Here is a 275,728-nt window from a genome sequence, read left to right as displayed (position 1 = left end):
TTATGATTTAGAGCCTCAGGACCACAAGAACATAACATATATATATGCAGAATGTTAGGACTGACAACAGGATTGTCAACATATTGGAACTACAAACTGCCATTATTTTTAGACATTAAACCAATAAACAGTCTAGAAGTGAGGCCCAATTTACAATATATACAGTACATACCCACAACAGCGTTGTTACTATCATAGTGTCATTCTCATGTTAAGGACAGGAACCCTCAATACAAGTTACTCATAATATAGGAACAGATAGTTCATTTCTTCACTTATCATATAGAAATGGAGGACCTTCCTAAAGCCTTCTTTATTTTGTTCATCAACGACTCCCAGCAGCCTTCAGTTGTAGTTCAGTAACATCTATAGGTCTACGGGTTGGACATCTCTTTTTTAAATATTTCAATGACCACTTTTATTAATAAAACAACTTGTAGTTTACTGCTATGCCATTGTCCCTTTAAAAAAAGACAGCTTAGCCTGCATCTTGGAATTGGGAACATAAAGAAGCCTGGTCATTATCTAAAGGGCTGCCAGATCTTCAGATAGCATCACATGAAGGTAACTTGTGGACCTTGCATTAGTGTTTAGTACCATTTGGGAACAGCCATGGATTTATCAGGGAAAGAAAAGGTTAATGGTAGATCCCCTCGGACCACTGTGCTAGACGTTCTGTCCTTGGGAGAATGTAATGTATGCAGCGCACTTCTCTTTGTAATCAGATATTGGCATTTCCTCCTGCCTTGTATAAAGGCAAAGCACTTACAGGTGAGAGAAGAGGGAATTTGTGTTGGAAGGAAATTGGTGCAAATGATGCCGTTTTTGTGTCCATGGTTAAATGAATGTGTGTTGGTGCTGCATCTGTGTTAAGCAGTGCTAGATGCCAGTTAGCTGTGATGCAGAATTTGGTGCAGGAATCTTTTTTCTCCCCTAAACATACATGTTCCATTTCCCTAACTTCCCTTGGTTTTACCTCCATTATATTTCCTACTACCTGCAGATGGAGCTGTCAGTAGTTTACTAGGGCCTGAAGGTACTTTCAACTACTCTCTGTAACAAAGGTTCCTGATATAAACTACAGTTTGATTGGTATATACCAGGTGGTTTGGTTTTGGGAGCAGCCATGAGAAGGCAGAGTTTCTTCAATTAATATATCCTGGGTCCAGTGTCGGACTGGAACAACAGGGGCCCACCCAAATTCCTTATACCAGGGGCCCACTCTCAGTACTATATTCTTCCTCTCCTCATTCAACCTCTAGTCTCTTTTGTTTACATACTAAAATCTATTATTCCATCTATTTAGCCTCTTTGTTCTCCTAGAATGAGGGAATGGCCATGAAATAGGCCAATATTGAGCAGCATGAGGATCCACTGACACCTAGGCTCACCGGGAGTTTTCCTGGTATCCCGATGGGCCAGTCCGACACTGCCTGGGTCCTCCTTACCACCACCTACCTTGAGCATACACAGTGTGGGATAGCAGCTTCTAGGGTCCAAAGAAGAACTGGACTTTAATGGCACACTCTTAGAACTATTAGATCAAGTTCTTCAGCTGACAATGGACACTGAACGGTACCATGTTGGTAACAGCCACCAACTTGCTGTTTTGTCACCATCTTGTTTTACCAGTCTCACCCTGCATGATACATAGGCAAGACCTATTCTATGTACATTAAAGCATGAGGTGTGCCATAATTCCATATGAGGCCCAAGAACACCTGCTTGCAGATTATACGTCAATATCAGTTGCATATGCTAAAAATCTTCCAGACAGAGCCAAGCAGATGGACTGCTGGTTATTTCTGGACACAATTACGATTTGCATGGCTCTGCAGTTGTGCTTGAATGCTCTCAGCAGGTAGGAGCAGTAAATAGGGATCAGTGGGTTGCAGCTAGCTTTGGCCTATGCATTATTGTTTACATTAGAAGGGAAACTATTCCCAATGGGCATAACTATGTACAGCCTACAATCAACATACCTCCCAACATTTTGGAAATAAAAAGAGGGATAAAAAAAATTGCTGTGCTTAGCACGCCAAATTGTTTGGCCATTCCCATTTTGGCCACACCCCCTAATTACCATGATCATTTTACAAAATTTGACAGGTTATGAAACTTTGAACATATTTCTGTGTTTTTCTTTTCAGTTATTACAGTTTTGCTAATGAAGGTGAATTGCCCTTGAAGCTGTGAGTCTAACTTTTCCCAAGAGACCTGTTATCTTATATTGCTACAATTACTTGTTTGCTTATCTCAAAATTGTAACAAAGTATCTTATCTGCACCTTGCTCTGGGCTCTCTGCCAAAAGCCAATTAGGTTAGAAACATTGTATCTTTTTCTTTTAACTGTTCAATGCAGAGAAAATCGGGACTTTCCAGTACAAACCTGTGACTGTAGGTTGAGCTGTCAAAAGAGGGACTGTCCTGCTGAAAATGGGACAGTTGGGAGGTATGAATCAATAGTAACCATACATATGTTGAGTATTCAAGCAAAAACTAAAGCATACATATATTAATCATTGGTATGTAAATCATTTCAGGAACAGTAACACCAATAAATAAAAGTGTATATATAATGTACTGTTTCCCTGCACTAGTAAAACTGGTGTTGTTGCTTCAGAAACACAACTATAGTTTATATAAACAAGCTGCTGTGTAGCTATGGGGACAGGCTCAGGCTAATGTTACATAGCAGATATCAGATGCACTTTTTAGAATTCCATTGTATTCCATTACAGAGCTTATCTGTTATCTTCTAAGTGTCATTTTTTCCCTTTTCAGCTTGAATGGCTGCCCCCCCCCCCAGGCTACACAGCAGCCTAATTATATAAATTCTATTAGTCTTTCTGAAACAGACACACATAACTTTTACCAATGTGGAGCATCAGTACATTATATTTTAATTACTGTAAAATTATTTTCTTTTTTGTGTTAATGTTCCTTTAAATGTTCAATGGTGTGTAATATAGTTGCCCACAAAATTATTGTTGTTTATATTTTATATTTATAACCTATAGGTTATCTTGTAATCTTTTTACATTTCTTTATTTGTATCAATAATAATAATTACCTGGAGTAATTGTCTACTACAACTGGGCCCCCAGCTTTAAAGGAACAGTAACGTCAAAAAATAAAAGTGTTTTAAAGTAATGAAAATTCAAAGGAGAAAAGGCTCAAGTTACACAGCAGAAAGCAGATAAGCTCTGTCTGTCTAATGGTGTTATCTGTTATCCATTAGTTAACCTGTGCCATATAGCCATTTTTCAATTGCCACCATTGCTACACAGCAGCTTGTTTATATGAACTATAGTAGTGTTTCTGAAGCAAACAGATCAGTTTTACCAGTGCAGGGCAACACTACATGATATTTTCATTACTTTAAAACACTTTCATTTTTTGGTGTTACTATTCCTTTAAAGACTAACTGGAATTTACAGTCCAAATTATGAGAACAGCAGGAAGTGAAGAAGAGTTGTGGTTCTTCTTTACCTCCTAATCTGCTGATGCTCCAGAAATGGCAGACACGACATAATGCACAGATATCGATTGGGGGGTCTACTATATACACACACACACCAAAAACTGCTTTGTACAATGTTATTAGTATGTATAGTCTGTTTTGCTATGTACAGTAACTTGTTCAATTGCATTAGTAAGAATTCATTTCCAGCTGTTATTCAGCCTCCCTTTCCAGAATGCAAAGTAGATAGAGGCTAAACAACCTTATAGAACAGATATGCTGTAAGTTATCTCAGGCAGAGTTCAATGATGATGCACTGTAAAGGTGGCTAAACACGTATAGATCCGCTCATATGTAGATTTCACCAAACGAGCGGATCTCTCCCCGATTTACCCACATTAAGGTTGGAGATATCAGGCTGATCCGATCATGGGCCCTAGGACCCAATGATCGGATCATAATGCAGCCAACATGGGCGGTTGGATCGCGGGACCGCATCAATGAATAGATGCGGGCATGATCCGACGGGATTTTTAATCCTACCCGTTCGACATCTGGTCAATGGGCACACGGGCCGATAAGCTGCCGACTTGGTCTGTCGGCAGCTTTTATCTGCCCGTGTATGGCCAGCGTGTATGTTTTATACAGATATGGTTGAATGGTTAATCCTTTGACCCACTGGTCAAAATAAAAATGATCATTATAAGTTTGAGTTAAAGTGCCCGAAACAAAGAAATTCTGTTTTTTTTTAAAGCACCCAGGCCCTATATTATACACACACACACTCACCCATTCGTTGTATTTGAATTGTATTCTCCGGCTGAGCTTTACACGCACCGCATGTTCAGAGAAGAGCAGAAAGCCCTGGGTTATCTGTTATTTGTTATACAAAAGCATTCTTGCTATTCAGTACACATACTCTTGCCTTGCGGCAATATATCTGATTATCTGAAAACTGTATGGCAGTCTGTAAATGATAAATCATAAGAACCAACCAGCAGTTTGTTGTTTTGTACAGTAGTAGACAGTGACAGTAATGAAAGCATGTATCTGATCGGCTGATGGATCAACTGTACCTGTTATTACGTGCCCCTCTCAGAGTCAGATGGAATTATAAGAGGATGCACCCAAGGGCCCAAGTGCAAAATTCCATCCTAAAAAGCCCCACTGCTTGCTGCTCTTATGCCCACTAGTTTTTTAGCGCTACATCATATGAATCTCTTGTCACTGACTATGAGTTGAAGATTGAAATAGGTTTAATTACTCCTGGAAAAGGAGAAGTCCAAACTTTGCTCTGTAGACCATGTAGTGTGTCCCATAGATGTCAATGAAAGCCTCTGGTGCTTTTAGCTTAAAGGAACAGTGACGCCAAAAAATGAAAGTGTTTTAATGGAATGTCAATATAATGTATTGTCGCCCTGTCCTGGTAAAATGGGTGTGCTTGCTTCAGTAAGACTACTATAGTTTAAAATAACAAGCTACTGTATAGCCATGGGGGCATTCAAGCACACAATACACAGTAGATAACTGATACTGTAAATTCTGAAGAATCCCATTCAGAGCTTATCTGTTATCTGCTGTATATCCTGTGCCTTTTCTCCTTTTTCAGCTTTGAATGACTGCCCCCATGGCTACACAGCAGTTTGTTTATGTAAACTATAGTAGTCTTATTAAAGAAAACACACCCGTTTTACCAGAGCAGGGCAACAGTACATTATATTGACATTCCATTAAAAGCTTTCATTTTTGGTGTTACTGTTTGCCTTTGCATATCCAGATCTGACCCATATATATTTTTGTCCCTAGAAGTGGGATGGCACTTTGACCCCTTTGCATTGTAGGTGAACCCTGATCAGGCCCGGACTGGCAATCTGTGGATTCTGGCAAATGTCAGAGGGGCTGCGCATGGTTCCATAGAAAGTTACCATAGAGTGGGCTGGTTGGGGGCTGTTTGGGCTGGTAGGGGGCTGTTTATTACTTGGAATGGCAGGGCCTATTTTGACTCCCAGTCCAGGCCAGACCCTGATCATTTATAATTACAGTATGTGACCTTCTTAGGATTTGTCCTAAGAACGTGAGGAGCATAACAGATTTCAGAAGAAAGGAAAACGGGAAAAAGTTGCAGGTTAAGATCTAATATGGTGGAGGAACCTGGACCCTCTCTGACCCTAAACGAGAAGTAACCAAAGTGGGGGGCTGTCCACCCTAGAGATTAGCCATGAACAAAAAAATTTTTTCAAATTGAGCTGTATGGTTATTTAATACTAGAACCGCAGCACGGTGACTGCTATAACGAATCTAAAAACATAATAATCAGCTCATGGTTGGATGGTTGTCCACCTTGAATGATACACAACAGAGTCTTATAGTTATGCATTCAAAGTCACTGCTGCTTGATCTAAGTCTGCTGTTCAGCAATGTATTTAAAGCGTGCGTGACAACTAATAATTCTCCGCTGGAATGTCTGTACCAAGGGCGGTTCCAGTCAGGCCAAAACGTGTAATGAAAGCTTTGCTAATTGTCCAGTGAGTGGCTTCTGTCTTGGGATTCCATGGATACCCACATGAACACCTGGGCAATGTGATGTACTGCAGCAAAGGGAAATAGACAGAACTTCAATGCTGTTGGGTCGCTTTGGTTGCAAAGAGGTGCTGCATCCATGTTTTATTTTCAATGTAATTGGCTGGGTATACACTACTGAGCTATTAAGGTAGCCTGGAGTACTAGAAGATCATTTGTTCATCATGTTGTCTAAAAGATGGTCAACTGATGTGGCAGGCACAATACTGAGTGAATTTGTTTCCATCTAGGGGACCTTGCTTACCACCAATTTAACACCCAATATGAAAAACCATTAATGCGTGATGTGTGGGTCAGAAAAAGCCAAGGCATTTATTACAAACAAGTCCCCAAACATGGTATAAACAACAAACGAATACTGTACATATTACCAAGCAAGATATTTTACTCACATAGTTTAACTAAGCTCACATCAGCAAAAATATCATGCAAAAACCAGCCTGCACTTTTGCAGATGATCCATGAAACCCATGGATTATCTAGAAGACATGGACCCAACTTCTACAAATCCCATGGTCACCATCTGTCCCAGGAATATACCTAATGGTAATAAGAAATTTATTTTACAACTCCAGTTCCCCAGAAGAAACATCAGCTTCCATGGCCAAACACTACAACATTTCCTTGTCTGCTTGCTGAATTGTGAAGAACGACCTTTCTAAACATATGAATCGTTTCCAGTGCTCTATACTGTAATAGAAAGTTCTCTGTGAGCCGCCTTCCTTTGTGAGATATAAAAGGGGCTTTATACCATCAAGCCTCTTTGGTCTGTTTGTTAGGATCTCCTCAAACTGTATGTCAAACCCATGCATGCACCCAGAACTGCATCCAGCTGATGATATTGGATGATCAACAGCCTTTTAGCCACTGTTTCTCTGGAAACATCAGCAGTTTGAACAGTTTTCAGAACTGTAAAGCCAAACATGCTCTGAAATCGCTGGATAGATAGATGATAGGTAGATAGATAGCATCTGCCATGTTGACATGCATAGGTTCTAACCTATGATTGTACTTATTTTGTAAACTTGTCAGGAATTGGCAAAACTCAAAATGATCTTTCTTTCTGCTGCTGTTTTTTTGCTAGATAAAGGGAACAGGATTATTTTTAATTGGTATGCAAATCTGCTGCCAAGAGGAATGGATTTTGGGTCTCAACACAGGGTTATATTTCCAGGGAAGAGCAGGGAGCAATGCAAACAGATGGCTGCTGCTCTACTTTGCCCTGTTGCTGGCACTCTTTTATTTAGCTCATAGAACAATCATATTAAATTTCTTAGGGCATTAATGATAAATGTGTAAAAACAGCTACTGAGTCCAGATTTTTCTATTCTATAGAATATAGGGTCTCCAAAAAGGTAAGTGTCAGTTATTCTTAAAATTATAAATCTTTATTGACTGAATGGTTCACAATCTCTTTGCTGATACTAATTACATGGTACAAACATTAATCATGTAAAAAATGCTCAAAATCTTCATCCTTCAGATGGTACACTTTATTTTAGCTGTCGTTTTCACCACATCTCAAAGGTAGTACCCTAGTGCCGAATGCTATGCAATGCTCACAGTGGTATCTCCTATTCTAGAGCCTAATCTCTTGAGTCCCTATACTGGCAGGTGATAATGCAGGGTACTTACCCTTCCTGGTCTTATTGTTTGGGCCTCCGGCTGCTCTACTAACTACCCCGATCCTGCCTTTCACTCCAACAGTGAACTATTAAATATCTTTCTAGCAGTCACTTCACCTACTGAGGCCTACCTCCATCTCAGGTCCTTCAGAACACTACCTCTTCAGGCAAGTGACCAAAGAGACAGAACATATGCAGCAGTGGAGTAAATAGTGTGTGCCAAGCCCCCCTGCAAAAATCCCCCCAAAAATCCGATTCCCGTCCTCCCGCCCACTTCCCACATCTGCCCACTCCCTATCCCGACTCCGTCCACTATCCACCTCATGCCAACGAGTTCTGCTTCCCCGCTGCAAGTAAGAGAGAGGCTGGGGATGGAGGGGGGGGGTTCTTGTTGGCTATAGGGGAAGCACACCCTGCAGTCCAGGGCCACCTTTTCCCCCGGGCCCCCCTGCAACTTCGGGTTCTGCTACCTCTGTATTTACGCCACTGATGTAGAGGCTTCCCCTTTTACAGACTAAAAACCCTGACATCCCATGGCCAGTTACTGAGATGCCACAGAAATACTTTGACCTGGAAAGGAACACTCCACCTCCCAAATGTAAATCAGGCCCAACTCTTAGCAGACTAAAACCCTCTTAGGGGACTATCTGAATACTGGTTCACAAAATTGTTGCCCCTTTCAGTAATATAATGCCCTGGGCCTACACTATTCCCTTCTCCCATATTGCTATGTGCAGGGAGTGACAAAGAATAACCACAGGGGTCATTAAAGAGTCCCACTTTGTGAATGGGGAGCTGGGCTAACTGACCTCAGAAAGGGTTCAATAAAGCACTGTGCCCTGGGCCTCACTAGAAATCATGGGGCCCCGTACAACAACATTTTTGGGCCCCACCAACCCACCCTGGCGCCCAAGCCCTGCCCCAGACCCCACCCACTCCACATCACAGTTAAAAGACCATACAGACATCAGCGCTAAAAATGTAACCCCCCCCACACACACACAAGTTATAAAAGCTATTGATGGTCAGGGCCCCCTTATAAGTTTTAAAAAAAAACAACATTGGCGCCAGGGCCGCCCATAAAAGTTTTTTTTAAAAAGCATTGGTGCCAGTGCCCCCCTTACAAGTAAAAAAAATTGGGGCCCCAAAAATTTCTTTTAAAAAAAACATTGGCGCCAGGGCCGTCCATAAAAGTTTTTTTTAAAAAAAAACATTGGTGCCAGGGCCCCCCTTATAAGTTAGAAAAAATTGGGGCCCCAAAAAAATATTTTTTAAAAACATATTGGCCGCTTCAGGACTTCAATTTCGTCTGTTTTCGTGACTTCGGGTCTTTTCGCAATTCTGGACTTCGGCTATTTTCAGGACTTCAGGTCTTTTCGGCGCTTCGGGACTTCGGCTTCGCCTATTTTCGTGGCTTCGGGCGTTCGGCTTTTTGGCACTTCCGCATTTTCGGCTGTCCCCCCTTGATGGCGGCCCTGACTGTGCCCAAAGGAGTGGGGGAATGAATTAAGATTGTGGTCACTAGTACTAGCTATAGGGGCAGTGCTCAATAACCTAGAGGTTGTCATTAATATAAATACAATGTGCTGAGAAATTCCAGCAACTAATATTGTATATAGTACCCCCTTACCTTGCTCCTTTGTGCAGAGGTAAGCCAGGAGGGATGGTGATAGTGGGTCAGATAAGAAGCCCACCTCTTTGGATGAAACCTATGATTGCCCCGAATTTCATCTGGCTTAATATAGTCCCTTTTCCTGAAATAGAGAGTTAATGAATTTAATTGGGCAGCAGTGCTTTGTTTCCTTAATCATATGAAAGTGCAATTAGGCATAAATGAAGCGTGTGTGTGAGGCCCTGCGCGCATCTGTGTTTCTGGTCCAATTTCAATCTGAGTCAGTAGGATGCTACTGGAATCCAGCTGCATCTAGTAATGTTGTATGGCCGGAGAAAAACTGCAATTTTATCCTGATTATGTGCATGTCATAGAGTGTTACAAGGTGCGATCATAATCCAATGCCTAAAGGAATAGTTACAACAGCAATGTACCATGTATAAAGAAACAATACAACAAATGTATAGGTGGCACTAGATTGTGTGCAGTGCATTACTTACCTTGTTGCACACAGGCTTGTATTATCATGTTCCGGGAAATAAGCGACCCTGCTGTTTGATCCATTGTGCGGCATTGTTTTCAGTTAAATAGAGGGAGAACCTTTTCCCATTATAATCCTCCCACTATCCTTACCAAAGTAAATAAAAAAGATCCAAAGAAAGCAGTGCGGCATACTGGGTAAGGAAACTTCCAAAATCAAAAATATGCCAATTTAAAAGATCCAGATTTATTGATAGTCATGAAAAAAGGATCCAGCCAAGTGGAAGATAGAAAGAAACAGTAAGCTGGCTATGCCTCTGTGTTTAGAGGCATAGCCAGCATAGATTTAAATTTGGATATCTAATTCTATTCCTAATGCTGTAGATGCATATAATGGATCTATTAAAGGAATTGTTCACCTTTGTGTTCGATTTTAGTAAGATGTGGAGAGTGATATTCTGCGAAAATTTGTAATTGGTTTTCATTTGTCATTTTTTTGATTTTTGAGTAATTTTGTTTTTATTCAGCAGCTCTCCAGTTTGCAATTTCTGCAATCTGGTTGCTAGGGTTCAAATTACCCTAGCAACCATGCATTGATTTGAGTAGGCGAGGGCCTAAATAGAAAGATGATTAACATAAAGGGCCAATAACAATATATTTGTAGCCTGACAGAGTACTTGTTTTTTAGGTGGGGTCAGTGACCCCCAGTTGTAAGCGGAAAGAGTCAGAAGAAGAATGCAAACAATCCAAAAACTATAAAATTGAAAAGTTGCTTCGGTCATTCTATAACAAATTAGAAAATTAACGTAAAGGTGATCCATCCCTTTAAAAAAGTAAGCCTATTTTACAGAAAATGGGACAAGACGCTAAACCATGCCTTGATTGCTCTTGTGTCTTTGGGCTTGTATCGTTGTGTCTGTTGCTTTGTGTAGGAATAGAAAGCCTGTGTATGTTCAGCACCAATAAATATATACGATTTGCTAATCTGTAAATCTGGACAGACAGTTTTCGCCCGGACAGCTCTTCCCAAATCCAAGCTGTCCAGGTTAAAACTGGACAGGTGGTAACCTTACCTTACACCCACATACTGTATATAGTTGCCAACAGAAGCTGTATGAAAAAAGAAAGAAAATATATTTATATAAACAAAAACAGAATTTGAAGACTTTACAATACTCACATACAGACAGGGATATATATGCAATTTTACACCATTAGCTGCTGACTTGGCCATCAGATTATTGATCTGTATATGGGACCAAAACAACAGTCTCATCAACCATTGGCCAGATATCTGTTAAGTAGATTTAAAAATCCTTTCAGGAAAGGACCGATACATTTCTGGATGGCCATGATGAGCAAAATTTTGCTTTGGTCTGTCAACCTCAAACGAGTGGATATTTAAACGTTAGGCTAGCAGTATGCAGCAAACAATTTGCCTTGCTAAATCTAGTGTAGCTGTAAAAATGAAGCTGCAATGTCAGATTGGTGCTAAGAGCTGTATTTACTATTATATGAAATTACATTTTGACCCAACCAGGCATAAATTAGATTTGCCCTCTTACATATCTTATAATAGACGAGCAAATCCTTTTTTTGTTCTGAGAAAGATAGTTCAGTACTTTTTTCACTAAAAGTCTTATGTTCCTTTAATATACTGATATGTTGAGCGCAGAGTTTCTATTTTCTGCTCCCGAGTCACAGGAGGCTATCGATGATGTGAGTCATGGCCTGGAAAATCATTTAAAATCCCTTGTGTGATTGCTGTTTGGGTAAGGATTTATATTTCACTGCTGTGCACTCGTCATTTGCCCATATGCCCTTGCTTTTACTTTATAAAAAGACATTTTCATGCTTTTTGATATTAAGACCCTTCTCTCACCTTTCCACCCAAAATGTGTTCAGACCCCTCGCCAAGCTCATTAATGAGTTACAAACAGTGCTGGGAAAAAAAGTGGGATGGCACCCTGTTACTTCTTTCCTTTTGTGCCAGTATCACCCCGCACAGCAGGTAGTCTGACATAAATGCACGTTATACCCAGGAGGCTGGGGAAATGTAGCGGCAGCCTGTCCTGCAGAAAACTACCCAATAATTTAAAAGTAGTGTGCCCTAACATTGGAATAAATATATGTGTAACAATGACTAACAATATCAGACCTTAATCCGTGCTCATACAGTATATTGTGCACAACTGTTGTTATGTTTGGGATTTTACTCTTTAAATGGGTTGTATACCTTTAACTTTTAGTATTATGTACAGGGCCGGCCTTAGGCCTATTGGACCAATTGGGCCCAATAGGGCCCCGCACCTCTGGGGGCCCCGCACCACAGGGCAGCACAGATAATATTTCCCTCTGCACATGATGCTGCCTGGCCTGCCCCCAACTTTGAGAGTCCAGCCCATCCCCAAATCCATAGGTCCAGCCCACCCCCCACTCTGATAAGCCAGCCTATCCCCCAACTCCATAGGTCTAGCCTGCCCCCAACTCTCATAGGCCCAGCTTTCCTCCAACCTTGATTGGCCCTGCCTGCCCCCAATCGGCCCAGCCTGCCCCAAACTAATTGGCCCAGTCAACTCTCCTATTTCCTCCCTCTCTCTCTTACCCTGTGTGCCCCTATTATGTGCCCCATTTCATCCCTCTCACTCTCTTACCTTGTCTGCCCCTTTCCTTTCTATTTTGTGCCTGTATGCCCTTATTTTCCTAAATACTTGTTTTGTCAGTAGCCAGCAACACTTTGTCTAGGGGCCCCGCCAACATGGTCCCAATTGGGCCCCACATTTGATAGGATCAGCCCTGATTATGTAGATCAGGGGTCCCCAACCTTTTTTACCCATGAGCCAAATTCGAATGTAAAAAAAGTTGGGGAGTAACAATAACATGAAACAGCCCCTGATGATACCAAATAAGGGCTGTGGTTGGATATTTGGTAGCCCCTATGTGGACGGGCAGCCTACAGGTGCTCTGTTTAGCAGTGCATCTGGTTTTATGCCCCCATTTTGCTCTCGAGCCACTGGTTGGGGATCACTGATGTAAAGAGCGATATTCTGAGACCATTTGCAAGTGGTTTTCAATTTTTATTATTCGTGTTTTTTAACTATTTAACTTTTACTGGGTCTAAATCACCCTAGCAACCAAGTATTGATTTGAATAAGAGACTGGAATATGAATAGGAGAGGCCTGAGTAGAAAGATGAGTAATAAAAAGTAGCAATAACAATAAGGGGTGAATTCATTAACTTCGAGTGAAGGAATAGAAGAAAAAAGACTTCGAATTTCGAAGTGTTTTTTTGGCTACTTCGACCATCGAATGGGCTACTTTGACTTCGACTACGACTTCGACTTCGAATCAAAGGATTCAAACTAAAAATCGTTCGACTATTCGACCATTCGATAGTCGAAGTACTGTCTCTTTAAGAAAAAACTCTGACCCCCTAGTTCGCCACCTAAAAGCTACCGAACCCAATGTTAGCCTATGGGGAAGGTCCCCATAGGCTTGGCTAAGGATAATCCTTCGATCTTTCGATTCAAAGGATTTAATCGTTCGATCGAATGATTATTCCTTCGATCGTTCGACCGCAGTATTTGCGCAAAATCCTTCGACTTCGATATTCGAAGTCGAAGGATTTTCATTCCCAGTCGAATATCGAGGGTTAATTAACCCTCGATATTCGACCCTTGATGAATTTGCCCCTAAATGTGTAGCCTTCACCAGCATCTGTTTTTAGACAGAGTCCGTGATGCCCATTTGAAAGCTGAAAATAGTCAGAAGAAGAAGGCAAATAATTCAAAAATTATAAAAAAGAAAAAATGAAAGCCAATTCGAATTAGCCATTCTATAACACACGAAGGGGTTATTTATCAAGGTTTTATATCAATATCGGTTGCTACAAACTCCGATCTAAGCTGCTCGGGTTTTTTAATGCTTATTTAACTCAAATTTTTCGGAGTTTTCCCCCTAAAGCTCCAAAAACATTGTGAAATTGCCCGAAACCCCCGACACAACCAAAAATCAATGGGACTGTTCCCATTGACTTTTATGCAACCTCGACAGGTTTGAGATGCCGTGTTTTTATATTCAGGCTTTTTAGCCCTTGGGGTTTAATAAATTCCGAAAAATTCAGGATTTTTTTCAAAACATTATAACACAAAAAAATCCCAAATTCTGATTTCGGGTATTCGGACCTTAGTAAATAACCCCCTAAAAGTGAAGCAAATTAATGTTACTCCCCCACCACAAGCTTTTATAGATTGAACGCTCTTGTGAGCAAGGGTTTCTATCCCTATCACCTTCTTTTATACGTCAGTTGCTCATCATAATCAGGTGATGACCAGGAAACTGCCTCTGTGGGTGATGTCAGGGGTGGACTAAGGGATAATGTGGTGAGAAGAATACATTGGCACAACAGCCCACAGCTGGTTCTGCTTCATTGTTTATGTATATATAGAGAGAGAGAGAAACACTATTAACTCCTTGTTATTGTCGAATAACCAGCAGGTTGACTTGGTGCATGGCATGTGCGTTTATGGACATGTAAAGAGTTAACTACACAATCTCATGTATAAATTGGTACAGATTAATGTAATAAAGTGCAATCCAATCCATAAATGGGAAGCTGAGAGCAGGATGAGGAGAGAGTTGGAGGTCAGATCTCCTCCCGCCATGTGCCGGGGTGCACTCACACACAGGATATATATACCTCTATATATAGGACCTGCAAGGTCTGATCAATACTGTCTGAAATTAACGCTGCCATCCCACCGGGCACCGAGGAGGAGACAAGGGGTAGCTTGATTTCCCAGTATAACTTTCTAGTCTAATAGCTTCCTAGCAAGAGACACTGCATTTCTAATGGCCAACCGCAGTGTGGGTGTAACACAGTCCCTATGCCTGTGCAAAGCAGTCTCTGCCTGTGAGTAGACGTGTGTTTGGTCAAACAAATTTAAAAGGCATATTTCAAATGTGAAATTGGTAGTTTTTTTTAATACACAAAAAAACAACAAACCAAAACACAGCCCAGTGCTGCTTAACTTTTTATACGTAAAGGGAGGAATATTTCTTATACAATATGGTGCATTTTATTAAAATGATAATGTCATACACAAAGAACTTTGTAATACACCTATTCAAGGATTTGCCTCCTCACCAAATGATTGCTGTGAGGTGAGCAGTAACAAATTCACAGTTCTGCCTCCACATCAAAATGGTGGTTGTGAGGAAACCCGGAACCAATTCACATATTTGCCTCAGGGCCGCCATTAGAAATCACGGGGTCCCGCCCACCCCAGCCCCCAAGCCCCACCCCAGATCCCGCCCACTCCGCACAGCAGTTAAAAGACCACACAGACATCAGTGCTAAAAAAGGTAACCCACACACACACACAAGTTATAAAAAGCTACTGATTGTCAGGGCTCCCTTATAACTGTGGTACCAGGGCCTCCCTTAAAAGTTTTTTTAAAAATTGGTGGCCAGGGCCCCCCTACAAGTTAAAAAAAATTGGGGCCCCAAAGAATATTTTTTAAAAAAAACATTGGTGGCCAGGGGATTAAAAAAATGTGGAGTAGAATTTAACTCATGTCTTTAGGACTTAAACTTCTCCTCCTTTCATGACTTAGGGTCTTTTTCGCCGATTCAGGACTTAAATGTCGTCTGTTTTCATGACTTTGTGTCTTTTCGCTGCTTCGGGAGTTCGGCTTTGGCTATTTTCGTGGCTTCTGGTCTCTTCGCCGCTTCGGGAGTTTGGCTTCGGCTGTTTTCGTGTCTTCGGATCTTTCCGCCGCTTCGGGACTTCAGCTTTTCGGCACTTCGGCTGATCATGACATTGTGACTTCCAAAATGGCTGCACAGCTTCAGCGATGTCAAGGGGGGGCCGGCTCTTTCGAAAGTGCAGCACTGCCAGGCCCCATTTAAAGGGCGGCTGTGAGGAGACCTGGAACGAATTCATGATCTGCTTATTCTTTATGAAAGAGGACGCTGAAATGAGAGTGCGGAGGTACTGTGTCGCGAAATCGCTTGCACAATTCCTTTCAAAAGGTTTACTTACCCAGCAGTTTAGGGTGCGAGGTCCTCTTCGTCCCCTCCTCTTCCGGTACAGGACTGTTCCCGCACAGCGCTCATTTCATGTCACGCTCACACACCGGAGCAGCATCCCTCCCCTGGTCTTGGAAGCTTGCATTGAAATGTTTGAGTGTATTTGTTTATTACAGTTCAAAAAATAAAAGTCAGCTTATGTAATCTATACATACTATTTATGAGTGGTATATGTAATTTGTTAAAAGTGTGGCTCAATATGTCTGAATGTCACAGCAATTGGCGGTTATAGTCCTAGGCCTTATAATGTTTGGTCCCTAGGCACTGATACTGCTCCTCTCTTTTTCTGTAGGCTGGAGGTGCAGCTTTCTGTAGCCTGGATTCAGAATATGAATATGAAAGTATTATGTTTTTGTTGGGTGATGGAAACTGGAGGAGATTGGTCCAGGAAAGACATTTCTGGAATTCTCATTTGGGTTGGTGGTGGGGGAAGGAAGGCCATATGGACAATCAAGGACTTTGCAAACTGGCCTTTGATTTGGTGTGTTTGATGGAAAAGTTGCCGATGGACTCTGCGGGCTGGAGGGTGTATGGGTGGGTTTGTGGGATTTATTTGTTATTTTTGTTTTGTTGTATGATTTGTGAACTGTTTATGAATTGATGATGATTTAATGTACAGTGATCTTTTAAATAAAAACATTCTTATAATGTTTGGTGTGTGCTGGTTTATCTACAAGGCATTGTTATCACTTGTTTTGTCAATATATTGGTGGTTCAGGAAATATGGATGACAAGGATGATTAATGATTTCGAACTCTTACCCACACAAGCTTATGTCTCTGTATCTTTTGTCAGCCCTCAGTAAAACGTAAGGGGAGGGAATCAGCCTCCACAGTCAATGATTGCTGTGAGGTAACCAAGAACAAGTTTGTAGTTCTGCCTGCACATCAAAATGGTGGCCATGAGGTAATGAGGAACCAATTCACATATCTGCCTCCACATTCAAATGGTGGCTGTGAGGAAACCAGGAACCAGTTCACCGAACTGCCTCCTCTTTAGATGTTTACTGCGAGGTAACAAGGAACAAATTCAAAGTTCTGCCTCCTTCACATCTAAATAGTTTCTGTGAAGTAACCAGGAACCAATTCACAGATCTGCCCCAACAAAATGGTTGCTGTGAGGTAACCAGAAACCAGCCAACAGAAAAGGGATTGGTGGAAGGGTGTGTGGCTTGGTGCTGTGGAGGCTGAGGTGTAAGAGTAATGCCAGACTGGGTGCTTTGAACCCCGCTGTCATTAAAGGGTAAGTAAACCATTAAAATATGTAAATGTAAAATTGATGAGAGTGCTAAGAACATTTGCAATTTACATTATTTTTTTTTAAGATTTCAAGATATTAAAGGGAATATATACTATTAATATGAGTTAATTATGTTACAGTTGTGCCACCTGCTGACAAATTTCTGCATTACATTTGAGGAAGTTGTAAAAAAAAGAAAGAGGGCTCATCTGATGTTCTTCTGGTTAAAAAAGACATGAGAAGTTATCTGAGGCTTTCCCAAACAGAGGAATAGCAGTCAAAATGGTCCTCTCATTTTTAGGGGACCATTTTGATGTCATTGGGTTTCATTTGTTGAAAGCAGCAGTCAAAACACCCAGTATAACATTAGCCTAAGGGAACTGCACAGTGGTGTTCCCATTGTACCTAGAGAGCAGGCCCGGACTGAGAATTAAAATAGACCCTTGCATTTCAGCTACACAGAGGCCCAATCAGCCCACACAGAGGCCCAAACAGCCCCCACCAGCCCACTAAATACTGAATTTATATGGGACCTTATAGCAGCCCCTCTGGCATTTGCCAGAACCCACAGATTGCCAGTCCGGGCCTGCTAGAGAGAACCAGATCCTCTCAGCCTCCTGGTTGGGTTCAAGTCCCAATCATTTCAGCCACAATCAATAATTTCCCACTTGGTGGCAAGAAACACACAGTGACAAATTTAATTTGGAGAAACAATTGCAGAGACAAGGGATTTTTGCCAAATTATATTGCCCGATATTGTTTCACATATACAACCCAGTATGGCTAATATAATATTGAAAAAGGGGAATAATAACTGACAAAGCAGACCCAGCAGCTGCTGGTGGGCTTTATTAATATAGTGAAAGTGAAATGTTAATTTATGTGTGTGTAAGATAGATCATCTTTCCCCCAGTGTGGGTGGTGGTGGTTGCCCTTCACTGCTTTTGCTGTGGTTCACTAATCAAGAAGGAGCAATGTTCGGTATAATGTTAATATTACAGGTAGCGCCTCTGAACACAATGCTTCTGCTGTACATAGAACACCCTCATGTAAAATATGTGTTCATGCACCAACTGCTACTATAGCAAAAATAGTATAACAGATATTAATAACAGGCATTCACATAACTATTAGTAAGTATGTGTGCAGCAACAGACCGTAATGTATTATAATCCATCTAGGCATATTAACATTGATTTTTCTTATTTTTCCCTTCAGTTGTAAAGGATTGCGGTGCTCCGAAAGGAGACCACTGGGTGCAGGTGAGAGGAAAAACAAGATGCAACATGACAAGCCCCCTAGGACAGAACAGGAATGTCAGTTATCTGAGAGGCGTGAGCTCAGTGTAAGCCTTAAACCTGCAGAGATACTGAGATAAACATTTCTCTAGTCTACTAGTAAACATATCTTCTGGGCAGCCAGCCTTATAGCCCTGCTCTTCCTAATTCCAAACATCAGGGCAGCTACCTCTCCCTCCCTCTAGTACACAGACATCAGGTACCTACCTTTCCCCTTATTATTATTATTATTATTATTAACACGTATTTATATAGCGCCAACATATTGCCTTAGCACTGTAAAGTAAATGGGATTATACAACTAAATCACATGAATTCTTTACATAGAACATATGGAGTTACATACATCACAATCAATACCCGTACAATAGGTGAGGAAGGTGCTATGCAGAAAGAGCTTACACTCTAAATGGAAGGGAGTAGTACACAAGGTGTGGGAGTGGGCAAGGTCGAATTAAGTGGGTGAGAAATGTGGTACTGTATGTGGTGTTGCGTTTGGTAGTTAAGCAGAGTGAGGGTAGGCTTCTCGAAAGCAGTGCGTTTTCAGAGATTTCATGAAAGCAGAAAGGTTGCGAGAAAGTCGGACAGACCATGGAGGAGGGGTCCAGCACTTGCAAAGTCTTGAATGCGAGCATGTGATGAGTTAATGAGAGAAGAGATGTGTAGCAGCTCAGTAGAGGAGCGTAGTAAGCGGTTGGGTGAGTATATAGAGATGAGTTCAGAGATGTTGGGTGGGGCAGAGTTATGAAGTGCTTTGAATGTCAGGGTCATTAATTTGAATTTGATTCTGAAAGGTAGCGGAAGCCAGTGCAGATCAGGAGATGAGAGATAGATCTGAGTATCGTCAGCATGGAGGTGGTAGTGGAAACCATACGAGTTGATTAATTTACCGAGGGAGAATAGTAAGGGGCCCTGGATAGAGCCTTGAGGAACCCCAACAGAAAGAGGTAGGGGAGAAGATGCTACTCCATTGTAGGAGACACTGAAGGAACAATTGGTGATGTAAGAAGAGAACCAGGACAGGGCTGTGTCACGAAGGCCAAGCGAATGGAGGGACTGGAGGAGGAGAGGGTGATCTACAGTGTCAAATGCAGCTGAGAGATCAAGCAGTATTAGTAGTGAGAAATGATTGTTGGCTTTAGCAGTTAAAAGTTCATTAGTTAGTCGGGTAAGGGCAGTTTCAGCAGAGTGTTGTGGCATAAAACCAGATTGTAGGGGGTCCAGCAGGTTATTGTCAGAGAGGAATGAGGTTAGTCGGTTGTAGACTAGGCGCTCAAGTAGTTTAGAGATGAAAGGTAGCAGAGAGATAGGTCGGAGGTTGTCAAGATTGGAGGGATCAAGAGAGGGCTTTTTCAGAATGGGGGTGACAAGAGCATGTTTTAGTTAGCTTAAAAACTATATCAAGTGAAGGTATGCATCCCTAATGAGTATTAAAGGGGAGCTTAACTCAACAGCAGCAGCAAGAAAGGTACCAGAATAACAAAACTACTGGGTGTAGCTGTGTTCTATTTAATGATAAGATGTCTAGATTTTCAATGCGATTTGTTTAAAGTTTGTTCACAATCAATTTATGAGGGCTTATATGCATTGTATGCCATTGCGGGAAATTATTAGGTGTTGCGCTACACAATCTGATGCATAGAAGATAGCCAAATCAGAAAGAAATGCTTAGCTGACAAATAAAGAGTCAGCAGAATTGGGGAAAGGTTACTGTGTAACTGGGAAAGTGGCAAGTAGATTTGCACGAGACTTAAAGGGGTGGTTCACCTTCAAACAACCAGTTGTTTTCAGATACATCACCAGCAATAATGACTTTTTCCAATTACTTTCTATTTTCTATGTGTCACTGTTTTTCTAATATTGAAGTGTAAAGTGTCATTTTTCACAGGGATCGCCGACCCTGTACTGTTCTAAATTGATACATTTAGTTGATACATTTCTTATCTTTGCCCCTGCTGAGCAGAATCTCTGGGTTTTATTACAGGCAGCTGTTAGAATTGATACAATAGTTGCTAATACTCCAGAGATGCTGCTGAGAAATGTATCAAAATTGTAACCGTTTGGTGTTTCAGTCGGACAGCTAAGTAATTCAGGTGCAGACTCTAAATGGTTACAATTTTGCAACACTTAGAATTGATACAATAGTGGTAAATTCTCCAGAGATGCTGCTGAGAAATGTATCAACTAAATGTTGCAAACATTTAACAGTTTAGAGTCTGCACCTGAATTACTGAGCTTCCAGACTCAAACACCAGAGACAGGGACATTCAACTTTAAACTTAGATTTTGGAAAAACAGTAAAAAATAAACAATGGAAAGTAAGTGAAAAAAGCCTTTATTTCTAGAAAAAATCTGAAAACAATTGCACTGAAAAAAGTGTATAGAAAGGGGAACAACCCCTTTAAAGCAAAATAAGGAGAAATGGGAAGAGGGAAATGCTTGGAAAGACATAAACATGAAGAGTCAGCCTGCTGGAACAACAACGAATAGAAATAGCAAGCAAAATAGCAACCTAATTTCTTAGATCTATCACAGGGGCCTGACAAAGGTTCTTGAGGATTCATGGATGAATTCAGACCTGTGAACTTGAAGAGCACCAGCGTGTAAAGCTGGTGATACTCATGATGATTTAGCCCCTCCACAATTGCCCATGTATGTGCATAATGAGCAATATCTGCACCAGGGTGACCATCCATGGGGTGGCTTAAGGTAAGATCGTTTGTTTCAACACACACACGTGTAGAGCTGAATCGTCAGATCTACAGGTAGAAACAGTAGAATTCTACATGTATCTGACGATTCAGCACTAACAGAGGCCGGTGTTCGGGTGCAATAGAAGTTTTACAACCAGCTCGATCAACAAGCTGACAAATATCCAATTCTTCTGCCAATATTGGTCGTTCGTCTCCTGCCATACACTCAGGACCGCCATCAGAAATTACAGGGACCCATATGACAAAATGTCCTGGGAACCCTGGGCTGTGCCCATCAAAAGCCCCACCTACAGGTCTGCCCCCCACCACACAGTAAAAAAAACAAAAAAAATATTGGTGGCTGGAGTTTCCACATGTTAATAAAAAATAAAAAGAGATTGGTGGTCAGGGCCCCCCCATAAAAAAAACATTTGTGGCCAGGGCCCCCCTTTTGAGAAATATTGGTGGCTAGGACCACATGAGAAAAAAAAAGTTGGTGGCCAGGGCCCCCCCCACATTATAAGAAAATTGGTGACCAGGGCCCCTTAAACGTCCATGCCTTCCCGAAGTATGCAGGTCTCAGTATGATGGGGGGGCCTGGCTAATCAAGTAAGTGTGGCGTGGCCGGGGCCCCTACAACTCTCCCCCCTGTCCCCCCTGATGGCGGCCCTGCATACACACACCAAATATTGTAGGAAAATTTGTTTTGTATGATAATATCTGTGTGTGTATGGCCACCTTTAGTGCTGGGAGGAGTGGCTTTATTAGCCTGCACCTCTGGTCTGGAAAACAATGTTTGGGTGATAGATGTTCATTAAAGAATGGGGTGACTATTCTCTAGGTGGCTGTGTGCATTTCTAAAGTTCTGAATTGTATGTAAGCCCACACCTCCCACAGATGGTTAATCCCCACAACCAGTTTGTATGTCCCTGGTGCATGCAGTTATTATAGTGCAACATAACTAACATTCAGATCTGCAGTGTGGAATTACCTTACATGTCTTGGGGCTGGGGAAAATGAGTTGAATGCTAAAACACAGTGTTTTGTAGTTTCTGACCCCTGCTGCAGTAATTAGGCTGCTGTTGAGAAAGGAGGTTGAAACTGCTTGAGTTACTGCCATGCAAAACGTGTGATGCTTGAGAGGGCTCCACAGCTTCTTAGAGAATCTATTTATTGATCATTAGGTATGATACACCAACAAACTGTACCCTTAAATCAGCAAGATCGTCAGTAAGAAGCAAAGTAACACATTAGGGTTGAGAAAAGAGGAAGAGGTTTGCAGTCTTGAGAGGAAATGGGCCACATTCAACAGTGGGAACTAAATTTGGATCCTTTGATTGACAGCTGGGGATAACACTGCGTAAAAAGCTTATTTGTGTATTGTCTGCCTTTTTTCTTCTTGTATCGTAAAAGCAGCCTTAAACTGCATTAAATTGCAAATATTTTAGACACAGTCAAATTCAAATGCTTCTGCTGCTGCTGATTTACAGCTAACAACATTTAGACTGAACCACAACTTTGTCTGGTTTAAAGTGAGAGTATTGCCATCATGCCATACTTGCCTCTCTCTCACTGCCCTTGTCTCACCCCATACACTGCTGCATGTTCATGATGTTTATAAAGCAGGTATAGACTTCTTTCTAGGCAGTATAATGTTTAGCACACACTGGCCCTCATTTACTGCTGCATAAGCCATACTGTGCCATGGCAATATAATGTCTACCAGGCCAGGACTCGGATTCAAAAAAGGCCATGGCATTTCAACTACACATATGCCCAAACAGTGTCCTACCAGCCTCATAAATAGTGACTATGGTATCTTAAAGCAGACCCTCTGGCATCAACCAGAATCCAAAGAATACCAGTCCAGACCTGGTGGCAATTAAATGTGACTGAGGTGCAGTGTTTTGTGCTTTGGGGTACAAGGGAATATATGCTGTTTTAGTAGACCTGTACCTGACCTGGACCCAAACACCCATGATATTTTCTAGATACGCACACCTAAATTGCCCCAAAGTTATTGCATAAATCCATCCCTTTGCACAGTCAATTTTCTGCTGGAAGTGTCTAAAAACCAGAAGCTGCATCAGTGGTGGGATGGGACAAACACTAAGAACCAGAAGTGACATCGCTAACAGGGCAGATCGTCAGGGAGCTCACGCTTTTATTTTTTCATCAGTGCTTTACAACCCGCAGTAGCCTACTTAAATGCCTCTGCTGGGAACAGGCCTGGACTGAGAATTACAATAGGCCCTGGCATTTCAGGTACACAGAGGCCCACTCAGCCAACACAGAGGCCCAAACAGCCCCAACCAGCCCACTACATACTGACTTTCTATGGAACCTTATAGCAACCCACAGATTGCCAGTCCGGGCCAGGCTGGGAACCTGTGGACTGCCCAATATGGTCAGGACATCAAGGCTTTTCCATCTGAATCCTAACCATTTTGTGGGTATTCTGCAGGTACCTGACCCAATGCAGGACTCTACTACTTTCTGCCTCTACCAGTGATTGAGAAGCCCATGCTGGCATGGATACACATTCTGGCAAATGACAGAGGGGCTGCTGTATCGTTCCATAGAAAGTTAACATATAGTGGGCTGGTAGGGGCTGTTTGGGCCTCTGTGTACTTGGAATGGCAGGGCCTATTTTGACTCCCAGTCCAGGCCCGCATGGATAGACTTTGTGCACAATCCATATGCATGTATAGAAGCACAGTGGTGAAGAACAAAGCTAACTGCTATTTTTGCACTTTTCAACTTTCCTGCAGTTAGTAAATAAGCGCCAATATTTCAGGTCAGGGCCGGGCCGGGTCTAGGGTTTTATATCCCTAAGAGGAATTATCCTTCCTAATATAATACGCAAAAACTGAAGATAAACGATTAAAAGGGCTGTTCATCTTTACATTAACTTTTAGTATGATGTAGAGAGTGATATTCTGAGCAGGGGTGCTTCGCAATGAGGCAAGTTGAGGCTGTCGCCTCAGGCGGCAGCGCCCCACTAGGTACCAGGGGCAGCAAAAATGCTGCTCCTGGTACTTTAAGAGCGAATTTCTGGGGGAGGGGGGGGAAAAGCAACTGCTGCTGCCTCAGGCAGCAGAGGGGCCAGGATCGCCCCTGATTCTGAGACAGTTTTCAATTGGTTTTCATTTTATATTATTTGTGGTTTTTGAGTTATTTCATTTTTTATTCAGCAGCTCTCCAGTAATTTCAGCAGTCTGTTGCTAGGGTCCAAATTACCCTAGCAACCAAGCATTTAAATGAATAAGAGACTGGACTATGCATAGGAGAGGGTCTGAATAGAAAGAGGACTACTAAAATGTAGCAATAACTATACATGTGCAGCCTTACAGAGCATTTGTTTTTAGATGGGGTCAGTTGAAAGCTGGAAAGAATCAGAAGAAGAAGACGAATAATTAAAGAATTATAAACAGTAAATAATGAAGACCAATTGAAAAGTTGCTTAGAATTAGCCATTCTGTAAAAGTTAACTTAAAGGTGAACCAGCCCTGTAAGCTGACAACAACTGGAGCACTGCCTACCTCTGCTCTGCTGGGGCTCATTTATAAACACTGGGCAAATTTGTCCATGGCCAGTAACCCATAGCAAACAACCATTAAGTGGCTTTTTCAGTCAACTGCAGGTTAAGCAATGAAAGCAAACTTCTGACTGGTTGCCAGGGGTTACTGCCCAGTGTAAATGTGCCCAATGTTTATAATTCAGTCTCACTGGTTATGGCAATACCTGTGACCCTGGCACCTGAAGTAAATGTACATGTTCTGGGTAAAAGACAAATGGTACAGGAGATATTCACTTCTAAACAAACTTTTTTTATGCTATATTTACTTGAGTGACTTTGCAGTTGTTCTTTTTTATAGATATGGAATGATTACTCTTCTTATACTGCCTCTTTCCAACCTCCAACTAATTGTATTGCTCATACACTACAGACTTCTAAAAAAGTTCATGTTAAGGCTAGTAGTATGTATGGATAAGGGTACAGCAACAAAAACCTGTTAATCAAATTATTTTGTTGTTAAAGGAGTTGTTTCTTTGAGCTAGCTTTTAGTATGACAAAGAGTAATATTCTGAGACAATTTGCAGCTGATTTTCATATTTTATTATTTATTTTATTATTTATTATTTATTTATTTGTATTTATTTTTGAGTTATCTTGTTATTCAGCAGCTCTCCAGTTTTTTTTGGCAATCTGGTTGCTAGGGTTCAAATGACCCTAGCAACCATGCATTGATTTGAGTAAGAGACTGGAATATGAATAGGAGAGGCCTGAATAGAATTAGGAGTAATAAAAATAGCTATAACAATACATTTGTAGCCTTACAGAGGATTTGTTTTTTAGATGGGGTCAGTGATCCCCCCATTTGAAAGCTGGAAAGAGTCCGTAGAAAAAGGCAAATAATAGAAAAAAACTATAAAAAAATAAATAATGGCAACCATATCAGAAAAGTTGCTCAGAATTGTCCATTCTATAATATAGTAAAGTTTTTTTTGGCAATCTGGTTGTTACGGTTCAAATTACCCTAGCAACCATGCATTGATTTGAGTAAGAGACTGGAATATGAATAGGAGAGGCCTAAATAGAATTAGGAGTAATACAAATAGCTATAACAATACATTTGTAGCCTTACAGAGCATTTGTTTATAGATGGGGTCAGTGATCCCCCCATTTGAAAGCTGGAAAGAGTCAGAAGAAAAAGGCAAATAATAGAAAAAACTATAAAAAAATAATAATAATGGCAACCAATCAGAAAAGTTGCTCAGAATTGTCCATTCTGTAACATACTAAAAAGTTAACTTTTCTGGATATTAAAGATGGCAGATTGCTGCTACCTGACGATTAGAAAGGAATTATTAGCAACTTTGCAATGTACATGAAAGGTTTGAGTGGTATAATGTAATTGCTATTGACAGCAGTATTAGTCAGACTATTATGATTGTCTGCAGTGCAGCTTGTGACTCGTGTAACAATGTAGCAGAAGTCAGCTGATCCTGGAAGACAGAAGTTCACTGTATTGTTCCTAGAGTCGTTGCTTCCAAATTCCTTTAAAACCATTAAAAAAGACAGGTAATTGATTTAGAAAGTGAAAGCTCCTAGCAGCAGCTAGCTGAACACTTCCACGCCACTATATAAGCCAAGCGACCAGCACCGTCACTATGAACTAAGCGCAAACGAAACCACGTGGGCTCACAAAATATCTTTTTCTCTAGCAATATGGTAGCTTTTGGTAGATACATAACCTCAAGTCACGTGATTCTTGACAAGTTTAATTTTTTTTACCATATCAACCCGCCCTGCCATGCTGTGATTGGCCAAAAGGCTTCGCCTCCCTCTTTCAAAATGGTGGCGATCCCTTCTCTCGATACTATTGGTTGACGTTTCAGGAATGCCCGCCCCTATTCCTTTTTGGTGTTTTCTGATTGGCTCCGGTCCCGGCCCGGTCTGGATGACTTCCGGCGAGGCGGAGGCGTAGAACTGTGACAGTGACTGAGAGAAGACGCGAAAACGGGGGCAACGTAGAAACGGACAAGCACACTGTTCACCTCCCACACTACTGGAAGCGGAAAAAGGCAGGAAACGTACCCTCAGGCATGGGTGGTGACTGACCCCTGACCCCCTATTTCATACTCATCACCCGCAGGGTGTGGCCCCCTAACAGTGACAAGGGCCACGGGTTACTTATTGTCACGTGTTTTTTTTTTGGCCTGTCCTTATTTCTTTTTTTTTTTTTTAATCTTGAATTGGCGTCAGTATACCTGAATCCATCTTTCCCGAGCAACTATATCTGCATTAACGCACATGCTTTACGGCTAGCTGTACTGCCCCATTCTAGGGAAGCTGTGGCGCCTACTCTGTGCTAATTAGGGGATTAGCCTCTATTAAGTGTGAGGGTCTATGCTGATTAATAGTCCAGTACTTGACACAGCTGTATAGGGTTTATATATCTATTTGCAGTAACTGTGAGGTGCCTGATGCTTTAGAACCTATTATTTTCATATTCTACCACTTCTTTTTCTATGTTTTAAAGCTTCAATTCGCTATACAATAGAGAAGTGCTAAAAAGAAAGGTGCCTAAAGCCATTCTTGTATATTTGGCCCTCCCTTGCATCAAAGATTGGGGGTGTTTTTTCCCTTGCGCCATATTGTTGGGTTAGGGGGTCGCAGCAGCCAACCCGTATGACATGAGTGTGGAGAAGAAGCGTGACGCCAAGTGACGGAAGCTAAAAACCTCATCAAAACATGGTAAGTTGTATCTAGGAAAGAACATAAATGGCTGCCGCCTGTGGGGGTTATAGTTCAACGGCAGCTCAAAGGGAGCAACTGGGAAAGTTGTCATGCACACACAGTAGTGCTGTATGCATGCTTGTCTTGTTTCTATGTGGATGTACATTTGTTTACCTAGTACGGGTATGGACCTTTGTTTGGCTGCCCTGACTGAGGCCCCTCATGGTTTAAGCTGGCCATAGATGCAAAGAATCCTCAAACAATCGGACTTCCCCCATCTCCCCACCTGCCACTAACCATTCCAATCAAATAAAGTAGTAAAAGAACAGATCAGCCGATGTTCTGCCCCTGACCGCAATCGTACGAAAGTTATGTCCGACAAAAGCTGGTGACCGTCTCCCACTGAAAATCGTCAGATCGGAAATACGTGCAGAGATATTATCGGCAGCCGACAGAAATTTTTCAACTTGTCCAAACGACCGATCTCCGCGGGATGAAAAATGTCGCACCTCTCTGAAAATGGCACGAATCCTCGATTCGTAAGATCGGATTTTTGCGTCTATGGCCATCTTAAGAGTATGCAGATGAAAGGCAGCAACACTTTGGGTCATTATTTTACTCCTGGGGGTAATAACCTTCCCTCCCCCCCAAATATTCCATTATATTCAGGGCCGCTGCCCTGTCTGTCAAGGAAGGACCTGTCCCTTTTTACCATAAGGCAGGAGTGCCCACGCTTTACTAATACAAGTTCTACTTTTAGCAATGTTTTCCCATTATGATCTACATCCATAAAAGCTCTAACATTCTGTTCCATGGAAAATATTAATAAAATATTAAATTGATTCATTATATAATTTATATTGCTATATTTAACAACTTTTTCTTAGGTAACCATAACCTTACAAATATCTGAATGAAAAGCATGAATAGGAGGGTGATTTAGAAAAGCTGTTTGTTGACATTGTCTTGAGATCTACTGATCTCCAGCTAAAGGTCTACTGGTAGACCCCGATCTACCTTTTGGGTACCCTTGCTATAGGGGCAGTTGCTGCTGGGGAGATTTGTCGCCCGTGATAAAAATAAAAAAAAATGCACTACTGCGTGGGAGAAATCTCCAGAAAATGCCTCTTCTTGGAAATAATTGAAATCACTGTTTGTAAAACAAATGCATCGCTTCATTTTTCTAAAGCTAGAGGAAACTTCGGGCGACTTCCCCATATGTTGGTTTACTGCCAGTTATTTCCAAAGAGAGAAGTAATTTTGGGAGATTTTTTCACCCGCAGTTGTGCATAAATATAAACAAATCTTCCAGTGGGCCACTGCCCCTAAGAGTGGGGGCAATACCCATGATATTTATTACCATGTTTTCGATTGTTTTATGAGCAAAGCAAGCAGAATTTTGTAACCAGTTATGCAAATTTTAATTAATATTGTGATAAATGCATAAAAAGGCATAGCATGTGTGCCTTGTAGTCTTACTCTTTCCCCCATTATGGGAAAACCATTGGGCCAAATGATATTGGGCCCAGTGTGTTGCTGGCCAACTTGGTTATAGTGTATGGCCCAGGTTTACTTTGTCTTTTGCACCAAGAATTATGCACACAAGCAGTTTCTGGCATGTCCGGCTGCATTGGAATCGCTGCTTCCCATTTCCCACACAAAGTGATTTCAGTAATTCTTGCTCTTTTGTGCCGATGTGCATCTCAAGCTGTGATGCACATTGGCCGATAGGAAATGCCCACCTGTTTGTATGGAAAAGCAAATCATTATTACTAGAAAACCATTGTTCAATTTTGCGTTACACTGCAATGTGCTATGCAATATACAGAATGTGTGTCATTTGTTTTGTTGTCCTACTACTAAAAGCAATAGACCTGTGCAGTGGTATAACTAGATGTTACTTGGCCCTACAGCAAATTTTTTTTAGGGTCCCCAACATATCCAGAGATTGTCCCGTTTTACCAACATATATTGAAATTGCTCTTTATTTGGGCCTCATGGGGCCCCTATACTTCCTGCCCCCTCCCCTACTCTGTAGATACACCCCTGAACCTGTGCATGTTGTGGTTTTTTTTTTCTTACTTTTCATGCCTGCCATTTTGTCAGTTCCAGTAACGTAACAAGAGATTTTTTTATTTTGCAGGCGTCGGAGGAGACCTCGTTGCGAGCCCTTGAAAGCCTGATGAGTGAGTTCTTTCACAACGTCACATCAAACGAACGCAAGAGGGAAATAGGTAACCTGCTTTTTAATGATCCCTGCAGATGTGAAGTGGCAAAAGTGTGCCCTGTAAACCCCAAAATAACATTTTGTGCGTGTAATTCCAACATGCAGTTGTCACAAATGTTCGTTATTTGTAAATGTAATTGATATAATGTATGTTTGTATATTTTCAAACTTTACATATAAACACATCACTGTATAGCCAAGCAATATATTAACAGAACAACACAATAATAAATTACACTTCTGTTAAGGGTAAGGTCACACCTGGAGATTTAGTCGCCCGGCAACTAATTGACTCTTCTTTGGGGTGTCTAATCTCCCAGAACGGCTTCCGTCTGCTATAATGAAAAAGTGCCCGCGGCATGGCACTCGCGGCGCTTCGTTTTCCGAAGTCGCCCGAAGTTTCCTCATGAGGGAAGCCGTTTGGGGAGATTAGTCTCCTCAAAGAAGAGGCGATTAGTCGCCGGGCAACTAAATCTCCCCGAATCTCCAGTTGTGACCTTACCCTAAGTGGTAAGAGTCAAGGAGACGAGATCCATGTAGTAAGTGAAAGCAGTATTTTTCTGTCCATTCAGTTCTGCTAGTTGTGTATCTTGAAACAGTGTAGCAGAAGTAAACCTTGCATGTTCTTCACAGGTCTACTAATCAAGTGGCTTCTGCTACATTGTTTCAAAACCTAGAGCACAAAAAAGGCAGATAACAGCTTTACAGACTGCAGCATGCACCGTATACTGATATCACAAATGTTATGCCTAACTGTCTTCTCTTTCCTTCCCCAGAGTCTCTGTTGAACAACTTTGCTCAGCAACTTGGAGCATGGAGGTTCTGCTTCTACTTCCTGTCCGAATCGCATAATGATTACGTCCTGATGTACAGTCTGAGTGTGTTTGAGGTGAGGTTGCATTTGTGAACTGTAAGTGAAAATGCTGATCTGTAAAGCCCAAATTAGCAATGCAGTGTCCTAAAAGGAGTAGTTAAAACTTTTAGTATGTTCTAGAATGTCCAATTGTCGGCAGCTTTTTACTTGGTCTTAATTTTTTTTAATTATTTTCTGAATACTTCCTCGTTCCAGCATTCGAATGGGTGTTGTTGACCCCAGTAGGCATAAAACTGTTGCTGTTACTTTTCATCATTAATTAGCTAATTGAGCTAATGTTGAAAAATTGGGTAAATTGTCTCTTTAAAGCAATTACAAGAATGCTGTAATGAAAATAGCACCTTATTTGTGTAGTTATCTATCATCCGCTAATCTGCAGTATTTCCTCTTTCCCGTGGGTCACTACAGTGTAATATCAGGAAGAAAATATTTATCTGTATGTTTGGTAAGAAAATGATAATTGAAAATGCTCTCCAGCACTATATCAGCTTTTCCGTTAAAATAAATGGAGACCACCTGCCACCATCACATTTTTGGTCCTCAAACTGAATTTCAAACATTAGGCTCACCAATGCTTTAGATGCAGCTTAGTACAGGGTTGCAATCTGCAGTAGGAGAGTTCTTTAAAATTACAAATTTGATGGTAAGCTAATATCTAGAAAACATTCCTGCAACTTTAGCCTGGTTGTCTTGAGTTGGATCACATAAGGCAATCGCATGTAAATGAATCTGTAAATTGGACTCTTCTTATGTTACTTTACTAACTTCATGCAACTTGTCAGTCTGGCTTGAATCAAATTAAAATAATTAGTGTGCATGGAAGCTTAATTTGTAGAAGTTGTTTTAGAGCAGCCCATCATGCCTAAAGGAGGTGCTTGGGAAAGTTGTCCTACATAGGAAGGGAGCTGCCATATTGTTTGTTTTCTTTAAAGAAACCGTAACACCAAAAAAAATGAAACTGTTTTAAAAGGGTTGTTCACCTTCCAAACACTTTTCAGTTCAGTTGGTTTCAGATTGTTCCCTAGAAATAGACTTTTTCCAATTACTTTCTATTTTCTATGTTTGGCCTTTTTTCTTCGTATTGGCTTCATATTCCGAAGTCGCCTGAAATTTCCCCAACTTCGGGAATATGCAGCGCCGCGTGTGCTATGCCGCAGTGGAAGAGAGGGGGAAGCCGTTCGGGGAGGGATTAGTCGCCCCAAAGAAGAGGCGATTAGTCGCCAGGCGACTAAATCTCCCCGATACGCCAAGTGTGCCCTTACCCTAAAGGCAGTCGTTGGAATTGATAATATTGATATTAGATATTGATAACTAGTTGCTAATACTCCAGAGATGCTGCTGAGAAATGTATCAAGTGTTGCAAAATTTTAACCGTTTGGTGTTTGTCTGGCAGCTCAGTAATTCAGGTGCAGACTCTAAACGGTTACAATTTTGCAACACTTAGTTGATACATTTCTCAGCAGCATCTCTGGAGTATTCACAATTACTGTATCAATTCTAAGTGTTGCAAAACTGTAACCGTTTAGAGTCTGCACCTGAATTACTGAGCTGCCTGACAAACACCAAACGGTTACAATTTTGCAACATTTAGTTGATACATTTCTCAGCAGCATCTCTGGAGTATTGGCAACTATTGTATCAATTCTAACAGCTGCCTGTAATGAAACCCAGAGATTCTGCTCAGCAGGGGCAAAGATTAGCAATATATCAACTAAATGTATCAATTTAGAACAGTTTACAGGGTCGGCGACCCCTCCTCCCAGAGCTGCTTTAGAAGGTAAAAAATTAAACTTTACACTTTAATATTAGAAAAATGGACACACATAGAAAATAGAAAGTAATTGGAAAAAGTCTTTATTTCTGGGGAACAATCTGAAACCAACTAAATTGAAAAAAAGTGTTGGAAGGTGAACAACCCCTTTAAAGTAATGAAAATATCATGTAATTTTGCCCTGCACTGGTAAAACTGGTGTGTTTGCTTCAGAAACACTACTATAGTTCATATGAACAAGCCGCTGTGTAGTAATGATGGAAATTGAAAAAAGACTGTATGGCACAGTTTAAATAGTGGATAACACCATTATGTTCTACAGAGCTTATCTGCTGTGTAACCTGAGCCTTTTCTCTTTTAAAAGGCTGCCCCCATTGCTACACAACAGCTTATTTATATAAACAATAGTAGTGTTTCTGAAGCAAACACACCAGTTTTACCAGTGCAGAGCAACACTGCATTATATTTGTATTACTTTAAAACACTTTATTCTTTGATGTTACTGTTCCTGTAAGGAATGTTCCCCATTTAATCCTGCTGGTCAGTGCAGAATGAGTGGGTTAGATGCTTCTCTGGAGGACATTGAAAGAAAGGAACTTTTTCTCCACAATGGAGCAAGACAAGTAGGAGAGAGGAAAGTATTTTTTTTTTCTTTCCCTTCTGTAACAACTAAGCCCAGTTGTATTGTACTGACCACAAGGGCCTAAGGGAATAGGAAACAGGCCCAATTCTTATTCTGTATAACAGAACCTACAATATCATATCTGATGCCATACTGGGCACAGATCTCAATACAGTAGAAGCCCCATTTTAAATTTTTCAAGGGACCAGAATCAAAACATGTAAAATTAGGGAAATGTGTTCTTCATAATATATAGGTGGGACCACAAAAAAAAACAATGTAAAGTGAGGTAAAATTTCAAATCTGGGGATGTAAAGTTGAGGTTTCACTGTATATAAATTTGGTTTCCGGTGTTTTTTTTAGCCTGTAGAAATAGCACAAATGCATCAGTTCTGCCTTGCCCTTACTTGAAATTAATCTGCCTTACACAACAGGTGACTGGCAGATTCCATTCAAGTAAATGACTGGCTGTGTGGCCATGTTCTGGGGTTTTGTTTTTTTGCCAGCTGAAAAATGCTGTCCAAGAACATACCCCCCTGTTCCACCACCTTAAAGGAGAACTAAAGCCTGACTAAAGAAGTAGCTAGAATTGAACATTATGTTTTGGGTTCTGTACCAGCCCCAGGCAACCACAGCCCTTTAGGAGGAAAGATCTGTATCTCCAAAGATGCCCAAGTAGCTCCCCATCTTCTTTTCTGCTGATTCACAGCACATGGTCTGTGCTGCTGTCACTTACTGAGCTCAGAGACCAACTCACAATATACAGTACACATAGAATAGAAATGTCACAAGAAAAGGCTGATTCGTTCATAATACAGATCATTACTACAGCTCAGTGCAACCAGCACCAGAATTACAGACAAATATCTTTTTCATGCTTGAAAATTGGCACCAACCCCTAAGCTTAGCTTCTCAACAGCTGCTCAGAGCCCACTGAGCATGTGAGTGTCACACACACTTTCCAAGATGGTGACCCCCTGTGACAAGTTTGAAGTCCTGGATCATTGCTGCTATTGAGATGCTAAAACTTTGGGCTGGTGCAATAAGTTCAGTATGTGAAATATGCCATTTTTAACCATCATTTTTAGGGTTTTGTTCTCCTTTACACATTTTATTGCTATTTTTCCTCTACTTTGTAATTGCCTCTTGTTACCAATTGACCTATGAACCTTCTGATGCATTTCACTGGTTTATCTCTGAACATATATTCCAAGGCTAAATACACACAATTAATTCCAGTTACAATAGGCTCTTGCGCCCCTCTGACCTGTTGTTCAGTGGACTAATTTTTAACCCTAAGATCAGACTTTATCAAACGTATTCAACAAATATGGGCCCCCCTTCAGTGAGTCATGTGGGATGTTTGGAAGGTCCTGCCTAGGGCAGCAGAATTACTTGGACCATCCTTGTTAAATTATTGGAAAAGTTCATATTCTGTAATCTTTTAGAAACTTGTGTATTTATTACTGCAATAGGCAAGGTGAGGGAGCAACTGCCCACAGTAATAGTCAGCTGGAACTAGTCAATGTTGGCACTGCATCTCACACTTTCACAGGATCTGGTCTATGGCATTCCTGTTTACATCAGCAGTTCCGTAACCTCAGAGGAATGCAGCCTCTGCTTATACAATATGGGAGAGGGAGGGTATTGTCTGGACACAATGAAAAATGGGCAAACTGGGATTGTGCACTTGTATTGAATTAGTGTAAAAACTGGAAGTGTTTCTACAGTATGTATTTTATATGTGAATGTAGTTTTACATACTATATATATATATATATATATATATATATATATATATATACACACACACACACACACTATGTATACATGTATGTGTAGTTGTACGTTTTTAATTTTTACTATGTTTTGATTTTAGTTTTAATTCTAATTTTTATTCTTTGTGTGGCTTTTCTAGAACCTGATCAACAAAATGTGGCTAGGTGTCCCCTCACAGGAGAAGATGCAAATCCGCAGTTCATTACCTAAGCTTTTGCTGAGTCAGCACAAATCTCTTCCTAGCTTTATCTGCAACAAGCTGTGCAAGGTCATTGTGGATATGGGAAGGCAGGACTGGCCAATGTTCTACCATGACTTCTTCACCAACATCCTACAGGTAGGGGGCTTAGCACTTGCCATTGAAATTGACTTTGTTCCATTAAAGGAGCTGTTCATCTTCAGAGTTAACTTTTTTTTAGTGAGATGTAGAGAGTGATATACTGAGACAATTTGCAATTGTTTTTTATTCTGTGTTTTTTTTTAGTTGTTTATCTTTTTATTCAGCAGCTCTCCAGTTGGCCATTTCAGCAATTTGATTGCTAGGGTCCAAATGACCCTTAGCAACCATGCATTGATTTGAAAAAGAGACTGGAATATGAATAGGAGAGGCCTGAATAGAAAGTTGAATAATAAAAAGTAGCAATAACAATACGTTTGTAGCCTTACAGAGCATTTTTTTTGATGCGGTCATCGACCCTTGTTTGAAAGTCCGAAGAAGGCAAATAATTCAAAAGCTATAAAAAAAGAAACCATTAAGTCCAATTAAAAAGTTGCTTATAATTAGTCATACTAAAAGTTAACTTAAAGGTGAACTACCCTTCTAAGCAACGGTGAATCTTAGACTGTTACTTGTCAAGTCCCATTCACATATTTGTAATTTTACTCTCCTTGTGCAGCTAATCCAGACCCCAAGCACAACACCCCTGGGATTGATCATGCTAAAAACTGCATCGGAGGAGCTGGCCTGTCCACGAGAAGATCTTAGTGTGGCCAGAAAGGAAGAGCTACGTAAGCTGTTGCTGGAGCAGGTGCCAACTGTTCTGGGCTTGCTTACAGGTAAGGCTCCCTGTATAAATGTCAGGTATTTCCTCGTGAGGCAACTTCAGAAAACAAAGTGCCAGGCGATTTTCATTCTAGCCAGCAGGAAGGCAGGGGAGATCTAGTCGCCCCGAAGAAGAAGAGATTTGTCGCCGGCGACTAATCTCCTTGAGTCTGACCGTGTGTCTCTGCCCTTACATGTATAGAACAAATAAAAGGGATTTTCTTACCGGTAAATCATTTTCTCACGTATTCTCCGTGCAGATGTCTGGGGTTAATGCTGGTTACCTGGAGGCAGGACAAAAGAATCTGTAGCTCCTCCTTCCCTTAGTAACTACGGGGCTCTCTCCTTACCTCATCAGTTTTCCATTGCATAGCAGAAAAGAATTTACCGGTAAGAAAATCCCTTTTTCCCGGGGCAGCCCGTCTTATCAGTACAGACGTCTGGGGATGTTCAAAAGCAGGTTTGTGCCCAGACAGGGAGGGTAGCAACTCTTGTAGTAACCACTGCTTTGAGCACTTTTCTCCCAAAAGCAAAAGTGTTTTGTTTATAGAACTTGGTGAAGGTATAGATTGAAGACCACGTAACCACTTTGCAGATCTGTTCTGATGAAGCCATATTTTGTAGTGCTCACTGTTCTGGTGGAATGAGTCCTCACTTGGAAAGGTATTTGTTTTTGTGCTTGATTGTAGGCATATAAGATGGTATCCACCAGACATCTTGCAATTGTTAGTTTTGAGGCCCCTTGACCCTTTTTGAAGGTTCCATACGTGACTAGTTGAGTCTCTGTGTGCCTAAAGGAGGATCTTTTAATATAGATCCTTAGTGCCCTCACAACATTGAGGCAATGAAGTTTCCGTTCTGCATAATTTTTCGGTTCAGAGCAGAGAGATGGGACCACAATTTCCTGGTTAATGTGGAATGCAGTTACCACATTTGGTAGGAAGTTCTTATATTTGTGGAAGATTAACCATGGATTGACAGAGCCTGGAGTTCTGAAACTCTCTTTGCTGAACAAATCTCTAGAAGGAAGGTCACCTTCCAGGTGAGAAATTTGATGTTGCAGGACCAGAGAGGTTCAAATGGCTCCCGCTGCAGTGCCCTGAGGGCTAAGTTCAGGTCCCAGGATGGTGTGGGGTCCTTAAACATTGGCTTGATGAGCAGAACCGCATGGAAGGACTGCTTGACCTCTGGAAGTAGAAACCACTGGAACAGGATGGACAGTGCCGATGTTTGAGTCTTTAAGGCAGACAGGCAAAGACTTCTATCTAGTCCTCTCTGTAGAAAGCTGAGAAATTGCGACATTGATCATTGTTGCCACCGCAGGCCATTGTTTTTGCACCATGTTTGGAACACTCTTCAAATTCTGTGGTAAGCTCTTGAAGTGATCTGCTTCCTTGGCTTGACTAATGTAGTAATCACTCTCTTGGAATCCCCTAGCTTTCCAAAGTTGGGTTTCAAGTTCCACCCCGACAGCTTCAACATCTCCAATTTGTCGTGGACTGCTGGTCCCAGAGTTAGGTCCCGCTTCAATGGTAGCTGCCATGGGGGGGGGGTGCACTGACATTGAGACAAGGTCTGCATACCATGTCCGACATGGCCATTCCGGAGCTATTAATATTGCTGGTACTTGGTCGCTCTTTATATCTTTCCACCCTTCCCACAAGTGATCAGAAAGATAAACTAGCTAGAGTGACCATGGAATTACCAGAGAGTCTATGGCCTCTGCCCTCAGGTCCCTTGACCTTGCACAGTAAGATGTCATGAGATCTATCTCTGGAACACCCATCTTGTCTATTAAGGCCTGGAACACCAGTGGGTGGAGTGACCATTCTGCTTGGTCTATGGTATTTCTGCTTGGACAGGACGGGCTGCCCCGGGTAAAATGTTTATTGACACAGTTGTGACAACGAGAGACATGACTAACTGGATTTTATTTTATTAGTTGTGCCCTCCCCAATGCGTATACTTCATGTTTTACCTTTCCATGTGCTTTAAACGGGAAGTTCACCATTGCCATTTTAGTACTGAGCTAATTTAAAATCAGCTCAGTACTTTCACAAAAACATTTTTTTCCATCAAATTGCATTCCATTCAGGCACTTCTATTCATGCTTTAACCTGGCATAGACCCCTGCTCTGACTCATTCTGTATGTACCGCTAACCTTGACCTCATGTGCTTATTCATTCTGCCCATACCATTGGCATATATGATGACTCGTGCTGTATATGGTGCTCTGAAAAAGGAACATCTGTGGTTACTCTTTCTGTATGCAACTTTTACCTTGCCTTACTTTACATCTGTAGTTCCATCCTGCATTAACCAGGCAGATGGTATCAATGTTTGGTTGAAATCCCAACCTTTCTTAAGACAATTACATCATCACCCCTTGACTTTGAAAAGCCCTACTCTGACATCACCCCATCTTAAAAAAGAGGATAAATGGAATCCCCCTAATTTTTGTAGGCAATAATGTATTATATATGGTGCTGGTTTTACTCTTGGCCAAAAATGTATATTGTCTTTACAAAAGGTCCCTTTATTGGAGCTCACTATAGATCTGCTACGGTCCCTGGCCGAGTTTAAAATGAAGAGTGGGCATGTCCTAAGGGTGCTTGTCCGAGACACAGCAGGAGGGGGAAAGCCAATCACAGCCCTGCAGTCACACAAGCAAAGACGGGCTTCAGTTCCCTATCAGGTCAACCTAACTGCTGATAGGTTCCTATACTACACTGCAGTGTGCTGCCTGCTCCCATTCACAGCCAGAGAATTCAGCTGGCAGGAAGTGGAACAGATATTAATTTGGTTTCTTGTAGTTAGTCAACTGTAATATTGTCATATACTATGATCAGAATGTTTTTTTTTTTTTCCCCCACAGGAGTCTTGGAAAGTATTTGGGATAAGCACAGCATCACCGCTGCAACACCCCCTCCATCACCCACAGCCTCGGATACTGGTAAATATGCCTTCAATCTTTCATTTATTGATTCATTCTGGAATTTTTAAACTTGTGTGTGTATTAGGGTTGCACCGAATCCACTATTTTAGGATTCGGCTGAATCCTTTGTGAAGGATTCCGCAAAATACCAAACCGAATACGAACCGAGGGGGATAGAGCGTAAAAAAAGCTTTAAAAATTCATTTTCCTCCTTGGTGTTAAATGAATGCTATGTGATGTGTTTCATACGGTCTGATTGACTAGAGCTGATCATAGGGAAGTGACTGACGTACTCTTGATATCATGACATACATGGTGTCCCATCTGCCTCTTCCTGTGTGACGCGAGTAGGCACTCAGTGTGAGACATTTCTCATAAGATCAGTAGAGTCTGTGTGCTTGTGTTGTGTACTTCCTTCCTGTTTTCAAGCATTTTGTGCAGTGCTGCTTCATTTCTCATACTCTGCATTACACTGTGTAGTAGAGCAGTTACAGTATATCTAAGCCTTGCATTACTTTACGTTTCATATATCATTGCATTTTCATCTGCACTATATATTTGTGCAGGAATAGCCAAGTATCTGTGGGTGTTTGTATCGGGTGCTTTGCATATTAAACCCCTGTTTTTGCCTGATATATGAGCAATTCACCCTTTGAACTAAGCACTTACAATAGCCCCATACATATTTGAGTTGTTGTTTTTTTTTTTTTTAAATCATAGCAGAGGCTATGATACAAGGCCTTATTTATTCCCTAGAGTAATGAGTAAGTTGAGTCATTGTATGGAGTGTTTATAAAACCTTAAAAGGGCACGTAAAGGCAAAAAAATAAAATCTAATTTTTACTTTCTTTAATGAAAAAGAAACCTATCTCCAATATTTAATTCAATTAAAGAATGTGTACCGTTTTTATAAGAAACCTGACTGTATGCAGTGAAATTCTCCATTTACTTCTGTGGATAGGCATTGTCAGACGGTCCCTAACTGCTCTGCAGGGAAACCTCAACAGAAGGGGGAGCTCCCGCCTTAAGCTGGCCATAGATGCAAAGATCCAATCGTTGGAATCCTCGACAGAAATCTTTTAACCTGGCTGATCGACCAAACGAATGATTTCTGTTGGACGAAAAATGTTGGGACTCTCCACACACGGTCCGAAATCGGATCTTTACGTCTATGGCCAGCTTTACTTCCCATCGGTGCAGAACTCAAGCAGCTTTGTTTGTTTCCCTGTGGAGCAGTTGGCGGCTGTAGAGATTTGTATTGGATTTTATTTTTGCCTTTACGTCCCCTTTACTGTTTCCAACTCCAGCTGCAGGGACAAAGATCATGGAGCCAGATTTAAACAGATAAACTGGGATTCTATTCGGAGGATTATTTTGCTGCAGCCACTGGTTCTGCAGAGTTGGAGAAAGTTTGTATTCAACAATACTAAAACTATAAAAGCCACATTAGATGACAACACAGGACCCAGTGCAGTCTGCCTATTCTGATTATTAATCAGTCTTGCTGTGTCGGCTTCTGGCAGATATTATTTAACTTGTTTTGATCGTTTATGACAATCCCTAAGCAGCCCTGACCACACTGAGCATGTGCACAGTCTTGGTCTTGCAAAGATGTTTAACAAAGTTACAAGATGTGGCCACCTTTGAAAGCATAAATCAATTGTTTTATTAGGCTTCTGGTGCAGTAAGTTTGTTTAGTATACAAAATACAGCATTTGTAGCCTTATTCTATTTTAGACTTTACTTCCCCATTAAAGACGAACCCCTATATCTAATAAGAGGCACTAACTTTGCCCAGTAGCAGTAACCCATAGCAACCAATGGTGCCAATTACTACATAACCCCCAAAGTGTGTAGTCAATAACAGGAACTGCTTGCCACTTGTGCAGTACTGATGTATGTATGTATGTATGTATGTAACCATACAAGGATTTTTATGATCCCCAGTCTGTACATGGGCTTCCTATATTTCTTTGTATGGCATTATCTTCTCTCCTGGTGCACACACGTGTTGTTTATCAAATAAATGGGCCCATTACTTGCAAAAATGTTGGGTGGCAGTTTTACAAGCAGTCTATGTACAAGCATTATTATGTTATATACAAATTTATTTTTCTTCATTTGTCTTTCCCGTTTGTGTCCATCTCCTTGTGTTTCATTCTATTTGTTGCTGCTATTGGAGGCTGATCTATGAACATAGACTCTTAAAAATAAACTGCTGATTGGCACCTGTTACAAGTTGGGAAAATAAAAAAAGAGCAAACATTATATAAACATAAATAAGCCCTTTTATCCATTTTCTGCTTGTCCTTTTAATGTTGTCTGTTGTTTTTCTGCTGTTTCATATTTAGATGACCTCCTGAGCAACCTCATTCACACTCCCAACCTGACTAAGCAACTGAGCCAGCCTCCACCAAGCTTAGAGGCAGAGAGTGAACGTGTCTGTGCCCTGGCTCTTGAGTGCCTCTCCCATCTTTTCAGCTGGATCCCTCTTTCTGCAAGCATCACCCCCTCCCTTCTCACAACAATATTTCACTTTGCACGTTTGGGCTGCGATGCTCGCTCCCGTCATACCACCAGTGTTACCACCAACACAACCTCTTCCGTTGTAAATGGTGGAAGCAGTAGTCCCCCTTTGCACTCTGCAGCACCCACTCGGGATCGTGGCAGGTTAGGCGTCCTGGCCATGTCTTGTATCAATGAACTCATGTGCAAGAACTGTGTTCCTCTAGAATTCCAGGAATACCTTTTACGGGTCTGCCAGCAAACTTTCTATCTCCTGCAGAGGATTACCCGGGAGACAAACGCTCATAGTGTACGCAATCGGCTGGAGGAGCTGGACGAGAGGTGAGGTCAAGTTCTAAATTATGTAGGAGACAAAATCAGCTCTCCTCGGCCCCCTTGGGAGATGATGGAAAAAATGTTCTTTGGTTTTTATGCTGATCCTCTGAAGCCTTCATAAAGCAAAAAGAGGATTCTGTATTCTTAGTCCAATCACCACCACTTCCCTCCCAGTGAAGCCTTATATTCAGCAAAAACGACTGCCGTAAAGAACATGATCAAAAGCAGAACATTGTTGCAAAAGTTGTGCTTTTATTTATCCACTACATGCATTGTCGGACTGGGACACCAGGGGCCCACCCAGAAACCTTAGACCAGGGGCCCACCATGAAACCTTAGACCAGGGGCCCACCCTCAGTACTAATATTCTACATCTCCTCAATCAACCTTTATTCTCCTAGTTTGTTTTCTTTACATACTATAATCTATTATTCCATCTATTTAGCCTCTTTCTTCTCATAGAATAGGGAATGGCCATGAAATAGGCCAAAAGTTTAGCAGCATGAGGGGCCCACTGACACCTGGGCCCACCGGGAGTTTTCCTGGTATCCCAGTGGGTCAGTCCGACACTTGACTACATGTTTCAAACAGGAGCTCTTTTTCAAGTGTTACCAGAATCAAATCGCACACCATAATTTAAATCATAAACTCGACCCCTGATTACTGGGAAAAAAAGGGTAGGGGCCACTGCTTGAGGATAATTTTACAGCCTAACCACAAAAAAGTGAATGTTCATAGACTCAATTGAGTCCACTTCTTATTGTCCCAACATGGTGTAAATAAACTTCAGGTTCATGAAAAAGTCCATCCAAATGAGTAGGAATAAATAGAATTATTCCTCATCTAATCTGTAAAGAAATACCTTTTATTTCATTTAAAACCACTCAACCCTGGCACTGCATAAAGCTTGCCTAGAGCTCAGTATGACTCACAAATCTAAATTTAAGATAATAAACCTCTGAAGCTTTTTCAAGGCTGTTGCTAGAAAGATAACTTTTTGCCAGCTGGTTCTTTCTGTAACCGTTCACCGCATGGACCGATGTCCCTCCATTGTTTCTTTATAAGTAAACCTTAAAAATAAGTGAGTAAGATATGAAGGGATACATGTACGGTTAATGTGAATGAATTTTGTTACAACGGCACCACCTGCTGGTCACCTAATAGTCAAGGAAGTTGTCAGGAGAAAGAGGCTGCTCTGATGTTCTTCTGCTTAGAAAAAATTTGAGCGAGATTTCTTTTTTTCCTAAGCAGAAGAACATCAGAGCAGCCTCTTTCTTTCTCCTGACATCTTCCTTGACTGCTTGGTGTGGTGGTAACTAAATGACCAGCAGGTGGCGCTGTTGTAACAAAATTCATTCATATTAAAGGGGTTGTTTACCTTTAAATTAACTTTTAGTATGATGTAGAGAGGGATATTCTGAGACAATTTGCAATTGATTTTCATTTTTTATTATCTCTGGTTTTTGACTTATTTAGCTTTTTATTCAGCAACTCTCCAGTTTGCCGTTTTAGCTGTCTGGTTGCTAGGGCCCAGATTCCCCTAGCAACCATACATTGATATGAATAAAATACTGGAATATGAATAGGAGAGGGACTGAATAGAAATACGAGTAATTAAAAGTTGCAATAAAAATACATTTGTAGCCTTACAGAGCATTTGTTTTTAGATGGGGTCAGTGACCCCTATCTGAAAGCTCGAAATAATCAGATGAAAAAGGCAAATATTTTAAAAACTATAAAAAATATATAATGAAGAACAATTGAAAAGTTGCTTAGAATTGGCCATTCTGTAACATACTAAAAATTAAGTGAAAGATGAACCACCCCTTTAACAGTACACGTATTCCTTAATATCTTGGAATTAAGAAAAAATTTAAAATGAATGTACATTGCAAAAGTGTTTATAATAGCACCCTTGTCAGTTTTACTTTCACTTATTTTTAAGGTTTACTTATCCTTAAGGAAAAAATCCAAAACTGGGATGGCGACTGTCCGTTATAAATCTCTTGTTTCTTCCGCTGTTGTTGCAGCTACGTGGAAAAGTTCACCGACTTCTTACGGCTTTTTGTCAGTGTCCACCTGCGGAGGATAGAATCCAATGCCCAGTTCCCTGTGGTTGAATTTCTGTCACTGCTTTTTAAGTATACATTTCATCAGGTACCTTGCATACTAATGTGATTTTTTTATGTGAGTTCTTAGTACTGCTATAGTGAGTATCTACATGTGATGCTCAATTTTTTTTTCTTCTCTCTCCTGTTTAGCCCTCACATGAGGGATATCTATCTTGTCTAGATATCTGGGCCCTGTTTCTGGACTATCTAACAAACAAAATAAGGAACCGGCTTGAAGACAGAGAGGCCATTATCGGCAGGTGAGGTTTAGGAGGGAAGGCTTTGCAGAGTGCCATGATTTTTAGTCTGGGTGTATGACTTTCAATCAGTGGCATTAAGTTAGAACTGCATTTTAAAACGGGTGATTTCTTGACAAACTTTAAATGGGATTCCACCTTTTTCAAAGGACAACCAGTACGGTAGGAATTTGCCAAATCGTCCCATTTTTTTCAAGTATATTTTTCCTTTATATGATATTTGTTAATGGAGACCATCAATAAGTGGTGGAGAGCTCAGCGTCTATACCCAAATCAATGGAAGCTACTTCCCAACTGTCACAAAAGGAATAAGAAAAAAGCTCTCTTCCCCCTTCCTTCTTAATCTCTCTCTCTCTCTCTCTCTCTCTCTCTCTCTCTCTCTCTCTCTCTCTGTCTCTGTCTCTGTCTCTGTCTCTGTCTCTGTCTCTGTCTCTGTCTCTGTCTCTGTCTCTGTCTCTGTGTCTCTCTCTCTGTCTCTGTCTCTGTGTCTCTCTCTCTGTCTCTGTCTCTGTCTCTCTCTCTCTCTCTGTGTCTCTCTCTCTCTCTCTCTCTCTCTGTGTTTCTCTCTCTCTCTCTCTCTCTCTCTCTCTCTCTTTCTGTTCTCTCTCTCTCTCTCTCTCTTTCTGTTCTCTCTCTTTCTGTTCTCTCTCTCTCTCTCTCTCTCTCTCTCTCTCTCTCTCTCTCTCTCTCTCTCTCTCTCTCTCTCTCTCTCTCTCTCTCTCTCTCTCTCTCTCTCTCTCTCTCTCTCTCTCTCTCTCTCTCTCTCTCTCTCTCTCTCTCTCTCTCTCTCTCTCTCTCTCTCTCTCTCTCTTTCTGTTCTCTCTCTCTCTCTCTTGTGGGCCCCACCAGGCCCATGCACACCACATGTGGCTCTTAATGCCGCGACCCCCTTTCTGCTTTCACACAACCACACACACTGGCAGGCTGGTCCGGAGGGGGGCCCTGGGACAGCAGCCCTGACCTTGATATCCATTATGTCATAAACACACGATGTACGGTTTTACCATTTTAATTTTTTTTATTTACTTTTGAAATACAATAAAAAAAGTTTTGCAAAAAAAAAAGTGGAGAGGGGGCAAGGGTGATAGAAAATGTTCGAGAGAGGGCAGTTTCATTTTATTGGCCACCTTGTTGATGCTGTTATTCTTGTCCAATATTGAGTTTTATAACCGTCTCAATTCAAGTTTCCATTTCTGTATGTTGTGAAGTTTCAGACACTGTCTGAGTATTGTTTTTGCTCTGGTTAGGTACGAGGATGCACTCGTTTTGCTTCTGACGGAGGTGCTGAACCGAATACAGTTCCGTTTCAACCAAACACAGCTAGAGGAACTGGACGATGAGACTTTGGATGATGATGTAAGTTGGGATTGCATGGGGCTGATGAGTAGAATAAGTCTTGTGTCTTTGACACTGTTTGTGTGTTATGGCAGATACAGGCATGCTTTGCTAATTCAAGTCATTTAAGAGCTCATTGATCTTGTGCGTTTCTCCAACTTATAAAATGGCAGTTGCTGTTTTTGAAGTCTTTCGTGCTAACATGATTGATTTTGTCCCATAGCAGCAAACAGAGTGGCAGAGATACCTGCGGCACAGTCTGGAAGTAGTGGCCAAGATCATGGAGCTGCTTCCCACTCATGCCTTCTCCACACTGGTAATTGGTTTAGCTAAATCCCATTTACATTTGTGCTCAGGGGACTTATTCATTTGTCAGCATTCAGCTTCCCCCTGCATGATTTCTCACTTATACTAACAGCACTTATTTTTGTCTTGCAACAGTTCTGAAATAACTGTAGATTAGTTCATGGGTTTAAAGAGATACTGACACCAGAAATTAACCTTTTTTTTTTTTTCTTTTTTTTTTACACCTGTCATAATATTGCCTTTAAAAGCTACTTATAACTTTGCCATAAAGTCTGATGCCCCATGTTCCTGTATGTGCAGCAGGAGTCCGTTAGCATTAGAAATTTTAACTGACAGGCTGAGATGGGACAGTCAGGTTGGCAAAACAGTCCGGTTTAGAAACGTCAACTAACAATAACTTGGATAACCAAACCTCTTGGCAAAGAAACAATCAACATGACCTATAGTTAACTTTTAATGTACATTCACATTTTAGAAAGTAGTTTTATAGTGTTAATATCACTTTAAAGGAAACCTTTACCCCAAAATGAATATTTAAGCAACAGTTTATATCATATTAAGTGACCTATTAAATAATCTTCACAAACTGGAATAGATATTTAAGTAAATTTTGCCCTTTTACATCTCTTGACTTGAACCCCCACCATTATGTGATGGTCTGTGTGCTGCACAGATTCTTTATTATGCCACTTAATATGATCTGTTGCTTGAGTATTTGTTTTGGGGGTATAGTTTTCCTTTAATAAGTATTTGCCATGTACACAAGGACAGCATGTCATCATGGTTTACCTGTCAAACAGGATAGCCTTCTAATATTTGCAAGCTCTAAATGCCTCCTGTTTCTCCTTTCGCCTTAATTTCTTCTTTCTCATATTGGTGACCATGAACTCTGGAGCATTTTGGTATTGCTTGCATTTGGTAAACAGCTGACAATTGCTTCGACTCATGGCTGCCCCACTCTAATCTCCTACGTCTTTTCAGATTTCCAATGTAATGTTCAAGCCGGGAAACCTTGAAGCGATACGGTCATCAAAACAAAATGTTCCTTGTCCCTGTAGACAATCTGTAGAAGTGTGGGTCAAGAATTCCAATTCTGATAGCTGTTAGGGCCATGATCACTGCTAGAATAAAGAAGTGTATTTCAGATCATCGCGCTGTGTTCTTCCTGTTGGGAAATTGTTATAAATTCAAAACATAAATAAAAGTAAAATGAAGGGCAGTGGAAAAGTTGCTTGAATTCTATAACATACTAAAAGTTAAGCTGCCTGAACTTAACCCCATTATTGGTAATTATATTCTTCTCTGGATTATTTGCTGACAGTTTGCAGCGCTGCAGGAAAACCTTGAGGTGTACCTGGGACTCCAGCGATGTTTAGTGACAAATGGAAATGGTATGTGGATCCTTCCTGCTCCCTAACAAAAATACCTGCACAGTATATACTCCATGTGTACAAAGTAAAGTTACACAGACGTATTCGGTTTGATTGCGACTTGTCTTTCTCCTTACAGATCAACGACTGAATGTTACAGCAGAAAATGACTGCCGACGGTTGCACTGCTCTCTTCGGGACCTTAGCTCCCTTCTGCAGGCTGTGGGCAGGCTTGCTGAGTACTTCATTGGAGACGTGTTTGGGGCCCGGTTTAACGATGCACTTAGGGTGGTAGAGAGGTGAATATTGAACTTCAATATTGTTTATAGTCTGGCCTCTTTTACTCCTGCCCATCACTCTCTGTTTTGCTCTTGCACACAACATTTAAGGCTTCTTATCATGTTGTGTTGCTATGTTTTAAGCGTTAACATAGGCAGTTTTTCCTGTTGCCATGGCAATGTGTGTAAAATCCATAATGCAGGAATAAAGTGTGTGCATTATAATTCTTTTGATGTGGGTTAAACTGCACCAATGTCCTTTGTGCAAAGTAAATGATATTCTGTTGCAGTCTATGGTGAAGTGCACCCATTAGAACAAGTGATATAGTGGATCCTTTCCTATGTTTAATTGTAGATATTTAGACATATACAGTAAACTGTTGAAGCTTTTGATTGGGAAATAAATATCACACGTAAATAATGTTCTTATCTCTACCTCCTAACTAGGCTGTTTAGAATACAGGAAATAAAGAACTTAACGGCTTCCTTTTTATTGAGTAAATCAGATCAGATATCTTAAAGGGATTCTGTCTTGTTTTTCCAAAATCCATTTTTTTATATTGGCATGGGGTTAGACATGATGTCCATTTCCCAGGTGCTCCAAACAATGTGACTTGTGCTATGATAATCTTCTTTTTTTTCAAGTATATTTTTCCTTTATATGATATTTGTTAATGGAGACCATCAATAAGTGGTGGAGAGCTCAGCAGTGGGAACTTTAGGCCCAAATAATTTAAAACAAAAAGAAGCAATGATTTATGACACCCCAGATCACCCTTACAAAAAACAGGTTTCCTAGCCCATAGTGGTAGACATGAGAATTGCACCGACGCTTGAAAAACCCTGCTTTGCTATTTCCATCCTGAATTGCTGACTCCTTCTCAAAGCTCAGAAACGTGTGCCACCACACCAATATTACAGCTAAAAAAAACATTTGTTGGTTTGACAACAAGGTTTTTAACTGGTGAGTGAATTATTTGCAATGTAAACAGTTTAATTTAGAAATAAAAAGTAAACCATAAAAATCATGCCAGAATCCCTTTAAGTAACCTGTTCAATAGATTTTCATACTAAAAGTTTGCGATAACTTTTAGTATGATGTAGAGAATGATATTCTGAGGCAATTTGCAATTGGTTTTCATTTTTTATTGTTTTTGGTTTATTTAGCTTTTTATTTAACAGCTCTGCAGTTTCTGGTTGCTAGGGTCCAAATTACCCTAACAACCATGCACGGATTTGAATATGAATAGGAGGGCCTGAATAGAAAGATCAGTAATAAAAAATAACAATACATTTGTAGCCTTACAGAGCATTTGTTGTTTAGAAGGGAGTCGGCGAAGCCCATTTGAAAGCTGCAAAGAAAATCGAAGAAAAGGGTAAATAATAGGGATGCACCAAATCCAGGATTCGGTTCGGGATTCGGCCAGGATTCAGCCTTTTTCAGCAGGATTCGGCCGAATCCTTCTGCCCGGCCGATCCGAATCCTAATTTGCATGTGCAAATTAGGGGCAGGGAGGGAAATCGCGTGACTTTGTCAGAAAACAAGGAAGTAAAAAAAAATGTTTTCCCCTAATTTGCATATGCAAATTAGGATTCCGTTCAGTATTCGGCCAAATCTTTCGTGAAGGAATCCAGATTATTGGATTCAGTGCATCCGTAGCAAATAACTATAAAAAAAAATAAAATAATGAAAACCAATTGAAAAGTTGATTAGAATTGTCCATTCTATAACAAAATAAAAGTTACCTTAAAGGTGAACCACCCCTTTAAATTACAATTCACTCCAGGTAAATCTAGGGTTGAGGGGGGGGAAAAAGGGAAGTTAATCTCCCACCCCCATTGGCTAATCTCTTATTAAAGGGTAATCGAAAAGAAGAAAAAAAAGCTTCTCTTTAGATTTCCAAGGTTATGTGATAAAATCTGCTTAAAGGAACAGTAACATTAAAAAAATTAAAGTGTTTTTAAAGTAATAAAAACATAATGCAGTGTTGCCCTGCACTGGTAAAACTGGTGTGTTTGCTTAGGAAACACTACTATAGTTTTTATAAATAAGCTGCTGTGTAGCAATGGGGGCAGCCATTCAAAGGAGAAAAGGCTCAGGTTACACAGCAGATAAGCTCTGTAGAACATAATGGTGTTATCTGTTATCCACTATTTAACCTGTGCCATATAGACTTTTTTCAATTTCCGCCATTGCTACTCAGCAGCTTGTTTATATGAACTATAGTAGTGTTTCTGACGCAAACAAATCCGTTTTACCAGTGCAGGGCAACACTACATGATATTTTCATTACTTTAAAACACTTTTGGTGTTGCTGTTCCATTAAGAGTTGCCAGACAATAATGGATAAAAAATCTAATTTGAACCGCCTACCTGCTGCAGGTCATGATAATCTATGGCACTGCTTGTCAAGTGCCTGCCTGCTATATTATTTGTTTTCCGGTTGCCTTTTGATCTATATTGATCTATAGTGCTCTGCATGTTGTCAGTCATCATTTAGGGTGGAGAGGTCTGTGTCATCAGAATGGTAAAGAATAAACACACTTCTCTTTAGGACACCTTGGGACACTGGAACTATCCATGGGATAAAAGCTCTAATTACAGTAGCAGGACACTGGAAAAGGATCTGAAGACTGGTCTGGCTTGAGTCTGCCTCTGGCTTTAGCTCTGCCCTCTCCAGACACTCTTCAGTCTGTTTCCAATATGGACTTGCATGTGGGAGACGCCTCTCCTCTTTACAGGCAGTGGATAATCCTGTATGATGGGATCCTGCTTGCATCTCTTTCATGCTTTAACAAGCTGGCCATAGATGTGCAGATATATCCTTAGACAAACGTTTGTTTGTTGCAATCTCTTGACCTACCACTAACCGTTCATATTAAAGTAGTACAACAAACAAATCAGACTATGCTCTGTCCATTAATTCACAGACCCAAATGTACAAATGTTATGTCCGACAAATGGTAATAACAGTAGAATATGGGGGAATCTGCGCTCAGCCCAACAATGGTTATGCAGTGAATGCCTCAATCCTCTTGTATGGATGTACCGTGCATCCAAAGGTATCAATCTTAGTAGAAAGTAGTAAAAGGAGAGCACTCAAAATTGCAGATTTAACTGCTTTTGCTTATTTATTTCATTCTGTGAAACACAACATGTTTCGGGCCCAAGAAAGCCCTTTCTCAAGTGTAACACACACAGATACACAGTGAACATTTAAACACACCCATTCTGCCAATTAAATCCCCACATCCAATCTGATGTGGTATGCAAATTCTCAAAAAGTTCAGTGTTGTATCCACAGGTGATTCAAGTGCAATCCACAAATCTTCAGGTGATTATGTACTCTTTAAAGTTAGTGTCCAGTTATAAAAATTATACAAATATAAAAAAATACATTGTATACATTATTAAGTGCCAAATTGTCAAGTCAAATCGAGACAATGTAGAGAAACAGCCAAATACATTCTAGTATTAGATACATTGTATCAATGAGTACTTTAATTTCACCAACCTGTTAAAAACAAAATTAGATACAAAATGTAAAGGTAAAAGTGATAATACCATCTACAACTACCCTTAAAAAAAGGCTAAAATACTTGAGACAATTAAAAAACTTTAGAACAATAAAATCTTACCCTGTTATAGTAGTTATTTCTGCATTAACTTTTCTCACAACTTCAAGGTCTGTAAGGTAAAGGACTTATCCCTGATGGTCTCAATGATTCTTGGAGTCTGAAACCTTACTTGTAAAATTAAAATTAATACCTTGACTCCTTTACCTTACAGACCTTGAAGTTGTGAGAAAAGTTAATGCAGAAATAACTACTATAACAGGGTAAGATTTTATTGTTCTAAAGTTTTTTAATTGTCTCAAGTATTTTAGCCTTTTTTAAGGGTAGTTGTAGATGGTATTATCACTTTTACCTTTACATTTTGTATCTAATTTTGTTTTTAACAGGTTGGTGAAATTAAAGTACTCATTGATACAATGTATCTAATACTAGAATGTATTTGGCTGTTTCTCTACATTGTCTCGATTTGACTTGACAATTTGGCACTTAATAATGTATACAATGTATTTTTTTATATTTGTATAATTTTTATAACTGGACACTAACTTTAAAGAGTACATAATCACCTGAAGATTTGTGGATTGCACTTGAATCACCTGTGGATACAACACTGAACTTTTTGAGAATTTGCATACCACATCAGATTGGATGTGGGGATTTAATTGGCAGAATGGGTGTGTTTAAATGTTCACTGTGTATCTGTGTGTGTTACACTTGAGAAAGGGCTTTCTTGGGCCCGAAACATGTTGTGTTTCACAGAATGAAATAAATAAGCAAAAGCAGTTAAATCTGCAATTTTGAGTGCTCTCCTTTTACTACTTTCTACTAAAATGGTAATAACAGTCGATATGTTGGAGCTCTAAAAATAAATGTTGATAATAATACTAAATGATATAATTAGGGATGCACCAAATCCACTATTCAGCTAAACCCCCGAATCCTTTGCGAAAGATTTGGCCGAATACCTAACCGAATCCTAATTTGCATATGTTAATTAGGGGTGGGAAGGGGAAAACATGTTTTGTGATTAAAAAGTCACGCTATTTCCCTTCCCGTCCCTAATTTGCAATTCACATTTCATTCTGCCAGGCAGAAGAATTCGGCCGAATCCTGCTGAAAAAGGCTGAATCCGAATCCTGGATTTGGTTCAAAAATCGTATGAAACGAAGATTCATTCATACGACTTTGCGTCTATGGCCAGCTTTAGTTCCTCATGTTCTGCCATAGGAAATAGTGCTCTTTGGATTAATCTTGGTACTTTAGAAAAGCAAAATGCATATGGCCCATGATGCATTGTATTAGTATTTTGCTTCTACAGTGCAACGCAGACTTTCTAAATTCCTTTGTGTCCTTTTTTTCTCAGGTTGGTTGAAGTCACTTTATACGGTTCTCGGATTAAACTGTATAACATGGAGACTGCTGTGCCATCTGTGCTGAAACCAGACCTCATTGATGTGTGAGTATAATCTCTGGCATCAGCCACTGATATCAAAGTGGGCTACTTTCTGTTTGCCACCTCTCTCATTTACTTTATTGGCAGCCCAGACAAGGGTATAAGGGAGAAAAGCAAATCTCCTTGTTATATTTCCATTAAACAAATAGGGCAATGAAGATATTTCAAAGGATGTGGTCTCATTATGAGCTTTGTTTTGTCTGACTATAATGTTTAATTACTATATAACTTTGGCCTAAGGGTCAGGGCACACACTCCGATTTGTGGAGATTAGTCGCCCGACGTCAAATCTCTTCTTCGGGGTGACTAATCTCCCCGAACTGCCTCCCGCTGGCTTTGTTTTGTTTTCCGAAGTTGCCTCGCAAGGAAACTTTGGGCGACTTTGGAAAACGAAGCACTGAGTGCCATCCTGCCAGCGATTAACATTCTAGCTGGCAGGAGGCAGTTCGGGGAGATTAGTCGCCCCGAAGAAGAGGAGATTTGTTGCCGGGCGACTAATCTCCCCGAATCGGAGCGTGTGCCCTTAGTGTTTTGTGAAGTAGTTTAGGCCTTCAGTAAAGTTGGTGCCCATGGCTAATTTAGTAGAGCAAGAAAGTCCAACCTGTGACCCTCCTGCTTTTATTGAGCTAAATTTCTGAGCAGCTTGATGGAACATGTTTAGAAACTGGACGGCCTCATCCTGTGACAGATAAAAAAAAAATGTCTAAAAATTGGAGTAAACTATATGGGAGGAGACATTAGCCATCGTGAGGTGCATCCCACAGAAAAGCATGATAATGTGCTCTGAGTGGTTGTACTTTCCTCACGTTGGGAGCATCTTTGGGGAAGCAAATAATTTCCTCCATGATGTTTGCGGGATCATGTATCATGGTGACAATGTGTCCAAAAGGAGACTGATCATATCTTGTAAAAGCAGAAATAAGCGTAAAGGAAATCCTATCTGTTTGCAATTGGAGTTCTAGCTCCTATAGGTTTGAGTACAGCAAGGTGAGCCTGTAGGGAGTGGGGTAAGGGGTAGTTGTAGGTAGGAAGTTGGAAATAGTGTGATAGACTTCTGACATTAGACCATCTCTCACACACAAAGTGGAAATCATCATGGGTACAAATGGGGTTGCCAGACTGGGGATAAACAATAAATTGACAGAGGGGGAAAGGAAACACAAGATTTGCTGACAATAGTACTTAACGTTTCATTAAAGGGGATGTCCATCCAATTTTTTTTGGTTTCTTTTTAAATTACAATTGTAGTTCTTGGTCCTGTTCTCTTCACTGCTTGCCTGACTACAGCAACCGTGCCGAGTCTTCCAGCAAAGACTCTAAATTGAGCAGTGTCTTATCTGTATCTTTTCTTCTTCACTCTAAACACAGAACATGTAGGCACTGAAGTCTTGTCTGGTAGAGAGCTGACTTCTGATACATTGTTTCCCCTTGTACTTGTAGTGCAAAAGAGAGGCTGCTACTAAGTTTAAATTAAAGAGGTCCGCCACTACGCTTTTGAATTGTGAAAGGTGGCCATACACGGGCAGATTAAAGCTGTCGATATTGGTCCTTTAGACCAATTCGGCAGCTTATCTGCCCGTGTATGGTGGCTTCCCGATCGATATCTGGCCACGATTTCGATCGGGAAGTTTTCATTTTTCAGGCGATGGTCCCGTCGGAGCCCATTGCTCGTCGTTGTAATCTGTTCGTAATATAGCCCTGCGTTGGTGGGCATATCGGGGAAAGATCTACTCGTTTGGCGATGTCGCCAAACAAGCGGATCTTAGTGTATGGCCAGTTTAACTCTTTTTCATTCCCTCTGGCAGACATGCCCAGTCCTTGGCAGCGTTACAAGCATACTCCCATTGGCTGGCTCGTTACTACAGTGAGGTGCAGAGGCAGAACCCTGAGCAGTTCATATCGATCATCTCTACTGCTATGGAAGCTTTGCCTCCCCTTATCAGCTCCAAGGTGAAAATCTATAATTGTCCTGATAGCAGATTCTAACTGTCTGGCATATCTAGAGAAGTATATGATGTTGTTCTGCCCTTTCTCCCACAAGGTACAAGAAAAGTTGCTGCTGTCTGCATGCCATCTGCTTGTCTCAATAGCCACAACTGTGCGGCCGGTGTTCCTTATTAACATTCCAGCTGTCCAGAAGGTGTTCAGCCGTATCACAGACGGCTCAGCACAGCGGCTCCCGGAAGAGGTAGGAGATTGGGTTTGAGTGAAGGGAAGAGAGGCAATACTGGCAGAAAACGATTCTGTTTTGTTTAAAATAGTTTACTGGATTATTTGCTTTAGGCTGTGTTGTGTAGCCCCCTCGGGCAACCAGACGGAGTAGTTTATGCTTGATAACCAGCAGTGAGGCCGACATGGAGCCTCTGCCATAACTGGGATCACAGTATGAACTGCCTGTGATAGCCTGAGGGCATTGTAGTGTTTGCCTCTGTCTTTCTAACATTCTCATTTGACGGTATAACAGTTATCACAGCCATGTGGTTAGGACCCGGGATTTGTTATCCAGTTGCTACATAAACACACTGCCTGATGACAGTTTGTTTATCTCACCCAAATAACTGGAGCTACCAAAGGGGCAGGGTTTAAGTGTGTCTCTCTCTCCTTAGGCTCAGGTACTGCTTTGTCGTGCTCTTTCCAATGTCTTGCTGCTGCCATGGCCCAATGTTCCTGAAGGGGAGCAGCAGTGGGGCGAACGCTCCAGCCATCATGCCAATCTGTTGAATGCCCTGACCAGAGATTACAGGCTGCTGAAAGGCAGCTCCCCCCCACAGAGAAAGGGGCAGCTGGAGGCCAGTGAGTATATTTATTTTGTGTACTCCGCTTATTGCCCTATATTTCCATCTATTATCAATTTTTATTGTATTACTTACTACTGCATCAATATTTGCTCTATTTCAGTCCTGCGCACCTTTTATATACGATTACTCTCTCCTTTCAATTTTATAGCAAAACGAGTTATCTGTCAGACCCTTGGGGTCCTTCGGGACGTTGTGGAAAATATCTCTGGAGAGGGCACCAAGTCACGACAAACCTGCTACCAGTCTCTGCATGAGTCTTCTCAGCTGTCTCTTGCCCTCTTCCCTGCTTATATCCACCAGTCAGGTACTACAGGTTCACTGTTGCTATGATGAGACCAAACTACTGTAAGCTGCTATAGACCTATGATTTTTATTGACCATAGGAGGGCTGTTTTGTTTTGTTTTTTTTGTTCTGTGTACTTGAAACTCCAGAGCATAATTCAAATCTCAGTCCAGAGTCCTTAGTGAAGGGAATGGGTGTGGTATAAATGAAATACAACTGGCCAAACTAAAACTCTGTTATTGAGTAAGCCAGTGGTGTGCATGCAGGGTCAAATGACTTTTCAGGTTTTACTGTGGTTGGACAAAGGCCCCACTTAAAGGAGACATATAGGATAAATGAAAAAACCCTAATTTTGCAGGTAATTATAAGTAATATAAGGTGTTGCTTTTACATGGTGCTAAAAATTAATATTATCTTTAAAAATAGCCCCTTTATTAGAGCTCCCTGTAGATGTTCTCTGGTCCCTGTCTGTGTTTCAAATGAGGGGTGGGCGTGTCCTTACGGTCCCTGCCAGAAGCACAGTAGGAGGGGACAGCCAATCACAGCCCTGCAGTCACACACGCACAGACAGACTTCTGTTCCCTATCAGGTCCTGCTATCTGCTGATTGGTTCCTGTCCTACAGTGCAGTGAGCTGAGAGCCGCCGGCTCCCCTGCACAGCCTGGGAATTCAGGGAGCAGGAAGTGAAAGGGAGGGAGGGATTATTGGGGTTTATGCAGAAATATTTGATAAATCAGTCAAACACTACTTTTTTTTTTTTTTTTTCCAAGCACAGTTGAGTAAAATGCACTGGTACATTCTTATTTTTTTTTTTTTTCACAAAATGACTCCACATAATGAAAGCAGTTGTATATTTAGAGTTATTTGTAAATTCTCTGCAATTCTGGTTGTGATTCTTGAGGCAGTATAGCAGAAGCCAGCTGATTACAAGACCCCTTACAAGGTGTGGATGTGGAATCTTCGCCATAGAAGATCTGGCTTCTGCTACATTGTGTCCACATTCAGAACCAGCGGTGCCAATAGGGAGAAACAAGTGCCGCTTTTAATTGCAATTGCATTTTCAAATGTTAAAACGCAGAAATAGAATGGAAGCTTCTCCTCCTGGAAAGCAAATTTATTGCAGCTTGCAAATAAGATGCATTTTTCAGCAGTTATAGCATGATCTAATAAACACAACACATTGTTTTGCAGGAGCCTTAGGGCAGAGACAAACGCTGCGATTCGGGTAAATCAGTTGTCCGGTGACAAAACTCCTCTTCTTCGGCCCAACGACAAATCTCCTCTTCTTTGACCCGACTAATCTCCCCCAACTGCCTCCCAGCCCGCTAGAATGAAAATCGCCGGTGGGGTGGCACTCGGAGCGCTTTGTTTTCCGAAGTCGCCCGAAGTTTCCTCGTGAGGCAACTTCAGAGAACGTTCGTGGGGGTAGATTAGTCGCTCCGAAGCAGAGGATATTTGTCGCCAGGCGACTAAATCTCCCCGAATTGCAGCTTGTCTCTGCCCTTAGGTTAATTTAATGCTGTTGTATTGTTGTATGATTATCCTGATTCCTGTCTCCCTAGATGTGACAGAAGAAATGCTCAGTTTTTTCCTGGCCCTGTTCCAAGGCTTAAGGGTTCAGATGGGGGCGCCTTTCACTGAGCAGATAATCCAGACCTTTCTTAACATGTTCACCAGGTAACTGCAAGCGTTAAAGGGACATTGTCACCAAGGTATTACATCTGTATGTATGTAAGCAACATGCCTAGCCTGTTGTGTGGCTCCTGTAACATTGATAATCAGACCTACCTCCTGCCCACTTAAGCCTTTAGTCTGGCCCATCAATGACATCATAACCCTAGCGTACTCTAGTTCGCTCATGCTCCATATGCGGGTTGGTGAAACTGGCACAATGGCTCCAGGATTATTGGCCAGAATGGAAAATGAGTCTGAGCAGAGATGCTTGTGGCATTGCGAGGATTTTGTGTGACAAGATAGTTGTATTTTATATGGCACTGTTACTTCCATGCATGGCTTTGTATAAGGCCTACCTGTTTCCTTTGTTTCCAGGGAGCAGCTGGCAGAAAGTATCTTGCAGGAGGGCAGTGCCGGTTGCCACGTGGTAGAGAAGTTTTTGAAGATTCTGCAGGTGGTCGTGCAAGAACCTGGTCAGGCCTTCAAACCATTTCTACCCAGCATCCTGTCGCTGTGCATGGAGCAGCTTTACCCCATCATTGCAGAGGTAAATGTCCCACCTTCTATATGGAGCCAACAATGATACTTCCATCAAAATATTAAAGAAATTGGTGCACAGTGCCAGTAACTATACCATTATTAATCAGAAAGAAAGTATCAAAAAATAATTAATGAAGGGGAAAAAAATACTCGGTTCACCCCAATCCATGGGTGCAAAAAGTTGTAAATCATTTATTGGGAGATACAGATGGCTGCCTAACGCGTTTCGTGCCTACTGGGGCACTTACTCATAGGCCTATGAGTAAGTGTCCCAGTAGGCACGGAACAGTGTTAGGCAGCCATCTGTATCTCCGAATAAATTATTTGAATCTTTTAATTTTGGTCTTTACTTTTGGAGAAAACGCTCAACTTTTTGCTGTTAATGATACTTCCATGTCTAATATAGGGGCTCAAATTCTCTCTCGTGCAGCCGTTTCCTTTTCTTACGGCTATTGGTTGTCTTTTCTTGCAGCGTCCCTCTCCTGATGTGAAGGCTGAACTGTTTGAGCTGCTATTTCAGCTTTTGCATCACAACTGGAGGTATTTCTATCGCTCTTCAGTTCTGGCGAGTGTGCACCGCGATGGAAGCGACGAGCCAATGGAGAACCAAGCCCAGTTTATTGTGGTCATGCAAGTGAGTTCAGAGCCAAAGGAACCCCTTTGTAAAAGATGAGTTTAAAGGCCACTAAACCTTCAGGTGTTTGTGCAAAACTGCGCTTGGTACATACTTGTAGTAATTCGCTTGTTTTCTGAATTAGCTTGTGACTGTCTAAACTGAAAGTCTTGCCATGGAGAGTGCCTTTTATAGCCCTGTTTAACTGGCTTTTCCCTGGATTGTGGGGTCATGCTCCACCTCTACTGGATATTTGCATTAGGAGGCCTATGGGGGTCATAACAAAGCTGAAGGCCAGACAGCCAGCAAGATGATATCAGCCTAAGCAAAATTGCAAGCTGATCTAGTAATACAACACTGGGACAAATAAAGCAAATGCAACTAATGTATGTTCTGTACTTTTTCAATATTACATGCACCGGGAATAAAAATAATGATGGTGCAGTGTGACTTTTAGGATGGATGTAAACTTGGAAGAGAAGAGTAATTGAGATACTATCTAAAGGCAACGGAGCTTGCATTTCTGGGCTAGTTTGGCGGGGGGGGGGTTTATCTAAAATATTCTGTACCTTACTGATTGTCGCTAATGATTCCTTTCCTCAGGCCTTTGGTCAGTCATTTCTTCAGCCAGATATACACATATTCAGGCAAAATCTCAGCTACCTGGAAACCCTCAACAGCAAACACAAACTGTATCATAAGGTGAGATCCTGATTGTTACACAAGTCTGTTAGCCCACGCCTCTAAAATTGTTCCATAATCAAATCATCAACCGTGTGGGGCAACAGCCATTAGCACCTTGGCTTATAGTGACCGCTACGGCTTCCATCATTGCTTGCCAGCTGGACTGCTGGGTGATTAATCTGGATGAGCCGTGTGCAGCAGGTCTCTCATGCAGTCCATATTCTTTTCTGACAGTTTGCAGCTCTAAGAATCATCTGTTTTCCATTTGTGTTATAATCCTCTGTCCTTTCCTTTCATCTCTTTAGAAACTGTTCCAGACTGTGATGCTGCCTCAGTTCGTCAGTGTTTTGCTGCAGGTTCTGATCCATAAATCCCATGACCTCCTGCAGGAAGAGATTGGCATTGCCGTCTATAACATGGCATCCGTGGATTTTAGCACTTTCTTCTCTGCTTTCCTGCCAGAGTTTCTTACAGGCTGCCAAGGCCTGGACACCAGCCAAAAAAGCGTCCTCGCTCGCAACTTCAAAATGGAACGGGTGAGATGAACCTTTTATCATAGTATGCTTTATAAAGCCACAGTAATGTGTTACAGCACTAATGTGTGGCAGCACTCCACACGCTGTCCTGATAGGGAACTGAAGACTGTGATTGGCTATTGCCTTCCTACTGTGCTTCTGGCAGTTAGGACACGCCCACATCTCATTTGAAATGCGGACGGGGACTATAGCAGATCTATTGGGCACTCTATTATAGGGGCAGTTTTTTAAAGTTCGTGATCATTTTTAACTCAAAGTGAAACCAGCTACCATATATTATTCATTATTGGGGGGGGATTTAATGTATCCTATGACTCTTTTTTAAGGGAGACACCTAGGATATGTAAAGAGAAAAACCTAATTTTGTAGGCAATAATAAAAAATAAAAGGTGCTGGTTTTAGTTGGGGCTAAAAATTAATAAAATTTATTTTTATTTATGCCCCCTTTTATAGTCATAGACTCTGTACATCGTCATCATCTGCTATAGATTGTCGGTACAAACAGAGCTTCTCTTTTTAGGGTAACGTTTCCTTTTTGTTTTACGGACCCCTGACTATTTTTTTTGTTTTTTTCCTCTCTCTCACCGTATGCAGGACCTGCCTTCGTTTACTCAGAGTGTCCACCGTTTAGTCAATGACCTCCGATACTACAGACTCTGCAACGACAGCCTCCCTCCTGGAACTGTGAAGCTCTGACCTCCCTCTCCCCCATTTCCCCACCAATGGACAGACTTTTTCCATCACGCTCTTCTTCTCTCCACGTCGACCGTCTTAACTCCCCTCTCTACAGCTGTGAAACACCCTCACTCTCACCTATTTTATTGTAAGCGCAGGCAGTTTTAGTGCATAAAAGGACTTCAGTGCCTCTTCTCCCCCCCCCCCGCTCCACCCCATTGGCTGCCAAATGGGTGTCGTTCCTATGCCAGCTAAGGGTTAGGAAGGCGGCCATTTTTGTTCTTTGAATTTATATATATATATATTTTTTAATTCATGCAAACGCTTCCAACTTTACAAAGCTTCAATATCATTCCCAGTTGTAGTGGAGAAGATGGGTGTGGTCTGTATGTGACTCCAGTAAGGACACGCACATGTCTCTGGCGTCTGGATTTTAACTGGCCGCACAGGCCGCTTGCCACATATGGACAATATTATGTATTGTTTTATATTTTTTGTGTTTTTATCATTCCATTGTGAATCTGCGACATCTTTTTGCGAATAAAAGACTTGCTTTGTTTAGATCTGTGCTTGCCATGTTGTACATCAATAAGTGGCCCATCCAGTTGTTGCTGAAGATAAGGCCTCGACATACTGGAAGTTTTACATCCATGAAACCTTGAGGGGCTGCTAGTTGTCCAAACTTGTGTTACTCACTGTGCACCCTGACTTCATTGTGGCAACAGCTGGAGAGAAATGGGATGTTACCAAATGGGCCCACTCCCCAGCCTCAAAGTGGACTGTTCCGGGATCTACTGGATCTATCGCAAGATGCTATTAACTATAATAATTACTGATGCTATTGAGACCAAATGTTGGAATGCTAAAGGGGTTGTTCACCTTTGAGTTAACTTTTAGTATGATGTAGAGCGTGAGAAGGATCTAGGGGTTTTTGTAGATAAGTTGTCTAATTCTGGGGCTACTAAAGCAAATAAAGTTCTGTCTTGCATAAAAAAGGGCATTAACTCAAGGGATGAAACATAATTATGCCTCTTTATAGGTCCCTGGTGAGGCCTCATCTGGAGTATGGGGGGCAGTTTTGGACTCCAGTCCTTAAGAGGGATTTCTCCTTAGTCAGCTTGGGGGACACAGGAACAATGGGGTATATCTGGCACCACCAGGAGGCAGGACACAATAAAATAGAAACAAACTAGTCCCTCCTCCTCCTGCTATACCCCAGCTCCCAGGCGGAGCCAGACCCAGTTTTGTTTGTATCCTCAGGAGGTTAGAACATAGAGCTCCTATCTGGAGTTAGATTTATTTTTATTTTATTACTCTATTTGAGGTCGGACTGGGCATTCACACTGAGTTTTCTGCCTTTTCTGTCCACCTCCAACTGGATGTCTCCGGGGTCTTATAGTGCTGATGCGCTGACCATCCAGGCTGGTTACCCTCCCCCTTCTCTATTTCAGGGGAGGAATTCAATGGCCGGCAGACTGGAGAGCAGAACCAGGACACCAGGTAAGCACTAGGGCAGGGATCCCCAACCTTTAGAAGCCGTGAGCAACATTCAGAAGTTAAAGGAGATGGGGAGCAACACTAGCATAAAAAATGTTCTTGGAGTGCCAAATACAGGCTGTGATTGGCCATTTAGCACCTGCTTTGAGGCCACTGGGAGCAACATCCAAGGGGTTGGAGAGCAACATGTTGCTCACGAGCTACTGGTTGGGGATCCCTGCACTAGGGGAACACCGCATATGTTGCAGTGAAGGGACACTCAGAAGTTTCTTATCCTGAGCATTACATAGCAATCAAAGGGCATGTAAAGTCTAAAATAAAATAAGGCTAGCAATGCTGTATTTTGTATCCTAAATATAAACATGAACTTACTGCACCACAAGCCTAATCAAACAAATGATTTATGCTTTCAAAGTTGGCCACAGGGGTCACCATCTTGTAACTATGTTAAACATCTTTGCGAGACTAAGACTGTGCACATGCTCAGTGTGGTCTGGGCTGCTTAGGGATCGTCATAAAGAGTTCTGCGTGGCTGGGAAGTAAGGCGGGGGCTCCCCCTGCTGTTCATAAGTGATTGTTTCTTTGCAGAGCAGTTAGGGACCATTTGACAATTCCTATCCACAGCAGTAAATGAAGGGAGAATTTCACTGCATACAGTCAGGTTTCTTATAAAAACGGACACATTTTTTAATTAAAGTATATTGGAGATAGGTTTCTTTTTTATTAAAGAAAGTAAAAATGAGTTTTTTTTGCCTTTACATGCCCTTTAACACCGCTATATTCAGGTAAACTTAGATTCAACATCACGGCTCTTTTCAAGGATTTAGCTGACCTCATTGAGGATCTATCAACCCAACCTGCCCTGTCCCCTAGAAGGCACACCAGGCAGTCCAAAAGGAGGCCTCATAGAAAAAGGACCGTTCCTTCGTCCCTGCCTCATTTACAAAAAATGAAGAGAACAGTGGTTTCAGACGATTGATATTGAAGGGGGACAACAGCTGGTCTTTTCCACGGTAGCCACCATACACGCTACACAGGGACCGGCCACTCCCCCCACAGTTTTCACCAGGACCTGCCAGTCCACAAAAGTCACCAAGCCCTTCTACAGCCACATAAGCTGACCCTCAATATTACATCATCTGTACAACAGGCTGTTTCTAAACAGACACCACAGTCTGTTAGACCCAAAATTAAGCAAGCTGCACTTTCTGAAGCCTCTATTTCTAATTCTGACTCTGACTCTGTTTCTCATTCAGAATCTCAGGACAGCGAAAGCATCTCTGTCAGATAATTCCTTATCAGACGAAGCATCCACTACTAAGCAACCAGAGGATGTCAAATTACTATTTACAAGATACTCTGGAGATCAAAGAGACACAACTCCCGATCTCTAAAGTAGATAAGGTATTAGGCAATATGCCAAAGAAATCCAGAATGTATCCAACTAGTCAGTCAGTTTCTAAAATGGTTTTAGAAGAATGGTCAGATCCTGACAAACGTAATACCTTTCCACAAAAATTCCAATCTATGAACCCAGTCGCAGATGAGTTTAAACAGATTTGGGACAAATCCCCCAAAGTAGACTCCACTATACTGCGGTTATCCAGAACCACTTCCATCTGAGGACGTAGGTTCTTGTCGCGATCCGATGGATAAAAAGATAGAATCTGCCCTTAGACGGGGTTTCACTCAGCAGCCATATAACGCCCAGCTTCCGCTTTTCTCTGCGTAGCTCATACAGCCTGTTTCTGGTGCCAGGAATTACGTAATTCTCCCTGCAATACACACCCAGAGACTATTATATTAGATAAACTCAATCTAGCATTGTCCTTTCTCAGTGTAGCATCACTAGAGATTGCAAAATTGTCCTCATGAGCTGCAGCAGCTTCCATTACCGCTCGCAGGGCAGTATGGTTGAGCAATGGTCTGGAGACACAGCATCCAAACATAGATTGGTCTCACTGAAGTTTGAGGGCGTCCAACTCTTTGTGCCACAACTCAAGCAGATCATATCCGAAGTTACAGGTGGAAAAGGGTCCTTCCTTCCTCAGGGCAAGAGACCACGCAAAGACACATACAGACGTAATTATCACCACAGATCTTGGGGCTCTTACTCTAGATCCAATACCAGAGGGCGATCTAATCAGTGGAACACCACTCCACAGCAATCCTCTCAGAGAAAATTCAAACCCTGGCAATCTCAACAGAAATCCGTCAGGAAGGGTGGACCACCCAAGAGCCAGGATTCCTGACTCTCCAACCACAGACAAACTGCAAATGGGGGGCAGACTACAAAATTTTGCCCAAGTTTGGACACAATCAATTTCAAATTCTTTTGTTCTCCAAACTTTAAGCGTAGGCCACAAAATCTACTTTACCAGATATCCACTGAAAAACAGATTTGTTCCATCAAGTCTCTCAACAGACCCTGCCAGAGCAGCGTCCATGACAGAAATAATTCACGATCTGCAGTTCCCTTAAAACAGCAATTCTACGATTTTTACTCAAACCTCTTTCTGGTGGCAAAGAAAGACATTGGGTTCCGTCCAGTCCTAAACCCTTCAACCTCTCAACAAGTACATCAAATACCAACGTTTCAAGATGGAATTAGTCCACTCCATCACCTCATGCATTCCTTTAGCAGCTTTTATGACAAAGTGGATCTCAAGGACACATATCTCCACATTCCCATTCACCCACTTCATCGAAAGTTCCTAAGATTTTTTCTGGGACAGCACCACTACCAATTTTAGGCCATGCCTTTCGGTCTGACATCAGAATATCAGATTTTCACCAAAGTCCTCGGAGCACTCATAGCAAACATTTGGGCAACAGGGATACAAAATATTCCCTTATCTGGACGACATCCTCATCTTTTCAGATTCAATAGACAAGGCCATCAGAGACACTCAATTTTTCATCCACCAACTACAACTTCATGGGTGGATAATCAATCAGAAGAGCATACTGACTCCCAAACAGGTACTACCATTTCTAGGAATGATAGTAGATTCTCGCAAACAGAGTTTATTCCTACCTGGGGAGAAAATCACCAAAATTCAATCTCTGATTGCAACATTTTGCGGCAAGACAGTTTCAGAATTCTCCATTCTCCAACTATTGGGCCTTATGGCATCAACAATAGACGCAGTTCCACAGGCCCCTCTCCAACGGGCATTCTTAAGATTATGGAACAAGGATCAAGATCTATCCCAAATGATAACTTTACCTACCAAAGTTTACAACAGCCTCCACTGGTGGTCACAACGTGTCAACCTGTCCAAGGGCAAACCTTGGTGCCTTCCAGACCCATGGGTGATTTCCACAGATGCGAGTCTGTCGGGATGGGGGGCAACCTGGAATCATCTCAGTTGCCAGGGTCTCTGGGACCTTCACGAACGGAGGTTACACATTAATGTTCTAGAGAAACGAGCAATTCTAAGTGCTCTACTGAACTGGTCAACAAGTCTAAAATCTGCCCACATTCGCATTCAATCAGACTACAGCACTGCTGTTACCTACCTCAACAAGCAAGGTGGCACAAGGAGTGCAACAGCGATTTCAGAAGTTGCCAAAATCATCAATTGGGCAGACCAACAATCTGCTCATCTTACAGCCATCTACATTCCAGGCATTCAGAATTGGCAGGCAGACTATCTCAGTCCCACACACTAGATCCAGGGTAATGGAAGTTGAAGAACGCAGTCTTTCAGATGATCACAGTCAAATGGGGCACACCTTGTGTGGATGTCATGGCATCCAGACACAACCGCCAACTTCTAAGATTCTTCTCCAGGATCAGGGACCCAATGGCAGAGGCTGTAGACGCTCTATCTATACATTGGTCTTTCCAGATGGCGTATGCATTCCCTCCCTTGCCAATTATACAGTGAACACTTACCAAAATCAGACAGGAACAAGTTCCAACAATTCTTATAGCGCCAGCTTGGCCTGCAAGAACATGGTTTGCAGACATAATGACAATGTTAGCGGATCAACCCTTTCGACTACCACTATCACAGGATCTTCTAACTCAGGGCCCATCTTGCTATCCAGACGTACACAAACTCAGTCTAACGGCTTTTCTATTGAATCCAAGCTCTGGGAACAGGAGTTTCAATCTACTGTAATTCAAACACTATTAGCGACACAAAGTCCTTCCACATACAGAACATATCATCGCATTTGGCGAATCTTTTTTTCTTGGTGTGACTTACAGGATTTGTCATGGACTGAATGTAACTCCCCACAGATCCTACAATTTATACAGTAAGGTTTTATGTTTAAAATATTTTATTTGATTTTCATATTAAACAAATGAAATCAAAATGACAACAAATGTTAACAGTAAGGTTTTAAATTAGATTTAAGTGTTACCTCTCTCAAGGTACAAACTTCAGCCCTGGCGGCTCTGTTCCAGACACAGTGGGCATTCCTACCTGAGGTTAGGTTATTTTTTCAAGGACTACAAAGACTTAGACCACCAATCCGACACCCTGTTCTTCCTTGGGACCTTAACATTGTGTTACAAGCACTAGAAGACCCTCCATTTGAACCTCTCAATACCGTGGAGCTTAAATATTTCACTCTCAAGACAGTTTTTCTTTTTGCTATAGCTTCAGCGAGGAGAGTCTCAGAAATAGCCTCACTTTCCTGCAAGTCCCCATGATCCTTTTTTTTGGACGACTTTGGGACATCCCCATATCTAGAGATGTCGCGAACTGTTCGCCGGCGAACTTGTTCGCGCGAACATCGGGTGTTCGCGCTCGCCGGAAGTTCGCGAACGTCGCGCGACGTTCGCCATTTTGGGTTCGCCATTGTTGGCGCTTTTTTTTTGCCCTCTCACCCCAGACCAGCAGGTACATGGCAGCCAATCAGGAAGCTCTCCCCTGGACCACTCCCCTTCCCTATAAAAACCGAAGCCCTGCAGCGTTTTTTCACTCTGCCTGTGTGTGCTGAAGAGATAGTGTAGGGAGAGAGCTGCTGCCTGTTAGTGATTTCAGGGACAGTTGAAAGTTTGCTGGCTAGTAATCGTTTTGATACTGCTCTGTTATTGGAGGGACAGAAGTCTGCAGGGGTTTGAGGGACATTTAAGCTTAGGTAGCTTTGCTGGCTAGTAATCTACCTTCTACTGCAGTGCTCTGTATGTAGCTGCTGTGGGCAGCTGTCCTGCTTCTGATCTCATCTGCTGACTGCTGCAATAACAGTAGTCCTTGTAAGGACTGCTTTTATTTATTTTTTGTTGTTTTACTACTACTACTACTACTACTATAAGAGCCCAGTGCTATTAGTCTAGCAGTGTTGGGGAGTGGGACTGGTGTGCTAATCTGCTGCTCCTAGTAGTTCAGCAGCACCAACTTTAATTTTTTTTTTTTAATATTCATTTTTTTTTTATTTTACTTTTTTTTATTTTACTACCGCTGTAGTAGTGTATAAGTTGACCTTTTAGGCATTATTTGCCCTGTAGGCATTTTTTGCCCAGTGTGTTATTCAACCAACTGCCATCTAGCTGTGTGACCTTGTTCACATTCTGTCTAAATATCCATAATATTACCGTCTCCAGAAAAAACACCGGAGTGACTTTTTTCAAGCAGCCATAATATATTTTACGTAATCCGTATCCACCGCTGTAGTAGTGTATACGTTGACCTTGTAGGCATTGTTTGCCCAGTTTTTTTGGCCGCAGCCACTGAAACACAGAGGCCAGAAAAAATATGCCATATAAATGCTGAAAATAGTCATTTTTTGCCATACGTTGACTCAACGTATATGGCAAAAAATGACTATTTTCAGCATTTATATGGCATATTTTTTCTGGCAACTGTGCTTCAGTGGCTGCGACCAAAAAAACTGGGCAAACAATGCCTACAAGGTCAACGTATGGCAAAAAATGACTATTTTCAGCATTTATATGGCATATTTTTCTGGCAACTGTGCTTCAGTGGCTGCAACCAAAAAAACTGGGCAAACAATGTCTACAAGGTCAACGTATGGCGAAAAATTACTATTTTCAGCATTTATATGGCATATTTTTTCTGGCAACTGTGCTTCAGTGGCTGCGTCCAAAAAAACTGGGCAAACAATGCCTACAAGGTCAACGTATGGCAGTTGTTTAAAGAGAACAGTAGATTACTAGCCAGCAAAGCTACCTAAGCTAAAATGTCCCTCAAATCCCTGCAGACTTCTGTCCCTCCAATACAGAGCAGTATCAAGCAGATTACTAGCCAGCAAACTTACTATCATCTGTCCCTGAAATCACTAACAGCTCTCCCCCTACACTATCTCTTCCAAGCACACACAGGCAGATTTTTCAGATACATTTTTGCCCTTGATCCCCCTCTGGCATGCCACTGTCCAGGTCGTTGCACCCTTTAAACAACTTTAAAATCATTTTTCTGGCCAGAAATTTTTTTTTTAGATGTTAAAGTTCGCCTTCCCATTGAAGTCTATGGGGTTCGCGAACCGTTCGCGAACCGCTCGCATTTTTGCGCAAGTTCGCGAATATGTTCGCGAACTTTTTTTCCGACGTTCGCTACATCCCTACCCATATCCCGTAGTCTAGACAAGGAGTTAGTTCTATGTACTCTATGTGTCTCCTTCACAGACTTTACAATCAATTGGAAATAGAGAGAGCGAGACACAGGAAGAGGAGGAGTCTAAAATGTCATCTTTGTTTGTCCTGCACTGACAGTAAGGGCCTATGCAAAAGATATTTACCAGGTAAGTAAATTCCTTTTCCCGACTACTAAGTATCAGCAGTGCCGAGTCTAGTACACAGCATTAGCAGGGCTGCTCTAAGCAACGCAGGGGCTTCTCTCCAGACACTCCCTGTGCCTTCCCACTATAGTTGCACACAGCCCTGTTATCGGCACTTTTGCAAGGGTTTCCTGGTTTTCACTTTCAGCAGACACATGTTGCAGGTTATTAAGCGAGCTCTATTAGGCCTCTGCTACACCCCCACTGTTCTCAAGCACATTAGCTTCCTGGGGATAACCTTACTTGACAAAATTATTCTGCTAAAGGTTTTGATCTTTTTCCCTTTTAGCACACCATGTCTGAGCGTTCCAGTGACAACCTTTTTCCAAGGAAGGCAACCACTGCTTCAGTACAATTTTTAGCCTGTGCCACATGCCGCAAATGTTTACCACTCGGTAACAAGGAACCTCTGTGCTCCGTGTGCAAGCCTGCTGAGCCTGTTCCGGAAACTCCAGGACCCAGCCAGGTAAACTCAGACCCCTTAGGGGCACCGGCAGCCTAGGCCAGAGACCCCTCATCTCTGGGATCCCTGTCTTCCCCTCAGTGGGCTTCCCAACTGGCTTCTGGCATTCCCAAGCTGGCCGATTCCTTAGACAGGCTCCCGGCCCACCTAAACAACAAGCCCAAGCCACCTGAGCGCAGGGCCCCCTCTCCGTCTACAGCAGACAGTGACGAGGAGTCTATTGCTCCCTCCCCCTTGACCCAGGGGACAAACATGCTCTCTCTCCGATGGAGAACTGTCGCACAGCTCTGATGAAAAGGACTCTCCTAATTGTCCTCTGAGGCCATCGACTCCCTCATTACCTCTGGATCTCATGGATATAAAGCTGGAGGGCCTTCTCCGTTCCCTCTTCTCTGCGACCGGCGCTTCTCTGTGCCCTGTCTTGGCCTCCGCATGGATGAGTAGGGCTGTCCAATTCTGGTCAGATGCCCTATGCCGAGCAATTTTTCTGGTGTTCCTCATCAGGAACCTTCCAAACTGGGATTGCAGATCAAGGAGGCCAACGACTATTTATGTGAGGCATTGCTCGATGCAGCCCAGATGATAGGACGATCTTCTGCACTGGAGGTAGCCACCCGTCGCTCTCTTTGGATGAAACTATGGACAGCGGATCTTTCTTCTAAGAAGTCTCTCGCTTCCATTCTGTTCAAGGGAAAGCTCCTATTACGACCTAATCTTGACAAAATTATAGGTCAATCCACAGGGGGCAAGAGCACGCTTTTGCCCCAGCCCAAGGCACGCCCTTCCTTTTTTAGGGGAAATTCAACCCTTGATAAATGTGCCCCTATGTGTAAATGTAATTACTATTATTCTACAATTACAATTAGGATAGAACTACATGGGCGACGTCGGCGGATCCGACGCGCTGCGCCAAAAAAGCAGCCATCAAATCGGAGGCGACGGAAAAAAGGTAAATACAGACGTCGGATCTTGGCGTATCGTTCATCCGACACACCGTCGTGTGGGATGAACGCTGCGACACCATCCGACATCTATTCTCAGGCGCATTCGATTCGATGCCTGCATTTTGGCGCAGCGTGTTGGATCCACCGAAAACTAGTGATGGGCGAATTTAGGGTGGCTTCTCGCTTTTGACGCCAGCGTCCATTTTTGGCAAAATTGCACCGACGTCCAAAAAAAAAGGACGCCAGCGTCCAAATTTTTTTTGCCGCTGGCTAATTTTCCCGGCGGTTTCGCAAATGTATTCGCTGGCAGGAATTCGCTGCGAATTTGCACCTGGCGAATAAATTCGCCCATCACTACCGAAAACGAACTGAAGTCGCCCATGTAGTTCTACCCTTACAATTACTTTTGTTCGCTGGTTGTGACTGCTCCAAGTGTGGGAATTAACTGTCTTCTGCTACCTTGTGGTAAGAGTCAGAACCAGCAGTGCTGAGAATATAAACAGCAATGACATCCAGAAATAATGATTAAAGAATGAATGAATGTAGCTCGAACAAGGCACCTAGAATTCTATTTTCTAACAAGGAAATCAGTTTTGGGTGGAGTTTACCTTTATCAAGAGGCAGAGGGAGCCTCTAGTCATGGAAGTTAGAAGCAGAAGTTTAAGAGAGATAATAATGACGCAGGGTCAGCGGTCTGATGACATCACGGCAACCCCACAAGCACTTTCCCCTGGCGCAAACCACGTGGTGGGCGGAGGTTGCAAAGTGTTGATGAATGTTAAACGGATGACACGCCTCCTCTGTAGGCCCCGCCCCCTGCTTCGGCAAGTTTAGCTGCCGGGAGGAGGTGGAAGCAATTATTGTGCTACAATGAACTTCTTGCGGCGGGGGATCATCGCGTTCAGATCCGCTGCTTCCGCTGTTCCGGGCCGGAGCGAGTGTGTGTTGTACAGTAGCGGTGAGTGTGTGGGAGATGCCTGGGAATAATCGCACTGAGCTCATAGACCGGCGCAAACCTTCTGCCGCAGCCGCGCGCAAACTTAACGCAAACTTGTACAGTCCATTGTGATATCATTGTAAGTGTTCCCAGCCACCACTCCCAACTCCCCCCAAACTGCTTTCTCTTTACCGCCAGCAGCTCTGTGCGGACTCACGGGGGGACTTAGGGACACGTGCTCTCCTGCGAATTCCTTCAGCCAATGGTAGTTTCTTTGTAATAGCGCAGCAATATGTCTGTCTGCCTGTGGGTAATAATATATAGCGAACACTGTCACTTTCATTATTAAATCACATCAGACAGTAACAGGCTTTACACAAGAGCTCACAATCTATATTATTGCATTGCCTTAACTGCCACACACTGATTTTGGTGGTTGCACTAGAATCAATTCACAGCAGTCTGTAAGATTTTCCAGGATGTACCCTGTGTCAGTTAGTGTAAGGGTAAGGCCAGATGAGGAGATTCAGGGAGGTTTTGTTGCCTGGCGACTTATCACCACGTCTTTTGCGTGACTATCTCCCCGAACTGCCTCAGCGTTTTTTCCCCATAGGCTACAGCGCCTGTGCTAATGCACACGCGGCTATGCGTTTTCAATAGTCGCCCAAAGTTTAGGGGCAACTTTGGGCGACTATTGAAAATGCATTGCCGCGTGTGCTTTTGCGCTGTAGCTTATGGGCAAAAAACACTGAGTCAGTCGCGCAAAAGACGTGGCGATAAGTCGCCAGGCGACAAAACCTCCCCGAATCTCCTCGTCTGGCCTTACCCTAAATGGTGCTAATGGTACAAGTGGGATAATAGTCTCTGGGAAGGGAGTGTGACTGTGGGATAGCAGGTATAGTAGGGAGAGATGGTGCCTATAGTAACAGTGGGGTAATAGTCTCTGGGAAGGGAGTGTGACTGTGGGATAGCAGGTATAGTAGGGAGAGATGGTGCCTATAGTAACAGTGGGGTAATAGTCTCTGGGAAGGGAGTGTGACTGTGGGATAGCAGGTATAGTAGGGAGAGATGGTGCCTATAGTAACAGTGGGATAATAGTCTCTGGGAAGGGAGTGTGACTGTGGGATAGCAGGTATAGTAGGGAGAGATGGTGCCTATAGTAACAGTGGGATAATAGTCTCTGGGAAGAGAGTATGACTGTGGGATAGCAGGTATAGTAGGGAGAGATGGTACCTATAGTAACAGTGGGATTATAGTCTCTGGGAAGGGAGTGTGACTGTGGGATAGCAGGTATAGTAGGGAGAGATGGTGCCTATAGTAACAGTGGGATAATAGTCTCCGGGAAGGGAGTGTGACTGTGGGATAGCAGGTATAGTAGGGAGAGATGGTGCCTATAGTAACAGTAGGATAACCGTCTGTGACTGTGGGATACATTGATCAGTCTCATTTTGCCCCAGTCCCCTCTGCCTCCCAAGGCACTCCTGTAAAGGCTGCGGGGGTTTAGGCAGATCCAATGATTGCAGGGCACTTCCTCCTGGGTTGCTGGCAATAGTATCCGGAGAAACCGTATGTAGCAGTTTGTAGCTATTATCCCTCTGTGTATGATGTGTGTAATCCAGACACAATGCTAGTCATTCATCATGCATCCCTGAGGCCCTTTAATAATGTTGCTGCTAATTGGGAGCAGATGATTGGGCATAGGCTTTCAATCCCCCGACTGAATGAAGTTTCACGTGTGTTCACTAGCAGAAGCCGGTTCCCCGTGTGGGTGCTACAGCAGAGTTTGAATGAAATGTGTCCAGCTGTTTGATCCGTGTGTGTATATATGCGTGTGTGTAGCATTAATAATCTATAATTCTGATACCCACTGCATATAGCCAGACTTTTCCTTCCCTGGTGCGTCTGAGACTCCCATCTAATCTGCAAATAATAACAGATCTACGGTTAAAGGGGAACTATCATACTATCATTACATACTCACAAATCATTCTACTCCCCAGTACTGGCAGACTAGCACTAATTGTTACTTAGCAATTTCCGAGAATAAGGAGAGCACTCAAAAGTAGCAAATTATGCTGTGATTATATTTATTCAAGGCTACTACACGACATGTTTCGGATCCATGTTGACCCTATATCAAGTGCACTTGATAAAGGATCAACATGGATCCGAAACATGTCGTGTAGTAGCCTTGAATAAATATAATCACAGCATAATTTGCTACTTTTGAGTGCTCTCCTCATTCTTGGAAATTGCTAAGTATATATCGGGATAGCGGTGAACCCTTGGAGGATTTGATGCATTCGACTATACAGCTGAGGCAGTGCGGGGAACGTTCCTATTAGCACTAATTGTTACTTGCTCTCCCACAGGGTCACCCCAAGCAGTTTTAAGTCGATTTATAAGGATTTCATAATTTTTATGCCATTATTGTTACTGCTTCATGCTTTGTATTTTTACTCTAACACTGTTGCTCTTGTGTATACACCTAGAGGGCATAGTGAGGCTTAAATAGTAAATAAAGTGTTATATATATATATATATATAAAAAAAAAAGTCCACAGTGGTGCACTCTTGATCCTCATGGATAATTGCCTGGGTGCTGGTTATAGCATAGCATAACAATCAATCAATTCCTGAACACGGCCCAAGTCATTGCGCCGAAACGTTGAAATAAAAGTTTTTTCTTTTGCACCATTGATTGATATATATATATATATATATATATATATATATATATATATATATATATATATATATATATGTTATCAAGGAGATCGATGACCATATAAAAGCACGCGGCCGAAGGTTGTGGGACTCCTAGGTGACTTCTAATATCCTCATATTTTGCAACAGGGGGTACTAGTATTATAATACACAAGTTTCAGTGAGTCATGTGACAGAGATGACATCACTAAGCTCTGATTATAAGGCTATCATTTACAGACTCTTGTGTATTATATGTAGATATAATGACATTATTCACATCAGCCCCTGCCCAGTGGAACTTACAGTCTACGTCCCTGTCACCGCTTTAACGCGTGTCACTATGTGGATATATAGGCTGTACATTTAATGTGCTTGCTTCTGTTCACGTGGACTTGGAAGCAGTGTGCAGATCTCCCTGTGTCAGTGGCAGCGTCCGAGGCAAGAGCCTGTAGATATAGTATGTGGCAGTGAGGAAAACTCAGGCTCCTCCCCCTGGCAGTTTCTCTGAACTTCAGGGGCCGCTTGTCTGTGGTGAATGAACAGAGCTGCTTACATTCTCCTTCCTGTAACCAGGGTGGCCTCTCTATACAAAGCCTCTCACGTGGCTGAGAAGTGCACTTTAACCTTTACCACTTCTATATTAACCATTCTCCTTATATTCACTCTTTATTCTAACAATCACACCAACTCTTGGTTGCTGGTGTCACTGGACGACTGATAACATTGCTATCCAACAGTTGGTGGGCTGGAATATGAAATATTGAATATTAATATTACCGTAAATGGGTTGTTCATCTTTGAGAGAACTTAGTATAATGTTGAAAGTGATATTCGGAGACAATTTGCAATTGGTTTTAATTTTTTATTATTTGTGGTTTTTGAGTTATTTGGCTTTTTTTATTCAGCAGCTCTTCCAGTTTGCATTTTAATCAATCTGGTAGCTAGGGTCCAAATTACCCTAGCAACCGTGCACTGGTTTGGATAAGAGACTGGAATATGAATAGGAAAGGCGTGCATAGAAAGATGAGTAATAAGAAGTAGCAATAACAATACATTTGTAGCCTTACAGAGAATTTGCTTTTCAGACGGGGTCAGCGACGCCCATTTGAAATCTGCAAAGAGTCAGAAGAAAAAGGCAAATAACTATAAAACAAATAAATAATGAAAAGTTGCTTAGAATTTGCCATACTATAACATACTAAAAATGACCTTAAAGGTGAACCACCCCTGTAAATTAACTTTTTTTGTGGAGTTCCCCTTTAATTTGAAATAAGGCAAATTTCATACCAAATCTAAATAAGTGTGGGGCCCATTTACAAAGCTGTGGTAAGGAGGGATGGTGTGAGAATATGTACCATGGTGTCGTTGTACCTACAGCTGTGTGACCCGCCCCAGGTTTTCAATGCATTCAGATATCAGTATAAACTATAACTATCCCCTGTCAGTGTGTCCTAATCCTGGCCCTGCTGATTTGCAGCCTTTTCTGTTTTCCTGGATATCTGCATGTGCTAATCCTGCTGCCCAACCAATTAACTCCTTCAATTTTTCTTTTATTTTTTTTACTCTTTTCAGGCTCTTGACATAACCTCAGATTTCAGAAAAAAAGAGGTGTTTTTGGTGTGTTTAAAGGGGAACTCCACAAAAACATAACTTGAGTTTTTTGAAAAGTAAACACAATTTCAAGCAACTTACAATATACATCAATTAAAAAATATGCAGACTATTCATGATTTTAAATGGTTTCTGACAGTTCCCTAAGCCCAGCCCCCTGCTCTCCTGCTGATCTGTCTGACTACTTTGCTGAGCTGGCTGACTACTGGTACTTTGTATCAACAGCCAGCTGTCCTAAAGCTGGCCATAGATGCAAAGATCCGATCGTTCGAATGATCGGACTTGCTTTTTGAAGAAACGGGTAACTGTGATGGGTATTTTAGTGGTTTCTGTGTTATGTGGGCCTCTTTATCAAATTTTGGTTTGGAAGCGGAGTTCCCCATTTAAGAGTGGAAGCACTTCCTGTCCCCATAGAACAGGAAGTGTCCCCATAGAACAGGAAGTGTCCCCATAGAACAGGAAGTGATCATTACAAAGACAACTGGGGAAAGGGAATTTCCCCCCAGTCTTTAGCCAGATCTAGCCGCAAGTGCCAGAGGGGTTGGGGTACTCGCCTACTCCTGTGCAGGCACCAGTATAAGAAAGGGGAGGCGGAAGAGTCCTGGTACCTCTAGGTCAGCATTAGACCTAAATGTAACCTATGTACACATTCATTATACAAATGACATACCAATACTGACCTATAAAGGAGGTGAAAAGGGTCCGGATCATTATAGTTTACAATCTGAAATTAAACCAGAGTTTTATATTTGGGAATGCTGTTCTGCCCTCTTGCATGACTGGCATCCTGCCTTATTCTAGAACTGTGCCCTGGTTTCCTTCCTGCCTGTAGGAATATAGGCCCCTCTACTCAGGGATTATAATACAGATTCAGAGCCCAGTGCTTAGAAGTCTGGGTCTCAGGCGGCCATTGTCTCTATCCATGCTCACTCATTTATTATGTCTCCGCAGTGGCTGGAGGGTGTGAGCGCACACTCATTGCCGTGAAGCCGGATGGGGTACAGAGGCGACTGGTGGGAGAAATCATCAAGCGATTCGAGCAGCGTGGCTTCACATTAGTGGGACTAAAACTGCTCCAGGTGAATATTATATTATGGAGGACATATTGGGTCATTGCCTTTAAGAAATTTGGGCATCATGCAGGAACACTGGCATCACCCTGTGCAAGCTAACTGGGAATAACATCCCATGCAAATATTATTTGCATAGAACATTTCTTTCATTTCTACATACAAGTGGTTTTATACCTCTGCTGTTTTGGCATTTTCCGCAGCAACAAGTAGCACCAGGAGTGATGCACTGTGGGAAAGCGTCATGCTAACCTTTGCCTATGCTGCTAATATGATAGCTCATCCTATATGTGTACATGGAGATAGAATTTCAATGCATCAGTCAGTTTTTGGCTAGAGTTTCCCTTTACAGGGCATCTGTGCTTCCCTTTTTCCTGAAGAGTTGTGCTTAATACTGGTGAATACTTGTGCAGGCACAGAATTATAGTGTATGTTGCTACAGGTTAGTAACAAACCCAGGGAGTTGTCCCTTCATTGAGAAGTGCCAGTTGTATCACTGTCCATATAACCACGCCCCTGAACTTTTAGTGCATACCCAAAATGGGATTTTAATCAAAAAAGTAGCCCTGTAGCAAGTTATAAGGATTGTGTGACCATCCTGACTGTGATTTTTATAAATAAACTTAAGATTGCATTATGTTGGGCTACAGCGCTCCCAGGATTCACTGCCTTTATTTTGCTTCATTGTAGGCATCGGAGGGAATACTAGCAGAACATTACCATGACCTGCGCAGAAAGCCTTTCTACCCAGCTCTTCTCCGATACATGGCATCTGGGCCAGTGGTAGCAATGGTAAGGGCATACATTTACCCTGAAACATACTTCTAAGATGCAATAGAAATTCTTAATGTAAGCGAGGAACTTGACCTATGTGCCAGTTTGTAGCTCTTGAATTGTGACCTTTAAATTCTATGCCACGTCAGTCTATTGCTTAAAGGAGACATATAGGATAAATAAAAAAACCCTAATTTTGTAGGCAATTACTGTATAAGTAATATATGGTGTTGCTTTTACATGGTGCCAAAAATTAATATTATATTTAAAAATAGGCTCTTTATTGGTGCTCCCTATAGTTGTTCACTGGTCCCTGTCTGTGTTTCTAATGAGGGGTGGCCGTGTCCTAATGGTCTCTGCCAGAAGCACAGTAGGAGGGGGACAGCCAATCACAGCCCTGCAGTCACACACACACAGACAGACTTCAGTTCCCTATCAGGTCCTGCTAACTGCTGATTGGTTCCTGTCCTACAGTGCAGTGAACTGAGAGCCGCCGGCTCCCCTGCACAGCCTGGGAATTCAGGGAGCAGGAAGTGGAAGAGAAGGGAGGGATTATTAGGGTTTTGCAGAAATATTCAATAAATCAGCCTGAAACACTACATTTTTAATTCTTCTATATCTAAATGAGTATAACGCACTTAACATTCTTATTTTTTACACAATATGTCTCCTTTAAAAGACGAGAAAAATTTAACTCACTGGAGTCCTGTGAGCAAATCTCTTGCCCCTTCCCTGATCACCTCTCCCATGAAAAATATGGTGTTTGGTGGCGCCATGTTTCTTTCCTGTGTGGGTTTGGGCTGTGTACATGCAGCAGTATAGGAATTTTAGGAACCGAGTCCAAATGTACACAAGGAATACCTGGGAGCCAAAGAAACATGCAATCAAAGTGCCTGGGCCAGTTAATTTTTTATTTTTATAAAGAAAAAAGGTACAGTGGCCTAGGGCAAGAAATTTGGCTTGCTTAGGGGAGTTTCTTACAAATGAAAATTTTCCCTGTCCTTTAAAAGTCTATTCAATATGTAATGTTTTTTACCCCAGTAGCCAAAATAACCAATTGGAAGAGAGATGGAACACCTGATTACATATTGCTTCTCATACATATAATGTGACCATGTCACGTAATTTAGAACATTAGAAGAAAGTGGTAATAAACATGTCCGAAAATCTCTTCCCAAACCATTAATAATAAACATGTCTGAAAATCTCTTCCCAAACCATTAATAATAAACATGTCCGAAAATCTCTTCCCAAACATTAATAATAAACATGTCCGAAAAACTCTTCCCAAACCATTAATAATAAACATGTCCGAAAATCTCTTCCCAAACCATTAATAATAAACATGTCTGAAAATCTCTGCCCAAACCATTAATAATAAACGTCCAAAAATCTCTGCCCAAAGCATTAATACTTATAGGGCTGCAAAGGCACACAATGGTGCCTCCTACATGTTCTTGTAGCAAGGAAAACTCTTACAACAAGCAGCTTCTACTTATGATTTGGCAACCCAAATCTCTGAGTTCATGGCTGGATAAAGCAACGTACAGGCAGAGGATGCATAAAGAAGCCCAAAAGAGAAAAACAAATCCAAATGGTGATAAATGACACAGATAAGGGTGTGACCATGGCAAGGGCATGAGCACTACAGCAAGACTTGCAATGTTCCAACCTGTTCTCTTCCTGCTACAGGACACATCAGCCATTTCCAGTTTCATCCTGTGGGGAGTTTATGCGATTGATTCATTATGCCTATGGGCAATGTTGTACTCGCTAGAACAAATAACAATGTTAAAAACAAAAAGTTGACCTTCTTTACTGTGCGAAAGAAATGAAAGTGGGAGGAATGATATAATACATTGTGGTTGAAATGTAGAAAATTCCCAAGAGCCTTTGTCCCTAAAAGTGATGATTCAGGGTAAGAGGTTAGGGGGTTCAAGCTCTTTTTATAAACATTTACAGTAATATTAAGTTTTTTTTTTATATAATATATTTAGAATTGTCCAGAAGAGCAGTTCATCGTGTGCCCCAAAACACAAGGCAGCTGTGGTGCCCTGCTGTGTACAGTCATATTGGGGCGCAAGCATGTCCCTTGGGTGTCTCAGCTCTCCTATTGCATAGAAGAATTTGGTGTATGCCCGTGTGTTGGGAAACCATTTGATATCACTAGGCGATAGGTTTGATGTTGGTTAGATAAGAATATCCAACTAAAACCCTCACAATAGTATTTGGCGACTTTACATTGTTTGACCGCAAAGCAAGCACTTTAGCTGATTTAATTATTTTCTTATGGGTTGAACCACTTGATAAATATGCCCCTAAAAATCTTATACAATTGAATAAAGAGTCTGGTAGTTCCCCCAATTGAGAACCTATGTGATAATTACACTGTTTTATAAATATGCCCTTAGTATTTTCTGCCCATGTTCTAAAAACATTTGAGAGATGTCCCTGGAGAATATCTGTTTATCTGGTCCACCCCAAATATTGGACCCCTTTTATCTCTGAGTGTCCTGTAATTAAATTATAAGAAAGGAGTTTGCGGCCAGCCTGCCGTAGGACAATATCAGCCTAGGCAAAGCTGAAATTGCAGACACAGACCAGGAAAATAAGCAGAATATTAGCTGAACCCTGTTCAGAATATAGTAATCAACTTTTCATTTTACTATGGCAGTCCTCAATTGGTGTAATTAGTCTTCTGGGTAATAGTAAGTGACGTTGGCTGCTAGGGGTGTGATCTTTGTTCCTTATCGCAGGTGTGGGAGGGACACAACGTGGTACGGACGTCTCGTGGGATGGTTGGGGATACAGACTCTTCCCAGGCTAAACCTGGCACTATCCGTGGGGACTTCAGTGTGCATATCAGCAGGTGGGTTCTCCTAAATTTCTATGTACCACAATTGCACACAGCTGTGCCGCCTTCTGACTCATCTCTCTCTGACCCTTCAGGAATGTGATCCATGCCAGTGACTCTGTGGAAGGGGCCGAGCGGGAAATCAGCCTGTGGTTTCACAGTGAGGAGCTTATCAGCTGGGAGACCTCTCACCAAAGTCACTTGTGCCAAGTTTGATGCTGCTGTGAACCCTCCCCCCAGTTCAGGACATTAACCCCGCACCAGTAAAATGAATCCTGCTGGGGGGGCAAGCCCTTTTGTAACTTCAATATAGGAAGGCGTGTTATTAACCTATTTTTTTTGTACCTACGTTTACTAATGAATCAGTCCTGTGCCAAAATGGCACTCTCAGGTTTACATACAATGACTTAATTTAATAGTTTTACTACAGTGCTACCACCGGCCATGTAAAGGAATCTCCTCCTGCTGAATACGTCCAACGGCAGAGCCTCTGCAGATGGTTGTCTGTTTCCCGTGCTATCCATCAGACTTAATATTGTATTGCACAGTTAACGTTTCTTCTTGAGCCAATGCCAGCTCCTCATTTAGGCATAATAAAGTGATATTTGTATGGAAGGCACCCCATGTATTGTTACAAACACCCAGCCAACTTACGTTGATAGAAGTTTATTTCTGTATTGCAGGTGCCAAATGAGTTTCGTGCCTTAATATGTCATTTCAGAGGAATATCACACCCGTATTTTGGCTTTGGTTCCCGGTGTTCTCTGCAACTGTTGCTGGGAGGTGGTGGGATTTGCAGTCAACGCCATCAGAAACACGCTGTTTCTTACGCTTTTCTTAATGTAAAAATAGCTGTGTGCCAACGTTCTGTTTATATTATCAGCCCCAAGGACATCGTGTTTTGTATCTGTTGACTCACATCCCTCCATGAGAGTATTCCCTGTTCTTTCACACACTCCCACTCCAGCCTTATGTCTCGTTGTCCCTGGGTCCATCTTGTGAGGGTGGTAGAAGTAGTTATGTAGTTGCTGTTGTGGTGGTAGAAGTAGAACATACATGTATACATATAGAGATTCTGTGAGAAGGCTATTCTAAACAAGTCCATGGGTCTATTAGGCCAATGGCACCCATTGCCGTAAACACTTACACTGTTTGTGATCTCTTGGCATTTTCTACAAGCCCCCAAGCCTGGATTTCAACCCAATGTGCTCCTAGACAGCTTGCACACTACCACCCACTTTCAGCCCCACCTACTTCCCGCTAGTGATGTTCACTGATTGTCGGAACTGGGGACTGAACAGGCTGGATATTCCCTCTCAGTTCAGATGTGGCCAGCGAGCAGCAAGCCCTCCTCAGCCGTCCTTGGCCTTAGCCTTGGTGGCCTGCACACAGATCTGTCACATTGTTATAAGATAAAGGGGTTTTGAGCAAATAATGTTCCAGAAAATGGGGCTTTCACCCATGATGTTCCATCTAGATTAGGTCTTGTGATGCACCTGTGTGCAGAAACATGCGGACATGAACATTCTACGGTATCTCTTCTACTTAAGAGGGGCATGCCTGAAGAGCTTACTCAGGATGGATCAGAATAAGGTCTAAGATACCTGTTCAGTATGCTCTGAAGATACATTAGAGATGGTAGAGAAGCACTTGACCTTATATCCACTCACTGATATTGGTTGGAATGGCCAGAAACGTGTCTTACAAAGCCATGTAGAGTGTTAAGTATGGTTGCAACTCTCTCCCCGTACTACAAATATAGGAAAAAGTCTTTGCTGTGGGACCTAGGAGGTAAGTGGATAAAAGCTCTATCTGATATGACATAAGGCTGTGGGCAGGTGACAGAGCAGAGATGTACCAGAAGAAGAATGAACCCTTTGCTTACCCTCTCTCACTAAATACACTTCAGAGTTTAAAGGGAAGCATGAAAATGCAGGCTCTATGGCACTTACTGGAACGTACAATTTCATATCTTTGGCCTTGGCATGAGGGGGCAATGTTTGTAAGAGAAGGCATGGCAACATTATACTGTATATTGTGATGTCCCAGGGTAGATTTTACTTTACCTATAATGAAAAGGGTTTTTCTGATTGTGGTTGCAGTAAAGAAATCTACAAAAGACATGCAAGAAAGAGAAAAGCCATTTAGTTCCCTTTGTAGGGAAGTGGACATTTCACTGTGCCATGGTATGTCCATGCTGGTGCCATAGCTTCCACATAAAGGGTTAAAATAACCAGGCGTTAGTATTCGGTTAAAATAACCAGGCGTTAGTATTCAGCTGGCCAATTTCTAATTGACGCATACAGGGTATAGAAAGCATAATAAAAATGAGTAGGGGAGGCGATAGACTTAGGAAGTCATTACAAAATGAAGTAAAATGGACATTTCATTTAAACACACGAGAGCCAAATGAACTTAATATAAAATGGGATGTAAAGTGCTTTATATAATATAATAAAACATTAAAATAGAAAAGCATATCTTAATAGAACGATACAAAAAGGAAATAAGGCTATCGATTCAAAACTAATAAGAAGTGGGAGAAAAAAAGAAACCGTGTATAGGAAATGATAAATATGTAACAGCCATAACTAAAAGAAAAAATAGAAACAAATGTTGCTAAAAGAAAATACAAGTGTATGAAAGGAATGATGAAGAAAAGAATTTGTGTATAAACTGATGGTAAGACATAATGTAGATTTTTATTTCACAAAAATTTATAGAGAAAAAAAGAAAAGGTTGCTTTTAAACAATGTCCGTTAAATGTGTATTTTATCTTTGGAACGCATCAGATGTTTTAACGTGAAATAAAGCTTTTTTGGAATTCATCATCGCCTCCAGCATCGGACTGGGCCGGCCCAGCCCCCCTCCCCCGATGTCCTGGCCCACTCCAACGATGTCCGGACCCCCAAATAAAAATTAATCGGTGCGCCGGTATTGCTTGCGCGTTGGTGTGCGCCCATACGTTGGCGCATGTGCGCTGGTGTGCGGCCAGTCCGCGCATGCGCTCAGGGGGCCTGGAGTATAGTTACCCGGTGGGCCCCCCCATGTCCGGTCCGACCCTGATCGCCTCCAAGAAGTTTGGGAGTGCGTGCCTAAGAGCTCCCCTGATTATTGTGAAGGGGGCTTAACTCACACAGACGCATGTATGCACTGAACGCAGGTGAAATGCAACATGCTGCGTCCCACCTGTGTTTGGCGCTTACATGCGTCTGTGTTAGTACAGTCCCCTTCACAATAATTCAGTGCATTTTCTCCTGCGCTCCCCTACTGCTGAACAGAAGATAGTGCAATGCAGGGGAGGGCAGAAAAAAAGCCGTGTGTAAAGCTGGCCACTGACGCAAAGATCCGATCGTACGAATCTACGTATGATCGGACTTTTCCATCTCCCGACCTGCCACTAACCATTCAGATCAAAGTCTTACCATTCCGACCAAATAAAGATGTTAAAGAACAGATCAGCCGATGTTCTGCCCCTGACAGCAATCGTACGATAGACAAAGCTAGTGACAGTCTCCCACTGAAAATCATACGATCAGCAATACATGCAGAGACATTACCCGCAGCCGATGGAAATTTTCTAACCTGTCCGATCGACCAAACGACTCTCTGCACACGTTCCGAAAATCGTACGAAATCTCGATTCGTACGATGAGATCTTTGCGTTTATGGCCATCTTAAGCCCTAAATGTGGAATTTTGGTCAGACCAATTCCTAATTACCTTAAAAAAACCCTGACAGGCAAAGTCCTCTCATCATCTCCCCATCCTCTCCAGGCTCTGTGCCCTGTGCTTGAGGAGGCTCTGGTTAATTAGAGGGGTACACCGTAATCTTCAGACCACAACTCCTTCTGATATTCATGATACATACACACCTCAGACTCTTTATGCTATACTGTAGAAGCCCCATTTTATGTTTATCAGGGGACCAGAAAAAAATGGTGTAAAATAAAGGAAAATGTAAAATCAGGGAAATGTACACATTTATTTTCCTTTTAAAATTCATCAATTGAAATGATGAACCAATGATGGTCCAAGAGTTGTCTTGAAGTGTTGGTTTGTAGTGGTGACATCTCGTGGTACCTCATTAAAATGACAGCTGCTTCGTTTTTGACGTTGCCTCCTAAGAACTTTGGGTAGAGTGTTCGCATACACCTCTAGTATCCACAACCCAGAGCAGGTTCGTAGTAGTGTGTAGTGCAGCACTTCAGTGTTGGGATCCATGATGCTCCTATATGATAGAAGAGTGTTAAAGTCCCTTTCTTGTTTCCACCTCATTGTCCCCAGTACATGGAACTGGATATATAGGAGCACTTTTTTCTTGTGGCAACCTTATTTGTCTTCCCCCGTGACACTTTTTCCAGGGTGGCACACACCATTCTGCCTCAGCAAGTGGAGACCATTTCTTCAATGCCTGCCTTATTATATTGAAGATCATGTGCTTGAGAGTTGTTCTATCATAAATGTTTTGGGGAAGTGGGAGACAACCAATTAAATATTTGCTCTAGGCCTACCGGTACCTAAAAACCACTCTGTAGTTAGTTAAAGGGGAACTATTGCGAACATGAAAATGTAATATAAGCTTCCTCATACTGAAGTAAGAAACTTTCTAAATACAATCAATTATATATTCTGCATCATTTCTGAAATAATCAAGTTTATATTCACTATCCCTCTCTCAGCGTCTGTTTCTCTTTATTCTGTCTTCATGCAGCAGTTAGGTGTCAGATATTCATCAAACGTTAAACCCAATATATCTTATAGGGGGGTTTTCCTTTCCTAGCAGATGCATTAGAGCTCACTCAAATAACTGATTCCAGTACAAACAAAATAACTGCCTTTTGAACAAATTCTACATGTAGAGAGACAGGATTTCTAGGGATTTAAAGGGGTTGTTCACCTTACAAACACTTTTTTCTGTTCAATTGTTTTCAGATTGTTCCCCAGAAATAAAGACTTTTTTCAATTACTTTCTATTATTTATTTTTTACTGTTTTTCCAAAATCTAAGTTTAAAGTTGAATGTTAGTGTCTCTGGTGTTTGAGACTGGCAGCTCAGTAATTCAGGTGCAGACTCTAAACTGTAACATTTTTTCAACATTTAGTTGACACATTTCTCAGCAGCATCTCTGGAGTATCAGCAACTATTGTATCAATTCTAACAGCTGCCTGTAAAAAAAACCCTGAGATTCTGCTCAGCACGGACAAAGATAAGAAATGTATCAACTAAATGTTTCTCAATTTAGAACAATTTACAGGGTCGGTGACCCCCCTCCCAGAGCTGCTTTAGAAGGTAAAAATTACACTTTAGACTTTAATATTAGTAAAACGGTGACACATAGAAAATAGAAAGTCATTGGAAAAAGTTGTTATTTCTGGTGATCTATCTGAAAACAGCTAGTTGTTTGAAGGTGAACAACCCCTTTAATACAGTGAGCTCTAATACATCTTCTAGTCAAAAGAAGCCCCCTATAAGATATATTGGAACTACCGTCAATGAATATCTGACACCCAACTCCTGCATGAAGACAGAATGAAGAGAAACAGATGTTGAGAGCGGAATAGTGAACACAAAGATAATTATTTCAGAAACAATGCAGAATTTTTAATTGATTGCATTTAGAAAGTTTCTTACTTCAGTATGATGAAGCTTATATTAATTTTTCATTTTCGCAATAGTTCCCCTTTAAGTACAGATACTGCAGATCTTACATTCAGCTATTGCTTCAGAACTTGCTGAGGTGGGGCATTTGCTATTCATTTCATCTGCTGTGTATATGGACCAAAAGCAGCATCATCTGAAGGCAGTATAAGGGCTCTTACTGACGAGCGGTTGAAGCTGCGCTCCCCTGCATTCAGTTTTTCTGCGTTCAGCCGCAGGGGAACGCAGGAATAGACGCATTAAGTTCTTTTCAATGGGGCTGTACTCACACAGGCGAACGCAGGTTGAGACACAACATGCTGCATTTTTCCTGTGATCGAACGATTCGAACAATTCGAACGATTTTATCGTACGATGGAACGATTTTACTTCAATGTGTAAAGACTTAGAAAATGGTTGTAGAAGGTCCCCATAGGTTAACATAGCACTTCAACAGGTTTAATTTGGCGAAGTATTGAAGTCAAAGTTTTTTTAAAGAGACAGTACTTTGATTATCAAATGGTTGAATGTTCGAATGATTTTTACTTTGAATTGGAGTCGAAGTAAATTCGAAGTCGTAGTATCCTATTCAATGGTCGAAGTATCCAAAAAATTACTTCGAATTTCGAATTTTTTTACTTCGAAAATTCCCTCGAATTCACTTCGACCCTTGATAAATCTGCCCCTAAAACGTTTAGTTTGGTTTAGGGAGTGATATTCTGAGACAATTTTCGCAATTTTTTTTTTATTTGTGGTTTTTGAGTTATTTCTAGGGATGCACCGAATCCACTATTTTGGATTAGGCCAAACCCCCAAATCCTTTGTCAAAGATGCGGCCGAATACCGAACCGAATCCTAATTTGTATATGTAAATTTTGGGTGGGAAGAGGAAAACATTTTTTACCTTGTTTTGTGACAAAAAATCACGCGATTTCCCTCCCCGACCCCAATTAGCATGTGCAAATTAGGATTCTGTTCTGCCGGGGTGAAAAGGCCGAATTCTGGCTGAACCCCGAACGAATCCAGAACCGAATCCTGGATTTGGTGCATCCCTAGTTATTTTGCTTTTTATTCCGCAATTGGGTCGCTAGGGTTTAAATTACCCTAGCAAACATGCATTGATTTGAATAAGAGACTAGAATATGAATAGGAGACAGTGTCGGACTGGGCCGACGGGACACCGGGAAAAAACCTGGTGGGACCCGTTCTCTTGTGGGCCCGCCAGCCCAGATCCGCTACTTAGTGGGGCGGTGCGACCCCACTTTGTCGGGGGTCGTGGTAGAACAGAAGATCTGCGTATGCGCACAAAGGTATAGCTGCGCGCCTGCACACAAACTAGCACTAGCCCAATGAAGTACACCAGAGCGGTAAGGGGGGCCGGACAGGGGCCCTGGGGCAGTAGCCCTGGTGGGCCCCAAGCCCCTCAGTCCGACCCTGATAGGAGAGGCCTGAATAGAGAGATCAGTAATAAAAGTAGGAATAACTATAAACGTGTAGCCTTACGGAGCATTTGAAAGATGGAAAGAGTCAGAAGAAGAAGGCAAATAATTAAATATATATATATATATATATATATATATATATATATATATATATATATATATATATATAAAAACAATGAAGGCCAATTGAAAAGTTGCTCAGAGTTAACCATTTTCTAACATACTAAAAGTAAAATTGATATTGTCTATATTCCTATTCCAGGCTGAAAGTGAGAACTGGTTACTATGGCTAGTGACCCTAACAACTAAACAGCAATCTGAATCATCATTTGAACAGCAGCGAAGCAGTAATAAGGATCTTTAAAGAATCTTTAAAAAAAAAAAATGAAAAGATTGCAATTGCCCATCTGATTTAGGGAGGGTAACTTGCACAGGTTCCAAAGAGCCTGAATGGCTGAATGTATTACGCGCACGCGCAGTATAGAAATGTTAAAAAAAACTACAATTCCCGCCATGCATTGCATGTAATGTAACGTGATAGAGACAGCGAGTCGCAAGGTACAAAGTTCATCGATCGCTGCAAGTAGAGTGAGTATATGCGGGTCGGGGTAGAAAAAGGGGGTGCGAGGGGTTGAAGAGCTCCCGTAAGACCCTGGTCTGTTAAATTAAACTCATGCTTGACTTATACAGGCTGGGAATTGAGCTGGAATTGAAATCGCGGCTTAAGTCACTTGCTACTAGAGCAAAGGAAATCTCTGTCTCTGGTTGCAATGGGTCATTCCTCCCCAGCATTTGTATCAGCTATTTATCTTCACGAGTCACAATCCCTGCTGCTGATGCTGCAGATAGTGAGGCCCTGGCCCTAATGGGCAACTTGCTGCACTTTCAATCTGATGGCTGATATCATTAGTGTTTATTTGTTTATCTCTAACATATTCTGCAGAGTTTTGCATCAGTCCCTGTGGAGTTTACAATCTAATCACATTCACACACACTAGGATCACTTCTAAGGGTAGGTTAGGGTAGGGACACACTGGGCGATTTGGGGAGATTTAGTCGCCTGGCGACTAATCGCCGCGACTTTCCACGACCAATCTTCCCCGAATGCCTCTCCTCGCTCTGCGCCTGATTAAAATGAAAAATCGCCTGCGCTAATCACACGCGGCGAATCGTTTTCCGAAGTCGCCGAAGTTTCCTCGTGAGGCAACTTCGGGCGATTTCGGAAAACGAATCGCCGTGTGTGATTAGCGCCGGCGACTTTTCATTTTATCCAGGCGCAGAGTGAGGGGAGGCATTCGGGGAGAAAAGTCGCTGCGATTAGTCGCCAAGCGACTAAATCTCCCCAAATCGCCCAGTGTGTCCCTACCCTTAGGAATCTGGGATTCAGTTTCGGGATTCGGCCTTTTTCAGCAGGATTGAATTCATCCGAATACTTGTGCAAATTAGGGGCAGGGAGTAAAAAGTGCATATGCAAATTAGGATTCGGTACGGTATTCGGCCGAATCTTTCGCAAAGGATTCGGTGCATCCCTATTTCTAACCTTATATGTTTTTGGAGTGTGGGTGGAAACCGGAGTCCCCGGAGGGAAGCCACGCAGACGCAGCAATCTGTGGGTTTTTCATAGGGTCTGCAAGAGAATGCCATAGAAAGTCACTATTTATTAGGCTGGTGGGGGGCTGTTTGGGCTTCTGTGTACTTGGAATGCCAGGGACTATTTTGTGTCCCAGTCCAGACCATACAGGGTTGAACACACACACACTTACTCCTTGCAGATTGTGTCCTGGCTGGAACTAGAGTTGCCACCTTTTCTGGAAAAAAATACCGCCTTTCCTATATATTTATCTTTTTTCCCTATTAATAACATTGGGATCAACCATCATTTTTACCGGCCAGGTGGCAACCCCAGCTGGGACCGACCCTTGCACCGCAGCAATACATTTTACTGTTACTGTTTTACTACAGTGTTCTCACGTGCTTCGTCTGTGTATATCCTTTATGTGACTTTGCAACATTATCGCAATTTGGAGCCTCTACTGTTCAGATGAAGTAACAATATGTATTAACCTATCAATCGCTTCCCATCAGGGAACAATGGCAATGTCTGAACTCCCCACTCTCGACCTGCCCCCAGAGGACGTAGATACAGATGATTGCCTTCTGGCTTACAACTACTTGTACAGCCCCACTTTGCTCAAGTAAGTCCAACTGCTGCTTAGGGAAGTGATTGTGGGACTTTATGGGTTCACCCTCATTCCTGGTTCCTGGTACTCCGATACTGAGAATACTGCCTTAGCAATATGGCAGCCGCATTGGCATCGATTGTATGCATAATGAGCTATGCCAGCTTATTTTACGACCTATTTCAGGCAAACAAACAGCAGGATAATGTCTTATGGATAGGGTGTATTTTCTCTCTTATTATTGGTATCAGTTTTAAGCAACAGTCAGGCTTTCTCTCTTGCGCTGGTGGATTAGCCAATGAGAAGTCGACAAAGCCTGGGGCAGCAGACAAGATTCTGGGGTAATTGGGGATACATGTAGGATATGCGCTGCATGCTAAGCCTTTTTCTTTCTTTATAACTAGGGGCAGGGTGGCGTTTATCACTGGAGGGGGGTCTGGAATAGGATTCAGAATTGCTGAGATATTTATGAGGTGAGAAGAAACCTGCAGCTGTATCTCTCTTTGGCAGCGCTGTTTCCATTCATCTTTCTCTGTCTATCTATCTATCTATCTATCTATCTATCTCTATCTATCTATCTATCTATCTATCTATCTATCTGTTATTGGTCTATGTAAGCTTTAGTGCCCCTGAATACCTCTAGTATTTCAGCAGGTTATTGTTCCCTTCTATAATGTTGGAAATTTTCTTTAGTTGCCTACATTTCTTTGCCTTATTGTACCTTCCCTGCCCCTCCAGCTCCCTGTATATTCCTTCAGCTTGTATAACTGGGAGAGTACTGTACCCTTAACCACATCTAATTCACTACTTTATTTTCTTACAGTGTGAGAGGTGTCAGTGTCATGTGCCCTAGTAGCTTATTAATGATTGTTTGGTACCAGCCTAAGATTAACACAAGTTGTTACTTTTTTTTTCCTGGAACCTATTCCCGTCATTCTCTGTATTCTCTTCTATTTCTCTGTCAGTTTTTTTCTCTCTGTATGACGTTGTGTTACTGTGTCACTTTCTATCCCTATTGTATTATATTCTATGACTGTGCCATTTTCTATTCATCTATGTATTTTCTTCTGTTACTGTGCCACTTTTTTTTATCCATCTCTGAAGTCTCTTCTGATACTGTGATACTTTCTATCCCTTTCTGTATTCTATTCTGTTAATGTGCCACTTTCTATCCATCTCTGTAGTCTCTTCTGTTACTGTGCCACTTTCTGTCCCTCTTTATAGTCTCTTCTGTTACTTTCTATCCATTCCTGTATTTTCTGCTATTACTATGCCTCTTTTTTCTGTCTGAGTATCTATTACTGTGCCACTTTCTACCACTGTTCTTTTCTCTCTTCTCAGACACGGCTGTGACACGATCATTGTCAGCAGGAACCTTCAGCGGGTATCGGAGGTAAACTTAGCTCTGTGTAGGGCTTGTACAGGCAGTTGCAAGTTCCATGTGTTTTCCGTGCTGCTAGAACACATAAATTGTCACATATAAACAGTTTTCTTATCCATGATCCCAGGCTGCTGAGAAACTTAAAGTTGCCACAGGACAGCGCTGTCTGCCCCTGTCGGGAGATGTCAGGGATCCCCAAAGCCTGAATGCCGCCGTCGAAGAAGCTCTCAGAACATTTTCTCGTGTTGATATCCTGGTCAACAGTAAGCGCTAACTTTAATTGTGGTTTATATTTGTATATTCTGGTCAGCAGCAAGTTCTCCCTTTTCAGTGGTTTATGTGTGGATATTCTGATCTGCAATGAGTGCTCCCTTTCTTCTTGCTGTGAGAATAATGTTCTGCTTCTGTTGCTCACACATACGCTCAGTCATATTCATCCCTCTCTACTATTTTGCTGTTTCTTTCAGATGCTGCTGGGAATTTCCTCTGCCCTGCCAGCTCTCTCTCCCTCAATGCCTTCAAGACTGTCATTGATATTGATACTGTGGGCACTTTCAATGCCAGCAAGATCCTGTTTGAGCGATTCTTTAGGGTAGGTACAGTAGCTGGAGCAAAAACATTTTAAGCATTGTTCGGGTAGAATCACTCACCAAAATAGAAACGTGGCCCAGGTGCTCCAGGCCCTCAGCTCAAGGCAGTGGACAATCCGTATGTAAAAGTAAATGGATATTTTATTTATACAATCATCTTATTGCCTGACGCGTTTCATGTCACTAGGACACTTAATCATAGCTGGTGCAAACTGTACAGGAACATCTTGTTATATACAGCTTACAGTACCCACTGGCTCCACCAACTGGGAGAGAGTCCTTTTAAACTATAGGACTTTAGCAGCCAGTATGTAACCTATGTCTGCAGTGACACAGTTTATCATATCCAATTGATATGGGCCTAGAGATCAGGGCATGCCATTGGTATTTGAAGTTACTGGGGGCTGGGAAGGCAGGTGGCACCTGCATATGGCAAGTTCATATAGATATAGTTACATGTTCCTGTTTAAACTTGCAGGGTGGGCATGAATTAAAGACCCTTTATTAATTACTAGCAAGATGGCTTATACAGGCATGGGATTCATTATATGGAAACCCAGAGAGCTCTGAATTACTGGGAGGCTCCCATAGACTCCATTTTAATCAAAAATGAATGTTTAAAACTGATTTCCTTTGTCTCTGTAATAATAAAACAGTACCTTGTTCTTGGTCCAAACTAAGATATAATTAATCCTCACTGGAGGCAAAACAATCCTATTGGATTTATTTAATGTTTAAATTAATATTAAGTTAAAGGGTTATTTATTAGTTCGAGTTGTGTTTTCCACGAAAATTTGAGTTTTTGAGTTAATTTTCAAAACTCACATTTTTGGGTTTTTTTCAAGTTTATTTGAAAAAACTCAAATTTTAAAGATTTATTATACCCCGACCCTGGAAATAGCCATCTGAAACCTGTCCACGTCATGCAGGAGTCAATGGCAGAGGTCCCTTCAACCATTTAAAGACGTTAATAGCCTTCATGATGTTCGAGTTTTTTTTCAGAGGGTTTTGACCAAAACTCAAATAATTCAATTTATTTGAGTTTTCTTCCCTGCGGAAAACTCGATTAATTCGAGTTTTCCCAGTTTCACAAATCAAACTCGTAGAATTGAATTTTTTCCATTTCAGTTTTTTCTTAAATAAAATACCATTCGAGGTATAAAAAAAAACCTCTCGATATTCGACCTTTGATAATTAACCCCCATAATGTAGAAAGTTTCAAATTATGGAAAGATCCCTTATCCGGAAAATCCCATGTCCTAACGAATCCCATGCCAGTATTAGCCATCTTGCTAGTTATTAATAAAGGGTCTGTAATTCATGCCCACCCTGCAGGTTGAAAGAATAGCTCTTTACTAATAGTCAGCAGTGGGTCACCAGTGGGAAACATTAGTGCCACTATGAGATAATATTGCAGCTAAAGATGGGTAAACATATAGGAACTTTAAGGTTAAGGTCACACTGGGCGATTCAGGGAGATTTAGTCGCATGGCGACTAATCGCCTCGTCTTTGAGGCAACCAATCTCCCCGAATGCCTTACCTCTGTCTTGCGCCGGCTAAAATGAAAAATCGCTTGCGGCATGGCACACGCGTCGCTTCGTATTCTGAAGTTGCCTCGCCCAGTGTGACCGTACCCTTCAGAGGAAAGGATAATAATAATCATTGTCTGGTTTCTCTAGTGCCAGTGGGGCATTTGTTCATGTAGGGAAGCAAGATTGAATAAGCTGATGCTGGAGGGCACTTGTATTCAAGAAGTGGAGGGGTGACCCGGGTGATATTAAGAAGGTGTTTTTGTTTCCTCTCAGGACAATGGAGGTGTCATTGTGAACATCACAGCTACACTGAGCTTCAGAGGACAGGTCCTGCAGGTGCATGCGGGCAGTGCCAAAGCAGCTATAGGCAAGCACCCAAATGATTCTTCTTTCATTTATTTTGGTTATATTTATCTATCGCTGTGGGGCTCTGCAACTGCTACTAAACTGCCTTTGCTCTACACATTGCCCTCCTGTTAGATTTATGTGCTTCTCCCCCCCCCCCCCGTAAGTCACTTTGCTTTGTGACCCCCATATGTAATAAAAGTCATAAGTTTGCCCAGGAGCAGTAACCCATAGCAATCAATAAGCTGTTTGGTTTTAAACAGGTGACCAGTAAATGCTACCTGTTGATTGGTTACTATGGGCAAACTTAGTGACTTTTATTACATAACCCCCTATATGTGTTCTGCTGCTGCCTTTTTGTGTGTTTTGGTGTAATACTGAAGTGTCCTTTGCATTCACTGGCTGGATCAATGCTGCAATACCTGCACCTCTGCTCTTTATTTACATACCTCTCTTGTTAGATGCCATGACTAAGCACTTGGCCGTGGAGTGGGGTCCCAGCAGAGTACGAGTGAACAGCTTGGCCCCAGGGCCCATCTCTGGCACAGAGGGTATGCGCAGACTTGGTGAGTACAGAGACACTGCCCAAGCCTCATTTTGCTTGTATCCATTTAAAGGAGAATTCAACCCTAAAGTTAAAAAACCCCTACCCTTCATAGAACCCTCTTCCACCCAGCCAAAGTGTTACCCAGCCAAAGTGTTACCCCGGGCAAATGCGCCTAACATTTTATTTACCCCCTGGTGCAGATTCAGGCATTGGAGTTCACTGGCGCCATCTTCAGCCGCCTCAGTAATCTTCGTAATGAGATCAGCGCTTCTGCAATTTCTCTTGCCTAGATTTGGGGGACACAGGCACCATGGGGATGAAGATCCTGTTGCTTGGAGAAAGGATACTAAAAGGTTAAAGTGGCTCCTCCTGCTCTAGGCTTCATCCCCGCCTACCTTCTCAATCCTCAGTTTTCTTTTAGTGTCCTCAGAAGGAGGACGGACACTTAGTGGCAAGAGAACATTGACAATTCGTGTCACTCCCCTTCGGACTACCCTCAACGCCGAGGGCATTCACCAAGGTCATGGTTGCGGCTCTAGAGGACCTGCGACTGCAGGGAGTGAATGTCATACCATACCTGGACGACCTACTGGTAAAGGCCTGTTCCATGGCACTGGCCACAACTCCTCTCCAGACAGTAATGCAGATACTAACGCTGTTAGGCTGGCAGATAAATCTCGACTCATACCTTCTGAGAGTACAGAATATTTAGGGCTTGTCCTAAATTCTTCAGTGGGAAGAGCCTTCCTTCCCCAATCCAAGGAACCGAGTGGACCAAAAAAGCAGGATTTCCCTATCAGAACTAGTTTGAACCTAAATCAATTGGTGGCTTCGACCAACAACACTTCGGTCAGGAAAACCCTTCCCCAATCACCAGTGGACAGTCACCAGTGGACAGTCATCACAACAGATGCCAGTCTACAAGGTTGGGGAGGAGTATTGGGAGACCTAACAGTGCAGGGACGTTGGTCACAGAAAACAACTACTCCCCATCAACATCCTGGAATTAAAAGCAATCCACCTCTCATTGCTCCACTGGTAAGAATACAGTCAGACAATGTGACAGCGTTGGCTTATATCAACCACCAAGGAGGCACAAGGAGTCAAGCGGCCCTCGCAGAGGCACTGCAAATTATTCTGTAGGCAGAAAACACAGTACCAGCTATCGCCGCAGTTCATATCCCTGGAGTGGACAATATGATAGCAGATTTTCTCAGCTGAGAGACCTTAGATCAGGGCAAGTGGAGCCTACACCCAGAGGTTTGATTCTGGCAAGGTAGGGCACTCCGGAAGTAGACTTAATGGCATCCAGTTACAACAACAAGCTTCCGAGGTTCATCTCAAGAAGCAACGACCCGCTGGCACTAGCAGTGGACACACTGGTGATACCGTGGCAGTTTCACCTAGCATATGTCTTCCCACCGCTGGCACTTCTGCCAAGGGTAATCAGGAAGATAAGACAAGAAAGGGTAGAAACACTTCTAGTGGCACCCTACTGGCCACACTGCACTTGGTTCGCAGAGCTCATAACTTATCAGTGGACGCATCATTCCACCTTCCAGACAGAAGGGATCTGTCATCTCAGGGACTGATCTTCCACCCATGTTCACCACGGATGGCTTTAACGGCATAGCATTTAAAGCCCTAATCTTAGCCAGATCAGGAGTTCCAACCGGCCTTACTAAGGGCCAGAAACCCTGTCTCTGCACGCATCTACCACAGGGTATAGAGGACATTCATATCCTGGTGTGAATCTAAAGCCAAAGACCCACAGTCTTGGGACGAAGATAGCCTATTGTTATTCCATCAGTAGGGTTTAGACAAAGGACTGGCGCTCAGCTCACTGAAGTTTCAGGTATCAGCCTTTATCCATCCCTTTTCAGCAGCAGCTTACAATGCTGCCCAACATCAAGACCTTCCTCCAGTTAGCATTGAGGATGATGCCTCCATACCGCCATCCAATCCCTCCCTGGGATCTCAATATGGTACTTTCCATATTGCAGGAGCAACCGTTCGAGCCATTGGATTCAATTCCATTACCTCTGCTGAACAGTAACACCAAAAAAAGTGTTTTAAAGCAATGAAAATATCATATAGTGTTGCCCTGCACTGGTAAAACTGATGCGTTCGCTTCAGAAACACTACTATAGTTCATATAAACAAGCTGCTGTGTAGCAATGGAGGAAATTTAAAAATGGCTATATGGCACAGGTTAGCTAATGGATAAAAGATAACACCATTAGAAAGACAGAGCTTATTTGCTATCTGCTGTGTAACCTGAGCCTTTTCTCCTTTGAAAGTCTGCCCCCAGTGCTACACAGCAGCTTATTTATATAAACAATAGTAGTGTTTCTTAAGCAAACACAGCAGTTTTACCAGTACAGGGCAACACTGCATTATATTTTCATTACTTTAAAACACTTTTATTTTTTGACATCGCTGTTCCTTTAAAGGACCAGTAACATCAAATTTTTTTTTTACAAAATTCGTTAGTATACATGAAAAAATAAACACCAAGTCAAATAAAACTTTAAAATAGCAAAGCCTTTACTAAGAAATAACTTACCAAAACTGCACTTCCTGTCCTCTACAGAAACGGCGACCATCCATTGTGCGGCACTGGATTTCTCCTCCTTGGCTCTGTCTCATGTTCTATTGACAGCATGTGAAGCGGCTGATGCATCAGGGAGCGTGGTTTCCATGTTTGCGGATTGCTGGCTCATCGGCGCGTCTGTAGAGTACCTGCGGCAGGGGAGCTTTTCAGAGTGGAGCTGGGCCTCATTGTGGATGTTTGCAGTTGCAGGCAGCAGGCCGATCGGAGTTCCCAGTCACTGGCACGTAGCCACTCTTGTCATGCGCTGCTTTCCATGCTAGAGAGCGCTTGTCACCAACCCAAATTCCCCCAGCACCACCTACAGTATCTTAGCTACAAGCACCGGCGCAATCCTTCTCCAGCTGCCGACCCAGCCAAAGCCCCGGGGTCACATCCCAGAGTTACAGCAGAAGCAGGAGCGGCGCTGTCAGGTTGAGCGCTAAGGAGAGAGCGCAAAGTCAGAAAGAAGTGAGTGGGGAAAGGCGAGCTACTTTCCAGCCTGGGAGGATCACTTTCTCTCGCTTCCTCTCTGATCGGCCTGCTGCCTGCAACTGCAAACATCCACGATGAGGCCCAGCTCCACCGCCGCAGGTACTCTACAGACGCGCCGATGAGCCAGCAATCCACACACATGGAAACCACGCTCCCTGATGCATCAGCCGCTTCACATTCACAGGCCGATCAGAGAGGAAGCGAGAGAAAGTGATCCTCCCAGGCTGGAAAGTAGCTCGCCTTTCCCCACTCACTTCTTTCTGACTTTGCGCTCTCTCCTTAGCGCTCAACCTGACAGCGCCGCTCCTGCTTCTGCTGTAACTCTGGGATGTGACCCCGGGGCTTTGGCTGGGTCGGCAGCTGGAGAAGGATTGCGCCGGTGCTTGTAGCTAAGATACTGTAGGTGGTGCTGGGGGAATTCGGGTTGGTGACAAGCGCTCTCTAGCATGGAAAGCAGCGCATGACAAGAGTGGCTACGTGCCAGTGACTGGGAACTCCGATCGGCCTGCTGCCTGCAACTGCAAACATCCACGATGAGGCCCAGCTCCACTCTGAAAAGCTCCTCTGCCGCAGGTACTCTACAGACGCGCCGATGAGCCAGCAATCCGCACACATGGAAACCACGCTCCCTGATGCATCAGCCGCTTCACATGCTGTCAATACAACATGAGACAGAGTCAAGGAGGAGAAATCCAGCGCCGCACAATGGATGGTCGCCGTGTTGCCTTTTCTGTAGAGGACAGGAAGTGCAGTTTCGGTGTTATTTCTTAATAAAGGCTTTGCTATTTTAAAGTTTTATTTGACTTGGTGTTTATTTTTTCATGTATACTAACGAATTTTGTAAAAAAAAAATTTGATGTTACTGGTCCTTGAAGGTCGTTTTTCTATTAGCCATCACTTTGGCTAGATGAGTTTCAGAACTAGCAGCTCTATCCTGTCGTCCACCATTTTTGATTTTTCACAAGGACAAGGCGGTGTTGAGACCTACCCGGTGGTTCCATCTTAAGCAGGACCTGGTGGTTCCTTCATTTTGTCCTGAACCAAAGACAAAGTTGGAACAGAAGTTACACAACCTAGATGTGGTTTGTTCTCTCAGAAAATACACCAGGGCTACCAAGAGCATAAGGAAGGTTGACAACCTCTTTCTCTTACCAGAAGGACCATGGAAAAGCCTTAAGGCATCTAAGGCCACCATTGCCAAGATGGATTAGGTCAGCAATCTTGAAGGCCTATGAGGTACGAGGTAAGGCCACACCCTTCCGGGTTCAGCTAATTCTACTCGTTCGCTCAGCACTTCTTGGGCGGTTCGCCACCAGGATTCAGCAGAACAGGTCTGTAGGGCTGCAGTGTGGTCATCCACACACACCTTTTTCCAAATTCTATAAGGTGCATACTTTCACCTCAGCCGAAGTATTGCGGGTGGGTATTCCCTGAACACTAGGGGTAAAAAGTCCCGCCCTCATGGGTAGCTTTGGGACGTCCCCATGGTGCCTGTGTCCCCCAATCTAGGCAAGAGAAAAATAGATTTTTGTACTTACGGTTAAATCCTTTTCTCTTGTCCTACATTGGGGGACACAGGCCTTCCCTCCCTGTATTCGTTCAAGTTAACGTTGATCAGTTCATATCTTATATAATTATCATTGTTCAAATAAACAGCAGGTGGTTCATACCGTGCTTAGCTTGCATTGGGGAGGTGCTCCTTCTCTTCACATGGGCAATTGGTAGGGCTCGTCACCTCTTCTTCGGTCAGAAAACTGAGGATTGAGGAGGTAGGCGGGGATGAAGCCCAGAGCAGGAGGAGGAGGAGCCACTTAAACCTTTTAGTGTCCTTTCTCCAAGCAACAGGATCTTCATCCCCATGGTGCCTGTGTCCCCCAGTGTAGGACAAGAGAAAAGGATTTAACCGTAAGTACAAAAATCTATTTTTTCGTGCATTTTGGTGCTTCAGAAATGTTTGTGAGTTTCAGTGCTTTGGGAATTTTCATGGGTTTTGACTGCACATGCATCGAAATTGCCAAAGCGCTGATCTCATTACAAAGATTACTGAAGCGGCTGAAGATGGCGCCCTTGAACTCCGATGCCTGAATCTGCACCGAAGGGTAAGTGAAAAGTTAGGGGCATTTGCCCGGGGTAACACTTTGGCTGGGGGAAGGAGGGAGGGGGGACTATGTAGGGTAGGGGTTTTTAACTTTAGGGTTGAATTCTCCTTTAAAGGACCATAATACATAAATTTTTTAATTTTGTCTAATGGAGCCGAGAGGATATTTATTTCCGAGTATATTTGAAGCTGTTACTAGTTTTAGACATTGGAGCTGGGCAGTAACCCATAGCAACCATCTCTTGGGGCTTTCCTTAAATTAAAAATCTGGTTTTACTGAACCTAGTACATAATTGCCAGAGAGTGACTGTCATAGGGAAGGTAGAGTGTAATCTCCTCGGGACAGAGCCTGATGTGAATGATTAAACAATGGTGCTGATAGATTTAGCCATGAATGATCATAGTTCAAATGTGTATCATTGTTACTGGTGTATACAACTAGACATTAGCACTTCTTTATTATCTTCCATGCTAGTTATGTTGTGCTAATGAATCTCACTTGGGGCAGGATAGTATCGGATTCTTAAAGATAATAATATATGTGACGCCATTTGTTACAGTTTCAAACTGAGAGATCTTTTTAGGCTTTGCCTCCTGCATCAGCTCGCTGGGCCATAGAATACAGAAATTGAAGGCTGGCCGCACAGAAGAATGAGCTGCAGGCCAACATTTCAGTTGTCCACTAACAGAGTGTTAAGATTCAGTTAAAGGAACAGTAACACCTAAAAATAAAAGCCTTTTAAAGTAATTAAAATATAATGTATTGTTGCCCTACATTGGCAAAAGTTACGTGTTTGCTTTAGAAAAGCTAAAAAAGGAGAAAAGGCTCAGGCTACTAGCAGATAATAGATAAGCTCTGTAATGGAATACAATGGGATCCATGCATCCATTTTCTGCAATGTAACCTATGCTTTGAATGGCTGCCCCCACAGCAGCTTGTTCTATAGTTTTACCATTGCAGGGCAACAGCATATTATTTTTTAAATACGTCAAATGGGACCTGTCACCTTAAGAAATAATTCCAAATCCTATTTTTTTCATGTTAGTCAAGCAAAATAATCTTTATACTATATAATTTATTTAAATCTGAAAGTACTTTAATTATACAGGTTTTTATGTCTGGGTGACAGGTCTTTAAATACTTTTTTGGTGTTATTGTTCCTTTTACTATAGGGTTGCTTGATCCATTCCAAAGAAGGGGGCATTGGTCTGATCAAACTTCTTCTGTAGATCGTCTGTCTGTATTCACTGGAAACGTACATATAACATGGCCAGCCTGTCTGGTTTAAAGGGGTTGTTCGCCTTTAAATAACCTTTTAGTATGATGTAGAGAGTGATATTCTGAGACCATTTGCCATTGGTTTTTATTATTTGTGGTTTTTGAGTTATTTAGCTTTTTATTCAGCAGCTCTCCAGTTTGCAGTTTCGGCAGTTCTGTTGTTAGGGTCTAAACTACCCTAGCAATGATGCACTGATTTTGGCATATGAATAGTATAAGTCTGAAAAGAAAGATGAGGAATAAAAAGTAGCAATAACTATAAATGTGTAGCCTTACAGAGCATTTTTATTTAGATGGGGTCAGTGACCCCTATTTGAAAGCTGGAAAGAGTCAGAAGAAGAAGGCAAATAATTCAAAAACTATAAAAAAGAAAAATGAAGGCCAATGGAAAAGTTGCTTAGAATTAGCCATTCTATAACATAGGTATGTAGTAATAAAAGTCCAAAATGCTATATAAAGTGTAATGTGGAAACTCTGCTGTTTCAAAAGTCAATATATGTCAGGAAAAATCAGATGGCACTCACAATCCTTTTTGTGTTTTAGTGAGATCACATGTGCTGTTGTGAGTGCCATCTGATTTTTCCTGACATAAGTATTAGGGATGCACCGATTCCAGCATTCAGTTCGGGATTCAGCCAGGATTCTGTCTTTTTCAGCAGCATTTGGACGAATCCTTCTGCCAAGCCGCACCAAATCCAAATCCTAATTGGCATATGCAATTAGGGGTGGGGAGGAATAATATGTGAGTTTTTGTCACAGAACAAGGAAGTAAAAAATGTTTTCCCCTTCCCACCCCTAATTTGCATATGGTATGGTATTTGCCTGAATCCAAAATAGTGGATTTGGTGCATCCCTAATAGGTGTGTACCCATCTTGCCACTAACTATTTTCTTTCCTTTCTGTCTCACTGTCCCATATTCTGTCGCACACTCAATGCCTTTACCCACTCAGGTGGAGCAGCAGCGGAGGCAGCAGGGATTTGGTCCATCATTCCACTGCAGCGCAAAGGAAATAAGACAGAGATTGCACACGGAGCTCTCTTCCTTGCCAGCCCACTTGCCTCCTATGTATCTGGCACCACTCTGGTGATGGACGGGGGATCCTGGCTGACATCACCGAATCATCTAGCACCATCGATGGGTACCCGTCCTTCTCCTCACCTTTAGGTGATCTTTTTCCCCCCAGCATGATGTGTGGGGGATACTTGGCAGTTTAGACTGAGGGCACACCCCTTTGCTCCCTATTGGAGACTTGGGGAGCCCCTAAACCATTTGGTGTGAGGCAACCACTATACTCAATCTTGGTGTGAGGGAGCCACTTTCCTCTTCTGTTAGGGACACTATATACTGTATAGCAACATCAATGTGCTTTAGCTGCCGCTTGTATTGTCCTACCAGTGCACCAACGAGCACCATGACCTTTGCCCAATTGTGGGGTTTGATGTTACAGGTATGGGATTCGTTATCCGGAAACCCGGTATCCAGAAAGCTCCGATTGCAGGAAGCCCATCTACCATAGACTTCATTTTATACAAATAATCCAAATCTTTAAAAATCATGTCCTTTTTCCATGTAATTCTAAACAGTACCTTCATCCAAACTAAGATATAATTAATCCTTATTAGAGGCAAAACCAGCCTTTTGGCTTTATTTAATGTTTACGTGATTTTCTTGTAGACTTAGAGATACTGACACCAGAAATTAAACCATTTTTACGTCTATCATAATATTGGCTTTGTTTGCTACTTATAATTTTGCCGTAATGTATTTGCACAATGCTTTTACATTACCTTTCTGATGCCCCATGTTCCTGTATGAGGGAGCTGCCATATTTGTGCAGCAGGAGTTCATTAACATTAGAAATTGACAGACTGAGATGGGACAGTCAGATTTATTAACATCAACTAACAATTACTTACAAAAACAAACCTCTCAGCAAAAAACATGACCTTTAGGTAACTTTTAATGTACATTCATATTTTAAAAAGTAGTTTTTTAGTGTCAGTATTACTTTAAAGGGGTTGTTCTCCTTCCAAACACTTTTTTTTTTCAGTTCAATTGTTTCACTAGAAATAAAGACTTTTTTTTTTAATTACTTTCCATTTTTTATTTTTTACCATTATTCCAAAATCTATCTTTTTTCTCTACCATTTTTCCAAGTTGAATGTCTGAATTTAGTCTGGCGGCTCAGTAATTCAGGTGCAGACTCTAAACTGTTACAATTTTGCAACATTTAGTTGATACATTTCTCAGCAGCATCTCTGGAGTATTAGCAATTATTGTATCAATTCTAACAGCTGCCTGTAATGAAACTCAGGATTTTGTTTAGCAGGGACAAAGATAACAAATGTAATAACTAAATGTATCAATTTAGAACAGTTAACGGGTCTGCGACCTCCCCACAGAGATTCTTTAGAAGGTAAAAAATTACACTTTAATATTAGAAAACAGACACAGATAGAATATAGAAAGTAATTTGAAAAAGTCTTTATTTCTGGGGAACAATCTGAAACCAACTGAACTGAACAAAAGTGTTGGAAGCTGAAAAAACCCTTTAAGGTATGAAGATGAAGAATATCCGTTATCCAGAAAACCCTATGTCCCGAGTAGTCTAGATAGCCAGTCCCATACCTGTTATACTGCACTGTTATAATGCACTGAATCTTTGGTTTACTGATATTTTTCTGTTTATGCCGATCTGCTGTCTGCCCTGCCCCCTGCCCATACCTCCTGATCCCAAAAGTTTGGCAGTCCAGATCCAGCAACCGGATATTCATGCATTATGTATCTTACCCCCTACTACCCTGGGTGCTGCTCTCCTGATCTGTTAAATCATCAAGTCTCTTTGCTCTATTGAAATCTCTTCTTTCTCTCTCATTTCTTCCCATCACAGATCTTTGGGCTTCCGGGCTGAAGAAGGACAAATGAAGTAATAAATATAGTAATAAAATGGATCAATTGTCCATTTGGCTCTCCCTGAAACATTCCAACTGAGGCAGAACACTAAAGGTGACCATAGCATACTGGCACAGATCTCTCCATGTGTGGGCATTTGGGAAATGGGGAGCAGTAGCTGCCAGAGCTGTAAGGGCAAGAGCAGTGATACTGTAATTAGGGGTTACGCCTGTATGGCATGCCTGCGTTTGTAATTTGGCTGTTAATTAAATTTTGTTTGTATTTTCAGTGCTTCCTGTCAGTCAGAGTGATAATTCCAATGTGTTAAAGGAGTGGTTCACCTTTCAGTTTGCTTTTGGTATGTCATTGACTGACCAATATTAAGGAACTTCTTTTTCATTGGTCTTCTTTATTTATCTATTATAGTTTTTGGTTTTTTTATTTAATTTTCCGGGGAAGGGGGAAACCGATAACAACATGGTACATACAAGGTAATATCTGTTGGTACACAAAGCCTTTAGTGCATGATACCATCCACTTCAGGTAAGCTATGGAAAACAAAGTTATCGCGCATTGCAGCACTTCATTTTGCATACATACATCAGCATATGCATTGTGACATCTAAATACTCAGTCAGTCTAAATTAACCCTCTGGAAGCTTAATCAAATTAATGTCTAGCCATGGGTCCCATATCCTTTCAAAATTGCCAGGACACCCACTGGCCAAATAAGTTAGCTTGATGGAGGGAAGGGCTTCATTAATTACATTGACCCATTGAGCAACTGATAGGGCATCGTTGCCCATCCAATTCATGACTACCACTTTTTTTTCACAGTATAAGGCTGGTCTCATAAGTGATCTGGCCCGGTTTAGGCAAACTTCGGGGGAGCATACCTGTGGGAATGCTAAATCGTTTCTAGAAATTGCATTACCTCCTGCCAAAAGTTCTGTATCCGAGGACATTGCCACGCCAGGTGCAAAAAGGATGCTTCAGGCTCTTGGCATCTCAGATAAATGGTCCTGGAATGCTGGCCCAATTCCTGAAGCTTTAGAGGGGTGATATATAGTTGATGTATACATTTACATTGAATTAACTTATCACGTAATTACATGAGATCACTATGCAGGATCTCCGTGGCCTCCTCCCATTGTTCTGCACTCAGAGCTGGGATTGACTGTTGCCAGCTTCTTTGGCTCTGTTTTTTTTTTTTTTTTATAGTTTTTGAATTATTTGCCTTTCTTCTTCTGATTCTTTCCAGCTTTCAAATGGGGGGTCACTGACCCCCATCTAAAAACAAATGCTCTGTAAGGCTATGAATGTATTGCTGTTGCTACTTTTTATTGCTTTTGTAAAGGGGTTTTCCACCTTTGAGTTAACTTTTAGTATGATGTAGACTTCGAGAATGATATTCTGAGGCAATTTGCAATTGGTTTTCATTTTTTTAATATCTATGGTTTGAGTTATTTAGTTTTTTATTCAGCAACTCTCCAGTTTGCAGTTTCAGCTATCTGGTTGCTAGGGTCCAAATTATGCACTGATTTGAATAAGAGACTGGAATATGAATAGGAGAGGGCCTGAATAGAAAGAGGAGCAATAACAATACATTTGTAGCCTTACAGAGCATTTGTTTTTTTAGATGGGGTCAGTGACCCACTTTTGAAAGCTGGAAAGAGTCAGAAGAAGAAGGCAAATAAGTAAAAAAACTATTAAAAAAAAAATTAAAAGTTTCTTAGAATTGGCCATTCTATAACATACTAAAGTTAACTTGAAGGTTAACCACCCCTGGTGTGTGCAGCTACAACTCAAATGCAATATACAGCCTCACCACTAGGTGTCAGAGTTTTCACTGATTAGGTGTCCCGTTCTATTGAATAAAGTGGCTCCTGGTCTAATTTAGATGATCCAATCCTGTGGCGTCATTGATGCAAACAAACAGTAGATTGCGTTACCTGAGGCTCATGTTGCAGTTTAGTGATTACCTTGTGTGTATCAGCCTTCCACTGCATTCCAAGGGTAATGTGACCTAGCTGCCCATTCATGCATCACGTAGTGCAGTGCAACACATATGTATACATGTATATCTGTGTGAATATAAGGGATGCACCGACTCCAGGATTCAGCCAGGATTTGGCCTTTTTCAGCAAGATTTGGCTGAATCCTTGTGCCTGACCAAACCGAAATTTTTCCCACTTTTTCATTTCCCATCCGTAATTTGTATATACAAATTAGGATTCGGTATTCGGCCGAATCTTTCACAAAGGATTCAGGGATTTGGTTGAATTTCAAATAGTGGATTCAGTGCATCCCTAGTGAGTATAATGTATAATACAAGGCCTGTGGCCTATAATCTGTAGCGGTCTGTAACGGTCATCAAGTCCAAACACTGTCGCTTAAAGCGGTTGAACATATAGATACTCAGGTGAAATCCTGTCAGGTTGGCATTGTGGCAGCAATTTAAGGTGACAACACCCGCCTCCCCCCTCTATTTATAGACCTGTAGCGCCGACCCCAGCGATGATATCACAAAAGGGGTGAGCGCGCCTTTAAAACAGGAAGCAGAAAGCCGGCAGTGTACCGTTGCGGGCGGAGATAGCAGGCAAAAGAGCTCAACCTGAACCCGCCTGCGCTCCACAAATAGTATGCAGAGGTCGGCCCATGACTGGCAGTTTCCACGGGTATTGGCCTGGCCCACACATCACTACTGGCTGATACTAACTCTTCAGTCAGCCCAAGAGGTCCATCATCTGTAAGACAATGGTCCATACCTCTGAAGCCAACCCTGCATTTTTTCTATGTTGGTAGGTTCATTCCCTTTCTCGCACATGCTCAGTAGCTTTATTTGCTTCATGTCTAGGGAGCAGGGTAAAACAACCGGTGAAGCAGAAGGGGAGATCACAGGGGTCGTATGCACGGACAACCGCTTCTGAAGTTGCACAAATTTGCTCACAGTTGTTACACTAAAAAAAATCCCATTTATTAAAGGTACTTGCGTCACCTTAAGGGCCCACCACCCTTACCTTCATGAAATCCTGCCAACCCCACCGGCTACTCTGACTAATACCTCTTCTCCTGGGCCCGTTGCTCTTGGCATGCAGAGGTTGGGCCCACAGACCCAGCTGCAGATCTCGGTCAGCAAAAGTGCCCACAAAAGGGGTTTGGGGACCACAAGACCCTGGCCATCAGGGAGAGAGGAAGGCAGTGGTCTGGGGGTGACCCTGGTGGTCTGCTTCAATTGCTGCAGTAAACTTGCACCTATAGATCTGGAAAAAAAACATCTTTTTCATGCTGAATGTGATGGCAGCCGGACAGCGAAATTGCGTCAAGTTGGTGTCGAGACTGCTCACATTTCTTACGCTTCACCACTTAACAAAAGCAGATACACGGGAAGAATGGTGGGAAGAATTGTGGGTAAATAAACATCTGACTTTTGTACACCAGTTCATTAATGGCTTGTTACATCTGTTGCATAGAACGTTCAGCCAATCAGTAAATCAGCCCTGTATAGTGCTGCTATTACACAATAATACAAAATAATAGTTTCTCACAGGACACAGACGAGAGAGAGAACTAAACATAGAAGCATCAAGAGATGATGATTACTGCTAGAGGTGTAACTACGGGTACAAGGCCTGTTATCCATAATGATCTTTCTGTAATTTGGATCTCCATACCATAAGTATACTAAAAAAATAATTTAAAGTTTAAATAAATCCAATAGGACGGTTTTGCCACCTATATGCAATTGAATGATGTGATTAAAAAAGAGTCTGTGGGAGACGGCCTTCCCATAACTCAGAGCTTTCTGTATAATGGGTTTCCAGATAACAAATGCTGTACCTGTATGACGGAATGGTTGTTTGTGGCAGGCGGCAAATTTTAAGGTATTGGTAAGAGGGACTACCACTTTGTGGTTAGCAGCCCTCCACTGCCGTGCTGTCTGCTGTATGGTAGTTACCGACACTGTGAGTATCAGTCATTTGCTTTTTTTCCTGTCTGTGCAGCCCCAAACAGTAGAGGGTGCTCATGTAACACATTCCTAATCATAGCAGTGTAAAACCGCTTCTAACATGAAATCTAAACGAAAAAAAGATGTATATTGCAAATGTGCTCAGAAGAGCAATTGTACCTTGTTATACATTGGTTATACGTCCCCTTTAAAACATGAAAAATGTCTCTAGAGCATATAAAAGTTTTGTTGTAACAGTAAATATGCGTCTAAGAAAAACGAGAAGGAGCTGTGCCGGAATGTTGGGGATTACCCAGTTGCATCTAAGGAGGAAGTAGGAAAAGAAGGAAGATAAATACTGAAACAACGAAGTGTAGACCAAAGGGAAAGCACAGTAAATCCTTATTCCTGATTCCTTTGTATAGCTGCACTGAGCATTGTGATTAGCTGGGCAAAGCAGTTATTGGGGCATAATAACATAATCATACATTTCTCCTATATACTGTACCTTACTTGTAGTACAGGGCACAGGTGATTTTCCCCAGGGCAGGCATATACTCTCAGTACAAAGACCCCCTGATCTGGGAAGGAACTGGCCTGACTGTTACTACTAACTGTGTTAGAACTTGAGCTGTTTGGTACCTGGGTGCACATTGCATGAATTAGCTCTGGGCTCAGAGGCCTCATTATGTATGAAATTCTGTCTCTTGGGGGACCTGACGCAATGGAAGCCTTCCGTGTGCATTATAAACAAAGCTGCTCACTTGTTATTAGCAGCTGCTGTGTAACAAACACACACTGGGGGGGAACTGTCTCTAAATGCAGAGACTGCCTGCGGCACTGGTACTTATGAACCTCCTAACTGCCAGCTGCGGGGAACTCTTTGTGATGCACCCTGACATTCCCTGCGTAGTTCTAGTTCACCCTCCAAGTCTCTGGGGCTACAGCACTGCAACCAGGGGCACCATCAAGTGTCCTGTGACAGATGGGTGTCAAGATGTGTAAAGGTCCAATTCATTGGCTGAAAAGGGGGCGGGCTTTGGTGGCAGCCAGCAGGGTTAGGGTTATTTATAGGGGGTATTTTGGTATGATGGGGAATAGCCAAGGCATGCAATTTAATTAGATGGCCTTTGTTTATCCATTGTGATCCCATTCGATTAAATTGGCAGGAAAAACAGCCCAGGATGTCCTGGTGACTGGTGGGATAATAACTGGGGCCCCTTGGAGGGAATGGCTCTGCTGTCCACTGAGCTCTGTGTGGCTTTAATTATTTAGAAGCTCCGGAGTGTAGAGGTCCCACTAGGGCCTTAATTATTGTCAGGGAGCCGGGAGCTCCCTCCAGGGAGGTAGTCGGGATCAAGGAGGAAGCCTTCTTGAGGGTGCAATGTCGCGGTGTCCAAGGGGTTAATCCAGAGAGTAGTCAGAATCCAGGCAAGAGTTCAGGGGCAGGCAGATAACAGCAAAGTCCAAAGGCCAGGCAGGGGTCAAGGATAATAATCAGGATCAGGATAAGGAATATTAGCACACAGGGAACCCAGGAAATACTTAGGGCAAGGTTTCCTATACTTGGGCGCCATCCTGGCGTCTAAACAGGCTTTTTATTTGAATTTGGCGCCTTAATGACGTCATTGACGTCCTTGCGCCGACGTCGGCGCACTGACGTCATCGCGCCGGCGCCGCTTACCCACGTGGCGGCCATGGGCGCCGCCATCTTGGGAGCGACGCCGGCAGGAGAGGACGCGCCGCCCGGAGCTCCTGGGCCTGCTCCGGGCGGCGATCGTTACAGTACCCCCCCTTCACGGGGGGCCTCCGGACCACCAGGACTTGGCTTCTGGGGAAACTTGGAATGGAACTCCCTCACCAGACGAGGAGCATGGACATCCGAGTATCCTTCCCAGGAGCATTCTTCAGGGCCAAAGCCCTTCCACTTGATGAGGTACTGAAGAGACCCCCTGGAGATTCTGGAGTCAAGGATCTTCTCCACTTCATATTCTTGTTGACCATCCACAGAGATAGTAGGAGGAGGAGGCTGGACAACAGAAAAGCGGTTGGAGGTAGCGGGTTTCACCAAGGAGACATGAAACACGTTGGGAATTCGCATCTCAGGAGGAAGCTGAAGTCTGACAGCCACAGGATTGATCACCTCCAGGATGGAAAAAGGACCTACGAACCTCGGACCCAACTTAGGAGATGGTACCTTCAACCGAATGTTCCTGGAAGACAACCAGACTTTATCACCAACCTTGTAGGGAGGAGAGGGTCTACGTCTACGATCTGCAAACGTCTTAAGAACCAGAGCACTCTTCTCCAGATTGGACTTGGTTGCGGCCCAAATAGCAGACATGTGGGCTGCATGGTCATCAGCGGCCGGAACATCGGACAACACAAAGTCTTGTGGGAAGGCTTGAGGATGTTGACCATACACCGCCATAAATGGGGACCTTCCAGTGGAAGTGTGGCAGGCATTGTTATGAGCAAATTCCGCCCACGGGAGGAGATCAGACCAATCATCTTGACAAAGGGAAACGTGGTTCCTCAAGAACTGTTCCAGGGCTTGGTTGACACGTTCAGCTGCCCCATTCGTCTGCGGGTGGTATGCAGATGAAAACTGAAGAACAATTCCCAGGTCTTTGCATAGGGAACGCCAGAACTTGGCAGTAAACTGTGTGCCTCTATCGGAGACAATCTCCACCGGGAAACCATGCAGGCGGAAGATGTACTGGATAAATAGCTGGGACAACTCCACCGCAGAGGGCAACTTCTTCAGAGGGATGAAATGGGCCATTTTGGAGAAACGATCAATGACAACCCAGATCACCGTGTTCCCACAGGAGGGAGGAAGTTCGACAATGAAGTCCATGGACAGATGGGTCCAGGGACGGGAAGGAACTGGCAAGGGCTGTAGTAACCCACTGGGGCGGGAGTGGCTTGACTTAGATGTGGCACAAACATTACAAGCAGCAACAAAGTCTTTCACATCTTTGCGGATATCAGGCCACCAGACCAGGCGTCGTAAGAGTTCAAGAGTTTTAGCTGGGCCAGGGTGTCCGGCTTGCCTGGAGCAATGGGTCTGTTGCAGGATAGGCAGACGCAGCTCAGGAGGAACAAATGCCATCCCAATGGGAGTACCGGAAGGAGCAGAAGACTGACCAGCCAGGATTTGGTCGGCAAACTGTGGATACAGGGAGGCAATAATCTTGACTGGAGGGATGATTGGCTCTTGTCTCTCAGGAGAGCGGTCCACCGGAGTGAAGCTACGAGACAAGGCATAGGCCTTCCGATTCTTGGAGCCTGGGCGATAAGTCAAGATAAAATTAAATCGAGAGAAGAAGAGAGCCCACCTTGCCTGTCTGGGGTTTAGCCTCTTGAGGGACTGGATGAACTCGAGATTCTTATGATCGGTGTAAATCTGAACAGGAATCAGAGAACCCTCCAAGAGGTGACGCCATTCTTCAAGGGCGAGTTTAACAGCCAAGAGTTCTCGGTTCCCGACATCGTAGTTCTGCTCTGCGGACGAGAACTTCTTGGAGAAATAAGCACAGGGGTGCAACTTCCCATCAGTGGGGTGTCTCTGAGACAGGATGGCTCCGGCTCCGACTTCAGAAGCATCAACTTCGATGCAGAAGGGTAGTTCAGGATTGGGGTGTCGGAGGACAGAAGCGGACGTGAAGGCCTCTTTCAAGGACTGAAAAGCATCAATGGCAGATGGAGGCCACAAGCTGGGTTTACCCCCTTTCCGGATGAGGGCCAGGATAGGTGCAATGCGGGAAGAGAACCCCCGGATGAACTGCCGATAGTAATTAGCAAATCCGATAAATCTCTGGATTGCCTTGGTACACAGCGGGAGAGGCCACTCCTGGATGGCAGACACTTTCACGGGATCCATCTCAAATCCCTCAGGAGAGATAATGTATCCTAGGAAGGGGATCTTAGACACCTCGAAGACGCACTTCTCCAACTTGGCGAAGAGAGAGTTCTTCCTCAAACGAGAGAGTACCTCCTTCACCTGGGAGCGATGGCTTTCTAGGTCTTTAGAAAAGATCAGGATGTCGTCCAGGTACACGACTACGAACCTTCCTAGGAGATCCCGGAACACATCGTTAACAAACTCCTGGAAGACGGCAGGGGCATTGCAAAGGCCAAAGGGCATAACGAGATATTCATAGTGCCCGTCACGAGTGTTGAAAGCCGTCTTCCATTCATCACCCTCACGGATGCGAATGAGGTTGTACGCCCCACGGAGATCCAACTTAGTGAAGATTTTAGCCCCCTTCAATTGGTCAAAGAGTTCGGCAATCAAGGGCAAGGGATACCGGTTCTTAACCGTAATCTTATTAAGACCCCGGTAGTCGATGCAAGGACGAAGGCCTCCATCCTTCTTTTCCACGAAGAAGAATCCAGCCCCGGCAGGAGAGGTAGAAGGGCGAATAAACCCCCGCTGAAGATTTTCTTGGATATACTGCTTCATAGCAGTGGTCTCCGCTGGAGAGAGAGGATAAGTACGACCTCTAGGGGGCATGGTTCCAGGCAGGAGATCGACAGGACAATCGTATTGTCGATGTGGAGGAAGGAATTCTGCAGACTTCTTACAGAACACATCAGCGAATTCCTTGTAAAAGGGGGGTAGAGTCTTCAGATCAGACAAAGAGATATTCACCCTCTGGAGGGGTTCAGCAGGAAGGCAGTGCTGCTGGCAAAATGGGCTCCAACGGGAAATCTGTCCTGCGGACCAATCAATGGAAGGATTATGCAGGCGCAGCCAAGGAAGACCCAACACAACTGGAACGGATGGGCAGGAAATAATTAGGAACGAAAGTCTTTCTTTATGCAATGTCCCAACCTGCACAGGCAATTCCCCAGTCGTCATGGAGATAAATTCAGCCTCCAGGGGTCTGTCGTCAATGGCTGTGACTCGGAGAGGAGTAGACAATGGGAATAAGGGAACTTCCATGTGTTTGGCGAAAAGAGCGTCCATGAAGTTCCCAGCAGCTCCAGAGTCAATGAAAGCAGAGCCAACAATAGTCTTAGTGGCTAGGCGAATCTGTAAAGGAAGGAGAAACCTGTGAGTGTTCTCTTGAGACTTTGGAGTAGTGCCCCCTACATGTGTTACCCTAGATATACCTCGGGGAACAGAACTCGTGGGCTTCGCTGGACAAGAATTCGCAAAATGAGACTGTCCGCCACAATACAGACATAAGCCAGCCATTCGTCTACGGAGTCTTTCTTGTTCGGAGAGACGAGCCCTTCCAACCTGCATCGGTTCCTCCGGAGGAGAAGGAGGAGCTTGAGCAGCTGGAGTTTGCAAGAGAGGTCTCTGGAAGCGAGGTGCCAACACGGGTTGAAATCGTTTACAATGCTCCCTCTCTACTTGATGCTCTCTGAGACGAGTGTCCACTTTAATGGACAGTGCAATCAGATCTTCCAGCAGATCAGGGAACTCCCTGGAGACAAGATCATCTTTAATGCGAATAGACAGACCTTGATAGAATACGGCCTTATAGGCATCGTCATTCCAGGAAGTTTCAGCCATCAAAGTTCTAAAGTCAATAGCATAGTCACTGACGCTGCGGTTTCCCTGTCGGAGTTGCAGGAGACGAGAAGGAGCATTAGTGACCCGACCCGGGGCATCAAACACAGTACGGAATGTTTGCAGAAAAGCCTTGGCATCAAAAGTCAGTGGAGAATTCTTCTCCCAAAGAGATGTTGCCCACTCAAGCGGTTTGCCCACCAAACGAGACATTACATACCCCACCTTGGAACGTTCATTGGGGAAGTGCGAGGGTTGAAACTCGAACTGGATCTGGCACTGTGTAGCAAAACCTCTGCAGGCCTGTGGGTCCCCACTGAAGCGAGGAGGAGGCGGAATACGAGGCTCACCAGACGAGAAACCTGTGTTAGATGAGACGTCTGCCAAGGGAGGATTTGCAGCCGCTTGGGAAGCAGGAGGCGCTGGAGGCACTCGGGAGAGAAGGGTATCGAGTGCCTGTGCAATGTGGTACTGCTGGGCTTCATATTCCTCCATGCGGGATGCCAGTCCGCGGAGCGCTCGTCCGACATCAGGCGTAGCTTCCTCAGTAGGATCCATGGCCCAAGTATAATGTCAGGGAGCCGGGAGCTCCCTCCAGGGAGGTAGTCGGGATCAAGGAGGAAGCCTTCTTGAGGGTGCAATGTCGCGGTGTCCAAGGGGTTAATCCAGAGAGTAGTCAGAATCCAGGCAAGAGTTCAGGGGCAGGCAGATAACAGCAAAGTCCAAAGGCCAGGCAGGGGTCAAGGATAATAATCAGGATCAGGATAAGGAATATTAGCACACAGGGAACCCAGGAAATACTTAGGGCAAGGTTTCCTATACTTGGGCGCCATCCTGGCGTCTAAACAGGCTTTTTATTTGAATTTGGCGCCTTAATGACGTCATTGACGTCCTTGCGCTGACGTCGGCGCACTGACGTCATCGCGCCGGCGCCGCTTACCCACGTGGCGGCCTTGGGCGCCGCCATCTTGGGAGCAACGCCGGCAGGAGAGGACGCGCCGCCCGGAGCTCCTGGGCCTGCTCCGGGCGGCGATCGTTACAATTATTGAGGGGGTTGGGAGTATAGACGGCCCAGTAGGGCTCAAATTATTGAGTGGCTCGGGGGCATAAAGGGCCCAGTGGAGCTCTAGTTATTGAGGTATTTGGGAATGTAGTGGGAATAGTGGGGCTGTAATTATTGAGGGGTTCAGGGGCATAGAGAGTCCAATAGGGCTCTAGTTATTGAGGTGTTTGGGGGTCTAGAGGGCCCAGTGGGGCCTTAATTATTGTGAGGCTTGGGAATGTATAGGGCTCAGTGGGGCTCTAGTTATTTACGGGTTTGGCCATATAGAGGAAAAGTAGAGGACTCAGTGGGGCTGTAATTATTGAGGGGTTTGGGCGTATAGAGGGCCCAACAGGGCTATAATTATTGAGGGGTTTGGGAGTGTAGAGGGCCCATTGGAGCTGTAATTAATGAGGGGGTTGGGGTGTAGAGGACTCAGTGGGCTATAATTATTGAGGGGTTGGGGTGTAGAGGACTCAGTGGGGCTATAATTATTGAGGGATTTGGGAGTGTAGAGGGCCCAGTGGGGTTATAATTATTGAGGGGTTTGGGGTGTAGAGGACTCAGTGGGACTTTAATTATTGAGGAGTTTGGGGGTGTAGAGGGCCCAGTGGGGCTCTAATTATTACATAATTTGAATATATATAGATTGGTAAAAATACTGTTTCTTTTATAATCTCCCTTTCTACATCAGAGCCTTCCTACCTGCACTGACTCCAAAAACACTCGCTGGATGTAAGAACAAACAGGTGTGTTTGTCACAAAACGTGACCCAGGGCAGTGACGTGTCCAGTCCCTCCAAGGACAAGCGCAATAATAACTGGGCTGCTGTAAATATCCCTTAAAGGGGAACTCCACCTATTCTGCATAAAAATAAAAACGTCATTTTCAAAATACATTAATTACAGAAATGCCAGTGGTTTTAAAGATATGTGCATATGTAATTGCCATTGAAAGCAGAGTTTGCTTTTCCTTTTCTGTTCTCTGCCAGCTGGCTTGGTTGTTTCAGGAATCAGAACCAGCAGTGCAGAGAATGAAAAGTGAAGTAAAAATGAATTTACAGTACTTAGAATGTTATTTACTTTACATAATCACAAGCAAAAGCATTCCACAAGCAAAAGTCTCATGCCGCACCGTCACGCTTTTTAAAAATATATATATATTACTGTTTTGTTTCCCTTTCCCCTTGAAGGTAAATCTGTAAAACAGGTTAAGGAAGCTGAAATACAGGTTGGTTCATGAAAGCAAGCCGGTGCTGGTGCTGCACAATAATTATGCAGAATGTGTATGCAGTGGCGAGAAATAGTTCAGCTGGCTTATGCCAGAACCAGCAGTGCAGAGTGCTGCTTTCACTAGGAATGGTCTCATCTACAACCTTATATAAATGACTGGAGTGGAGAGTCATGTTCCAGCTGCCAACTATTGGCAAGAAATGACTTGCTTAAAGCTCCCAGGTTCAGACTAACAACACCCATGGATTTAGAGAGGCGGTGCCGGGTGGGTTGCAACATTCTGACCCAGCACTGGGAATCCTGTGTGCCACTAGGCTGCGGCTCTCTCCATTCATTTGGTGCAATGGAAAAAGTGCAGTGGATTAGGCCTCATTATTCTCTATTGGGCCATTCAATTCATCCCTGACATTTCAAGACTTGCACATTTTTCCATCGTCTCTAACCTCTGTAATTGGACCAGTTCTGAAGGGTTCTCATTCTTACCAGCACCACTGATTTCCCTGGCCAATAGCATCGCTAGATGTTACATGGTACCAGCTAAATATCTTTAGGACTCCCTCATAAAATTTGAGAATATAACATTTTCATAGACATGTATTAAAACAGCTTCCCTGGGACCCCCATGCCCGGACTGGCAATCTGTGGGTTCTGGCAAATGCCAGCGAGGCTGCTGTAAGGTGCCATTGAAAGTGAATATTAAGTGGGCTGTTTGGGCCTTTGTGTACTTGGAATACCAGGGTCTATTTTGAATCCGAGTCCAGACACGGGAACCCCTATACCTCCTGGGCTCCCAGCAGTTGCACAGGGGTCTGGGCAGCACGTTTCTGTAAGGGTCTCACACATCTGATGACTGACTCAGCCTGGGGTCTTGGTAGGGTTGCCACTTGGCTGGTATTTTACCGGCCTGGCTGGTAAAAATGATGACTGATCCCAATGTTATTAATAGAGAAAAAGATAAATATATAGGAAGGCCGGTATTTTTTTCTAGGCAACCCTAGGTCCTGGCTAGCAGAATACATGCTCTAGCCCAGTAATGTGAGATGTGACAGTGGCCAAACATGGCAGTCATTGCTCCCCGCATTGTATTGTGTGTAAATTAAGGGGGGGGCAGTAAAATGTTGCATACAGTAAGGCAATGTAGTGTCAAGACAAGTGCAATGAGTGTGTGTGTGTATAGCAAAGGCCGCTGTGTTTCACTAGGGCCATGCAACAGGAGTCCAGGAGTAAAGATGAATATTGCTCCATAATTGCCCCACTGAATATATCACATAGAAGCAAGTTACCTTTATGGGTTACTACTGTGCCCCAGGCCCGGACTGGCAATCTGTTGGTTCAGGCAAATGCCAGAGGGGCTGCTATAAGGTGCCATAGACAGTCACTATTTAGTGGGAGCTGTTGGGCCTCTGTGTGGGCTGATTGGACCTTCGTGTACCTGACATGCCAGGGCCTATTTTGATTCTCAGTCCAGACCTGTTGTGCCCTCAGTCTGTGTGTCCATGTGTTGCTAATCATGGCTCCTGCATTTTGGGATCGGGGGGAGGTCCCTTTCTGATTTCTTTTCCCATCCACCATTTTTGGTAATTACAGACTTTTCAGGTTTCATCTCCCCTCCAGTCACATCAGTCACATTGCTAATCCCATCCCCACCCTGCACTTTACCAGAGCCACGCCATCATGTCAGGGGACTGGAATGCAATTAAAGGGGAACTCCAGCCCAAAATTCTTTTATTTGGCATAGTACAAGAAACAAACAGTGATGTGGGTATCACAGCCTCTTCCTATATCACATGTGATGGGGCTACACGGCCCCCCGAGATTCTCCTGTTATAGAAAAGAAAGGGGGTGACTGTACTACAATTCCCAGAATCCCTATCTGTGGCAGGCAGGGGAATGCTGGGATATGTAGTTTAATAACAGCAAGGACATGGAGTCCAGGGTCCCTACAACTGTCACTTTGATATATTTGTTCTACAGCCTTCTTTCCTTCCTTCATTTTGTCACCTCAGACCCTCACAGCCTATGTCCCTGCCCCTTCTCGCTGTGCTCGCCCCACCCCCTTCTCTTGGCTCCTCCTGTTTCTCCCAGCCTCCCCTGTACCAGGCTGCAGTTGGATGGAGAGTCCCCATATCAGCGGCCGTTTCACCCCCGCTTCTACCTAATGCATTGATCCCCAGCGACATCCGCAGCGCCTTGGCATCGGCGCGGCCAGATCCATTAGCTACCGGGGAGGGGTGGTTGCTGGCACCGCAGTCACAGTCTGCTGCTAGAGAGAGAGCGTGATCGACTGGCTGAGCCGGAGGATCTGCACCTTGCAGTTGCACACGGATTGTTAGCAGGTCGGATTCCTCATGTGACCGCGGGATTCTTCCCCCCGAGACCGCGCGGGGACCATGGCACTGTTTGGGCACAGCCTACTGAGGACATGACGGCAGAGCGGGTGTAAAGGTTTCTCTTTGCTTCTCCCCCTCCTCCCCACAGGGTCTGATGAGGATGGAAGGGGACCCTGATTTGACTGCCTGGTGGGAGATGAGGGGCAGAGTGGGAGCTGGGGATCGAGGGGGGTCGGAGGGGATGGGAGAGGAAGGAAAGCAGCCCGGGCTGGTGGAACCGGATGAACAAGGCGGCAGAACCCCGGCAGCACCGCACCCTCTGCTCCTCTCCCAGTTTGGCCAATCCTTAAAGGCACCGGTGGGACAACTAGGCCCCGGGCACTACCAGCCAACTTGTGCCAATGACATGTGGGTGGAGGATGGGCAGAGCCTTTGTACCTACCCTGCAGCCCCCCAGCTTACCCTGCCAGACATTTATTTAACTCCTATAATTAGTGCCCCCTCTTTGCCCCATACTGAGAATTCCTCTGACCCCGTTGCCTACCAGATGCCCTCGCTGCAGAGCAGCTTTAGCCCACAGCATGCCCTTAGTCTAAGTGACTTGGCACCAGACACTCCATTATCAGCTGAACTCTTGCCCCCATTTACATCTGTTTCCCCCTATGACGTGGAATCCGTTCCCCAGTCTAATTTGATACCAGCCTTACAAGCCCCACAGATGCCCCAGTCAGATCCCAATTTACTCATGCACCAGCTGGCTCTTATTGTGCCCAAAGAGAGTGATTTTCTGCCCCTAAGTTCTGACAGTCTGCCCACCCCGGGGTACATTTCCCTGGAATCTGACCAGTTGCCCCATTCAGAGCCCTCAGTTCTTAACACTGACTTATCACCTACCCCTGGATCTTGTTTTTCCCTGGAGCCTGACTTAACTTTCCAGCCAGAGTCTGATTTCCCCCCCAACCCAGGATCCTCGTTTCTTCTGAGGCCTGACCTGTTGCCCGAATCTGAGACATGTCTGAAAACTGAAACTCAACATATGTCACCCTTGGATACAAGAACTTTACAGCCTCCTCTGTCTAAATACATCCCAGTCCCTGAAACTGACCACCTGCCTTTGACTAATTCTTGTATGCCCCCATTTTCAGATGAACCCTCCCATCTACAAAGTGACCAGTTTTCCCTTTCTGAAATGTGCTTGGCCTCTCCGTGGCCCCAGTCTGAATCCAGCTTGGCTACTGAAACCTGTTTGGCACCTGAAAATGAGCAGGTCGGCACCACAAGTCCCATTTCACCGTACAAGCCTGACCAATTGCTTTTATCCAAATCTTGCTTACCCTCTGAAATGAATCCGTGGCCGCCGTGTGGCCCCCCTGTAGATGGCGACCAAGTGAATTTACCTGATACCTGTTTACAGTACAAACAGTCTCTTTTACCTTGGGACTGGGCTCCACACCAAGACCAACATGACGATCATGGATTAAATTCTGAGTCTGAAAACTTCATGCCATTCCCTCAAGAATCTGATGCAGACCAGTTTGCAATATTCCGATTGGATACTCCTCCTCAATCTGATCAAGTGGTTGAATCTGACCATCCAACCCTATCTGAAGATCTACTGTCTCTGTCTGATGCTTTTGCACATTTGGAAGTGACCCAACCCCAAAAGGAAAATGGCCATTGCAGTGACCCATATGACCAGTTCCCTTTTTTGACAGGGGATCCTTTATACAGTAAGGAAGAGTTGGGCCATATTGAGAAAAAATTGCACTCAACTGAGCTTGTTCCTGATGTATGTAATCAGGTCCCTTGCACTCTCCCAGGCTTTGGAGATGACCATATGTCTGTTATAAGGGTTAAGGATGAATTGGCTATAGATGAACGGAGCCAACCAGCCCCTAGAAATGCTGAAGACCTATTTCTCCAACATTCAAGTTGTTACAATTCAGAACATGACCATGGGCTTCATAACGGTTGGAGTGACCAATCACAATTCTATTATCTGGACCTGTTATTTGACACTGATGATTTGTTGGGTGAAAATGATTGTTGCCCCCCTAGTCACACACATGTAACCCCTCCTTCTTTAGACCTTATTTATGAGAATGACTTGTTGCCTTTAAGCAATTCCATTGCACATGCAAATAATTCAGCAGTCCAGTGTTCCTCAGACTCTTATATTGAGACCAAACCCCCTCTTTCAGTTGAGACGTTGCCCAAGAAGGCACCCCCCTTATCTCTATCTAACGAGCAAATTCTTAAAAATTCAGACGTTAAAGGCAATAATGTGGACCAATCCACTGTTGGCTCCTCGGGTAAAATAGAAGGCTCTCCAGAAGAATTTCCCAGTGAATCTAACAAGTTGCCTTTGATTATTGTAACTGATATCTTGCCTCTTGGTGAACAGGCCCCATCTCATGAAAAGGACCAGTTAAGAAGTTTCCCAGAGGCCTTACCCAATGAAACCTTTGAGTTGCCCCATTGTCAAAAAGACACACCCCTAGAATCGTCTCAGGTTCCTCATTGCAGCAAAGCAATAGGACAATTACTGCTGCCTCGGTCAGACACCCCATCTGAAAGTATCCAGTTGCCTCCATTGGAAGACTCCTCATCGAATCTACATGACACGACAAGTCAAATGCCTCTGTCTCAGACAGATGGGCCCTCCGAGGATATTGTGTTGCCCCTGTCTAGTGTCAATCTTCAGTTGCCCCTCTCCCATTCAGAGTCACCCCTAGAAAATGTCCACTTACTACCTTGTGATGACATGGGCACAAACCTATCCCCAGCTAACCCCCAGGAGCCAGCCTCTCCCTCTACACAGGGTAGTGATACAATTTTGGGATTGGCTCTGGAAACAGAACCTTCAGGCCTTGGAGATGAGCTGGCCCGTCTCCGTGCTGTGTTTGATGCTCTGGACAGGGATAAAGATGGCTTTGTGAAGATGGAGGATTTTGTTCAGTTTGCCACTGTCTATGGAGCGGAACAGGTGAGAAAGGAGCTGTTAATTCCATTAGTATAATCTATTTATTCAGCATTGCTGTTCCATGGAACCGTATCAAAAGGGAATGATAAGAGGAGAAAGAACAAAGTAGGGCAACAGTCCAAAGCAACTGGACATAGGGTTCTGCTTTTGCAATACAATGGGTTATTTATGGTAGAGAGTCAAACACATTGCCTTGTACACATGAGCTGTTTCTAATGAGTCACAACTGTAAATTGGGGGGTTTAACCCCTTTGCGACTTATATATTAAAATATGTTATTATGTTGTGCTGACATCCCATGCTGTTTTTGATAGTCTAGTCACCCAATCAGATTTCGTGGTGCCTGTATCATAGTCAACATTTTGGTTATACCCAAATTCACTGTGGGGTGGCAATTGATTGAAACAGAAATCTGTGTGTACATAAAGTATTTCTCAAGCCATTTAAAGGAACAGGAATGTCAAAAAATAAAAGTGTTTTAAAGTAATGAAAATATAATGCAGTGTTGCCCTGCACTGGTAAAACTGGTGTGTTTGCTTCAGAAACACTACTATTGTTTATATAAATAAGCTGCTGTGTAGCAATGGGGGCAGCCATTCAAAGGAGAAAAGGCTCAGGTTACACAGCAGATAACAGATAAACTCTGTAGAACATAATGGTGTTATCTGTTATCCACTATTGAACCTGTGCCATATAGCCGTTTTTCAATTTCCGCCATTGCGCCACAGCAGCTTGTTTATATGAACTATAGTAGTGTTTCTGAAGCAAACACATCAGTTTTACCAGTGCAGGGCAACAGTAAATGATCTTTTCATTACTTTAAAACACTTACATTATTTGGTGTTACTGTTCCTTTAAACCCTTTCCAAGAGATTTAACATTGGAGGAGGGGGGAGGGGTAAGCACACACACTCCCCAATAATCCTAAAGGGCACTGGTTGCTTTTTTGGAAAAAAAAACATACTGCGTTATATACCTGGTAAATATACTGTGGAAGGCTATAGTGATGCAAATTGCTTTTTATTACTTTGTATCCTAGAAAATTCCTCATATGACCAACGTCAAATGTGGAAATGGGAGGTAGATGAACTGTATAGCAAATATAGGGTTACTGTGTCTTATTATACATATGTATAAGTGATATAATATAGTGTCTATTGTACTTTCTGTAATTTATATGTACTGTTGGCCTGTTGCTAGCCTCCTATCAAATGTACCACCTACAAACCCCCTGGCATTGATTGCAGTGGGGAAGGCTGGGTGTAAGCTACCATTGTGGACCAAAAATGCTCATTTTGTATGGCCTTGGACCTTTTAGCTGTTTTTCCTATTTAATAGAAATAGACCAGAAGTGTTTGCTCATTGTGCTTTTCAAACATCAGAGATCACCATCAGTGCCCTCCATTACTGCCTGTTGGATTCTTGTGAAGTACACCACTGTGAGGCTTTAGTTTGTTTCCCATATGTAGTTCTGGGGGCTCTTTTTTCACCCTAAAATATTGTGTATGACATTCTCTGGGAATGTAGCAGCAATCAAGCACCCTTCCTTCATGACCCATAGCTTGAACATATTACAATATTGGGAGGATTCGTTTTCTATCCAGCCTTCAGTAAATGGAAGTTTTCCGTGAACCAACAGGGGGCTTCAGACTTGGAATTCTCTCCTTGAAGCACTGGTGCTGGCAGATACACTAGCTAGCTTCAGGAAAGGGCTGGGTGCATCTTTTAGGGCTCTTACACACAGGTGTTTTTTGCTGTGCTCACCCCTTTCGTTCAGCCACAGGGGAGCACAGGAGTAAACACACTCAATTATTCTCAAGCGGGTTGTACTCACACAGACGCATGTAAGCGACAAATGCAGGTGGGACGCAGCATCTTGCATTCCACCTGCGTTTGTCGATTACATGCGTCTGTGCGAGTACAGCCCCCTTGACAGTAATTGAGTGCGTTTACGTCTGCGCTCCCCTGCGGCTGAACGGAAGAAAGCGGAACGCAGCAAAAAACGCCCTTGTGTAAGAACCCTTTGAAATTTAGAAAACAAGGTTACTGAAATAAGCTCTTAATGCAAAGATGATCCAGGGACTGGTCTGACAACCATTAATCTCTGAAAGGACACATTTGCTTTCCTCTGTAGCAATGTTGATTTTGGTGAACTTTTGTCTTGTAAACATAAAATATTATGTTATTATACTACGTTATCTTACTATGTTACACCCCCCCCCCAAAAACAAAAATGTTTTCTTCCTCTCCACAAACGCCTTCGCAAAAGGATCAGGACGTGACTTGTTATTTCAGTGTTTGTGCAGGCAGAGCGAATGCTAAATCACCACCTTTTCCCTTTGGGTATCAATGTTCTGTGCATAATGCACAGCGGGATTGTGGGAAGTAATGAGAGCCTACTGGGAGAAGCTCTGGTTACACGGATATTGTGCGGTGCTGCCAGGGAGAGGGCACTGATGCAATGCCACCCACCCATAAAGGAAATTAGGTAGACAAAAATGTACTTGTACTCTATTTATAGCAGTCCCATGGCATCATATTTACAAATAGATCCAGAGTGGTAAAATACCAAGATGTGAGATATTATTGGTGCACCCTGCATCCTGATGCTCAGTCTGGAGACTCAAAGTTCTTTATATACATTTAAATTAGGGCTATTTATAGTCACTTGTGGTTAGAGATAAAGGCCACAAAGCCTTTGAAAAGATGATATATTTTCCTCTTTATATACATGCCCTCCCACGCACACAGACACTTATTTTTAAACCCCTACAAATGATTCACAGCAGGTTATAAGTGGGAATTCCCTTTCTGTATGTGCTGTCTCCTTCATATATAAGTATAGAATCCCTTATCCAGAAACCCATTATCCAGAAAGCTCTGAATTAAGGGAAGGCCATCTCTGATAGACTCCATTTTAAGCAAATAATTCTAATTTTTAAAAGATATTCTCTAATAATAAAGCAGCACCTTTATCTGCTCCTAACTAAAGTTGGCCATACACTGAGGGATCCATTTGTTTGAAGATATTGCCAAACGAGCGGATCTTTCCCCACTATGCCCACCTTGAGGTGGCCGATATCGGGCTGATCCGATCGTGGGCCCTAGGGCCCAACAATCTGTTTATAGAGTAAACATGCGATCGGATCGCAAGACCACATAAACGCACCGATGCGGCCACAATCCAATGGGATTTTTAAACCTGCTCAATCCACATCTCGCCGACTTTTGCCCAGTTATAAATCAGGGAAGCCCGTCGGAGGGCCCCATACACTGGCCAATAAGCTGCAGACTCGGTCTGTCGGCAGCTTTTATCAGCCCGTGTATGGCCAGCTTAAGAGTAGAGAAAACGATAGAGGTCAAGATGCCACAAATCAAAGGGTTGGTTCAACTTCATGTTAACCTTTACTATATCATAGAATCGCCAGTTCTAAACAACTTTTCACTTTATCGTCATTATTTATTTTTTTATAGCTTCTCCTTCTGATTGTTTCCAGTTTTCAAATGGGGGTCACTGACCCCATCTAAAAAACGAATGCTATGTGAAGCCATAGATGTATTGCGACAGAAACTTATTTTTTATCACTCACCTTACTTTTCAGTCCCTCCCCTATTCATATTCCAGTCTCTTATTCAAATCTGTGCATGGTTGCTAGGGGAATTGGGACTCTAGCAACCAGATTGCTGAAATTGCAAACTGGAGAGCTGCTGAACAAAAAGCTAAATAATTGAAAAAAACACAAATAATAAAAAATGAAAACCAATTGCAGATTGTCTCAGAATATCACTCTACATCATACTAAAGGATAATTTAAAGGTGAACAAACTCCTTTAAGCATGTAAGATGTATGCCTACTTGGAATTCACTGTACTGCCATAGACTGGAATTGCTAATATCTTTTCTGTGGTGATATTTACTAACAAGAGTGCTGTATTGCATGTTGGCGTTTATTTCAGTGAGTTAACATGTACAGCAAATAGTGAACATATATTAATTACCAAAATGCAGACACAGGTTGAATTTAAGAAGAACGTGTCAGATGGACAAAAGTATTATCATGTAGCTACCCTGCAGTCTTATTGAGGTGTTTGTAATAATATGATCTTCATAATGACAATTTAACCACATTTCACGGGGGCCTCCACTAAAACGATCATGCTGTGTATCCGGTTAGCAGTTAGTTGCCTTTTTTTGAATGGTATGACACTGAAGATTACTAATGATCAGTAGCGATGGGCGAATCTGACCCGTTGTGCCTTGCCAATAATTTGCGAAACTGTGAAATTCTGCGAAATGCACTGAAGTCTATGGGCGACAGCATTTTTTTGTCCCGCGACAAATTGTGCGTCAAATTTTTGATGCACGACAAATTTGAAAAATGAAGTCTATGGCCGTCATTTTTACTGAGAAAAATTTCACTCGTCACTAATGAGTAGTGCAGCATGTTTATTTTACAAATGTCCATTTTTAGGAAAAATCTGTCAATTATTTGCCTAATTGAAAAAAAGGGACATTGATTTGCACAAATGTTTACAGTCCACTCAGTTGTCTTTACTTCTTTGTGATTCCAAAAGGGTTGGACCTGGTACCACTTGTCTTCTTTACTTACCCCCCCCCCACTCTGTGTGAATCCTTCCTATATAATGCCTTTAAATAACACCTTTGTGCATTCAAACCTGATCCTCCACTCTCTAATTGTGTTGACAGTCCCAACAAAAGGCATAGCATAGGATGTCTAAAGGTGGCCATAGACTCAAAGATCGGCTCGTTTGGCGACATCGCCAAACGAGCGGATCTTTCCCCGATATGCCACTAACTGCATGGCTATATCGGGGGTAATTTGAACGTTCGGCCGTATATTACGATGCGCCAAAGGGCTCCGACGGATCGGTTGGGTAAAAATCCAACCTTCCCGATCGATATCATGGCCAGATATTGATCGTGAAGACCGGTCGGAAGCCCCCATACACGGATAGATAAGCTGTCAAATCAGTCCAAACGACCGATATCGGCAGCTTTATCTGCCCGTGTATGGCCACCTTAACTGCCACCTTTTTGTGCAATGTCCTTGCCCATCTTAAATATGACCTAAGGCAGAACTAACCATTGGTCCACCTGGACTGGCCTCCCTTCCACATCTCCATTGCTCCCAAAACAAACCATTTTATTAACCGATTTCAAGAGAACTGCTTACATAGCAGGCAATGGGCAGTTTTCAAACTACTAAAAATTAGCCATGTAGCATGGGTTTTTTATATATATATATATATATATATATATATATATATATATTCAGTTTACATTACAGCTGGCAAAGCACGTGAAACACCACCTGTTGGCATTGATGTAAATTTTCTTTATTCTTCCATCATTTCACTTATATAGCTGAATCAGACACAGCATTCCCAGGCAACTGTGTAGTAAATATACTTGTATTCTGATTGAGCCTCTACATAAAACTATAAAGTTATTTAAAGAAGTTGTTCACATATGATTTAGAGAGTGAAATTCTGAGTCAATTTGCAATTGGTTTCCATTTTTTATCATTTGTGGTTATTTAGATTTTTCAGCAGCTCTCCAGTTTGCAGTTTCAGCAATCTGGTCGCTGGGGTCCAACTGACCTTAGCAACCATGCGTTGATTTGAAAAAGAGACTGGAATATGAATAGGATAGAGCCTGAATAGAAAGATGGGTAATACAATGTACAGATAACAATACATTTGTGTCTTACAGACGGGGCTGGAACTAGGGGTAGGCAGAAGGTTAGGTTACCAGGTTAGGGCGCAAAGATGTGGGAGTGCTGGGCAGGTACCTGTTCAAAAGTTTTCTGCCTACCCCTAGTCTGGGTGGTTCACTCTCCTGCTGCTCTCGCCTTCCTCCTCTCTCCTTCCCTCCCCTCTATCGCTCTCCATCCATCACTCCCTCCCCTGCCCTCCCCTCTCTTCTAATGGCGCATGTGCACTTGCATGCACACTCACACGGGAGGGGGGGTGGGGATAGCCGACCGCTGCCTAGGGTGCCCTGCCGGCTTGACCCCGCCCTGCTTGCAGAGCATTCGCTTTTTTAGATGGGGTCAATGACCCCTACTTCAAATCTGGAAAGAGTCAGAAGAAGATAATTAAAATAACTATATAATGACACATGTCATGTTACAATAAAGTCTAATTGAAAAGTTTCTTAGAATTGGCTATTATATAACATATTAAAAGTAAATTTAAAGGTGAACCACCCCTTTCATGGTAAGTAGTAATTAGCCAAAGGACAAAACAAAAGATAATTCACCATTTTGTCCACTTATCAGTCTTGCCCACCTCTTGAAAAACTCTATAGTGCATTTTCATCTGTATCTCATTAGTGTGTGACATTGATGATTCCACAATTATCCAATGTGATGGGAGCGTGCCTTTAGGGTGTCTGTCTGAGCATGTTCCACGTCCAGGCTAGGATTGGGGTGACTGCTTATACTGGGCTGTGATGTCAGCTGTGCCAGGACTCGCAATCTGTGGATTCTGGCATATGCCAGAGGTGCTGTTGTAAAATGCCATAGACCGTCACTATTTATCAGGCAGTTTGGGCCTCTGTTTACTTGAATGACAGGACCTTTTTGGAACCCGAGTCTGGACCTGATGTCAGCCAATGTATAAGATTATAATCTCACATGCTCAGTGGGCTCTGAGCTGCTGTTGAGAAACTAAGTTTAGGGGTCGTCGCAAATTATCAAGCAGAAAATGAGGTTGCCTGTAATGTAATATAAGCTGATGCTACAGGGCTGATTATTAAATTCTGATGCTAATTGCACTGGTTTCTGTGCTGCCATGTAGTAATTATCTGTATTAATTACCAATCAGCCTTATATCATGACATTTCTATTCTATGTGTACTGTATATTGTGAGTGGATCCCTAAGCTCAGTAAGTGACAGCAGCACAGAGCATGTGCAGTGAATCAGCAGAAAAGAAGATGGGGAGCTACTGGGGCATCTTTGGAGACACAGATCTTTACTGTCGTTGCCCTGGGCTGGTACAGAAGCACAGAACATAATGTACAACATTTAGCTTTAGTTCTCCTTTAATAAGGGCTGTATGGCACACGTTTAAACAGCAGATAACACAACCCCATCTCAGTGCAAAGCCTTCCTCACCCTGTGCTTGGTACCAGGCCTGAGAACGGCTGTCAAGCCTTAAATATCCTCATCTCTCATGAATAATCTGTTATTGCCCCCCATACTGCTCCAGTGAGCACCAAGGAGGCAGCTGCTATTCCTTAGGAACCAAAAATAGTTGCACTGGGGCCGTGAATTAGAACAGACTATAAATAAAGGAGCCACAGATAGAACAAAAGGGGGGGGGAGCGAGATTATGTGATGTCAAAACACCTTGATCTCCTAATTTGTGTGTACCGTGGGAGAATAATCTCTGTAAAGGGGGTGGGGGTGGGGAATAAACCTGTGAATGAAACCTATATTGAGGTAACCATACAAGTGGCCTTGGTAAACAAGTGGATCTTTGCTCGATTTTACTGGGCCAAATCAGTCTGATCTGATGGTTTGGTCCCCAGGATAACGATCAGGTCATACTCAGGGCCTGTCAGGAGATATCTGGCTGATTATCGCTTAGCAGGTTGTCCCCAGGCAGAACCCATACACAGGCCGGCTAACTCAGTCTGGAGTGGCCGAATTTGCAGCTGAGATTATTTTCCCCCTTTTTAAAGCATTAATTTATTGTATTGATGCTCTGGCCATTTTTCTTTTTAAATCCACGAAAGCACATTATGTGCATGACTATCATTTCTCTACACTCGCTTCCCTTAAAAATAAACGATGGAAAGAGCAGGAGGGAATGGATTAGCCTTTTAACCCTGTAGTTCCCAGCAGGGTGTTATTCTTGGTTTCTTGCACAGTAACAGCAGCGGCACCTTGAGCCGATGGATATGCGTCTTACTCATTCCTGTATCTCACAGCCTGTGTTGCCTGGATACAGTGTTGAGTGGGCTACAAACAGGATTTATTCCTCTCCGCCCGTTTGACAGGAGCGGGTCAATGACAATATTCCTGACTCATCAATCCAACTCAATTCCTTATTGCAGTAGTCATACGGTTTCTGTCACAGTTGCCCCTTGCTGTAATCCTTGTGTTTAATGTTTTGGGTGCCCGATCTGTTGTCTCCAAGAACAAAGGCGCCGCAGCATCGCCAGCTCTGAACGGTAGGAGTTACCCTTTACAACTGAAAGGCGCCAGGTTTGCCTTCTGTTAACCGCTTTGATTGCAGCAAAAGAATAATTAAGCTGTGTTTAATATGAAATAATATAGGGCAGAGCCTTACAGAAAAGTAAAGCACAGCGCTTACAACTGTGCCTCCATTTTCCATAATTCTCTTTTGCTCCTGCCCGACCCAAGGCATGTTGGGAGTTGGAACTTAGCCACAGCTAAACAGAAACACGAAATGAAGATCAGTGAAAAATGTCTCACTAGGCAGAGTTAACATTCTACTGCAACATTCTATTCCCTACGGGAATTAAATAGACATTATTTAACACATGAGAGCTCATTTACTATTGCCCCTGCTGTAAATGTCTTGTTTCTGCGCTGCATCCAAGCAATAACAATGCATCCAGATGCTGGCAGAGCAGGAGCGGAAGAGGTGATTCTTGGCCTGCGGAGAAACGCAGGCTGAGATCAGTAATTGTCTGGCCTTAGCCTAAAGGGTGTAAAATTGAGGCACATGCATAGAGAATTTATGGCCAGATTGGCAGGCTGTGCAAGTTATGCATCCAATTAAAAGCCCAGCACAGGGTGCAGAGCATAGCACAAGTACAAATATAGTTTTATATATTACAGTAAGTACAAATATAGTTTTATATACTTTCCCTGTGACCGACCCTACCCCAAAATCCTCTTTCACCCTATAACCAGCACTTGGCACCACTGAACCGTTCGAGGACATGCTGGTATTAGGGATCCACCGAAATTCCTGATCCTTGATCCTTCAAGGGTTAAAGTGCCTTGCTGAATTGAGTCCAAATTCATAAAATGGTGAGACTTTTTATCACTCGAACAGGAAACTTTTTTATGCTTGAGTAGCTCTTGGTTCTTTTTGGCCCTTTTTTACCTTATTTGCAAATGCAAATTAGGCTTCTATTCAGTTCAGGATTTGGCTGAAACCCAAAATAGGGGATTTGGTGCATCCCTAGGTGTATCACTAGTTACTAGGCTGATAGCTATTATTACAGCTGAAATAGTCTCACCCACTCCACCCTGAGTAATTAGCACACATGGCGCTACCCAGAATGGCCTCCTGCAGTTCCTTTAACTGGAGTAGGAAACATGTGAAGGTACCAGTACTCCTTGGGATAATGGCATACACAGTGTTTTTGTACCAGATAAAACCCGGACCTGTCCAGTGCGTATATTGGCAGTAATGGATAAGACCCATTGGTCACTGAGACCAATCGGTCTATCCTCTGCGGGCAGTTTGTAAGTACCCAGGTAAAGTGCAGATTCTAAAGCATAACCTGTCCACCCATTCCTTCTTCAGAAAGAAGATGGGTTTTTTCTAACTTGGTTGATCCATCACCCAAGGTGACGTCACTTCTGATTTACATGGTTCCCGGGTTGGGGTTCTGGGCAGATGCAGGTAGGTGGTTCCCAGTCAGACACAAGTCCACCTGACTGGACACATGCTGTTCTCTACCGTGTCACCAGCAGAAATGTGCCACAGTAATTATAATTCTACCCACGGCAAGCTCCTGGCCTCGGCTACTTGTCATCTGTTCATCATCTATCTGTCTCCATACTTTTTCAAACATTGCACGCAGCAGACACAAGAAATCTATAACATCCGAAGTGCTTGTTATTGTTGCCTGTGCAACGTCTGCAGATTTACGCTTTCTCGGCTAAAGAAGGAATGTGGCAGCTCTTATGCCTTAATCCAGGAAAGCTGAGGATAGAATTTTCCATGATCACAAGAAGTTCTGCATACTTTACTGCCTATTTTAAGGCAACCCTTTCTGGAACAATGTGTTGCCTGTTGTAACCTAAGGAAGGTTTCCATATTCACTCCTATTTCTCTGTGGGGCGAATAGGGGATTCCAAAATGGAAGGTATACATTTTAAGGGTTTTAGGTGCTGATTTCCCTGTAAGTATTCTGTACTTGGTGAACACAGACCCTCTTTGTTTCTTAGGGAATTCCTATGGGTATCAGGAGACCTTCTGACACTGGAGGAGTGAAAGGATCAGAAAGTATTATAACTAGATAATACTAATGGAATAAAGACATGGAGCAGGTGCACAGCCATTTTTACAGACTTTTACATGTGGGAGGGTGTGGGCCTGTGGGTGCAAGTCACGGGAACTTTTAAGTTACAGTGCCTCTGCACCCTTCCTCTCTGCATTAATGATGGGGGAATTTATTGTGAGATTGCAAAGGGCCCATGTTTAACCAGGTACTCTCACCGTATCGAATGCCTTCAGAAAGGGTTTTTTTTGTTGTTGAGGGCAAGTAGGAAATTGCGCTAAATGGCAAATATTGTAAATTTCATAAAGGAGGAGTGGGTGTTAATGCTTTGTGTTAGTGCTGCAGGCTGCCCCATCCCATGCGCTGTTCTGGTCCTCCCTATTAAGGCCAACCAAAGCCTCCATGAGGAATCACAGAGACCCATGCTACATAGTTAGGAGGGTTCTCCAGGTGTCCAAGTTATTAACTCTCTAGACACCTGGGCAGGGTGACCTATCATCAAGTATATAGATTCCGAAAGAAGAAAAAAAGACCCAGACACTCATTGCCGTGCCCCTGATCCACTTATTTACTCCCCAGTCTGCTGAACTCTGCCCACTCCCCCACAAGACCCACTATCTCCATGACCCGTGTATACATCTCTTGGGGGCCCCCTTTGCCACGGGACTACTAACTTCTGACCCCCTGTACCACCCTGATGGCGGCCTTGGGTATAACCCCACAGTTTTGGGAATCACTGGCCTGATATCTACCTTTGTGCCACAGCATTCCATCACAGCGGGCACAGAGCCTATCAGAAACTCACTGTTTGCATCACTGCAGGATTTAGAGCCCTTAATAGGATTAATTAACTAACTAATTAACACAAGAAGACTCCACTAGCTTAATGGCAGCCATACACTGTTTGACTTTAGGGTAATGGCGTTTACCCTAAAGCTTTTTGTAGCTCTGTATCACCTTTGAATTGATGGCACCCGGGGCAGCTTTGTGCAGGCGATTATCACTCAAAAACACACCAGTCTTTTTGAGCTATAGTTGCTTTTACAAAACTGGCACTTTCATATATCGATACCGATTTAACAGTAATGGAGGCTCAGCATGGAGCTTTTTGTCCCCTACCCACAGAGCTTCCAAATGTAATTAAAAATCGTTGTTTTCTGTTCATTATTAATGTTTAAAGGAGTTATATTGAGTGAAAACAAGAATGTGCATTATACTCTGTTAAATATAGAAGCAATGTGCTGAAAGAAGTTATGTTTCACGCTGATTTATTGTATTTTTCTGCAAAAACCACACTAGCCCCACTCATCTGTTCCACTTCCTGCTGCCTCCTTTCCCAGGCTGTGCAGGGGTGCCGGCAGCACTCAGCACACTGCACTGTAGGAGTCTTTCCTTGTGTCACTGCAGGGCTGTGATTGGCTGTCTCCCTCCAGCTGTGCCTCTGGCAGGGACTATTAGGACACACCTACTCTTCATTTGAAACACAGACAGGGACCATGGCAGATCTATAGGGAGTTCTAATAAAGGGTCTGTTTTTTTTTTTTTTTTAAAAACATTTTTTTTTTAAAAACATACATTTTTAGTCCAATGTGAGACCAGCACCATATATTATCCATAACTGCCTGCAAGAGTGGGGATTTTTTAGTTACCTTATATGTTTCCTTTAAATAGACATAATGATCTCAGGATAATAAAGCCCCTACTACTTTCAGCTGTTGCACACGTCTTGGATTTACAGAAGGTGGAGCTCATAATACAATAGGGATTAACTGTGAAGGGTCACTTGTTTACAATTGCTCTGAAGACCCAGGACTTGGAACCGTGAATACTTTTTAGTTTAGTTGTATCACAGTATCTCTCTTTATCAGTCTGCACAAGTGAAATAGATTGTTTTAGATACATGTCTAATATCAACTATTTTTTGTGCTTGGCAGGTGAAATACCTCACTGGTTACCTGGACCCAGCTGGGCTGGGGGTTATTAACTTCCGAGATTTCTATCGTGGCATCTCAGAGATCCAGAATGAAGGTGAGAACATAGCATTATCTAATAATGATTCGGCAACACTTTGCAGCATGGCTACCTTTTGCTGGCAGGTGGATTCAGTTTTTTTAAAACATGTTTAAAGGAGAATGAATGACCCTGAAAATAGATCCCTTCCTCCCCCAAACCGTATTGCTGGCCTCTAGTAAAAGTCCAGGTCCTGTACCAACTCTCTATGAGCTCAGTTGTGCCGCAGTGTTGATGGACGCCATCTTTGGCCATGTCAGGTCCAGCATCTGCGTCCCTCGCAGTGATTGTTGGCCAGGAGCATGTGCAGGTGAAACCAGTACCAGGCCTGGACTGGGAGTCAAAATAGGCCCTGCCATTCCAAGTACACAGAGACCCAAACAGCCCCCTATCAGCCCAAAACAGCCGCCTACCAGCCCACTATATGGTAACTTTCTATGGAACCATACAGCAGCCCCTCTGGCATTTGCCAGAACCCACAGATTGCCAGTCCGGGCCTGACCAGGACCAAGTGCTAGCACCTCAACCTCGAAGATGGACACTGGATATCATATGACTGCTTCCAATCATGAGACTGCTTCCAATCATGCTGTCCAACTCTGCAATATGAGAGTCAAAATGGGGGGCCCTGGACTTTTATGCACAGACAGCTGAAAACGCAGGGTAATGGATTTAGTTCTCCTTTCAAAGCCAGTAACTAAGCCTTTACTAGTAAGGGGCAAACTGCAATAAATTGTTTTTCCAGGACTTCAGGGCCATGAATCTATAAGCCAGTTAGCTTTCAACAGTCACATGTTCTTACTCTAATCATTTGCCCACGAGACCCTTGGGTCTAATGGACACCAACCATAAGAGCAGTAATATAAAAATCACACTTCGCGTTTCTGTAATCCTAGTCATCGGCTCCAGTAGTTTCTTGTGGCAGCGCAGGTTATTTAGGCATTTTGCCTGCCAGAGCACTTTGCATAAAAATTGGGTGTAACAGCCTTTTCTCAACTGGGAAGGCTTTCCACTAGAACATTGTTGGAGGGATTTGTTTCCATTCAGCCACAAGAGCGTTAGCACTGATGTTGAACGATCATGCTTGACTCAGCGATCCGATTCATGCCGTTGGGTTGAGATCATAGCTCTGGGTAGGCAAGTATGGACCTTTCTTTGTGCATGGGGGCATCATTGTGCTGAAACAGTAAAGAGCAGAGCTCGTCCAGCACAGAAAAGGGCCCAAGGCAAGCCTCATCCCCCCACTCAGCAACTTCTCCTTCACTCGCCCTCTATGGTCCTAGTGCCCCAACACCACAGCTGTGCTCTAGGCACATGACTCTTCTGCCTACCTCTAGTTCTGGTCATGGGAAAGAGCTTTCCCCAGACTATGGCCAAAAAGTAAGAAACAGAAAATAATCATTTTGTGCCTATAGGGACGCTAAACCCTTCTGCACTCCACTGCTCAACCACACTTTACACAGTTGTTGCTCGACTACAAATTGAGAATATGTAACATATTATCAAGATTAAGACCTGCTGGGAGATGTAGCCCAGCAACATCAGGGTTGCATATTTTTTTTTAAAGATTTTTATTTTGCATTTTAAACATAAAACCAAAAGACAAAAATAAACAAACAGGCTTGACACTTACTTGACAACTGTTTACAATTATTTTGTATGTACAGTGACAGTTTCAAAGCATAGAGGAGCATGTAACATAGTTGCCGATTATCATCGTATATTTTGGAGCAATGCTGTAATTCAGTCATCTGGAAGGGAAGCATGAGAGTTGGCATCCAACCAAGGTTCCCATATTTTCTCAAATTTCCCAGGTGTTCCCCTTGCATTGTACATCAGTTTGATTAGGGGCAATGTAGGGTTGCTTTTAAAGCAGTATTGCTCAATAAAATATTTCTCCAGGATGCAGGGCAGCATTAAAATGCTAAATAATCCTGCAATAAGAATTCCAGCTGATCTGTGTAAATCTGCCTCCATGTTCCTGCAGTTGAAGTTGGAAGAATTAAGCACAATTTTTCAGCACTGATCAACTCTGTCTCCATATCTGATTCTAGTTTAATAGAATGACCCCAAAATGGCACTTATGTAAGATAAGAGCTGACTGACATGGTGCTGGGAATTAGCATTCTCACTGGTCGATTCTCTTGCATCTGTAATTAAGTTTTTGATCAGTAGAATTTTCATTGGTGAATTGGTTTCCATGTGTAATAATGTCTTTTCTCAATTTCTATAGAGTACTAGGGGGTGCAGTGGGACAACTTTAAAGTTGGGTTTAATGTCCCTTTAGGTTTTGCTTTTAATAGAGCCAGGGACCATGAAAAACAACCCAAGATAGTTATTCCTCTTCCCCCAAACTTTACAGTTGCCATTAAACATTCAGGCAGGTCGTTTTCTAATGTTTAAACCCCTACAGTCAACCCTTTTCAATGTGCATGGAGGTGCATGGCTGTTCACCCATAAAGCAAACCCATACTGCTGACAAATCGATCTTGGGCTGCAAGCATCACGCTCAATCCAGAAGACATATTGGCATTTAGATTTGTGTGTTCCAAATGGTGACATGAGGTTCTAGAATGACTGATTGTACGGATACGTTTGGCCATATTGTGCATATTTTGGTTTCCACGTGGAATAAGTCTACTGGAGTGCACAACTTTATGTACTGCTGTTTGACAGTAGTAACCAGCAGGTTCCAGTCAACCTATGTGACTGATTGGACCACTGGTCACATGGCGAAAATAGAGCTCACCACAGTTCACCAGAGGGAAATAAACAGTCTGTTTTTACTCTTTGATAGATATGTTCCTAAAAATCCTACTCAAGTGAATACAGAGCTCGGAAATTTCCCTCTGAACTCTATTTTCACCCTTTAAGAAATATATATGCCAAAGGGCTTTGCTAATAGATAAAATCATCCCAGTCCGTAGCATCTGTTAAACATAAATCACTCTCTATCATGCACAAACCATATGTATTTGTAGAATCGCTGCGCCTGATTATAAACCCCGATGCGTTCGTAATTATCTATTAAGATTGATGGCGTTGATATGTTTTGGGCAATTAGCTGTGAGTTTAGGCCAGTTCTATAAAGAGAGGAATATTGAACGTTACTGGATTCCTGTTGGGGGCCAATCCTGGGCTACACTTCATAGATTAAAGGGCAGTGGTTAAAAGGAAGGCTGTTTGATCCCATTCATAGTAGCAGTAGTGATGGGATGAGGATGTGAACCATGACAGTTTCTTTAAAGGCCTTTAATGAAGCATTGTAAATACCTTCCAAACTAACCCAATTATCATGTCCCTCTTATGTTGGGGCCCGAAAATCTTTAATGAAAGGGCTTTTTTCTGTGTGTAAATCAGCCTTTATGCGTTCTGTCATTTCTTGGCTGTCTGTGTAAAGAACTGCTGCAATTGCAGTCGTAAGGATGGCCTCAATCTGCCAGTTGCGAATCCTTATCTCGTTACCGTAATTAGATCTAGTAAGATGCTTCATAGGCTGTCTGGAATGTTTATGCTTGTTATGTGCAGGGAAAGTTTCTTTTTTAATTTCATTTTCTCAAATGGTTGAATTAATAATATGAATTTTCTTCATTTGTCTGTCTGGGATATCGAGCATGTTGGCCGCTGTGTTAGCTGGTTCTGCTTGTCTGCCATATTCCCGAAAGCCCTACAATTTAAGCCTTCCAGTGGATTTTTGCGCAGTGGAGGTAGATAAGTAAGATACAGCAATAGCAGTGATATTGCAGACATCAAGGTGATTGCATAGTTACACAATGATTAACTATACCCATACATGGGTTAATCCCCTTGTTGAGTGGCGTCCCAAACTAGCAGAATTTTGCTTAATTTGACCACTCATGCGCTATCGAATAATATAGTGGGCCTAAGGAAATCCATAGGATGAGGGTTTGCATCAGGCACCTGCTGGAAAAGCCCAGTACTCACAGTTGCCGATTCGGGTTGAAGGACCTGGTTCAGCAGAAGGTGTGCCACCCAACCAATAATTAACCAACCTAGCCAGTAAATAACCAGATAGAGCCATGGCTGGTATTGCAAAGTTACGTAGTTAATCTTTTGTAGTTGCCTTTCACCCGCATGACGTAATTTAACAGCACCTGTAAAAGTCCAACGGAAAGACGGCAACCCTAGTCAGCAGTTTCCATCGGCCCATGTATGTCAACCTTTAGGGGCATTATTTATTAAATTTGTAATAACAGAGCTGACCCTTTGAATATTATCCTAAAAATCCTATACAAGTGAACAGAGAGCTGGGAAATGTCTCACTGACAAACTTCAGTGAGCTCTAGTGATGCAAGGGTTGGGCCAAAACTAACAGGTTCAGGCAGACTTTTAGTAGTGATGTGTGGGTTGACCACCAAATGGACGGATTTGGGTCGAAATTTGGCAAACCATTGTGGGTTATGGTTGGGTGCAGGTCAGACTGGTGTAGTACACTTCTCCACTGCTCTGGAAGATTCCCTGCCTTGGAACCATAGGCACGCACAGATGTAGAATACAAAGCAAGAAGACGCAGTTTTGGGTTGGACACGGGTCCTACAAGGCAACATTTTGTGAGTTAGGGTCTGGTGCAGGTTAAGATTTTTGCGTGCGGGTTGAAAGGCACCTACCTGCCTTTCCCAGTGACAAAACCATTGGTAACCCTGTCCCTCTATGCTGTTATGCTAACATTATTATAGAGGATGAATTGGTGTCGTTTCTAAAGCTGCTTAATCACAGACTGAGTTTTATCCTGGTCAAAAAGGGGTGGGAGAGGACCAGTGCTCCTATGCTACCATAATGCTCAGATGCTGGATTTCACAGTATCTGGCAACAGGCTTGTGGGGAAAAAGGCCCACCCTTCACAATTTCACCCTAGGCTTGGCCCCTCAAGTGCCTACATAGAAAATATGGCCACTTTCCTAACTAAAACCTTAGGTCTAATGGCCTCTTCCTGTTATCAGAATGGTATGCTGGCCATATTTTACTGCATAGCTCACCCCATTCCCTTTCTGCCTAAAATACAAGCATTATGTTGATGTACCCTGGTGCATAAAAATGAGCCGAGCAGTTTAGCAACGTGGAAGAGAGCAGATTAGTAACTAAGAGTAATGCTAGATAGACAGCACTTATAAATGGGATTCTCTGATAGGCAGAACAGAATAGATTTACATTCTTATTAAATTCAAACACATTTAGAGGAGAATTGTGCTAAATTGCCGGCATAATCCAAGGGGCTTGCCTTATAGCTTGTCCACTCGGTCCTTGGAATAATGTTATCCGTGTCTCAAGCTGTCTGTAGATATTGGGCCATTCTTATTATTCTATTTGCATTCTAGAATGTCTCATTAGGAGCTTTTGCTGTATTTATTTTGGAAGAGACTGTGGCTCCAGGAACCTCAGGATGAAGTCAAAAGAGGTTCCTGAAGCTCCTGTGCAATCCATGGTTTGAGGTGTTGTCTATTTGACTGTCCATTGAGGTGCACCTTATTGTCTTTGTGACTTTGTGTTTCTTGAATGTGTTTCTATAGGATAGTGGTTTTCAAACTATGGGGAGGTGCCTTCTCTGTGGGAGTCCAAAGCCTTGACGGGTATACCCAGACTATAGGCCATTTTTGAAAGATTTAGGTGACTGGCACATGGTGGTTTTCTTCACTGGCTTACATACACCAGAGGAGAAAATATGATCTGCCTTCCACCCATAAATCTTCCCCATGTGTACGCTGAAAGGCTGACGCTGGGCCTGTCAGTGCCGGCATATCCATGCTTGTGAAAAAAACACATCATGTGCCAGTTGCCTTAGGTAGAGTGTTCTTAGATACTCCTGGTAGCCCGACTTGAAGGTCATTAAAGCTGCGAATACATTATAAGAGCCACTTGTTCGGCTAGGTCACCAGATGTGCATATCTTTACCTGATCTGGCCATCAATGTGCTCAGCCATATCAGAAAAACTTGATCTTCTGTCCTCCAGGCCAACGGTCAGATCGTATTAGGTTATATGGATTAGGGTTGCACCGAATCCAGGATTCGGGATTCGGCCAAGATTCGGCCTTTTTCAGCAGGTTTCGGATTCAGCTGAATCCAACTGCCTGGCCGAATTGAATAAAAAAATCACATGACTTTTCATCACACAAACAAGGAAGTCAGCATTTTTAACAGTGCATAGCACTTGTGGGTTCTCTTTCCCCCCTAGTTGCTATAATTTACATATGCAAATTTGGGGTTGGATTTGTTTAGGGATTCGGACGAATCCTAAAATTGTGGATTCGGTGCATCCCTACTATGGAGAAATGATAGACTAGAAACACATTATTGCACCAATGGGCTCCGCTCATTCCTACTCTATAGCATTATACAGGTATGGAACCTCGGGACCTGGGGTTGTCCAGATTAGGGATCTTTCCGTAATTTGGATCGCCATACCTTAAATCTACAAAAAACAAACAAACATTTAAACATTAAATAAACCCCATAGTTTTGCCTCCAATGACGATTCCTTATATCTTCGTTATGATCAAGTAAAGATCAAGGTACTGTTTTAATAGAAAAAAAGAAATCCTTTGTAAAAACTTCATACCTTAAGTCTACTAGAAAATCATATAAATAATTAAATAAACCCAATAGGCTGGTTTTGCTTCCAATAAGGATTCATAATAATTAATTGGGATCAAGTGCAAGGTACTGTTTTATTATTACACAGAAAAAGGAAATCATTTGTAAAAACTTGAATTGAGTAAAATGAAGACTAGGAGAAACCTTTCTGTAATTTGGAGCTGTCTGGATAACATCCAGATAATGGATACCTGTATCTGGCTTGGACACTCGATGGAGAGGAACACTCACTGGCCCCTAGGGGGCAGACTTAGAACACTAAAGGGGTAGTTATTTTATAAAGCTCATTTATATTATATGGCCAAGAGGAAATTGTCACAGATTTAAACACACACCTAGTCTGGATGTTAAAATAAATCTGTAAAAATAAATCTGTTCAACAAATAGTTTTAATATTTGTATTATTGTTTATGACCTGTGCGGGATTGATGTCTAACCTTTATTTTCTGCCACCTACAAATCAGTCATACTATTTTCCAGCTGAGCACTCCTAATAACTGCCTCCTGCTGCCAGTGGTTCATTCGTTTTGAAAAGTGAGGCCTTGACTCACAGCGGGAATGAGCTGTTTGCAGCAGGAAATAAATTTGGTTGCAGGAGCTCACAAGTAAATCATTAAACAGCTATACATTGGGAGCTAGAATAATACATTCATAGAATACATATTTTTAATATTTATTAAGCATCACCTTTATCAGTGCATTTTTTTAAATCGTTTTTAGGCTCTCTCTTTAAGTCCAATGTGCTGGGGTAGAGTCACATCACAGTAAGCCTTTAAAAGTGTCAAACAGGGACTGGGCATACTTAACGTTGGCTGTTTGGGCAAACCTCGGCAGTACTTGGCATACTTACATGCATCTCAGCAGACGCTGGAGGTCAGCCAATCACACAAGTACATCTTGCCAATGTCATTTCAGGCCTTTTCATTCTTACTGCAGAGAACAGGCTGTATTTACCCTTTACCTGGGTACCTTGGGCAGCAAATACAGATTTGGCAGAAAAAGTAGAAAAGGAAGCAGAAATAAAGGCTGAGTATATACATATACTATATAGGTATGCTCAGGACCTGGATTTTTTTGGATAAGGAGGTCTTTCCCTAAAGGGATGGGGTTCACCTTTAAAGGGGGTGGTTCACCTTTAAGTTAACATTTAGTATGTTATAGAATGGCTAGTTTTAAGCAACATTTCAATTGCCCTTCATTTTTTCTGTTTTTTTTAATTATTTGCCTTCTTCTTCTGACTCTTTCCAGCTTTCCAATGGGGGTCACTGACCCCATCTAAAAAAATAAATGCTCAGAAAGGCTACATATTTATTGTTATTGCTACGTTTTTTTTTTATGTCTTTCTATTCAGACCCTCTCCTATTTATATTCCAGTCACTTATTCAAATCAATGAATGGTTACTAGGGTAGTTAGGACCCTAGCATCCAGATTGCCGAAATTGCAAACTTGAAAGCTGCTAAATAACTCAAAAACCAAAAATAATAATAAATTAATTAAAAAAATGTAATTAAAGGTGAACAATCTCTTTAAGACTACTGAAAAAATTATTTAAACATGAATTAAATCCGGAAGAATTGTTTTTTTTTTTGCCACTAATATGGATTCATGCAGCTTAGTTGCCATCAAGTATAAGGTACTGTTTTTTTATCACAGGAAAAAAGTAAATCATTTTTAAAAATTAGAATTATTTGCTTATAGTGGAGTCTATGTGAAATGGCCTTCCTTTCATTTGGATTAATGATAGTTAGACCAAGGAGAGAGTTTTGGGGTGTTTGTCCTTGAGCTGAAACGTAATTTAAATGATCTTCTATGACCCCCTTCTCAACAGCAACTCCCTGCGGTGATGTCAGAGATGGGCGAGAACCTAGTATTATATTAGGGGAATATTAATTGTCAGTTCCTGTTCACGGGAGCTTGTCACTCTTGGCGTCTGTCCTAGGTATGAGATGCCACCTAAATACCAGTGCATTAATGCCCCTAAGCGTCTTGTATAAAGCATTTTCCAAGAAATCATCAGGCCCTTTGTTATAACAAGACTCCGAAACCCAACACTAACACCAGAATGCTTGTTTTTCTCATGTCCTGGAGCTCAATGCAAATCAGCTGCCCGACTGTTTTCCTTAATTCACTTTACACTACAGGAAATGTGCAGGGCAGCACCCACGGTTCATGTCAACAGCTGCTAAGTATTCCAAAGATGGCCATAAACAGGGGTCCACTGCAGGCCCGGACTGGCAATCTGTGGATTCTGTCAAATGCCAGAGGGGCTGCTGTATGGTTCCATAGAAAGTTACCATATAGTGGGCTGGTAGGGTGCTTGGGCTGGTAAATGGGTTATTTGGGCCTCTGTGTACTTGGAATGGCAGGGCCTATTTTGACTCCCAGTCCAGGCCTGGTCCACTGCAATGTGATCAGAAGCATGGGGGTGCCAAAGATTGGATCAGACCAGTATGATTCACTATTTGGGGCAAAGATCCTTTCTTGGTAGTTTCACAAAACCAGTAGATGTAACCATGCATGACCAGCTTTATACACTGTCACATTCACTTGTTAGGTGAAGTTGCCAATAGACCACCATCGCGGCAGACCAAATTGGGATGATCTTATCGTTTGGCCTCCAAGTCAACAATTGGCTCATAACTGGGTTCTAGGGAGACTCTTTAGGAGGCTGCATCTCTGTGTGTTGATTTTTATCCTGTGTGGTAGATATCCACCTGCTTTTCATATAAGTACTCAGCAGCAGAATTTCTACTGCACCCCTGCATCCGTTCTCTCTCCTAGTTGCCCCTTCTCCTAGGCCCGCCTCATCCCTCCTCTCTCCTAGGCGCCCTCCTCTTTCCTCGCTCCTAGGCACCCCTCATCCCTCTTCTCTCTTAGGCGCCCCATATCCCTCCTCTTTCTTAGGCGCCCCACTTCTTTCCTCTCTCCTAGGCACCCCTCTTCCCTCTTCTCTCTTAGGCGCCCCATCTCCCTCCTCTTTCTTAGGCGCCCCACTTCTTTCCTCTCTCTCAGATTGCTGAAATTGCAAACATTGGAGCTGCTGAATAGAAAGCTAAATATCTCTAACACCACAAATTATAAAAAAATGAAAACCAATTTCAAATAATCTGAGAATATCACTCTTTACATCGTACTAAAGGTTAACAACCCCTTTACTTAAAGTAACAATGGAACATTAACATCCATATTTGTGCATTGGTATATTAAGGCCAACTAAAACCTGACATCTGGAATATGCTCACATCTACATTTACCATCTCATAGTGTGAAAAACAATGAAGGCTAATAACTGTGTGTCTGTGCTCTTCCCTAACAGATTTGGACATGCAGCTGTATGACATGGGATATCCCTCGGAGGAAGAGCCAGCCTGCTCGGTGGATTTTGATGATATTGCAGCATTTGAGGTGAGTCCCGTGTCCATGGGAAGTTTACGACAGCCATTGGCTTGGAGCTAGCAAGAAGGAGGTTTGTTTTTCGGCAGGATTGTTCATTTTATATTGACGAGGCAAGGGAGTCGGCAGTGTGCAAATTGCATTTCTTTCCTCGGGTCGTCCTGCACAGTCACACCTTGTTTTACCTGTTCTGTGTCATTCTCCAGGGTGAATCAATCCATAAAGCTGGGGCAGAGTGCTGCGAGCCAAGCCACGCGTTGCCACTGACCTTTTCATGGTGGCCTCTGGGAGTTTACTTTGTACTTAGGTGTCCTATACACTTGTGCTTGGGTTTCTTTCCTGGGTACCGTGCAGGCGCCCAATCACTGCAGTTGTCAAGCATTTCTCTGCAGCCTCATTAGGAAGCACTTTTGTCATAGGGGCAGTAATGATTTTAGTTGGGGGCACTGTTCAAGGGAACAACAGGTATTTCACTTTTATAGAGACAGGCTTGTTTATTTATGGAAGCACAAGTGCATTGCCCTGACATGGGCACACAACTGAATGGACATTTAAGCTTATATACATATATACATGCTCCTTCAATTTACGGCCACTGTGCCCCTTTGACCTGCTCTGATAGATTACACACAAGATCACTTTAATGCAGGTGCACTTGTGTGTAATGCTTGGGACCTGGTGTTTCCGGATAATGGATCTTTCACTAATTTGATCTTCATACCTTAAGTCTACTAGAAAATCATTTAAACATTAAATAAACCCAATAAGGCTGGTTTTGCTTTCAGTAAGGATTAATTATATCTTAGTTGGGATCAAGTATAAGGTACTGTTTTATTATTACAGATAAAGAGGAAATCATTTATAAAAATGTGTATTATTTGGGTAAAATGGAGTCTATGGGAGACGGCCTCTCAGTAATTTGAAGCTTTCTGGATAATGGGTTTACAGATAATGGATCCCAAACAAGGTAAACTGGAATTACCGTCAGGGCTGTGTTTTCTTTTTAGTCAGCTGGAGGCATGTGCCCAGGGCAGTAGCTGCCACCCCCAGATGCCTAAGTAGAAAAAAAAATTAAAGGGAAAGGGTTACCCCAGTCCAAGGTTCGTAATAAATTTGCTTCCCCCACCGATGATTTTGGTTTTTATTGCAAGAAAATATGCTCAGTAGGCATCGGGCAAATGACTAGAGCTTGCCCTACTAACATGATGAATTTGTGCCACTGTGGAGGACATTAGAATAGATTAACAGTGGATAGTGGCACCAATAATACAGGGCTGGAGCTGAGAAATCCATTTCAGCTGCCTGTGCAGATCTGCTGCACCCAACAGACTGTTCCCCCTGCATACTGGGCCAAAGTGCAGCTTAGAATGTAACAGAGCAAAGCGACGGTATTGGATATTATGCTGTAAAGGTAAAGTGAAGCCAGCACAGGGTTCAAAGAGCAGCACCTTCCAACCCTATTGCACTAATAGCCCTGCATTTATGGGATTTGTCAATCCTGGGATTAAAGGGCCTGACTCAATTGCTAATGTACAAACATACAGTGATTACATATGCATGGAGATGGCTTCTTCACCTAAAGTGTGTAATAATGGCTGGGACATATTTAAAAGGGTTGTTTACCTTTAAATTAACTTTTAGTGATATTCTGAGACAATTTGCACTTGGTTTTCATTTTTTTTATTATTTGTGGGTTTTGAGTTATTTAGCTTTTTTTTTTTTTCAGCAGCTCTCCTATTTGCAGTTTCAGCAATCTGATTGCTAGGGTGCAAATGACCATAGCAACCATAAATTGATTTGAATAAGGGCCTGGAATATGAAAAGGAGAGGGCCTGAATAAAAAGACGAGTTAAGGGGGAAATACATATTAGATTTTAGCTACAATATGTTCACAGACTCGAAATATGGGGGGTTGTGGATATTTATTGCTGCCCTGGATACATGAACTAGACAGGTAAGTGGTTTGCATGTGATATAGATATGCCTTTACTAGACGTGGTGTAAATGGTGTGCAGCTATGTCTGTAATTATCAGGAAGGTTAGAAAGAAACTGAAAAACTCCACTTTTGGGGGGCGGAGTTTCTTTAAAGGGGTTGTTCACCTTTAAATTAACATTTCTGTATGATGTAGAGGGTGATATTCTGAGACCATTTGCAATCGGTTTTTATTTTTTGTAGTTTTCGAGTTATTTTGTTGTTTTATTCAGCAGCTCTCCAGTTTGCAATTTCAGCAATCCACTTGCAAATGACCCTAGCAACCATGCAATTATATGAACAAGAGACTGGAATATGAATAGGAGAGGCCTGAATGGAAAGATGAGTAACAAAAGCAATAACAATAAACATGTAGCTTTACAGAGCATTTGTTTTTAGAAGGGGTCAGTGACCCCAATTTGAAACAGTCCGAAGAAGAAGGCAAATCATTCAAATACTATATAAAAGAGAAAATGAAGGCCAATTGAAAAGTTGCTTAGAATTAGTAATCCTATAACATACTAAAAGTTTTTTTGTTTTTTTTTAAAGATGAACCACCCCTTTTAAGGTGCAAGGTACCATTTCCTCCATGTCCATATTGATCCATTTCCTGCAAGCATGTCACCTGACATTGATCTGAGTGTCGCCATTGATTTCTGCCATAAAGCAGGGCAGAGCTGCTGCTATATCAGAGAGAAGAAACGTAAAGATATTTAAATTCCTTTCAGATAATGTTCATTGTTACCTATGAGAGCGCTTTTTTTGTAGTCTGTGTGGCTTGCCTCATACATGACAATGAAAACCATGGATATAAATAGTTAAAGGAACTTACTCTGTTTCCTACCCTTGCACAAGAGGAGGGAGGAAGAGAATTGAACTGACAGTTCAGCCGCCAAGAAGAAAAGCACTTGGACAGGTCACAATAACCAGCATTCCCTTCCCAGAGGTACCTTGCTATATGGAGAGGGCGGCAGAACCAATGAGTAACCAAAAACAGGTATCTGAGATATTTCTGATTGCTCTCAATCCCCCATACACTTAAATTCAAACTATAAGCTTTCAGTTGATTGCTTGGCACACATGGCATACCTACATGGTATAGGGGTGGGCAGAGGCTGGCACTTGGGGTGGGATAAGTCAGCTTGGAGTGTTTGACTGGAGCAGGTCAGAAATTCTGCACTGGGAGGTTATTGGGCCACATTCTTTTCTGACAAGTTGGCCTAGAGTAGGCCCGGACTAGCAATCTGTGGGTTCTGGCAAGTGCCAGAGGGGCTGCTATAAGATGTTATAGACACTCACTATTTATTGGGCTGTTTGGGCCTCAGTGTACTTGAAATGCCAGGGACTATTTTGAATCTCAGTTCAGGACCTGGCCTAGAGGTTATGTGATCAGCATCCAATGCTAAAACTATGCAATAATAATGAAAACTGTGCATACAACTGCAATAGTACAAAACAACCTGTGGCCTCCCATATGTCGCCAAGCTTCTTTGATCAGGGGTGTAACTACAGAGGAAGCAGACCCTGCGGCTGCATGGGGCCCCATGAGGCCCTACTTAATGAGCGAATTTAATATATATTCGTAAAAAAGGACAACCTCTGGATATTTTGGGGGGCCCTAAAATAAATTTGCTGTGGGGCCCATTAATATCTAGTTAAGCCACTGTCTGATGTTTTTAAATGCAATAACCATTTGTTCTTCTGCCTTTAAAGGGATCCTGTCATCGGAAAACATGTTTTTTTCAAAACACACCAGTTAATAGAGCTACTCCAGCAGAATTCTGCACTGAAATCCATTTCTCAAAAGAGCAAACAGATTTTTTTATATTCAATTTTGAAATCTGACATGGGGCTAGACATATTGTCAATTTCCCAGCTGCCCCCAGTCATGTGACTTGTGCCTGCACTTTAGGAGAGAAATGCTTTCTGGCAGGCTGCTGTTTTTCCTTCTCAATGTAACTGAATGTGTCTCAGTGGGACATGGGTTTTTACTATTGAGTGTTGTTCTTAGATCTACCAGGCAGCTGTTATCTTGTGTTAGGGAGCTGCTATCTGGTTACCTTCCCATTGTTCTTTTGTTTGGCTGCTGGGGGGAAAAGGGAGGGGGTGATATCACTCCAACTTGCAGTACAGCAGTAAAGAGTGATTGAAGTTTATCAGAGCACAAGACACATGACTTGGGGCAGCTGGGAAATTGACAATATGTCTAGCCCCATGTCAGATTTCAAAATTGAATATAAAAAAATCTGTTTGCTCTTTTGAGAAATGGATTTCAGTGCAGAATTCTGCTGGAGCAGCACTATTAACTGATTTGTTTTGAAATTTTTTTTCCCATGACAGTATCCCTTTAAGTTTGGAAATTGCATTGTTGCCAGGGTGCCACTTAACCCTAGTAACCAAGCAATGGTTTGAAGAGAAAGATATGTGATAAAAAAATGAATAACAATAAATAGCCTGCCTGGTTTGCTACAATCTAAATCGCCGTCGGGATGGCACTCGGAATGCTTCGTTTTCCGAAGTTGCCTCACGAGGAAACTTCGGGCAGAATTTAGATTCTAGCCAACGGGAGGCAGTTTGGGGATATTAACCCCCCCCCGAAAAAGAGGCAATGTATCGCTGGGTGACTAAATCTTCCCAATTTAGTCTTTGCGCATGTCTTTGCCCTTAAGCTGTAGCTGTTGGTGAAGCTATTTTCTCTTAATTCCCAGGAGGAGTGTCTCAGTCCAGGAATTTTTATCTCCCCCTGGTCTCCAAGTGGACCATCTGCATAGGTATCATGACCAGAAATGATCTCTCACTATATAACATAAGGGTGTTTAAGGGCTAGTCCACACGGGGAGATAGCGACGCGTTTGCGGTCGCGGCGACAAAGCGCCGCGACCGGCGCAGGCGACAGTTTTGTATGGGCGCCTATGTAAAAACGCCTGTGCTAACCACACGAGGCGATGCGCTTTTCAACAGTCGCCTGAAAAAGCCTGGCGAGGCATTTTCAGGCGACTGTTGAAAAGCGCATCGCCTCGTGTGGTTAGCACAGGCGTTTTTACATAGGCGCCCATACAAAACTGTCGCCTGCGCCGGTCGCGGCACTTTGGCGCCGCGACCGCAAACGCGTCGCTATCTCCCCGTGTGGAATAGCCCTAAAGGGACATTATAGCCAGTAATCCGTTTTAACCCAACAGCTGGGAAAGTGTTATTAAAGGCACACCATTTACACCACGTCTAGTAACCCATAGCGACCAGCAAGTTGCATTTATCACGCACATCTTTGAAAGCATACATCTGATTGGTTGCTCTGGGTTAATAGCCCTGGGTGCAAATTTACAGTTTATTCAATGAAGCTATATGAAGGTATTTCTTGTAGATTGTTCTGTTCTTAGGAACTTTCTGATTGGTCTTCATTTTTTATAGCTTTTAAATGATTTGCCTTCTTCTTCTGCCTCTTTCCTGCATTTTGTTCTCTTTCTATTAAGCCCCTCTCCTATTCTTTTCCCAGTCTCTCGTTCAGGCCACTGCCTAATTGTTGGGGTCAGTTGGTCCCTAGCAACGAGATACCTTCTGAAATTCCAAACTGCAGAGCGGCTGAACAGAAAACTAAATAATTCAAAAACCACATAGTTTCAGAATATTTGCATTGTACTAAAAGTTAATATTAAAGCTGAACTACCCCTTTAAATGAATCATGTGTGACAGGGGGTGGCACATTATGCCCATTTCTATGCTACTCTCATCTGCTGCCAGAGGCCCAGCGACACAGTGTAATTATTTCCTAATGTTGGCAGCCGAGCTCTGTCTGTTGGTGCAGTAGAGCAGTTGGCGTCGGGAATGTTGGAAGCTGCAATTCAGCAACAGGTGAAATGTTCCAAATAAACCCATTCAGCCTTCTCACCCCTTTAGAGTACCGGTAGGTTAAGTTAGTAAATACATGCACTCTCTTTTTTTCAGCGGCAACTGTCTCTGCAAAAGCCCCTGCTTTGGTTGGGAAGAGCTTAACAGAGTGGGCAATATTGTTTTCGGTGTAGGCAGCAGCAGGATCAAGGTGCAGTGCATGTGAGGAGTTAAGGGCAGGAGGAGTGTACCTGAGCTCCATGTGACACACAACAGGTCTGTCCCCTCCCAGCTCCAGGGAGACGCTGGAGGTCAGAAACAAAAGCCACTCTATATTCCCTGCTCTCACTCGCTGGCTTCCTGGATTTTTCCCCTTCCTCCCTTCCCGGCTTCCACCCAGTCTCACACTGAAGCTGCTTTCTCTCCCCAGCGCTGGCACAAGCGGGCGGCTGCTAGGCCTTTCAGGGGGGATGCCATGCAGTCCTGTAAGGATGGAATATCAGGTGAGTTTCAGGGAGAGTTTCATTGGGTGTGAATAACTTGGCAGGGAATACACTAAGGAACATGCAGGTATAATGCAATGCAGAGGGCACAGGTGTAATGCAGCCCAGGGGGACAGGTGGGACGCAGGTTTAATGTGGCACAGGTGGGACACAGGCATAATGCAGCACAGTGACAGAGGTAGCACGCAGTTTTAATGTGGCACAAGTGGGACGCGGGTTTAATGTGGCACAGGTGGGACGCAGGTTTAATGTGGTACAGGTGGGAAACAGGCGTAATGCAGCACAGTGACACAGGAAGTATGCAGGTTTAATGTGGCACAAGTGGGACACAGGTTTCATGCAGCACAGTGACACAGGTAGTACGCAAGTTTAGTGTGGCACGGTGGGACGCAGGTTTAATGCAGCATGGTGGGATGCGGGTTTAATGCGGCACAGGTGGAACGCAGGTTTAATGTGGCACAGATGGAAAGCAGGTGTAATGCTTCTCAGTGGCACAGGTGGGATGCAGGTGTAATGCTGCCAAGTAGCACTGGTGGGACGCAGGTTTAATGCAGCAAGGTAGGACTCAAGGGTAATGCAGCACAGTGGCACAGGTGAGACACAGGCATAATCCAGTGCAGTGAGATTTAGGTGTAATGCAGCACAGTGGCACTGGTGGGACGCAGGTGTAATGCTGCCGAGTAGCACTGGTGGGACATAGGTTTAATGCAACACAGTGGTACAGGTGGAACGCAGGCCAGTGCAGTGGGACTCAGGTGTAATGCTGCCCAGTGGCACTAGTGGGACACAGCTGTAATGTGGTACAAGTGGGACACAGGCATAATTCAGTTCAGTGGGACGCAGTTGTAATGCTGGCCAGTGGCACAGGTAGGACATGCAGTGTATGAATTGAGTGCTCTGTAGGTACAAGACTATGTGCAGCTGGTGTATACAGCCTAGTGTACATGTAGTGTAGAAAAAACACATGTGCATCACTGTCATTAGGTGTCTGTAGCCCTTTGGAGGGGCCGTGGTTATAAGTAAGACTGTCCAAGCTATACTCCCATTATTCTCAGCCTTTGGTAATATGAGGTTATAGGGCAAATAGATTATATCGGGGGTTATCCAAGTTGCTGTGAGTCACAGGTAGACAATTCAACTTGTGACTCACACCAGCTTGATGTATATAAATATATGCTGGGAACAGCTGGAGAGTTGCAGCTTTCATTATATAATACATCTTTATTGAACTGTACTTGGGATTCATATGTATTACCGCTTACAAATTTGGTTGCAAAACACCATTATTTTTCCCCCCAGAATTCCAGCGTAATTTATGAATATGCTAATATGATGTTCTAGATGCCCTTTCAAACTACAATTCCCAGCATTCACTGGAGCATTTCAGCAGCCGTAGGTGGGCAGACCTGCCTTAGGAGGTACTTATTGGTGTTTATGGTCCAGGTTATAAAAGAATATGATTTCCATGCCATGCATTAGCTGCATGATGGGCTGTATTTACAATGCTGGGTTTACATAGACAAGGAAAGCAGATTAATGAGCCGTAGCTGACGAGCTGATTATTAGCTCAGGGTTTGGTTAATGTAGAAACCAGTGTGTTATTAAATGTTTAACAGGGAAGTGAGATAACTGCGTGATAACTAGTCATATATGGCTGACGGCTGCAGGATATTTGCTTACTAAGTGCCTTATTGCCCTGCTCTCTATAAGGCTCTTTTGTTTGTACAGCTATATAATACACAAGAGCCATGAATATCCTGTAAATTATATAGTGAATAAAGTACCCCCTCTTGTAAAATATAAGGATATTATTAGTTACCGAGGAGTTTCATGACCATATAAAAACACGAGGCCGAAGGCCGAGTGTTTTTATACAGGTCATGGAAGTCCGAGGTAACTTCTAATATCCTCATATTTTACAACTGGGGGTACTTTATTTATTATAATACACAAATTTTAGTGAGTCATGTGACAGAAATGACATCACTACTCACCGTTTATAACTGATGACATCACTACTCACCGTTTATAAGGATATAATTTACAGGCTATTCATGGCTTTTGTTTATTATATCCTTATAAACGGTGACTAGTGATGTCATTAGTTATAAACGGTGAGTAGTGATGTCATTTTTGTCAAACGACTCCTAAAACTTGTGTATTATATTTAAGAAAGTACCCCTTGTTGCAAAATACGAGGATATTAAAAGTAACCTTGGATATCCATGACCTGTATAAAAACCTTGTGCTTTTATATGGTCATGGAACTCCTCGGTGACTTATAATATCCTTATATTTTACAATAGGGGGTACTTTATTCACTATATATCCCATGTAAGCTTGGGCATCAGCTTGCTCTTATACATTGCCCAGACAGGTGAACCCCGGTGTTTGCTAATAACTGATACCTCGCAGGAGCTGCATTATGTAGCCATTAAGTATCTCACTACAGGAGTGCAGGAATGATCCCAGAAGCATTTGCCTATTGGCTAAACCTATGATGACTATTAAAGGGGTTGTTCACCTTTACATTAACTTTTAGTATGACGTAGAGAGTGAAATTCTGAGATAATTTGCAATTGGTTTTCATTTTTTTATTATTTGTGGTTTTTGAATTATTTGACTTTTTATTCAGCAGCTCTCCAGTTTGCAATTTCAGCAATCTGGTTGCTAGGGTCCAAATTACCATAGCAAACGTGCATTGATTTAAATAAGAGACTGGAGTATGAATAGGAGAGGCCTGAATAGAAAAGGGAGTAATAAAAAGTAGCAATAAATACATCTGTAGTGTTACAGAGCATTTGTTTTTTAGATGGGGGTCAGTGACTCCCATTAGAAAGCTGGAAAGAGCCAGAAGAAGAAGGCAAATAATTCAAAAACTATAAAAAACAAATAATGAAGACCAATTGAAAAGTTGCTTGGAATTAGTAACTCTGTAACATACTAAAAATTAACGTGACGCTGAACCACCTCTTTAACCTGCAACAGTTTTTGATTGGCTGAACACTTGGTCATGTGCTGTGTGGAGTGTATAAACGCTACTCATAAGCCCACCGCCGGGTGCGACTGGTGCTCTCAAAGCCTTCACTTGGTACAGTCTTACCCCCATGACGTGCAGCCATCCTAAACCACTCAACGTTCCATCTCAAGCACAGGTTTTGTTACCATTTCATTCCTTTATAATGCAGCCCAGGTGTTTATTCAGCCCGAGCCAGGGTTTGGCAAGAGCCAATGGCGTATTCATGACGTTCTTCTGAAAATATTTATATCTTCTTTATACGTTTATACATCATGGAAATGTCTATAAATAGGTGTGTGAATGGGACCAGAAACAAAAGGGTTGCAGGTGTGAAAAGGTTTGGCAGTGAAGGGGTTACAAGGAAGCCAACTCTCAAATAGGGTTGTACCACTCGGCTGTCTCAATGTCTTGCTTCTGTTGTTATTCTAACAGCAATAGACTAATGTAAACTAACTTCTCATTGGTTGATTGTAAGTTCCTAGCCTGGGGTTCTGTTCTGCACACCTTCAGCCATCTGCCTTGTGCTAAACTACAACTTGCTATATACATACACCTCCATTAACTACTATGACGGTAGCTGAACTACAAATCCAATCTATCTGCCATAGGCTCACTGCCATATTGTGGCTAGAATTGTAATTCCAAAACTGAAGGGCTGGCCTCCCTTGAATGTCCCAGAGCTTATTCTAGAGGGACTAAGTGTGAAAGGCAGTGGTCAGGGTAGAGGAAAATGTCTTTCTTATTTTAGGTAACCCTGGAAACTCAGCCTGAAGATCATTGAGGCCCATGCAGCCATGTCTTAACACCTATCATTGCCATCTGACTAATGCACTTGCCCTCTTATGCCCCCTTCAGGTGACCGAGGTGACAGACAGCGCCTACGTGGGCTCAGAGAGCGCCTACAGCGAGTGTGAGACTTTCACGGATGAGGATACTGGAGTGCTAGCTCCACATGAAGATCCTGAAACAGAGGGGGTTGGAGGGGTATCCAGATTGCCCCCACCTGCAACGTGAGTATTAGTGGGTGAATGACAGCAGGAGACCCCTTCACAGGGGAGAAACGTGTCATTGGCGTGGTGGGAGACATGTAAATTCGGGGAGATTAGTCGCCCAGCGACAAATCTCTTCTTCGGGCGACTAATCTCCCCGAAAAGCCAGCTAGAATTATATTTGCCGGCGGGATGGCATACGGATCGCTTCGGTTTTACGTAGTTTCCTCGTGTGTCAACTTAGGACGACTACGGTCTGAATGCCATCCTGCCGGCAATTCACATTCTTGCCTGTGGGAAAGCTAATCTCCCCCGAAACTGCACGTCTGCCACCACCCTAAAGGAGAAGGAAAGCTACCGAAATAGTTTATTGCCAATAGATTAGCCACAATAGTGCAAGCTATAACACTATATTTATTCTGCAGAATATGCTTTACCATACCTGAGTAAGCAGCTCTAGAAGCTCTCTCTCTGTGTTTAGGATAGCAGCTGTCATATTAGCTTGGTGTGACATCACTTCCTGCCTGAGTCTCTCCCTACTTACTCATAGCTCTGGGCTCAGATTACAGCAGGGATGGGAGGAGGGAGGGGGAGTGGGAGAGAAGAGCAAACTGAGCATGCTCAAGCCCTAGCCCTGGAGGTTTATGCTGAAAACAGGAAGTCTGATACAGAAGCCCATGTGTACACAATAGAAGGAAAGAGGACTTGGAGCAGCATTATTTTGAGGGTTTACTGGTGTATTTATTTGCCTTACCTTCTCCTTTAAACTGGCTTAACCCCGATTCGTATGTATCACTTGCACTTGAGTTCCATGACCTGAGTAACTATAACCTGATGCTTAATGATGACACTTGAATTCTTAAATAAGGTTCCCCCATACATTGGTGAATTCTAATTGTCTTATTTCTTACAAAGAGGGGTACTTTATTCAGTGTTTAATATAGGGAATGTATAGTATCCCCTGTCGTTATAAGTGCAGCCTAAATAATCCTTTATATTTAAATTCCTATATTCCTGTATTTGATTTTACTTGCCCTTAAGTGAATATTTTAGGAGGAGTATTAGATGGAGCCTTGATTTTCCTCTTTGCATCTTGACATTCAGCCTTTCCCACAGCAGCAGGGAGGGTGCTCATCTCTTGCAACCTTTGATTATCTCTGTGGGATATATTTGGATGTGTCTCTTTGCTTTTGAAGCAAGAAACATCAGTTCCTCCTCTTCTGCCTCAGATCGCAGAGAGGCAAAGCTACTCTCCAATCTCTCCAATGGGTTGCATTGGCTTCTATGTTCACGGTATTGACCCCATCATCTTGAGTGCAGGCGATGCCAGGCTCTGTTCTCTAGTGCCTACGGCAGGAGTAAGATATTAAGATCGGGGGTTTGCCGGTTAATCAGTATTTAGAAGTGTTTTGCTTAATGCTTTTCTATTGTAAAAGGATTAATAATACAGGGAAGTTGTGTTGACTGGGGGATTGCAAGGTTTTGAGTTTGCTAAGAGGAGTTAGGAAATGTAACGCTCTTGTAGGCAATACGTGTCTCTTTCAGAAGGCCTTGCAATATCTTATATATGTAGTGTATCCATGGCTGCCAACTGTACCATGGCACCTGTACCCTTCACCACTAGGGGCACTTGGGCACCTGCTGTCTTAAAATGTGACTATGTGCTGTGTAATCTTTTCCAGGTGAGTTTGATGTGAAGGCAAAAAAAATAAAATCCAACTTTTACTTTCTTTAATGAAAAAGAAATCTATCTCCAATATACTTTAATTAGAAAACGTGTACCATTTTTATAAGAAACCTAACTGTATGCAGTGAAATTCCCCCTTCGTTTTATTTGCTCTGACTACTGAGGATAGGAAACTTCAGATGGCCCCTAACTGCTCTGCAGGGAAACGATCATGCTTTCAAACAGCAGGGGGGAGCCCACCTTACTTCCCAGAGCAGCTTTGTTTGTTTCTCTGTAGAGCAGCCGGCGCCCGTGTAGAGATTTGTATCCGCAGACCCAGTGCAGTCTGTATATTAATCGGTCTTGCTCTATCAGTTTCTACGGCAGATATTATTTGACTTGTGCTGTATTGATAATTTTTGATGATCCCTAATCTTAACCCTTTCAACTGAAGCCCAGACCACACTGAGCACGTGCGTAGTCTTGATCTTGCAAAGATGTTTAACAAAGTTACAAGATGACAGCCCCCTGTGGCCAACTTTGAAAGCATTAATCATTAGTTTAATTAGGTTCATGTTTATATTTAGTATACAAAATACAGCATTTCTAGCATTATTCTATTTTAGACTTTAGTTTTAAAGTCTTTAAAGGGGTTGTTCACCTTCCAAACACTTTTTTTAGTTAAATTTTTTGCAGATCGTTCTCCAGAAATAAATACTTTTTTCAATTACTTTTCATTATTTCTTTTTTACCGTTTTTTTTTCAAAATCTAACTTTAATGTTCCTGTCTGGCAGCTCAGTAATTCAGGTGCAGACTCTGAACTGCTACAATTTTGCGACATTTAGTTGATCCATTTCTCAGTAGCATCTCTGGAGTATTAGCAACTATTGTATCAAGTCTAACAGCTGCCTGTAATGAAACTCAGAGATTCTGCTTAGCAGGGACAAAGATAAGAAATGTATTAACTAAATGTATCCATTTAGAAGAGTTTATAGGGTCGGTGACCCCCCCCCCCCTCCAAGAGCTGCTTTAGAAGGTGAAAAATTATACTTTACACTTCAATATCACACATAGAAAGTAATCGGAAAAGGTCATTATTTTCTGGTGAACTATCTGAAAACAACTAGGTGTTTAAAGTTGATCAACCCCTTTAAAGGGTGTGCCAGTTTGCCGTTGCACACTTACAGGCCAAGCCCCTTGGGTTTAGAGGGCTCCTGGGCACTGCCAAGTTTGTAACTGAAACAAAGGCAGAGACACCTCTCTGCACAAAAACACTGCGGCTGTGCCAGTGGTAGGTGCTGTACAGAGTGCACTGAACGGCCACAGATAGGATCAGATCTTAGAATTTTAATCTCATTTATAAACTTAGAAGCAAAATTGACCATGCATTGACACCGCATACAAAGACCCACACAACTTGTGGCAGCAGTGTGCCTTCCCAGCCTGCATCCAGTTGCTTGTGAACAGTTCAGGGTTCCCTTAATGGGTGGTGTCTAAGGCTGCAACTGACTTCCATTGACGGCATGTAGCAGATGTGATGCCACTGGCATATAAAAGCAGTTTAAAAAGGTCAGTGCAACTTCTCAAAACTGATTAGGACAACCAGTTATGGGTTAGGTTTCTCTAATGCAACTGGTAGTTAGGCTGCTGGCACCATTACATATGCCATTCTTATAAAAACACAGACACTCAGGTGAACCTTTTTTGGCCAAAATCTGCTCCATGTGTGCAGCGTCTGATGGATTACATTCCTTCCAGTGTGTGCACAGATAGAGAAGAAAAGTGTCCGTAGCCTTACTGTGTCTAATGGGAGAGCACCAGTAGGTTCATGGCAGAACCTGTAAACGAATCCATTTCCTGGGTGCACCAACAAAGACAATGCAGTCTAATGCAGTAAAGGAAGCAGAACCAACAGGGGCTCACTAACTGTGCAAATTTGCCCAAGTTCAATAAACCCGTAGCAACCAGTTAGACACTTGCTTCCATTATTTTCCGTGCAGCAGATGGTTTAAAGCTAATCGCTGCTTGGTTTGCCCACTGTTGGTAACTCTCAGGGTTGAGTTCAAGACTTTAGTCCCTGAAGTTGTCTTACTGATGAATGGGTTGTCTCCTGCTTATGTCTTTTCCAGGGACCCTTAGGGTAAAGTCACACCTGGAGATTCGGGGAGATTCGCCGCGAGTGCCATGCCACAGGCATTTTAATAGGGGAAACAGTTCCGGGAGATTAGTTGCCCCAAAGAAGAGGCGATTAGTCGCCGGGCGACTAACTCTCCAGGTGTGACCTTACCCTTAGGGTAAAGACACACAGAGCTTCTAGTAGCAGCTACTTCTTGTGGCTACAAAATGGCAAAAAAATACCTTGCCATAGACAATACTGAGAATTGCCTCTGCTAAAACACACGTGTCTTAGTAAAGTATTGTCTATTTTGTAGGGATGCACCGAATCCAGGATTCGGTTCGGGATTCGGCCAGGATTCGGCCTTTTTCAGCAGGATTCGGATTCGGCCGAATCCTTCTGCCGGCCGAACCAAATCCGAATTTGCATATGCAAATTATGGGTGGGGAGGGAAATTGCGTGACTTTTTGTCAGAAAACAAGGAAGTAGAAAATGTTTATTCCCATCCCTAATTTGCATATGCAGATTAGGGTTCAGATTCGGTTTGGTGTTCGGCCGAATTTTTTGCGAAGGATTCGGGATTCGGTGCATCCTTACTATTTTGTAGCCTTGACAAGTTGCTGCTTCTATTAGCTCTGTGTGTCTTCACCCTGAAACTTTGCCATGATGGCAACTCCTCTCCTTCCAGGAATGGCCGCTCCTGCCTGCATACACTTTATAAAAGACAGGACTCCTTTACTGTGTTTGGCCAAGGCAGTACTGAGTCAGCACAAGATAAGAGATTCACAAAGTGCTGAGTGTTGTGTATAAGCAGGTCTAGGGTTATCTTGTTGTGTGTCTTGTCAACATGACACGATCCTGCACTTCCTGACAGTTCCTGCTTATCCTAACCAGAATTCTTCTAGCAGAGCTTCTCCCCTTTGCAAATCCTCTCTCCCCTTTCTGTACCTTCTTAAAGTGATAGTGACACTAAAAAAAACTACTCTTCAAATTATTAATGTCCATTAATCGGTCACGTTGATCGCTTTTCGCTGACTGGGTTGCTTTTGCAAGTAATTGTTCCTTGTAGTTTCTAAACCTTGTAGCTTGTCAGTTAGAGATTCTAATGCTAACAGACTACTGATGCAGAAATATGGCAGCCCCCTCACATAGGAACATGGGGGATCCGATAGGTAATGTGAAAGCATCAGGCAAATTATAAATCACATGCAAAGATGTGAAAATTATATGATAGATATAAAAAAATTTTAATTTCAGGTGTCCGTATCTCTTTAAGCTTCAGTTTCACCCCAGTCTCCCTCACTCACAACCCTCATATTTCTCTTTCCTCAGGCCAGAGGGGTTGGAGCTGTCTCTGTGCGACATTTCGGCCATCACGATAACGAGCCAGGAGGAGCAATTTGAGGATTTTGGGGAAGGAGCTGAGCCGGACCCGTTCAGTAATCACTGCAATGAAGAAGAAAATAACTTCACCCCTTCACCTAATGGCACCCAACGGCTTTCCCCCTGGTGAGTTTTTTTCTGCCCCCCATCGGCCATTGGTGGGTGGAGTCAGTGTGGAGTAGTGCATGTGTTTAGGGGTTAATGCTGTAACCAGGAAGAAGTCTCCAAATAAACAAATAGGAGGGTTGCTGTATATGTAAAACTTTACCTCTGTGCTGTTATCTCTATAGGATTAATGTTTGATACTCGGTAGCTTAAAGTATCATTCAGGTATCTTAAAGACGCAGAACACCTTCAACGTATAACTGTTTGATTTCAATGACTTCTGATGGACCATATTTGCGTCTCCCTAGTGGCGCTTCCCTGTCAGAACGACAGCTCCTGGCGCCTCCTTCGTGCGCCTCTCTGGGTGGCTTATACTGCAGCCAATGCCACAAACATGTCAACCGCCTGGAAGACCTGTCCACCCGCCTCCGCTACCTGGAAATGGACAGGTGACACTGCATGCCCATTACCCACTGGGGACAGGGAGAGACATTAGGTACATGGCAAGGTGATCCAAATTAGCCTTCTCATTTGCAAAGCATTCTGGGGCTGCACCTCCAGGTTATATGTTTGCAGTGTATTATGGTCTGTATTTGTAATGTAGTGTGATTCTTCCAGCACTATGGCCGTGTATAGTCTCTCCCTGTCCCGGCTCTGCATGCTGGGTCACATATATAATGTGAGACGTACATTGTGAGTTCTGTTGTGCTTGCTTTTAAATATATATATATATAACAACGCTCTGGTGTTTGCCTTGGGTGCCGGTGTGGAAATTCTCAGTCTGGCTGTTCATTTTATTTTATTGATCCCTCCCATATATTGGCATTGCTTGGCCTTATGCCGCATCACCTGTCATAGGTGAGGGTTTTATGCTTTGCAATATACTGAATCATATATATATGATTTTATATTCATTCTCTTACGGACAGACAGGCCCCAATCTAAAGTAGTTTACATTCGAATTCGAATTTTGTGGCAAGTTGCAAATGCACCAAGCTCCATGTTTATTTCTCAAAATGCACCAGGATACCCCTAAATTGTACCTGGCACCTTTAGGTGCAACATAGGAGTGCAAAGGGTGGTCTGTATGCGATGCTGACTACCCTTCACAGTGAGGCATACTGGAGTAATGGCACATGGGATGGACAATACTTAACATCTGCTCAGGACAGACATTCATTGAAGCTCTGGTAATTAGTGCACTAGTACTACCCATGGCAGGGGAGCAAGTTCCAAATGTATTAGTTGTAAAAGTTTTGCACTCTTTATTGCTCCAGTAATTGTGCTATGGTTTATTTTAAGGAAAACCTTAACCCCAAAATGGATACTTAAGCAACAGATACTTTTATCAAATTAAGTGGCAGATTAAAGTGTTTTAACAAACTGGCCTATATATTTAAGCAAATATTGCCCTTTTACATCTCTTGCCTTGAACCACCATTTTGTGATGGTCTGTGTGCTGCCTCAGAGATCACCTGACCAGAAATACTGCAGCTCTAAAGGCAGAGACACACGCTCAGATTCGGGTAGATTAGTCGCCCATCGACAAATCTCTTCTTCTTCGGGGTGACTAATCTACCCTAACTGCCTTCCGCCGGCTAAAATGTAAATCACTGGCGGGATGGCAATTGGTGCGCTTCGTTTTCCACAGTTGCCTCAGGAGGAAACTTCGGGCGACTTCGGAAAATGAAGCGCTCCGAGTGCCACCAATTTAGATTCTAGCCGGTCGGAGGCAGTTCGGGGAGATTAGTCGCCCCGAAGTAGAGGCGATTTATAATTGAGTGACTAAATCTCCCCTAATCTGAGCGTGTGTCTCTGCCCTTACTGTAACAGGAAAAAGTGTGGAAGCAAAAGACAGAACTCTGTCTTTTAATTGGCTCATGTGACCTAACCTGTTTGGTTTGTTTGTGTGCACCGTGAATCTTACAATCCCAGGGGGCGGCCCTTATTTTTTTAAATGGCAATTTTCTATTTAGGATTACCCAATGGCACATACTACTAAAAAAGTATATATTTATGAAAATGGTTTATGCAATTTTATAGAGACCTACATTGTTTGGGGCGTATAGTTTTCCTTTAACCAATTAAAATTGCTTCTTTCTCCCTAAAGTGCAACTCTTTGCACTCCTACAATGGAACACCAAGTTTTATGCCTCTGTCTGTGTTCAGCCTTGGCTATGACGCATACTGGAATGGTGGGCATCCCCTGGAACACTCTAGCTTTTTTTTTTTTAACAATTATTTGTAAGGGTTTTTACACTTACTCAACATAATTAAAAGATAAAAAGCCCAATTATAACAAATCAGATAAATAGTCAGCATGAGGTACGGCTTTCAGATATACATACGAAAGTTGTAAAACTCCGTTTTATCACATACAGTATATAACGATTCAACAGTAATCCATGTAAGAAATGAGTTCCAAGCAGTCGCCGTCGATTACTCATTATGTTTATTGATTTAATACCCTTAATAAACCGGTGAAAGTCAAACTACTGTCGTTCTTATTAACTTGTGGGAGGAAAAAGAAAAAAAAACTCAACGTCCTATAAATAAGGAAAGTAAAGTTCTAGTAAAGAAGTTTATTCCTGTGTGATTGGGAATTTTCATCTGTCCAGACAGACAACATTTTTAAATTTTTTGGGGGAGCCTCTCTTGTAATATATTATTCTCTATAGGGGAATGTATTTAGGAACACTAGCTTTTACATCACTCAAACATACATGCGGGGGAGTTCCAGGAGATGAAACTTACCTTTTGCCCATGGTTTTTTTGCCAAAAGATGGCTGGTGACAGGTTTATTGCAATATTTTGTTGAGTTTTGAGTCCTGAATCATCCCATGGATTGTACCAGAGTATGAGGGGGGTGCTATCAAATGGACACTTGGCTTCACTTGTTTCCTGTCTTTTTTCCTGGGGAAGGAAGCATCCGTGCATCCCCAGTTTATCTGCTGATAGGGAGACACTCGTGATTATTAAGCCGACGCAGAGCAGCAGCCACCAGTCAGGGTTACACTTTAGGGCTTATTTTTCCTTTACTGACTGCCAGCCTGTGCTTTCACTACTCTCCTGTTTAGGTGGAGGCCTCACTAACCCCTGTGCTTCTAGGTGATGCAGTTTCAATAATCAGGGCTGTTGTTGTGCTAACGTCTTTGTAGCCGGTACCGTCAGCTTGAGGCAGATGGGAGATGTAGTTCAACGACAAGCAGCAGAAGCTAAAACTTTTAGTCTTTCATCTCCCACTTGCAAAGCTGCCACATCCTTTATCTGTCAATAACATCCTGTATTTATTCACTCTCCCCGACTGCTACTTTCACTTATTCACTTGCTTTTATGTCTCTGTCCCCCAGCCCCGACAAAAGGCCTTCTAGCAGAAAAGAAGCTCGGTGAGTACTTTCCTACCTATTTTATAGACACAGACAAATTCCTTGGCCATCACGGAGCTCTCTGGCTGTGTTGGTGTTCACTCTAGTATTTAACGGGTTAATGTGCCCTCTCTTCTGGTCCTTAGGAGGTTACAACACAGTTTCCTGGGGGAGGACTCTGCCGAGCAGCAGTTTTCCGACATGGCTTGTGATGAGACAGATCTCACGGACAAGGTACCTGGGGAAGGGGATACCCCTTACATATTAAAGGGGAGCTGCACCTAAAAAGAAAGAGATGTAATTCTAAGAAGATTTTCACTTTACATACATTCATTACACCTGTTCAATGGTTTTGAAGGTATATGTAAATGTAATTGCAACTGAAAGCTGCATCTTTATAGTCTGTGCACTGCTGGTTCTGACTGATATAGCCAGGCTTGGAGAAGAACTGACTTCTGCATTGTTTTGGGAGTCAGACCCTAAAAAAATAGAAAGAGACAGATACTGCTTTCAATAGCACTTTTACTCATAACCTGTAGGTGTATTGGGATAAATCTTTCATTATGGAGTTCCCCTAAGGGTCTGGCCACATGGGCAGATTCGGGGAGATTAGTTGCCAGGCGACAAATCTCCTCTTCTTCGTGGCGACTAATCTCCGCAATCTGCTTTCCGCTGGTTAAAAATGAAAATCGCCTGGGGGCAGGAAACACAAAGCGTTTCGTTTTCCGAAGTCGCACGTAATTGCCTCACGAGGAAACTTCGGGGAACTTCGGAAGCGCTCTGTGTGCCTGCCCCCAGGCGATTTACATTTTAGCCGGGGGAAGGTAGATTGGGGACATTAGTCGCCCTCGAAGAAGAGGAGATTAATCACCTGGCTACTAATCTCCCCGAATCTGCCCGTTTGGCCAGACTTTTACTCCTCTGGCTTAAGGATGTCTTTTTGTGCAGAAATAGTTAAATATTGAGTTGATGCACTCTGATTTCTTTGCTCATCAGAATATGGTTCGTATCATTTTTCCCTTGAATAGACAAAGTTGCTTTGTCCATCGACAGCTTTTAATGCTGTGGTTAAACATAGAAAAATATCTGCCTTTTCCGTATGTTCCGCTCACATATATCTGACTAATCCTGTACCAGCCACAAGACTTTGGAATGTGAAATATGTGCTTGCCAAGAAACTCCATTGGTTGGGCCCCTGAGCTGGAGAGATGCTGGTAACGACCCGGCCCTTAGTTACCAATTATTGAGTCCAGCTACTCCCCCCTAGGGCATGGGGAAAGCTGATTCGCTGAGCAGGTTCTTTCCTAAAAATAAGAATTAAGCCTGGAAGAGTGTGCACTTGGGCTGCAGGTGAATCTACAGAGCAGAAGAGTCCTAGGAGTTATAGAATAAGGGGTACGATATTTCCCTGGACCATAAACCCATGTATTAAGTAAAATGCAGAGATAGTCTGGTGACTTCCTTAGACCGAGTGCAAGCAGAAGACTTCATAGCACAGTTTTCCCCTTTATCAGAAACTCCATTTAAGTTTTGTACTCCCTTCACAGGTTCTGTTCTTGGAGCAGCGGATCAGCGAGCTCGAGAGAGACGCGGCCACCACCAGTGAACAGCAGAATCGGCTTCGACAAGAGAACCTCCACTTGTTACACAGGTGAGGATGCCGGGTCCTACCACTGTTCACTGAGATCTGTGGCCCCGTGGTTGTTGTGGTGACCAAACACGGTAAGATCTGTAGACCTGGGGCCTTGGGCTGTGTGATTAGCTTGGTCACCACAGTTAACCAGATTTTCTATCCTGCCCAATGGATACTGTATATTTCAATCACCAAGATCATTTGGGCGCTACACAAGGAGTAATGTTATTTACTTGCTCGTTGTCTTACCATATTGTAATCGTATGGTCAGATTAATTGTATGTAGCCCACTGATGGCAATGCCAATACCCTTGTCTTCTCAAAAGGACTGTGCAGTGTTTATTGTGAGTGCAGCATGGTAGCTGTCTATTACTTACTTTTTTTTAAAGGTTTCTATTTAACATTTTTAATTGATCAATAAATGAAAAGCAAAGTACAAGTATGGGATCCATTATCCAGAAACCTGTTATCCAGAAAGTTCTCAATTATGTAAAAGCCATAAACTCCATTATAATCGAATAATCCAAATTTTTAAAAATTATTTCCTTTTTCTCTGTAATAATAAAAAAGTACCCTGTACTTGATCCCATGATATAATAAATCCTTATTGGAAGCAAAACCAGCCTATTGGGTTTATTTCATGTTTACATGATTGTCTGGTAGATTTAAGGTATGAAGATCCTGAGTCTTCTGGATAACAGGTCCCATACCTGTAATAGTAAGCAAAGAAAGGAAGAAAAGCAAAGAGAGGGAAAGAGCCCAGTTAGTCTTAGTAAACCCAGTCCCAAGCCAGAGACCTCATATCCCTTCAAATTTTCCAGGACAACCACGTGCTTTGTATACCAGTTTTTGGTTGATCAAGGAATCGTTCAGTAGTTTCTTCCCAGGCCGTCTATTACTTAATGAAATATCAGTGTACTGAGTTTTAATTGGAGTTGGCAATGTAAATTAAAAAAGGGTTTTGCAAAATTTAGTTAACTTTTAGTATGATGTAGAGAGTGATATTCTGAGACAATTTTAATTTGGTTTTAATGTTTTATTATTTGTTTTTTTTTTAATTATTTCGTTTTATATTCATTGGCTTTTCAGTTTGCAGTTTCAGCAATCTGGCTGCTAGGGTCCAAATTCCCCTAGCAACCATGCACTGGTTTTAATTAGAGACAGGAATATGAGAGGCCTGAATAGGAAATGAGTAATTAAAAGATGCAATAACAGTAAATGTGTAGCCTTACATGGCATTTGTTTTATTGCGATTGAGTCAGTGTCCCCCATTTGAAAGCTGGAAAGAAGAAGAAGACAAATAATTCAAAAACTATAAAAAAGAAAATAATAAGGCCAATTGAATTTTTTTTTAGATTAAGCAATTCTATAACATACTAAAAGCTAACTTAAAGATGAACCACCCCTTCAATATGGCCGCTTTATAAAAATCTGTGCAGGCAGCAAGACAAAGGCTTCTTGGTGGGTCCCTCTGCATGGGAGCTGCAACTGAGCATAGAGGGACCACCTACTCCTACTGGGTATTAATGATGTATCCTACCGCAACAAGCCATTGGTTAGTTTTGATAGTGTCTGCTCTAGAAAATAATTGACTCAAATGCTTTGTAGGGCCCATGCTCTAGAGGAGCAGCTGAAAGATCAGGAGGTGCAATCCGATGAGGTGCAAAGCGAAGAAATCCGAAAACACCGAGACGAGCTCCGTAAAATGGAGCGAGATAATGGCTACCAGCTTAGTAGCCTAAAAGCCAGGTAAGCCATAGGTACCAGCTTTCCCCGGGAACTGGATCTGAGATCCGTAGTCTAGAGCCTGAAGTCTAACCTTTGTGATTTTGCAGAGTACAAGAACTGGAGAATGAAAACTCCGAGCTGAGGTCTCAGGTCCCAGATATTAAGGCAACAGTCCAACGACTGGAAGAGGTATGAAAGTCAGTTCTTTCCTTCTCTGATTCATTTCCCCCTGCTGTGTATAACAAGAAGCACCCCCTGCTGATTTCTTGGCTTTGCCCACAGGAGAAGCAGAAGCTGCAGGACGAGGTGGAAGCCCTGCAGGGCCAGGTGAAGGAGCACTGTGAAATGAACCAGAAACTGAGCGGACAGCTGAGCAAGGAAAAGCATAATCAGCAGTCTCATATGGAGAGGTGCCAAGAGGTGAGCAGGGCTGCTTGTTTGTCTCAAGCATTATCTCAGCAAAGTATATTTAGTGATTAACGGCTTCTTTGGGATTTGCTCCTGGCTAATGCAAAGTCAACATTTATTAATAATCAACAAAATAAATATTTTGTATTGCTGACTACTACAGTACTGAGCATGCCAACTGAGCCAAAACACAGTGCCTTCTCCACTCAGATCCCCCTTATCATCCTATCCTTAGACCCCCCTATGATCCTATGTTTGGTCTATTCTAAGGCATTGATCCCCAACCAGTAGCTCATGAGCAACATGTTACTCACCAACCCCTTGGATGTTGCTCCCAGTGGCTTCAAAGCAGGTGTTTATTTTTGAAATTCCTGACTTGGAGGCAAGTTTTAATTGCATAAAAACGAAGTATAGTGCCAAATAGAGCCTCCTGTAGACTGCCAGTCCACATAGGGGCTACCAAATGGCCAATCACAGCCCTTATTTGGCACCGCAAGAGACTTTTTCATGGTTACGTTGCTCCCCAACACGTTTTACATTTGAATGTGGCTCACGTAGGCCTCGGGTGACCTTTGGCTGGGGCCTTACACTGTACTTTCTCACTACCCAAATTTTGGTACAAACAAGACCTTACTTTTCCAGATAAGTAAGTTTCTTCCTGGTTGCCTTGTTATCTGTTCCTCACAAACTGCCTGTACTTCTAGAACACAAATAAATGGAACACAAAGTATTTCTTCATTTAGTTCTGTTTTTTGCCTGGCAGTCCTGACAGCTGCTGCCCCCTGGCTCCTTTCACAAGTAGTGCAGCCTCTCAAACGTTATTGTATTGTGGAGTTCTAGTGGAAAGACTGTGCTGTCACAGAGAGGCGTTCATGGGTGTGACACCCGCACCTCTGGCCCTGTACCTTGTTGTTATTGAGCTTTGTCTCTTTTTGGGTTTGTGAGCACCATTCTCCTCAACCAGACATGGACACAAGAAAATGTTTTGGGACAGCCAGGCTATATCTGCAGAATATATATGTCATTGTATCCTAGGGGCCTTATTCTAGCATTTCAGATAAACAGTGACATGCAATGCACTCTCTCTTTGCTGGGTGTCCCAATATATGGGAATTAATTTGTAGTGTAGTGGTAACAGTGTTCCCAACAAGGGGTGCATTCATAGGTGCAGCATGGTAACACTGTTAAATCTAATTACAGCAACAGATCACAATACACTACTGAGTGTAGCAGTCATGCATATGTTATACAACAGTATATATGTCCTATAAACACACCCCAGGCATAGGCTGACGCTCTGGTACAGAGAGGGGAAACCTGGATATTCCAGCATAAAACGTATTTTTGTCAGCACCTTGGAAATGTTTATGGGACTGTATGATCTTTGATCTCCATGTCAGTTTACCCCACTGTAATAAAACACTATTCTGGTGCTGTCTCCCAGTTTGTACCTTTGGTTGTGACCTGTGTTACCACTAGACACTGACTTTCCAATCAATAGTTGTCAGGGGACACGTGTATCTGTAGTGATTGCATTTGGATAACAGTAAATGTACAGGTATGGGACCTGTAATTCAGAATGCTCGGGATGCCCTGGGTTTTCCAGATAACTAATATTTCAGTAATTTGGATCTTCATACCTTAAGTCTACTAGAAATTCATGTAAACATTAAATAAACCAAACAGGCCCGGTTTTTCTAACAATAAGGATTCATTACATCTTAGTTAGGATCAAGTACAAGTACGAAACAGGAAATCATTTTTAAAAATGTTGATAACTTGGATAAAATGGAGGCTATGGGAAGCGACCTTTCTGTAATTCGGAGCATTCTGGATAATGGGCTTCCAGATAACAGATCCCATACATATACTCATTAATTCCCCATGGCCTTTCTTGAGTATATCAAGAACACTCCCATGAAATAATCCCCTGGATATACCGTGAAAAGTGCATATTAATTGTAAGCAAGCATTCTACCATTTCATGGTATTCTTTGCACAACTGCTAGACTGGAGTAATTTGGATTTGGGAATTATGCAGAATTATATCTCCCAAGACTGAAAACCCATCATGGGCTCATAGGTTTATTAGTCAACCAAGAAATGAATGGTTCCACACTGGTGGTCTAGTCTGTTGCCTTGGATTAGTGCAGTTGCACCTCATGGTTAATCTCTGATTTTATTGGTTATTTAGCTTTAAACCTGCCTATGTAGGTGTTAGGTTTAACGGGATGGTTAATCTCTAAATTAACTTTTAGTAAATCATAGAATGGCTAATCCTAACCAACTTTTCAGTTGGCCTTAATTTTTCGCTTTCTTTTTGAATTATATATTCCTTCTTCTACTGACTCTTTTACAGCTTTCCAATGGGGGTCACTGATCCCATCTAAAAAAGAAATGCTCTTTAAGCATTTATTCCAGCATTTATACATTTTAGTTAACTTTAAGTATGTTATAGAATGGCTTAATCTTAGCAACTTTTCAATTGGCCTTCATTTTTCAAAGCTTTTTAATTATTTGTCTTCTTCTTTCGAGCTTTCAAATGGGAGTCACTGACCCCATCTAAAAAAACAAATATTCTGTAAGGCTACCGATTTACTGTTATTGCAACTTTTTATTACTCATTTCCAATTCAGGCCCTCTCCTATTCATATTCCAGTCTCTAATTCAAATCTACACAATGATGGAGTGCTCAAACCTTGTGCGTGAATCCCTTAGGATCAGGTGACTAGGCAGTAATTAACCCAACCTGCCACGGGTCAGGAAAATCATATGCAAAGCCCAATATACTGCAGCGCACTGTCAACATCTAATTCAAATCAATGCATGGTTTCTAGGGTAATTGTACCCTAGCAACCAGCTGAAATTTCAAACTGTAGAGCTGCTGAATAAAAAGCTAAATAACTCAAAATAATAGAAAATCAAATGCAAATCTCTACTGATCATCAGGCTTTGTTGTTCTTGGGCAAGTACATCCTCCATTACACTTTTTTCTGTATTTCAGGTGATTGAGGAGCTTCGCCGAGAACTGGAGCAAATGCAGCTGGTGCGTCTGGACATGGAGCACCGACTGGGGTTGGGTAACAGCGCTGCCCTGCAGGAATACAACAACCGAACCAGGGAGGCTGAGCTAGAGCATGAAGTGCGGAGGCTTAAACAGGTATTGCACCTTATTAAAGCAATAAAGTTCTGAAGGAGCACAGTGGGTTATGCTTAGTTGTCTTTGAGGGGGAATGTTGCTTCCGGAACCCAAAGGCTAAAGGAGACATTTTGTGTAAAAAATAAGAATGTACCAGTGCGTTATACTCATTTAGATATAGAAAGTATTGTGCTTAAAAAAGTAGTGTTTCAGGCTGATTTATTGAATATTTCTGCAAAAACCCTAATAATCCCTCCCTTCTCTTCCACTTCCTGCTCCCTGAATTCCCAGGCTGTGCAGGGGAGCCGGCGGCTCTCAGCTCACTGCACTGTAGGACAGGAACCAATCAGCAGCTAGCAGGACCTGATAGGGAACTGAAGTCTGTCTGTGCTTGTGTGACTACAGGGCTATGATTGGCTGTCCCCCTCCTACTGTGCTTCTGGCAGGGACCATTAGGACACGGTCACCCCTCATTTCAAACAGGGACCAGAGAACATCTATAAGGTGCTCCAATAAAGGGGCTATTTTTAAAAATATTATTTTTTAGCAGCATGTAAAAAAAAGCATGTAAAATATATTACTTATAATTGCCTAGAAAATTAGGGTTTTTTCATTTATCCTATATGTCTCCTTTAAGAGATTTCTTCTTGGCAGAGTCTGTTTTCCATGGCACTTGTGCATCTTTTCATCTATTCTCTGTGTCAGGGCCTTGCACGCTTTTTGCTTTCTTACGACTTTTATTCCGCAGGAGCAACGAGCCCTGAAGGAACAAAACGAAGAGCTTAATGGACAGATCATAAACCTCAGCATCCAAGGAGCCAAAAATCTATTCTCCACAACGTTCTCAGACTCATTAGCAGCTGAAATTAGCAATGTCTCCAGGGACGAGGTAAGGAGTAGGATTGGCTGGAGCTTGGCTGGTTAGAGAACACAAGGGGAATGAGGTGGGAGGATTTCTTCTGGTTCAAGGAGGTATCAGTACAGGGTTTTAAGGAAAGACTCTATTCCTTCAGGGGAATACCTAGGTGAGTGTAGGTTTTTGGCATAGACTAGTATGTTATATGTATAAGATTTGTATAGTTCTTAAAAGGGGAACTACTGCCAAATATCTAAATAATAATATTCCCACTATCTGTTTTCACTCTGACCTGATATTCTGTTTTGGGCGCATCAGTAACACCCCTAGCTGGTGTCACCAGAGGCCTTCAGATAACCCTCCTATGCACGGCCTTACTTGTTAGATACAACCTAATCAGCCCACATGAAAGGTGCCTGGTCCATGTAATATAAATCTCACCATCTAGCTATGTCTGTGTTCTCATTCCAGATGGGTTCTGGTGGCCTTGGGATAGTTTAAAAAAAAAAAAATAGCCCAAATCATAAGGTGTGGCATTAATAGCTTCTTCTTTTTCGAGCTTAAGAGCAGAGACACTCGAAGATTCGGGGAGATTAGTCACCCGGCGACAAATCGCCTTTTCTTCAGGCAACTAATATTTTTGAAAGCCTTTCCGTTGGCTAGAATGTAAATCGCCAGAAAACTTATCATTCCGTGCCATCCGGCCTGTGATTTACATTCTAGCCGGTGGGAAGGCAGTTTGGGGAGATTAGTCGCCCGAAGAAGAAGCAATTTGTCGCTGGACGACTAATCTCCCAAAATAGCAGCGTGTGTCCGCTAGTCTCCTTTAAAGGAGTGGTTTACCTTTAGGTTAACTTAAAGGTGAACTTTAAACTTAAAAGGAGAAGGAAAAGTTAAAACTAAGTAAGCCTTATCAGAAAGGTCCACCTAAATATACCAGTAAACCCCCAAAGTAATGCAGCTCTGAGTCCCCTGTCAAAAGAAACACTTTATTTCTTCCGTTCTATTGTGTACACATGGGCTTCTGTATCAGACTTCCTGTTTTCAGCTTAAACCTCCTTGTCCGGGGCGTGAGCATGCTCAGTTTGCTCCTCTTCCCCTCCTTTCTCTGCTGTAATCTGAGCCCAGAGCTAATACTGCAGCTGCTATCCTAAACAAACAGCGAGAGCTTCTAGAGCTTTTTACCCAGGTATGGAAAACATTCTACAGAATAAATATAGCATTCTAGCTTGCACTATTGCAGCTAATGTATTGGCAATAAAATGCTTTCCTTTTCCTTTAAAGGTACATTTTTAATGATTTTACAAAACCAAAACAAACATGTCATTACAGTGTTTAGCAATACTGCATATTAATGATGTCAGGTCAAGCTTAGACTTTAAGAAACCGGTTAGTTCTGTCATCAATCGTAGGATTATATAGCAGGTCACAACAATTTTAGTTAGTTTTACTAGGGGGAGAGCTCCTTCCACTAGGTGTCTCCAGAAAGCCACGGAAGGGTGAGCTCCTCCCATCCAGTGCATGATCACTGTTTTTTTTTTTTTTTGGCATAGAACATAAGAGTTTGCAGTCGAACCCTGGCCGCAGTGGTGGGTAATACCTCATCTATTATTCCCAGCAAGCAGACTGCTGGATCCACTATTTGTGACGTGCCCATTTCGTTTGCAAGGGTCTCCATCACTTTAGACCAGAATTCTTGTACAGGAGGGCAGGACAAGGCCATGTGTATAAAATCTGCCCCTTTAAGTTAACTTTTAGTATGTTATAGAATGACCAGTTCGAAATAACTTTTCAATTGGTCTTCATTATTTTATTTTTTATAAAGGTTCTTCTTCCTCTTTCTAGCTTTCAAATGGGGGTCAGTGACCCCATCTAAAAACAAATTCTCTGTAAGGCTACAAATTTATTGTTATTGCTACTTTTTATTACTCCTCTTTCTTTTTGGGCCTCTCCTATTCATATTCCAGTCTCTTATTGATATCAGTGCACATTTGTTAGGTTATATCAAAAAAACACATAATGAAAAATGAAGACTAATTGCAGATTGTCTCAGAATATCACTCTCTGCATGATATTAAAAGGTAACTCAAAGGTGAACAACCCCTTCAGAGTTTGCATTCAGGGCTCCTATCTTTTATAGGCAGTTTGTATGTAAAGGAGGGGCAGGTTGTGGTGCTTAGGATTTCTGCCTTTTGCTCATCCTGTCTCTCTTTTTTTTTTTTTTTGTAGCTTATGGAGGCGATTCAGAAGCAGGAAGAGATCAACCTTCGCCTGCAGGACTACATTGACCGCATCATTGTGGCTATCATGGAGACCAACCCAGCCATCTTGGAAGTGAAGTAAGAGCAAGTAGCACAGGTAGACACAAGCAGCTTATGGTGCATAGAGAAACAGAGTGGAAGGAACCATAAATCAGGGAGCCAGAGGACACATATAGGAAAGGACACAATTAAATATCAGAGAATGCACAATAAGAGTGGGGGTGGGGGGGTTACAAGGGCTAGAGGAGAGCAGGCAGCACAGCCAGGTCCTGAAAAAACACCAACAACTGACCCTTTCTTTGTATTACAGAATGCATTAGCATCATCAGCTCTGTCGTTATAGAGCACGAACGACCCTGCTTATGATCCCTAGACCAGAGGAGGCAGGTCTGAGCTCTGGACAAATGCAGACCGCAGCTCCAAAGCTTTGACATGGCAGACTCTGGTTGAAGACCTTCTTGTCATGCTTCCAAGTTTTTTAGTTGTACGACAGATGCACACGCAAAACCTGCAGCTCGTTGTTCTTCACGGCAGATGAGACGAAAAGTGTTGTCTCGAAAGCCTAAGCCTCGTTACCTCTGTGACTCCAGATTTCTCTCAGTCAGGCACACTGAGACCCATTGTGCCATCACTATTGTATGCACTACCCACGGAGCAGCACACATGAGTAGTACTATGCACAGTGCAAGCAGGAATCCTGCACACAGAAGAGAGTTTACAAATCAGTAGTACTATGTACTGTACCGTGGTATTACAGCTGTGCACACATGGAATGACTTCTAAACACTACTGGGAGGATGTAATAATCTGCTCCAGGTCTGGTAACCCATAGCAGCCAATCGGGTGTTTGCTTTCACACAGACGGCCTATTTCATTGGTTGTTCTGGATTTCTATGCCTGGTGCAAGCGTTGTGACTTACATATTTGACACGGGGAACTCGCAGTTTAAAGCTGGCGTATCATTGCTGCTTTAAGGACTCTCGTAGCAGTACTTAATATAGATAAAATGCTGTATTCCATAGAGCAAATGCACACGGGGGGTGCACACGGTGAGACACTGTATCAGTGCCTAGCGTAGCTTCCGACAACCTCCCACAGCACATGCTAATTTCTCTTGTCGCCGTTGTACCCTGCACTTTCTTGTAATGACTAGTACCTTGTCCGCCATCTCCATGCCTAAATTGATCAGCAGAGGCATCTGCTCTTAAAGGATTTACTGTATATATAAGTGCATAATACATCTATATTTATATATATCTCATGAGCAACACACAGCGGCAGTTTCAGCTTATATAAATAAATATATATTATGCACACAAAGAGAAAATATGAGATTAGCCAATTCAGAAAAGTGCCCTGTAATTGGCCAATCACAGCCCATTTGTTAGTAGGCATATCAATATCGTGTTATTATAATATAATATATGATTATACATATATTTATATATGTATGTGATATTTATAAAGGCTACAGAACAAGGTTTGCAGCCTGGTTGCCCGTATATACTTGCCTACCTAACCTAGGAGCTGATTGGCTTTCTGGTGCGTTGGGAATGTAAAAAGCCAGAATTTTATTGGTCAAGGTTAGAGCCAAAGAACGGAACTTGGGCCAAAACCTTGTTTTAAATTATTTTGTTTTTTTTACTTGTGTGCAAATACAATCAATGTGCACACCCCTTTAAAGCTGCCTTGCTGGGAGTTCTAGAACTAAACATTAGACCAATGCTCTAGGCCCCAATGATGCTTTAGAACCGGCCGCTCCTTGCTCTAAGGCTATACATTATGGTCTATGCAGGGATAGTGTACGTGCCCGTCCCAAAGGCTTGAACTCTTTGGTGCTGCATCTGATGCCTCATAAAGCCTCTCCTGGCACTGAGAGGGTTAAAATGACTTTAACCTGCTGGAGTCTGTCTATCCGTTCCTTTATTCCCTTTCTCTGTCTCTTTTTATACGCAGACTAATTCCGATTTTTAGAGGCTTTTCCAGAATGTTTCTACACGTATATGTATATAAGTACATAGCAGATAAATATATATATATATATATATATATAAATATAAGTATTGACGGATCTGTAAATATACAGGGTATGAATGAAGGACAGGGCAAGGTCCTCCTGAGAAATACACTCCTATGGTGTAATGGAATTTATTGTGTAAAATAGCCTCTGCTTCATCTATAGCATTGCGAGTGTTAGTATGGCCCAAAGCAGCCACCGTAAGTCTGTAGCGTTAGTGCGGAGGGCAGCACGGTCCTATCGGGAACATTCTGTAGGTGCTTTTGGATCACAGAGCATAATTAACATAATTAAGTAGCAGTAGAACCACTTCTGCTACTTTTGTCTTTATCTGAGTTGTGACAATAGCCATAAGGCCTTTGTATTGGAAACGTACCGTATTGCGCACATTTACCGCAACGTAATGCCACGTAGAAAATTGACGTGGCAGTTTAGTTGTGATCGCTGTTATATTGCAACCAATATACAATCTGTGAGCACGGGTCAAACTACTTCAGTCCCTTGATTAGCTTAGTGGTTTAAAGGAGAACTAAACCCCAACAAAAAAGTTTGAGATCAAGAATGTTCTGGTTTGGTCTTCTGTTCCAGACCAAGTCCACCATAGCCCTGCAGCAGTGAAAATCTGTGCCTTCAAAGATGCCCCCAATAGACCCCCCTATCTTCTTTACTGCCGATTCACAGCACAAGCTCTGGGTTGTTGCCATTACCTGAGTTTAGGGACCCACTCACAATATATAGTTTATATACACTAGATACAATTCACAGTACAAGGATGATAAATTGAATTCACGTTACATGGCACCATAGAAACTGGTTCATTTGGAATCAGAATTGATTAATGACTTTCTATAACCTGATTTTCTGCTTAATATGCGACAGCCCCAAAGCTTAGCTTCTCGGCAGCAGCCCAGAGCCCACTGAGCATGTGCAGTGCCACCGACACTTAAAAGATTGGCCTATCAGGTTCCAAGATGGGGAACTGCTGTGGACAATTTTATGGCTTGGATCATTACAGTTATAGGGAAGCTTAACCTCTGGTCCTGTAGAATAATTTAATTATATTAAAAAAAAAACAGCATTTCTAGCTTGGGTTTAGTCGTCCTTGAAACGTGAGTTTATTTTAAATAAATATATTTGGGGCTCACTGTTAGAGAAGGAGCAGGATCTGTTTTGTGACTGGTTATCCCTCTGGTTTCATTACAACCCATAACTGCTTCTCCAGTGTTAGAACTGTAAAGTCTATTCTGTCTGGCATTGGATCAGAACCTACACAGAACACAGCCGGTTTGATTTGGCTGCAGGAAAAACTCTCATCAGGCGCTTCTACTGTGTTGTACCCCCTGGAGGTGGCAATATACAGAGTGAGAGCATGAAAGTGGATTATATGTATAAAGAATGGATTATTCGTTTTAATTTAAACTCTCTTCAAATTGTTTACCTTTTTTTTTTCCTTGTGTAATTTTTTTTCAGGAATAAAAAACGTTAATTAAAATAATATTGTATTTTGAATTCCTGGCTTGAAGGCAAACTTTTCTTACATAAAAACCAGGTGTACTGCCCAATCAAGAAAAAACCATATATATATATATATGTGTGTGTGTGTGTATGTATGTATGTGTATGTATGTGTATATATATATACACATTGTGTATGTGTGTGTATATATATATATATATATATATATATATATATATATATATATATATATATATATATGGTATCCGTTATCCAGAAAAACGCTATCCAGAAAGCTCCAGATTAGATTCCCATAGATTCCATTGTATCCAAATAATACAAATTTCTTCCTCTTTTTCTGTAATAATAAAAGTAGCTTGTATTTGATCCAAACTAAGATATAATTAATCCTTATTGGAGGCAAAACCAGCCAATTGGGTTTACAACTTGATTTTGTAGTAGACTTGAAAATGTAGAAACCAGTGTATTGTGCAACAATGCATCCATTTCTATGAGAGGCGTAACCTCATTTCCCACAACCGCTAAGCTTATCTTCAATAGCTCCGAGCGCACTGAACACGTGCAGTGCCACTAACACTCAAAAAAAGATCCAAGATGGAGATCTCTCATGGATGAATTACAAGGTCTGGATCATTATTGCTATAGGGCTGCTGAACCTAAGGCAGGTACAGTAAGTTCAGTACATTTCTAGCCATATTCTTTTTTAGGCTTTAATTTTCCTTTAAGTAGTTCCTTAAAACATACTTAACACTATTTTCTTTATTTATATCTGTTATTGAAACTTGCTAAACCAGTATTTGTAGTCTATGTCAGACGTCAGTCTAAAAGTCGACATGGTCACATGACATTTTGGCTCAAACTCCATTATACTGGTCATATTTGTTGCTGCAGAATGGGGTTTGGCGAGTTAGGGAAAGTGATTTTTACTTCTTGTTTAGATAGATAGACACAGATAGATAGATAGATAGATAGTATATAGATAGATAGATAGATAGATAGATGATAGTTGGATAGATAGATAGATAGATAGATAGATAGATAGATAGATAGATAGATAGATAGATAGATAGATAGATGGATAGATAGATAGTTGGATAGATGATAGATAGATAGATAGATAGATAGATAGATAGATAGATAGATAGATAGATGGATAGATAGTTGGATAGATGATATATTGATAGATAGATGGATAGATGATAGATCGATAGTATATAGATAGATGATAGTTGGATAGATATATAGTCTATAGCTAGATGATAGATAGACAGATATTTGGATAGATTGATAGATAGACAGATAGTTGGATAGATAGATGATAAATAGATAGATGATAGTTGGATAGATTGATAGATGATCGATAGATAGATAGACTAAATCTAGACTCCCAGAGCCAGATTTTTATCTGATGCCTTAGGTACTCCCCCTTCTCTTGCTCTCCTTTTCCTATTGAAGAGGGGAATCCCATGTGTCTAATGGCTATCTGGGGGAGGGGGAGAGGTTTTAAAAAATAAACCCTAATATTTATTCTTCTATAAAGGCTACTCCATGGACTTTTCCGCTCTAGACATAGTTACATAGTTAAATTGGGTTGAAAAAAGACAAAGACCATCAAGTTCAACCCCTCCAAATGAAAACCCAGCATCCATACACACACCCATCCCTACTTTTAATTAAATTCTATATACCCATATCTATACTAACTATAGAGCTTAGTATCACAATAGCCTTTGATATTATGTCTGTCCAAGAAATCATCCAAGCCATTCTTATAGTCATTAACTGAATCAGCATCACAACATCACCCGGCAGTGCATTCCACAACCTCACTGTCCTGACTGTGAAGAACCCCCTACGTTGCTTCAAATGAAAGTTCTTTTCTTCTAGTCTAAAGAGGTGGCTTCTGGTACGGTGATCCACTTTATGGGTAAAAAGGTCCCCTGCTATTTGTCTATAATGTACTTGTACAGTGTAATCATGTCCCCTTGTATGACCCATGGGTCCTAGGATGTGTCTATAAAAAAATACAGTCCTCCCCAGTTTTGTTAAAGGATAAGTAAACCTTTAAAATAAGTAATTGTAAAATTGATGAGGGCTCTATTCGAAAGAACTTTTGCAATGCACATTTGTTTTTATTTATTTTTTTTTAATTCCAAGATAATAAAGGATACCTGTACTGTTAATTAATTAATTTTGGTACAACAGAAAGAAAGAGGCTCCTCTGATATTCTTCTGGTTAGGATAGATTTGAGAAAAGTTTCTAATTTTTTCCCAAGCAGAAGAACATCAGAGCAGCCTCTGATTTTCTCCTGACAACTTCCTTTACCATTTGTTGGTCAGAATGGGCAGAAAATGACCAGCAGGTGGTGCTGTTGTAATAAAAAGTATGTATCCCTTAATATCTTGGAATTAAAATAAATAAATGTAAATGTGAATGTACATGGCAAAAAAGTTCTTAGAATAGCGCCCTCATCAATTTTACATTCACTTATTTTAAAGGTTTACTTATCCTTTAATGACTTGGCTGATTCACAATTATTTTAGGGGTTTTTTTTTTTTCATATCCTTACAACGTTTTGTTCTGCATTTCTTCAGAAAATGAGAGTGGGCCCTAAGTACTATAGCACACGTAAATTTATGGGAGCTTTTAGCTGTGCTCATCCATGCCAACACTGTAGTTACACAAAGTAGTTACTTTGCTTAATATGAGGATGCCCTGATCTGCCCTGAATCCAGGGGTGTAACTACAGAGAAAGCAGACCCTGTGGCTGCAGGGGGGCTAGGAGGTATAGGGGCCTCATGAGTCCCTAATTAATGAGCAATTTCAGCATATATAAACAGGACAACCTCTGGATATGTTGGAAGCCTTAAAGTGAATTTGCTGTGGGGCCCATATCATCTAATTACGCCACTGCCTGAATCAGCAGCAAAATGTTTTTTTAGTGACGGGGGAAAGAACCGCCAGGTCTGCCCATGTGTATCAATGGGATTAGTTCTCCTTTACTCCGAGGAGCAGCTGTAAGTGACACAGTCATCTGAAATCTTTCAACACGTAGCAAAGACAAACATCATTAATGATGAATGGGATGGGGGATACATTTCACCTGTTTACAGCAGGGCATTTATTCCCCGGTGGCTGTGCATACCCTGTGTGCCATTAGCTTTCGCCTGTCCTATGTGACAGCTAGAAGTACAGGTACGGGACCTGTTATCCAGAATGCTCGGGACCTGAGGTTTTCTGGATAATGGATCTTTCTGTAATTTGGATCTTCATACCTTAAATCTACTAGAAAATAATGTAAACTTGAAATAAACCCAATAGGCTGTTTTTTGCAATAAGGATTATTTATATCTTAGTTGGGATCAAGTACGAGCTACTGTTTTATTATTACAGAGAAAAAGGGAAATCATTTTTAAAGATTTGGATGATTTATGATAGAGTCTATGGGAGACAGCCTTTCAATAATTCGGAAAACGGGTTTCCGGATAATGGATCCCATACCTGTACCAGGTGTTGCCTTTCTCTGCCGTATAGTAAATAAAGGCTGATATCATTTGTAAGCAGGGTTAAGGGAAGCTTGTGCCCCCCCCCTGCAAAAAACTTCTTTGGGGGAGGATCTGTCTTACAACTTGTATCTGCTGAATCATTTTCCATAGCACCTCCAGTGGATTTTGTCCACACAAACCGCACCTTCATGCTTTGAAGTAGCTGCATATTCAAAAATTCCACTAACATTGACTTATCACTACAGCACCACCTGCTGGTCATTTTCCAACCAGTCTGACCACCAAGTAGTCAAGGAAGTTGTCAGGAGAAAGAAAGAGGCTGCTCTGATGTTCTTCTGCTTAGGAAAGATTTGAGAACGGTTTCTAATTTTTTCCTAATCAAATGGGTGTCACTGACCCCATCTAAATAACAAATGCTCTGCAAGGCTACAAAGCTATTGCTATTGCTACTTTTTATTACTCATCTTTCTATTCAGGCCTCTCCTATTCATATTCCTTTCTCTTATTCAAAGCAAGGCATGGTTGCTGGGGTAATTTGGACCCTAGCAACCAGATTGCTGAAATTGCAACCTGGATAACTAATGAATAAAAAGCTAAATAACTCCAGAACCACAAATAATAAAAAAATTTATATATTTTTTTAAAAGAATATTACTCTCTTCTACGCCATACTAATAGCGGATTTAAAGGTGAACAACCCATTTAAGTACTGACCACAAGTATCCCTAGGGCCTTCTTCTTTAATGATTTGTCTTAGTCCCTGCGTTAAACAGCCATATCTTGAAGGGGTTTCAAGTATTTTCATAAGAAAAGACTCAAGGGCTAAACGGGTGCCCTATTTATCCACACTACCTACCCCTTACCCCCCATTCTTTGCAAATAAGGCCAGTTGACTTTATTTTATACAGCGGCAGATACAAAAAGTGAAGGGTGCCCAAAGTGATCCTCCAGCTGTCATTCACCTTCCCCCTGACCACCGCTAGGCACACGCTTGCCCCTGTGAACAAGTCTCGCCAATGTGTAACTCATAGCTGTAGTACCTCAAAAGGCCACTAGATGTCTTTCTCATCAAGAACAAAAAAGAATCAATAACTTTTTTTGTAAAAAACAATAAGCAGATAAAGCATAGGGAATAGGATATGAAGGTCCGGTAAACTGTCAGTGACCCCCCCAACAACCAGACAGCATTTTAAAGGGGTTGTTCGCCTAAACATTAACTTTTAGTATGATGTAGAGCAGGGTTTCCCCACACCAGTAGCTCGTGAGAAACCCCTTGGATGTTGCTCTCAAGGTCTGCAGGTGCTTATTTTTTAATTCTAGGCTTGGAAGCGAGTTTTAATTGCATAAAAACTAAGTATAGTGCCAAGTAGAGCCACTTTTAAGCTGCCAGTCCACATAGGGACTACCAAATAGCCAATTATAGACTTTATTTGGCACCCCAAGTGAAGTTTTCATGCTTGTGTTGCTCCCCAACTCTTTTTACATTTGAATGTGGCTCACGGTTAAAAAAGGTTGGGGACCCCTGATGTAGAGAGTGATATTCTGAGACAATTTGCAATTGGTTTTAATTTTTTATTATTTGTGGTTTTTGAGTTATTTAGCCGTTTTATTCAGTAGCTCTCCAGTTTGCAATTCCAGCTATCCGGCTGCTAGGATCCAAATTTCCATAGCAACCATGCATTGCTATGAACAAGAGACTGGAATATGAATAGGAGAGGCCTGAATAGAAAGATGAGTAATAAAAAGCAGCAATAACAATAAATGTGTAGGCTTAGAGAACATTTGTTTATAGATGGGGTCAGTGACCCCCATTTGAAAGCTGGAATAAGTCAGAAAAAGAAAGCAGACAATTTGAAAACTATAAAAAAAAGAAAAAATGAAGGTCAACTGAAAAGTTGCTTAGAATTGGCCTCTCTATAACATACTAGCTCTCAGTGCCTATAAACACCTTATTTGAAGGCCAGATCATATAAAACTGACTGTTATCTATAGAGATCTGGAGTTGCTCTTGAGCAGACTTTAAATTATAAAAATCCCTCACAGGGCCACATCCATTCTGTGGCCCTTCAGAAATGCATAGTTTAGGTTACTGTACATTGGGGTATTATTCATTTCTATATTTGCAATAATTTATACAGTCATTTCATATAAAAGGGGGTTGTTAATTAAATTAGCTATTAGTGTGATGTAGAGAACTATATTCTGAGATAATTTGCAATTGGTTTTCATTTATTATTTGTAGTTATTTAGCTTCTTATTCAGCAGCTCTCCCGTTTGCAATTTCAGCAATCTGGTTGCTAGGATCCAAATTACCCCAGCAACCATGCATTGATATGAATAAAATACTGGAATAATAGCAGGAGAGGAATAATAACAGGAAAGGGTCTGAATATAAAGATGAGTGATAAAAAACAATAGCAATACATTTGTAGCTTTACAGAGCATTTGTTTTTAGATGGGGTCAGTGAAAAGATTTTGAAAGATAGAAAGAGTCAGAAGAAGAAGGCAAATAATTAAAAAAAACTATATAGAAGAAAAAATTAAGACAAATTGAAAAGTTGCTTAGAATTAGCAATTCTATAACATGCTTAAAGTTGCTTGTAGTGGAGCCACCCCTTAAAAAGACTGTTTGAACTTGTTCCATGTTCTCTATTGCTCAGAAAGGTAAATATTTGCCAATAAAGGAGCAGAGATAACTTTGGCTAGGGTGCCTATTTAAATGGCTACTTTAATGGTTGCTACATTTTCACACCCACCAACCCCCCATCCCTGCCTTTCCCTTTCATAAATCAAGAAAAGTAAAACGCAATCACATCCATTGAAATATTTATAGGCTGTAAATTCTGCTTTCAGATTGAAAATCTAGTTTCAAACTTTGTGTTACTCAAATGAATGAAATATGCAGGGATGGGATCAGTGTCTGACTGGCCCACCGGGATACCAGGAAAACTGGCGGTGGGCCCAGGTGTCAGTGGACCCTCATGCTGCTAAACATTTGGCCTATTTCATGGACATTTCCTGTTTCTATGAGAACAAAGAGGCTAAATAGGTGGAATAATAGATTATAGTATGTAAAGGAAAGAGACTAGGAGAATAGAGGTTGAGTGAGGAGAGGAAGAATAATAGCACTGAGTGTGGGCCCCTGGTCTAAGGCTTTTGGGTGGGTCCCTGGTGTAAGGTTTTTGGGTGGGTCCCTGGTCTAGGGCTTTTGGGTGGGTCCCTGGTGTAAGGTTTTTGGGTGGGCCCCTGGTGTCCCAGTCCGACACTGGATGGAATCTAATATCAACTTGCATGCTTATCTGTTTTGACCGCTTGATTTGTTCCTTACCCAAATGTCCCCCTAATTAAATATTGCAAAACTGTAAAATGCTGCACAGTGTGGCCCTATCTGATGCAGCTACTTCTAGTCAGGAGCATTAGTGGCCAGTGCCCAGAGTGCTGGAGCGAAAAAAAGGGGTGAGTCCCTGCAACATCAGGGTGGCTGTTGGAGGCATAATATTGTGCAACTTGTGTACAGGGGTTGACTAGGAAGGTGGGAATGCTTCCTGGTCTGATCTAGGACATTGTGTGCTCCTCCACCAATCAGGGGCGCAAGTAAAGATCCGCTTTGCACAGATGGGTGGCTAGTAAAGGCCAGCTCCAAGTTTCGTGACTAGGGTTGTGGGGCCCTGAGGTGGCAGGCCCAGTGGGCCCCACACATGCTAGTTCATACCTCCCAACATTTTAGAAATAAAAAAAGGGACAAAAAATTTGGCTCACTACACGTGGCAAAATTTTTTGACCATGCCCATTTTTGTGGCCACACCCCCTAATTACCATGTTCATTTTACAAAATTTGGCAGGTTATGAAAGTTTGAACATATTTCTGTGGTTTTTTTTCAGCTATTACTAAACTAACGTCTCCCAAGGGACCTGTTATCTTATATTGTTACGATTACTTATTTGCTTATCTCAAAATTGTTACAAAAGTATCTGAACCTCCTGGCTGTTCTGTGCTCTCTGCCAAAAGCCAATAAAGTTAGAAACATTGTTTCTTTTTTAAGCTGTTCAGTGCAGAGAAAATGGGGACATTTGAGTACAAACATGGGTCTAAAGGTTGAGCTGTCAAAAGCGGGACTGTCCCGCTGAAAATGGGACAGTTGGGAGGTATGTGCTAGTCTGATACTGCTAGTATATAGTGTCCTACTTGGGTATTTTAGGCCCACTGGGTGCCATCACCCCTAGAGCAGTGGCGTAAGAGGAAGCAGATCCAACAGTCACAGGGGGACTGGGGAAAAGGGGGGCCCATACCCAGGGGCATATTTATATTAAGGCACCCTAGGATCTGTGCCTAGGGCAGCAGGTTTTGGGGGGCAGCCCTCGGGTGCTGATAAATTTATTTAAAAAAAAAAATTTCCCCAGCCTCTCTCACAGATTTCCATAGGAAATCTGTTGAAAGAGCTGGAGGTGAGGGTGTAGGAGGCCGGGCTGGTTGCCGGAAATGACGTCACACGTGACACCACGTGACGTCACTTCCGCACACAACGTGTTGACGTCACACGCACCACGTAGGGGGCATGTATAGGTCCGGTGCCTAGGGCAGCATCGGACATAAATACAGTCCTGCCCAGGCCACAGGGTCTGCTTTCTCTATAGCAGCTCTCTTGCCTGGAAACTTATGGGCCCCTGCAGCAAGTAGATCACGCCAATACACCTGCAATTAGCATGCTCACATCAACACGTCAGAACCACTGGGGAGCTGCACCCTAATAATTTGCCGTCCTAGGCCCGGGCCTTTGTGGCCTCGCCACAAATCCGGGCCTGTCCCCACACTGTGTACCTCCGACTGCAATCAAACATATTATAGGTGCTAACAACTTTACAAATGAGAGGGAAATCTCATCAGAGGTGCCTATGCGACAAACACTACGTTGATTCCGTCGTGATCCGCCGCACGGCGCAAAATCGCAGGCGTCACGTCGGATGTGACGGAAATAAGGTAAGTAATTCAATTGTCGGATCGTGTTGCAGCGTTGATGCGACACGACTGTCGGATGCAGACGCTGCACACTGCGTCTGCATCCGACAGTCGAGTCGCGTCGCATCAACAATACGACACTGGCATTACTTACCTTATTTCCGTTGCATCCGACATGACGCTTGTGATTTTGCACAGCGCAGCGGAATAGCCTGTGTAGTCCTGCCCTAAGAGTTGACAAACATTTCTCTTTTGAGTCTGGTTTGTCACAATTCTAATGAATTTCAGAAGAAAGCTTCAACAGACAGGTCGCTCAGCAACTTGTACTGTGGCTCAGGTGCATACACACCCTGTGCTGCGGGGCTTTGTCTTACTCCTTCCCAATCGAGTGGAAAAGCTGGAAAGACTTGCCAGCAATCACTTAATAAATCATTAGAGTCAATGTATTTACGTTCTCTATGTAGTACTAATGGCCTGAACCTGTTACAAAGAGGGGAGGGGTTGGAACAAACCTTGCACCCACTGATGCCCTGCAACTTGTCCATCAGCAAACAGTGAATAGCCTGTAAATTATAACCCTTGACTAGGGTTGCCACCTGGCTGGTATTTTACGGCCTGGCCAGTAAAAATTATGGTTGATCCCAATGTTATTACTAGGGAAAAAAGATAAATATATAGGAAGGCCGGTATTTTTTTTCCAGAAAAGGTGGCAACCCTATTCTTGACATACAGCGTGTAGCTGGCTAGAGAGTTTTGAAAATATTATACTGGGCTTAATGTACATCTGCAGCATGAGTATTTTATAGGAGTTCATGGCTTTTCTGGCAGTCCTATTCTTCCAAAAACCAAATATATTCGGTACAGTTCTGCTTGGAAACACAAGGAAGACTGCAGTGCAGGATTATACACGTTCTTGTTTACTACTAAATAAAAGAGGTGGAAACCCTGATCATCAGGCTGAGGTTCCTCTTGGTAAGTCAAATATGAAATTTCTACAAAAGCCGTACCTTAAACCTTAGATTTTTTTACACACAAATCTCCTTAAAGGAGAAAGAAAGTTTTTGAGCAGTTGGGGTGCCAAATGTTAGGCACCCAAAGTGATTATTGACTTACCTGAAACCCCGAAAACTGCACTGGCCTGGGGTTATACCAGTGAGCACCACGGAGCGATCCACTTCCGTCTTCCTCTTTCTTTGCGCGACTGTGCATGCGAAGTAGAACGAAAAGTCGAACTTTAACTAAAAAGTTGGCTACTGCGCATGCGTCTGCCCTGGGATATTTGAAGAAGCCGGAAGAAGATCACTCTGTGGTGCTCGCTAGAATAACCCCGGGCCAGTGCAGTTTTCTGCTGATACAATCACTTGGGGGTGCCTAACCTTTGGCACCCCCAAGTGCAAGATGACTTTCCTTCTCCTTTAAAGAGATACTGACAACAGAAAATAACCTTTTTTTATATTCATCATAACATTATTTTTGAATGCTATTTATAATTTTGCCAAAAAAGTATCTGCCTGATGCTTTTACATTACCTTTCTTACCCCCATGTTCCTGTATGAGGAGGCTGCCACATTTGTGCAGCAGGAGTCCGTTAGCATTAGAAACTCTAACTGACAGAATGAGATGGGACAGTCAGGTTGGTAAAACAGTCCGGTTTAGGAACTTCAGGTGACCTATAGGCAACTTTTAATGTAGATTAATATTTTGAAAATAATTTTTTTTAGTGTCAGTATCACTTTAAATGTGGAGGGCAAGACTAACCGCAATTAGGCATGGTGACTGGGGGTAGTGGTGTCAAAATTAGGTCATTCCTGACAAAATTAGGGGTGTTGTCAGCTAGGCAACTGCAGGGTCTGCTTACTCTTTTGTTATGCTCCTGGTTTGGGAAATCATGGTTATAGCCTGAAGTACAATTTGATAAGCCATTTTGGCTCCATAATTGGCAAGGCTCAGACAGGTGATAGGCTAATAACTAAAGGTGGCCATATGTGGACCATAGGGTTGCCACCTTTTCTGGAAAAAAATACCGGCCTTCCTACATATTTATCTTTTTTCCCTATTAATAACATTGGGATCAGCCATCATTTTTACTCGGCCAGGCCTAGTGCACCAATATTATCGTACGAACAATGTTTGTCTGATATTCGGTGCCTGTATGGTGGGAGACAAAGCAGGCGATATCAGCACAAGCCTCGGATATCGGTTATCTAGACTCAAAAACTGGAAATTTGTCTCTTAAAGGCACCAGGATCGGCTTTCTGACGCCCCTGGAAACCTATCTGGCGCTGCCGTCTGAGGCGAGTTACTCAACTTGGCGGAGCGCCCCTGTCTAGACAATTAAGATCGAAAGATCTTCATTGTAACGTGTGCGGCCACCTTAAAGGGCAAGTCAACCCGAAAATTAAAAATTGCCTAATAAAAGAAAACATCATTCTCAGAAACTTTCCAATATACATTTATTAAAAATGTTCAGTGCTGTCAAAGGTATTTGAAAAAACAATTGAAAAGCAGCATTTGCTTCACTCCTCGTTTTCACTGTTTAAAGGATATTTAAATAAAAGTTCTCACAAAAAAACATATAATGGCGTAGATTATCCTGCCCATGTGACTACTGGCTTTTATTTATACCAGAAAATCCTTTTTAACAAGCTCAACAGAGTTCCCTCTCAAATCTCCCCAAAGTGCTAGCACCGCAATGCCGGTATAGAGCGGGGAACTACATCTCCCAGAGGCCGTCAGAACGCGGGAAGCTACTAGCTGATCGTACTCTTTCGCCCGGTGGTTCTTGGGGGTTGTAGTTCTCAAACCCGAGCGGAGGAGTCAGATGCGTGGCTGTGCCACCGGGGGGAGCTGTTGAGTAGCAACAGACCCGGAAATAGTGGGAAAGAAGGAGGAGATCGGGGGGAAAGAGGAACCGGCGGCGGAGCCCGGACCGGACCGGACCTGGGAGTCTTGAAGGTATATTTCTCAGTTATTAGACATGTTAGCCGTGATTTTTGTTGTTTAGAGGGAATGCTTCGGCTTCCTGGATACTGCTGGACTACAACTCCCAGCATTTATTCATTGGCAACCTTTTTTATTTAGCTGTCACACTGAGAGCAGTGTGAGTTGAAGTTCAGGAAGACTTGGGGATGTGCAGGTTCTAAGTGTATGTATCACTGGCAAACATGGGAGGGAATTGGGCTTCTCTTTGGCACTGGGCTCTCTCCCATTCTGATTATCTCTGTCCTCCTCTCACTGTCACCTTCCACCTGTCTGCCTTCTGATATCAAAGCCTCGCACAACATCTCCAAGAATGTCACATAGAAACTCAAATTTCCAAAACCAGCCTAAAGGTGACCATACGCTGGCCAATAAAAGCTGCTGACAGACCGCGTCGGCAGCTTATTGGCCCGTGTATGGATCCCCCCGACGGGCCTCCCCTATCGATACCTGCCCGAAAGTCGGCCAGATGTAGATCGGATAGGACTAAAAATCATGTCGGATCGCGGCTGTACCTGATCCGACCGCCTGTTACCCTTCGTTATTGATACGATCGTTGGGCCCTAGGTGGGCATATCGGGGAGAGATCCGTTTGTTTGGCGATGTTGAAGGGTAATGGGCGGTTGGATCAGATGTGGCCACAATCCAACACAATTTATAGTCCTGTCCAATCGACATCTGGCCAGATACCGATCGGGGGGCCCGTCAGGGGGATCCATACACGGGCCAATATGCTGCTGACACGGTCTGTTGGATCGCGGCTGCATCGGATCCGACCGCTCGTTACCCTTCGTTTCCAAAGTACAAACCATCCAAAGGCCCAAAAAGTATCCCAAATCTGTACCTTGGCTAGTTTTTACTTTCAAAACATGCCTGGGCTTTAAATTAGTAGCCCAATTCGGCTGGAAACCCGCCAACCTGGCAACCCTGTTCCCTTGAGAATGTGAAAGCCCCTCAGCTACTACTGTTGCTTTCCCCCAATGTCCCCTCCTGTTCCACCCGTCTCACTGTTTCTTGGACACCACACACAGTATCCACTTGCCCCATCTTCTCTTGCCTTCCTCTGTGCCTTACACCCCTTATGCTTCACATCACATACATTTTGCCATCACTCGTTTCCCTTGTTCCTTCTTCTTACCCACTTTACGTGTCATGCATTTAAATGAGAAGGAAATACAACAATACGACAATCACTGACTAATCACTTACCTGATACCACTGAGATGAAGCCCAGACCAGAGCAGTTTTCTGCTGACAGGAGCACCGGCCCGGGGTTCTTCTCAGTGAGCACCATGGAGTGATTCTCTTCCTGTTTCTTCTTTCTTCGCACGGGTTCACATGTGCAGTAGAGTAAAAAGACAAACTTTACCAAAAAAGGCCAACTTTTTCACTCTACTGTGCATTCAGCGGCCCCAAGGGGTTGAAGAAAGAAGAAGAGGATCGCTCCATGGTGCTCAGTGAGAAGAAGCCTGGGCAGTTTCTGCTGACAGGAGCACCAGCCCGGGGTATCAGGTAAATGCTTAGAGTCACTTGGGGGTATCCTCCTGTGATTGTTACCTTTCCTTCTCCTGTAACCGCTACATTTTACCCTCTAAATACCCTCTTATTATCTACTGTGTATCACACCCCTTAACCTCTTACCTGTTCTGTGCTGCACCTTCTTACCTCATTTATACTTTGCATCACATACTCTTGACTTCTTGAGTACATAACCCCCCTTACCCTCTTCTCAACTCCTGTACATCACACCCATATTCTCTTCCCTTTCTGTACATCACACCCCATGCACCTCCTCCTGTATATCACCCTCCATTTGCAACCAACACCTTCTTGCTTTTTCCTGTAAATGCCCCTGCTTTAGACCTTCCTTACCACTGCTTGATTTTATTATAAATAATCAATTATTTTTTTTTAGCCCAATGTAGGTAAAGGTTTCCTTACTCCTTCCTAAATCACCCCCAGTCTCCCATGTGCAATGCTCTCTTTTTGTCTGCTTTTTGTCCTATCACTCACACAGCTTATCCCCCCACCTTCCCCCTTTCTGTTCAGTTCGATCTATGTTCCATCTTCCCCTGGGACTGTATTTTCCATATTTGCTTCCAATCCCCCCTTTTTCCTGTTATCTAGTTCTACTTCCTTTACTGCTGAAATCCTCCCTCTTAGATTACCAGTTCTATCCCTTTCCCAATTCTCTCTTTTTCATTTTTCCAATTTCCCTTTTTCTACTTCTTGGCCATTTTTCACAAAATTCTGATTGGCCCCTAGGTGTTTTAATTGTGGCATTTCTTTTATTTAATGTGAGAAATTGTAAATGTATTAATTTATGGTATGTTAGGACTGCCATTTATTATGCATACTTTTGTAAGTACTGATATTAATTGTTATGAACCCACTTGTTTCACTGATTGGGCTGGTTAATCCATAGCAATGGGTACTGACTGACTGGTATGAGTAGTTACTACAATTACAATGAAGGATTATGATGCTAATGACATTCATACCAATACAGGGTAGCACAGGCAGTTATTAACGGGCGTTTCTTTGCCAATAGAGCAAACTTTTCCTTTAATGATCAAGTGGTGCCCTTATGTAGAATGTATACTGACCGAGAAATATTTATAACGCATTCAATCAGTGGCTTTCAGCAGCCAACACTGTTTCCCATCTGTCCGTCAGATTTCTAGGCTGTACTGGTATGGAAGCCACCGACTGGAAGTTCTGATTGGTCAGCAGGTTTATGCACATTTCATGCTTCATGCCCAGTAAAAAAAGGGGTTAATGAACTCCACTGACTTCTGGGTGTCTACAGGAGCTGTAGAATCCCTACTGACTTCACTGAGAGCCATAAATACTATGTTTGGAGGTGGGCTGATTTCGGGTGCGGTGTTTGGAGAGTGTGGCTCTTCATTGGCTCAATCTCTGCCTTGGCAGCCAATCAGAATCTTATCAAAGATGATTATGATGTGGCTTGGGTTGTGGTTGGCATTCTTGAATTTGCCAAATAATAAAGGTGCACCCAGCCCTGCATGGAGCTGTGAAATGAAGCTTCCTTGTTGGGAAGCAGGAAAAGGAAGAGGGTGATTATGGGAGTGGTAGATAGTTTTCATTATGTATTGAAATAGGCAGCTCATCGGTTGGGTAATCTGTTTTACTAGTTTCTCCTCTGCAAACAGTGACTTTTCAGAAGCAGGAAGTGAATTTTTTGATTTCAGGATTTCTGGGGATTCCCACGGATGGGCCATAAGAGTTGGTTTTTTTTTTCTGTATGGCAAGTCCGCTTGGCCAGACCCGAGCGGGAGCTTTATGCGTGTACTGACAAGCCATTAGCCGAAGTCTCTGTAAAGGTCAGCACATTCATTGTAAATGGCAGAAATGAGGGCCGGAGGCTTGCTCCTGCTACGCACAAGATCGTTTTACACCAGCGGCCCTGGTACTGGCTTGTTATCTGGCTCCTGCTCTTCTATGTAAGGGAGACCCTTCACTTGCACCTGATAATTATCCTGCTGGCGCTGCCCTGTGCTCATCACGTGCCCGGCATACTGCCAGTATAAACTGCAGAGCAGCAAAAGGAAGACTGGACTTGGGGAAACAAACATTTTTTAATGGGATTGCCACTAGTTGCAGGGGTAAAGTCCTCTTAAAGGGGACGTAAACCCCAAAATAAAGAAATTACAATTTTGCAATATTTTTTCCGGATGGAGAATTCTGTTCAGAACCTTTGCGAGTGCAGTTCGTCCCATGGTTTGTATGAGATAGCTTGGACAATTAACCCTTACCAAGCTTGTCCGGCTTGCCTTGCCCACTGTGGGCCCGAAATTTCATTTAAAGGGGTGATTCACCTTTGAGTTAACTTTTAGGGTCTGGCCACACGGGCAGATTCGGGGAGATTAGTCGCCAGGCGACAAATCTCCTCTTCTTCGTGGCGACTAATCTCTCCGATCTGCCTTCCCCTGCCTTCCACCGGCTAAAATGTAAATCGCCTGGGGGCAGGCACATGGAACGCATCATTTTCCGAAGTCGCCCATTATTGCCTCACGAGTAAACTTCGGGCGACTTCGGAAAACAAAGTGCTCCTTGTGCCTTCACCCAGGCCAAATCGAAGCAACTTTTCAATTGGTCTTCATTTTTTCTTTCTTATAGTTTTTGACTCTAGCTTTCAACTAGGGGTCACTGACCCCATCTTAAGTGCAAATGCTGTGTAAGGCTACTGATGCATTGTTACTGCTACTTTTTATTACTCATCTTTCTATTCAGGCATCTCCTATTCTTATCCCAGTTTCTTATTCCGATCAGTGCATGGTTGCTAGGGTAATTTGGACCCTAGCAACCAGATTGCTGAAATTGCAAACTGGAGAGCTGCTGAATAAAAAGCTTAATAACTCAAAAACCACAAATAATAAAAAATGAAAACCAATTGCAAATTGTCTTAGAATATCACTCTGTACATCATACTAAAAGTTATTTTAAAGGTGAACAACCCGTTTAAAGATACAGGCACAGTTGAAGGCAGAGTTTGGAGATAAGGAAATGTGGGATAACATTCTTTTATTCAGTCAATCGTTCTTCCCGTGATTCCTCCGGCAGGCACACGTCCCTTAGCAAAAGCTCCCCTTTCCTTTATGATGAAGAAGATGCTTCTCCTATCCTTACTCAGCATCGTTTGCTTTATTTATTACAGTCATATCAATCTGTTCCTTCTCTTAACCACAGAAGAGCTTTCACTCCATATTTATTTTTATTCTCTATGATGTTTTTCTGTTTCATGGCGCTCTGCCATTCACTTATGCAATTATACCCCCGGGGCTGCGCTCACACTTGTGATATCCATTCCCGTGGCACTGTCAGTTGCGTTCAGTTGTTGAGCGGTTTAAAGTCATAGGATTCAGGCCACATGTTAAAGAGGTATCTGATCCCAAATAAGATATCAAAGTCTGCCATTCGTTTATTGAGCTAATGTAATGAAAGGGCTGAAGTTTGCCCACCCATAGCATATATTTGTGTTCAAACAGCTGCCTAGTTATTGCTGCCTGCTGATTGGTTGCTAAGGGTTACTAGACCAGTTGTAAACTTAAAGGGGTTGTTCATCTTTGTGTTAGCTTTTAATATGATGTAGAGAGTGATATTCTGAGACCATTTGCAATTAGTTTTTGTCATTTGTGTTTTTTGAGTTATTTAGCTTTTTATTCAGCAGCTCGCCAGTTTTACCAATCTGGTTGCTAGGGTCAAAATTACCCTAGCAACCACACACTGATTTGAATAAGAGACTGGAATATGAATAAATGAGGCCCTGAATAGAAAGATAAGTAGCAACAACAATACATTTGTAGACTTACAGGGCATTTGTTTTTTAGATGGGGTCAGTGACCCCCATTTGAAAGCTGGAAAGAGTCAGAAGAAGAAGGCAAATAATTAAAATAGATAGTGAAGACCAAATGAAATCGTCCAGATCTTGATCAGCAGGCTTGATTTTTCTTCTTTGGACCCTAGCAACCAGATTACAGAAATTGCAAACTGGAGAGCTGCTGAATAACTCAAAAACACAAATAATAAAAAAATGAAAACCAGTTGCAAATTGTCTCAGAATATCACTCTCTACATCATACTAAAAGTTAATTTAAAGGTGAACAAGCCCTATTGGCCTATAGGCTGTGTATAGCTTGTAGGGTTGCACCAATTCCAGGATTCAGATTGGGATTTTGTTGGATACTGAACCAAATGATGACAGTGGTACATTCCTACAAGCTATACATACAGTCCTATCTACTATAGGACAAGCTGAAGGGGGATGAGAAGATAAACTGCTGCTTCTAAATTGAGTCACAAGCCGCCAATCACTTATCCCAATCTGTGTCTGGAAAGATATACTGAGCTGTCAAGTTATTCCCACAATCAGTGTATGATATATAGTGGTTTGGAGTTAAATCGTGAAAATAAAACAAAGTGTTGCCTGTGCCTGCATGGGGAGTGTATTTTGTAGTTTTGTGGTGGTTTGTGTTTCCTGAAAAGCTGAAACTCCTGACCTACATTAAAGGGGAACTGTCATTTGAAAAAAGGTCCCTGATCTGTAGTGAATATGTAATACCCTTGTTAGAGGTGTTAACGTGTTAAGCTCCCACCGATTATGCTGCTGGTGGGTCCCAGGATGAGCGCAAGCCCAGTTGGTTGCACCGGGCAACTATTGTTGTGAGAGAGCCGTAGGTGAAACTCCTGCCCTAAAAGAACCTGATTCTGATATGAGTCAGCAATTTCAAATGCCAAACCGCAAACTGTGGTATCTGTACTTTCCCAGGTCTAGCGTTTTGTGTGGGTTTCCCTCTAGCCGATAACAAGGTTATACATATAGGAAGAAGCTTTGTTGTATCAGCCATATGTAGGGCAGCATAGAAATGTGTGACCCAAATCTTACTCAAATTCCACTTCATGCTGGCTTTCCAGTATTATATAGTAGAGAAATAGGCATTCTCCCCATATCTTATTGTGATTGGGCTCTAGGCCTGGCCCCCTAGCCCTGCCCCCCCCCCCAATACGGCCACCCCCGCCGAGCACGGCCAGCTCCTCTGCATTTCTAATGTATTTCTATCACTATAGCAGTTCCATAGAATGCAAATTTGAATTTTGTGAACAGCGTCTCTCATCGCTGGAATTTAACATGACAAATGGTTTCTAGGATGGCTGACCTGGGCAACCAGACAGCAAATTGACTTTGAAGCTAGATTCCTATGGCTATCATTATATAGTAAATAAAGTATCCCCTATTGTAAAATATAAGGATATTATACGTTACCAAAGTTCCATGACCATGTAAATGCATGAGACTGAAGGCCATGAATATTGTGTAATTTATATCCTTATAAACGGTGCTTAGTGATGTCATCATTGATAATCAAAACTTAATGATGTCATTTATGTCTCACTCACTGAAACTTGTGTATTCGAATATCCTCATATTTTGCAATAGAAGTACTTTAATATGTCACCTCGGAGTTCCATGACATGTATAAAAAACAGTCAGCCTTCGACCTTGTACTTTTATATGGTCATGGAAGTCCTCAGTAACTTATAATATCCTTATATTTTACAAGAGGGGGTACTTTATTCACTTTATATCTGCCTGCAGTGGCTCTTTACTTTGCACCTTCCATTGGAGCAGGCCCGGACTGGCAATCTGTGGGTTCTGGCAAATGCCAGAGGGGCTGCTATAAGGTGCCATAGAAAGTCACTATTTAGTGGGCTGGTGGGGGCTGTTTGGGCCTCTATGTGGGCTGTTTGGGCCTGTGTGTACCTGAAATGCCAGGGCCTATTTTAATTCTCAGTCCAGACCTGCATTGGAGCATTTAAACAGCCAGTTGTTAAGGCCTTTGACTGTAGCAAACATACATGGAAAACCTCAGACAACAAGCAAAATCAAGGCCAACTGCAATAAATTCTAGGAACAGCCCTGTATATTATGCACAATCAACTTCTCTCCTGAGCAAATTATTTATTTTCTGGGGACTAACAGCTGCACTGCAAGGAACTTGAGTGGCCACTTGAGGGCAGGCCAGCAAAAGATAAATATATTGGAAGGCCGGTATTTTTTTCCGGAAAAGGTGGCAACCCTTGATGGGTCATATGGTTACCCCCTTATTTAAATAAACTTTTAGTATGATGTAGAAAGTGACATTCTGAGACAATTCGCAATTGGTTTTCATTTTTTATTATGTGTGTTTTTTGAGTTATTTAGCTTTTTATTCAGCAGCTCTCCATGCCCTAGCAACCATGCACTGATTTGAATAAGAGACTGGAATATGAATAGGAGAGGAAGAATTTCACCGGCACACAGGAGTTGCGGTAGCAGGGCAAGGCCTTGCAATTTTATTAATGCAGTGATGCAACGTTTTCGGGGCCACACCCCTTTGTCAAGCTTGACAAAGGGGCGTGTCCCTGAAACGTTGCATCACTGCATCTTGACAAAGGGGAGTGTCCCCGAAACGTTGCATCACTGCATTAATAAAATTGCAAGGGCTTGTCCTGCTACCGCAACTCCTGTGTGCCAGTGAAATTCTTCCTGCCCTTGACGTGAGGTGACGTGAGTACCAGGGTACTTTATTTCCTTTGGGTTTGTGTGGAGTGCGTCTTCTCCATATCTCGCTTGGATATGAATAGGAGAGGCCTGAATAGAAAGATGAGTAACAATAACAATACATTTGTAGCCTTACAGAGCATTTGTTTTTTAGATGGGGTCATTGACCGCCATTTGGAAGCTGGCAAATGATAAAAAAAAACTATAAAATATAAATAATGAAGACCAACTGAAAAGTTGCTTAGAATTGGCCATACTATAACATGCTAAAAGTTAACTGAAAGGAAACTATACCCCCCAAAATGAATACTTAAGCAAAAATCAGAACACTGTCTGTTAATTGGCTCATGTGACCTAACAAATATGGTTTGTTTGTGTGCACTGTGAATCATACGATCCCAGGGGGCGGCCCTTACTTTTTAAAATGGCAATTTTCTATTTATGATGACCCAATGGCACATACTTCTTAAAAAGTATATTATTATGAAAATGGTTTATTATGTGAAACAGGGTTGAGCTGTTTTATCCAATATCTTTTTATAAAGACCTACATTGTTTGGGGGGGTATAGTTTTCCTTTAAAGGTGAACCACCCCTTTAATAGGGATCAGGTGATGGAGCTGGGGACCAATGATTTGTCCAACCATAATTCTTGAGTGTGGCCAGCTTTTTGGCTGAGATTCAATGCCATAGCAGTATGGGGCACATATGTCCATGGGAGAGGAGAGAGAATTCTCTAGCATGTTTGATGTTTTGAAGGAATTTTTTTGAGAATTGGGAAATTGTACAGTACTCCAGGGGGTGAAGCATGGGGGCAGTCACCCTGTGATGAGTGGGCGGGGCTGCACAGTGAATGGATGGGGTACATTATTTTCTTTGGTTTGGGCAGGTGGTGCTCTTAAGGCCAAGTCATTTCTATTGCATGCAGTATCTACAGCTGAATGTGAAATAAATAACCTATTAGACTAAATGGGTGGGGGTTGAGTTAAATACTAATCACTATGCCTTCAATTAGGGTGCAGAAGTGGCTACAGCAAGTTTGTCCTAGTGGGAGGCTACAGGCTCTGTGAATATATAGTGAATAAAGTACCCCCTCTTGTAAATTATAAGGATATTCTAAAGCTGGCCATAGACACACAGATCCTATTGTACGAATCGAGGATTCGTACGATTTTCAGATCGTGTTTGGAGAGTGCCGACATCTTTCATCTGGCGGAGATCGGTCGTTTGGTCGATCGGTCAGGGTTGATTTTGACCCGACCGATCCCACCGGAGCCCATTGCGCATCAGATTACCCCCGATATAGCCATGCTCGTTGATGTTGCCAAACAAGCGGATCTTTGCATCTATGGCCACCTTAAGTTACTGAGGAGTGTCATGACCATGAGGCCATGTCATGGAACTCCGAGGATACTACTAATATCCTCATATTTTGTTATACTTTATTTATTATAATACACAAGTTTCAGTGAGTCACCTGACAGAAATGACATTACTATTTACCGTTTATAACTGATGACATCGGTAGTCACCGTTTATAAGGATATACTTTACAAGATATTCATGGCTTTTGTGTATTATAAGGTTATACAGACCAGTCATGGTGTCATTATGGATATAAAACTCCCAGCATGCCAGCTCCTGTGCCATTTAGAAGGCTGCAGGTTCAGCTGTATATGTATCTCCATTGTAGGAAACATTTACCAGATCAGCTTGAAATGGCACTTGTTTAAAGGAGGAGCAGTCCTAGACATAGCTGCCATTATATAAAGGGCACAGACATTGGCAGTGCCAGCCTTCATTTCACACTTGTAATATAAAGGGGCAGTCATAGGGTGCTTAGGAGCAGTGCCAGCTTTCCCAATTGGTATTGGCAGAGCCATCATATTCTCTGCTTACTCCCAGAAGACTTTCCAGAGTCGATGCCAGTCTTTCCTAGACAAAACTGTTGTTAAACTGCACCTCACAGACTTCATAGACCCTGAGGGTTACACTTCCCTGTTGGTACGAGCGCCGGCCCGGGTGCCTCTCGGCAGAGTTTCACTTCCTGGTAAGGTTAACCCTTCCGTGCCCAGTGCATTCCAGACGCAGTCACTAAACAGCCATGCCGCAGGAACGTGACTTGTCACTCCCCATTGTAAGTTGTGACTTCAATCGTTTCCAGAGAATGACGACCAGGAAGCGTGAGACTAGTTAATTGTGTGTAATGCCGGCTGCTGAGCAATGCCACGGTACAACTAACTGGGCATGAATGTTGCCAGACCAGTTCCGATTGCCCTTCCGTTAGCCGTGTGTGTGGTGAGCTGCTTTCCTTACAGGTATCTCATTGTCCCTCTGCAGTGCTACATGGGGTTTCAGTGTGCGATAAACCTTTCATTTTTCTTTTCTTTTTCCTTTAAACTCTTTGCATTCTCACCCATCTCACTGTCTGTTTTATCCTCCCGTCCAGTCCTTTTCTCCCCTCCCCAACCTTCCTAATTTCAGTCCCTCCTCTATTCCAATCCCTCCTTCATCTCCTCTCCCCTTATCTGCCCTGTTCTGTTTAGTTTTCTAGCATCTTATTCTCTCTCTCTCTCTTCTCTGTCTCATGCCCACTGCTTTCTCTGGGCACTGCCAGCTTGGCTGCCCCCGGATCTAGCCCGGGATAAGTTGAGCGATTGGCACGCATGGGGAGTTCAGCGTCCTCCCTTGCGGCGGAGCGTGAGACAAGCCATGGTTTCAATGGCACTGCGTTGCCCGGGCTCAGAGTGCTGGGATGGCACAGAAGTGGGGCCCCTGAATCTATATGGCAGGGAGCAGTCATCCCTTGGTACAGGACACTCAGGTAAGAAGCCATTCTGTGCCTGGTGCTTTCTGCTATGCTGTGTGTCTATGCCCGCTGCTCTCTATCAATGCCTGCTCTCCTGTGTCATTAATCCAGTGGGGCTGCCATGCTGATTTTGTGTACTGGGGCTCATTAATGTTATATACAGTCAAGTCCCTTTCCTTTTAAATGCGCATTTAAAGGCAAACAGTTGTAAATTCCTGATATAATGAGCCTGTGTCCAGCTGTCCCAGGCTTTAGGCAATGTATGTTTCTGCAGCTACACCAGCGTGCAAACACCCGCCACTTGCTGGCATCTGTATGTTTACTTAGAACAGGGGTCCCCAACCATTTTTACTCATGAGCCACATTTAAATGTAAAAAAGAGTTAGAGAGCAACACAAGCACAAATAGGTCCAGGGCTGTGATTGGCCATTTGGTAGCCCCTATATGGACTGGCAGCCTACAGGAGATTCTGTTTGGCAGTACACTTGGTTTTTATACAACCAAAACTTGCCTCTAAGCCTGGAATGCAAAAATAAGCACCTGCTTTGAGGCCACTGGGAGCAACATCCAAGGGGTTGGAGAGCAACATGTTACTCACAAGCTACTGGTTGGGGACCACAGACTTAGACGATCCACTTAGTAATGGGTGACCGGTGGGACTGTCCCACTGTGCGGTTTTACGATGAATACATTTTCCTTCATGTAAAGCCCCGTGGGACCATCCCAGCCCAATCCCCAGCAAGAAATACCCTTTGTTCTGCCCAAGGATACAAACAAGAGCACCCACAAATTATTCACCATTGTAACAACATAAACACTACATAATACTCTTGCACATGTTTCTGTAGTTATAACCCCCCCCCCATTTAATCTTAAAAGGAGCAATCTGCTTATGCTGAGCTGTAAATGTGCTTGCTCTAGGTGAAAGTGATCATAAGCTTAGCACATGGGTGCATCAGGTGCTCTCCTATCACACTGTGTACACCAAGCACCCACCAGGATAGGGATCTGTCACCTGTAACTATTGGGGTTACACCACATCCAGGATTCAAGCACTTTTGAGGGTTCCGATTAGGATCTATTGCAGAAGGTTCCATATTGGGTACATATCTAGAAACAATAGAACTACAACTTACATACATTGTTCCCTCAGGAAACACCAGGGTGCACAATGCACTGCATCAGATTGTATGGCGTCGCCATAATATGGAGCAGCATAGGGGCAGAGACACCCGCTCAGATTCCGGCAGATTTAGTCGATAAATCGGCTCTTCTTTGGGGCGACTAATCTCCCCGTACTGCCTCCCGCCAACTAAATCCCTGGCGGGATGGCACTCTGAGAGCTTTGTTTTCCGAAGTCGTCCGAAGTTTCCTCGTGAGGCAACTTTAGGCGTCTTCGGAAAACAAAGCGCACCTATTGCCATCCCGCCGGCGACTTACATTCTAGCCGGCGGGAGGCAGTTCAAGGAGATTAGTCCCCCTGAAGAAGGAGATTTGTCGCTGGGCGACTAATCTCCCCGAATCTGAGCGGATGTCTCTGCCCTAAAGGTTAAAGCCATTGGAAGAGGGCATAGCTCATAGTGGGTGACCCAAATCTTATCTACCAAGCACAAGGGAATGTAACAACATCCTCCACCAAAATTTGCATTGTAATCTCCATAGTAATGTGCTTGTATGTCTGTGTGCATGGCAAGCCTGTATCTGGTTGATAGGACGACTGTGTGCTTAGCAAGTGTTTGCTCAGATAAAATCCTCCAGCCAGACACTTATATTGGGTGGTGGTAAAGGCACGGAAAATTAGTTCTACAGGAGGAATTCTCAGCTTGGAAAATGCCTAGAAGCTCTGTGGACTCGCAGCAGTTGTGTTTGCTTTGGGGCACTCTTAGACTACAACTCCCAGCATGCCTGAAGGCCCTGGTCCAACTGGTTATACAGAACGAGTTTGTTCAGCTGCAATACTTTCGCTGCCTCTGTGACTGGGGCTGTTACAGTCACTCCAGTTGTAACAAACAAGCAAGGAAAATACCTGGCACAGTACCACTGTATTTGGGCAACCTGTGATGGTTAGCCTTCAAGTCATAGGTAAGGAGAAAGGCTTGTGTTACTTGCAGTGTTGTGGCCAGGTGAGGATTATGGGAGATGCAGTATAGCAAAAACAGAAGGGCCACATTCTCTCTATCAAACATAATGATATTATTTGTGCATTTGCTGAGATTTGTTCTCTGATTCACAGTGTAGCGTGTGACACACTGAGTGCCCCCTTCTGATCTGTGCAGTCACTGTATACAATCATTGTGCTATAATATTGTGAGTAATGGCTGCTGCAAGTTCACACCCCCAGGTCACACAGTGCAGGGACGCAATGGAATCCACACAGATCCATCAAATGTGTTTGGGTCAGTAATAGCACATAGCTTTGGGTCAGTAATAGCACATAGCAAGCATTAGTTGTGGGAAAATAGGCACAATTTTTGTGTTTAGTAATCACTGTGTGAGAATTGCATGTATATCTGGTGCCAGCACTAGAGCTGAGATGATGAGAGCAGCACTAATGGCAAGCTCCTCCTGGCCTTCTATTGTAAGGCTGCTGGAAAACACCGCAGCATAATCCACAGCGATAAGCATGCTTGACTTCTCACATTTTGTAGACTATCGAAGTGTTTTAAATAAGGACCAGGTTATATGTGGGATGGTCCCAAAGTCCTGAGAGTTGGCAGAGAATTAACTCATTAAACATTTTAATTACTATTAAAGAAGATGATGGGGAGAGAATTAGGGAAGAAAGATATTCCTGAGTTAAGGTGGCCATACACAGGGAGATCCGCTCGTTTGGTGATGTCGCCAAACGAGCGGATTTCTCCCCGATATGACCGCATTGAAGTGGGCAATATCGGGCTGATCAGATCGTGGCCAAACCGGCGGTCGGATCGTCGGACTGCATCAATGAAAAGATGTGGCCGCGATCCAAAGGGATTTTTTAACCTGCCCGATCCGCATGTGGCCGACTTTCAGCCAAATATTGATCGGGGAAACCCGTTGAATGGCCCCACACAATAAGCTGCCAACTCGGTCTGTCTGCAGTTTTTATCGGCCCGTGTATGGGGACCTTTAGATGAGGAGAAATGGAAGGACGCTCTTAAGCTTGTCACAGCACTTTCTATCTTTATGAGGGACAGGTATATACAAATAACATTTCTGAACAGAGAGGATACCAGTACAGGTATCCGGAAACCCGTTATCCAGAAAGATCCGTATTACAGAAAGGCCATCTCCCATAGACTCCATTTTATTTAACTAATCAACATTTTAAAAATGTATTTGCACTGTTTTGAAAATGTACAAATCAAAAATAAAAAAGCAGCGCAAGATGGGGACCATTATTTGGGATGCAGTAGAAGATGTGACTGCTTGCACTTTCCACTTTACTCAATATGAAACTGCAATGCAAATCTATAAGCCACAAGTTGAGGTTTCATGTTATATAAGCGGAGCGAGGAAATGATCATGCGTGTGTGGCCGTTACGGCTTCCATTGGAATCCCAAATCTTGCTCCTAGGACCCTGTACAGGGACCTGATATAATCTGTACAGGTATGGGATCTGTTATCCGGAAACCTGTTATCCACAAAGCTCCGAATTACGGAAAGCCTGTCTCCCATAGACTCCATTTTATCCAAATTATTACAATTTTTAAAGATGATTTCCTTTTTCTCTAATAAAACAGTAACTTGTACTTGATCCAAACTAAGATATAATTAATTCTTATTGGAAGCAAAACCAGTGTATTGGGTTTATTTAATGTATATATGATTTTCTAGTAGACTTCAGGTGTGATGGTATAATTAATTATGGAAAGATCCGTTATCCGGGAAAACCCAGAGCATTCTGGCTCTTATTGGCTCTCTGGCAGAACCACTAACTGAGCTTACATCAGGGTTTTGCCTTCTGCTGCTTTTCTGCACCCAATTGTGGCTGTTGGATGTCATTTGATAAGAAACTTAAGGACCATGAGTCTGCATTTGTCTGAGGATATAGGGACTAGTGAGCATTTGTGGGCTGAAAGGGGCAACAAATGGCATTTTTGTGTGCCCCGTATAAATATGTAAATATAAGGGAAATACAGAGGTATTTGCACCTAGTCACGGGGCAGTATGTTTGGGGCTCTTGGAATGATTGAACATAACTGCATAATGAGGCTCTGGTGGAGTGCCAGTTTGTTAGGGCCTGATAAAGATAGGCAGAGGGAGGTAAATAGTGGGTCACCCACTCAGATTCTACCTTCATGTTTTGATTGCCATAACATCTCCTCCCTATTTCTATGGACTGTATTGCCATTACTAACAACATTGCCTCCCTTGTGTCTCTTTCCCTTATATCCCAATCTCCCCCAAACCCCACCTGTGTCTCACCTTTCTCTTTTTATTGCTTCTAGGCTTCCAGACCCCATGGCTGCCTCCTTCCCCTACAAAGAGTGGTCATGTTGCCGTTGCACTTTCCTGAATCCTGCTGGGCAGCAGCACTGCTCCATCTGTGAAGCTCCACGCCAGCAGCCAGATCTTAACCACATCTTGCGGCTCAGCACGGAGCAGCGTTGGTCCTGCAGCCGGTGCACCTATTCCAACTTAACGGCCACCAGTCCTTCACCTCCTCCAAGTAGCTGTCAGCTTTGTGGTTTCCTGACCCCATCACCAGTTCCTAATGGACTCCCTGGGATACCCCATGCCGAAACTGGATCCTCAGAGCAGGAGCCAGAGCCGAGTGATGCAACTGCTTCTATTCTCTCCTTTGCAGGGGATTCTGGTTGGAGTTGCCCTCGATGCACCTTGCACAACACCCCAGTGTCCATCTCTTGCTCTGCGTGTGGAGGACCACGCAAACTTTCCTTGCCCAAAATTCCTCCAGAGGCTCTAGTGGTCCCAGAGATTGTCCCACCTCCTGCTGCTTTCCAATGCTCCGAAGAGCCAGGCACTGCTCCTCTCCGTGAGCAAGACTCTTCCCGTCCTCTCCCTTCACTGCCTCTTTCCCCTGGCCCACATAATGCCCCTGTTCCTAGGAGCAGGAGGGAAGTGGCACCCGATAACCCACTCTCACCTTCCTCTTCTGCTCCCATTCGCCTTCCTAAACGCCTGAGTGTTTTAGAAGAGGAGATGCCCACAGCTGAACAGGCACCCACTCCTACAGAACCTTACAGCCAAGATTCTAGATGGACATGTGGAAAATGCACTCTGCGTAACCTACCAACTGCCAGCCAATGCCGGGCCTGTGGGTCAGTACGGGGGAACGACGGTGAAACTGGCACGGGCGAAGCGGATGTTCTCCCTTCACCCTCTAGCACAGGACTGTTGCCAGTTACAGCACCCCGTCAGACTCAGTGGGGCTGCCCTGCCTGCACCCTATTGAATGATAATGGAGTCACGCACTGCGCTGCCTGTCACACGCCCCAGCGATACGTAACAAAGCACCATATAAAAACACGGGTGCTGCGGCGGAGGGAAAGTGTCCGAGCAGAGACACGGAGACAGACTGATGAAGGAGAAGCGAAGGAGCTCTGGGAGAACATTGTCAGCTTCTGCCGGGATGTAAGTGATATTTGTCCTGCGCTAGGATTACCGACACCATGTATATAACAGCATCTCCCGTTGGTACTGAACATATAGAAAATCGAATATATATATATATATATATATATATATATATATATATATATATATATATATATATATATATATATATATATATATATATATATATATATATATATATATATATATATATATATATAGCATCAGGCATCTATACCACTTTGAGCCCAGTGGGGTCTCTGTTATATGGCGGCTGCTATACAAATGCAAAGAGAAGAAATGCTGTGTACAAAAAAAGAGAATGCTAAAGCATACTTACTACTAGTGTGACTACTTACTGTATGTATGCTTATATGCAAGGGAGGTTTGGCACATTGGAGAGGTGCTACATGTGCAAAATGTCTCAGTATTTGAGTCATGGCTCAAAGCTTTAAAGGGTTTGGTCGCCTTTAAACACTTAGAGGTATATTTATCAAAAAGTGAATTTAGAGATCGGCACAGTCCTCTAGAGTGAAATTCCGCCACGCTCCATGAATGTCTGTGGATTTTTAAAAGAGTATTTATCAATGGGTGAAATTGAAAGTTCATCCTTTGATAAATACGCCTTTCAAAATCCTATAGAAATGAATGGAGAGAGGCGGAATTTCACTCTAGCGGACTGTGGCGATCTCTAACTTCACTTTTTGATATATACCCCTAGTTGTTTTCAGATAGTTCACCAGAAATAACAACTTTTTCCAATAATTTTCTATGTGTGACCGTTTTCCTGATATTCAAGTATAAAGTGTCATTTTTCACCTTCTAAAGCAGCTCTGGAAGGTCACCGACCCCATTACTATTCTAAATTGATACATTTATTTGATACATTTCTTATCTTTGTCCCTGCTGAGCAGAATCTCTGGGTTTCATTACAGGCAGCTGTTAGAATTGATACAATAGTTGCTAATACTCCAGAGATGCTGCTGAGAAATGTATCAACTAAATGTTGCAAAATTCTAACAGTTTTGAGTCTGCACCTGAATTGGGAACACCAGGAACATTAAACTTTAAAAAACGGTAATGACAAAAACGATTTTGAAAAAACGATAAAAAATTGATAATGAAAAGTCTTTATTTCTTGGGAAAAATCTGAAAACAACTGAACTGAAATTTTTTTTTGAAAGGTGAACAACCCCTTTAAGGTCCCTTTACAAGCTTTATTTAAAAAAAACATGTGAAGAAGTCGCCAACAACCACAAGTTGAATGCATTCATTTCCAATTTCACCATTCATCATGGACCCCCGCTGGTTTTTAATGGTCATGGTCCAATGTCCCAGAATAAAATTAGTCATCCTGCTGATCCATCATCAACCTGTGTAGTGGGGTTACCAGGCAACATGGACTGGTCTGTACTGTTGCACCTGGGATGCAATTGTTTGCTCTTGGGTCAAACAGTCGAAACGCCCAGTGTGGCCTTACCCTTAAAGGTAACACCAAAAAATGAAAGTGTTTTAAAGTAATGAAAATATAATGTTCTGTTGCCCTGCTCTGGTGAAATTGGTTGATTTGCTTCAGAAACAAAACTATAGTTTATATAAACAAGCTGCTGTGTAGCCACGGGGGCAGCCATTCAAGCTGGAAAAGGAGAAAAGACACAGGATACACGATAAATGTGATTCTTCAGAACTTATCTCTTATTTACTGAGTATCCTGTGCTTAAATGGCTGCCCCCATGGCTACACAGCAGCTTGTATATAAACTATAGTAGCGTTTCTAAGGGAAACACCCAAGTTTTACAAGTGCAGGGCAACACTACATTATATTGTCATTCCTTTGGGCAACACTACATTATATTGTCATTCCTTTAAAACACTTTCATCTTTTGGTGTTACTGTTGCTTTAAAGGGATCCTGTCATCAGAAAACACGTTTTTTCCAAAACGCATCAGTTAATAGTGCTACTCCAGCAGAATTCTGCACTGAAATCCATTTCTCAAAAGAGCAAACAGATTTTTTTTATATTCAATTTTGAAACCTGACATGGGGCTAGACATTTTGTCAATTTCCCAGCTGCCCCTTGTCATGTGACTTGTGCCTGCACTTTAGGAGAGAAATGCTTTCTGGCAGGCTGCTGTTTTTCCTTCTCAATGTAACTGAATGTGTCTCAGTGAGACATGGGTTTTTACTATTGAGTGTGGTTCTTAGATCTACCAGGCAGCTGTTATCTTGTGTTAGGGATCTGTTATCTGGTTACCTTCCCATTGTACTTTTGTTTGGCTGCTGGGGGGGAAAGGGAGGGGGTGATATCACTCCAACTTGCAGTACAGCAGTAAAGAGTGATTGAAGTTTATTAGAGTACAAGTCATATGACTTGGGGCAGCTGGGAAATTGACAATATGTCTAGCCCCATGTCAGATTTCAAAATTGAATATAAAAAAATCTGTTTGCTCTTTTGAAAAATGGATTTCAGTGCAGAATTCTGCTGGAGCAGCACTATTAACTGATTCATTTTGGAAAAAAAATGTTTTTCCCATGACAGTATCCCTTTAAGTAGACATCAAAACAAGAAAATGTATTCCTAGCTGATTGCACTGCTGAGGCAGGGTCTATACTTTTGTAACTCTGCTGAGGCAGGATCTATACTCGGGTACCTCTGCTGAGGCAGGTTCTATACAGCAGCAACAGCTAGGGTTGTAGTATTACCAGGGGAATGGTGATTGCATTGGATGAAGAATATGGTTGCCCTGGAATAAAGATAAGATGTAGCTGGTTGCTCTGAGGACAGTATGGCAGCTCAGTTGAAATGAAGGTGGTGATTGCTCTTTATATCTCACTAGAAACAGATATTTATACTCTCCCACTTTATATACATAAAAATCCATACGTGCTCTCTCAGCTGATCGGATCTTTTTTGGTACTTTGAAGGTCTCGCCTATTACATTGGTCTCACTCTCCCTTCTCTTCATGAGTCTCATGTTGTTCCATGAAGAAGACCTAACCCTTTCTCATCAGTCATTCTTTCTTCTCTTCACCCGTCACCTCTCTTCTTCTCCCCCCCCCCACCTTGTGTGACTGCTCATTCCTGACAGTTCTCCTCTTACCTGTCCCCATCCCAGAACAAAGTGAATTTTGTGGATGACAGCTTCCCCCCCGGCCCTCGCTCTGTAGGCTTCCCGGAATCAGACAGCGTCCAGCAGCGGGTCAAGCAGTGGCTTCGGCCGCAAGAGATCAACTGCAGCTCCTTCAAAGAGCGCGGCGTCAAGTGGACTGTCTTTCGCACGCCTCGACCGTCGGACATCCTTCAAGGGCTTCTGGGAAACTGCTGGTAAGATACAGCTTTGTATATGTAATACGGGCACATTGTCCTGAGTCCTGTAATCCATAGCAACCAGTCATCGTTCTACTGACCTAGACCTTTCAGAGCTGCCCACTGACTAGTTGCTGTGGGTAACTAGACTGCATTTAATAGCTACTGTACTACATAAGCCCTCGGGCACCCTCCTGTTATCTGTACGACTGTTGCTGTGTTGTCTGGACTGTAACAATATCTCCCACGCAGTGGCTTTGCTTACCAAACTGGCACTGTAACTCTTAATAATTAACTGAAACAAATACTCCTCTCTTTCTGGAGTTTAACTTTATGACTGGCAGTTCACAGGGTATGAACCATTTTACCCCTTGTACAATCTGTACGGTCGGCCATGTTGCCCAAAGCCTGTATTATTTTGATAATGTCAAGTCCAGACATTTTCATGGTGTCAGTGCTGGTTCTGAACAAAATAGCAACCACCGTTGCCAACAAAATGAACTTTGCCTTAATACAGAGTTAATATTTTCTGAGGTGATGGATTGTTGGAGCTGTGGGTAATCTGGGTTTATCCTTTCTCTTTTGCCCAGGTTCCTGAGTGCCCTGGCAGTGCTGGCGGAGAGACCAGAGCTGGTGGAGCGGGTAATGATCACAAGGACAATTTGCCCTGAGGGGGCCTATCAAGTGCGGCTGTGCAAAGACGGAACGTGGACCACAGTGCTGGTGGATGATATGCTGCCCTGTGATGAGGCTGGATATCTGCTCTTCTCCCAAGTGAGTCTAAAAGGGATTCTTTCATGTTTTTATGATGTTGTTTTTATTTCTACATTACGCTGTTGTTGTTTCTTCTACTCAATCTAACTGAATGTGTCGCAGTGGGACCTGGATTTTACTATTGAGTGCTGTTCTTAGATCTACCAGGCATATGTTATCTTGTGTTAGGGAGTTGCTATCTGGTTACCTTTCCATTCTTCTGTTCTTAAGGTGGCCATAGACTCAAAGATCCGCTCGTTTGACGACATCGCCAAACGAGCGGATCTTTCCCCGACATGCCATTAACGGCATGGCTATATCGGGGGTAATTCGAACGTTCGGCCGTATGGCTCTGACGGGTCGGTAGGGTAAAAATCAAACCTTCCTGATCGATATCGTGGCCAGATATCAATCGGGAAGACCTATCGGAAGCCCCCATACACGGGCAGATAAGCTGTCAAATCGGTCCAAACGACCGATATCGGCAGCTTTATCTGCCCGTGTATGGCCACCTTTAGGCTGCTGGGGGGGGGAAAGGGTGCTGATATCACTCCAACTGTCAGTTAAACTGTAAAGAGTGACTGAAGTTTATCAGAGCACATGACTGGGGGCAACTGGGAAACTGACAATATGTCTAGCCCCATGTTAGATTTCAAAATTAAAGATAAAAAAAAATCTGTTTGCTCTTTTGAGAAATGGATTTCAGTGCAGAATTCTGGTGGAGTAGCTCTATTAACTGATGTGTTTTGAAAAAAAAATGCAAACAGACAACTGTGCCACCCAGCACTGACATATCCCTGTATCACCGACGAGTAATATCTACTTGTACCAGCCATTTTTAAAGGGAAGGAAGCAGACTTTACTTGCTACAATAGGAAAGGGGAAGTAAAAGCAAAGAACAAAAGAACAAAAACAAATTGCTCATTAAAGCAAGGAACTGAAAGCAGGGCTGGGCAGCAGATTTTGTCCACGGAAGCTTGTGATTGGATAAGCCTGTTTATACATGCGGGTCTCCCCCTTTATTTTGACTGATTTCCCAAGTCTCTGGGTTGCTTTTCATATAGTGCAAAGTGTATACAAACAGTAGCAGCTGTGAGCGCTTGAGCTCCCTGACAGTTTCAGTTTACAGCAGCCCCGTCCTATCTTGATGACTGGAAGGACACTCCGTAAACAGGATTTTCTCCTATTCTGCAGCTGGTAACATATGTTACCTGCGGTGTCTCCACCATCCCCGCTGTTATTCCTGCTGTGCCAGAGGAATCCTGCAGTTTCCAGGCCTTGGCCCACTCTTGCTGAAATACAACACTATGATGACAGATGGTTGATGTGGGGTGTTATAGGTTGAACAGCCATAGCCTGAAATACGATTTCCACGGCAGTGATATCTTGTTACCTCATGTGTGCAGTGCTAGTGTCCGGATGATGTGAGGCAAATACACAGCTGCACGGGATTCCTTCAGCTGAGACAGAGGCAAAGACTCCCATCTAATAATACACAATAGGAAATATGTAGAGTCTCCTTATATACACCCCTAGTTCAAGGTCTCTTTTGCTTCTTCTATTCATTTTCTTTCTGTAGGGCCAAACTGCAGTGATATTATAGCCTGCACTGGAGATATCTGATTAATCTGCTTTCCGAGCAAACCAGACAGATCATGTACAAGACACTCCTAATTGCCTCCTAAAGGTGGCCATAGACTTAACAATTACGATCTTTCTTGGAAAAGATTTTTCCAAGAAAGATCGTTCGTTTCAATACACACGTGTAGAGCTGAATCGTCAGATATACAGGTAGAGACAATAGAATTCTCTCCGTATCTAACGAATCAGCACTAACAATGGCCGATGTTTGGGTCCCTTCAAAGGCATCCGATCAAAATTTTCCGTCCATCCCGATCGACGAGCCGACCGATATCCAAGGCTTCTGATGATACCGGTCGGCTCTTTTCCCACCATACACGCACCGAACATTGTACGAAAATTCGTTTTGTACGCCATAATCAGTGCGTCTATGGCCACCTTTAGCCATGAATTTAAGGAAGTTGTCGGGAAAAAGAGGGCTGCTCTGATGTTCTTCTGGTTAGCAAAGATTTCAGAAAGGTTTTTAATTTTTTTTACTAACCAGAAAAACATTAACAAACGTGCAAAGAATAGCACCCTTGTCAATTTTACATTCACTTATTTTAAAGTTATACTTATCCTTTAAAGACTGGGTCACCCCAGGTCAGGGTCCCCCAAACCTGTACATAAAGATGGGCTTTTGTTTTCCTTTAGTTGCCCCTCTTGTATAGTCAGCCACAGCTAGGGTTGCCACCTTTTCTGGAAAAAAATACCGGCCTTCCTATATATTTAACTTTTTTCCCTATTAATAACATTGGGATCAACCATCATTTTTACCGGCCAGGCCTGCAAAATACCAGCCAGATGGCAACCCTAGTCACAGCACTTGATTCTTTCTTCAACCCTATTTATGTTATATATTGTGTTTCCTTTCAGGCTCAGAGAAAGCAGCTGTGGGTGGCACTAATCGAGAAGGCCCTGGCAAAGCTCCATGGCTCCTACTTTGCACTGCAGGCTGGTCGTGCCATAGAGGGACTGGCTACCCTGACGGGAGCTCCCTGTGAGAGCCTCATGCTGCAAGTTAGTTCCACGAATCCACGGGAGGAAAATGTAGACACTGATCTGATCTGGGCCAAAATGCTGAGCTCTAAAGAGGCAGGGTAAGTAGGATTTGTTAAAGGGATATGGTCATGGGAAAACATTTTTTCTTTCCAAAATGTATCCGTTAATAGTGCTGCTCCAGCAGACTTCTGCACTGAAATCCATTTTTCAAAAGAGCAAACAATTTTTTTTTTAATATAATTAATTTTGAAATCTGATATGGGGCTAGATATTTTGTCAGTTTCCCAAGAGACCCCAGTCATGTGACTTGTGCTCTGAGAAACTCTTTACTGATGTACTGCAAGTTGGAGTATCACCCCCTCCAGCAGCCTAACAACTGAACAACGGGAAGATAACCAGATAGCAGCTCCCTAACACAAGATAACAGCTGCCTGGTAGATCTAAGAACAACACTCAATAGTAAAATCCAGGTCCCACTAAGACACATTCAGTTACATTGAGTAGGAGAAACAACAGCCTGACAGAAAGCAGTTCCATCCTAAAGTTCTGGCTCTTTCTGAAAGCGCATGACCAGGCAAAATGACCTGAGATGCACCTACACACCAATATTATAAAATAAAAAAAAATACAGGAATGAAATTTTATATGGTAGAGTGAATTATTTGCAGCGTAGACAGTGTAATTTAGAAAAAAAACAACATCATAAAAATCATGACACAATCCCTTTAAAAGGAAATGAATAGTCACATTTTTGGCGTTAGTTTTATTCTGATAACCGTGTCATTGTTGCCTCTCCCTATCAGGCAACAAAATACTTATGCTGTCAGCTGTCAATCAAATATTGTCTGCCCCTCCTCTATGCCTTAGTCATAGAGGCGGGGCAAACAAACTTTCACTTTCCATTCAGCACTTCCTAGATGTCACTGCTCTCCCCACATTCCCCCGTTCTCTTTAATTGTGTAGCCAGGGCATGGGGATGGACATCAGGTCCCCCATTCTGGTGCACAAACAAGATTCTGAGATGATACAAGGCTTGTCTTAATAACAGTGTCCACAAAATGGCTCCTGCCTGCTTGCTATATTTATGAATTCCCAGACTGAAGGAAACAAGATTCAATTAATTTATATAGTGTCATTAAAGTTCATTTTGCTTGACTAATGTGATAACATAGGGTTATAAATATTTTTTTTGGGTAACAGGTCCCATTTAAAGGGGTGGTTCACCTTTAAAGGGGAACTGTCAACCCAAGAAATAGTTCCAAATCCTTTTCTATTATGTTAGCTGAACAATATAAACTTTATTTACGCCATGCATGCTATTTAAATTGTGTTTCCTTCTGTCTTGGAATTCACAATCACAGTAAAAAGACAGGTGCCATTTAAGGCAAGTTGTATATCACCCCCAAATCTTGTGAATGCACCAGAATGGGGGGACTAACCCCATGCATAGTGCCTATACAATTATTGAGTGTGGGGAGAGCAGTGATATGTAGGAAGTGCTGAATGGAAAGTGAAAGTAATTGTCTGCCCCACCTCTATGTCTCAGACATAGAGGTGGGACAGGTAATTTATGATTGACAGCTCAGATATTTAAACACCTTTATAAGAGGGATGGATGTTTTAATAACAAAGAGAACTTGGGTTTCAGGTTTAATTTGCAAAATACTTTCGTTATACAGCTTTTTATGTGTGGGTGACAGGTCCACATTAATGTAATGCTTAATATGTTATAGAATGGCTAATTCTAAGATAATTTCAATTGGTCTACATTATTTATTTTTTTATCGTTTTTGATTTATTTGCCTCCTCTTCTCTGACTCTGACTTTCAAATGGGGGTCACTGACCCCATCTAAAAAACAAATGCTCTATAACGCTACAAATTTATTTTTATTAGTACTTTTTATTACTCATCTTTCTATTCAGTCCCTCTCCTATTCATATTCCAGTCTCTTGGACCCTAGCAACCAGATTTCATAAACTGCAAAACAGAGAGCTGCTGAATAAAAAGATAAATAACTCAAAAAACAAATAAAAAAATAAAACCAATATCCCTTTCTACGTTATACTAAAAGTTAATTCAAAGCTGAACAACCCCTTTAGGGTCAGGGCAAACGCTCCGATTCGGGGAGATTAGTCGCCCGGCGGCTTATCTCCTCTTCTATAGGGTGACTAGAATGTAAATTGCCGGCGGGATGGCACTCGGAGCGCTTCGTTTTCCGAAGTCGCTCGAAGTTGAAACTTCGGGCGACTTTGGAAAACGAAGTTCTTGGAGTGATTTACATTCTAGCTGGCGGGAGGCAGTTTGGGGAGATTAGTCGCCCCCCATGAATCTCCCCAAATCTGAGCATGTGCCCTGACCCTTAAAGTACCTGCCCCTGAGAGCCAGGCAAGCTAATGTAGATTGTATACTAGCAGGGACATAGTTCATTTACACCAGCAGTAACTAATCAGCAATTTGACTTCACAGGGCTAGTCTATATTATGGTTGCTATGCGTTACCCATTTATATATGGCAGCTATTTCTTCCCACAGGGTTTCCCCCCGTGTGTGTCGGTTTTTAGCTCAACCCATGCTTGAGTTGCCTCTGATTGACTTTGTATTGCATTATGTCTATTGCTTTTGGGTCAGGCAGAGGCTAACTGTACCGTTGGGACGAGTGTTGGTAAAGCAGTGCTAATTCTAATGCCTATGTGATGTATACAGAGAAATGAGTAATGCCTGCTGCTATAAAAGGAATGCAATCTGGGCTAATTACACATTTCATTGGTTAATTAAAAGAACATTAAGAATACAGTCTATTATTTTCCAGTCTCGTGACTAACCCTGGTGAGTAGTTTTCATTTCCAAACCTTGAATGAACCAAAGATCTGTGTGATTTACATTGCAGCCTCCTGATCTGGAAGGGGGGATGCATTATTGCTCTTCATTCTACTCATGAATATGAGTTGGGGTATTCTTTTAAGAAAGGTTAGCTCCCCATATGGGGAATTTTGAGTAGAACTACAAAGGTCACAATGCTGGGAGTTGCCATGGCTCAGCCGTACCAATAACCAACAACTGAATCCTAGAATATTGCATTGCCTTCTCTATGTACCTAGTGGGGCTACTCAATTCATAGCCCTCTGGATTGTGTGGAGCCCACCAGCACTAGATGTTTTGCATCCCAAATCACGTGCACCATTAAGAAAATGATGGAATAATGTTTCTTGTGCTTTATATTGCTAAATACAGGTTCCTAATGGGAGCATCCTGTGGCGGAGGGAACATGAAAGTGGATGATATTGCCTATGAAAATGTGGGACTTAGACCTCGACATGCCTACTCCATACTAGATGTTCGAGACGTTCAAGGATTCCGGTGAGAGGAAAACACAGGACACAGTGATGAATGGCAGTGGGCCCCTATTACTGTTTTTTTTTTTCAAAACACATCAGTTAATAGTGCTGCTCCAGCAGACTTCTCCACTGAATCCGTTTCTGAAAAGATCAAATAGATTTTTTTATATTTAATTTTTAAATCTGATATTGGGCTAGGCATATTGTCAGTTTCCCAGCTGCCCCAGTCATGTGACTTGTGCTCTTATAAACTTCTTTCACTCTTTACTGCTGTACTGCAAGTTGGTGTGATGTCATCCCCTCCCTTTACCCCCCAGCAGCCTAACAACAGAACAATGAGAAATTAACCAGATAACACAAGATAACAGTGCCCTGGTAGATCTAAGAACAACACTCAATAGTAATATCCAGGTCCCACTGAGACACATTCAGTTACATTGAGTAGAAGAAACAACAGCCTGCCAGAAAGCAGTTCCATCCTAAAGTGCTGGCTCTTTCTGAAAGGACATGACCAGGCAAAATGACCTGAGATGGTGCCTACACGCTAATATTACAACTAAAAAATACACTTTTTGGTTCCAGAATTAAATTTATTTTGTAGAGTGAATTATTTGCAGTGTAAACAGAGTAATTTAGAAATAAAAATCGAGAGAATCCCTTTAAATTGCCATCTTCATCAAAAATAAAGTTTGTACCTGATTTCTGGGAATTTTGACCCAAGGTGATTGGTAAAAAAAACCTTTTGGGGGAATCCAGGGTTTTTTCCATGTGGGCAGTTAATCGCTCGGTGGAATGGAGAAAAAATGGTTTGAAGGGCTTCCCATTGATTTAAATGGTGGTCATCTGGAAATACAGGGAGAGCATTCAAGACCCTGCCAATTATTTACATTCCTCCTCTAAGATCAATATCACACGGGGAGATTAGTCGCACGCTACCATGGTTGTCAAATCTCCCCAAAAATGTTGTTTACTAACCTTGTAATCACAAGTAAATTACATTACTCACATCAATTCAGCTTGTCACGGAAACTATTTTCCCATGATTAAGCCAAATTGCCAAGAGTAGTATAATTGCACGGACGACAAATTTCCAAGTGTGTCATTGCCCTAAAAGGAACAGTATCACCAAAACATGAAAGTGTCCTAAAGTAATGAAAATATAACGTACTTTTGTGCTGCACCAATAAAACTGGTGTTTGCTTCAGAAACACAACTATAGTTTATATAATTAAGCTGCTGTGTAGCCATGGGGCCATTCAAAGCTGAAAAAGGAGAAACGGCACAGGATACACAGCAGATAACAGATAAGGTCTATAGTATACAATGGGATTCTTCAGAACTTATCTGATATTTACTGTGTATTCTGTGCTTGAATGGCTGCCCCATGGCTACACAGAGGATTGTTTATATAAACTATAATTGTTTTTCTGAAGCAAACACACCAGTTTTACCAGTGCAGGGCAACAGTACAATATATTGTCTTTCCTTTAAAACACTTTCATGTTTTGGTGTTATTGTTGCTTTAAATTAAAGAAACACTAACATCAAAATGAAAGTGTTTTAAAGTAATAAAATATAATGCAGTGTTGCCCTGCACTGGTAAAACTGGTGTGTTTGCTTCAGAAACACTACTATTGTTTATATAAATAAGCTGCTGTGTAGCAATGGGGGCAGCCATTTAAAGGAGAAAAGGCTCAGGTTACACAGCAGATAAGCTCTGTAGAACATAATGGTGTTATCTGTTATCCACTATTTAACCTGTGCCATATAGACTTTTTTAAGTTTCTGCCATTGCTACACAGCAGCTTATTTATATAGTAGTAGTTTCTGAAGCAAACACATCAGTTTTACCAGTGCAGGGCAACACTACTTTTACTTTCATTACTTTAAAACACACTCATTTTATGGTGTTACTGTTCCTTTATTAAATTGCAGAGCAATAGAGATGAGAAAGCTTAGCAAAGCCAAGGGCATTTTGGGGTAACATCCACCTGTTTTTTGAAGGCTTCTCCGGTTACGCAACCCATGGGGTCGCTTCTCCTGGAATGGAAGTTGGTCAGACGAGTGGTCTCAGTGGCCAGCATCACTAAAGCATGAACTGATGCCCCACGGAAGCAGCGAGGGAGTCTTCTGGATGGAGTACAATGACTTTATCCGGTAAGCAGTCATTTTAATAACACCCATGTATTCCGCAGCGCATTACAATGGAAGGGTGTGTATATCCAGTCTCCAAATATATATATAGATAGATTGATAGATAGATATAGATTAGATATAGATATAGATTAGATATAGATTAGATATAGATCAGCTTCTATGGCAGTAGAGAAGACAGAAGCCAATATAGTGTAAACATTCTCATTGAAGTTTGTTTCCCCTTTAAACGTTCCACTTCCAGTAGTGATGTATACGGTTAATTCTAGACCTTCATTCGTTATCACCACCATTTGGCTAAATTTCCTACGCACAAGCCAACAGTTTGATATATTGCCCGTAGTATTAGCAGATCTCACTCTCCTCGTGGGTCCGGTCTTGTTTCGGGCTTTGGAACGCAGTTCTGGAACACAATAGTTGGAGCGCTTGCGGTTACTAGGACAACCAATCGTGAGCTGTTCTTAAAAGGAAACTTGTAGATTGGATAGTAAGCCTCTGAGAAAGCCGATTGGTTCGGCAAAACGCGTCAGGCAGGAAGTGATGTCACAGCCTGGGAGATTTAAGCATTTATGTGTGATTGACTTCAAACAACCAAATGTGAGTGCAATTTGTTTTTAGTATTTTAACTTAATAAGTGGGTGTTACACTATTTTGGATTTATATTTCTCTCCTTTGGAGTACAAGACCGGACCCACGAGGAGAGTGAGATCTGCTAATACTACGGGCAATATATCAAACTGTTGGCTTGTGCGTAGGAAATGTAGCCAAATGGTGGTGTAACGGATTGAATGTCAAGAATTAACCGTATACATTACAACTGGTAGTGGCAAGTTTAAAGGGGAAACATTTCAATGAACATTGGGTGCTTTTGTAAATTTCTGAACTTACTACACTATATTGCCTTCTGTCTTCTCTACTGCCATAGGCGCTGATATATATATATATATATATATATATATATATATATATAGTGAATAAAGTACCCGCTTTTGTAAAATATAAGGATATTATATTAGTTACCGAGGAGTTTCATGACCATATAAAAACACTGAGGCCGAAGGCCGAGTGATTTTATACAGGTCATGGAACTCCGAGGTAACTTCTAGTATCCTCATATTTTGCAACTGGGGGTACTTTATTTATATAATACACAAGTTTGAGTGAGTCATGTGACAGAAATGACATCAGAACTCACCGTTTATAACTGATGACATCAGAACTCACCGTTTATAAGGATATAATTTACAGGATATTCATGGCTTTTGTGTATTATATATATATAATTCTCCAATGAGTATCCGCACTCCGAGGCAATATAGGATAAGGAGGGGTGCACGGTAATTTTAGCATACACCAATAGTTTCCAAACCAGCACTCCCTTTTAGTGAAAAAATAAAATTTTTATTGTTACATGGTATCTTATTCCAACGTTTCGATCCTTGAAAAAGATCCCAACAGGGATCGAAACGTTGGAATAAGATACCATGTAACAATAAAATTTTATTTTTTCACTAAAAGGGAGTGCTGGTTTGGAAACTATTGGTATATATATATATATATATATATATATATATATATATATATATATATATATATATATATATATATATATATATATATATATATATATATATATATATATATATATATATATATATATATATATATATATATATATAACAACCAAGGGGTCGGTGCACACAGAGCACAAAATGGATGCCTAGGTGCTGGAGCAATTAAACATAGAATGGAGGTAACAAGAAGAGCCCGCACACACAGGACTTGAGTGAAGCAAAAAATTAATCGTTTATTCAACGTTTCGGCCCAGTCACATGAGCCGTCTTCACTTCCTGAAGACAGCTCATGTGACTGGGCCGAAACGTTGAATAAACGATTAATTTTTTGCTTCACTCAAGTCCTGTGTGTGCGGGCTCTTCTTGTTACCTCCATTAATAACTTCTTGAAGGAGTTGTTTGCCTTTCAGATAACTTTTAGTATGATGCAGAGAGTGATATTCTGAGACAATTTGCAATTGGTTTTCATTTTTTATTATTGAAGGTTTTTTTATTTATTTAGCTTTTTATTCAGCAGCTCTCCATTTTGCATTTGTGGTTGCTAGGGTCCAAATTACCCCAGCAACCATGCATTGATTTTTGAATAAGAGACTGGAATATGAACAGGAAAGGCATGAATAGAAAGATGAGTACTAAAAATAAGCAATAACATTACATTTGTTGCCTTACAGAGCATTTGTTTTTTTTAGAAGGGGGTCAGCGACGCCTGTTTGAAAGCTGCAAAGAGGCAGAAGAAAAAGGCAAATAATTATAAAACTACAAAAAATAAATGATGAAAACCAATTGCTTCGAATTGGCCATTCTAAAACATACTAAAAGTTACCTTAAAGTTGAAGCACCTCTTTAAGTTGTATATATACAGTATACAGATGATACTACACTAGTAAACGAGCCCTAAATCTTTTTTTTTTCTTTTCTTTTTCTCCTGCCTAATAGGTATTTTGACTCGGTGGACATCTGTAAGATCCACACGGACTGGCATGAAGTAAGAGTCCAGGGCACCTTTCCCAACAAGGCTTCTGTTCCGGTCACAGTCACTTCCCTGACGGTAGTGGAGCGCACAGCCATGGAGTTCTCTCTTTTCCAGGAAGGCAGCAGGTAAGTGGCAACAGCTCAACAAACTTGTGCAGAAGGGACTTTGCTTGGAGAAAATGCATTACCTCCTTTTCTCCTGCAGACGTTCCGATACTGTGGACAGCCACCTTCTGGACCTCTGCATTATGGTTTTTCGGGCATCCCACGGTGGGGCAGGGAAGGTGATGTTGGGCCGACTCATGGCGCACAGCAAAAGGGCCGTGAAGAAGTTTGTGGGATGTGATGTTATGCTGGAGCCAGGGGAGTATGCAGTTGTGTGCTGTGCCTTCAACCACTGGCAGACTCTCATGGCATCCGCTTCCTCCCCAGCTCAGGGTAAGTGCTTGGCAAGGGACGACTTCTAGAACATGCCTTCCCCCTGTACTGTCATACTGAACTTTTGCCTTGACCCCCACCCATGATGTTAGTTTTAAAGTAATGAAAATATCATGTAGTGTTGCCCTGCACTGGTAAAACTGATGTGTTTGCTTCAGAAACACTACTATAGTTCATATGAACAAACTGGCGAAAATTGAAAAAAGACTATATGGCACAGGTTAAATAGTGGATAACAGATAACTCCATTATGTTCTACAGAGCTTATCTGCTGTGTAACCTGAGCCTTTTCTCCTTTGAACGGCTGCCCCCATTGCTACACAGCAGCTCATTTATATAAACTATAGTAGTGTTTCTGAAACAAACACAGCACTTTAACCAGTGCAGGGTAACACTGCATTGTATTTGTATTACTTTAAAACACTTTTTGACGTTACTGTTCCTTTAAACCTGTAACTCTATATTACTTTGCAGCCTCCAGCCCCACAGGTAGCAGTAACAACCGTCGTGCAACCTCAGACCCTCTAGGATACATTCTGGCTATTTACAGTTCCCGGCTTGTTATGGTGGAACAGATGGAAGCGCAGCCGACAACACTTGCTGATGCCATTATCCTGCTGACAGAAGATAAGGGTGAAAGGCACGAGGTAACTTCCTGATTGGCCCAGCCAACCAATCTTGTTTTGAGCTCTGTACTCAACTTGGCTTCATAAAGGGAATGTCATCCTTGTTCTTTACACTGTATGTATGTATGTATGTATGTATGTATGTATGTATGTATGTATGTACGTACGTATAATGGACAGGGAATGGGGGTACCCAGTTTGGTGACATTGGGAGGCCAGTGGCCTGGATATTAGTGCAACAATCAAGGCTTGTCACACTTTTGGCCTAAAATTAAGCTTTGTAATATGTGTGCTAATGTCTCCTCCTACTCTTCAGGGTCGCGAAGGGATGACTTGCTACTACCTGACTCATGGATGGGCTGGACTAATTGTGGTGGTGGAGAATCGGCACCCTAAATCCTATCTGCACATCCAGTGTGACTGCACAGACAGCTTCAATGTTGTGTCCACACGAGGGTGCCTCAAAACCAGCGACAGTGTCCCACCGCTGCACAGGTGATTAGCCTCAGCCCATGGGCAATTTGTGCATCTCTGTCCTTTTCATCTCTCCCTTGTTAGAACCTTCTCATCTCTCCTTTGTAGCACCTCCTCATCTCTCCTTTGTAGAACCTCTTCATCTCTCCCTTGTAGAACCTCTTTATCTCTCCCTTGTAGAACCTCTTCATCTCTCCCTTGTAGAACCTCCTCATCTCTCGCTTGTGGAACCTCATCTCTTCCTTGTAGAACCTCCTCATCTCTCCCTTGTAGAACCTCTTCATCTCTCCATTTTGCAACTTCCTCATCTCTCCCCTGTAGACCCTCTTCATCTCTCCCTTGTAGAACCTCCTCATCTCTCCCTTGTAGAACCTCCTCATCTCTCCCTTGTAGAACCTCCTCATCTCTCCCTTGTAGAACCTCCTCATCTCTCCCTTGTAGAACCTCTTCATTTCTCCCTTGTAGAACCTCTTCATTTCTCCCTTGTAGAACCTCTTCATTTCTCCCTTGTAGAACCTCTTCATTTCTCCCTTATAAAACCTCTTCATTTCTCCCTTATAAAACCTCTTCATTTCTCCCTTATAGAACCTCTTCATTTCTCCCTTATAGAACCTCCTCGTCTCTTCCTTGTAGAACCTCCTTATCTCTCCCTTGTAGAACCTCCTCATCTTTCCCTTGTAGAACCTTGTTATCTCTCCCTTGTATAACCTCCTCATCCTTCTCTCTCCTCTTCACCAGGCAAGTGCTGGTCATCTTGTCTCAGCTGGAGGGGAATGCTGGCTTCTCCATCACACATCGCCTGGCTCACCGCAAAGCCAATCAGGCATTTCTCAATGACTGGATGTCCAGCAAAGGCACCCACAGCCCCCCGCTGTCTCCTGAGGTGTCTGGCCTCCACGGCCCCCGCCCTCTCTGACGCCCAGCCTGGGCACTGAGGTGCTCTGTACAGGGTCGGCAGGAGCACTTTACAGACTTAAACCCTTCCCAAATGATGACACTTGAAATCTACTCAGGACTCTCTTCCTGTGTATACAGGGACCCTGTCATTTCCCTCCTAATCCTGTTGATGCACACTCTAAACTTGCTGTTCCACACTCTAAACTTGCTGTTCCACAACACACACTCACACAGCTGTCGAGGAGCTTGGTACACACACCTCTAGTCCTACAACTTTTTTTTCCCACTCCCTTTTCTTGGGGTGCAACAATACATAAAGCTAACTATGCTGAAGTTTCCATAAGGGGGTATAACACTGTAGTGATAGTGGGGGTATGTTTCAAAGGGTGAACAGACAGAAAGGTGATCTCCATTCAAGTCTATGGGCTATATTTATCAAAGAGTGAAATCCCATTCATTTCTATGGGATTTTTAAAGGCATATTTATCAAAGGGTGAAAGTGCCATTAACCTTAGCATTTCCCTCTGTCTCTTTACTGCTTGTTGGTAACAATCCACGTATTGCTCTAATAATAATCAGGGTGGGACTGGCCTACCAGTGAACCAGAGTATATCCTGGTGGGCCATAAGCCAGTCCGTATGTTCCTATATATAAAAAAAACTATTCCCATTTGGCACTATATTTAATCTAATGCTGTGAGACTGGGTCTAGGGTTTCAGGTTCTCTGGTGGGCATCAGTCCAACACTGTTGGGCTCCAGATTTTTATCTGCTTTTATGAAATTGCATATTTTAGTAGTTTAACCAAATATGAGCCAAACTTCCTTGGCTCCCCCCTTTAAATGATGAAATGACTGAAGGACCCTATCCCAGGAGAATGGCTTTCATATTTTAGCTACGTGCTTTGTGAGCTGTGATGCTATAGGATGAGCAGATATACAATGGCTGGGTGTTGTTCTGTACAGGTCACTGGCCTCCAGCACATTAAAAGGGGATTGTTGGAAGCTTAGGGTTGGAGTACTAATTACTCTATTAATTCTAAAATATATATTACTATTGACAAAATGATTCCTATTGTTTAGGGAGGAATGTAGCCATTTTAACTCTGTTTGCCTGCAAACTCAACGCCTTAAAGCACTGGATGCATTTGTTTGTACATTGCTTACAAGATGTCAGATATATATATATATATATATATATATATATATATATATATATATATATATATATATATATATATATATATACACATTGCTGTCCCCGACATAATAGAACTTACACATTGCATGTGCTGTATGGGAGACAGGGGAGAACCTTTCATGTGCACCACTCACTTCCTGAGCACTTCCTTTACAGGGAGCTGCTGGCAAGTGCTCAGGAAAGTGCAGAGAGAAATGCTGTCCCCCTGCTGCTGAGAAGTAGAATATGCCTTTTGTTCCACCATAAGAAACTATTTGAATTTGGGGATTTTACCAAAAACTATAGGGTAGTTAAAGGAATTTGTTTTTGATGAATGTCGTGACTGCTGCCAGCGGCACATGATGGGTTTGGATCAGAAGCAGATAAACTGTCGGTTTCACTAGAAGCCCAAACATGTCTAGCAGCTACTGCCAAGCCCTGTCTGAGGGTTTTATAGCGAAACATCAGAACTCCCAGCGACAACCTATCAAGTCATGGGAAATACACACTGTATAGTTTGTCATCAGTTTTTGGTGTAGCAACACAGAATATGGCTTATGATCCTTTAACCTTGTGTCCTCGGATGTTGCTGGACTGCAACTCCCAGCATTCATTAATGTACAATCGAGTGCTCGGAGGACATCTGGGCCCCGGGTTAAGAAACTGTTTCCTTTTGATCAGCATATTCCATTTGCACACGTGAAAGCGGCACTTTGCCTTTATTGCTCCCCAGGCTACACGGATTCCCAAGCCTTTAAAGGGCAAGTAGAATTAGGCTTATTGCCTTAAACGAGCAGCATACTCCTCATGCAATGATGCCGGAGGGTATTTGCATCCGTCTCTCATGTACTTGCTTCATCTGTTCTCAATTTGTACAATGTTATTCTATTGGCCAGTTCACATGGGGATGAATCTGCTGGCTGCAATGTACTCTTAACACTCAGTCTGACTGATCTATGCATTCATTTACCTGATCCTATATAATAGATATATATTTTTTTCATTTTACATATGGCTGGAAGATGTCGGGCTGAGGCAGAATGTAGGAATGGGATAATGAGGGTCTTATACAGGGATGGAATTAAGGGCAAGGCGACCATGCCAAACATGTAGTGCAAATGTTTACAGAACATATAGATCCAATGTCATTCCCTGTCCTGACAGTTTGCAAATCATAGGTGCCATCAGCTGTTTAAAGGGATATATATATAATACACAAAAGCCATGAATATCCTGTAAATTATATCCTTATAAACGGTGAGTAGTGATGTCATTTTTGTCACATGACTCACTAAAACTTGTGTATTATAATAAATAAAGTATCCCCTGTTGGAAAATATGAGGATATTAGAAGTAACCTCGGAAGTTCCATGACCTGTATAAAAGCATATTTTATATGTTGACTTATAATATCCTTATATGTTACAATAGGGGGTACTTTATTCACTATATATTCTATATCGCTAGGCCAATACAGTAGAAGAGCATAAAGTGTTGTCTCTACCATGTGACACTGCTTGCCTGAGCTGAACAATATGGCCGCTTCCTCTGGCCTGCGAATAGAAACATCACTAAGAGCAGAGGGGTTTAATGTTTAGGTTAAGAAGCAGTAACAAGTGCAGCGTTTCTATTTATTGCTGCTTTATAGTTTTCAGGCAGGGGGCGCTGTTGCCTAGAGTTAGAGAATGGCACTGCAAGCTTAATAGGACAGTCTAACCAAATAAACGTGAGGCTTCATACATTTTTTTTAATTGATTTCATATTTAAAGGTCACTTAAAGGAAAATTCAACCCTTAACTAAAAACCCTACATAGACCCTCCTCCCCCCCCAAACTAGCTGCTACCCCGGGGAATTGCCCCTAACTTTTTACTTACCCCTCGGTGCAGATTCAGGGATTGCAGACCCGGAAGATGGCTGCCATGAACTCCGATCCCTGAATCTGCACCGAGGGGTAAGTAAAAAGTTAGGCGCAATATCCGGGGGTAGCAGCTATGCTGGGGGGTCGGAGGGAGGGGAGTCTATGTGGGGTAGGGGTTTTTTAAGTTAAGGGTTGAAATCTCCTTTAAAGGGGAACTATCGCAAATATGAAAATGTAATATAAGCTTCCTCATACCGAAATAAGAAACTTTCTAAATACAATCAATTCAAAATTCTGCATTGTTTCTGACATAATTAAGTTTATCTTCACTATTCCTCTCTCTGTTTCTCTTCATTCTGTCTTCATGCAGCAGTTGGGTGTCAGATGAATGACCCAATATATCTTATAGGGGGGCTCCCTTTCCTAGCAGATTTAGAGAAGACGAATTAGAGAAGATGTATTAGAGCTCACTCAAATAACTGATTTCAGTACAAACAAAATCTAACAAAATAACTGCCTCTTGCACAAATCCTGCATGTAGAGAGACATGATGTCTGGTGATTTTAATAGAGTGAGCTCTAATACATCTTCTAGGCAAAAGGAGCCCCCTATAAGATATATTGGATCTAACTGTCAATGAATATCGACACCCAACTCCTGCATGAAGAGAGAAGGAAGAAAAATAGAAGCTGAGAGAGAGATAGTGAAGATAAACTTGAAAATGTTATAAACTATGCAGAATTTGTAATTGATTGTATTTTAAAAGTTTATTATTTCAGTATACTGAAGCTTATGTGAAATTTATGAGAGTTCCCCTTTCAGCCTATGGCAAATGGGGCTTTCAGATCTTGGCTGGAAGATACCAGTGTTTGCCATAGGCCTTAACTAAAAGGGAAAATATACACCACCGGCAGTTTGTGCAATGTAGCTGCTATTATTATTTATGTAGGAGCGGGAGCTGCCATGTTGCTGTTCTGTGTAGACTAAACATCAAAAGCACACTCATGTTAAATCAGTTTATGTTCCTGCTCTTTAATAAATATCTAGTGTGGCAGCTCCCACTCTCATGCAGAAAAGACTCGTATGGTACTGATTTCTGAAGGAAATAGATAAACAGTATATGAAACAGGGTATATTTGCTTATTGACCCATTGGGCGGCTCAGGTGATATTTTATTCTTTTCCCCTTTCCTGTTGTCTTGGGTCTATGGCACATTGGGCATTATAATGGTGGCCTCCCACAGATATGGGGGGCACTCGGGAGTCCTTTTAATTGTGGCCACTGAGATAGTTTGCACTTGGTCTTCATTATTTAGCTTTTTGTTAAGCAGCTCTCCTGTTTATTTCAGCAGCTATCTTGTCGCTATGGTCCCCTTTACCCTGGCAACCAGTCAGTGGTTTGAATAACAAACTGGAATATGAAAAGGAGGGAGCCTGTATAAGGGAAAAAAGTAATAAAATGTAACACAATTGTAGCCTCATTGAGCACTTGTTTATTGGATGCTGGGGTCAGTGACCCCCATTTGGGGCAAGAGGGAAATACATTAAAAACTAAAAAAAATGAAGCCCAGTGGAAAGATGCGAAGAATAGGACATTCTGTAAGGTACTAAAAGTTCATTCAAAGGCAAACTACTCCTTTGTTAATGCATATTAATGATCATAAGCTCAGCGATAATTACAGTTTGTTTTTTCTTTGTAGATACAGTATATTACAATGTTTGAGACTTCTATAATGTGTGTTCTTGCTGCTGACTACAATGGTGCCCAGCTGAGTGGGCCAAGTGAATGGGTGGTTAGCCAGCCTCTGCTATTAGACGGTTGGTTCACCTTTATGTTTGTTATTCAATTGCTCATTCTAAGCAACATTTCAATGGTCTTTTTTTTTTTTTTTTAAGTTTTTTGTTTTTTTAATTATTTGCCTTTCTCTTCCAGCCTCGAAACGGGAGACTTACTGACCCCATGTAAAAACAAATGCTCTGTAAGGCTACAAATATATTATCGCTACTTTTTATTATTCATCTTTCTATTCAGACCCTCTCCTATTCATGTTCCAGTCTCTTAATCAAATCAGTGCATGGTTGCTAGGGTAATTTGGACCCTAGCAACCAGATGGCTGAAATTGCAAACTGGAGAGCTGCTGAATAAAAAGCTAAATAACTCAAAAACCGCAAATGATAAAAAATGAAAACCAATTGCAAATTGTCTCAGAATATCACTCTCTACATTGTGCTAAAAGTTAATTTAAACAGAAATCACCCCTTTAAACCTGCTCTCTGCCAAAGGCCAGGCTGCTGCAATGTACAGACAGACAGACAGACCAGGCCTCTATCTTACAGCCAGACTATCCTGGGCTACTTGTCTCAGCGTTGCTGCTTTGGGGGGAGAATAAGAGCCTGACAACTGTGCCGGAACTATTTGCACAAAGCAATGAACCCACAATCACAGCCCCCTTCTGCTTTTTACCCCTCCCCCCGCGCCCCCTTATCTACGTAGGACACTGAAAGAGGTGGACGCTCCTCAAACTCCCTTGCGCTCTGTATCGGGGTCCTGATCTATGCCTGCCACACCTGGGAAATATGAATATTTTGATTCTTGTACATACTGTGCAGCTGTAATAAGACAGAATGCTATTTTATCAGCCTATATACTCAGATTGTATAGATAGAGACATTTGGGGCGCCCTGTGCTCTCATCTCAGGTTCTTTCGGACCAAATAAAGATTTTGTTTTTTAAAGATTTGTCTCTTGCCTTTTCCTTTATATTTTGTCCTCATATTGCCTGAGAAATTAAACCTGCTACTGTTCCTGTCGGGTTTAAAGGAGAAGGAAAGGTTGAAACTAAGTAAGCCTTATCAGAAAGGTCCACTTAAATATACCAGTAAACCCTCAAAGTAATGCTGCTCTGAGTCCTCTGTCAAAAGAAATACAGCATTTCTTTCCTTCTATTGTTATACTCATGGGCTTCTGTATCAGACTTCCTGTTTTCAGCTTAAACCTCCAGGGCTAGGGCTTGAGCATGCTCAGTTTGCTCCTCTTCCCCCTCCCCTTATCTGCTGTAATCTGAGCCCAGAGCTATGAGTAATCAGGGAGAGACTCAGGCAGGAAGTGATGTCACACCAAGCTAATAATGCAGCTGCTATCCTAAACAAACAGTGAGCTTCTAGAGCTTTTTACTCAGGTATGGTAAAACATTCTACAGAATAAATATAGAATTCTAGATTGCACTATTGGCAATAAAATGCCTCCGTAGCTTTCCTTCTCCTTTAAAATGGTTACACAGGGGCCACGCCAGTTTGACACTTTAAATATCATTCATTTATAACAGGAGCTGCTACACCAGGGTTATTAAAGGAAAACTATACCCTCCGAACAATGCAGATCTCTGTAAAAAGATATCGCATAAAACAGCTCATATGTAAAACCCTCCTTCATGTAAATAAACATTTTTCATAATAATATAGTTTTTTAGTAGTATGTGCCATTGGGTAATAATAAATAGAAAATAAGGGCTGCCCCCTGAGATCATAGGATTCACAGTGCACACAAACAAACCATACATGTTAGGTCACATGAGGCAATTAACAGTATCAGTATTCTTACTCTTCTGTCGGCCTGGGGGTCCACCTGTTACAAATTCATGATGAGAATATTCTACCTAAAAGAAAAAAAATATAAATTGCAAAAGGGCTGAGAGCAATGAACAATTTAGTGTTGGGGGGTATATTTCCCCTTTAAATCTAAACATAAGAAACAAATAAGATATATAGGTATAGGTCCATGGGGTTTGTTGCAGGGTTCCCTCATTAAAGGGCAAGTCAACCCCAAAATAAAATTTTGCCTAATAACAGAAAACATAATTCTTTGGTGTGGTGTTTGTTATTTGTATATGTATTGCTATTGAAAGCAGTGTCTGTCCTTGTCTATTATCTGCCCTGATGTCTAAGACTGTTGATACAATGTAAGACAAGGCAGCTGATTAACAGACCTGTCATTGCTGGGGAACTAAACTGCATTTTTTTAATGTATATTGGAAATGTACTTAGAATTGGGTTTTCTTTTATTAGGCAATTTTTTTATTTTGGGGTTGAGTTGCCCTTTGAACCCTTTTTTACGGAATTCCATGTAACTGGCTTAAGGGATACGTAAACCTTTAAAGAATGTAAAATTGATAAGGGTTCTAGTCAAAGCACTTTTGCAATGTACATTCACTATTTATTTATTTGTTTAATTCCAAGATATTAAGAGATACATGTACTGTTATATGAATGAATTTTGTTACAACAGCGCCACCTGCTGGTCATTTTCTGACCAGTCCGACCACCAAGTAGTCAAGGAAGTTGTCAGGAGAAAGAAAGAGGCTGCTCTGATGTTCTTCTGCTTAGGAAAGATTTGAGAAAGGTTTCTAATCAACGAGGTCTTCCTGTGATGTCACCGCACATGCAATGCACAATGACATCACTGGATGCGTACAGCACATGTGCAGTGACCGAACTGGCGGGAAGACTAGGAAATTCGAGAGACTCCCAACATTTTGGGGGGAATTGACTGCTCTGCCCATATATGGCTGGACATCATGCAGAAAGCCTCTCAACAAGTCAGGGTTAGACTGGAGGATTGTGGGCCCATTGGGTTCTAACCTCCAGGGGCCTCCCGCGCATGTGTGAACTCTGGCGCTGCATGTTACTGATTTTTTTTTTTGTGTGGGCTGGCCGCTGGCCCAGTCCGACCCTGCAACAAGTGCACAGTCATCAGGGGCGACCCGCGGGCCTGAGGCAGCAACCCCTTTGCCACCCCCCTCTCCCGCTCCGCACTTAAAAGTTTAGCATCGGAGTGGGTCAAAAGGGGCTGCATCGCTAGCGCAAAAGCGTGCACTGCACTTTCTGCACTAGCAGAGCCGAATTTCCGGTCGGCTTTTTGCCGCCCCTTGTAACTGTTCATTCACTGCCGCCTGAGGCAAAGTACTCAGCTTGCCTCATGGCAGGAACGGCCCTAACAGTCATCATCCAACTGGTCACCTTGTTTAAATGATCACAATTTGATCCTGTCAGAATCCAGATGATCAGACAAGCTTGCGCTTATTTATATATATATATACATACAATAAGTTGGTAAGTGATTGGGAGTGTTGGTGGTGCTATTACTACTCTGTGCTTTAACACATGAGGGGGTGACTGGCTACTCCTTAGTAGAGTTTCAGCAACATGTCTGTTTTGTTTTTTTGCATATTTAGATTTATTATGCATTTATTTTGTTACAGATTTAGTTTGTTATGGATTCAGAAGCACTTCAATGGCACCGACTCTCCCCATCCTCCTCTCATATATTCTGCTGGGGCTGTGCTCGAATTATTCATCTAATACTGCTCTTCTACTTGAGCCTCCATTTACTGTGTGCATATATATATATATATATATATATATATATATATATATATATATATATATATATATATATATATATATATATATATTGCTCACTGATCACCTGACAGGAAATAATGCAGGTTCTATTCTATCTGTAACAGGAAGTAGTGTGGTAGTAAGTGCTCTCCGTTCATTGGCTAATGGAACCTAGCATGTATGGCTGTCTTTGGTTTGTGTGTGAGCACAGAGCCTCATAGAGAGGAATTGGCTGTTTTTTATAATGGGATTATCCAATCGCACATGACACATTATTGGACTGAATTGCACTGAAATCGTACTTTTACCACTCTGTCTGTAGCTCTTTGGAAGGGTTGCCACCTTTTCGATCTGGCCCTACCGGCTGGTGACGTAGAGGGTGGGGGCGGGCCAGATACGGGTGGGGTTGTGCCATTCCAGGGGTGGGGTTGTGATGTTTTGTGGGTGGGGTTATGTTGTTTCAGGGGCGGAGTCACAGAGTTTCACCAGGAAGGGACTGCAGCTATTGGACTAGGTGAGTATGGGGGTGGGAGATGGGCGGTTCTGAGGAGGGCCAGGGCCGAAACAATAGACAAATTTATCGATGCTAATACATTGAATGTAAATTTGTGAAATACTGGCCAGGTGGCAACCCTACTGTTTGGGCCTCTGTGTATTTTAAGCACATAGAGATCCAAACAGCCCAATAAACAGTGACTGTCTCTTTATGAAGGCTTACTTGTCCTTTAACCACTAATGTGATGTCGTACACCTCACTAATCCAGTACAAATCATTTACACCTGCATAGCTTCAAAATAAATAATGGGACAGAGATCTGAAATCACAGAGCCCTTGTACCCTTACTCTATGGCAGCGATCCCCAACCTTTTGAACCCGTGAGCAACATTGAGAAGTAAAAAGAGTTGGGGAGCAACACTAGCATAAAAAAAATGTTCTTGGGCTGCCAAATAAGGGCTGTCATTGGCCATTTGGTAGCCCCTACGTGGATTGCAACCTACATTGAGGCTCTGTTTGGCAGTGCACCTGGTTTTTATGAAACCAAAACTTGTAACCAAGCCTGGAATTCAAAAATAATAGTCTGCTTTGAGGCCACTGGGAGCAACATCCAAGGGGTTGGAGAGCAACATGTTAGTCACGAGCTACTGGTTGGGGATCACTGCTATATGGCAATACCAGAGCCTAAAAGCAGAGGGGTTTTTTTTCAATAAATGTTTCACTAATTCTTCTAATGCTTCTATAATGTTGTATTTTATTAAAACTAATGGTCAGGAGAAAAGGGGTCAAATGAAGAGAAATCAGAACTTGGTTGGGTTCGTCGAAGGCTCATACGGGATCAGAACGCTCGCAGGGCGCAACAGAAGGAGACACGTCCTGTGTGTCTTACAGCAACTCCGACCCATGTTGTTTCCCTGCGAAAACAGATTTAGCGTGAGAAGCCGCTGTCGTCTTTAATTATAATCAGTGAGTGAGACGGCCAGCTGGAAGCAGCCACAACGTCTGGGACACACGGCCGCTACAAATCTGTGTGTCTGTCTGGGCTGCAGCTATCAGCACCCTGTTAAATAAAATAAGATTATCATTACAGCCTGCATTGGCTGCTTAATCATTTACATCGGTCCCAGTGAGCTTACAATCTAATATCCATATCATGTGCATAAACACAAACACAGGTATATTTAAAGTATGGCAGGGTATTGGCTAAAAAAATGACCCCCCCCATGTGAATGACACTTTTGTTGTCCTTTAATCATTAGCCAATGAACTCACCTAGAGCGTTATAAGAGAGGAAGCAGACCCTGCAACTGCTGGGCAGCCCAGGGGGGTATAAAGGGCCATTGGGTATATATGTTAATTAATTCTCACAGAGTTTAGGGGGCCCCAAAGTCATTTGGCTGTGGGGACCAGTAATCACTGAACCAATCCTAACAGGTTTTGAGGTAGCAGAAGTAAATCAAGCATCTGAAATAACCCAATGAGACATGGTGCTTCAATAGCACTATATATTAAAGGGGTTCTTCACCTTTAGTGATAGTCTGAGACAATTTGCAATTGGCTTCCATTTTTTATTATTTGTGGTTATTTTGCTTTTTATTCAGCAGCTCTCCAGTTTGCAATTTCAGCAATCTGGTTGCTAGGGTCCAAATTACCCTAGCAACCATGCATTAATATGAATAAGGCACTGGAATATGAATAGGAGAGGGCCCAATAGAAAGATGAGTAATAAAAGATGGGTAATAAAAAAAACAACAACAATAACTATAAATGTGTAACGTTACAGAGCATTTGTTTTTAGATGGGATCAGCGACCATTTGAAAGCTGGAAAAAGTCAGAAGAAGAAGGCAAATAACTCAAAAACTATAAAAAAATAAAAATGAAGGCCAATTGAAACATTGCTTAGAATTAGTCATGGTATAATCTACTAAAAGCTAACTTAAAGGTGAACCACTCTTTTATAAGTCTCTTGATTGTATAAAAATTCAGTAATGGACTTGAAAGGAAGTGAATCCACTTTCTCCTTATCTTTATTTACAGCAGAAGGAATGCTGGGAAGGTAAAATTAGGATCAGTTTAGGCTATGGTATATTCCATATTCCCTACAAAGCCTTAGTGTCAAACTTCAAAACGTACTCTTTTCTCAGAAGCAAGTATACTGTGCACAATAGACCCCACACTTTTGGGAGGTGGGCCACCCAAGAGGACCTCAAAATTCTGTTTCTGATCCTCTGATTTCAGAGGCTGGCTGTGAAGCAACGATGAACCTTAGTGACCCCTTGTGCCTGATCCTCAATATATTCATAGGATACCCATAGGATTTAAAGCTCATGGCTATGCCACAGTTTTCTTCACAGGAGTTAGAGAATAAACCATCATCAAGGCTCAAGCTTCCATCTTCTATAGGGGCAACAGATTCCTCTCATTGTATTGTGAAAATATTTACTATCTATCTACAGTATCTATCTATCTATCTATCTATCTATCTATCTATCTATCTATCATCTATCTATCCAGTGTCAGTCTGGGATGCCAGGGGCCAACCAGAAAACCTTAGGCTGAGGGCCCACTTTCCAAACTACTATACCTCCTCTCCTCACTCAACCTCTTTATTTTCCTATTCTCTTTTCTCTACATACTATACTATATTCTTCCATTATTAAGCCTCTTTGTTCTCATAAAGATCTAGGGAATGACCATGAAATAGGCCAAATGGTTAGAAGCAAGAGGTCCACTGACACCCACTGAAACCAGGAGTTTTCCTAGTATCCCAGTGGGCTAATCCGACACTGTGTCTATCTATTATATATATATATATATATATATATATATATATATATATATATATATATATATATATATATTCACATATTCTATACTGTTTCTCTGCCCCTCTGAAAAGCAGTGATTACCATGATTGTTGCTGCATGGATCGACTGCTCCCCCGTTTGTTCTAATGGCAGATACACTGGATCATTTCTAGAAAGGGCTGGATGCCTTTTTGGAAGTGAGAGGATACATGGCCTTTGCAAGGTCTGAATAGGAATCAGAATCCTTTAGATAAACGATAAACCAGGATTTATTTGCACTACAGGTTGAATGCAATGACTATGTTACTATATAAAACCATTTCCTTCTGATTTCCTACTCTCCCAGCTGCAGTGCATTTAGCTATATCTCCCTATAAGCTGCACTCTTCCCTTTCTTCATGGCCTGGGTTGGGTATGTTGGGGTCATGATGCTGTGTGACGTTCCCCCCTCCCTTCCCCAGGTAGGGGTGCAGTGCTCTGGGGCTCTACACAGCCAGAGTGAGGCGCGGGGCTTCGGATTGGATGTGAAAGCAATTAAAAGGGTTGTGTTGTGGTGGCTGCAGGCTGGCTCCAGGCGCTGGGGGGAACTGCCAGGACCGATAAGGTGCTTCATTTCTCTGTCCTAAACACTCCCCTTGGAGGCCAAACTGCATCTCACGCAGTCCTAGAGGTACGCCAGTCCTGGAGGATGGAGAGTGGCAGAAATGTGGTCAGAAAGCAGCACCGATGCGCTTTTATTCAGTATATTTACATTACTGTAACCCTCTGGCTGCCGTGGGTTATCCGAGCGGAAGCTGAGATATTCTCGTTAGGGATGTTGCAATGAGAAATATTCTCTTAACCTCTTTTACGGAGTGATTCGCTGCTCCCTTTTATGGATCAGGAATAGGCACCCTTTGGCACCCAGCGGAACCATGGCATTTGGAGTTTTCATAAAATATATAAAGGTCTACAGCCACAAAGTGCAATTTCAGATACAGTGTGCCATGTTTTTTTACCCACGATGCAGCATTTCCGCCCAAATTACAGTGTAATCGGGGTCATGTTGGGGGGGGTTTCCACAATAGTATCCAATGCATTTTAATAAACACAATTGTGCTGGTGCCGTTCGATGAATGGGATCCAAAATTCAATCTCTCTATCTATTTATCTATCTATTTATCATCTATCTATTTATCATCTATCTATCTATCTATCTATCTATCTATCTATCTATCGTGTGTCAATCTATCTATCTATCCATCCATCCATCTGTCAATTTATCTATCTATCCATCCATCTAGCCATCTATCTATCCATCCATTATCTATCTATCTATCTATCGTCTGTCTATCTATCTATCCATCGTCTGTCCATCTATCCATCCATCCATCCATCTATTGTCTGTCCATCTATCTATCTATCTATCTATCTATCTATCTATTGATCATCTACATACAGTAGGTATTTAACTGCCCTGTGTGAAAGGCTCTGAGTATGAAGGAAAGTTCTGGGCAATAACAATCAGCGATAGAAAAACTTTCCTTACAAATTGGCCATTTCTTGCCTTTCAGGAGGAAAGTACATGATTGAGAAGGTAAACGGTGCTGACACTTGTTAAATAAAAAATGTGAGGATTTGAGGAAGGCAACGTGTACACATTGGATGGAATTGCTGCAGGGGCTGATTTTTAAAAAAAATATCATTAGGAAATATCCTTCGTTGCTGAGTCGGTGGCAGCCCACAAGCTCCCGGCCCTTTCCTAACATTCCATTGTCTTTATAAACAAAATTATTTCCCATTGTAAAATGAAAAGTCAGAATTTACCCATTACAGGGGAACTCCACCCAAAAATTGTCTTTTGCCTAATAAAAGAAAATATCATTCTATGCCACTTCCCAATATACATTCAATCGTACACTATAAGCCCCTTCTTCACAATTTTCCTCTTCTTTATTCTGCTAGTGTCTTCCCTTTATCTTCTGTCATCTAGCATTTTCTTCATTGTCAGGAATAACAAAGATAAGGGCAGATAAAGTAAAATGGTTGAGTGAACAGGAGGGCCCACTGACACCTGGGTCCATTGGGAGTTTTCCTGGTGGGTCAGTCTGACAAAAGTGGTGGGGATCCCAGGTGTCACTAGGCAGAAACGTAACTAGAGGGGGGCGGGCCCTGGTGCATGATGCGCAGCCGGGCCCCCCGCCCCCCTCCGTACAAGATTTTCGGCCCGAATTTTAGTGGCGCGCGGGCTGCTGGGGGGCCCTGAGGGGGTGCGGGTCCAGGCCCGCTCGCACCCCCTGCTCCCCCGGTAGTTCCTCCACTGTCACTAGTTGCAGTTGTACACAGTGCCGGACCAAGAGGGAAGCACACCCAACACAGGATTTACTGAGTGGAGTAATTAGAAGGCCAGACCCTGGTTGTCACCTCAGAAATTGATCCTTCAGGATCCTACGGTAAGTCAGACAGAAAGAGATGAGCAGATCTGGCGCTGGCCTATAAATAGAGCATCCAACAGGGCTGGGTAGAGTTCGGATTGGGAGGTATCATGTTAGGATTTGGTGTGGGCCCTATTTTTGTTGACTTGTGCATCACTACTAGGCACATGCCTCTTCTGTGTAATGTTCTTGTCAATCAGGAACCTTGTCAGCAGTGGATACACTCAAATGCTCAGGGATCCCCTGTGGATTCCGGTGTTCACGGACACCCTTTTGGGGCCCCAGGCTTTCTGCTGCGGAACCAACAAAGAGTTAGTGCGTATAATAGTAACTAGTCCGTAAACAAGGTGCCAGCAAGGATAAGACAAGACGTGGTCGAAAAACAGGCAAAAGGGTTGAGGCAAGCTGCAAGAATCAGAGTCGAAAACAGGCAGAAGTCAAAAACCAGGATATTCCAGACAATAGTAAAGCTTCGGCGGGATGTGTAAACAAAAGCCAGCTTGGGCACTGACAAAATGGAGGATTGCCTTTTTAAAGGGAATTTGGCGGCAAAAAATTCAAATTCCACGACGAAAGATGACGTCACCCTCAGTGTCAAAACGTGAGCGTCAAACGCCAGCGAGCCAATGCCGGTGTCACTTTGGCCTAGTTGCGCATGACGTCAGTGCAAACGCGTGCCTACGTCCCCTCGGCCAGAAAGAGACGCGCTGGGATGTAAGGACGCCACACACATCTTACATTCTGCCTACCACTAGTTCTGGCCCTGGTTATCCACCATCCATCAGAAGAGGCAGGACAGGTGCATTGGAAACCATGTTATTGAGCAGAAGAATCTTCGATCTTAACAAACCATGTTAATATGTGCTCTGTAAATGACCCTGTTTGTTTTGTGGAAAATGTTCTAAATCTGCCTGAATTAATCTGTAATTCACCGCAGATTTTATAAAAAAAATATTTGGCCCATATGAATTGCCCTATCGCCCCAGCACATCAATTTTATTCAGATCCTTGACTTGATTGATCAATAACTTATTACAATCACATATTAACACAGCAGTTAAATAGGCAAGACAATATCTCCCACATGCCCCGAGACACAATGAAAAATGATTTAAAGACAGGATCATTGTCTGAAAACTGTTACCGTGTGACCATCAAAAACATATAAATAGTGCTCCCCACTGTTATGGCTGCCCCCACAAACAATATTGTATGTGTCAAAAAAACTTAACTCCACAAAACTGTATATTTTAGAAAGTAAATATCCTGAACAATTCAATTGGGAAGATAAGTCTTTGTACTAAAATGACCAAAATGCCCCACACAGTAAGATAACACCACAAAACCAAATAAAAAGTACAGATCTTGAACAGTTTAAAGTGGTCCATATGTCTTTCTAGAAATACCTTAGAATAGAGACCATAACTAGGGCTGCCCCATTTTCAATATCCTATGACAGACAGTGATGTCAGGGGTGAGCGGAATGAGGCCGAGTAGGTGGGACATTTAGATCCTACCAATAAATATCACAACTGCTCCCTGACATTTAGGGCAGAGACACACGCTCAGATTTGGGGAGATTTGGTGATAAATCGTCTCTTCTTTGGAGCGACTAATCTCCACGAACTGCCTCCCGCCGGCTAGAATCTAAATCACTGGTGGGATGGTACTCGCAGCGTTTAGTTTTCCAAGATCGCCCAAAGTTTCCTTGTGAGGCAACTTTGGAAAACGAAGCGCACCGATTGCCATCCCGCCGGCGATTTACATTTTAGCTGGCGGGAGGCAATTCGGGGAGATTAGTCGCCCCAAAGAAGAGGAGATTTGGCGCTGGGCGAATAATCTCCCCGAATCTGAGCCTGTGTCTCTGCCCTTAGTGGTAAGACCAATGTCATAAGAGAGGGACAATAATGGAACATGCAGGGATTAGTGCTTTTTGGGGTTCTTATTGACCAGGTTTCAGAACTTTGACACCCAAACAGGCAGTTTTGAACCGGACAGCCTGTGTACAAAATGAATCAGCCAGCTCAAAACCAGACAGGTGACCACCCTATCCCTAATAGAAAATATCCCTAATAGAAAATATCCCTAATAGAAAATGCCACCGAACCATATTGTTTTAGAAGCTACAGGTACTGAAATGTTCACAAACTAACAAACTGCACAGACGTGCTGAACTAAACGTATCTGTTTCTATAATATTTCTGGCTGAAAGTTTCATGCCACATTTGCCTAGTGATCACTGTCTATAGATATTTATGGCACTGCCTATAGATATTCATAGATATTCATGGCTGAGCTGGAACCTGCACACAAAAACTGTTTAAAGAAAGAAACTATTCTAGTGGAATTCTAAGAATGGATAAAAGTGTGAATGCTTTTGACAAAATGTCCAATAACTGAATTTGACAGAATATTCTTTTTCCCATTTCCTTGGTACAAAGGAAAACTGCATACCTCCCAACATTTTGGAAGTAAAAAGAGGGACAAAAAATTTATTTCCGCACGAAGCGCAGCCATTTTTTGACCTCACCCCTTTCTGTGGCCACACCCCCTAATTTCCATGTTTGTTTTACAAAATTTGGCAGGTTATGAAAGTTTGAAAATATTTCTCCTTATCTAAACTGTGTTTTTGTGTCTCAAAATTGTTACAAAGTATCTTATTTGCACCTGTTAGCTGTTCTGTGCTCTCTGCTAAAAGCCAATTATGTGAGAAACTTTGTTTCTGTTTCTGGCTGTTCAGTGCAGAGAAAAGAGGGACTTTCCAGTACAAATGAGGGACTGCGGGTTGAGCTGTCAAAAGAGGGACTGTCCCTCCGAAAAAGGGACAGTTGGGAGGTATGAAACTGTTATCAATATGGATGCAAACAGTCTGTGGCCTGTGCTTTTATATGGTCACATAACTCCTTGGTAACTAATAATATCTTTATTAATTCCAGTAGGGTGTACATTATCCACTATATAAATGACTGCTTTTGATAACTGTGAGGATTATGAGTTATAGGGACCACTACCCACTATATATTTATGTAGGCACTAGTGTAGGATTTACTGTCTCTCTATTCATAGAACTCTCACAAGGGAGCACCACATTACAATGGCAGCAGCAAGAGGGGACAGGCTGACACTGCAACATTCCCACCCTGAGTGAAGACCTCACAGAGGATCATGGGATATGCGGTCTTACTTCACATGTCAGGTCTATAAGACTGCAACCAAAGGGCACAGTATTCTGTATGAAACAACTGCAGCCTGGCTATGAGCCATCACCCATAGAGGCATCTGGGGCAGTAAGGTGGGTCTAAAAGTGAGTTTTTCTTTTGAGTGCATTTTAAAGGATTATATAAATAATTGCTATTCCCTGCTGTTGGTGTATTCACGTGGGGCCCATATTAATTTGGAAGGGATTATCACAACATGAAATTTGGTTTAGAATTAGTGTCCCACCCCAATATTTGGTCCGTACACTATACAGAGCATGGCCACATGGAGAGGAGAGGGTGGAGAGCTCTGACTTGCAGCAATGGAGTAACTAGATATTAATGGGCCCCACAGCATATTAATTTTCAGGCCCCCAAGAATGTCTAGAGGTTGAGCAGTTTTACCAATATTTATTGAAATTGTATATGATTTAGGGCATCACGAGGCCTCTATACTTTTTGGTCCCCCCTGCAGCCGCAGGATCTGCTTCCTCTGTAGTTACACCTCTGAACTTAAAGGAATGGAATGTTTGGGGGGGCACTGCTCTGTCATTAAATAAAGAGGCCACCCCTCTTGTCTTTCATTAAATACTTGGGCACAACCCTTGTCTGTTGCAGAATACCAGCTATTTATGGTGTGTTTACCATCTAATGAGATTTTATAAAGTAGGCTACAGCTGCAGATAAAGAGCAAGTAATCAGGGGTGTAACTAGGGTTGCCATCTTTCTCCCTGATGAACGGGGGGAGGCGGGGCTTCAATGCGTCAGGGGGCGGGGTAGTGATGTAGCGGGGCAGGGCAGTGAGGCAGCGCGGGTGGGAATGTGACGTCTGGGTGGGACTATGACATGGCGATCGGCGATTGGCCGATCACCACGTCAATCTCAGGAAATCCTGCCTGATTTTCCTAATTTGGATAACCGGGCAGCCAGTTTTGAACCGAACAGCCCTTCAAAAAACCGGGCTGTCCGGGTAAAAACCAGACAGGTGCCAAATCTAGGTGTAACTACAGAGGAAACAGACCTTGCGGCTGCCAGAAGGTATAGGGGCCCCATGAGATACGATTTCAATAAATATTGGTAAAATTGGTCAACCTCTAGACATTTTGGGGGCCTGAAAAATAATTTGCTGTGGGGCCCAGTAATATCTAATTTTCCTGATTTTACATAATTTTTTTCTGGTCCCCTGAAAAACGTAAAATGGGGGTTCTACTGTATTTTATAGAATGGATTAAGGATTAAGAGTATGTACGCTTCTGCATTGTTCAGTCTTTCAGTTGGACAATCCTCCCCTCCTGGCATGTCATGGGAATTTATTGCTCTTTATCGGACAATTTGCACTGTACCATCTGGGTTTTTTCCCCCACCTGCCTGGGAGGGGTTAATGCTTTAGGTTGCATAGTTCCCTCCTGGTTCCGGCGGAGTAGGGGTTAAGCAGAAGTTCGGGCGCACTGACTGTTAAACTCTTTCTCCAGGCACACTCAATGGCTCTTCACTTGTGAAATGTCCCTGTCACTTGCTGTTAGGCTCCACATTACCAGAGCCGGCCGCGATGTGCGCTCGTTAACGCCACCCCTGCTCTTGTCATCGCTTGTAAACGAGAGGTCAGGGGCAGCGGCCTCAACAGCATGGAGCCCCCAGGGACAGAGAGAGAGGTGTGTGCCCAAACACCGTGCCCGCGTACTGGCCCTTTCCCTCTCTCTATGGGGGCATCGGGCAATGACATGCATTACAGGTGGGCACATTATGGCGTTTGGGTATACATACCCATTACCCTTTATTAGAGATGAGCAAAACTGTCCCAATTTGCTATAATAAAATATTCATGGAATGGCGAAAATTGCAGAATGGGAAGGCATAATAACACTGCAGTTAAAGGGGTTGTTCACCTTTGAATTAGCTTTTAGTAAGAAGTAGAAAGTGATATTCTGAGACAATTTGTAATTGGTTTTCCTTTTTTAGTATTTTTGGGTTATGAGTTATTAAAGTGATACTGTCATGGGAAAAAAAATTCTCAAAATGAATCAGTTAATAGTGCTGCTCCAGCAGAATTCTGCACTGAAATCCATTTATCAAATGAGCACACTGATTTTTTTATATTCAATTTTGAAATCTGACATGGGTCTAGACATTTTGTCAATTTCCCAGCTGCCCCTGGTCATGTGACTTGTGCCTGCACTTTAGGAGAGAAATGCTTTCTGGCAGGCTGCTGTTTTTCCTTCTCAATGTAACTGAATGTGTCTCAATGGGACATGGGTTTTTACTATTGAGTGTTGTTCTTAGATCTACCAGGCAGCTGTTATCTTGTGTTAGGGAGCTGTTATCTTGTTTTAGGGAGCTGTTATCTGGTTACCTTCCCATTGTTCTTTTGTTTGGCTGCTGGGGGGGGGGAGGGAGGGGGTGATATCACTCCAACTTGCAGTACAGCAGTAAAGAGTGATTGAAGTTTATCAGAGCACAAGTCACATGACTGGGGCAGCTGGGATATTGACAATATGTCTAGCCCCATGTCAGATTTCAAAATTGAATATAAAAAAATCTGTTTGCTCTTTTGAGAAATGGATTTCAGTTCAGAATTCTGCTGGAGCAGCACTATTAACTGATTCATTTTGAAAAAAAAAAATTTTTCTCATGACAGTATCCCTTTAAGCTTTTTATTCAGCAGCTCTTCAGTTCTGTTTGCTAGGGTTCAAATGACCCTAGCAACAACGCACTGATTTGAAGAAGAGACCGGAATATGAATAGGAGAGGCCTGGGTAGAAAGAGGAGTAATAAAAAGTAACAATAACAATACATTTGTAGCCTTACACAGTATTTTTGCTTTTTAGATGGGTCAGTGACCCCCCATTTGAAAGCTGGAAAGTGTCAGAAGAAGGTAAATAATTTAAAAACTATAAAGAAGAAAATGAAGGCCAAATGAAAAGTTGCTTAGAATTAGCCATTCTATAACATAATAAGAGTTAACGTTGATCCACCCCTTTAAGGCAACAATTGTACTTCATAGAAGTGATGTGCAGGTTGGGATTACCCGACCCGCACCCGACCCTAACCCGCCCTCCCTTGGCCTGCGCCCACCCGCATCCGACTTCCAGGTTGCTTTTTTATACGCGTGCCAACCCGCCCTGCCGATGACGTCACAAAAGGGGCGGGGCGAGCAGGCGCAGCATCTTTAAAAGACGAACCCAGAAATCGGAAGCTGCCATTTGACAGTGGCGGGCAGGGAGAGCAGGAGAAGAGCTCAACCCGCACCCGCCACCCGAGAAGAAGAGTGCAGGGTCAGCCTGAACCAGCCCGACCCGCGGTTATCGGGCTGGCCCACGCATCACTACTTCATAGGAAAAAACCCCAGAATGCTAATTTCTTCCAAACTGTAGCCAGTCAGCTCCTTAGATACAACAATGTAGACAGGGGGAGGGCTCCAATCTGATTGGCTGAAGTGAAAGGCAAGGGGGACATAATATTGACACTGGCATTTTTTTCCCTGTATTAAAAACACTGCATTTTTTCAGTGAAAAAGTGGCTTCAAGAGCAGTTTTGCTAAAATTGTTGGCACTGGCGAAACCGGAATTTTCCTAAAAGAGAATGAGAAACCACATTGTGTGTATGGATTTTTTTCGGGAGGGCCATCCCATTGGGTGATGCAAACACATGGCACAGTTCTGGTGTGAACCGTGAATTTCACCGGAAAACTGTGCTGGTCCAAATAAGTTTGCTCATTTTACTTATATAAGGATTACTAGCCTGTTTGCACATAGAACATAATAGCAATGCTGAGCCCAAGGGCTTACAATCTAGCTGTGGCCTGATATATGTAGTAAAATATACATTATAGTGACCGATTGTGAATTTTGAAACACCTCCCATAGTCAAGGCTGTATTTAGGTCTGATGCTACACCAGATCTCAGCCAACCCCCATCTTCTTGTACACTGTCCTCTTGTAAAAGACAGAGGCACCCCCTCAGCCCTGCCGACAGATTTAGCCACAAGTGGGCTAGGGGGATTATTTTAAGTATTTTTTTTTAATAATATAAAAGCACCCGAGGATGCCGCCTTAGTTATATGTTTCCCAAAGCTTCTCCCTTTAATGCAAGGTCTACTTTTAGTAATGTTTTCGCATTATGATCTACATCCATAAAAACATTGTTAGCTTTCTGTTCCATGGAAAATATTACTTAAATACAGATTAATGGGAAAATGTATACTACTATATTTAACACACTAATATTTCTTATGTGACCTTAACATAATAAATATCTGAATGAAATAGGAGGGTGATTTAGAGATGCTGTTTGTTGACAGTGTCTTGAGATCTACTGATCACCAGCTAAGGGCAGAGACACACGTGAAGATTCGGGGAGATTTAGTCACCCGGTGACAAATTGTCTCTTCTTTGGGCGACTAATCTTCACGAACTGCCTTCCAGTCGGGCAGAATGTAAATCGCCGGCGGGATGGCACTTGAAGCGCTTTGTTTTCCGAAGTTGCCCAAAGTTTCCTTGTGAGGCAACTTCGGAAATGAAGCGCTCCAAGTGCCATCCGGCCGGAGATTTAGATTATAGCCGGCGGGAAGGCAGTTTGGGAAGATTAGTTGCCCAAAGAAGAGGCAATTTGTCGCCGGGCAACTCATTTCCCCTAATCTCCACATGTCTCTGCCCTAAAGGTCTAATGGTAGATTCTGATCTACCTTTTGGGCACCCCTGCCTTAGGTCAAGGGTTTGAGAAAATCTGTTAACCTTTCGCCATCTAGAGGACACTTAAAGAACAGCGCCCCCAAAGAGGAAAGAGGTTGCTCTTACTATACTGTGCCTAAGGGAAATCTGAAATAATTAAATAGATATATATGCATATGAGATAGGGAAATATTATGCACCCTTTGTGTGCCACGGATAGCTGGCATGAGTAGCTACTCCCAATGTGGCTGTGCTTGTTGTCAGGCAGGTTAATATGAGAGTGCAGCTGGGTGCAAGAGAGAGAGATGCAGTTGTGGCTATTAGACAGGCAGGGAATGAGCAAGGGCTCCCTCCCAAGTCTCCTCGGGCCCTCACCCTGGCTAGAACATATGGCAACGCTCAGCTGCCCCCAGCACAGTAATTACTGCTAACCACCAAGCTGGTGAAGGGTGCGCCAAGCTCAGACACACTGCTATACACAGAGCTGGGAGCTACAGCACCGGGGCATGGGAGACAGAAAGATATAACAGGCACTGACATCAATGAATACAAATTCCCTGCAATATCCCTGCAACATATAACCATATCCATCCACTGCTGGACTCTATATGCACAGCATTTATATAATTTAACAATGACAAACAGCCCTGTACATTATATACTGACATTATACTGCATAGGTGCAGCGGGGTGACATGGTCTGGCTGTTTATATTCTCTGCACTGCTGGTTCTGACTGCTGGAAAAAAAATGTTGCAACCTTGTCTAAATGAGCAGATCTCGTATTGTATAGCCAGTGTGACTTCTGCTGCATCGCTTCAAGAGTCATAGCCGCAGCACAGAAAGGGACAGACAGACACTGCTTTCAACAGCAATTATATTTACAAACCGTGGAAAGTGTGAAATGAGTGTATTTGGGAAAGATGCTGAGAATGACACTTTGGTACAGGTATTGGATACTACTGTAGCATGTTGGCCCATTGATCTCTATCCCGGGTGGCTTGCTATTTTTATAGGCCAAGTTGAGAGGGTACCATGGGATGTCCAATCAGCTCTTTTCATGCTAGAAAAGAAGGCACGGATAGAAGGGAATGTCTTGGGGCAAGCTGTCATCTCCTCCACCTCCTCAGGGCCTGGGGCATGTTCTTCCCTTCCTCGCCCTGTTAACAAGTGAAAAGCAAGACTCACTTCAGAGGCACCTCGCTTGGCCCCCGAATGTGCGCCTCTTCCTAGATTCCACGCCGCCTGTCTCCTTCCTCGTCCTCTCTGAGGAGCTGATGGGGTCTGACGGCCGTTTGTCTGGGAGAGAAAAAATGGTTGGAATAGACAGCCTGATGGGGGGTAGCCCTCCTTGAGCACACAGCCTTCCCTCAAACACAACAGAGACCCCCCTCTCTTTCTTACACCAGCACCAGCACACACTGTGCACCCGCAGGAGAGATCATTTCCATGGAACAGATGTTCAGTGTCAGAGCGTGTAACTGTTACAGGAGTAGACACGCTGCACTGCCTTCCACTAGCCGTCAGGGCATATACCTACATCATGTACAGGGATGCCCTCCCTTGGGGGGGGGGTAGATAGTAAACATTTATTTATAAATACATACATAAAAAGTTGGACAATACCCCAGGCATGGACTCCAAATTCAACTACAAGTCACAGCACCCTCCAAAAATCAATGACTGACAGTAATTCTGGGTACATCATCCTGTATCCACTGTGTGTGCCTGTACATTCCATACTGTATCCACACTGACTAACATGGCACTGACATGGGGTGTGCATTCTATATGGTGTGTATGTGCATAATGTGTACATATAGATCTTCACCTTGTATGTATGTGGCATTTAGTGTATAGGTGCCACTTACAGAACATAAGCCTGTGCCCCTGTACTGTATGTCCCTATAGGGTTCACACACTAGGACCCATTCACTAACATAAGTAAAGGAAGCAGACCCTGCAGTTGCAATATATATTGGTAAACAGGACAATCTCTCGATTTTTGGGGAGGCCTAAAATGAATTAGCTGCAGGGCCCAGTAACATCTAGTTACACCACTAGCTATGTCCAAGGTGCAACAATGCATGCACATTTATTTGCTTTTTCTTAGTTTAAGGGGTCCAAATGGCGTGATTGCTGACACTCCTGGCTGCGTGGCATTCGTTTAATGCATGGCAGTGCTGTATGTAAGTGCAAAGTGGACTGAATGTACTGCCTGTTAAAGTCAGGGGTTCATTCCGGGTGTCCCTGTACTGCGCACTGTAGCCCATCAAAGGGCTGAAGCAGGGTATGCTGCTGGGCACAGCTTGGCATGGAGAGTATATACAGTAGATGTAAGTAGCTTAGTGAATAGAACGTAAACACACAGTTTTGCACTTGTTCTTGTGGATACACCTTTCTGAATCTATGTGCCATGGCTGAATTGTACCCATTATGTGTATGTACAGAACTGTCCCAGTCTTTGTTTTCATGAGATACTGGTAAAATGTGATGCTTACTCTGCCCTTTCTTTCTATACATGGAGCTGACATAGCTGGATCTTTCCTACTAATTCTATGTATAAAGGTATGTGATCAGTGAGTGTTGTGTACCTTCCACACAAGTGCTTCTCAGATTATGGAGTTACTCTCTCTGCCTGGGGTACACTTGTCTCTGTACTCCCCATACATACATACACACACTGTGCCCCCATCTCATTCCTACATGTGGCATTCACAGTATTCTGTTTACAGCTGTTCCTGGCTCCATCCTTCTCCCTGGCACAGACCTAACGAAACCAGTTCCTATAACATGATTCTAACAATAATATTAAGAATAACAACAACAGCCCACTGTTTAAATGTATATTCTCTTTTCTTCAGCCTGACCCCAAAGATCTTAATGGACTCCATTGGTGCTGTCCACTCCACTCCATTTTATAACTCCAGAATTCTCTTATATTCTCTATATACCTCCCATCCTGTACACCTACCTTCAGAATTTAATCTAAAATCTTTCTAATTTCTATCTAATAACTTAGATAAAAGAGTCCCACTTGCCTCCCTCCCAATCACAGCTATAACCCACCCAGCGGTGCCCTTCCCTTCTCAGCATTGCTAATCACCCTCATCTATATATATACCAATTTGCCTGAATTGGAGAACTACAACCCACACATGTTTTTCCAAGTTGAAGGACTTTTAATTGACTTTTATTCACATTGCCTAACTGTGACTACAAAAATTGGGGTAACCACATATCACTACCTAGGAGAAAAATATCTATTTAAGATTTTAAACAAGTGACCAGGGCTGGGCCAAGGTATTTTGGTGCCCTAGGCAAGGGCTTCAATCAGTGCCCCCCCACCCTGTCCTACATTACCATTTCCCACCTTACCATTCATATTGCCCCCTGTACCTGTAGCCATTATGTTGCCACATGTACCTGTGCCAGAACCTATCATATTACCCCCATTTGTACCTGTGCCAGCAGGAGCCAAAAATCCACCATATTGCCCACAAATATGTACCTGTGCCAGCAGCAGCCAAGAGGGAGGTGGGGAGTGCCCGCAGTACAAATTACAGGCAAGAGGGGGTTGTAATAGGCGGTTTATAAAACTGTTAAACTATTAAAGGCCAAGCAAACTAGGGTTCAAAAAAGAAAAGAAAAGCCCTTTAAAAGTGCGCCCCCGTCATGATTGCACCCTAGGCAGGTGCCTACTCTGCCTACCCCTAGTTCCGGCCCTGCAAGTGACCACCTACCTGCAGTGTGTATATATATATATATATATATATATATATATATATTTTTTTTTTTTTTTTTTTTTTTAAATTGCTATTTATTGTGTTCCTGGCCGGCCAGATTTTAAATGGAAATATTTGATGTGTAATAAAACTGTATACTTTCTAATTACCTGGTCTTAAATCACACCTTTAATCTTATCTTTTCTTCAATATATTTTATCCTCAATAGGACCTTGGGGATCTAAGTTGTGCTCTAGTCTAGACCAATGGTATGAGTTTCCCTCTATCGCCACATCTCAGTGCCAGCTGTAATATAGATGTGCCTGCATAACTCCCAAAATTGTGCTTTGCATATTTTAAATTCATTGGTGGTTTTACGGTGGGACAGAGTGCCCCCTTGGAAACCATAGATAAAAGTTGAAAGGACATATAAGACTGTGTAAGAGTTTTGTACATGTGTTTAGTACATACATCAGGAATGTCCAACATATATTATTAATTGGCTTCAATAATTTGTGTGAATGGGTTAGGTACCTAAGCCTGTAAGCTCCACTGAGACATGAACTGATGTGAATGATGTATAATCTCTTTAAAGTGCTGCAGAAACGTGTCTGCGTTATATAAATCAGAAAATTTTGCCGGCTCAATTCCACAAGTGAAAAATGAATTCAAATTTCCAAATGTTGCTCACCCAGCGCAAAGTTGGACCTGGGTGTACAAACCCCAGGTCTGTCACGTATAGATGCAGCCTTAACAAGTCTACAAGCCTACTAAAGCATGAAGTGAAAATGATCGCAGTAAATATACCACACTCACTGATGGCATCTAGTGGCTCGGGTGCAACGTCCCGAACCTGTAGCTTGGGGAGTGATATCGACAAATTGCAGAAAAAGACACGCACTTCAGGAGAAACGTTATTCCAAAAGAGCTAAAACACCGGTCCTTAACGCGTTTCGTATCCGAAGATACTTAATCATATGATTAAGTATCTTCGGATACGAAACGCGTTAAGTATCTTCGGATACGAAACACGTTAAGTATCTTCGGATACGAAACGCGTTAAGTATCTTCGGATACAAAACGCGTTAGGGCCGGTGTTTTAGCGATTTTGGAATAACGTTTCTTTTATCGCCACCTATTGGCTTCTGGAGTGCGTGTCCTTTTCTGCAATTTGCATTATATAGATAATAGGAAAAAATTTAGGTTTTACCTGAATTCAGGTGAGGGCACCAACTTTTCTGTTTGGCCATGAGGCGATCTCCTTTTAAACCAGCCCTGAAAGAATGAAAGAAAGATAAAGATGTATATTTAAAAATATAATTGCATATCACCAACATAATTCAGGGTGGGCCCTTATTTATCTGCTTCTTGGGACCCAACATGTGGCCTGAGGGAGAAAACCGGAGTTCTCCAAGGGAACTTAACTGATAAGAATTAAACCCATAACCTCCACTGTAAGGAAGTAATGCTTATTAGTAATGCATGTGTCGGGCTGAAACCTGCAGGAACTACGGGTCAGCTCACTAAAGTGGATGTGAATTTGTGTCCTTATTGGCATAGTAAATAGCAGGGTCGGACTAGGGTGTCCAGGGCTGAACTCAAGGGTCGCACCGGCCTGCAGAGTATAATATTGAATTAAATTATCTGATGCATTTAGGTGCGCTCAAATATGCATCTCAAACGCACGTCAAATGCACAAAAAGGCCCTTGTGTAAGAGACCAAAAAGTGTGTAAATGTAACTGCTACTGAACGCAAGATTGTCTGTCTGTCTATATTGTTTCCAGAGTCAGAACGAGAGGATAGAGAGGGATAAACAAGCACTGCTTATAATAATAGCAATTACATTTATACATAACTTTATAACCAGTGAAAATGTGGAAAATGAATGTAAATTGGGAAGGGGCTTAGAATGTCATTTTCTTTCAAGATTCAAAAAGGGGGGTGGAGTTCCCCTTGAACTTTTCTATGCACCTAATCCTTCTGATGAAGTCAGGCTCAGGAGAGGAACAGGTTAAATCTTGGCTAGATAGGAAAAGCCAAATAACACCCCCTTTCACCATTCTCTTTGCAGAGCTCCTAAAGATAAAAAAATGTGTGTGTTTTTTTTTACTTTATGTTATTTTTTGTTTTGTTTTGCGAAGGGAGATCCTAGCCCCTTTTTTCCTCTCCCAGACCCCTGTGCATTATTGATGAGGAAGAGAAACCTTTACAACAGGCGCCGCTTTATCTTCCACCCTCCCTAAAGCGTCAGTCCACTGGAGTATCGATCTGGGGGATGGGGATTTTAGCAGAACCCCCTATACCTAGCAGGCTCCCCCCCTCCCAAAACACAGATGCTGCATCCCTACTCACCTTGATGTCTACTTCTCTGCTGATTGGCTGGAAGCCTTTCTTACTTCTTAAAACTAATATGTGTTAGTGCTTTAGGGGGAAAGCCAGGCTCCTGTATGGAGAACACTTACCCCTGCCAAGCATGTTTATTTCTGTCTGTGTTCTAATCTCTAATCTGCCTTCTAACACTCTTGCCCTGTGCCGGGGTGTTTTGTTATTCACTGTATAAAACTTCTGAGGCCGATTCTTTTGTAATATTTCTAAAGGAGAAAAATAGATAGGTTGCCATATTGCTAAACTATCATAGTAACTGAGCAGCACTATGGCCTGTCCCGTGGAGGTCTATAAAGAACAGCAAGCAATTGATGCACTCATGGAAGGCCAGATGGGTCCATATTGTGATAGGTCTGTGGCTGTACTGTAAAGAATTATGGTGTCTTAAGCCAGGCATCCATTAAAAGATCCTCTTGTTTCATCAATATGCCCAGAGTGGGAAATATTGGGCTGATGTGACTATTTGTCTCTTGTGCCTACAACCGGTCTCATAATGCTGCTATGCCAGATCGATAACTGTATCAACATGGACCAAACCTTCCAGATCGACATCTGCCCGATTTTTGGCCATATATTGGTCGGGAGGTACCCCTATACACTGATCTGAAAGGCCCGAATCAGCAGCTTAAAAGAGAAGTAAACCCTAAAAAAATATGGCTAAAAATGTCATATTTAGTATATAATGAACTTATTGCACCAGCCTAGAGTTGCGGCTTGTCAATAGCAGCAATGATCCGGGACTTCAAACTTGTCCCAGGGGGTCACCATCTTGGAAAATGTCTGTGACACTCACATGCTCAGTGGGCTCTGAGCAGCTGTTGAGAAGCTAAGCTTAGGGCTCGTCACTAATTATCCAGCAGAAAATGAAGTTGGCATGTCATATAAGCTGATGCTTCAGGGCTGATTATTAAATTCTGATGCTAATTGCACTTGTCTCTGTGCTGCCATGTAGTAATTATCTGTATTAATTACTAATCAGCCTTATACTGTGACATTTCTACTCTATGTGTACTGTATATTGTGAGTGGGTCCCTAAGCTCAGTAAGTGACAGCAGCACAGAGCATGTGCAGTGAATCAGCAGAAAAGAAGATGGGGAGCTACTGGGGCATCTTTGAGGACACAGATCTTCCCTGCTAAAAGGGCTGTGGTTGCCTTGAACTGATAGAGAAGCACAAAACATAAAATACAACATTTCTAGCCTACTTCTTTAGTTAGGCTTTAGTTCTCCTTTAAACCTGCCCATATAAAACGACCTTTAGATAGAGATTCCACATCTTGTCCTGACAAATCTTTAATATTTAAATAGTGTGTGTGTAACACTGGAATTAAGGTGATGGTAATTGGTCATTAATTCATTATCCATCAAATAAGTGCATCACTGCAATGTAATCTTGGGATTCTGCAGGATTCTCATGGTTTCTTGAAATGTGGCAGGTATCACGATCAGGTCCAGCAACTGGTCAAACACCATGCCTACCTGTCCAGCATATGGCCGCCTTTTTATTATTATTTTTTTCCATCTCATCTAGAAACGGGTCCTTGTCCCACTACTACCGGATGGTTCCCCTTGGGGAAATGACAGAACCCACAGTCCAGAAGAAAACTTATAGTTCTCCAAACTGTCCCTTTGTGGTCACAGCAGGTTCTCTTATCGAGTGATCAAGGACAGAGGTGCTTGTCCCCAGGGAGATGGACTATAAAGGTTTATGACCTGATCAGCTCCTCGGGGGATTGTGCAGAACCCTGCGCCACTGAACCATTTCCTAACAGTCTCTGCAGCACATTTCACTAGGAACTTGCTCCAGGCTCAGAAATCGCAGAGCAAAGCTGCACGGCTTTCTACTACTCAGCTTCCCTTTTCTCCGCAAAGCAAATATTCATATACGCCCTCTACGCAACTACAGCCCAGTGTCCTGGTCTTTAGTCAGACTCAGCCAGCACCCTTCCTTTCAATCTAGTCAAGGCTGCATTTGTTATGTGTATATACAAATCTTACAGATAAGAAGACCATCAGATAAACACATAACATTCAGCCATGAAATGAATTATTCATCATCAATGAAAATGAAAATCAAATAAGATCTAAATTGCATTCTCTAAACGATATTACCTTTTTTTTGATTGTGGTGGTTGTTAATGAATGGAGTTTTTTTTCCCAGGCTTAGTTGCATTAAGTACATTATCTCTTATGGCCGGAACAGACTTGTACCATGGTATGAATTCTTTCTTCTCTGCTGAGTAAATAAGTCTGTAAGAGAACATTGGCTTGCTGAGTATAGTCTAACAAACAAGGGTCATGAGCTATAGGGTCAGAGAGAAGGAAATTTCCACATCCCATGACCAGTTGCTTTTCAAACTCACTGATAATAATCACCAAGTTTGCCGCCATGCACAAGCACTGGCAATGTGAGAGATGCATAAGGGGTGTAGGAGAGACCAAGAATACATATAACAGAGTACAGGTATGGGATCTGTTATCTGGAATCAGGGCCGCCATCAGGGGGGAACTAGAGGGACTGATGTCCCGGGCCCTGTGATTTTTAGGTCTTAGGGGGGCCCTGCCACTGTACTCACGCTGTAGCCGGGCCCCCACTACTGTCAGGAAGCTGCAGAATCATGTGGGGAGGGCGGAGCTTCTACACGTCTTTCCCGTCCCTAAACTATTGGTAGTTTCCCTAGAGCCACATGGTGATTGGAAAAGCCTATCCAATCCCTGTGTAGATCTACCGGGACTACTAAGCACGATAGCTCCGCCCACCCTACCCGATGCAGTGTTTTTGTTTTTTTTAGTTTATTGAACCCCTGGCCACCAATGATTTTTTTTGTTATATTCTACTGGGCCCCTGACCACCAATGTTTTAGTAAAACTTTTATGGGGGCTCTCTGTCATCACTGCTTTTTTAATTTATTGGGGGGCCCTGACCACTAATGAATTTTTTTAACTTATGGGGGGGGCCTGACCACCAATGATATATTTTTTTTAACTTATAGGGGGGCCTTACCACCAGTTTCTTTTAACTTATAGGGGGGTCCCTGACCACAAATGAATTTTTTTTAACTTGTAGGGGGGCCCTGATCACAAATGTTTTTTTTAGGGGTGGGGCTTGGGGGCAGGATCTGGGTTGGGAGGGGACCAGGGGCCCAAAAAATTTTGTCGTACGGGGCCCCGTGATTCCTGATGGCGGCTCTGTCTGGAATGCTTGGGATCTGGTGTTCTCCATAGAAGGGGTCTCTCCATACAGCAGAGCAACATGACTTGGTGCCATTTTCTTGCAACTTGCGGACAGCCAGTGCAGAAAAACTGCTCTAACATGCAGTCCCCCAATGTTGTCACATTATAAGGGTCATTTACAAACGTAGCCAAGTACAAGTCGCACTAAAATGGACACAATTGTTGCTCATATTGATGCTATTGTTTACAGGTAGTGACTGGCAAATCTGAACAGTTTCCCTTTGCAGAAAACATTTTTTGGACTCATGTCAAATTTTTTTTTGACAAGCAAGATTTTTCTTTTGACAAGCAAAACTTGGTGAAATATTTCACTCATCACTATTTACAGGTACTTGCTTCCAACATGCTCCTTGCACTTCTGTATTACATCCATCCTACCTCATCTGCTGAATTGTGCACCAGTGTGACTACTAGGGATGCACCGAATCCACTATTTTTGGATTCGGCCGAACCCCTGAATCCTTCACAAAAGATTTGGCCGAATACCGACCCAAATCCGAATCTTAAATTGCATTTGCAAATTAGGGGTGGGAAGGGGAAAACATTTTTTACTTCCTTGTTTTGTGACAAAAAGTCACGCGATTTCGCTCCCTGCCTTTAATTTGCATATGCAAATTAGGAATCGGTTCGGCCAGGCAGAAGGATTCGGTGCATCCCTAGTGCCTACAGACGCAGTATATGTCTGGAGCTGCCACCACCACTTGAATGTGACTCCAGGGTCCCCACAGCAGGCTCCATTCAAACAATCACATGCAAATGTTATTTTAATTTGAGCCCTGGAAGTGATGGGCCGGGTGCAGAATGGCCCCCCTCCCACCAAACGTGTGCCCTTCATGCTGCACACACACTTGTGCTCAAATTCTCCAGCCCTCCCACCAGACAATTACCTGTTCCGTGGCAATACCTCCCAACTGTCCCGTTTTTAGAGGGACAGTCCCTCTTTTGACAGCGCAACCCGCAGTCCCTCATTTGTACTGGAAAGTCCAGTTTTTCTCTGCGCTGAACAGCCAGAAAAAGAAACAAAGTTTCTCACTTAATTGGCTTTTGGCAGAGCCCAGAACAGCCACAGCAGAAGATGAGATACATTTGCAACAATTCAAATGTATCTAGATAAGCAAATAAGTAATGGTAACAATATGAGATAACAGGTCCCTTGGGAAAAGTTAGGCTCACAGCTTAAAGGGCAATTCACCTTCATTAGCAAAACTGTAATAATGGAAAAAAAACACAGAAGCATGTTCAAACTTTTATAACCTGTGAAATTTTGGTAATTAGTGGCCACAAAATGGGCGTGGTCAAAAACATTTTCGCAACACTGCGAGCGGCAACTTTTTTGTCCCTCTTTTTATTTCCAAAATGTTGGGAGGTATGCGTGGCTCCAGTGGGCCCCGCATACTCGGTGTGTCATTGCACTCCCTGCACCTCTAATAGTTACACTACTGATTGTGTCCATTCTCATCCAATGGGCATAACTGCAGATGCGCAATTCCCTGCATAGCAACAATTATTAGTACAACCCCCCTCCCATTGGATGTCCAACCTTTAGCCAGGGCCCCCTATAGTTTATCTGTCATTCAGCCATAGTTTCAAAAATGTATATGAAATATAAATACAATTTCATTGCAAATTTTACTTTAACTGACTTTCCAGATGTATCTAGGAGAACAAACAGGTACTCTCCCAAAATCTCACCCTAATTGGCCTCCAGGCTGAGCTCCCGCTGCTACTGCTTAAAGTCCCACTAGGTGGGGATAAATCAGCCCCAGATCTTGGGAGCCACTAGTTTAAAGGAGAAAGAAATCTACCGGAAGCAGTTTATTGCCAATAGATTAGCCACAACAGTATCTTTAACACTATATTTATTCTGTAGAATGCTTTACTATACCTGAGTAAACAGCCCTAGAAGCTCTCTGTGTTTGTTTAGGATAGCAGCTGCCATATTAGCTTGCTGACCACTTCCTGCCTGAGTCTCTCCCTGCTCACTCATAGCTTTGGGCTCAGATTACAGTGGGGGGGTCGGGTTGAAGAGCAAACTGAGCATGCTCAAGTCCTAGCCCTGGAGGTTTAAGCTGAAAACAGGAAGTCTGATACAGAAGTCCATGTGTACACAATAGAAAGAAATGTGGTGTTTCTTTTGACAGAGCAGCATTACTTGTGTATTTATATAGACATTTCTTTTAAAGCTTACATAATTTTAACCTTTCCTTCTCCTGTAAAGGGGTTGTTCACCTTCAAACACTGTTTCCAGTTCAGTTGGTTTCAGGTTCACCAGAAATAAAGACTTTTTCCAATTACTTTCCATTTTCTATTTTTGACCATTTTTCTAATATTGAAGTGTAAAGTTTAATTTTTTAAACATACATTTGTCCCTGCTGAGCAGAATCCCTGAGTTTCATTAAAGGCAACTGTTAGAATTGATACAATAGTTGCTAATATTCCAGAGATACTGCGGGGAAAAAAAGGAAAGCCATCGAAAAAAGTCTTTGTTTACGGTGAACAATCTGAAAACAACTGAACTGAAAAAAGTGTTTGGAAGGTGAACAACCCCCTTTAAGGGTAATGTACTCCTTAATGGATTTTCAAAGATTATATTTAATGTCACCTTGTCTTTTTGTGGCCCTTATAAAGCTTTAAATTTACAGTTACATATTTATATACAAAATCTGTATCCTATAGCTGGCACCTGAGACAGTAGGTAACCCCAGCAAAACGTTTCCTATATTGTGTTGCTTGAAAAAAAAAAAATAGGTTAAAATGCCATTTTTTGTTCTACAGCTGTTTTTAGCCACTGAGTACATCTGGTGTTTGAGCAAAACAAATTTGAAGGCAGAATTTCTGATTATACCAATGTACTCCAGTCCTGGAGTGGGGAGGCGGCACTAAACTACCTTGCCCTGTTCTGTAAAGCCTGATAAGGACACGGGCAGTTTTTTTTAGTATAAATAGCCCCCAAGCAAACATTACAAATATTAGCCGGGTAAATGATTAATAAAAAGCTGATATTATTTTATAAACAGGAATATTTTCGTTCCACTTGGCTGTCCAGCCTGTGATGGGGACAGGAGGAATGCTTCCAAATACATAATATTAGGTGACTGAATTACATAAAGAAAATAGCTTTCAGGGGAAAAAATGAGGTCAGATGTTAAGGGAAGGCGGCTAAAGCAACGTTACACAGCAGCTGTACAGAAGTATTTCCCCTTCTCTAGCATCGGGTGTCATTATTATTTTATAGAAAACACCTTAATGTAGGGGGGAGTCTGGTTTGCCAGTCCACACAGAGCAATAGAAGTTCCATGATTTTTCCGCAGTTCCCAGGGCATTCTCAGATAATTGCACGAAAAAAAGTATCCCGTAAACCACTAAATATAAAAACCCATACACAGCCTGGTAAAGGAGGCAGCAGCAGCAGCAAGTGGGACTAGTAGGGTTTGTGTAGAACTGTTCAACATATCCATCCGAAACACTACTTTTTAAGCATATTCCTTTTAGATTTAAAAGAGTATAATGCTCTGCCACATTCTTGTTTTTTTTTACAATGTCTCCTTTAAGTATAAGGATCTAAATTGTGTTAATACAGTTACCCATAGCAGGCAAACAGATCTTTCATTTTACTTTCTAGGGTAAAATAATAATGGTAATTGCTCAAAAAAAAGTATCCCATAAATTACTAAATATTATTTTTTTTTATTAAACAAGCATTTATAAAAAAAATGGAACATATTGACCCTCAGATGGTCCACTTTACGCATTTCGTACCTTCTGGTACTTAGTGATAAAGTGTCTTTGGCAGTATCACAGACATCACAAAATTTAAAACCAGAGTAGTCACGCCCTATCCTGCTTAAACCAATCAATGGGATTAATCCCACCTCCTTGTATCGTTTAGGTTACAGCTTTGCCGGGTACTAGTATTCATACCATTACTCATACCATATATACTAATATAATATAATATTAGCTGATCTGTAGTTTTTATAGTGCCATACAATGGTGCTAAAGTGGCAGGCCAATATATCCAGTGTATTTTCAATCACTAAAGTTGTAATCAGTCCCATGTATATAATCAGCATAATAAAATACAAATATAATCAAATAGTTAAATAGTTAATTAATGTTGTTAAAAACCATCACAGATGTATTTATTTAAAAGCACTAAACCTTTCTTCTCCAATATGGTCCCCTCCTCTGCTACTAATGTGCCCCAAGTATCCCATGTAGATTTATCATTTTCAAAGGCACAATCTAATAATATTTTAAATGTTGCATCTTGCATCGAACCCATAATTGAGTCCTAATGGTAATGGTAAGTGTGTTTGTGATGGAAGATGCAAAAAACCTCCCTTTTTTCCAAAAGCCTCATGGGATCACCTCCTCTAAGCCCTAGCCTAAAGGTGTCCATACACTGAGACATCCGCTCGTTGGGTGATATTGGGCTGATCCGATCGTGGGTCCTAAGGCCTAACGATCAGATCATAACGAAGGGTAACGGGTGGTCGGATTGCGGGACTGCATCAATGAACAGATGCGACTGCGATCAGACGGGATTTTTAGTCCTGTCGGGGAAGCCCGTTGGAGGGCCCCATACACAGGACAATAAGCTGCCGACTCGGTCTGACGGCAGCTTTTATCGGCCCGCGTATGGCCACCTTTACCCTTTCTATCCCTTGAACAGAAAAACAGGCTGTATCTCTACGATTACATTGTGTGAAGTGTCTGGTAATAAAAGTGGTAATACAAGACACCACAGTTTATAGAGAGGAGGCACTTAGACAGCTTGAGGATCATATAACTTATACTAACTAAAAGGTGACCCTACTCAAGAGTTTAAAAGAAAAGAGAGGAGAGTGGAGTAGTTGATTTGACATTGAGGGAATATCTAATTCCACAAGCTATCACCATCCATACTCTCTACCATTTACCGAAGGTCCATTAGAAAGAGAGACCTCCATTGAGTTGGCCGATTATCCCTGGAATCGGCTCCTTAAATGAACATCTCTCAAAATGGGTAGACGCACACCTACAGCCTTTGATTTTACATTTATAAAGTTATAAAAGGGATACCACACATGTATTTAAACAGCTAGATGGGATCAGGTGGACTGAGGACTATGGTTGGGGTACTTTGGATGTCACCTCATTGTACTCCTCGATTCCACAAGAGAAAGGAATGTTTGCGTTTAATACCACCTAGGAAATTATGGGGTTTTCTCTGGAGAACGTATACAGTTTCTGATGGCGGCTATCGGATTCCTCCTGGAACATAATTATTTCATATTAGAAAAAAACTTCTATCTACGGAGATGTGGGACTGCGATGGGGGCTAAGTTTGCCCCATCGCATGCCAACCTTTATTTTTATTTTTTTGTGTGAACTGCAACACTCCACTTGTGATCTATTTGATAACATGTTTAAAGTGTAGCAAGCAATATGCAGGCTGTACAAGTAGAAAGCTAAAAGAAAGAGTGAGAGCACTTGAGCCGAATTAGAAATCCACAAACAACCACTTCACGGTGGAGATACAGCCTGTTTTCTGTTCAGGTGATAGAAAGGGTAAGGCTAGGTATTGATTCCATGAGGCTTTTGACAAAAAGGGAGGTATTCTGGATCTTCCATCTACAAACATGCTTACCATTATGACTCAGTAATGAGTTTGATGTAATGCGCTACTTTTAAAATATTATTAGATTGTGCCTTTGAAAATTATAAATCTACATGGGATACTTGGGGCACATTGGTAGCAGTGGAGTTGACCATGTTGGAGAAGAAAGGTTTAGTGCTTTTAAATAAATACATCTGTGATGGTTTTTAACAACATTAATTAACTATTTAACTGTTTGATTATATTTGTATTGTATTATGCTGATTATATACATGGGACTGATAGAACTTTAGTGATTGAAAATACACTGGATATCCTTTATACCTATCCCCCCCCCTTCCCTTATGTTAGTTTATCTTTTCTTCATTTCCCCCCTTAGTATATTGAAAAGTAGAGTTAACAGATTGGGCAACCTTAAACCCGTAATATATAATGAGCAAACGAGGGTAGTAAACATAAAGTAAGCACTATGTTTATCTACTTAATATACAAGCATATAAGGTATATCGGGATTAGATATTTATCTATAAATGCTTACAAATTTGAAATGCCAATCTGAAGTAATGTGAGTGAAATTACTTTTTGAATAATACTATATGTGTAAACAATGTGCCTGTAAGAGTTCTTGTTAAAAAAAAATACACTGGATATATTGGACTGTCACTTTAGCACCATTGTATGGCACTATAAAAACTACGGATCAGCTAATATTATATTATATTAGTATATATGGTATGAGTAATGGTATGAATACTAGTACCCGGCAAAGGTGTAACTTAAACGATACAAGGAGGTGGGGTTAATCCCATTGATTGGTTTAAGCAGGATAGGGTGGGACTACTCTGGTTTTAAATTTTGTGATGTCTTTGATACTGCCAAAGACACTTATGACTAAGTACCGGAGGGTACGAAATACGTAAAGTGGACCATCTGAGGGTCAGTATGTACCATTTTTTATTATGCTTGTTTAATAACAATTTAGATTTTTTATATTTAGCAGTTTACTGGATACTTTGTTCGAGCAATTATCATTATTATTTTACCCTAGTAAGTAAAATGAAAGATCTATATTAGAACTGTATTAACACAAAGGAGAATTCAACCCTTTAGCAAAAAAAACCCCTACCCCCCACCCCACGTAGACCCCCCTTCCTCCTCCCCCCAACCTAACTGCTGCCCTGGGGAAATGCCCCTAACTTTTTACTTGCCCCTCGGTGCAGATTCAGGCATCTGAGTTCACCGCAGCCATCTTCCGGGTCTTCGGTAACGTGAGACGGAGACCAGTGAAGCGGCACATGCACAGTTGGAGCAATTTACTTCCGAAATGGAAGGAAATTGCCGAAGCACCGGAAGAAGACTGTTACAGGTTCTATTAGCTCTATTAGTTGGCACCTTTGGTAGGGGAAAATATTTTCACCCAACAGGTGCCATTTATGCTCTGTATATAAAATATGACATTTCTAGTCATATTACTTTAAACCTTTAAAATAAGTGATTGTAAAATTGATGACGGTTCTATTCTAAGAACTTTTGCAATATACATTCATTTTTAATGTTAAGAAATACATGTTTTGTTACATCAGCGCCACCTGCTGGTCATTTTCCGACCATTCTGACCACTACGGTTAAGTTGTCAGGCGAAAGAAAGAGGGCTGCTCTGATGTTCTTCTGATTATGAGAAAGGTTTCTAATTTTAATTTTTTACTAACCACAAGAACATTGCAAATGTACTTAGAATAGCACCCTTGTCAATTTTGTATTCACTTATTTTAAAGGTTTACTTATCCTTTAAAGACTGGATTGATACCTACTTGGTTAGCTGAAGCAAACCTTAACAAAAAGCTTTCTGTTGGTTGAATTGCTACAAAACATTATGTCCAATGAGATCCCTTTTTGAAGCCCTATCATGACTAAACAGGTGTCTGAAGTCACTTCCTGGGTGCCTCATTAGCGTGAGATCATGGCTGCAGACAGTAATCCATCAATGGTATACTGCAGATATACCAGAGCCTGGGTGTATGAGATGTATAGTCTAGAGATCACAGTTCTCGTTGTCATGTAACCCTCAAAGGGTTTTTATGCCCCCAGATGGTTTTGCATGGACTTCCTTTTTCTGGACAACCTTATCTCAAGAGAAACAGCCCCTGAACATTTAAGACTGAATTAAAAACCAAAATGTGTGCCTGGATCTAGTAACCCATAGCAAGCAAACGTTTCACACAACTTTCAGTAAATGCCACCTACTGATTAGTTGCTATAGGTTACTAGACCTATTATCAAATGTGCACCTTTTATATTATCCCCTTGGGCTGCAGTTTTGAATTGGGCTTTGTTTCATATAAAAGCAGGTGGGGCATTATAGCCCTATGTAGCAGAAAAAAAGGCAGAATAAAGCATGTAATGGAGGTGGCTTTAACATACCTCCCAACTGTCCCTTTTTCGGAGGGACAGTCCCTCTTTTGACAGCTCAACCCGCAGTCCCTCATTTGTACTGGAAAGTCCCTCTTTTCTCTGCACTGAACAGCCAGAAAAAGAAACAAAGTTTCTCACTTAATTGGCTTTTAGCAGAGAGCCCAGAACAGCTAACAGGTGCAAATAAGATACTTTGTAACAATTTTGAGACACAAAAACACAGTTTAGATAAGGAGAAATATTTTCAAACTTTCATAATCTGCCAAATTTTGTAAAACAAACATGGTAATTAGGGGGTGTGGCCACAGAACATCATTGGATCTCCACACCTTAAAGGGGCTGTTCAACTTTGAATTAACTTTTTGTATGATGTAGAGAGTGATATTCTGAGACAATTTGCAATTGGTTTTCATTTATTATTATTTGTGTTTTTTGAGTTATTTAGCTTTTTATTCAGCAGCTCTCCAGTTTGCAATTTCATGTGGCCCTAGCAACCATGCATTGATTTGAATAAGAGACAGAAATATGAATAGGAGAGGGACTGAATAGAAAGAGTAGTAATAAAATATAGCAATAACAATAAATGTGTAGCCTCAGGGCAAGGCCATGGCGTTTTTTAAAAAGCTCCGTCTGGCGTAAACACGCCACTGAAACCACACTCGACTGTCAACATGCGTTTTTCATGCGTTTTTCAGCACATAGTTTTCTTTTCCCAACATGCACTTCTCATTTTTCTCATTGCCCATAATTCCGCTGGCTGGAAATAGAAAATATAAAAGCTATTTAGGAATATAAAAAATATTTACTTGCAAAATGGAGCATGCTTGATCATCAATACGCAAAGTAATTATGCACTGGCCGTAAAAATATATATGTTTAATTTAACCGTTTCCCAATTGTTATGGTTGCCAGCTAAGCACAGACCTAGGACCTCGCACATGTTACCCTCCACCCAGTTCATTATTCTTCAGTGGGACTCCCTGCACAAACACTGGGACCTGGGGAAATTCCCTTCCCCGAATATGCCTTTGCTTAATGTTAAATTTTTAGTACAGGATCTAGATTTGCATGCTTGGGTTCAAAAGGGTATACAGACAGTTTCGGATTTGTACTTGATAAATGTCTACCGCCGATTTACAGAACTTCAGAACAAATACCAACTGTGTCAGAAAGATTATTACACGTATCTCAGACTTACTCATTTTCTGAGCAAAGCCTTACCAGAGTATAGAACCTTACGTCAGAGGTCCAGGGTTGAATATTTGTGTAAAGTGGGAGGTTTGGCTAAGGGAGTTCTCTCAGACTGCTATAAATTTCTGCTTACTCTGCCACCAGACCACAAACATCCCCATATTATTAAGTGGGAACAAGAACTTAATGTAGAGTTTACACCTGATCGTTGGCAAGCAATTCAGCTAACCCTCGTTGGTGCTACTAAGTGTACCAACCATATTGAAGCTTATAAAAAACTGCTTTATAGGTGGCACCTCACGCCAGTAAAGCTGAACAAAATGTCGGGGACATACTCCCCTTTGTGTTGGAGGGGCTGTGGGCATCAGGGGACATTGGTGCACTTGTGGTGGTCCTGTCCTTTGGTAGTTGACCTATGGACCGCTGTTTTCGCTCTGATAAATGTTGATTTACAACTGGGGGTCCCACACACACCGGATGCTGCCTTATTGTTGAACCTGCCTGATGAGGTCACTAGATTCCAGAAGAAGTTCTTGTTCCATATTTTTAATGCTACAACGCTTTTGATTGCCAAGAACTGGAAAACTGCTGGTCTGCTGGACTTTCAACAAGTTTTGGTGGCAGTTGATCACAGGGCTAGTATGGAGTTGATAGCAGCCAAGAACGATCACACTTACTTTAAGTTCGATAAAATATGGTCTGCCTGGCAGACTTTTCGACACCCGGCCCCACAGGCTACCTCATGACTCTGGAGGGTTGTGTAACTCTGAGTTGATTTGATCTTGATATGTGATTGACGGACATACCTGGTGACCTGGTTGCTCTACATGATCTAGTTGACCTAGTTAATGGTTGTACTGTATTCTCAGGTATTAATTGTACATATGATGCTGCTGTATCTTCTGACATTTTGTGCTGTGTCGATATGGCTGTAATGTACGATATATGCCTTTATTTTGTATGGAGATTTATCGTGAAAAATAAAGAGAAGTTTCAAAAAAATATATATATGTTTAATTTATCTCGCGAGAATTCGGACGCCGTATTTAAAATATGCTGCATATTTATGTAAAGTGTGGTTTCAAACTTGCAGATCCCATAGAATCTATTGATTTGGTAGTTTCTTGATGTTTTGGCGTTTCTGCTAAAAAAACGCCAATACTGGCGTCCGGTGGTGGATTTCAGCTTGCAAGCGCAGAGTGAGAATTGCCATAGTGCGTTTTCCATTAGTTTCAGTGGTAGTGAAGTTTATGCGTATTTACACCTGATGGAGCTTTTTTAAAAACGCAACATAATAACGCCACGTCTGGCCTTGCCCTTACAGAGCATTTTTTTAGATGAAGTCAGTGACCCCCCATTTGAAAGCTGGAAAGAGTCTGAAGAGGAAGGCAAATAATTCAAAAACTAAAAAAAAAAAAGAAAAAAAAATGAAGACCAGTTAAAAGGTTGCTTAGAATTAGCCATTCTATAACATATTAAAATATAATGTAAAGGTGAACCACCCTTTAAGTATTTTAACAACACAAACCAACAGGATTGTTTTGCCACTTGTTTGGATCCATGCAGCTTATTTTCCATCAGGCACAAGGTACTGTTCTGCTATTACAGAAAAAAAGAAATGATAAAAGAATAATAAATTGCTTACAAAGAATTTTTATGGCAAATAGCAATGCAGTCTATTGGAGCTTTCTGAAAAATAGACTGCTAGATAATAGATCATCTGTCATATAAAACCATCTACATTTTTCATTTCTTAATTTCTTTTTGTGGTGGTTGAAGTGAAATGTCTAAATAAATGAAGTGAAGGTTTGCTGCCTTTCCAAGACCTATATAGGTTATTTTTGGTCAGATCCTAGCACTTTTTTTTTCCCAATTGGGCAATTGCTCAGCCTCCTCCTTGTGGGTAGGAATCTGGGATCTGACCAACCAGCAAGTGAGAGGGAGGGCTTCAAGTTTATTCAGAAATGTCCCTTTAGCATGGAGAGAGTTGAGGATTTTATAAACCGGCAGAGCAGAGAGAGAGTGTGTGAATCGGACTCAGAACATTAAGACATTTATGTAAGTTCCATTTATCATTAATGACTCTTTAGAACCAATGTCAGAGCAATTACTTGTATATGATCTCATTTCAGGTTTGCTGCTTACAATGCTCATGCTGTGATTTCCGTTAATTAAGCAAAAGGCTCGGAGAATACAGAACAGGTTTATGTGTGTTTCCTTAGCCTACATGTGTCATTAGATAAAGTTCTAAACTGCTAGAAGGAAGAAAACACTTTTGGATTTTATAAAATGCATTCTCAGTATTATTTTCATGCAGGGCTATCATTCTTTCTGGATAACTAAAATCTGTTTTGCTAAGATAAAAAATACCTGTACAATAAATAGAAATTTATATAAGAGCATGGGCTTGTGTCGTTATAAAGTGGTCTAGATGTATGTAAATGAAACAGGACGAATAGACAGGGAGATAGAATAATAGATCATGATGATTGATACATATGTGCATGGGTGAGAAAGATTTAAAAAAAAAATAGTATATACAGATGTGCATAGAGAGACAGACATGAGGGAGACATGAGCTGGGCAGAAATAAATCGATCGATCGATCGATAGATAGATATAAACGCAGATATATAATAAAAATATATGATAGATGTACAGCTATATATGACAGATATGACAGATAGATAGTTGGATAAATACATAGATGCAAATAATATCCTGTATATAGATATGAAGATGAGCAGAAAGATAAGACATAGATGACAGATAAATTGATATATGCACACATTTATATAAGATATATACGGTAGATAGACAGACAGGTGATAGAAAGATATATGTAAGTATTATCCTGTAGATGGATAGAAAATAAATAATAGTAAGATAGATATATAGATAAATAGAAAGATACAGTACATAGATAGGAAAAACAGACAATAGATAGAAGTAATATCCTGTAGATAGATAAATAATAGAAAGATAGACATATAGATATATATCAGAAAGATACAGTAAATAGATATAAGTAATACCTAACAGATAGATAGATAAGTAGATGATAGAAAAATTGAAAAACAGATGATAGATAAAAGTACCCTGTAGATAGATAGATAGATAGATAGATAGATAGATAGATAGAACGATAGATAGATAGATAGATAGATAGATAGATAGATAGATAGAAGGATAGATAGATAGATAGATAGATAGATAGATAGATAGATAGATAGATAGATAGATAGATAGATAGATAGATAGATAGATAGATAGATAGATAGATAGATAGATAGATGTAAGTAATACCCTATAGAGTATAGACAGATAGATAATAGAAAGAAAGACAAATAAAATGATAGATAGAAAAATAGATTACAGATAGATAAATGTAAGTAATATCCAATAGATAATAGATGATAAATGGATAATAAATGGCTAGATAGATAGATAGATAGATAAATAGATAGACGTAAGTAATAACTGATAGACAAAATATAGATAGTAAGTCATATCCTGTATAAAGATCGATAATAGAGATTGATCGATGTAAGTAATATCCTTTATATACATAGTTTAGATAGATAAATACATAGATAGATGATAGACAAAGAAGATAGCTATAGGTGACAGATAAATTGATAGTGCATATATATATACATATGTATGATATACAGTACATGGTAAATAGAAGTAATTTCCTCTATATAAATAGAGAGAGGATACTGTATCATCCATATATCCTCTATCTATTTATCACTTATCATATATCATTGATACATACACATATATATATATATATATATATAAAACACAATTTATTTATATAGTGGCAGCAAGTTACCTGGGGGGTGATACAGATGGGCGATGGAGGTATTGTTTTTCCAATTCTTTATCTGTACAACAGATTACTCATGCATATAATATCGGCAGTTGAGATGGAATCTGTGGATTAGGAGAGATATGTTACTAATAAGTAAACTCAGATAAATATAGCGGCATAACAGGAATGGGATGTATTATTTGGAAACCCATTATCCAGAACGTTTTCGAAATATATACGAATACCATCTTCCATTGAGCCCTATTTAATGGAACAATTATATTTTTTTCCTTTTTCTCTATAATAATAATTAAAATAATAAAACAGTATGTGGTGCTTGTATAGATCCCATACCGGTATATACATTTAGTAACACAAACAAAGTAACGTTACTGTGGTTATTGGATAGGTATGTGATCTATAATGTGGAATAGGATTTGTGCTTTTTCCTGTAATTTAGAGAAGCATGTTTACTAAAAAACATTTAAACACTGAATAAAGTCAGTAAGATTGTTTTGCCATCGACACGGATTTATGCAGATTCATTATAGTCAAGTACATTTATGAGACCTATTATCCAGCATTGGATATTCCAGGATAGTGTATCTTTTCGTAATTTGGGTCTTCATACCTTAAGTCTACTAGAAAATAATGTAAAAATTAACTAAACCCAATAGGCTGGTTTTGCTTCCAATAAGTATTAATTAAATCTTAGTTGGGATCAAGTACAAGCTACTGTTTTATTATTACAGAGAGAAAAAGGAAATCATTTTTAAAAATGTGGATTATTTGGATAAAATGGAGCCTATGGGAGACAGCTTTTCCGTAATTCTGAGCTTTCTGGATAATGGGTTTCCGGATATCAGATCCCATACCTGTACTGTTTTATTATTACAGAGAAAAAGGAAATCATATTTTGAACATTTGGATTATTTGGATGAAATGGAGTCTATGGGAGATGGCCTTTCTTAATTTGGAGCTTTCTGTATAACTGTTCCCATAGCTGTAAAAAGTGCTGTTTTAAAAGGAAAAGGTTAAATAGGGTTCTATATCACATTGTGGGGTTTCTGGATACATTTTCCTATTATAATCTCATATATGTACCCAGGTTTATTTTCACAGGCAGGCATGTTCATTTCCATAAGTAAATTGTGTAGTACATTGTCACTGCTATTAACTAACATGTTACTGAAGCAAAAGGGTTATCAAAGACAGGGATGCTTAAACTGGGGGTCAGGACCACAAAATTTCTCCCTGTGCTGCTTAGGTTGGGTCTCCATGGTCCCCAAAAATATTGTGAATTTTGTTCCTACAGTTTTTAAATTTTTGGTAAAGCAAAACAATTTGGGTCCCCTGAAACAAAAGGTGAGGCATCATTGTTGCTGAAAAAGCATCTGCTGACATTTCCCAGAACGCTTTATAGGAAGCAAAAACTGCTCAAGCCCATGGGATTTCTCTCAGTTTTTGCTGTGCGTCCCCTAAACGGAAATTTGATCGGATTATTTTAGTATAAACAGTGGCCAGGACTTTGCAAACACTATCCAGGGTACTCTAAACACTGGTCCCATCATAAGCCCCCCGGAATTCAACGGAGTGCTGCAAAATAAAGCTCTTTTTTTGATGTGGGTGCAGACAAGCCGAGGGAGAGTCGAGCTGTGTATTGGTGCACAAGATACAACCAGCAGCCTGTGCTGCCCCCGGGATTCCTTGTCTGGCCCCCAGGGGTCCCAGGCACAGGAGGTTGAACCATTTGTTAGTGGCCGGGAGCAGCCTATGGCAGCAAACTGCGCAACATGAAAAATGGGTCTGTACCAGGCTCTCTCACCAGCAGCTGCTGCAGGAGATGGGCATGTCCTCCCCCTCACTGACATCAGTTGCCCCCTCGGGGGTCAATCTGTGTGTGCCAACACTACCCTCTGCCCATTCTGTGCTAAGACTCTATGTGCTCTCTGTTCAGTGACTCCCTTTGCTGCCTATTCTTTAACTCTTTATTCTTCATCACTCCCAGTAACTCCTATAGAGCGACACCAAATTCTGTCTTACAATCTGGCATTTTCCAAATTTCACTTTTTTTTGTGTAACTTGGATCCAGCTTTACATCAGTGCAGTAATCCATTACAGTCAATCAGGAACAGGGCTTTGAAAAAGGCCTGGTTGCTCGTTGTGTGTTACGGCACTAGATCAACTTTGCAGCCATGTCAATAAATAAGTCACTCATGTGTAAATTAAGGCCAATTAGTACATCCCTGCTCCTCGCGCTATTTTATACTACCTTTTAAATCAAAGAGATAGTTCACCCGAAAATTAACATTAGCGTTTTAAGGCAATTGGAAATGTGGCTTTTTACATCCCCTGATTTTAAGTTTTCCCTTCTTTTACATTGTTTTTTTGTGGTCCCGCCTATATATTGTGCATAATACATTTCCCTGATTTTACATTGACCTGGATTTTACACAATTTTTTTCTGGTCCCCTGAAAAATGTAAAATGGGGCTTCTACTGTATATATATTATTTTCATTATAGACCTTTTCGGGGCTTGGAATTTACACTGCTATCTGGTTGCTAGAGCTTAGCAACCATAGCAACCATGCTACAGCTGAAAGGTCACATATGGAAAATGAATAGAAAAATACAAATAACAATAAAACTGAAGCTTCACATTCAGGCAGTGACCCTACACTACCAATATTTGGAAAAGAAGCAGAATGAGAAGGCTAATAAATTGGTTACCAAAAGAAATTGAAAAAAATAAAGTCTACCAGTTGAAGAAGTGCTTAGAGCTATAGAACTATAACACAAAAGTTAATTTGAGAAAGAATTTACACTTTAAGGTTATGGGTTCCCAGGTTTTGTTAGTATGGAGGCTGTGCTGCTTCCCATACTAGGATTATTCTGAATCTGTAGCTCTGGATAGTGATCTCTTGCTCTATGGAGCTTGGTAGGTGTTTCTAAGGGTGGAGGAGGGGTTATTATGTGGGTGCTATGTTTCTCCTTGGGTGCAGGAGCTCTATTACTGTGGGAGTTGTGGTGGGCTTTGTGTGGGGTTTTGTGTTACTGTGTATTTTTGGGGCTTATTATTGGGAGGCTCATATTCCCTGGTGTGAGGAAAAGAGCTTTTCTCTCTTTCAATAGTTCAGCATTTTTTTCCCTCAAAATAATGGTACAGGTATGGGATCCGTTATCCAAAAACCTGTTATCCAGAAAGTGCCGAATTACAGGAATACTGTCTTCCCATAGGCTCTATTTGATCAAAATCTTTTAAAAAAATTTCCTTTTCCTAAGTAATAAAAAAAGGTACCTTGTACTTGATCCAAACGAATATATAATTGATCCTTTTTGGAAGCAAAACCAGCTTATTGGGTTTATTTAATGTTTTCTAGTAGACTTAAGGTATGAAGATCCGAATTACAAAAAAGAATGCTGAGCATTCTGGATAATAGGTCCCATGCTTTTACAAGGCTGTGACAGTCTGTGCCACTCATTATGAAGGAGTTGTAGTTTGGGATCTTTTTACTTACTTGGTGTGGAGCGGAGATGTAGTTGCCTTACTGGGGGGTGTCCTCTTCATTGTGTATGTAGGAGACTCATCAGTCTTTGGCTCTGTGGAACTCTGAGACCTGTCTTTGCTAGAGGTGCAGGTACTATTTTATCTTATTCAGAGCCTTTACCCCACACACAGAACGTTTAATCTGGGTGTGGGGTTGTGTAAATCTTAAGAGTGTTTCACATTCTGGATAGGGAGGCATTTTTCGGGGTATGGGGTATGGGGCTATTGATCAGACTCCTTGTATGTCTCCCTGTTGGTGTCCTTCCTATCCATTTATTATTGCAGGGTAATATCTAAAAGCGCAATATAGTAATCACAGATCTGCTCTAGGCCCTGTTTTTGCTCCTGTTCCAGAGTTGTACCCTTCACACTTTGTAGCTGGAAGGGACAGCTATACGTAAGTTCAGTCCATAGATCTATTTATCATGCTGTGTAAGAGCAGAACGTCCAAATACAATCACTATCTGGAGTAAAAATAAATTGAGTATTAATCAAGCTGTGACTACATTTTTTAGAAATACATTTGCAGGGTATTTCAAAGTTTTCCCTGTAAAATTCCAGTGTAAAAAGCAGCGGCTGCTTGAAAAAAACAGCAATCCTCCTTACCTGCATTTTTCCCCATTGACTTCAATTGGCTTTGTTATAAAATATAGCGTTCAGGCAGCGTAAAAGACAATATACGCAAATCACCATTGATTTTACACCACTTTGTGCACTGTTTTTACAGCATTACTTACACAGTTTGATAAACACGTCCCTACGAATTACACTTGCCATGCATAGACATATACATACATAGGTGGAGTGGCCCTGTGTTGAGAAGCTCAATGACAGCTGGAGGGACACATATCTGATTTAAGTAGCTTTTTCTGAAGGGGGGGCAGTCATCCTGCTTTACCCTGGGACACTTTTGTTCTTCTCTATTTCTGTTTGTTACACACTTTCTTAGATGTCCCTCTGTTTAGAAGAGACCAAATCAGCCTCCATTGAGAGAGAGGACCTGGAAATGAAGTTGGTGCACATGATTATAATGCATATTCTGCCAAGCACATTGGGAACACAAGATTGTACACCAGCATTGTCATCTCAAGCTCAATCCATTTCAGATGATTATTAGGCCAGCAAATTCTCTAATGTGACCAACTGTCCCCATTTCAAATTTGTCTTAACCTCTCTATAATGTATTTCTGTACTGTCCATCTCTCTTCTCACTTTTCCCTTCTTCACCCCACTCTTTTCTGAAAGTATGATATCTATGCAAGGCATCTTCTTAACATAATGTGTCTCTCAACAGATTCCTCTTTTATTTACTCTCCTAATTCTCTCCTACTTTCTCTCTGTTTCTTTGGCTTCTTCTCTGTGCTCTCTCTTTCTCCTCTATCCCCCTCCTTCATCGCTCATCCCCTTGCCTCTCCTCTTCCTCTCCCCCTGGCTGGTTAGAGGCAGCGCTCAGTGTGAGACTGTGCAGTGATACAGCAATTCCCATGCACAGGTGCAGGGTCCCTGATCCTGTGTTACCCTCAGGCACGTCCCCCGTGCCTTGCCTGACAGACCAGTGGAAGTAATATCATGTGGCAGGTAGAGGAATCCAGCAGACCAAGAAGATATGTTAGGAAGTGTCTCAGAGACCGTAGCTCAAACACCTGTCTCTTCCTCCTGTGCCTTTTCTCTTATCACTCTAACACTACCCTAATTATCTGTACACTTTTATCAGATCTTCTTGGTATCTCTTGTTTTTCCATGTGTCTTCAATGTAGAGGCAACTCAAGTTCTCTGGAAACATAGAATGGCAAGGTAAAATGGAATATTCAAACATTTTCACTGCTGCTTTCCCTGATGATATAATGCCTGACTATACTTCATGCTTGTTTCTATGCAATGACATATGGTCTTCCGTCCCATAATATATGTATTGGTTCATTCTCGTTGCATCCCAAAACAGGAGAGACCCCCATCAAGGTCCAAGCTTTATTCAAGCCACTTAGCTCATAACAAGGTTACAGATATAGGAAATTATTGGTGTATCATCCATTCTGTTACAGTCCAAAACTATCAAGGACAGCAAACAAGTCTTCACCATAAATTTTACCCTTACTGACCTTAAGCTGGGCTTTCTGCTGTAGGAGATGATCGGCTCCAAATCTCATCCTAATTGGCTGTAGGTTGAGCTTTCTCTCTACTACTGCTCCAGGCTAGACCCAGATTTTGGGCACCACCATGATTTACTACAGGGACTTCTGAAATGAGTGTTGATCATTGAAATACAAAATTGTTTCCTCTCCATGTAAAGTTGGCCATACTCTTGCCAAAGGATCTTCCACCGATATACTCTTGCGGCAGGTGATCTTGAGCTGATCAGGTGATCTCGAGCTGATCAGGTGATCTCGAGCTGATCCGATCATTTTACCCTTCGTCGCGGAGAGGTTGCATCTATGAGATGATCCTGTCTTCCCTCTGATGGGATTTTAACCTGTCCAATCGATATCTGGGCAATTTTTGTTGGAGTGCCCCATACATGGGCAGATGTCGGCACGGACTGAAGGGGCCTATTTGTCAGATAAAATTTGTTCATATATGACCACCTTAATGCAATGAAATTACAATAGACCCTGATACAACAGCTTAAACAAACTCATCATCTGTAAATTCAGGGCCCGCTGATCTGTACATAGGGTTGCCACCTGGCCGGTAAAAATGTTGCATGTTTGCAATGTTAAGTATAGTGAAAAACCATAAAAACATAGAAAGGCCGGTATTTTTTTCTAGAAAAGGTGGCAACACTGTTGTACATAATGAAATTTCTAGATCTCCCCTTTAGACAATTTGCAATGTTTTACAATTGCTTAGGAGCTTCATCAATGTCTTTTTATCCAACTAGTTTTGTGCCTTTTATAAATAGACACAATAGATCCCAGTGAAAGGGGATTAATTCAAACATGTATCTCAAAATTTTCCATTAGCAACACTAGGCATTTGATCATCGCATTGGATAACCAGTGAGCTACTGTATTTAGTAACTTTTTTGCTTGCTGCACCATTAGCCTTTATGTCATTTTGAGTAAATGTGAAACTAGGCAGTTTAGGCTTTAGAAGTGAAATGACAGATAAGGCACTGATCATTATTCCTCTTTATATTACAGGCTGGGCTCACTTGCTTGAATGACACAACCATATCTAAGGCTTCGTCTACAAGACCAAACTCTTGATTTAATTTTTCAAAGCAAACACTAGTTAGTACAGTCAGCAGAAAAAATGTCTAAAGACGAAGAAGGGGGTTGTAAGCTGAGCTCAGCCTGCAAGCACAAAGAACGCAAGCCCAAGAAACCTCATTATATTCCACGGCCATGGGGAAAGCCTTATAATTATAAGTGCTTTCAGTGCCCATTTACCTGTATGGAGAAGTCACACCTATACAACCACATGAAGTACAGTCTGTGCAAGAACTCCTTATCCCTGCTAATAGAATCCGACTGGCCTTACAAGAAGAGTAATTTTCTTATCCCTGAAATGCACATTGTTCAAGAGCCCCAGCTGGATGGCAGCTCAGAGAGACAAGAGGTGTGTGATTCAACTGGGTCTAACACTATTAGAACCAGAGAAGCTGTTCAGAAAGCATCTGCCAATATGCCAAATTTCCAGGATGAGGAAGAAGAGAGAGAGGAAGATGAGGAGGAAGTATCAGGCCAAAGTCAGAAAGAAAAGGCCAAAAGTTTAGAACCTTTGCCGATAAGCCCATGCAAGGGTGATGCTAACACCAGTATGACAGGGTTAAAGAGTAAAAAAGAGAGGTTGGTCAAGGAAGGAGAGCCTGAGTTTATCATTACTAAAGTGTTCTCTTTAGAGGGACAGAGTGATAAGGAAAGAGAAGACCACAGACTATCCAAGGCTCCCAGAAAACTTTTAAATAATGTAGGTGGGGCTCGGTCTGAACATTGGAAGCTGCTCTCCAACGCAGTTAAAAAGGGTGGGCCAGAGATACAAGCAGGCTGTGCTGGGGCCAATATCATTCCTTGCTACCCACCATCAACATATACAGACTACCAGGAACACCAGGGACTGTCACTTCTGGGCATCAACTACCCATTAAATACCAGCCTCTTCTCATATTTAAGCCCGACGGTGTCAAGCAGCTCAGCACAGCTTCCATTCTTAGCCTCAACAGCCCAGCTCATGCAACCTGCCTCCCAATTCCAAACATTTCACAACACAGAGAGGTCATCTTTCCTCCCCAGGTTCTACTATCCATTGCTATTTGAGCACGCATTTAATACTGCTGACAACAAAATGGTTGCAGGAAAGCCAGCGAGCACCACCCAAGTTCCAGGACACATGTCCTATATGCCAACTCCAAAGGCAAAGACGCAAGTGGAAACTCCTAAAATATGCCAGCACAAATCGTCAGAGACCAAAAGCAACATTTCTTGGGGCCCCAGTGACAAGGTATCAAAGCAAATGTCTCATCACAAAGTAACACAGAATGAAGAAGAAAAATGGGCATCCCTAACAGCAAGAGACATTCTCCAACATCAAAAGACATCTGGAAGCTATATAGCCCCCCTTTCAAGCATACATGGAAGCTCCATATCTCAAAAAGGGGCAGAAGATGGTTCTTTTTGGAGTACTGCAAGGTATTTGAAGAGAAAGGTCTGGCTCCAGAGAGATGAACAAGAGGCAACTATGGGCCAGACAGCACTGTGTGACCAGCAAGCCCAGAACCTTCAGAACAGGTAGAATCTCCAAACAGAAGCAGGTTGCCTTAAGCATAATTACAGACCCAAAAGCCCCAAAAAAGCAAGTCCACAAATTCTGTAGTGAGTTGAGCCCAACTGTCAATGTCAAAGATTATTGCGAATGTGACAAATTTTGTAACTGAGACCCAATAAATATTTCTCCTCTGGTTCATTTAATGATCCTCATTTAAAAGAGGATTCTTACCATAGCATTCAGGGATGTACAATGTCAAGGGGAATAACCTGCATGGTTTATTTGGAGAAAGGAAAAAGACATGCCTTACTTATATAAGTTCATTCTCTTAACACAATTTATTTCTTCCCACAAATACCTTGGTTAAACATAGAAAACATGAACTACCTCTTCAGTATTTGACCATTCAGGGGGAATTAGGGCTTTGGAACTCATAAACCATATCACCATTAAACAAAGGATAATGATGGGACTTTTTACACTTGATAAGACAATGTAGACAGTTAAACAGTTACAAAGTACAAAAATGAAAAATAAGGACCAATTGCCAAGGTTTTGTATACATAAGATCATTTCTAGGGGAAATTCCCATTTACAGCATAAACACTAATATACTGCATACATACTAATAACTTTTTCTTATGTCCTCTCTCTTCAGCAACTCTTGCTCACCCACTGCTGCGCCTCCTGTTTGGCACGAAAAAATCTCTGTGATGGAACCAACTTCTTGCAAAAGGAGAAGAGAATCAGAGGCCACCACAGGCATCTTATCACCAAAGAGTGAGAATACTTCACTGCTAATTGGAGACCTGTCCAGGACTCTGGAGGAATATGGGAAGATGGAAAGGAAGCTGTCTAACCTGGCATCTGAGGATAGTGGTCGTCAGAAAGCTCTGGTGGAACAACTTGGCAAAATACGCCTTGAATTGCTGCACATCCACCATACCCTAGAGAAAACATCCTGCCCGTATGAAGGACCTTTAGATCTCTCCATTAAGAGGGCAGAGGATGTGGATATGGTGGGGGCAGACAAGACAGCACCAGGTGACTTAGTGACCCCACCACTTTCTGATTGCCCGTCCAAGCAACTGGTGAAAGTGGAACTGTTGCCACCAGAGTTGGCTACCTGCTATGTCCGTCCAACCAAGTGTGAAGCAGATTCCAGCGTACTCCTGTGCCCTGATGGCAGAAGTGGGGGTCCTGGCATAGTCCAAACACATATATCTATACAGGATGAGGGTGCCAGTGCTAATATAGGATTTAGCAAAGAGCAAAAGCAGGTGTGTGAAAATGTGTAAATTCCACAGAAAGATCCTGTGACAGGGGCAGCCATGTGCAAAAATATTTCCTAAATAATTGTGCATGCTGGCTACAGTGCAATGAGATATGCTGAACACGCATATTATTTCATATATATGTAAGAATTTTTAAGATTTTATACAGTTGAAGAATAAGGGGAATGAACTTATAACAGCCATGATCTACGGCTAGCGCTGCCATTCAGTGTCAGACTGGCACTCCTAAGGTCCACCAGAGAACCTGACATACTTGGTTCAACATTCACAGCAATTAGATGCAGATAGTACCAAGTGGTATAGGTTTTTATATAGGCCCACAGTGGAAATAAGGATGGGCTGATGCAAGTCTGCTAAGCTTTGGCCTTCCATAAGATGCTCTGGTACTCTGCTAGACCAGTCTGACCCTGTTCCCATAAAGATCCAAACTCCTGAACCTGCTTGTGAGTCCTTGTTAGAATTTCAATTCTACTGCATAAAGTCAGACAACCTATCTTGAAAAGCAGACGGCCTGTCTTATCTCCCACCCTTAAAATTGTGTGCAAAACAGTTACAGAGCTATTGATCGCCTTCAAACAGTACTAGCAGTGCACATCTACACAGACTATCTATTTACCATACTCAAGAACATTTTGTAGGTTCAAGTCGTATGAGATGAAAGGACATCGCAGCTTCACTCCTTTGCACATGTAACATTTAACTCAGGCTTATGCAGACCACTTACTATACACACACACACCAGGCCCGGTCATAGCCATTTCCTTGGATGGTGCGCTAGCCGATTTGTGAACAAACCTGATTCATTAAAAAATAATCTTGCTCTCGCGTATGTGTCTAAAGTATCACTTGTGGGAAAAAAATATATTGTCTGGCAAGTAATAGGGTAGTGATGTTTCATATCCAATTCACACACTCCTGAAATGCATTTGATGACTTGTGACCACAGACCACACCCATAATTTGCCTGATACTGTTCCGACCAATCAGTCCACGGCTGAACAGACGATACCATACGAGTGGCCTAAGACGGTATGCCTTTCTCTTCTGCTGAAGTAATTCATTCAACAGTTGTAGCTCCTCTTCATTTCCTAATTTGCTGACACATCATGTACTGGCAAATATTGGCAGCCATGTCAGAACGACAAACAGACTGAAATCCATTTCAGAGATATCAGTTTGGACCGGTAGGGAGTGTGTGGGGTCCTGTTATTCCAACAGGACTGTCTTCGGAATATTTTATCGGCACATATTAATTCTTATTAACAGAAGACAACACACGTTCCAGTTGTCAAACTGAGTTCCTAAAGGCAGTCTCAAAGAGTTGAAATGGCCTTCGTCACAAGGTGGTTCTTCTGCAATGAGAACCATCTTATTTACAAAGCAAGCTCTCCCATCTTAAATGATGTGACTGCTTATCAATTATTGTCTCTAAAAGAGCATCCTCCCCCAGTAAGTAATGTTCAAATTTGGAATGCATTGCATCCACCATATCAATCCATTAAATTTAGAAGATTTGAAGCACGTTACCAGTCTTATACGGCACTTATATCATTATTCTTACATGTGGAAGTTCATCTTGCTCTTTAGAAGACCACTAAAAGGTACCTTCACCACATACATAACTCACTAAAGTTACCCTACTCTATTAAATGAATTGAATACAATTTGAAGTCAGATCTTCTTTCCTTATTGCATGCTGTGAAGCATCCCTTGCCCGGCCTGTAAGGTCTGCACTTGGGTATGAAGATGAGGCAGAGCCTCGCACCAGTGGGCATCGCTGCCAGCCCATGCAGATGAGTAAATAAGGAAGGCAGAGGAGTTCACATAACCCTGGGGACAGCCATAGGACACTGTCATTGCTTATCAGCGTCACTGTCACTGGACCTCACTGCTGCCCCATTAAACACAGCTCGGGGCACATGTAATTGGCTCAGACTGAGGGTTACCCTTTAACACAAGAGCTTGGCTACCAGCACTTATTTACAGCAGGTCGCAGACTCTTAACCCTATTCTTCCTGAAAGATATTTTGCAGGAGGGTCCGATCCACATTCCTTTGCTTTGTTACATGCCTGTATAGTAGCAAAAAAGCTTAATGATTAAGACCTTTAGAGGAAGCAGACAAAGAAAACTGGGTTGACCCACTTGGAATCACTGAATTTTGCAAGTAATAAATCTCCTTCATAAAAAAGTTTAATATTTGTATGCTGTTCTCTTTTTTTCTAAAACCAGCTCTTGCTTTATTCACTGTTCTCATTACCAGCCATGCACCCTTTGAAAAGAAAAAAAAAAAAAAAAGAATTCTTTTTTTTTCTGTTGGATTCCTTTTAATCTGGCATGACAGTCTTGCATGAGGCTAGGTGAGGCCACTTGCATTATTGGTGTGTTTAATACTGCGCTCACTGCACCATACACAGTTAATTCAGAGGCTACATTGCACACATTTTACCAGTGCCTACAACATAA

General features: G+C 42.3%; 6 protein-coding genes across 16 annotated transcripts; all 6 read left to right on the top strand.

The window, feature by feature from the left end:
• Positions 1-26,997: 26,997 nt before the first annotated feature.
• On the top strand, positions 26,998-60,460 carry xpo6.L (exportin 6 L homeolog). The gene is given in 24 exon segments (NM_001091142.1): positions 26,998-27,343; positions 29,469-29,559; positions 30,329-30,441; positions 34,738-34,935; positions 35,495-35,654; positions 38,517-38,594; positions 40,928-41,423; positions 43,448-43,574; positions 43,679-43,788; positions 45,033-45,141; positions 45,344-45,436; positions 46,748-46,817; positions 46,936-47,095; positions 52,014-52,106; positions 53,909-54,053; positions 54,145-54,291; positions 54,710-54,896; positions 55,050-55,205; positions 56,747-56,861; positions 57,234-57,405; positions 57,871-58,032; positions 58,615-58,713; positions 59,001-59,231; positions 59,826-60,460. Coding segments are annotated over 24 exon segments (3,417 nt in total). The 5' UTR covers positions 26,998-27,340; the 3' UTR covers positions 59,928-60,460.
• A 9,895-nt stretch (positions 60,461-70,355) lies between these two features.
• nme4.L (NME/NM23 nucleoside diphosphate kinase 4 L homeolog) lies at positions 70,356-80,866 on the top strand. 3 transcript variants are annotated; one of them, XM_041575572.1, is made up of 6 exons: positions 70,356-70,524; positions 75,775-75,902; positions 76,584-76,685; positions 79,424-79,536; positions 79,617-79,741; positions 79,808-80,136. In XM_041575572.1, the coding sequence occupies exons 1-5, from the start codon at positions 70,437-70,439 to the stop codon at positions 79,735-79,737; spliced, it is 552 nt and encodes a 183-aa protein (XP_041431506.1). In that variant the 5' UTR covers positions 70,356-70,436; the 3' UTR covers positions 79,738-79,741; positions 79,808-80,136.
• Positions 80,867-87,090: 6,224 nt separating this feature from the next.
• decr2.L (2,4-dienoyl-CoA reductase 2 L homeolog) lies at positions 87,091-102,825 on the top strand. Of its 2 annotated transcripts, none has more exons than XM_018234299.2 (10): positions 87,091-87,190; positions 88,688-88,797; positions 89,187-89,255; positions 90,124-90,175; positions 90,291-90,426; positions 90,631-90,755; positions 92,560-92,653; positions 93,093-93,197; positions 100,592-100,806; positions 102,533-102,825. In XM_018234299.2, the coding sequence occupies exons 2-9, from the start codon at positions 88,694-88,696 to the stop codon at positions 100,804-100,806; spliced, it is 900 nt and encodes a 299-aa protein (XP_018089788.1). In that variant the 5' UTR covers positions 87,091-87,190; positions 88,688-88,693; the 3' UTR covers positions 102,533-102,825.
• Positions 102,826-116,345: 13,520 nt separating this feature from the next.
• Positions 116,346-174,323, top strand: rab11fip3.L (RAB11 family interacting protein 3 (class II) L homeolog). Of its 4 annotated transcripts, XR_001933203.2 has the most exons (17): positions 116,346-119,600; positions 131,765-131,858; positions 141,768-141,856; positions 152,020-152,174; positions 157,269-157,445; positions 157,733-157,873; positions 160,775-160,810; positions 160,936-161,023; positions 162,337-162,440; positions 164,031-164,171; positions 164,258-164,339; positions 164,433-164,570; positions 167,563-167,718; positions 168,446-168,586; positions 170,783-170,892; positions 171,125-171,539; positions 171,572-174,323. XR_001933203.2 is itself a non-coding variant. In XM_018236504.2 (16 exons), exons 1-16 carry the CDS (start codon positions 116,769-116,771, stop codon positions 171,132-171,134), a joined length of 4,494 nt encoding a protein of 1,497 aa, XP_018091993.1. In that variant the 5' UTR covers positions 116,346-116,768; the 3' UTR covers positions 171,135-174,323. The 4 variants fall into 4 exon arrangements, 3 of the variants coding, with proteins under 3 accessions (XP_018091993.1, XP_018091994.1, XP_018091995.1); XM_018236504.2 differs by having other exon boundaries at positions 171,125-174,323; XM_018236505.2 differs by lacking the exon at positions 157,733-157,873 and having other exon boundaries at positions 116,347-119,600; positions 171,125-174,323.
• Positions 174,324-185,542: 11,219 nt separating this feature from the next.
• capn15.L (calpain 15 L homeolog) lies at positions 185,543-221,518 on the top strand. Of its 5 annotated transcripts, XM_041575861.1 has the most exons (13): positions 185,543-185,726; positions 187,158-187,262; positions 201,052-202,198; positions 205,270-205,505; positions 206,078-206,261; positions 208,737-208,960; positions 212,095-212,220; positions 214,203-214,355; positions 216,863-217,024; positions 217,104-217,336; positions 217,811-217,983; positions 218,279-218,457; positions 219,175-221,518. In XM_041575861.1, the coding sequence occupies exons 2-13, from the start codon at positions 187,198-187,200 to the stop codon at positions 219,350-219,352; spliced, it is 3,060 nt and encodes a 1,019-aa protein (XP_041431795.1). In that variant the 5' UTR covers positions 185,543-185,726; positions 187,158-187,197; the 3' UTR covers positions 219,353-221,518. The 5 variants fall into 5 exon arrangements, with proteins under 5 accessions (XP_041431795.1, XP_041431796.1, XP_041431794.1 ...); XM_041575862.1 differs by lacking the exon at positions 187,158-187,262 and having other exon boundaries at positions 185,548-185,726; XM_041575860.1 differs by lacking the exons at positions 185,543-185,726; positions 187,158-187,262 and adding an exon at positions 195,372-196,635.
• Positions 221,519-270,484: 48,966 nt separating this feature from the next.
• On the top strand, positions 270,485-273,374 carry prr35.L (proline rich 35 L homeolog). The gene is made up of 2 exons (XM_018236521.2): positions 270,485-271,992; positions 272,628-273,374. The coding sequence occupies exons 1-2, from the start codon at positions 270,518-270,520 to the stop codon at positions 273,265-273,267; spliced, it is 2,115 nt and encodes a 704-aa protein (XP_018092010.1). The 5' UTR covers positions 270,485-270,517; the 3' UTR covers positions 273,268-273,374.
• Positions 273,375-275,728: the final 2,354 nt, after the last annotated feature.

This window comes from Xenopus laevis, chromosome 9_10L, assembly GCF_017654675.1.
Source record: "Xenopus laevis strain J_2021 chromosome 9_10L, Xenopus_laevis_v10.1, whole genome shotgun sequence".
Taxonomy (NCBI): Eukaryota; Metazoa; Chordata; class Amphibia; order Anura; family Pipidae; genus Xenopus; species Xenopus laevis.
Note: the sequence above shows the minus strand (reverse complement) of the source record. Positions and strands in the feature narration are given on the sequence as shown.

Excerpts from the sequence above, each read along its gene's own strand:
- nme4.L (XM_041575572.1), top strand. The coding sequence starts at position 70,437 with ATGAACTTCTTGCGGCGGGGGATCATCGCGTTCAGATCCGCTGCTTCC. Across the intron at positions 70,525-75,774 it reads GTGTGTGTTGTACAGTAGCG|TGGCTGGAGGGTGTGAGCGC; the intron begins GTGAGTGTGTGG and ends ATGTCTCCGCAG. Across the intron at positions 75,903-76,583 it reads TGGGACTAAAACTGCTCCAG|GCATCGGAGGGAATACTAGC; the intron begins GTGAATATTATA and ends GCTTCATTGTAG.
- prr35.L (XM_018236521.2), top strand. The coding sequence starts at position 270,518 with ATGTCTAAAGACGAAGAAGGGGGTTGTAAGCTGAGCTCAGCCTGCAAG. Across the intron at positions 271,993-272,627 it reads GCCCAGAACCTTCAGAACAG|CAACTCTTGCTCACCCACTG; the intron begins GTAGAATCTCCA and ends CTCTCTCTTCAG.
- capn15.L (XM_041575860.1), top strand. The coding sequence starts at position 196,478 with ATGGGGAGTTCAGCGTCCTCCCTTGCGGCGGAGCGTGAGACAAGCCAT. Across the intron at positions 202,199-205,269 it reads TTGTCAGCTTCTGCCGGGAT|TTCTCCTCTTACCTGTCCCC; the intron begins GTAAGTGATATT and ends CATTCCTGACAG. Across the intron at positions 206,262-208,736 it reads GATATCTGCTCTTCTCCCAA|GCTCAGAGAAAGCAGCTGTG; the intron begins GTGAGTCTAAAA and ends GTTTCCTTTCAG.
- rab11fip3.L (XM_018236504.2), top strand. The coding sequence starts at position 116,769 with ATGAGGATGGAAGGGGACCCTGATTTGACTGCCTGGTGGGAGATGAGG. Across the intron at positions 131,859-141,767 it reads CTCAGAGATCCAGAATGAAG|ATTTGGACATGCAGCTGTAT; the intron begins GTGAGAACATAG and ends CTTCCCTAACAG. Across the intron at positions 164,172-164,257 it reads CTTAGTAGCCTAAAAGCCAG|AGTACAAGAACTGGAGAATG; the intron begins GTAAGCCATAGG and ends GTGATTTTGCAG.
- decr2.L (XM_018234299.2), top strand. The coding sequence starts at position 88,694 with ATGGCAATGTCTGAACTCCCCACTCTCGACCTGCCCCCAGAGGACGTA. Across the intron at positions 89,256-90,123 it reads ATTGCTGAGATATTTATGAG|ACACGGCTGTGACACGATCA; the intron begins GTGAGAAGAAAC and ends CTCTCTTCTCAG. Across the intron at positions 90,176-90,290 it reads ACCTTCAGCGGGTATCGGAG|GCTGCTGAGAAACTTAAAGT; the intron begins GTAAACTTAGCT and ends CCATGATCCCAG.